This window comes from Molossus molossus, unplaced genomic scaffold, assembly GCF_014108415.1.
Source record: "Molossus molossus isolate mMolMol1 unplaced genomic scaffold, mMolMol1.p scaffold_m16_p_14, whole genome shotgun sequence".
Lineage (NCBI taxonomy): Eukaryota > Metazoa > Chordata > Mammalia > Chiroptera > Molossidae > Molossus > Molossus molossus.
This window is the reverse complement of record NW_023425349.1, coordinates 45,199,828-45,456,469: the sequence shown is the minus strand read 5'-3', so window position 1 is coordinate 45,456,469 and position 256,642 is coordinate 45,199,828. Positions and strand designations below refer to the sequence as shown.

At 40.4% G+C, this 256,642-nt stretch overlaps 1 protein-coding gene across 2 annotated transcripts; it reads right to left on the bottom strand.

The window, feature by feature from the left end:
• Positions 1–51,230: 51,230 nt before the first annotated feature.
• PRUNE2 (prune homolog 2 with BCH domain) lies at positions 51,231–250,618 on the bottom strand. Of its 2 annotated transcripts, XM_036261429.1 has the most exons (16): positions 250,542–250,618; positions 231,928–232,080; positions 229,384–229,478; positions 147,032–147,190; positions 137,346–143,916; positions 135,999–136,764; positions 97,938–98,017; positions 95,386–95,586; positions 76,425–76,598; positions 70,608–70,710; positions 69,825–69,956; positions 68,614–68,700; positions 65,030–65,128; positions 61,302–61,340; positions 56,657–56,704; positions 51,231–52,366 (listed from the first exon to the last, which is right to left on the bottom strand). In XM_036261429.1, the coding sequence occupies exons 2-16, from the start codon at positions 232,058–232,060 to the stop codon at positions 52,336–52,338; spliced, it is 8,718 nt and encodes a 2,905-aa protein (XP_036117322.1). In that variant the 5' UTR covers positions 232,061–232,080; positions 250,542–250,618; the 3' UTR covers positions 51,231–52,335. The 2 variants fall into 2 exon arrangements, with proteins under 2 accessions (XP_036117322.1, XP_036117323.1); XM_036261430.1 differs by lacking the exons at positions 61,302–61,340; positions 147,032–147,190; positions 229,384–229,478; positions 231,928–232,080; positions 250,542–250,618 and adding an exon at positions 61,866–61,901 and having other exon boundaries at positions 137,346–138,734.
• Between the last annotated feature and the right edge of the window lie 6,024 nt (positions 250,619–256,642).

The window sequence follows — 256,642 nt, the reverse complement described above, 5'->3', positions numbered from 1 at the left end:
TGTACCGTATATTTTCCAAATGGAAGATCAGGCCCCAAGTGGACAAAAATAATAAACCAGTAATCCTTCTCGTTGAAAGAGGAACTATTATTTGTGTTGTTGATCACAGGGGTGGGGGTGAAGGGAAAGGATTCTGGTGTCTACTTCTTAGCCAAGGCTTCTGTACAGAGTGGAATGTGAAAATTTCTGAGAATCAGCCCAGCTTTCTTTCCAAGGCAAAATGAAAGTGTGGCAGAGGAGAAAGTGCCAGGGCTGGCACAGGAACATAAGGGGGCTTGGGATTCTGGCTTGGGAAATGCCATCACCACTATCAAGGGGTGTGAGTTATGTAAAGGAAGCAAGAGGCTACCTGTTGGGCTGCAAAGGGAGTGAATAAGCTTTGGTGCCAGAGAGAGCTGTGTTTGAATTTCTTCTCCAAGTGTTGGTTTTGTGTTTTAAAATAAGTTCATTAGTATTCTTGTGCAGAACCTATAACTGCTGGAGAAAAACAGTATACAAGGTGCCCTTAAACTACCATTGTCATTCTTGTATGGCTCACAGGTGAATTTTATTAATAATGCTTGGTCATGGTAGCTTCCTATTTTATTTATTATTTAAAAAGATTTTTTAATTGATTTCAGAGAGAGAGGAAGGGAGAGGGAGAGAGAGATAGAAACATTGATGAAAGAGAACATTGATTGGCCACCTCCTGGATGCTCCCCACTGGGAATTTGGCCCCAAACCTGGGCATGTGCCCTGATCAGGAATTGAACTGATGACCTCTTGGTGCATGCTTTGACACTCAACCACTGAGCCACACCAGCCAGACGGTAGCTTCCTATTCTTACGAAATATATGTCCTGCTCTATTATTTTCCTGATGTTGAAGCAGTGTGTATATCAAAAGGCACATGAACAAGTTTTGTTTTAGTTTTACAATTAAAGAAATCATTTAAAACTCTTCTTGTAATTTTGGCTGCTAAAGAACAATGCTTTAGTCGCACGTCTTGTATTACTGCTTTTCCTTTGATACTCTGGTTCTTCAGGATAATGGGAGATAAATAATCATTATCTTTCTTGATATGTATTAAATTCTAAATACTCTAGCTATAATAATGATGATAATGATGATGTAAAGCTGAAGTCTTTCAAAGGAGCAGCATATTAACATACTCACAGAAAGGACAGACTGTTGCTTTCTGACTGGAGCAGGGGATAGAACCTGCAACCCAGGTATGTGCCCTTGACCAGAATCAAACCCATGACCCTTTGGTCTGAGGGCTGATACTCTAACCACTGAGCAAAACCAGCCAGGGCGATACAACAATTTTTTTTAATCAGATAACATCATGCCCAGATATTTTGCTTTGCACACATGAGCCAGGTAAGAAGAATGAATGGGTAGCATTTTCTAAGACTCTTGTCTTGCTATGCATGTACAGACAGTCCCCGACTTAAACAGTTTGACTTTATGATTTTTGACTTAATGATGATGTGATAGCAATATGAAGTATGATACTTTCTCACTGTTAGATAGGACAAGGGCCTCAAGATTTGGACAGTTTTAAATGTTATTTCTTGCTAAATGTTAACAATAGCACAGCATTTTGCAAATTCAGCAGTAATCAGGATAAGGTGACAGGAAGTCAACCAGATAAAAGTAGCCAACTACGAAGAATAAATCAACATATAACTGACCAGTATATAAGCAATGGTTAAACTTCCAGGAGGCAGGGTTTTGGATGTGAACCCTCTGTCTCCTTTACTTGCTGCAAGTAAATAAATCTACCTTGAGACAACCATGACTCATTTTTGAATGGAGCACCCCATGTGGCAAACTCTTTAAGTTCGGTAGCATCATGATTCTGGGCAGTGGCTGCTCCCAGTCAGCTACATGATCATGAGGATAAGCCACTGATATCTGCAGTGTACTGTATTGCCGGTGTTTTTGGATATTGTGTTCTGAGCATGTTTAAGGTGGGCTAGGCTAAGCTATGATGTTCAGTAGATTGGGTGTATTAAATGCATTTTCTACTTATGTTATTTTCAACTTAAGATAGGTTTATTAGGACATAACCTCATTGTTAAGTCTAGGAGCATCTGGATATTATTACCACATGTTTCAAAGCAATATTGTGTTTACTTTTCTTCAACTTTAAATGTGTTTTTCTGTGCTATAATCTTATTTTTAAATGCATTTTGAGTGTAAGATAACCATGAGCTACAGAAGTTGAAAAAAGTATGAAGAAATGATTTTAAGAAAAGAATACACACCCCAAAGTATGATTCTTACTTTCTTCTATCACTTACCACACACTCTCACAACTTTTTTTCTTCAATCAATGACTAAAGTAAGCTTCTAACAATTAACATTTTATACAGTCTCTATTTACTTTCAATTTAACCTCTATTATTTGAACTTGCTTTCAATGAATTATTTTTCTATTTGTGGAAATCACTTGGATATCTTGCTTGGGTAGACATAAAACACATCATAGTTTTTCCCATTAGAATTCATAGAAATATTTTTCATTTAGTGGTTTCTCAGAGCATCAGAGTATACAAGAATGAGTTAAAGTCATTAAGTGAAGGATAGATTGGAGAGATAAAAAGATTTATGTTCTGCATATATGTTCTATCAATTCCAAGTGCTGAAAACCTTTGTGAAGGAAGAAAAGATAAAGACCATATAGTCTGTTGAGTTTTGGACATGGCATTAAAACAACATGATAAACTTGGACATGAACACCACACCACAGCCTTCCTATCTCATTCATGTTCCAGTCGTTCTCAATCTCTTTTGCTGTTTCTTCTTGCTTTCCCTGACCTCTAAATGTGAGGGTCCCAGGCAGCATTATGTTGGTCAATGTTTAACAGCTGGCTCTATGGGGGAAAAACTCTGGTATGTGGTGTTTGCCAATTTTCATGGTGCAAATATGTCCACTGTGGCTGATTTCAAGTCATTAGCATGATGTTACTGAATAGGGAGTTGGGAAGAAATGTGCTTAGTCAGCTCTCACTAGCAGGCTAGAGCCAGTTTCAGTTTAGCAATCAGCCCTTTTCTTTATTTGTAATTATGTCCTAGGTGATTTCACCAAATTCTATGATTTAAGTATTGTCTATATGTTGATGAGTCCCAAAGTAGATCTTATGCCCAATCTATCCCATTTGCTCATATTCATATTCAACTGTCAATGTCTTCATTTGAATATCTAATTAGGAATGTGAAATTTAACAAGAACAAAACAGAACCTTGATTTCACCCTTGTCTGCCTCTAAAGTCTTCCACCATCTCAGTAGATGGCATCATCATTTACCTAGTCACTCAATTCTTAACCCTCAGAATCATCTTTGACTCTTTCTTTCTCTCATATACCCCAACTTGTTAACAGGTCCTATTAGCTATGCTTTTAAAATTCATCTGAAATCACACTGGTGTGCACCCATCACCTCGTGTTTCTGCATGTAATGTAAGCATGATTTTTTCATGTAGTGGCATCTCAGCCTCCACTCTGTCCCTCTGCAGTCAAGTCTCTACATGGCAGCCAGAGTCAACCTTTATAATAGAAATCATATCCCCATGAATCCTGTGTTTAAAACCCTCCAAACTGTAGCATTATTTACAATAACCATGATATGAAAGCAAATAAGTAAAACAAGACAGAAGCACCACAGATACAGAGAACAAGCTGATATTTCCCAAAGGGGGGGAGGGTGGATTATTGCAAAAAAAAATATAGTGAAGAAAAAAATAAAAAGTTGAAAGGACAAAAAACATACTCCATGCAGACAGATGTGGCTATATTAATATTGGACAAAATAGACTTCAACACAAAGAATATTATCAGAGATAAAGTTGGTTATTTCTGAATGATAATTTCATCAAGAGGACATAACAACCCTAAATTATATGCTCCTGATGACAGAGCTTCGAAATACATGAAGTAAAATTGGCAGAACTAAAAGGAGAAATAACAAGTCCACAATCATGGGTGGAAATTTAACAGCCCTGTATCAGTACATTGATATAACTAAATCAATCTCAATAAGAATTTAGAGGATCTTTGAAATGACATGGAGGGACTTGGAGAATATTATCCTAAGCAAAACAAGCCAATTAGAGAAAGACAGATATCACATGATCTCACTTATTTGTGGAATATAATGAACAAAACAAGCTGATGAACAAAATAGACCCAGAGGCACAGAAGTAGGGTTCAGACTGACAAACCTCAGAAAAGGGGGTCGGGGGAGAATAAACCATAGAACTTATATGATGTATGCGTAACCATGGACATAGACAACAATGCTGGGAGGGGGGTGAAATTGGGAGGAGGGTGTCAATGGGGGAAAAAGAAGAAACACCCATAACAACAACAACAAAAAATTGTAAAACAAATAAATAAATAAAATCTTCCTACAAGAAAAAAATAATTTAGAAGATCGGAAAAACTATCAAATCAACTTGGTTTTACAGTCATTTATAGAACCCTATACCTAACAATTGCAGAAAACACATCCTTTTTGAGTGCATATAGAACTTTCACCAACTAGGCCATATTCTTGACCATAAAGAAATTAAAAATTAAAATATATAAAATATATGCTTTATGCACACACTGATCACTTTAAATTAGGAAACAACGACAAAAACATAGGTAGAAAATATCCCAACTTCATTTGTAAATTAAGTAGCACACTCCTAAATAATCCATGGGTCAAAAAAGAAATCACAAATTATATTAGAAAATATTTCTAACTGAGTTATGAAAGAAAAAAAAAAAGCAGGCAGTGGCAAAGCTGCAGGCAGAGCTGTTGTTTTTCAGTATCGTGGATCACTATCTTTAAAACATCGAGGGAAGTGGCCTACTAGGAACCAAGGAGTAGAAAATAAATAAATAAATAAATAAATAAATAAATAAATAAACAAACAAACAATCCCCCCCTCCACACACACACACACACACACACACACACACAATTACCTCTCCATCACATTTAGAATAAAATTCAAACCTGGCCCTTCCCATGAGGCTCTACGAGTTCACCTGGTCCTGGCTACCTCTTCAATTTCAGCTCTTTCCACTCCTATTTGCTTACCCCGCTCTAGCTGCACTGGTCTGCTTGCTATTGTCAACACACCAGGCTTGTAACATCTCTGAATATTTTCACTTTTGTGCCCCTCTGCATGGAAATCTCTTTCTGGAGTCCTATTCCCTATTTTCACATAGTTCACTTCATTTAGGTTCTTACTCAAATGTTACCCTCTTAAGAGAAGCACTTCCTTTCACTCACCCACCACCAACTCCATCCCTCTCTATTTTCTTTCCCTGGTCTTTCTTTCTTTCTTTTTTCTTTATTGATTTTAGAGAAAGAGGGAGAGAGAGATAGAAACATTGATGAGAGAGCTCATCGATTGGCTGCCTCCTGCATGGCCCCCACTGGGGACTTGGCCCACAGCCTGAAAATGTGCCCTGACGGTAATTGAAGGGTGACCTCTTGTGCATAGGTCAATGCTCAACCATTGAGGCACACCTCTGGGCTGATCAATCTTTTTTTTTATCCTCACCCGAGGACACTTTTGCATTTATCTTCAGATAGAGCGGGAGGGAGTGAGGGAGGAAGAGAGAGAGAGAGAAAAAGATCGATGTGAGAGAGACACATTGACTGGTCGCCACCCACACAACCCCAACTGGGGCCGGGGACAAACTGTAACCGAGGTACATGCCCTTGGCGGGAACCAAACCTGGGACTCTCCAGTCCACGGGCCGATGCTTTAACTGCTGAGCCAAACTGGCCAGGGTTGATCAATCTTTCTTTAGAGCATTTATCACTATCTGATTTGTATTATGTACTAATTTTTTACCACAAAGGCAGGCATTTGTCTTGTGAGTGTTGTATTCCCACACCTATAAAGATGTCTTGCACACAATAGGTGCCTAATAAATATTTGTTAATGAATAAACACAATGAGAAATGAAACTGTTGGCAGCAAAATGGCATCAGGTGTTAGACCATTGGAGTCAGACTGGACCTTGGTTGAGCAACCTCAGTACTTGAGTTCTGGCTAAGAAAGAATTCAGAACCAATTCCCAAACTATAGGAGAAAGTTTATTTAGGAAGTCACAGAGGTAGAAGAAGTGAGCTGTAGGAAACAAGTTACAAAGGCAAAAGGCAAAAGAAGTCTGAGGAGAGAGAGGGGGGCAAAGAAAATGCGCCTGAGGGAGGGGAGTGGAGAAAGGCTCAGGTGTCTCCACAGAGAGAGCTACTGGGTTCTCCTCTTTCGGCCATTTATCTGGAGGTCTCACCAGGAGGATCTAAACAGAATATTCATCAGCTTTCCAAGTGTGTCATTTCAGGGAGGAAAGGTCAGAGGAGGGTCTGAACCCCATAACCAGCAACATGAAAAGTCAGGGGGTCTAAACTGCATAACCAGCAATATGTTAGGGGAGGAAAGGTTACCCTGGGGGTGAGGTTCTAGATTTCCCAGTTTTGCTCTTTGCTAGGTACCTGGGACTTCCTACCCTGGTGAAATGTCTGTACCTGGCCCATAGTCTTTGCTTTGCTCATGTCTGTCTAACTGCCTACCTCAAAACCATCTACTCCCACACTGTCTGTAGCAAGGGTTGCAACCTTTTTCTGTAAAGTAACTACTTTAAGACTTTGTGGCCATATAGTCTGTATCACAGTTACTTAACTCTGTACTTGTGGTATGAAAGCAACCACAGATAAGACTTAAGAGACAGAACTTGGCCATGTTCTAATAAAACATTATTTATAAAAAAGAAAAAAACAGGTCATAAAGCCGATTTGACCTTTTGAATGAAGTTTGCCGACTCTGGTCTAGATGACCATGACTGTACTATTCTGTTATCTTCATTATCATGACCTTACTATTCCACTGTCTTTATCACCATGACTTTTCTATTCCAGGAAGTTCTTGTTCAAGATAATAAAAGCTGCATATAACAGTGGAAAATTCTGACTGAATGAGCATTAGACTGTTCAACTGTTGTTTTTTAAAATTTTCTCATTGGTTTTTAAAGGGAGAGGGAGAGAGAGAGGAACATTAATGTGAGAGCAAAACATGGGTCAGCTGCCTCCTACATGTCCCCTACTAGGGATCAAGCCTGCAACCCTGGAATCAAACTGGCAACCTTTCGGTGCATGAGATGACCCCCAACTAACTGAACCACACCAGCGAGTACCAGACTTTTAAGTTATTTAACTTTTCATTAAATAACATCAAGTGATAATTTTGTCTCTAAGACTCTTTAAAACTTACTGCAAAACCCTCACTCTGCAATGTCCACCTATCCTAAATGATTATATCACAATTCTGCATTGAAAGATCTGCCTTCAACCCAGAACCCCAAATCTCATAAATACCCCCAATTTGGCTCTCAGAGATGCTGCTAGGACTCTACCAAGGTGATAATGTCTCCGAGTGCAATAAGCAATAATCTGAGTTCTTAGCTGGTGTTTCCAAGGAGTCAGTTATAATGAAAGACAACCCCAGAGGAGGTTATCATATTGTTTCTGTTGCTTCTGCTATCATAATGCCTTCGACCCAAATTAAAGGACGTATTCATTCATTCACTCCTTTAACAAATGTGTATTGAGATCTTGTTACACATCTGCCCTCATACCAGTTCGTCTTGATCTGAGGGTCTAAGTACAAATTAGACAACTTTCTCTATGTAAGTACAATAGAAAATAAGACAGTCTTGCCCCCCACTGATAAATGACTTTTGTGTCTGTTTCGGAACTTTAAAAAATTGTGTCCCCAGAGATTTTGACAGGGAAAGAAAAATATACTCATTCAAAACAAGGACTTCATGGTTTGCCCTAAGCTTTTTATATCTCTTTTTCTCCAGTCTCTGAAGTTCACTGATCCGGGAGTCTGCAAGTCATAGTGCATATGGCCAAGAGTTCTCTGGAGGAATGCCAGACACGGCTAAAACATCAACTTGCTGACTACTTGGGGGGAAAGCAGCCCTCACTGCCATCATCGTTCATAAAAAATCTGGAACTTGTTTGCACAAAGAGCTCATTGAGAGCGGACAGTCCTGCTACAGCCATTCCTTTATCCCCATAAAGAAAGCGTCAGAAAACCCAGCCGCCCTGCTTGTGCCAATTCTGCAAATGCAGTGTTTAAAGTCTGTGCCTGTGGGTAATCAGCAGGCCTGGCTTTCCACATGGGCAAAGGTAACAGTGTGGGCCAGGGGACAGAACCCAAGACTGGAGTCAGGGCCTAACTCTGCCAACTGAGGCAAGTCACTGAGCTACCCAGGGCCTCCCTGTCCTTAGCTTGGACATGCAGATGGCAGAAAAGGTAGTATCTCCCCTGCAGAAAGCTTCTGTTCATCAGCTGAGAAAAAGGAGATTAAATTGTTGTGTAAATATGAGATCTTTTCACCAATGCCCGTCATTTTTTCACGGTAGTGGTTGGAGCTGTCATTTTCTCTTCCCCATATTGCCAGGATTTCTGTTCATAGAAAAGCAATCTTTATTTGCTTCTTTCATATTTTTACTCTTCAAAATGCAGGCACCTCCCAGAAGGCACAAGGCAACAGAGGAATCCATATGAAACACATGCAGCTGCTCCGATGCTTTATTTTTCTCAGGAGGGATCAGGTGGCTAAGGATAGATAATGGCGAGATTATGAAAAAGTTGGGAAAAGTCATTTTAAAAAGGAAAAATGCCCACTGAATAATAGAATTGTAATTACAGATTATAAGAATCAGTGGTTGTTGAAGTGAATCTCAGGCAGGTTGTTTTTTTATATATAATATAGAAGAAAGAAAGAAAGAAAGAAAGAAAGAAAGAAAGAAAGAAAGAAAGAAAGAAAGAGAGAGAGAGAGAGAGAGGGAGGGAGGGAGGGAGGGAGGGAGGGAGGGAGGGAGGGAGGAGGGAGGGAGGGAGGGAGGGAGGGAGGGAGGGAGGGAGGGAGGAAACTTGCTCACCATCATGGCCGCATGCTGATGGCTCCACAACCCACAGGCTCCTGGGTGGAATTCCAGGCTCTGAGGAACAGCGTTTGTAAACCTCTGTGATGTAGCCTCTACCTCTTAAAATGAAGGCCAGTGGCCTCCCAGAAGAGAGATGGAAATACCCTTGAATCTTGAAGGACACCTGACTCTTGACCCTTAAAGGGCTTGGGTCCACTTGCACAGAATGTTTCCCCAATAACTACAGTCAGCCCGTTGTATCCATGGGTTTCACATCTGCAGATTCAACAAACCATGGGTAGAGAACAGTATTTTGGCATTCCCAACCACAGATTCCTAACTGCTATGGAAAATGCTGTTTTCTATCCATAGTTGGTTGAATCCAACGATGCCAAGGGCCAACTATAGTTAAGTTTTGAGGGAGTCAAAAGGTGTACACGATTTTTGACTGGGACAGTGTTGTTCCTCTAACCCCCAAGTCAATCAAGGGTCAACTGTAACAGCCACTCTCCTAATTTAGAGCTTGGGAATCTACATAAGAACAACATAATAATAATAAACATTTGGAATCTTACTATATGCCAGGCTCTTGGCTACATTATGTGCATTATCTGACTGAATCTCCAAAACAGCCCTGTGAAACAGATATTATTTTCCTTTCCATTTTACAGATGAGCAAACTGAGGCTTAGGGAGGATAAAAATCTTAGTAAGAGACTCAGAGTGAGTCCTGAAGCTCAGACATATCCTTATCTCCTTCTTCTCTTTCCTTCCATCGTTGTTTCCCTGAGGAAAACTTTTTGTCTCTTTCTGACTCTTAACATCACAAATGTCATCTATAATTTCTGTCCATTCTAGATTTGGATTTTAATAGAATTGTGGCTGCAACACACATTGTCTTAGGTCTGGATTTATATTTTAGAAGACAGAGAAAGAGTTTGAATTCAGATAGAAAGTTCCTTCATGGGTGTGACGAGTAAGTGAGTGTACAGTCTTAGGCACAAGATGAGGTTCTATTTTCCTCCTATGTTGCCAGCTCTGGGTTATTATTTTTTCTTTTCAAATTTAGCATAGCTTACTGAATAAGAGAAGAAGGGAAAAGTTGACATACTGCAACAAACAAAATACCCCACCTCAAAATCTGAAATTCAGATGGGAGAATTACTCTGCAAAGCAAATAGCATTGGGTCCATTAAAAAAAACCTCCCACAACTTAGCTCATCATGGAAACTTTTAAGTGACCTCCAACAGAAAGAGGGAAAAAATCCGAATGAATAAGAACATTCTTCTTTTCTTAGTTTAAACAGTGTCTGAGGAAGAAATGACAAATATTTGATTCTCTCATTGGCAGGAAAAGATAACCATGTTCGCATTAGTCACCAGCAAAGCCATCCTTCATTTGATTCTGACAGCTATGGAATTACAAAAAATAATAGTACTTTAGAGCTCTGAAAATTCTGCCCAGCAATGAACCAGCCTCCTCTAAGTTTCCTCAGAGAAAGAAAGATGGAAAAATGGAGCAAATGACAGAAAAGAAGTTCGTGCTGGTTTTAACGGGGTTTTGTTCATTCCTGTCTGCAAGAGCCGTTTGTATGTTGGAGACACTAACACTTAACCTGGCTTTGGTGTTACAAAATTTTTGAACCACATTGCTTTGTTAGTTGATTTTTACCTGGCACATTTTCCAGATATGGATTTTTCACTTATTTATGTTCAAATATGTCTTTTCTTTAAACAAATTTTTCTTTATTGATTTTAGTGAGAGAAGAAGGGAGAGGAAGAGAGAGAAACATTGATGAGAAAGAACACCAACCGGCTGCCTCCTGCATGCCCCCCACTGAGGATTTGGCCCACAACCTGGGCTTGTGCCCTGACCAGGAATTGAACTGGCAACCTCTTGGTGCGTGGGTCGATGCTCAACCGCTGAACCACACCAGCTGGGCCAAATATGTCTTTTTAAAAATAGCTTTTGGGATTCTAGTCTCAGTTAAGAAGGTATTCCTCATCTCTACATTATATATCCCCTAGGTTTTCATACATTCTTTTTGTCTGTGTTTAAATTGCATTTGAGCCTTTATTCTTTATGCACTTTATATCACTTTGTATTTTGTAAGATATATGTCTACTTTTATTTTTTTTCTGTGACCTGATAGTTATGATAACATTACTTATTAAATAACCTATTCTTATATCCTTGAGTTGAAATAGCACCTTTATAGAGTTACGTTTCCCTATATACTGATACATCTTTCTGGATTCTCTGTTCTGTTCCACGAATCTATTCTATTTCTCTACAATGGTATATTGATTTTATTATAATGTCTTTTAATGTGACCCCCTTACTATTTTTCGTCTTCATACATTCTTGGCCATTTATTTTTCCATAACAATTTCAAATATCTTATTTGATGGTAGATTGAATAATATTCCCCCCACAATAGAAATTATATCCCCTTCCTAGTCCCTAAAACCTGTGAATGTATCCTTATATGGTAAAAGGGACTTTGTAGATGTGGTTAAGATAATGATTTTGAGATGGGGAGTTTATCTTGAGTTATCCCGTGGGTACAGTGTCATCACAAGAATCCTTCCAAGAGGAACACAGGAGGAGTCAGATTAGAAGAGAAGGCACTGAGATGACAGAAGAGCTAGACTGATACGCTTTGAGGATGGAGGAAGGAGCCACAGCCAAGGAATACAGGTAGCCACCAGAAGCTGAAAGAAGCAAGAAAATGGATTCTCTCCTTAAAGCCTCCAGAAAAAAACAACAACAACAAAAAAAACACACGCCTGCTGGCACCTTTACTTTAGTCCTGTGAAATTAATTTTGGACTTTTGACCTCCAGATGTAAGACAATAATTTTGTATTATCTTAAGACACTACACTTGTGATACTTTGTTATAGCAGCAACAGGAAACTAATACAGTGTTACAATAAAAATCACATTATATTTATATATTAATTTTGTGAAAACTGACATTTCTGTGGCATTAGTTCTTCCATTCTAGAACAGTCTCTCTTTTCATTTGTTCAAATCCTATTTTATTATTCAATAAAATTATATATATATTTTAGAATTATAATATATAATAATATAATATTATGTTATTATATACTATAAAGATACATATCTATATAGTATTTTTTCATATGGGATTTGTTTCTTTCTTAATAAACTTATTCTGAAATATTTTATATTTTGCCATTGTTTGGATACAGAAAATATTTATTGTTCTGGTTGGTGTGCCCAGTGGTTAGAGTGTCAGCCCACACACCAAAGAATTGAGGGTTCAATTCCCATCTAAGTAACGGGAAAAATTAAAGTTGTGTGCTCCTGATAGGATGCTATGAGAAGAACAAAGCATCACTTCCTACTAAAGATGCATAAATTAAATCTTATATCAGATAAACTCCAGTTGAGTGCTGTCTATAAAATAATAGACCTGTAATCTTCAAAAGCATCAGAGTCAGAAAAGTCAAAGAAAGACTGAGAAGCAAACTGTTGCAGACTCGGGGAGACTGACATGATTGATAATTAAATGTAACAAAAGATTCTAAAGTGGATCCTTTTGCCTTTTGCTATAATGGACACATTGGACGAGTGGTAAAATTCAAATGGGGTCTGAGGCATAGACAGTTGAAACATAATGATGTGAATTTGCAGATTTTAATGAGTATATTGTCCTTGTTTTTAGGAAATACCCACTGACATATGGGGAGGGGGTAGGCTATTGTATCATGTAGTCAACTGACTCTCAAATTTGTACTGTTGTTGCAGTTTCTGTAAGATTAAGATTGTTCAAAACAAAATTAATTGTAAAATAAAATCAGTTGTCGGTTTTAAGAAGGACAACGGCTGTGCCCTGGGCAGTGTGGTTGAATGGTCAAAGTGTCAGCCTGTGCACCAAAGAGCCTCAGGTTTGATTCCTGGTCAATGGCACGTACCTGGGTTGCAGGTTCTATCCCTGGCCCTGGTCAGGATGTGTGCGGGAAGCAACCAATCTATGTGTTTCTGTTACATCAATGTTTCCCCCTCTCTCTCTCTGTCCCCCCCTCTTTCTCCCTCTCTTCCACTCTCTCTAAAAATCAATGGAAAAATATATCCTTGGATAAGGATTAATAAAAAAAAAAAGAAAATATGTGTTTATCTACTCACGTTAACAAATTGTCTTATTACCTGTACATGAGTCTTTGCATTTTTTGTTTTCTGCTTTTTTTTTTTCTTGGATAATAATCACATCAGCAAAAGCAAAGACTTCTAATTCTTATTTCCAAATGTTAGGTTAATTATTCACTTTTGTTTTGTTCATTAGTTGGAATTTCTTCCAAGTCAGTGTTTAGTCATAATGATGATGGTGAACAACCCTGTGACATTTTCGTTTAATGAAAAAATTTTATAGCATTTTGTATTTTAGATATTATCTGCCACTGGTTTGGTAAATCACCTTCATTTTATTAAATCATTTTTAATCCTTATTTTACTCATTAGGAATGCCTGCCTTTTTACTAAAGAAGTTATAAACACCTAAAGATATGACCTATGGTTTTTCTCTGTCAGAGGACTGATGTAACAGATTGTGTTGTTACACTTCCTGGTACTGAACCACCCTTGACTTCATGTAATACAAAATACTGCAAATAATTTTCATGGTCTGTTTATTTTGGATACACCACTGGATCCTATTTGTTAATATTTTATTTAGATTTCTTAAATCTATATTTGTGAGATTGTCTATAATTTTACATTGTGTCTTATCTTTATTGGCTTTGATTAAGTTTGTTTTGTCTTTATAAAATGAATTGGTTTTTTTTTTCATCCTTTTCTATGGCTTGTAATAGTTTATATAAAAATACAGTAGTCCCACCACTGACCCAAAATTTTTCTTTCTGCAGTTTCAGTTACCAGTGGTCAACTGTAGTCCAAAAATATTAACTGGGAAATTTCAGAAATAGACAATTTCTAAGTTTTAAACTCCACACCATTCTAAGAAGTGTGATGGAGCCTCACACTGTCCAGCTCTGTCTCACGCAGGATGTGAATCATCCCTTTGTCCAGAGTCTCCACACTCTGTACGCTCTGAGTCACTTAGTAGCACTCTGAGATATCAGATTAGCTGTCCTATGTTCAAGTAACCCTTATTTTACTTAATACTGGCCACAAATAACTTTTATTACTATATATTGTTATAGTTATCCTATTTTATCATTAGTTATTATTGATACTCTCTTACTGTGCCTAATTTATAAATCAAAATTTATTATATGTATTATGTATGTATAGAAAAAAGCATTATATATATATATATAGATAGATATAGATATAGATATATATTTCAATATTATCCACTGGGGGCCTTGGAATGTACCCCCTGTGGATAAGGGTGGGGGCCAACTGTAGTATGGTCAGTCTTTTAAAGGTAAAATAACTTTAGGAATTCATGCCTGGTAAGTTTTCCATGTTTCTATTTCCTTCCTCTTTCCCACCTTTCAATGCCTAGATTTTTTTATATCATTTATTGTTTTAATTCAAGATTGTCATTTGAATTATTCTTATAATACAGATCTTCCATCTCAAGTCCTCATTTAACTTATCATATCTGTCTCTGGTCAGAATCTTTCTGGCTATGCAATATCTATGCATGTATAAAAATTAATTCTTACCAATCACTCTTTTTTTTTTCATCTTTTCCCATATTGAGATTTATATTCTAACTTATTTGATATTTAATTAGTCTTTTCATGAGTATTTTCCTCAAAGGGAATACAGCATACATATACTCTTTGAAATCTTGCACATCCTCCCTCATAAAAATCTTCTTTTACTCTCAAAAACTAATAAATAATGCCTGAGTATGAAATTCCTCTCAGTATTACATCATGATATTTCACTGCTCTCTGGCTTCCAGTGCTGTGGTTTGATGCAATGCCTATGGTCTGATGTGATTCTTTTCCCATTGTATATAACATGTTCATTCTGTCTGAAGATCTCTTAGCAGATCTCTTTATTCTTAGAGTTTAAAACTTTTATTGGGCCCTGGCCAGTTTGGCTCAGTGGTTAGAGCGTCGGCCTGCGGTCCGGAGAGACCCGGGTTCGGTTCCCGCTAAGGGCACGTACTTCGGTTGCAGTTTGTCCCCAGCCCTGGTTGGTCGTGCGGGTGGCAGCCACTCGATGTGTCCCTTCACGTCGATGTTTCTCACTCTCTCTCCCTTCCTCTCTCTCCCTCCCATTCTATCTGTACAAAAAATGGAAAAATGTCCTCGGGTGAGGATAAAAAAATAAAAAAATAAAAAAAACTTTTATTGGGATAGGGCTAAATATGTGTGTTTTTTTCAGTAGTACTGCTTTTTCCGAATAACTTTGAGCATATCTTCACGTGTGTATTGGCTATTTGTCTACCTTATTTGGAGGAAGGTTTATGCAAATGGCATGCCTGTTTTTAAGTGGGTTGTCTGCCTTTTTATTGTGGCTGTAGATTGTCACATGCTTTTGTTGTATATTTGAATCCATGGCTTTCCAATACTTTCTGGATTTTTTCATCAATGATCTCAGCATTGATAAAGGTCTTCCACAGCAAACAATGAGGTTGCACAGAGGTCATAGTCAATGATACTCAGACAGGAATATGGTCTTTATGTCTTATCAGCAGTTGGGAAAAGGAATGAGTGTTGAGTAGAAGGGAAGGCATCTGAGGTTGAGGATGAAAAAGCAGAGGAGGCCAAGAGAAGGCAGCCTGAGAGACGGGAGGAAAACCTGCTCCAGGATGAGGAGTTTCTAGACTGCCAGAGGACAACTGTCTTTTTTTGTCATTTCTTCTCACAGAATCTAGAAGAGACATTTGAAAGCTTTTTGAGTTCTCCTATGTCTTCTTTTAGAAGCATGCCTAAACAACATGTATTAGAGTAATGCTAGCTGCTGTTACAAAGATAAACAAGATAAATAATCACTCAAACAAAATATAAACTTATATCTCATTCATTAATAACTCGGAATGGGGTTGCTGACTGTCAGGGAAAGGTTCTGTTCTATACAGCTTGTAGGATCGAATCGAGTGGTGTCTCTGCCATTTAAAAAATAGTATTTCTAAAGCCACGCTGCTGAGGTGGAGTGTTGCCATCTCAGCGAGCCCGAAAGAGAGAGAACATGGGGCATGGGGCATGGGCCATGGCACACAGGGCTGTGTCGGGGAAAGTCCTCCAGCTGTGTGCTGAGGAAGAAAAGGAAACCAATTTTGTTGAACAGCTGGCAGATTCTGCCACACCAAGCACTGAAAAAGGCACCTAGCAAAGCTTTCCTTGAGCACGTCTTTAGGAGCAGCCAATAATAATTGTAATTATGACGATGACTTCAAAACACAAAAAAAGAGCTTATAATTCAGTTACAGGTGTTTACTGAATATATATAATGTGCAATATACTGTGCTAAGAGCTTTACTTCCATTATCTTATTTAATCCTCTCATAAACCCAAAGACAAGGGAATATATTGACCCTACTTGATGCAGAAGAAAATTGAGGCTTCTAGCAGCTGAGGAAGTAACTAAAAGTCACATAGAGTTCAGAGGCCGGACGTAGAACTCTGTCAACTCTGAAGCCACTGTGTAATCTCTACTCTGTGCTCAGAAAACAATTGTATGCTAGGATGACAACTATTTTATTTTATTTTTTCATTTTTTAAAGTCCCCTCAGGAGGCCATCTAGACAGATGGTTAACAGCTATTTTAAAAGGAAGCACAAAAAAACTCAAAGGAGCACAGACAGCTCATAGTAGTCATTGTGGCGGGTGGTGGCACTTGTAATCTTCCTGTTTTCCAAAACTGTGCTTGAAGAAAAATTTTCCAAGTTCAAAGCTTTCACTGGGCTGACATTCTTCTTTAAACAAAAGGAAGAGACTTATTTTATCAATCAAAAGGTGGTATTTATACAAACTAGAAAAATACCTTCTTGATAGTAATGGGATGGGGAATGTGACCCTTTCCTTTTCCTGTAATTGCTTTGGCCAACTCTCTCTGGGGTTTGTCTGTGGTTATAAAATAAAAAAAGCCTTTTGGTTGCCTTGTTTAGAATGGGTGTGGCTCTACCTTGTTCTCCACCTGAGTGGGTAACTTCCTGCAAAGGGCATTCTGTTTGCTGGGAAAGGGATCCACGTGGGACTCATACTAGTTAAAGTTTTCCTGCCTCCATGGCATCTTCTGATGTGATGTAGTCTTTTTTTCTTTCTTTTCTTTGCTGTTGTCCTTTTTTAAAGAATCCTCATCCAAGGATATTTTTTTCATTGATTTTTAGATAGAGTGGAAGGGAGGAAAAGGGATGGAGAAAGAGAGAGAGAGAGAGACATTGATGTGAGAGAGACTCATCAGTTGGTTGCCTCCTGCACACACCCTGACCAGGGCTGGGGATCGAACCTGCAACCCAAGTACATGCCCTTGACTGGGAATTGAACCCGAAATTCTTTGGTGCATGGGCTGACACTCTAACCATTGAAGCACACTGCCCAGGGCACAACTGTTGTCCTTCTTAAAACTGACAACTAATTTTGTTTTACAATGAATTTTATTTTAAACAATCTCAATCTTGCAGAAACTGCAACAACAGTACAAATTTGATAGTAAGTTGACTACATGATACAATATCCCACCCCTCCCCATAAGTCAGTGAGTATTTCCTAAACACAATGACAATATACTCATTAACATATGCAAATCACATCATTATGTTTCAACTGTCTACACCTCAGATCCCATTTGAGTTTTACCACTCATCCAATGAGTCCGTTATAGCAAAAGCATCTACTTTAGAATCTCTTTTTACATTTAATTATCAATCACGTAAGTCTCCCTGAGTCTGTAACAGTTCGCTCCTCAGTCTTTGAGTTTTCTGACTTTGATGCTTTTGAAGATTACAGGCCTATTATTTTATTGACAGCACTCAATTGGAGATTATCTGATATAAGATTTAATTTATGCATCTTTAGTAGGAAGTGATGCTTTGTTCTTCTCATAGCATCCTATCAGGAGCACACGACTTTAGTTTTTCCCATTACTGATGATGTTTGCTTTGATCAGTTCATTATGGCGGTATCTGCCACCCTTCCACTAGGAAGTTACTCTGTTCCCTGATGTAACTAATATTTTGTGGAGTGGACCTATGTAAATATCCTATTCTTCCTTAAACTTTCAATTTTTCCATATATTTATGTAGCTAAGGACTCATGGTTTTCAGTTTTACTCAAGAAGTTATAATCCATTGTAATGATAATTTATTCTGACATTGAAGCTGGCTTCTGTGTCCTTTGTTATGTCCCTATCAATTCCTTGCTTTCTTGTTCCAAGTCCATCCTGTAATGTCCCTGCCTCGGCCTTGCAGTCAGCCATGTTTCCAAGAAATGGAGAATGGTATGAAGAGTATGAAATCTGGGCTGTGTTGATTGTTATTAGAGTTCCTCTCAGTAGACAACATTGTGAGATATATGTAAATACTTATATTGTATTTATATATTGTAGCTACATACAAATTTATGCAGGTATATACACATATAAATATATACATACATATCCACATTTTTATCTATATTTATTTTCATATCTATCTATATATGTTGAAAACCATGAGTTCACCCCGATATATCCAATTCCTATCCAATACCACAAAATGTATTCTAGTTTTCTCCTTTTCTACATTTGTAACTCCCAAAGCCAACAGTAAAGATTTGACTCCTAATATCCTTAAATCTCCTTGTTTGCTCAATCACCACATGTGTAACCCATCTCCAGACATGGCCACTGCCCCTCTGCCCCTGTGTATGACTCCTCACCCGGCCCTGACCTGGCATTACCAGCACGTGGAAGATGTTCTCACCCTGCTGAGACTCTCCTTCATGGATGCCCTCCTCATCCCACTGGGGTGTGGATTTTCTGCACAGGACCAGCTACCTGTGCAGTTGCCCTTTATGACCCCTTGGGCTTTGACCCCCTCAGGAGGCACCCCCTGTTGTGTCAATGCCATCCTTACCTAGCTGGGTATCGCAATTCCCAAAGCAGCTGCAAAGCACCCTCCTCAGCTCACTCAACCCTACACCCTACATCTATTCTAAGTTTCCATTTTAGTGTGTGCCCTGAAGGGGAGCAGAATTTATCACCCTAAAATATGCCTCTTTTACATAAGTGTTATTTTAGGCTGGTTAGGCAGCCCTAAATTATCACCCTGACACGCCCTGAGGCAACGCTAAGGTTCTGTGTTTCTGATCAAGTTTGAAGTGGAAGGTCAAGAACTTTAGCAGTTAGGGCACCAGCAAGCCTGGCATCCAGTCCTGGCCCTGCACTCTGCCAGCAGTTTGAAGCCTGTTGTTCTAGTCCTTTGTATAAATAGGGTGATAAATAAATAAAATTATTAATAAGTAAGATGTGTACTAAGAGCCCCTATATAAAACAGAGACAGTTGTTATAAAGATGAAGTTAGGCCTGATCGGTGTGGCTCAGTGGTTGAGCGTCGACCCATGCACCAAGAGGTCACCGGTTCGATTCCTGGTCAGGACACATGCCCAGGTTGTGGGCCCAGTGCTTAGTGGGGGGCATGCAGGAGGAACCCAATTCATGTTCTCTCTCATTGATGTTTCTCTCTCTCTCTCCCTCCCTCCCTCCTTTCCTCTCTCTCTAAAAATCAATAAAGGAAAAAAAAAAAGATGAAGTTAGAAAAGGCATTCCGAAATGTTTTGAAAACTCTAAAAATGCAAATATGACATTTTCATAAGAAAATATTTTTTCAGGAAATATTAATGTAATACAACATTTTTGGTAGGACAATCCTAATTTACAAAGTTGATGCAACTAAAATATAGCCCAATACACAGAGCTGAATATGTGAGCTGGGGAAATAAAATAAGGGAAGATTGGATGGGGGTTGGGGCAGCATATGCTGGATCTTGCTGAAGCCAGAACCCTGTGAGTTTATGAGAAGCACTTTGAAGAACTTTCCATTTCATTCGATTTGCAAATTTATTGATTATTTCACTATAAACTTTGCAGGAGCAAGATTCTTCCTTCAATGATACGCCCATTACCAAATTTACTTCTTTTAGTCTCCTCTGAAGAAACTTCCTCTGTGTACTGACACCACTGTAGCAGCTTCTAGGACTTCCTTTTTCATTACTGTCTACGGTACAGATATGTGTGGTATCTACTTGAACTATCTCCTACTTCAACAAAAGAAACCAACTAAATGGAATCTCTGAGTCTAAAAATTTCTTGATTCCCAAGGCTTCTATGTATGCAAAAGGAAAACATTTAAGAAGTTTTCTTATATATTATGAATAAAATCTCATCTTGGCATTTTTATAAAAGATTCTAATACATATTTAAACTGCTTTTCATTTATTTTTAGATGCTAGAATAATAAATTAATGCGCACATTCAACTCCTCCCAAAAAGGACTCTGAGGTCACCAGCCCTGTATGAATTATACATAAAGACCATATTCTAATGTTGTTCTGTGTTAGAGAGATGTAGGCTTTATTTTTAAAAGATTTCAGAAAAACCACAAAACTAAATTCAGCAACTTTCAAAAGAAAAAATGAGGTTAAATGTTGGGAAAGGCAGAGTTAAGAAATCCTCATGCTAGAGAAAGCAAAAGGTAGTGTGAACATTGCAAGGATGTGGTCAGTTCTAGCAGACAGTGGGGCAATGTAGTTGAAAGGAATTGGAAACGACTGACTCATGGCTTCCTCTCATGTTTGGGTTGCTTTCAGTACCTTTACAGAGTCTTAGTTACTTCTGTGGGCAGATTGTGATGGCGAGGGCTTTCTTAGCTCAGTGGTAGCTGGGAGGTGCAAGGCAGATAACTGAGTTGAGCTAGTGAATAGGAGGAAGAACAGATTCCTCCCAGGGTGACCCAGAGGGTGCCACTGTGTAGCATTGCTTTCAACTGGATGGGACAACCTCTGAAGATTAAGTTATTCTTATGTCTATTCTTATTTCCCATTCATTATTTTAGGAAACAATTACTGCATACATAGTGTTGGCAGATGGTTTAAACCAAAATACCAGACACATAATAAAAATGTATAGAACAAATTGTTTAAAAACCCTCAAATTCCAATAATAAGAAAACATGACTTATAAGTTAAAGATGGTGGCTTGAAGGCATATGTTTACCTCTGTTCTCTCTAAAAACCCCACTAAAATGACAGTGAAAACATTATTTTAAAGCAGAAACCCAGCAGCAAAAAGAGAGTGGAGTACGGGGAAATGGTAGAAGGAAAGCCAGTGGATGACTGAGAACTGACCTAGCTGACTCAAAGGAGCTAATTCTTAAGCTCTTAAACTGCCATGAATGGAAAGGAAGTCATCCATTCAATTGGCCCTACAGAAACCTAGAAATGCTCAGGAACTGGAGATACCGGGTAGCTTTAAAATGGGGGCAAATGGAAAAACATATTGAAACTCTTTTTTTTTTTTTTACATTTTGAAAATGAAATGTATTTTATTTGTGTATTTTCTTTTTTACTGTTGTAAGTATTACAGATGGCTCCCTTTTTTTCCATTGACTCCCTTCTTCCCACTCCCACCCCCCCTTCTGCTTTCCCCAACCTAATGTCTGTGTCCATTGGTTGTGCATATACACATAGACGTTCTTTGGTTTATCTCTTCCCAATCCCCCCCCCCCCCCAATCCTTCTGAGATTTATAAGTCTTTTCCCTACTTCCATGACTCTGGATCTATTTTGGTCAACAGCTTATTTTGTTCATTATATTCCACAAATAAGTGAGATCGTGTGGTACTAGTCTTTCTCTGACTGGCTTTCTCACTTAGCAAAATACTCTCCAGGTCCCGCCATGTCATCTCAAATGTTAAGAGATTTTCTTTCTTACAGCTGCATAGTATTCCATCGTGTACATGTACCACAGCTTTTTATCCATTCATCTACTGATGGGCTCTTGGGCTGTTTCCAGATCTTAGCTATTGTAAACAGTGCTGCTATGAACATGGGGGTACATATATTCTTTCTGATTGGTGTTTCAGGCTTCTTAGGGTATATTCCTAGAAGTGGAATCACTGGGTCAAATGGCAGTTCCATTTTTAATTTCTTTAGGAAACACCATATTGTTTTCAATAGTGGCTGCACCAGTCTGCATTCCCACCACCAGTGTGCTAGAGTACCTTTTTCTCCACTCCCTCGCCAGCACTTACTGTATGAGGATTTGTTGATGGCAGCCATTCTGGCAGGTGTGAGGTGATATCTCATAGTCATTTTCATTTGCATTTCTCTGATTCATTGTTTAATAACATGCTATTTAGCCTCCAAGTGTTTGAATGTATTTGAGCATTTTTATTGTAATTAATTTCTAGTTTTATGCCACTGTGATCTGAGAAGATGCTTAACATGATTTCAATCTTCTTTAACTTAGTTTGTCTTAACATATGGTCTATCTTTGAGAATGTCCCATGTACACTTGAGAAGAATGTGAATTATGCAGTTTTGGTGTGTAATTCTCTATAAGTATATATTTTTTAAATCCTCACCTGAGGATATTTTTTCATTTATCTTCAGATAGAGGGAGAGGGAGAGGGAGAGAGAGAGAGAAAAATATCGACTGGTCGCCTCCTGCACAACCCTGACCAGGGGAAGACAAACCAAAACTGAGGTATGTGCCCCTGATCAGAATCGAACCTGTGAGTCATTGGTCCGTGGGACAACACTAACTGATGAGCCAAACTGGCCCAGGATCTGTAAATATCTTTTAAATTCATTTGGTCTAGTGCATCATTTAGAACCTCTGTTTCCTTGTTAAATTTTGTCTAGAAGATCTATCCAGTGCTCTCAGCAGGGTGTTGAAGTCCCCTATTATGATTGTAATTTCTCCTTAGAAGTCCTCCGGAAGTTTTAAAATATATTTTGGTGCTCCTATACTGGGTGCAATATGTTTACCAAGGTTATATCCTTCTGTTGGATAAATCCTTTCAATATTATGTAGTGGCCTTCTTTGTCTCTTGTTATAGCCTTCATTTTGACTAAGTTAGAGATGTTTTCTGCCACTACTTCTTCAAATATATTCCCTAACCCTTGCTCATTTTCTTCTTCTTCTGGAACTTCTATGATGTGGATGTTGTTACACTTCATATTGTCCCACAGCTCTGTTAAACTCTCCTCCTGTTTTTTAATTTTTTTTTTTTTTTCTTTTTGGTTCTCTGATTGGGTAATTTTTTTCTACCCTGTCTTCTAATTTGCTGATCTGATCCTCAGCTTCCTCAATCTGTTAGTTATTCTTTCCAATATGTTCTTTATTTTTGCTTGGTGGTTTTTCATTTCCAATTGGTTGGTTTTCATTGTCTCTATATCTTTACTCATGCTGTTGAGCTTCCTCATAATCATTACTCTGAACTGTACCTCTAATAACTTGCTTAATTCCATTTCATTTATCCCCCTTTCTGTAGAATTCTCTTGTTCTTTCATTTGAGATTTGTTTCTTTGTTTCACCATTTTGACTGTCTCAGCAGGTTTTAGAACCTGCCAATTTTCTCTGTGAGTGTTGGTGTTCTGCTGATTGTGGCTCCCTCTACTGGGTTTGGATGAGTATGGAAGGGACCACATTAAATAACCAATGTCTAGTCTTACTTTCCTGGGTAGAGTGACAGGCCAAGCAAAGATTCAGTTATCCCAGAGCTTTTGCCTACAGTCTATTAGTCTCAGTTACTAATGAGCCTCAGGTAGTAGCCCTTAGGTGAATGAAAAATCCCACAGGTAGGCAGGGTAAGAGAATTTCCAGTGGGTGGGACAATTGCTTTTCCTGGGTTAAAGTTGCTTTGAGAAGAAAGTGGTTTCTGCAGTTTGGGTAAATAGCCCAGTGCAGGGACCCAGGCCTCAACCTTCACAGTTCAGTCCCCAGAGCCACAACCTCCAACACTGAGAGCCAGGTCCAAAGCTCAAAGCTTTCAGAACCTCTTCACTGCCTATTGGCTGTCAGGTAGTCTCTGGCTGTTAATGAGCCTCAGGTTGCACTTCTCCTGTCAGTGGTGTTAAATTTCTGATGTAGGGGCAGTTCTCCCCCCAGGCTAAAGCCGTTCTAAGAAGGGACTCTTTGAGGAAAATGGCTACTGTCCTGTGGGGTAGTGACCCAGCATAGAGCTCCCAATGGCCTCCTTCCAAGCTCTTTCTCCAGTGCCATGAAACCCTGACTCTCCTCACACAGTTCCAATCCAGTCCTTCCTCCCTCTGCTGGAGTCCAAGGTGAGTGGCCATAGCTGTAATTTAGTGCACTGGCCGTTCAGGGATGTGCCGGTGTTCCCTGTGCCTTTCCCTGCTGGACAAAACCTATGCTCTGGTAATTTTCTCAGCCAGGTGTTATGTGGGCGCCTTTCCTGTTCTGCCACTCTGTGCTGGGAAGCCAACTTGGTGATTTAACCCCTGACTTCTCAGAGGGAACTGCTGCAGCTAAGATGGCCCTCAGCTGTTGCCCGTGGGCACCTAGCCAGCCCTCTCATGCCTCTGCAGCTCCTACCAGTCTGGGGTCCTCTTTATGTCCCTGGTTATCAGGGTTCTCTCCATCTGCTCTTCAGTTGGTTTTTCCAGATGAGTTGTCTTTATTTTAGCTGTAATTCCACTTTGATCCTGGCAGATGGTCTGTGTAGCTTTCATTCACTGCCATTTTGGATCTCAAAAGTCCTCTTTAAGAAGCTGTTAGAAGCCCAGGTTTGTTTGTTTTTTGTTTTGCAAAGCCTTAGAGTGGAGGACCTGTTCTTTCCCCACCTTTTCACAGGACTAGGTGAGTTCTAGAGCAGTGCTGCCAAATATGGTATCCACCGGGCACGTGGGTTTTAGCACTTACAGTGTGGCTCCTCTGAATTATGTGCTGTATGTGTGAGACACTCACCGGATTTGAAGACTTGGTACAATAAAAAGGAATGTATAATACCTCTTGATATTTTTTAAAATATTGGTCTACATGTTGAAATAATATGTGTTTAATATATTGGGTTAAATAAACATTAAATTTTATTTCTCCTGATTACTTTTTTATGTGTCTGTGAGAAAATTTCAAATTGCTTTCATGGCTCCCACGGTATTTCTCCTGGATAAAGCTGCTCTAGAGGGTGTGAATCGATGACTCAGAACAAGGGCCTGGCTGGGGGGGTTTTATACAGAAAATGGGGTGTCAAGTGAAAGCTAACATGGAATAGTGAGACTCCAACCCCCTCTCTCACTGTGAATGCTGGCAGCTGTCTTCTAGCCTTTAGGTAAGAGAGCGGGACACTCCCCTCAGAAGAAGCTGATCAGCTTGAGAAGACATACAGATTCCAAAGCAGCCCCTGCAGGCTCTGCTCAAAACCCCACAGCAATCTCTTCTCTACACGAAGTTCACTTCCTGTAAATTCCTGCACTTCCTTGGGGAGGACACTCTCCTCAGCCTGCATGTACCAGCCAGAAAGGCCAGAGTAAATGTCCCTGCAGTTGGTGGATAAAGAGCTCAGCTTCCTCACTCTTCCACTGGGTAGACAACCCTGAGCTGTGTGGCCTATGCTGACTTGAGTTCTGCACAGCACTGAGCTATCGGTGCCCACCCTGGACTGACCCTTTCCTTCCCTGACTCACTTTTCCACCTCCCAAAAGGCTTCCCTGAGGTCACCTCTGAAATAATTTACCTGAATTGGGCTCCTTGTCTCTGGGTTTGCTTTGGGGAAATCTATACCAAGACAGATTCTGAGAGTGGAGTTTCTCCAGAAAAGCAGCCCGGTCATGTCCCCCTGCAGGGAAACCACCACAAAGAAGCCTCAGTCATACCCTTAGCACTTTTCTAGAGCCAACTTGTGAATATGAGCAGAGGGCCCAAACCACCTGGCAGACATTCAGGGAAACCCTCTAATTCAGAGAGCAAAACAAGGTTGTTGTTTTTGTAAATGACAATCTATATTTAAGCCCTGCTTTTCTGCATGAAAGTAATATTGTGCCATAACAATACTAAATACACAAAAAGGATGCACACACACGTGAGCTTCACTAAACACAAAGCTGCAAGACTGGCCTGTCTCTGTCAAAGTTAAGACCCACAGCCAATCCTTTGAGCACAGAAAGTACCCCTCACCCAGTCAGGCACTGGAATACAGAGATTAAATCCAGCCCCTGTTGTCCGAGGAGGTGCAGGCTAAGGAAGAAGTCAGATAAAAGAAAAAATACTTGTTGCGCAGTGGGGAAGAGCAAGATAGAATATGCAGGCTAAGGGGCCCAAGAGACCCTAAAACCCAGGGGCTGGGAAGAGGGACAAGAGGAAATATTTGCTGAGAGCCAGCCGGGTGCAGTGGAAGGAAGGGCACCTCAGCAGAGAGAGCAGAGAAGGAGCACCATGCAAGAAACCAAAAATATCCCGAGATGGCTGCAGTGAAGGGTGTGAAGGGGAAAGTGTTCAGGAATGAGACTGGAGGAAAGCATGGGCCTGGCTTATACCAAGGAGATGGAATGATTTTCTATTTCAGTTAGAACACCTTCATTATAAGCTACATAAGTTGCCTGCTAATTGGAGCAAACAGAATATTATTGCTGGGAGAATATGGTGCAGTTCAGAAGATTCAAGAGAAGCCAGAGAATTAGATTTATAATAAATGAGGAAGCTACAGAAAGCCACAGAAGCAGGAATTTTACATAAGTCTTGCCCTGGCTACTGGAAAACTCTGTTACTTCTATGTTGAAACATTTATTTCAACATGCACAGTATCATGGAAAATTTGGATCGGATGAGCCCTTCACTCTTTGTGAGCAGGAAGAGGAAGTATTTGAGCAAAGATCCTCCAGAGACACATTGACTCTAGGGTAAAACTAAATGATGGCCAGAGTCAGCACTTTAAAAAAAAAAAAAAAAACAACTTTTTTTTCTTTATTGATTTTAGAGAGAGAAGAAGGGAGAGGGGGAGAGAGAGAGATAGAAACATCAATGAGAGAGAACATTGATTGGCCGCTTCTTCCATGTCCCCCACTGGGGACTGGGCCCACAACCTGGGCATGTGCCCTGACCAGGAGTCGAACTGGTGACCTCTTGTTGCATGGGTTGGTGCTCAACCACTGAGCCACACCGGCTCAGGCATAGTCAGCACTTTTGAAGAGAAAGTTCTCAAACTCATGGAAAGGCATCAGGGTTATTGGGCTGAAAGGCCCCTTGTCTATCTGCTAAGGGTTTCCCAACCTCGGCACTACTGACATTTGGGGCAGGGTAATTTTTTGTTATGGAGAGCTGTCTTGTGCATTGTAGGGTGTTTAGGAGCATACTGGTCTCTACCAAGTAGATGCTAGTGGAGTACTTCCTCTCCATTCCTCATATCCCCAGAATGGGGTGGCTACTAGAATCCCAGGTTGAAAACTGTAGGGCTGGCTTATATCTGAATGCTCAGTATTTCTGTTTGGTCTATGTAACCATTCCTTCAAGAGCTTGGTTGGCCTTGAAGTAGACTCTGTTAAATAATTGGGATCCATTCTGTTTCCCAAGTAGGCCCTATGTTATTGTTACCACAAAATATTTTAACAAACATTTTAATGTGACACTTTCTAAACATCTTCAAGTTTAGGTAAGACTTGCCTCTCCAGTGGTCTAGACACTCAAAGGTGAATACATGAATAGATAACCAAATAAATATATGAATGCAAAAGAGAGAGATACATATTATTTTATTCTATCTGTCCAGTGGCTGTAGTAGTTCTTTCTTTTTGCTCCACCCCAACCAAATGTCCATTCTTCCTTTGTGGTTTCTTTTGAGGAATTACCTCCTTCTCTTTCACAGATCATGCGGTCATGGTGGAACTATGAAACCAGGTCCCTGCTTGCCTACTAAGGAAGCCCAAGGTCCCCATGTTAGAATGTTTCTCTAGCAGTTTGAGTGCTAAAGAAGCAAAGAGGGGAAAGGCGGGGGTGGGGGTAGATCATTGTGGAAGGTTGGCTTCCAAAGGGATTTAGACAGCATCTGCTCCATTGTGTCCTCACTGTCTTGAAGAGGCAGGTGGTATCAGCATCATGAGGTGACTTTCCTTATGTTGCTCTACAAGGAAAGAGTGAGGCAGGTAGGACCTTTGGAGAAGAAAAGAGAGGAGAAAAAGAGATAGAAATGGGCAGAAGTCGGGGAGGGAAACCAGGCAAGAAGGAAGAGAAGGTGTTCCTCATGAAAGGCAGTGGTGTGGCCCCACCTGTTCATAACCAGAACTGGAGCTTGCCTACCAGACCTCTGGGTTCTCTAGGAAGTGAGTCCCCTGGGGCCTTGCCAACTCACTGATGTTTCTTACATTATGTCCTTTGGAAATATGTGAGGCTGGACTTCTGGGCAATAGCTTCCCTTTTAAAACAATAACTACCACTATGATTACTGCTACTTGCTATTAAGCTCTATGTACCCTGGGCGGTTAGACTATTGCATATATTTTCTCATTGATTCTTCCTAGAAAGCCAATGAGAAAGGTGATAGCATTGTCCCTGTTTCATAGATGAAAATATTGAGGTTCAGAGATGTTATCTTGCCCAAGGGCAGAAATGGGATTTGAACCGTGGTCTGACTGCAGACAGTGGGGGCTTTCCAGCCGAGAGCCTCCTAGCTCCAGGCCCTGGAGAAATGGAGGAGAGGATGTGAGAGTTCCCCACATCTTAGGCCAGCTCATATCCACTCAGGTTTCTACACCTTCAGCTTTTTCAACAGGACTTAACTTTTTGAACCTGATTTTGATCCGGCGTTGGAAATGCAGAGCTATCTCCTGATGAAACCATCCCACTCTCCATCTGGTGAATAAACTTGCTTTTCATCTCCTCCTCCCTCCCTTGGCCTACGGGTCAGCAGGCTACTTGATAGCACCTTGGCCAGAGAATCAATGGATAAGGAAAGGAAAAGGAGGAAAACTTAGCTCAACTCTTGTTACCTGAGGCGGCAGCTGAAACCAATGCCCACAAAGGTGGTTTTGTATTTCCCATGAATTTAAAATGTCCCTGTCACTCATGCTACCAAACGTGCAGAGTTAGTGATCCATAAGAGAATGCAATCATTGTGCAAGCAGGACAATTTATAAGGAAATACTTCATAGCACACAGTTATGCAGTAAAAACACCCCCAAGGAGCGAATTACTCAGGAGTTTCTTTGTTGCCCTCGGTTTGGTTGGAGGAAAGGGAAAAGAGGAGCTGCTGAAAAACCCAAGACCTTCAGGAGGTCCCAGTCATGCCCCCAGTCTTTCTGTGGGTCCAAGTCATGCCCCCCCCCAGTATCCTTGTTGGTTTCAGTCATGCCCCCAGTCTCCTTGTTAGTCCCTGTCATGCCACCCCCCCACTCTGTGGGTTCCATTCACATCCCTCCACTTCCTCTGTGCTGCTTCCTCATTCCTCACCCTAAGCTGGTTTTTTTTTCCCTGTAAGTTATTTCTAGTCCTGGTCAGGGAACATTCAGGATTGGTTTTAAAATTGAGATGTTTGTATGTCAAAAAAGTTCTGATCAATTTTAAGGAACTACTGAGCTAATATTGGCTTCTGACGAGCTTGATCATTGGAGGATGTTTTCTGATGGATTTGACCACGAAGCTTTGGAGAAAAAATAGGCCATTACCATCAAAGGAATAACCAGTCTTTTCAAAACCTATTTCTTCTTTCTTTTTTTTCTTCCCTTTTTCATCTTCTTTTGTTCTTCCTTTTTCTATGCCTCCCATACAGAAGGTAGGGAGCCACTGTTGTGTAAGAAAATACCGTATCAGCTGGCAACATTGAGCTGTGAAGCTTTGCTCACAAGTGGAGGGGGGATTTTGTTCTGACCGAAGAGTGATTCTATTTTATTTCTGAGGTTAAGACTGAAAGAAGAAGATGATGAAGTTTCTTCATTCTGATTTAACTTCTTTTCTCAAGTTATTATTCTTAGGAACTTCTTCAATGTCAAAGAGAATTTCATTTTCCATTCTCTTCTCTCTTCCTCCTCTTTCTATTTTTATATTTATTTTTGTTACAGATATTTCTCCTTTTTTCCCCCATTGACACCCTCCTCCTGATTCCCCCCACTGTGTCCCCAGCTTTGTTGCCCATGCCCATTGGTTATGCATACATGCATATAAGTTCTGTGGATTATCTCTTCCTTCCTCCCACCGCCTTTTCTGAGGGTTGTCAGTCTGTACCCTACTTCCACATCTCTGGGTCTACCCTGTTCCTCGGATTGTTATGTTCATTATATTGTACAAATAAGTGAGATCATGTGATATTTGTCTTTCTCTCCTTGGCTTGATTCACTTAGGATAATACTCTCCAGGTCATCTGAAAGGATAAGAGATCTTTCTTTCTTACAGCTTCATAGTACTCCATTGTGTAGATGTACCACTGGTTTTTATTCATTCATCTACTGATGGACACTTGGGCTGTTTCCAGATCTTAGCAATTGTAAATAGTACTTCTATGAACATGGGGGTACATATATTCTTTCTGATTGGTGTTTCAGGCTTCTTAGGGTATATTCCTAGAAGTGGGATTACTGAGTCAAATGACAATTTAATTTTTAATTTCTTGAGATAACACCATATTGTTTTCCATAGTGGCTGCACCAGTCTGCATTCCCATCAGCAGGGTACTAGAGTCCCCTTTTCTCCACACCCTCACCAACACTTGTTGTTGATGATTTGTTGATGGCGGCCATTCTGACAGGTATGAGGTGATACCTTATTGTTATTTTAATTTGCATCTCTCTGATGATTAGTGATGTTGAGCATTTCTTCATATGTCTCTTGGCCATTTGCATGTCCTATTTGGAGAGGTGTCTATTTAGTTCCTCTGTCCATTTTTTAATTGGGTTCTTTGTCTTCCTTTTGTTGAGTTATATGAGTACACTATATCTTTTGGAAATTAACCCCTTATCTGATGTATCATTGACAATGATACTCTCCCATACAACTGGTTGCATTTCATTTGTTGTGCAGAAGCTTTTTAGTTTGATGTAGTCCCATGTGTTCATTTTTTTCCTTTGTTTCTGTTGCCTTAGGTGATGTATCAGTGAAAATTCTGCAGCATATGATGTCTGAAATTTTGTTGCCTACAGTTTCTTCTAAGATTTTTATGGATTCATGAGTCACACTTAAGTCTTTTATCCATTTTAGGTTTATTTTTGTATATGGCATAAATTAAAGGTCTAGCTTCATTTTTTTTTTTTTTTTTTTGCATGTAACTGTACAATTTTCCTAACACCATTTATTAAAGTACCTGTCTTTACTCCATTGTATGTTCTTGCCACCTTTGTCAAATATTAATTGAGCATAATGTCTTGGGTCCATTTCTGGGTTCTCTGTTCTGTTCCCTGGTCTATATGCCTGTTCTTGTGCCAGTACCAGGCTGTTTTGATTAAAGTAGCTTTGTAGTATTACCTGATATCCAGTATTGTGATCCCACCTACTTTGTCCTTTTTCAAGATTGCTGGGGCTATTCGGGGTCTTTTATGGTTCCGTATAAATTTTTGAAGTATTTGTTCTAGTTCTGTGAAGTATGTCATTGGTATTTTGATGGGGATTGCATTGAATTTATAAATTGCTTTGGGTAATAATAGACATTTTAATGATGTTAATTCTTTCTATCCATGAACAAGGTATGTGCTTCCACTTTTTTATATCTTCCTCTATTTCTTTTTTCAATGTTCTGTAGTTTTCTATGAATAGGTCCTTTACTTCTTTGGTTAAGTTGATTCCTAGGTATCTTAATTGTTTTTGCCACAATGGTAAATGGGATTTTTTTTAGTTCTCTTTCTGTGAGTTCATCATTGGCATATAAGAATGCCGTCAATTTTTTGACATTAATTTTGTATCCTGCTACTTTGCCAAATTCATTTATTAAGTCTAGTACATTTTTGATGGAGTCTTTGGAGTTTTCTATGTATAATATCATGCCACCTGCGAATAACAGTTTCATTTCCTCCATTCCAATTTGGATCCCTTTTATTCTTTCTTCCTGTCTGATTGCTATGGCTAAGACTTCCAGTATTATGTTAAGTAAGAGTGGTGAGAGTGGGCATCTCTGCCTTGTTCCTGTTCTTAAGGGAAATGCTTTTAGTTTTTGCCCATTGAATATGATGTTGGCTGTAGGTCTTTCATATACGGCCTTTATTATGTCAAGATATGATCTCTCTATTTCCACTTTGCTGAGCGTTCTTATCAGAAATGGGTGCTGGATTTTGTTGAATCCTTTTTTAGCATCTATTGATATGATCATGTGGTTTTTATTCTTCATTTTGCTTGTGTGGTGTATCACATTTATTGATTTGCAAATATTGTACCAGACTTGCATCCCTGGGATGAATCTCACTTGGTCATGGTGAATAATTTTTTTGATGTATTGCTAGATCCACTTTGCTAGTATTTTGTTAAGGATTTTGGCATCTATGCTCATCTGGGATATTGGCCTGTAGTTTTCTTTTTTTGTAGTGTCTTCCTGTTTTTTTAATTTTTTTTCCTTTTGGTTTTCTGATTTGTTGATTTTTTCTACCCTGTCTTCTAATTCACTGATCCGGTCCTCAGCTTCCTCTACTCTGCTGGTTAGTCCTTCCAATGTGTTCTTTATTTCTGCTATGTCATTCTTCATTTCTTCTTGGTGGTTTTTCATGTCCAATTTGTTGATTTTCAATGGTTCTGTATCTTTACTCATGGTGTTGGTGCCCTTACTCATGCTGTTGAGCTACCTCAAGATCATGGCTCTGAATTCTAGCTCTGTTAACTTACTTAACTGCATTTCATTTATCTCATCTTTGATAGAGGTCTCTTGTACTTTCATTTGGGATTTCTTTCTTTGTTTCACCATTTTGGCTATCTCAGTGGGTTTTGGAGCCTGCCAAATTTTCCCTGTGGGTGTTGGTGTTCTGCTGTTTGTGGCTCCCTCTACTGGGTTTGGATGAGCCTGGGAGGACCCATGTTAAACACCACTGTCAGGTCTTACTTTCCTGGGTAGAGTTGCCAGCCCAGGAATGGTTCAGTTATCCTCTAGCTTTTAGCCCGGAAGCTATTAGTAGTGGTTACTTGAAGAACTCTGGGTTCTTAGTTGAATGAAAAATTCCCTCAAGTGTTCAGCCCCCTCCTCCCCACTCCCACCCCCCTCCCACCTTTTCCCACACTATTGTCTGTGTCCATTGGTTATGCATATAAGTTCTTTGGTTTATTTCTTCCCACCCCGCCAACCCCTTTCCCTTTGAGGTTTGTCAGTCTAGCAATGAATTTGTACTTCTTAATCCCTTCACCTTTTTCACCCATTCTCCCAACCCCCTCCCATCTGGCAACCAACAAAATGTTCTCTGTATCTATGAGAATGTTTCTGATCTACCTGTTCATTTTGTGTGTAGATTCCATTGTCGATAGATACGTATTCATTGCCATTTTCTTTGTTCATATATTTTATCTTTTTCGTCAAAAAGACCCTTCATCATTTCATATAATAACGGTTTGGTGGTGATGAACTCCTTTAACTTTTTCTTGTCTGGGAAACTCTTTATATGGCCATCGATTCTAAATGACAGCTTTGCAGGATAGAGTAATCTTGGTTGTAGGTTCTTGGTTTTCATCACTCTGAATATTTCTTGCCACTCCCTCTGGCCTGCAAAGTTTCTTTTGAGAAATCAGCTGACAGCCCTATGAGTACTCCCTTGTAGGTAACTAGCTGCCTTTCTCTTGCTGCTTTTAAGATTCTCTCTTTGTCTTGAACCTTTTGCATTTTGATGATGATGTGTCTTGGTGTGGGCCTCTTGGGGTTCATCTTGTTTGGGACTCTCTGTGCTTCCTGGACTTGTATGTCTGTTTCCTTCACCAAGTTAGGGAAGTTTTCTGCCATTATTGTTTCAAACAGGTTTTCGATTTCTTGTTCTCTCTCTTCTCCTTCTGGCACCCCCAAGATGCGAATGTTGGCACGCTTGAAGTTGTCCCAGAGGCTCCTTACACTATCCTCATTTTTTTGGATTCTTTTTTCTTTTTGCTGTTCTGATTGGGCATTTTTTGTTTCCTTATATTCCAAATCGATGGTTTGCTTCTTGGATTTACATACTCTAGTATCGAAGCTGTGTAAATTATTCTTTATTTCAGTTAATGCCTCCTTCAATTCTGACTGATCCTTTTTTATGCTCTTGAGGCCCTCACTAAGTTCACTGAGGTTCTCACTGAGTTCATTGAGTATCCTTATAAGCAGTATTTTGAACTCAGGATCTGTTAGGTTGCTTATCTCCATTTCGCTTAGTTCTTTTCTTGGGGTTTTGTTCTGTTCTTTCATTTGGGACCTGTTCCTTTGTCTCCTCATTTTGGCTGCCTCCCTGTGTTTGTTTCTGTGTATTACTTAACGAGAGGTATGGGGCTAGCTGAGACCAAATGCTGCTGTTTGAAAGAATTTAGGAAAAACCTGAAGCAGGATCCAAGACAGGCCAATCCAAGACAGGCAACAGCTTGGGTGGGCCTGGAAGTTGGGTGGGGTGGGGCGGGACCTCAGGGAGTCACCAGGGTGGGGCTAACAGTGTGAGCCAGGTTGCTGGAGTCCCAGATATGGCGGCTGTCTGCCACCGCAGGGATGGGCTCAACAAAGGAACAAAGGCCTCTGACAGCATGTTTGTCCCGAAGAAAGCCCCCTCTCCAGCCCTCGCTCTAGTGCCAAACAGCTCAGTTCTTCCCTGTATGTCTCTGGTGCCCCTCGAGCTGCCTTCCCTCTAAGCTTAGAGGGAGAGAGTCTGATAAGTTCGTGTGCAGGCCCTTTAAGGAGTTGCATGGGGCTCCAAACGCATCAGCTTCCCTGAGCCTCAGTTCCTGCTGGTTTTTCCAGCTAGAAGTTATGGGGACTTCTCTTCCTGGCACTGGAACCCTGAGCGGGGCACCTGGTGTGGGATGGGTACCCCTCAGTCCTCAGGAAGGACCTCCCCAGCCGAGGTATCCTCCTGATTTTTATCTGCCACACATGGGTGTGGGACCAGCCCGTCTCGCCACCAGCCCTTGCACCTCCGCCCCTCCTACCAGTCTGCATGTGGCTGCTGCTTTAATTCCGTGGATGGAAGTTGTAGGACTTCCATTCAGCTTGATTTTAGGCGGTTTTGAATGATGGTGGTTCTGTAGTTTAGTTGTAACTTTGATGTGGTTGTGAGAGGACACAATACCACGTTTACCTATGCTGCCATCTTGACCGGAAGTTCCTCGCTGTGGTTATTTTAGTGCTCTGTCCCGGCCCTCTGTGGAGTGGGCTTGGGATTTTAATCATGAGGGCACTGCTCACATCTAAGACTGTTGCTGTCCGTGGGCTCCCAGCCCCCTTCTTGTGCCTCCACAATCCTACCAGGATCAATTCAGTGTGCTTGGTTATATGGTCCTCACAAGCTGCTTTACTGTTGCTTTTTCCTGGCGATTTGTCTTTATTTTAGTTGTAATTCCATTTTGGTCCTGGGAGATGGTCTGTGTAGATTCCATTCACTCCACTGCCATTTTGGAATCCCTCCTTTTCTTTTTCTAAAGATTTTCAGGAGGGGTGTTATTATTTTTAATCTCAAATAAAGAGAGAAGACTATAGTAAATCCTGGGCAAATTTAAGGCTAGCAAAAAGTAGAAAAATAAATTAAATTAAATAGCAAGCACGGTGGAAAACAAGACCCTCACTTTTGAATTCTTGATAATAAAGATATCTCTGTTACACTTTGACATTATCGAGACTTTCATCTTTTGGGGACTTCACTTCTGGCCCAGCCCCTACAATCTATCTTTGTAGTTTCTGGCTTGCCACAGAGATTCATGGATGGAAGTCAGATGAAGCATGAGATTTCAGCAATGCCACATAAATAGGTTTTCAGGAAATCCAGCAGACCCATGGGGTTGGTGACACCCCTGGGGGAGCTACAGTTAGGCCCACAGGAGGGAACAAAGGAACAGAAAAGACCAGGGAGAACACTTTTCACTCACCCAGCTAGGACATAATGTCAGCATCAAGCTAGGGAGACAGAATCTTCAGAGGTCTAGACTAGACCAGAGCTTCCCAAACTTGAACATGCCCACAAACCACATGGGGAGTTTATTAAGACTCAGATTCTGAGTTAGCTTGGGGAGAGAAGACTGAATATCTTCATTTCTAACAAGCTTCCAGGTAGAGCCAGCTTTCTGGGTTGCAACCTGTGCTGTCACACAAGGTCCTGTGGGCATAAGAGCTTGATGCTGGTTTAATGCTTTACTGTCATCTTCTTGAAATTTTAATGATTTTGCATTTGAACTTGTGTTTTGCAAGTAATGTCTGATGGGACAGTAGAGCATGCATGCAAATGGAGGATAGATGCAGTGCAGTATGAACATGCATGACCCTTTCTCTTGCTGTCCCTTTGCATATAGTGTTCAAGATGCCCCATGAGCAGAAAATTTTGGTGGGAGTTCATCATGCCTTAAGGCAAGTTCAGGATAATGCGTTATATCTGTGACTTAGGAAGGTTGAGGGCACTGACAACCTTGGAACCAGAACTTGCTATGAACATAGAAGGAAGGAAATAATGTTCTAAGAAATGTGAATGAACAAGGAACCTTCTCATATTCATTCTATCTCTCTATTAGCCCACTACTTATGCTGAAAATGATGCCATAGAAAGAAAAGGAAAGTTCTAGTTTATGTTAGTCCTTACTTAATCATCAGGAAACAGAAGGTAGAGATTGTGTTAGAGTGTGTTCTTATTAAGAAGTAAAATAAAAACAGTTGAGTTACTTTGTTCAGTGTTCCCACTGTTCTAGTAATAACAAAATACATATGTGTGCACAAATAGCAAAATACAAATTGTGTAATTTTGATGATTCCACATGAGTTAAAGTTACATTTCTAGTTAAAACTGGCATTCCATGCTAGTAATTTAAAATTTTATATTTTTTTTACTCAATAGGACATTAAACAGCATATGTGATATATCACAAGTTGAGAGGGTGTGAAGGGAAAAAAAAGCTTTATATTTAGTACCTTCAGTGGTACATTTTTCCTGTTTTTGAACAAGGGGACAACACTGTTATTTTGTACTGACCCACACAAATTATAGAGATGGATCTGCTCCTAACTGATGCTAACATTCCTGATCCACAGACCAGATTTGGAGAAGTAACAGTTTTAAAGCCAGACAGATCTGGGTTTATCTGCAGACTCTACCACCTGCTAGTTGTTTTTGTGATCTTAGGAATTCCTTAAAGAAATATGTAAAAGAAAGACAAACATTATCTTTATGGCTTATTAATCATCATTGTTAACTTATGTGATCTTGTGTTCCTTATCTATACAATGTGGACAATAATTCTCTCCAGGCAGGAATTCAAAAGAAAACCCCCTCCTCCAAACTCTTCTCACCTTCTGCAGACCATAGAATTCAATGAGGGGTCTATCCCTCCTCTACTGTATCTGTTGGTTGACCTTTTGGTCCTTCTGCTCCATGTAAGCTCTTTGAGAACTGAGTCCTGTCATGCCTTTTTCTTAAAGGCATGCCTGCACAGCCAATCTCTACCACAGTATCAATATTACTATATTATAGACGTTTGATGGTGAATGAATACAAATTCTCTGCTTCAACCAAGCAAAGGAAAACAGATGAAAAATAACTACACTTGCCATCATGGAGATACTGTACATTCCCTCCAGATTCCTGCCATTTGTCCCACTATGAATATCTCCCTTTTCCTTTTCCTATGCAAATCATACTTATCCTTCAAAGACTGGCTATGTGAATTCTAAGGACTTCTAGAGGATTTGATCCTGGGTTGTTCAAAATCATCCTCCTGTGGAGAGTTTCCAGTGAATCTTCTGCTTGCATCAGCCCGAGGCATTTTTAATCAGTTTTGCTTTTAGTCTACCAAAGGCAATTGAGCAGCTTGGGTGGGGTTAGGAGGACATGGTGAAGGGTCACCCTCACACTGAGCTTCAAAGGTTGCACAGGCTGAGGAAGGCATCTATACCATGAAGTTCCACTGAATTCAGACCCCAAGTAGGGTGAAGAGCACGTCTGTGTGCAGTGTGTGCCATGTCAGGGCCTGGAAGAAGTGAGAAGGCAGATGGTGTGAGGGAAGGGCAGACTGGGTACAAGCAGGAAGATTGACCAAATAAGAAATGTGCTGAAAATAACTTCAGTCCTACCTCAAGACACAAGAAATATTTCTAATAGACTATCTAACCTCACAACTTAAAGAACTAGAAAGCAAATAAAAAGAAAACCCCAGAGCAAGTAGAAGGACAGAAATAGTAAAGATCAGAGAAGAAATAAATGACATGGAAACCAAAAAAACAATTCCAAGGATCAATGAAACAAAGAGCTGGTTTTTCGAAAAGATAAACAAGATTGATGACCAAGAAACAAAGACAGAGAACCCAAATACACAAAATCAGAAATGAGATCGGAGAAGTAACAACTAACACCACAGAAATACAAAAGATAGTCAGCAACTACTATGAACAATTATACAGCAACATATTCGACAATCTAAGCGAAATGGACAAATTTCTAGAAACACATAGTCTCCCAAAACTGAACCAGTAAGAGATAGAAAACTTGAACAGACCAATAACAACAAAAGAAATTGAAGATGAAATCTAGATTCTCCCAGCAAACAAAAGCCCAGGCCCGGATGGCTTCACGAGGGAATTTTACCAAACATTCAAAGAAGAATTAATACCCATTCTCCACAAACTATTTTATAAAATTCAAGAAGAAGGAAGTCTTCCAAACTCGTTTTATGAGACCAGCATAATTCTAATTCCAAAACCAGAAAAAAACACTACAAAGAAATAAAACTACAGACCAATATCCCTGATGAACATAGATGACAAAATCCTGAACAAAATACTAGCAAATCGGATCCAGCAATACATCAAAAAAATTATTCACCATGACCAAGTGGGATTCATCCCAGGGATGCAAAGATGGTACAATATTTGCAAATCAATAAATGTGATACACCACATAAACAAAATGAAAGATAAAAATCATATGATCATATCAATAGACACTAAAAAAGCCTTTGACAAAATCCAGCATCTATTTCTGATAAAAATGCTCAGCAATGTGGGAATAAAGGGATCATGTTTAGACATAATAAAGGCCATATATGAAAGACCTACAGCCAATATCATACTCAATGGGCAAAAATTAAAAGCATTTTTCCCTTTAGAACAGAAACAAGACAAGGATGCTCACTTTTGCCACTCTTATTTAACATAGTACTGAAAGTCTTAGCCACAGCAATCAGACAGGAAGAAAAAACTAAAAGGGGTCCAAATTGGAAAGGAGGAAGTGAAACTGTCATTATTCGCAGATGATATGATACTATACAAAGAAAACCCCAAAGACTCCATCAAAAATGTACTAGACTTAATAAATGAATTTGGCAAAGTAGCAGGATATAAAATTAACATCAAGAAATCAATGGCATTCTTACATACCAATGATGAACTCACAGAAAGAGAAACTGAAAAAACAATTTCATTTACCATTGTGTCAAAAAAAAAATAAGATACCTAGGAATAAACTTAACCAAAGAAATAAAGGACCTATTTGCAGAAAACTACAGATCATTGAAAAAAGAAATAGAGGAAGATATAAAAATGTGGAAGCACATACCTTATTCATAGATTGGAAGAATTAACATCATTAAAATGTCCATACTACCAAAAGCAATCTATAGATTCAATGCAACCCCCATCAAAATACCAAAAACATACTTCACAGAACTAGAACAAATATTTCAAAAGTTCATATGGAACCAAAAAAGATCTTGAATAGCCACAGCAATCTTGAAAGAGAAGAACAAAGTTGGAGGGATCACATTACCATATTTCAGATTATACTACAAAGCCACTGTCCTCAAAACACTGGCACAAGAACAGACATAGAAACCAGTGGAACAGAACAGAGAACCCAGAAATGGATCCAAGGCAATATGCTCAATTAATATTTGACAAAGGTGGCAAGAGCATACGGTGGAGTAAGGACAGCCTCTTTAGTAAATGGTGTTGGGAAAATTGAACAGCTACATGCAAAAAAAAAAAGAAAAAGAAACTAGACCATCAACTTACACCATACACAAGAATGAACTCAAAATGGATAAAAGACTTAAATGTGACTCGTGAATCCATAAAAATCCTAGAAGAAAATGTAGGCAACAAAATTTCAGACATCATACACAGCACAATTTTCACTGATACATCACCTAAGGTAACAGAAACAAAGGAGAAAATAAACACATGGGACTACATCAAACTCAAAAGCTTCTGCACAATGAAGGATACAATCATCAAAATGGAAAGGCAACCCGCTGTATGGGAGAGCACCATTGCCAATGATACATCAGATAAGGGGTTAATTTCCAATATATATAGAGGAAACAAAAGGATGACAAGAACCCAATTAAAAAATGGGTAGAGGAACTAAATAGACACCTTTCTAAACAGGACATGCAAATGGCTAAGAGACATATGAGGAAATGCTCATCATCACTAATCATCAAAGAAATGCAAATTAAAACAACAATGATGTATTGCCTCACACCTGCCAGAGTGGCTGCCACCAACAAATCATCAAACAACAAATGCTGGCAAGGGTGTGGAGAAAAGGGGACTCTAGTACACTGCTGGTGGGAATGCAGACTGCTGCAGCCACTATGGAAAACAATATGGTGTTACCTCAAAAAATTAAAAATTAAACTTCCATTTGACCCACTGATCCCACTTCTAGGAATATACCCTAAGAAGCCCAAAACAGGAAGAGTGAAAAATGGCAGCGGAATGAATGGAAGCTACACAGACCATCTCCCAGGACCAAACTGGATTTACAACGAATATGAAGACAAATTGTCAGGAAGGGGCAACCGAAAGGCAGCTTAGAGGACCATATAACCAGGGACACTGACTCAACCCTGGTAGGCTTGCGAGGATGTGAGAGGGGGCCGGGAGCCCACGGTCTGCAGCGGCCTGGGCTGGGACCAGCGGACTTGGCTGGGACCAGGGGACTCAGCTAGAAGCTGGGCCCTCCGCTGGGTCCTGTGACCTCGGCTGGGTGCTACGCACTCGGCTGGTGCTGCAGCCTCAGCCACCCTTGGCTGGGAGCAGCGCCCTCAGGTTAAAAGTCCCAGGTGGCTCCACAACGCAGAGTCCGGACAGAGGCTAAATTGGCAGCAGCCACTCACCTTGGGCTCTGGCAGAGGGAAGGCAGACTTCACTGGAACTGTGTGGGGACACCCAGGATTTGGAGGGTGCTCAGAGCTTTTGCTGAGTGCAGCCACTCAGGACTGTGGTCATCTTACTCCTTCCTAGGGCCCTGGGGAGAGGCAGCGGCCCCTCCCTCAAAGATTTAACCCCACCTGGTGGACATTGAAATGCTAATTGAGGCCCATTAGCAAACAGCATCTGCCCCACCCTCAGGAAATCCTCTTACACTGAGCTCTTGAGGGAGTTTTTCAGGCAACTCAGAAACCAAGGTTCCTCAGGTGACCTCTACTAATAGTCTCCAGGCAAAAAAAGCTAGAGGATAACTACCATTCCCTGGGTTAGCAACTCTAACCGGGAAAGTTAAGACTTGACAGTGGTGTTTAAAGTGGGTCCTCCCTGCCTCATCCAAACCCAGGATAGGGAGCCACAAACAGCAGAACACCAACACCCACAGGGAAAATTTGGCAGACTCCAAAGCCCACTATGATAGCCAAAATGGTGAAAAACAGAAACAAAAGCCAAATGAAAGAACAAGAGACCTCTACCGAAGATTAGATAAACGAGGTACAGTTAAACAAGTTAACAGAACTAGAATTCAGAGCCATGATCTTGAGGAAACTCACAGCATGTGTAAGGACATAGAGATGCTGAAAATAAGCTAATTGGAAATTAAAAACCACCAAGAAGAGATAAAAAAATGACATATCAGAAATGAAAAACACATTGGAAGGTCTAAAAAGCAGAGTAGAGGAAGCTGAGGACTGAATCGGTGAATTAGAAGACAGGGTAGAAAAAATCAACCAATCAGAAAACCAAAAGAAAAAATGATTAAAAAACAGGAAGACAGCTTAAGAGAACTGTGGGACAACTGGAAACGTAATAACATTCGCAAGACAAGGATGCCCACTTTTGCCACTCTTATTTAACATAGTACTGGAAGTCTTAGCCACAGCAATCAGACAGGAAGAAAAAAATAAAAGGGATCCAAATCTCCATCAAAATACCAACAGCATACTTCACAGAATTAGAACAAGTACTTCAAAAGTTCATATGGAAACAAAAAAGACCTTGAATAGCCACAGCAATCTTGAAAAAGAAGAACAAAGATGGAGGGATCACATTACCAGATTTCAGGTAATACCACAAAGCCACTGTGAGCCAAACAGCCTGGTACTGGAACAAGAACAGGCATATAGACCAGTGGAACAGAACAGAGAACCCAGAAATAGACCCAAGGCAATATGCTCAATTAATATTTGACAAAGGTGGCAAGAGCATACAGTGGAGTAAGGACAGCCTCTTTAATAAATGGTGCTGGGAAAATTGGACAGCTACGTGCAGAAAAATGAAACTAGACCATCAACTTACACCCTACAGGTATCACCTCACACCTGTCAGAATGGCCGCCATCAAGAATAAATTCAAAATGGATAAAAGACTTAAATGTGACTCATGAATCTATAAAAATCCTAGAAGAAAATGTAGGCAACAAAATTTCAGACATCATACACAGCAGAATTTTCTCTGATACATCACCTAAGGTAATAGAAACAAAGGAGAAAATGAACACACAGGACTACATCAAACTCAAAAGCTTCTGCACAGTGAAAGATACAATCATCAAAACGGAAAGACTACCCACTGTATGGGAGAGCATAATTGCCAATGATACATCAGATAAGGGGTTAATTTCCAATATATATAGAGTGCTTATACAACTCCACAAAAGGAAGACAAAGAACCCAATTGAAAAATGGGCAGAGGAACTAAATAGACACCTCTCCAAACAGGACATACAAATGGCTAAGAGACATATGAAGAAATGCTCATCATCAGTAATGATCAGAGAGATGCAAATTAAAACAAGAATGAGGTATCACCTCACACCTGTCAGAATGGCCACCATCAACAAATCATTAAACAACAAGTGTTGGTGAGGGTGTGGGGAAAAGGGGACTCTAGTGCACTGCTGGTGGGAATGCAGTCTGGTGCAGCCACTATGGAAAACAATATGGTGTTACCTCAAAAAATTAAAAATTGAACTACCAATGATCCAGTGATCCCACTTCTAGGAATATACCCTAAGAAGCCTGAAACTCCAATCAGAAAGAATATATGTACCCCCATGTTTGTAGCAGCACTATTTACAATAGCTAAGATCTGGAAACAGCCCAAGTGTCCATCAGTAGACGGATGGATAAAAAAGCTGTGGTACATATACACAATGGAGTACTACACAGCTGTAAGAGAGAAAAATCTCTTATCCTTTGAGTCTACATGGAGGGACCTGGAAAGTATCATCCTAAGTGAAACAAGCCAAAGAGAGAAAGGCAAGTATCATATGATCTCACTTATTTGTGGAATATAATTAACATAACAGTCTGAGGAATGGGGTAGTCCCAGAGACGTGGAAGTGGGATACAGACTGACAATCTCCAGAAGAGGGGGCGGTGGGGGAGAGATAAACGACAGAACTTATATTCATGTATGCATGAACAATGGACATGGACAACAAACTGGGGACAGGGCAGGGAGGGAGGGGGAGGGGGAATCAGTGGAGAAAAAAGGAGAAACATCTGTAACAAAAATTAATTAATAAAAAAATAAATAAAAAATAAAATAAAATAATAAAAATTTAAAATGAAAAAAAAAAAAGAAGCCTGAAACACCAATCAGAAAGAATATATGTACCCCCATGTTTGTAGCAGCACTATTTACAATAGCTAATATCTGGAAACAGCCCAAATGCCCATCAGTAGACGAATGGATAAAAAAGCTGTGGTACATATACACAATGGAGTACTACACAGCTGTAAGAAAGAAAGATCTCTTATCCTTTGAGACGACATGGAGGAACCTGGAAAGTATCATCCTAAGCGAAACAAGCCAAAGAGAGAAAGACAAGTATATGATCTCACTTATTTGTGGAATATAATGAACATAACAGACTGAGGAATGGGGTAGTCCCAGTGACGTGGAAGTGGGGTACAGACTAACAATTCCCAGAAGAGGGGGTTGTGGGGGATAGATAAACCACAGAATTTATATGCATGTATGCATGAACAATGGACATGGACAACAAAGTTGGGAACAGGGCGGGGAGGGAGGGGAAGGGCGGAATCGGGGTGGGGGGGGAGAAACATCTGTAACAAAAATAAATCAATTAATAAAGAAAAAGTAAAGAAATGTGCTGAAAATAATGGGAGCTAGGTTTCTTACCACTGGAGAAGAAAATTATAAGTATTAAAAGAGAAACAGAATGGATCTTGTATTTTTGGATTGGAATGGAAAATATCACTGTGAACTCATGGATCTCAATATATAGAGATGAAGAAATGAATATAGATGTAGATAAATGTGTGTTGCTTTCCCTAGCTTTGTCCCTAAGAAGTGTTTGGAGTCATGGCACCCCCGTTGGAAATGAGCACTCAGATCTTTGCTTCCAAATACCATTTTCCACTAAAGAGGAACAAGGATTCCTTGGAGAAATGGGTGATTTCAAAGGCTGGGGTAGAGAAAATACAAGATGAGCCTGGAACCCTGAAATATCTTGTGTCAGAGAGGAAGAAAGTGCTCAAAGATGAAATTGGAACATGTCAAGGAACATAGAAGCCAGATTAAAGGGATTCCCACTGGCCAGACTTGGGACAACTTGAGGAGCAAAATAAATAATCATACATAACAGATTATAACACTGAATAAGGTAGGATTCCATAAGTTCATATTGATATGAATGAATGAATTAAAAGTTTCATGAGCAATAGTATATTTACATATCCTCAAAATACCTCCCAACAAAATACTTTTTAATTACAAAGAAAAAGACATACTTTTGCAGTGGAAAGACCTTGTAGACATCATTTTAGTCAAGTGTTCAAAGTGAACATCACCAAGATGCAGTGAGAGTAAGTAACACAAATCAGTTATGAGATGTTGTTGCTGAAGTTGGATAAACTAAATTCATCAAGCAAATATAACTTGAGGGACATTGTACAGAATAACTGTGAGTAATCTTTAACTCTATAACTGTCAGTTTAGGAAAGTAGAGGAAGGACTAAAGAATTGTTCTAGATTGCAGGAGACTATAGAGACATGATAATTAGTTGTGGTGCTGAACTGGATCTTTTGCTCTAAAGGACACTTACTGAGACAACAGGTGAAACTTGAAGGGCATCTTTGGATTAGATGGTAGTAATGTTTCAATGTTAATGTTCTGGTTTTGATAGCTGTACTGGATTATGAGGAGAATGTCCTTGTTTGTAGGAAGTACACTAAACATTCAAAGGTGATAAGGCACGATGTGGACAATTTACTTTCAAGTGTTTCTGGGAAGAGTCATTTCTCATACTGTTCTTGCAAATTTTAGATTATTTCCAAATAAAAAGTAAAAACCAGAGGCGAACTGAGCAAAGAAATGGAAAATTTGAAAGGAGCTAGGGGAGGAGTAGGCAGAGGATAGAGTAAAATAGCTACAGCTGAGAGAAGAGGAGGAATTAAAGAGAATTAGTCTATGTAGAAGAGGGGCAGGGCCTGGCCCATGTGGCTCAGTGGAATGAGCAGCGTCCCATGGACTGAGAGGGCCCAGTTCCATTCCGGGTCTGGGCACATGCTCAGGTTGTGGGCTTGATCCCCAGTAGGGGGCATGCAAAAGGCAGCTATTCATTTTCTCTCTCACATCAATGTTTCTGTCTCTCTCTCTCTAAAAAAAAAAATCTATAAAAAATTTTTTAAAAAAAGGAGAGGAAATGGTATGCTGATAGAGTTGACAAACTAAAGGTGGGCTTGCAATGGATTTGGAGACGTTGGCAAGTTAACAGAGGAAAGACTTGGTGAGTGGCAAGATAAAGAAAAGAGGGTGGAGAAGAGAACTGACATTTATTGAAGGTCTGTGCATGAAGTCCTAGGCTGGGCATTTTAAATCCCATTTAACTTTTACACAAATGCGTAAGATAAAAGTTTTATCCACATTTAATAAATGAATAACCTAAGGCTCAAATAAGATAACTAGCTCTAGGTAGTATAACTGGTAAGCAGAACCAGTATTTAAATCCCAGTGTCTGAGAAATGGTCTCATCAGGTCAGGGAAGGGAGAGAATTCAGTTTTTCTCCCCAGAGATTGGAGGGGGCTCAGAGACTCAGTGAGAACATGATGGTGGGGATCTGGGAGGTTGGGATTGAAACGAGGGTATGAAGAAGTGTGTTGTTGGAGTCCCAGGGAACTGGCAGAAAAAGCAAGAAAGAGAAACATTGAAAAATGCCCTCACTTGGAGGTGTGACGAAGTCAAAAAGGAATTGGCAGGGGGTAGGGGTTGTGGGAGGCCAACTTCTAAAATCACATTCAGTGATTCCCACCCCCTACTATTCACACCCCTGTATAACCCTTTCTCCTTGAGTCTGGATCTAGTGACTTATTTCTGACCCAAAGAACACAACAATATTGATAGGATGTCACTTCTGTGATTAGGTTACAAAAAGCGTAACTTCCATTTTGCCAGCAGACTCTGACATGTTGGTCTCAATGAAACAAGCTGCCATGGTGGAGGGGCCCATGAATCAAAGAAGGAGGACAGCCTCCGCCTAAAAGGCAGCAGGAAACGATGCCCTCAGTCCAGCAGCCTTTGAGGAACCGAATCTTGCCAACAACCACGTGAATGAGGTTGGAAGTAGGTTCTCTGCCAGTTGACCTTGATGGAGTCCTGTGAGAGATCCCGGGCCAGCACTGCAATTACAGCCTGTGGGAGACCTTGAAGAGGAGGACCCAGCTAAGAGGCACCCAGATTTCTAATCCACAGAAACTGGAGCACAAATGTATGTTACTTTAGAACACCATGTTTAGGAACAGTCCATATTCATTATTCAAGGACTGAATTCTTACATACTTGCCTCCTCACTAAAATGTGTTTGTAACCCCCAAATCCATGTTCAGCGCACTTCCACAGTCACTATGGATGAGTACACAGCAGTGAAGTTTTTAAAAATTTTTATTTATTGATTTTAGAGAAGAAGGGAGAGGGAGAGAGAGATAGAGACATCGATGAGAGAGAACATCGACTGGCCGCCTCTTGAATGCCCCCCACTGGGGACTGGGCCCACAACCTGGGCATGTGCTTTGACCGGGAATCAACCCGTGACCTCTTGGTGCATGGGTCAACGCTCAATCGCTGAGCCACACCGGCCGGGCCAGAGCAGTGAACATTTTGAGTTGCTTGATGCACACATTCTTAGAGGAGGCAGAACCAGGCAAGGTTCTGCTTTGTTTCACTGCTCACATTGTAAACACACATCCTTTTCACAGTCCATTCAGTGCCATGTTTGTCCGTTTTTTTCATCTCTACTGGTGATTTCACTGTTTAAAATAGTCTGCAAGCAGAGAGCTGAAGTACTGCCTAGTCTTCCTAAGCACAGGAAGGCTGTGATGTGCTTTATGGAGAAAATTCTTCTATTAGATAAGCTTTGTTCAGGCATGAGTTATATTCAGGCTGTTAGCTGTGAATTCAATGTTAACAGGTCAACCCTATATATTCAATAAGGTGTATTTAAACAGAAACACACATCACATAAAACAAGGTTATGTGATGGAAGCAGTTCATGGAAATGATGTGACCAGAGGCTGGCAGGAACCTAACCTTGCACTTCCTCTAGAAGCAACGATTCAGTCTGTACTCACTGAGAGTCCTCAGTGACTTTATAGGACATAACTACCCACCATGTTGAGAACTGGCTGTGACATGATCAAGTATCAAGGATGCAGGTCTCTCACTAGGGGTAAGGCTAGAGAGGTAGTGGATAATAGTTCCTAATTAGTGCCTGTTTTCTAAGTATTGTCAAAATGGTTATAGATTGAAAATCAATCATTTTGCATGGCTAAAGAGAGGGATTTATTTGGTGAATGTGAGTGAAACGGTCTAGGAAAATCGGCCTCACAAAGCAATCTCTTTGCTCTATAAAGCCCACAGCTGTGTCCAAGGGCACCAGCTTAATTAAAAACTCCATGAGCAAACAGGGTGGTGTAACCCAAGGCCAGCTTCTGGCAGCCGCAGCACATGGGCGCTGCCAACCCAGGGCAATGGGTCAGCTACAGAAGGTGTACGTTACTTTTAACAGCAGCCTATGAAAAGTTTTTTGATTTTGTTTTTAAATTAGTCTCCCAACTTCATCTTGGATCCCTGCTCCTTCCCTTACCCCCTGTACTCACTAGGGTGTGCTAAGTCCTTAAACATAACATGCATGGGTAGTGTGTGTGTGTGTGTGTAGAATTAGCAGTTACATAAATGGCACAGTGCTATAAATATTGAATTCTTTCTTACTTTTTCCACTCTGTCCTATGATTGAAGTGTTGCTCTGTGAATGTGTAGTTTGTTGCTCCTAAGAGCTGTGTAATATACAATAGTGTGTATCTATCACATCTTACCTATTTTTTCCTCTAGTGCTGGACACTCAGCCTGCCTCCAATTCCCACCTCCACAGTGACATAAAGGGAGCCGAATGAATGTAGCAGTCCACCTCGTAGTATCATGCCCTTCATTTGCCTGTGATTACCCCTCTTGACCATCTTCCCTTTGGTGGGTAGAGGACAATGCCCACCAGAACTCATTCTTAGATCACGAGAACATGCAACGTTTTACTTTTTGTGGAACCACTTATCATTTGGTTACTCCAATTTTCCTAGAGGCAGCAGTATGGACTGATTTATTAGTTTAATAAAAACCACAGCAGTAATTCCCAGTGCTGATTTTGCCTGAAGGTTGTAAAGGTAAAAAAAAAAAAAATGCTACTTAGTGCATTTTAACTTAAAACAAATATATGCCATCAAAAGGCAAGGGGCAGAGAACGAAGCTGACGAAACCAAATAACCATGAAACATGGAGACACTTCCAATATGTGACCTTGCTCACCTAGAGGGTAAACATGTGCTTTGAAAGCTGATATCACTGAGGCATGGAAGGCAAAAGTGAAAAGAATAAAGATTTTTTTAAAAAAATTACAAGAGTAAAATTTGGAAAACAAGAAAGCCAAAATGTACACTGTCTTCAAGTACCAATGGCCAAGCTACAGTGACAGCCAGACAAGGCTGCCACAACGTGAGGCTAGAGAAAGATTCTTGCCGACTCAAAGGAAGCAAGCCATAACTTGTGGAATCGAAGTTTATTTCTCAATTATACAGAGAAGCTAAATATATAGTGTTGCTACACATTTTTATATTATTAACCCACACTATTTAAGATAATTTATTTATTTATTTACCCAAACAAAGTCTAATAGATACTTTACTCTGAGCAATCCAATACATGGTAGAAAACCCTTTAAATATATAAAAGATTCATTTGTGCACACATCAACGTGTCTAAGGGAGCCAACTACGGAGGCGTTGTGATTTAGATGAGCGCTGCAAACATCGTACCATACATGAATACTTAAAATAAATCTTAATAACACAAAGGCTTGGAGTAGTGACTTCCTCACCCATCTTGGAGTATGTCTTAGAAGATAACCCCATAAAATACTGTATGGCTTCAACCGGAACGTCAGGGTTTTCCTTCCACACCCAGCTGTTGCCCTCACTCCTTGGCAGTATCTTATGGGCAGAATTGTTGTTCTTTCTCTTAATCAAGGAGCTAAGCAAAGAGTAGTTGCCCTTTGGGAAAACAATACTTTTGCCCCAGGGACCCCTTGGTTCTCTTAACTACAAATCTACAGAAAAAGTGCAAAACAGTTCCCAGAAGTCTGAACCAAAGCAAGAATGCTCAGAATGCAAGATCTAGATAGCTAATGATGTGGATGTTTACATCTGCTTACCTATCTGCTTAGGAATTATTTCTTCAGGCTTCTTCTAGGATTCTATTTATTTGGATTGAATTTACATGGTGGCTTTTCTCTAGCACATGCAAGTAAATTGATTTTTCTTTTAAAGATAATAAAATAGCAAATGCCTAACTATCAGAATGATTATACAGCCCATAGAACAGCCCACATAAAATCACTGATTGGAAAAGAGGCTTGTAATTTCTATGTAGGAAGGTTAAACTTCAAACAGAATACCACCTGAGGAGTCTTCCATGAGAAGGCTGGACAAGTTCAAAGAGAATGTGAATGATGAGATTGTTGCCATGTCTGCTTGAATATAACAAAAGCCCTCTATCAACAGCTCTGTGTCCTCAGGCTTCACCATTAGGCCGAACACTGGATTCTTCATGACTTCCTGTGGCTAGGGGGACCATGCAATTCATCTTCCAAAATGGGACACAACTGAGCAAAAGGAAGCGTCATAAATAATTATTCCAGGGCAACAATGGTAAATGGGTGAATAAAGTGGAATATGGGGTCACTGTACTTATGTCAACAAAAGTTCGGGGAGAGGCATAATTTGGGCTTCCAGAGGTGGAGCTGGGCTGTGAGGGAAGGTACGCTCCAGGGTATCCTGTAAGACAAGCCGATGTTATGAGGGAGAAGACCCTAAAGAACACAGTTCAAGGAGATAGTCAGCTGATAGGGACCAAGAGGGGAACATGGATAACTATGGTTTATGGAAGGAAGACAGCTGACCTGTGTGTATGAGAGCATGTCTGGAAGATGGGTGGGAGACCAACATGAAGCTAATGAGGTCAGTGAAATTCAGTCACCTGTGCAAAGGTGTCTACTTCAAAGCATTTCAGAGCTTATGATACCCAGGGCTCAGAGTACCACAGACAGCTCTCCTGGATGTAGTCGCTACCCTGAGATTATGGTGGAACGCCATTCTCCACGTCATTTTTAGTTTTGCTAGCTAATTAGTAACAGGTGATACTGAAGACTTAGTTTCCAGAGTAAGATCAACACCTGTAAACAGCCAAAAACCTTCTTAGCAGGCTTCACTGAGGGTCATGCAAACACAACCTTTTTCAGCCGAACTTGATTTTTTAAGAATAGATTAGTTTGCAGCCTTACTCATGCGTGTTAGAGAAACATATCTACGCACAAGTGGAGGGTGACGCTCTGGATGACTGCTGGATCAGGGCTCAGCAAACTTTCTGTCGAGCCAGTAAATGTGTTCGGCTTGTAGACCACATGGGCCGTTGCAGCTACTCGACTCTGCTGTTATAGTAGGCAAGTAGCCACAGAGATCTCATTCCTAAATAAATGTCTGTGGCTGTGTTTCAGTAAAACTTTATTTATGAACATTGGAAGTTGAATAATTTTCATGTGTCATAAAATATTTAAAAATTTTTTTCAATCCAAAGTGTGAAAAACAGTCTTAACTAGCAAGCCAGCTGAGAACAGGTGGTGTTACAGTGGGCTGTGCTTTGCCATCCCCTCCGCTAGAGGCCCACAGATTCGAAATCACCTGGGCATGTTAAAGGGCATATGAAAATCATAAGGGGATATTTGGCAAACGACAGTACATACTCAGATTTAATTTTAAACCTGTGACCAGATTCAAGTGTTTTAAAGCAGATTACTTTTTATAAGGTATGTGAGAGAGAAATTCAGATAACTGAATGTCACCAGCTAATGAATTTCTAAGCGGGCCAGCTTACCCTTGAGTACTTGGCACTTAGAGTACAACATCTTGAATTCAGTTATGACCTGAAGCACAGACAGCTACCAAAAATGTGGGCAATGATCTTCACATTTCTCAATGCAGAGGTCTTCAACATTCCCTGGAGAAATGATTTTTTAAAAAACAAATTCACAGGAAGTATGATGCTCGATTACTAAAACAAGATGGATGCGAACTGGAAAAACTGGCTTCCCTTTGAGATGTTAGAGACGATTCCAAGCAGACACTTAGCTGACAGTGGTTTCACTAGTGTCTGTGTGAAGCAAGCTCAGGATTTTAAAAGTGGAGTGACGTGGGGGCAACTTTTCCAGGGAGAGTTGAGCCCTGTGCATTTTAAACCCAAAACGATCAGCACGGAGAAACCCAGCTAATCTATGGAAGGAACTCCACTCATAATTCATAGTGAATTGAAGTTATCTTACTGGTCAATACCAGTCTAAGAGATGAGATACCACTGCACCAAAGGTGAACGAAATATGGAAATGGGAGGTCCTACGTTCTTGCTAAGGTTCAACTAAAATCTTTGAGGCACATAATTGGCAAAATAGGAAAATACATACAAGTTCATAAAACATGTTAAGGAGTAAACAAATCCCCTTACTGTTTTTCCCCTTAGAAATTTAGGATGGCACCAGGAAGTGCAGTGGAAAAAAGTACCATCAACCCTGCCTCTTCCAGGTAGATGTGTCTCAACAAAACCACAAAGCAGAAAAGCATCCTCTTCTTCCAGCCGTGGCCAATTAGGGCTTTTCTTTCAGCTTCAGGTCAATACTTCAAAAGAAAGGAAGAAAACAATGAGAAACTGAGTAAGAAATGTGTTTGCTTTTTTTCTCTCAAAGGACTTACTGAAAATAAATCATGCAAGTGTTTTTACACTAGAAAATTTGGGTAAAACACAATCTTCCCCTAGCTGGCAAGGTTTCCTTTAAAATATGGAATCTGTTTATTTTTACTAAATGGTTTCTGGAAGCATTTTACGCCTTTTGAAATGGTCGAAAAAGGCTAAAGACTCGTGTTAAGCCTTGTCCCTTAAATAGATTACTATGCAGAATGTTATTGCATTTTGGAAGTAAGGGATCTACCAATTTTTAGTAAATGACCTTTCCTTGTGGGGCAAATAAATGATCTGCCTGAAATCAGTGATGTCTGATAAATGCTAAATAGTAAGAAAGTATAAACAATGACACAACAATGTCAAAAAAAATTCAACATTTTCTATTGCCAAAGGATTTGCCTGAAAGGGATTAGCCTACTTTAATGAGATGCGGTCTTATAACCTAAGAAAAGCTTGTTTTTAAGAATGTCTAGTGGATCCCCAAATATCTGGGTAATAAGTCTAAAATGTCCTTGGGCCACTGGGTCTCTCATTTGCCTCTTCGTGAACGTATCATGACTTCCTGGCACATAACAGAGAAGACAACTACATTCAGTGAACACCCAGAAGAGGAATTTCAGCCATAAAAAAGGAAAAAAAATCATTCATTGAAAAGGGCAATTGGGATGTATCTGCAGGTTCCACTTAGATCTGCCCTCCAGGCCAGAAGTGCAAGGGTGACTCCGCCTGTGGGATTTGCGGCCCCTGAGCTGTGCTCATTGTGGCAGCTTTGCAAATTAAGCCATTGGTAACCCATGCTGCCCGCTCTTCCAGTGTAAGGGAGTAAATTATCCTCCTTCGAAATACCCTCAGCAATCCCACCACTTATTAGTTCTAGGGCCTCAGCCAAGTTACCAACTTTCTCTAAGTTTCCGTTTCTGTCTCTGCTAAATAGAACAATCATCTCTCTTTCATAGTTTACTAAGGATTAAGTCTAAAGTATTTTCAGTTATAATTAGTGAACACATAGTAAATGTCTATTAGTACTAGTACTGGTAGTCACAGTAGTAGTAGTAGTAGTAGTAGCTTGGTGTCTTTGAAATGGGAAGATCATCTCTTTGCTTAATTACTCTACTTATAATGATCTTATTTCCTTTGGGAGTGTCCAGACCAGGACATGTTAACTGCCAGGAGAGGTCAGGTCATCATGAATATTAATCTCTTTTTTATGTTCTCAAGGATCTGACTTGTTTTCTTATCTGCAGAGTTTTACCATGGAAATGTCCTCTTTGTATCCACTATGACCCCATAAATCTTTTTCTAGTATGCTTTTACAAAACAGGTCCTTCTTAATCTTGTTTTTTTCTTCTAAATTATAATTCCCAGAGGCAATTATTCCCAGAAGTCTGCATCAAGTTTGATTTGATGATTGGCATTTTATTTTCTTACATGGTAATGATTCAGTTTCTCTCACAGACCAAGAGAATATGTATTAAATCAAAATTTGGGGGCACAGTGTCTAAAAAGTGTGAATGTGGGTCAGAACATGTGAAGTCATCTTGGAAAGTTTAAAGTGCACGGTCACTTTGTTTCACCATCTAGATCCCTGATACAATCTGAAAACAACAATGACGGAAGCCCACTGATGTCATGATGCCCGTTTCAAACACCTCATTTTTCATGCTGGCTTTTTTGTAAACTTTCTAGGGTTTAATTTATTCCTTCAGCATTAGGTAAACAAGAAACGGAACCATTGAAACCTATTTCTGCAGTTTATAGAAGAAGCAAGAGATGGTCTAAAGGGAACGATTTTTAAGTTAGTACAGGAAACCACACTGAAGATGAATTTTTGAAACAACAGTTATCTTGTGGAGCTGATCAAGCTACCAACAATGCTATTAATTTAAGTTTCCCCAAGTAGAACCACATCCCTGGATCATATACACTTTATTTTGGTATATAAAAATATAAAAAGACATGTTGCAAGTTTTAGGACATGTCTGAGGAAATAGAATTCAAACCTAAAAGCGAGGGAGGCAAGCACCTAAGGCTTCTTTGAGAGATGGTATGCTTTTTAAAAAACGAAACAAAATCAAAACGTATTTGTAATCAGAATTGAAATACTAGAGGAATACCCTTCCCCCTTTGACAAATGGGCTTAGTTTTCTATAACCAACTTTCCAGTGAGACTAACAACCTTCTGACAATTTTACTATAGGCCATTTTGGCATCTAACGTTAAATGAGGTTCCTTACAATGTGTCTGAGGATACTGTTTAATAATGAATGAAAACTCTGTGTTTTCAGTAGGAAGAGGGGGGAGATGGGCGTGACCCTCCCTTCTCTCTCTGAGGAAAATGAGAGGCCACTACAGAATCGTGAGGGGCACGTGTCATTTCATTCACGGCCTGATTGGGCTCCTCTGAAGAGCCTTTGCCCAGTTTGCAGTTTATGCATTCAATACTAGAAGGTGTAAAATGCTTCCACGCAGGAACCAGAAGAAAGAAAACAAAGCCCCTTATTCTAATACTGAAGAAAGCCAGAAATCCAGGGCTGGATGTCAGCAGAAAACATTCTTAGCCACTCTTGCCCCTCATCCCGGATCTCAGTCTGCACCTGCCTTGTCCGGGTTTGGACAAGAGCGGGCCGAAGGACAGGGAAGCATGGGAAAGAATATGTTCTGAGAAGCAGGAAGTAACATTATCAATGTGCAGCATCTCTTCCCCTCCCATGTCTAGCCCTAGAACGAACCCAAACAACAGGCGGTGCTTTGCTTTCTCCCCAACCCAGAGGGGCCTAATACAAATGAGGAACAAAACACAAGGTGGACACAGGAGTGGGTAAGCCTGCAGATGTAGCAGCCATAGGCCAGTGAGTGACGTTCCATCCACACAGCTGACTAACTACAGAAGCTGGACCCTGCTGGAGGGGTGCTGTTTTGCTGAGGAAGGACAGATTGGCCAAGAGAATTATGGTGGACTGAGTGACAGATATTTTTGCCTTGCAGAATTTCTGTGTGGCAATTTGCTTGCAGCAATTGTCTTCATCTGAAAGAGGTGGCACAGTGCAAAACTCCAGAAAAATAGTTGCATGATTTAAAAGGTTCACGGACAGTCCTTGCTCTCTGTGTACTTTTCGGTTGGGACCTTTTTCCTGGATTTTTGTGTGCATAAACTTCTGTAAACTGTGAGGTCACCATGGCAACTGCAGAGAGTTTACCCTGTGATTTTACAACTTCCCTCTTGACCTGGAGGGAAAGGAGGCCCAAAGAGCACAAAATGAAAATAGCTGACACATTTCAATCTGATGTTTGCCCCTCCTTCCGGATTCCTGGGAAGAAGGACAATGTTAAATTCTCCCCAACTCAAACCAAGTTAGGAGCCCCTAACTGGATGGCCAGGTTCCCTCTGAGAGCACATTGGTGACCACAGTTTATTCCCTGAAACTGACTTGGCCAATAACGAACTGTTCTCTTAGGCACTGAAGTTTGTCCTCTCTAGTGTTTGGTTAGATTAGAGTCACACTCCCATTCCAACATTAAGACCTCCCTCTGATTTCCAAACCACTGTCACAGAACTGCCTGCAGATTCAGCTCCTGGCTCTGGGCCATTTTTACAACTGTAACACGTTGGGCTATTCAGATCATCTCTCCATGCTACTCTTTTCTTACATATAAAATGTACCTACCTCCTAGGCTTATTCTGAAGATACAAATTAGATAATAATATGTGAAGCTTTTTGCAGAGTCTGGTGTATGGTAAAACCTTGGTTTCCATCTCTCAAAGGATAGGACTAGACAGGCTAGATCATTCCTCCAGCCCTATCCAGACTCAACTGCCTCTTGGAATTTTCAAAACAAAAAAATGTTTTCTCCCATCCCTCTAAATATCAATTTCAAGTGAAAGTCCCAACTTTCACTACTTAAAACAGATGATGTTTATTCAGAAAGCAGACTTGCATTCCTCTTGCCCAGATGCTCTTTTACCTGGCTCTACATTCATTGCCTCCTAATATTTGGATTGGAAAACTAGAATGCCAAGTACAAACATAGGCTCTCTGTACGGAACGGAATGGTGATCAATGAGACAGCGTTAAGCTAACACAGTCCATTATCACTTTCTAATTTCAGGAACAGAAAACAGAAAAGCTGAACATCTGAGCGAGGTTTACCCAGTCCTCAGTATATCTGTGTCTTTCAGCCACACAATACTGCAAGTAACCACATAGCTGATAAGGGTGAATTCTTACTCCTTCTCCATAGAAGACAGTTCTGGATCATTGTAAAGGCAGCTAGTTCTGAGCACAAGGAAAAAACAGGAAGCAGTAAACATTTCTCCATTGTTACCACTTTGCAAGCACAACAGGTTTGGGCATTTTAAACTGTGTAATGCTGTCCCCTTGCTAATATTAAACAAATCCACCTGAGCTGATGATGAGATTAAGTTGTGATTTTTTTTAAAAAATTTTTTTACCATCATTTCTGAAATATAGTAATCGCCCGTTGATGAGAAACAAAAGGAAGACCGAAAACTCCAAACCTTTCCAATGGACTCTTCTGTCCTTGTCATTTTTTTCCTCTGATTTTTTTCAAACTAGCTTATTCTGGGGATATATTGCCAATTTTTATTTATAATCCAAATGGTATAATATTTTATATACAAAAAACAATCCCTGTCAAGCAGCCTAATTTCATTCACATATAAATACACTTTACTTTCAGTTTTCACAAGAATGAGGATTTTCCAAGGCACCAAAAGGAAAAATCCCTGGTCGTTGTTACAGAAGGATGACAGGACCCTTACTATCACACAGCTGAGCTGTGTTCCGGTGAAACAAATGAATCCTAACAATCACCAGAGCTGAATGTGTCCAGAAAGAAAACTCAAACCATACAAACTCATGACATCCAAGTTGTGTTATGGTGTATGAATGTGTTTATGCATTTCTGGTGTAATATTTGCTGCTTTTGATACTCCATATTGGTGAGATGCCTCTGTTGGCAAATTTTAGATGTGCTTTCTATTAATTTCTAATGAATACTTTTACTCTTTCTCTCCTGTTAAATCTTTTATTGTTGGCAAACACACACTAGTTTAAGGGATTCTGTGATCTTTTCTACATCTGAGAGTTCTTTTTGTAATGTGAATAGTGTCATAAACTTATATATCTATTTGCAAATAAGAGATATAGTTATCAACATCAGGGTGTTGGTTTTCTTTAAATTAATTTTTAAAAAATTTTTTCAATCATCACCCGAAGATATTTTTCCATTTATCTTCAGATACAGTGAGAAGGAGGGAGAGAAAGGGAGACAGAGAGAGAAACATCAACGTGAGAGGGACACATTGACTGGTTGCCTCCTGCACAGGGCCAGGGACAACCCTGACCAGGGCCAGGGACAAACCGCAACTGAGGCACGTGCCCTTGACCAGAATTGAACCCACAACTCATTGGTCCATGTGCCAACGCTCTAACCCCTGAGCAAAACCAGCCAGGGCTAGGTAGTGTTTTTAACGGCAGAAGGCTTTCTCTCCCTGGGAAGGGCAGAGGGCTTTCCCCACTGTATCCCCACCCTCCTCTCTGATGGTGTGGTATGTTTATGGAGTAGATTTAGCAACTCCAGTGAATAAGGACAGTCAGGCAAGTGTGGACAGTATGCTAGAAAATCCTAGCAAAGCTGGACTGGGATCAAGAAAAGGCAATCTTCCAAAGCTAGCTTTTCTGGTTTTCAACTTTGCGTACTCCTTCCAAAGAAAATAGCAATTTGCCATCCATTGAAGACTGTCACTCCAAAGACAGCAGATGGATTCTTCACCATTTTCAACCTGCGAATGGCTCCCTATATACAATTTAGACATCAAAAGTATTTTCTTTTCTCTATAGAGCTAAACTTTGAAGAAAACATAAGTCAGGCTGAGGAAATCACTCTCTGAAAGTCAACTAGAGGTGCTGCTGGTGGTATGTGTATGTGGAGAGAAGGTGAACATTTGAAAACGGTGGTAGAAATAAAGGAAACAATAAACAGGCAGGTTTGTTCCCTGGAAGGGTATGTTTTTCCTTTAGTTAGAACCAGCCTGAAGCTTTTAAATAAAGGTCATATGGAAAGTCAGCGTGCATCTTTCTCTTAATAGAAAGAACCTGGGTTATCTGGCTTCTGCAGTCTAACCACAGATCTGCAGTGATCACGTTTTCTGAACCCCAAATCATTATACACAGTCTGCCTAATGATTTGGGGGGTCACCTTAGAGGCTGAAAGGTTGTTGAGAAGATGTAGTTAGTATGCCCAAACGGTAGGATATAGAGGCATTTCTATCATCTGCGGGGTCAACAGAGTAAAATTCTTTCTCACATATTTTCAAATGTACATATATATTTTAATTCCTCATACATATCATGTCATCTTCAAAGAAGGAGGGTCAATTGGAGGAGAATTCAGATAGGTGGCTTAGCCACTATATCCAAAGTCAGACCCCCCTAAGACAAATCTAATTATTTTTATTCAGCCAATTACTTTAAGGGGGTGATTCTCAAAGCATGGTCCTGAGCATCTTTGGGAACTTGCTGGAAATTCAGGTTCTCAGGCCTGCTAAATCAGAAAGCTTGTGGGTGAGGGCAGGATACCGTGTCTCAACAAGGGCCCTAGGTTATTCTGATGCACAGTCAAGTTTGAGAACCACTGAAACAGCACTTTACTGAGCATCTACTATGTACTGGGCATGAGCTTGATGCTTCTTTTAGTAAGGAAATCAAGACATCTCAGGACTGCCTGAGACCACTTAGAAACCTCAGGAAAGGGGGTGGGAGGGGTAGAAAAGAGAAAATGAAGGGAAAGCTACACAACTGAACTGAATATGACAACTATTTCCCTGTGGTAGCTATGCAGGAAGAGTGAAAATACAGAAGGGAAAAAGTCTATTGAAAGAGGCAAAATTGTATGGTACTAATGAAAAAAACATGGCAATATGATTTTCTAATGGGTTTGGCTGAAAAATGTTTGATGTCACCTCCCCACATTTTTTTTTTTTTGTCTTGAAAGCAACTTGCTAATTTCATAAATATGTTATCCTTTAAAAAAGGAAATCTTAAAGAGAAACTCGTTGCTGCTTCTCTCTGGGGAATCTCATGACACAATGCAACATGAGTCCAGATGAGTGCTAAGAGTTATATGACATTAATATTCGGTTCCTTAATTCCTAGTATCTTCCTTCCATGACTTCTTGATTTTAGCAGTTGAGTTAGAGACTAAGATTTTGTTAGAGCAAAAATGTATACAATTTTGAGTATTGTTAGTCTGAGTGTCAATTATATGAAAAGAAAACTAGAGGATAGAAATATTATAACAGTAAACTACCCTAATGCTAAACTTTCTAAAGCAAAAAAAATGTTTCTTGAATTTTTAACCCAAAAGATCCACACTACAGGAAAATAATTCTACAGAATGCCTGCAATAAAAATGGGCCATAAGAAAAAAATCTAAATGGATTGTTTTCATGAGAAATTGGTATTTAACACCTCTGCATAAAAACTTCACTAATTAAAATCTTAATTTATACAGCATTTGTAGCTGTTTGCATATTGTCCAACACCTTCTGCTTTTGCAATATCTAGTAAAATGGGAACTGGTTATAAAAATTAACAGTATAAGCAACATTTGAAATGGAGAAAAAGCTCAATACAGCAAACATTCCAAATAGCACTTGCCTCCACTTAACAGAGTGTCAGAAAAATTATTTGTAACTTGGACATAAAAAAAGGAAATTACTAGATGTTCTTTTAAAGCAGTGCTGAGTTGACTCTCTATTGATGGGCTATTTTTATAACTCTGTAGGGTCAGAAGTTAACTTTTAGATTTTTGTTGAGCAGAGATGCAAATAATTTTGTCCAGTGCAAATAATAACCCTAAGGTTGTTTATTGCCCTGCTGAACATTCATGAGTTTTGTATTTAAACCAACAGTTTTAGCCTAACATTACTTTATAAATTGTCTATTGATATCTATGTTCACTAATACTCTTTGAACTGGTTTTAACACCTTACTCAGTGGTTCTCAACCTTCCTAGAGCTGTGACCCTTTAATACAGTTCCTCATGTTGTGGTGATCCCCAACCATAAAATTATTTTTGTTGCTACTTCATAACTGTAATTTTGCTACTGTTATGTTTTAGGCAACCCCTGTGAAAGGGTTGTTCGACCCCCAAAGGGGTCACGACCCACAGTTTGAGAACCGCTGTTACCGGTTTCCTCATTAAGTCATTAGTTGAATAAATTCAGTGGCATGAATTCATTTTATATTTATATTAAAGTTATGATTTTGCCTTTTTGAAAATTATGCTTTAACAATAATGAGCAATTAGTCTTTTTCCTATTTATCAAACAGCTCAGAAGCTGTTAGTTAAGCAATATTTCTGTCATAAATAAGGTGTTAAAAAATATTGGAAAGTCATTAAATTGGTTCTACAAAAATATTCCAAATTTCCACTTGCTATTATTTCTTTCCATTAGTGCAAATTAGTGAGGTTTTGTTGCCTCACTATAACATCCACATGACTATCCAGATGAGTGTTGTATTATATGTGGCATATACATATATTCTGGGTGTGTGTCTATGTGTATGTGTGTATACCTGTGGTGTGTTCTTTTGCTGTGGTGTGTAAAATTACATGTACATCTTTTAACAAATTAAACAACAGTAACAAATGCATTCTTCAAGATAACCAAGAGCAGGGGGGAAAATAGAGTGTAGTACAAGTCTATCCCGGGACAAAGGGAACTTTCAGAGTGCAGCATTACTATCAGGATGCAAAAATACAACACCCGGCATGCAGGCTCTCTCCACTCATTCCTGAAATGCAAGCCAACGGCATGCCAGCTGCTGAATGAAAACCAAGTCTTACTTAGCTGCTTCTGATGCTTCCCTCAATTCTTCATCCAGTCTGCATGAGCAAAAATTACCAGTGTAGAAAACAAAACAAAGGGAAAAAGCAAGCAGAGCGTGAGATAGTCACTAGCAAAGCAGAGCCAAATGTAAGTGGAGTGTATGTGTTTTTGAAAACCGTCCTCTGGAGCAGAGGGACACTTTCCGTTCAATATGACATCACTTCCTCCCATTCAGTTCTTACATATGTTTACTTTGCAAAAATCCTTCATACAGGTGGGTATAAAAGTTGCAAGGAAATCAGAAACATGCTGGCTGAAAACATCCACATCAGTCTGTTGGGTACAGTTCAAGTTAGCTTGCAGCCTGGGCCAAGTCAGGGATGGATCTGGTTTAGTAGGTTTCACTTGCAAATTAGGTTGACCTCAACAGCTTTGCACATGAGACAAAGACCGGAATGGTATACACAAGGAACTGATACAACGACCTCTTGCTCTGGTAGCATGTTGAGGTCACCCACAAGTAAGACACTGGGGCACACACACAGAGGGTCCAGTGTGAATTGCAGATCAGAAGATTTTACCTCACACTTCTCTTATAAGATCTCTCTTCATCGTACCTTATGAGATAAAAATGGATGCAGTGAAGAAAACGGACCAACAGATGAAGAAAGCGACAGGTAAATGTTTTTAAGAACATGGGAGGAAAAGCCTACCCAAATAAGAATCAAATGGTCTTTTGGGAGAAATTTTATTTTTGTTAGATAGAACCAACAATTTAGAATTTCTAATTGCACACAGCCAATCCTCATTATTTGCGGAATCTGTTTGCAAATTCACCTACTTGCTAAACTTTATTTGCAACCCCCGACTCAATACCTGCAGCACTTTCCCGGTCACCTGTGGATGTGCATAGGGTGGCAAAAACCTTGGGTCACCTGATGTGCACTCTCCCCTCTGATGTGGAACAGGGCAGGTCCTGCCTTTTCCTTTTAGCTCTCATGCTGTAAATAAGTGTCCTTTTTGCCGTCTATTAAGGGCCATGTTTTTTGTTTTTTGCTTTTTGTTGGTAATTTGCCATTAAAAATGACCCCCAAACTTAGTGATGAAATGCTGTATAGTGATCCAAGCACAAGAAGACTGGGATGTGCCTTAAGGAGAATACGTGTGTGTTAGATAAACTTTGTTTTATGGTGTTGTTGACCATGAGTTCAATAATAATGAATCAATAATACATATCAAAAAAGTTATCTCTAAACAGAAACACATAAAACAAGGTTACATATTAATTGGCGGGTGAAAATGTGGCCAGAGGCCCACATGACCTAACCCTGCATTTCCTGTGGGAACAGCAGTTTAGTATTTGCTGTTTGTTGATCTAGAACATCACCGCAGCAAACAACAAGAATTGATCATACTCAATGAATATAAATCCAGTCCCAGGTTAGGCAAGTGTTTCTTTTATTTTGCCCATCCCAGCAGATTATTAGTGTTCGGATTGGCTGAGATCAGATCTCTAAACATTATGCAGTGATAGGAAGGAGCTGTGGCTTCTATCAATTTGAAAATGGCATAACATGACAATGAGGCAATGAGGGCCAGTAACAACAATGGCAGAGAAGCCAACCAGAGGAAATGGGTTATGGAAGACAGGCGACAACATGGACACATGAGGAGGACATGCATGGTTGTACAGTTCTTCCTCCAGAAGAAAATCTTTCCAAATGGAACCCTTCCTCCTGAAGTAACTTTTAAATGGAGCGTTGAAAGTAATGTGTGCAGATGAAAGAAAAGTGCCCTGGGCACGTGTAACTTTTCAATTAAACTTCCCCATTTGATAGCCTCTAAAAGCAACATGATTATAATAACATTCTGATGGCCAACTTTGTGCCAGGAGACTCTCTGAATATCTTCTGTACTTCGCTTTCATTCCATCCTCAGGACCCTTCCATGAACTGAGCCTTACTTCTCCAGTATGCTGAGGCTGAAGGCTCAGAGAGTTTTAATAAGTTGCCTGAAATCTCAAAGAAACTGAGAGGCAGGTCAGAAGGTTCAGATCTAATGCTAAGCTCCCAAAGTCCATTCTCTTATCTTTTTCCAATAGCCACACCACAGAAGCATTACTGTATTCACCTGAGTATGGACAATTTTCATTTCCACTTGAAAAGAGAATGTCTTTGTCATCTTTTGCAAGGAGAGACAGTATTATAGGAGGTAGGTGCTCCAAAACTTTTTTTATTTAAAGGGTAAGACTCGATTTTTCAGATAGGGTACACCTTTTTGAAGCCATAGGCCAGAGCTGTGAGGTATGCTGGTTGTGGGAATCCTAAGAAGCTAAAGAAAATTAAAACCATTTATAGGATCTTATGAGCACTCTGCTTGATTCAGCTGAGCCAACTGGCCACTCTAGACAGTCAGTATCCTGGATTCATGCCTGATGTTGGAATGTAGGAAAATCAAATGCATCTACTCCTGAGATTTGGCTTTAGTTGGATACATTGAAGGAGGCAAAGGAAACTACTAGAAAGGGGCATGGGAGTTTGGGTGCCAGGCTGACTTAGCTTGAATTCTGGTTCCATCTTTCCTTGTTCCTACTTAAGCAATTTGTCTTTACTAAGTTATCTTCCTGTGTCTGTAAATGGTTTAAAGACAGCTCATCCATGCCCCACATAGCACACATATACACTAAGTAAGAGTCCTTTCCTTCCAGTTTCTGTCTACTTTTTTAAAAATATTTTTTTCTTTATTGATTTTAGAGAGAGAGGAAGGGAGAGGGAGAGACAGACAGAATCATCAATGAACGAGACATCGATTGGCTGCCTCCTGCATGCCCCCCACTGGGGATTTGGCTCAGAACCTGGGAATCGAACTGGTGACCGCTTGGTGCATTAGTCAACGCTCAACCACTGAGCCACACTGGCTGGGCTCTGTGTCTCTATTTTTTAAAGTGAGGACTCCTTTTTTCGGGGAGGAAGATGGAGTATCCTTGTCTGTTTTCTTTGAGCTGATGGTTACCTTCCTCTCAGTTCTATTCCAATACAAACAACTAGTGAATTAGAAACAATGAAAGAAAAACATGGTTCTTTGCAACCATGAAACAAACAGGACTGCTCACTCTCCTATATCCGTGTTTTTAAGTCCTAGCTCCAATTGGTTGTTTAGTTAACTTATACTCTTATTATTGCAGCATAATCCTGAGCCCTTCAGCATCAATACTGTTGCATTTACTACTGAAGAGGAAACATTCCTCATTGCGCCACTTACCACTCCGCCTGGTTTCTCACCTGAAGGGAACCATGAAGAAGAAGGATTCAGAAGAAAACAAAGAAAGGGTACATTTTTTTTTCTCTTTTCCTAAGGTCATGCAGACAAATAATTTTATATAAAGGATAAAGAATTCCAAGCTACACTCACACTCAATTGTTTCTGTGTGTGGTCGGAGACACAAGTGACATGTACTGATTAATGTTAAATTTATGCTTCCTACAAAATGATAGTAAAATGCAAAGTGAAAATGAGCACTAGTCAACAATTCCAAGACAAGATTATTTGAAAGAGGATCTAAATAAACAGAACAGTGACCTTGGGCTCTAAGGAAAACATATATATTTATTGGAGAATATTTAATATTTGTTTTAACCATAAGATAATGTCATTTTTCCACGATTTAAGAAATGAGTTATTTTCCAGTCTCTTTTTCCAAACATGCACTGTTTCTTACCAAATCTTTGGAATCATAAGGACTTACTTGATGATGCTCTCTGGAATCTGGACGCAATCCATTGGGATCAGCCCACTGAGCTCTGATAAGCTGTTGACGTATTTAATTTTACTGCTGAATTTTGAACTAAAACAAGGAAGAAAAAAATACATGATTAGTTGCTCCTTCATCCCTCTTAAGGCTACGACCTCTTCTTGAAAATCCTGATATACTTAGCACCTTGCCCAGCACTCTCACTGAGAAGAAAGGCTACATTATTTGAGCAGTGACTGTGTGCCAGAGACTAATTAAGTGGTTTATATAAATGAACTAATTTATTTCTTAGTCTAGTCTAGTGTGGTAGGCACTATTATTATTCTTTTTCTAAAGAAAAGGAAACTGAGACGCAGGGAATTAAGTACACTCACCACCAGTAAGTGGCAAAGCCTGGATTCACACCTGTGCCGTCTGACTGCAGCGTCCACACTAGTGCCCAACACATCACATGACCTCCTATGGCAGGGCCACTCTGCATTGTCCTTGGTTTATGACTTGTTTGCTTGTTTATTTGGTTTTGTTGTTGTTGTTGTTGTTGAAAGTGTTACAGATGTCCTCATTTTCCCCATGGACCCCCCTGCTCCCCACTCCCAACTCACTCCTGCCTTCCCCAAACTCATGTCTGTGTCCATTGGTTGTGCATATATGCATATAAGTTCTTGGGTTTATCTCTTCCCACCCCTCCCACCCCCCATCCCTCTGAGGTTTGTCAGTCTGTTCCCTATTTCCAAGACTCTGGATCTGTTTTGGTCGACAGCTTATTTCGTTCATGATGTTCCGTGTAATTAAGTGAGATCATGTGGTACTTGTCTTTCTCTAACTGGCTTAGTTCTGTTTATTTGTTTTTAACAAACAAAAATCTTGTCATTTTCCTCTTCTTATTCTTTTTGTTTGTTTGTTTTACTTCTATTTTAAATACTTAAAAAAAATTTTGTAAAGTTTTAGTATGAGAGTTCATTCCAGATGAACCAAAGTTCAAAATCTGTTCCAATGATTGGATTTGAATTACAAACCACTTCCATCTAAATGATTAGATGTTTTATGTAATTTATTATTTTTTTTAATCCTCACCTGAGGATATTTTTCTATTTATCTTCAGATAGAATGGGAGGGAGAGAGAGAGAGAGAGAGAGAGAGAGAGAGAGAGAAACATTGATGAGAGAGAGACACACTGACTGGCTGCCTTCCACACGACCTGAGCAGGGCTGGGGACAAACTGCAACCGAGGTACGTGCTCTTGACTAGAATCGAACCCACGACTCATTGGTACATGGCCTGTCGCTCTACACGCTGAGCCAAACCAGCCAGGGGTAGATGTTTTATAAGAACACATTTCTCACTCTGGCAGGTTTGGCTCAGCAATTAGAGCAACGGCCCATAGACTGAAGGGTCATGGATTTGAATCTGGTCCAGGGCATGTGCCTGGGCTGCAGGTTTCCCTGGCCCCAGTCAAGGTGGTGCAGGAGGCAACCAATTAATGTGTTTCTGTCACATGAATGTTTCTCTCCCCACACCCCTTCCACTTTCTCTAAAAAAAAAATAGAAAAATATCCTCGGGTAAGGATTAACCTAAATCAATCAATCAATCAATCAATCAATAAAGTGCATTTCTCTATTACTGGTGTAATTGCAAACTAATTTTAAAAATGTCTCATTCCACTTGAAAGGGAACTTGATCAAGCATTGAACTTTATCAGATGGTTTTGGATGAAAAGGTCCTCCCAGTCTACTGGGATCTTACTGAGCTATCTGCCAACTGTACTTCCTTCTGTTCAACTGCTGTGCATTCTAGCAGGAAGCTTTTCAAGGTCATGTCTCTATGCATCTAATTTTCCATTTTACTTGCAGTTTTGACCTGGGGTCACTGGCTCTACCTTATGAACAACCTTCCTCTCCACACAGTCACTTCTAGCCCTCCTAATAAGTTTTAGGTGAACACATACTACCAACAACCTATAAAATAGACCCATAATACATTTTAGTGGTCTCTTCTTTCTGGTGTAAAAGTTGGTCACACTGATGTAAATTGACTCATAAGAGGGCTATTTAAAGAGGGTCTTACATGATGAGACTGTAAATACAATGTGTAAGTATAAGTACATGGTCTTTAGAATTAGGCAGACAATTAATTGGGTTCGAAGCCTGAGTTTCATTTATTGGCTTATGTTACTTTAGACCTGGGGTTGGCATACTACAGCCCACAGCCCAAAGCCAACTTATTAACTGTTTTATTTTACAGTTCTTGAGCTAAGAATGATTTTTATGTTTTTTAAATATATCAAAAAACTTTTTTGATAAAAAGTATCAAAACAAGACTATTTTGTGATGTAAAAATATTCACAAAGTATACATTTCCAGAGGAATATTATTTTTTATCCTCACTTGAGGACATTTTTACATTTTTATCCTCAGAGCGGGAGGGAGAGAGGGAGGAAAAGAGAGAGATACATTGATGTGAGAGAGACACATTGACTGGTCGCCACCCACACAACCCCAACCGGGGCCGGGGACAAACTGCAACCAGGGTACATGCCCTTAGTGGGAACCGAACCCGGCCTCTCTGGTCCGCAGGCCAACGCTCTAACCACTGAGCAACCGGCCAGGGCCAGAGGACTATTAGATTGAATCACACTAATCAGTTGTTGGAAGTAGAAAATGGGAATACTAAATAATTACAAATGAACAGCAAGCAAAAAAGGTAGAATCTGGAAGGCACAGTAAAACCTATGCTAAAAAAAAGAAGGAGGGATTTTAAGCTCTAACTTTTTTCTGTAGAGGTAAAGTTATCAGAATTTTTCTTAGGGAGTCATTAAAAACTGTGAGGAAGAGAAATGTCATTTTACCTAATCTGTATCCTGATGTTAGGCAAGACTTTCTTTTAACATATTTTTGAAGTTCTCCAGAAAATACTGTCTGTTGCATTTAACTGTTCCAAGTCTCTCTATATTATGACATCTATCTGACTTTTCTTTGCATTCCCAAAATGTAAGGTTATATAGCATCTAGCACAACATAAATGATGAATAAATATTCACTGAATTGAACTGAATTGAAACCAAGAGTCTTCATGGGAGATAGAGCTGTCAACAGAGTTGCCCAGACTCTTTACCTAACTTTGGTGACCTACATTGTATTTATTCAGTGCAAACAGAATGATTAAAATTAAGACATGGCTTCTGCTTCTTTCCTTGGTTTGTCTTTATTTTCTATTGTTATGTTACTCTACATTTTCTATTCTTTTCAAAGTGTCATATATAACTTTAAAAGTATTGGCTATTTCTTTCTGTAACGTGACAAGGAAATCCACCACTTTATCTTCTATGTTTACAGCAATAACAACCAATACAGAGATCATGTTTTATAATAATTGGGGGGAAAATAGTCGTTATGGAATAATACTGACTCTTAATTAGAGTCTTTTGCTAGATAGTCCAATGTACCTTTCCAGGAAAGAGAGAGGCAAATGTCTTCCTAAATACCCTCTTAGTTTATGAATTCTTGTTTATAGGTCCATTAATGCATTTTTAAAAAATCTATGAGTAATGCTTTTACCTTTACAATAATAATAATCATACCTTATAAAAGGCCGTGTCACTGCAAGGATTGTCCTGATGAACCAAGATGGGTGAACAATGATGAATGATTTCAAATTCTTCCGCAACCTAGTTCGAAAAAAGGAAAAAAAAATTACTCATAACCCATTTTTAGTGGGAGTTAAAACAGAAAGCATGTCCCCAAATAAGAATAGAGAGAGAGGGTTCTAGGCAAGTTACTATTATCAGCAGGGAAAGTATAGAATAGTCATAATTAATCAAAAGAATGCTTCTTGATATATAATTTGAAATTTTATGATTATCATTTTCTCGGAATAAAGGTAAAATTCATGGAGTCCATAAATCTATAATCATTATGGCATATTTTTGTTTAACAATGTTTTTCATTTTTGTCAACATTATCTTTACTATTTTGAAAAGAAGATGCTCTTATGAGCAACTTAGACGATTTATTTGATCTCTGAACCTTGGTGACTTCTTACATATAGTGAAAATAGAAACCATGTATTATGGTTGTTTGGCCTCACATTACCCTTTTCACATTCTTGACTTTCAGGCACATTTTTCAACATTAGTAATACTACTTTATGAATGTCTGGATCATTAAACAAATTTTAGTTAGTATAACAGGGTACTTGTATGCTGTTATGTAAGAAGCTACATCTAAGTGGATGTCACACCTATCATAGACATCATAAACTTTTATGTTTATTATGACAGATTCCCTGTGCATGGCAATAATGTGTTTTGTTCTATTAAAGTCAGTATTAATAAAAGCAAAGTATCTTGAAGAAGGGCACCCAAAGGCACCATATGGGCTCGTGGTTAACATGAGTTAACAGTGAATGCTGAAATAAGAGCACAGCATTTTCCAAAATCACAGTCATCCCAGTGCACAGAGATAGCATCAAGATCACATGACACCAGTAAAGAATCACAGATACTGGTTTACCAGCTCAAATTGTACCTCCATGTCACAATGACATAGTTTCAAACAGACTTGGTCATCAGGCCTGAGATTACAATGTTTAACAAAATCTGAGGAGGATTTGCTTTATTGAGATTTGGGGCACCAAGTGACAGTTTGATTAATATTTTATCATTTATTATGTCAACTCTGCATAATTCAATGTGCCTAAAATGTAATTGAGCTTTTGGTTGATTAAGAGGAAGTAAGAAATGGAAATTATTGAGAGAGTAAAATTAGGGATTATATAATAGAGTACACCTACCGTCTGTCAATCATCTGGTAGCACTTCCTCATCCAGCCCAGCCCTGGCATCTTCCGTCTTGGGGTTGCACCATTCAAGTACACGATCATATAATCTTCAGCTACCATCAGCTCTAAAGTACTTATTACATATCTGATCACAGGAAGGAAGAGGACTGTTTCAGCTCCCACATGAAATACTTTATCTTATCTATACCATAATTATATAACATTTAAATGACAGGGTGTATGACATTTAAGAATGGTTGTGCATATTACCTCTTCACCTTGGGAAGAATACAGTTACCTAAGATCATTGCTGAAGGTGAGCATTGTTCATTTAAATGTACAGTTATCTTTAAAAAAAACAAAAACAAAACCATGCAAGTACTCTAAAAACATGTGTGGGTAAGAAACCTACCTTTCAAAATGTCAACAATGTTATCATATACTAAGGGCAATTCAGATTAAATAAGGGCATATCTAAATGAAGTCAGGTTATCATCAGGTGACTAAGAACACATCACTGGGGAACAAATATGACCTTTCACCTAGAGGAAATGTTACAGAATTTTAAAATGCAGACCGAACCATGTGTGTTTAGTTTTCAACTCATTCTACTGACAAAAGAATGACTCTAAAGGTTTCATTCTCTTGAGCAGTGTTCCTTGACAGAGACTTTATTGATTTTTTATCAAAGGCTTAGAATATTCTACATCATTTATTTCCTTTTATTAAAGATACTTATCTGCCATACATGCCCACAGACATTAACGCCAAGCACTTTGTTGTAAGTATCACTCACAGGAAGAGATTTTCCATGATATAGTGGTAATCCGCCCGACTGCTGTCTGGCAGGAAACAGGCGGCAAACACAATGATGGCATTTAGGCCGTCCCCATAGTATCCTGGGGGACAAACAAAAAGACATTCGTAACCAATTGAAAGCTTTAACAATATATTTAACCTAAAGGATAAATCTGGAAGCCTTGGCAAGTGTGTAGATGTGGACATAACAGATATATCTTTAATTGAGTATTATATAGGCTTTACTTTTATAGGCATATACCCATATAAGTATCTTTCAGTGGTTAACATATATGTTATATAGAGTCTTAAATATATAGTGTGAATATATTTGTCTATATAGGTATCCATATATTATGAATGATTATATGTGTTGTATGTAGTCATGAATGGGTGTATAAATACTCAACTTATCAAAGGATAGGAACAACACTTTCTGATTTGTAGGTTTCTAACTTACATATTTTAAAAGGTAATTTATATAATGTTTTTCCTTTAATGGCTAAGAAAGAGGTTCTGAGAAATCATTTTCAGTTCTTTCTGGTTTTAGCTAGAAGGGAAAACTTGGTCACGGAACTGCACTATGATTTTAGACTCACACACTTCAGTGCCCAGGTGCTAGTGAGCAGACAAGTGGCACCCCTTTGCTTTGATTTAGAGGATGGGTGCACTTGCCTGTAGCAACCTTGTGGTCTCAGATTCAACAGACCATGCATGGTAACGTGGGAAGTTCTGGCCAGGCGTGGAACACCCGAGCACAAAATGCAGAGCCTAGTCTCTTAGAGAAAGGGGCAAACTCCCAAAGGATTGGTCTGGTTCAAGCCTGCCCCTCTTGGAGTTTTATGATTTGGGGAAAACTTGAGAATGACTTCCTGGTAACATGGGTGGGGGAGGGGTGGAAGTGCCATTTGCAGATGGCCCTGAGAAAGTAGGAGGGGGGAGATGCAGGCAGGAGAGGTAACGAAAGAGTCAAGGAAAATGCAGATACTCTGGACATTTCCCCCACTTTGGAAAGCTCCACTCTATCCTTTAATCAAACTCTGTGTCCCCTTAGAGCTCATCTTTGAAATTCATGGCGGTGGTGGATCAGAGCCCCACAGGTTGATGTATGGAATTGCACGTGTCTTCCAGACTTCAAAATGGAAGCAATGCTCTGTATTTTTATGTTTTTGCATCCTGCTTTAAACACTTGCAATTTTTGTCATATAACATAGTTCTGGACTTCAGAATCATTAAGTAGAGATTTCCTCAAAGCTTTGAGGAGGAGGACAAGACACACCCTCAGGCCTGATCTAGCCCTCGGAGAACTCAGTGTATTTCATTCTTTCTGAATTCTAAATACCCCTCTAGTGATGACATGGCAGTAAAATACTGGCTGGATATAGGTTTGGATGGGCTTAACTCTTGAAAAACAGTTTAATAAGATGTTCTCTACAAAGAGAGAGGACGATTCTACCACAAAAAAGGTGGGGGAAGAGAGCGATACCATCTAAAAATATATCAAATTATGGGTTCGTGTGTATTACTAATTTGAGGTTGCTGTGTACAGTGTTTATAGAAGATGCTACCTATGTAAGTACACATCTGATGTTACACATGTTTGTGCAGCAGGGTTGCCGTAGATTCCTTCTGGATTTTTTGCCTTAGTTCCATCTTTTCCAAAATGTCAATGTTTACCAAATTCTTTTTAGAATGTGAGATGAAGGAAAATGACAGAAAGCAATATATTTTAATACAAGATGTATGTGTTCCTCTGAACAATTTTATTTAAGAAGTTTGTAGTTAAATAGAAATTCTCAAAGGATAAGGTGACTTAGCCACTGATCCTATACCACAAAGTGTGCCATGCAGACTCAGCACCATGAGAAAGGGGACTTCAACCAGAGACAACAGATGTAATGGATCCAACGTAAAAACATGGGCAAAAGCATCCTTTCGAAAAAATGCAGCTGCCTGTCTAACTTTAGGATCATGACTGTTCAGTTACTTTGATTTTTTTTTCTACTTCTGAAGAACTTTTTTTTCTTTCTTTCTTTTTTTATATATATATTTTTAAATGTGTTTTTATTTTTATTTTTTTCCAAGAAAGAGAAATGGAGAGAGAGATAGAAACATTGATCGGCTGCCTCCCGCATGTTCCCCTCAGGGAATCGAGCCTGAAACCCAGGCATGTGCCCTGACCGGGAATCGAACCAGCACCTCTCAGTCCATGGGAGGATGCTCAGTCCACTGAGGCAGGCATTTTTGAAGAATTTCTAAGAAATTTTTGAGGAACGAAAGCCTGAGGTTTATAAACAGTATTTTAGAAGCTGTCTTAATGGCAGTTCAGCTCTGTGTCAACGCTCTCTGTCCTTGGAACTCTGTCATGGTCACTTGAGTTGAATAACCAAACGAATGCTTAAGGACCAACTCACCACCTTCTGACCACTGTTGACATCAGAAAGGTCTCTTTAGAGAAAAATTACTGAAATTTACAAAGGTGGATTTTTGTCTTGGGGCCTCTGAACAGTTGGAAGGGAAGAAAAGAGAGAGGAAGAAAACAGGAGGAGATGTAAGAACGGAAATGGAAGGAAAGGCTTCCTTAGGGGAGTTTAAATCTAAATCAAAAGTTGGTGCCATCGTTGTTCGGTTTTGGAGATACTTCAAATGGCAACTGTTGACAAAGCTGGATAACCAGAATGAGTGGGACCATTCCCTCTGTGCCTCACAGGTATCCCCAGGGGGTCAGCTAACCCGACTTCTGTTCTCAATCTGCAGCTTGCTCAAGCGAAGTTGCCTGCTAGCAACTGCATGACGCGTTTGAAGTTTGGGTTTTAGAAACGTGTATCTTATCAGACTCTCTCCTCAATAACCACAGGGTGAATTCAGGGTGTGTGTGCGGAGGTGGGTGAGCGGTCCCACCGGGGTGCCTCCTGAGACCCCTCTGAAGCAGTGATACAAACCTTACCTGAGGCGGAACAGACAGGCATGAAAGGGACGGAACACAAGTTTGCTGGCCCACGAATGGAATGGAGAGAGAAGGAAAGATGCCACAGTCGCAACCAAAACATACACACACACACACCAGCCCGCAACTCTTCTCCTCATTCTTTCCAGGATCATTTGTCCAGCGACACTGAAGAGAAGGTTACCTGAATCTCCTATAATGAAAGAAGAGAAGTGAAAAAAGAAAGGAAACTTCTTATTACAATGCTTTGGCATGACCGTCCTTGGTCATTTAAATATGTTCTCTGCTTTGAGTTCGAAAAAGCTAAATATGGCCTCAGAGGGACCCCATGCTGATGTCTGATCCAAACCACCCAGACCTCTCTTTGCTTTTCTATTTAAGCAGATGAAGGAAATATTGCTTAATATGGTCTTATAGGAGGTCACCCTCTTATGACTGCTGAAGTTGTTGAGGCCCAGAGAAGTGAAGTGATGTACCAAGGTCACAGATGAATTCCTGGCAAAGACAGGTCTTGAACCCTGTTATTGTACATGTATAGAGGGCCTCTGACAATAGCTCATATCAAGGTCACCAAAGCAGAAGACTGAATTATTTGTTCAAATACTGCTCTCCCACATTGATATTCCCAAATGGTGCGGACACTTGGTAAGGCCTTGTTTTCCGGTTAATTTATGCAGCTCTTTTAAACAACCCCAGCCCCCACCTTGCAGTTGCATATCACAAACAGCCGGCACTTTTCTGTTGGCCTGAATGGGAAAACTTCATTATAGCAAAATGTAAGACACCAAAACAAGATCTACGTTTGCCATGGTGTGCTGTTTGTTTAAATGCTCATCAGAAGCCAGGATGACAAGCCCAGTAGAATGGTAACTAAGGAGTGTTGCTTTATCATCACTAAGACCTAAGAAAGTGGTGTGAGCTTCCAGTGCAGAAGACAAAGCTTCAGCAAATTCAGAAGTAACATCTGAACGATTTTCACCTGCAGAGCACAAAAGCTGTTCAGGGTGTAGGAAGAGGCGGCATTTCACTAACAGGCCACATGGGTGCAGCCAGAGGCTCACTCATGCAGGCCAGAGCCTGGAGAAAGATGGGGGGGGAGCTGGGGGCAGGAAAGGGGGTCTTGTTTTCCAAACAAATCGGACAGTCACACAGAAAAAAACCAAGCTTGACAACACAGAACAAAGAGGAGCTAATGCCAAGGGGAGTAGGTGGCAGGGATGGAGGGCACAGCAAACCAGGTTATCCCTGAGGGGTCAGCTCAGTTATCACAAAGAACATGACAGGCAGAAGCGAGGGCTTTTCTGACCCTAATATGCTGACGATAATCACTGTCTCCTTGTTCAAGGAGCAGACCCAACCCACATCATTCTTCTGTGCTGGAAGGACCAAGCAGGTGGGTGTGCTGGAGTAGCAAGAGGTGTTAGGAGAGCAGCGCACAAGTGGTCCTGTCTTCTTCACAACAAAGGGCTCTTAATGTAAGACCGATGGGTCAAAATGTATAGGGATTATCACTGTTCTACATGTTTTTGCACTTTTTAGAATGAGCACAGGCTACTTTCATAGTCAGCCTTTGATTTGTTCTCATTTCCTAAAAACAAACAAATCCTATCTCCTTTGCACCTGATGGCCTTCTGGGAAGATCTGGGTGATGCTCGGGTTGCGGTTGTCCCTGTAACAAAGGGCTGACTCTGTGACTGCTGTCTGTCCTCTCCAAGATTAGGCCAGCTCTCATTCTGAAGGGCTGTGGGGCAAGTTTCCCTCGGAGGAAACTGCCCAACCCCACAGCAGCTATCATGGGGACATATTACCATTTCAGGTCACACTGTGAAGCAGGAAAAAGACCAGGGACACCTATCGGCATTTTCCTTCACTGTCATGGTTGGATTCCCTGGGTGGTCGGATACATACCTGCAACGCTTGGGGTGGAAAATTTTCTGGTGGAGGGAAATTTGACTGAAACAACAAAATGTCCTTCTGCTAGTTAGAAAACACAAGCTACGAGTTTAACATCATCCAAGATGCTTGTTTCCCTGTCGTTGTTAAGGAAGCGAGAACAATGTTTGCCTTGTCAGCTTACATTTTTCTGGACCAGCGGAGTGGGTAGGGTGGAGCTCGGGGCTGCAGGAAGGGGGTGCATGCCGCAGAAAAATAAAGAAGCCGTTTATGTGTTCTGAAGTTGACTGTGTTAAATGTGTTGCTGGTGCTCCTCTGACTTTTTGTGAATCCCAAATTAGTCAAGGCTCTGGAGCTCCAAGAAGCACTAGAAATACAAAACACAGCTTTTCTCTGCCCCGTGCCCCTCACGAAGCAAGCAGAGGTTTTGTCTGTAACCAGCTACTGTCAGGCACAGGTGCAGTGGTTTATAGAAAAGCCAGTTTGGGGGCAGGGGCAAACAACAGCAAGGCTGAGTCTACTAAGATTTCATAAAGCTTCTGAAGAGGATCCAAAAGACCATTTTGTAATTAGAAGCAGCTCTACTATAGTGATCTTACTACAGGCTATGGTGGTATGAACTCAAAAACAATTCAGTTAAGCCCTACAGCTGACCCACCTGAATTCCAAGATGATGTTATTAAATTGGACAACAACTATGGCTTTCAAGAAATTTGCACAGAAGATCACAGAGCTATCAGATATGTGATATAAAAAGTATTTTTCACATTGGAAAGTTATTTTTGCATAGTGGTCTTTCCAATGTTCATGTAATTGAGTGTAAAGTGATATATTTAGCTCTATAGTCCCCTAAGTATTGACTGCCCAAAAGGGTCTTTGGGATGTCATGCTGTGGAGAACCCTAGTTTCATTTTCTAATTTAAAAAATATGGCTGCCCAGTGCCCAGTTCCCAGATTCACACAGAGCTTGACTACCTCCGTGAGAAATGACTCTCTTGTAGGGCTCGATGACCTTCATGTCAATCCGCTGCTCTTGCTCTCCAATCACCACTGTCCTCCACAACCGGTTGTCCTCCCGCTCCTCTTCGGCCGTGTATTCTGGAATAGATTCAGACTCTTGGCCAGAGTCTTTGTTGGCTGTGAGATCCCCTGGAAATGAAGCACAGAGCCAGGCTGAAGGAGCAAGCCCTTTACAGTTGAGGCAGTTCAACAACCAGCTGTCTCGTGGCAGAGTCAGCCTGATGGAACTGCCTGTTTTTTATAACACATAGAGCTTAACACCACCCTGACCCATAAAGGACACTCAGTGAAGTCTGAGGATGGACTGATTGAACAACCAGATCCATTGCTAAAACCCAGCTGAGGGTGGGGACAGAGGCAGGCTAGAGCTTCCGGTGTCAGTAAGTCCAAGAGAGTACAGGCTGGTACCAGCTCATCCTTGATCATATAGGTTGAAGACAGTAGTTCTTTCTGATGGGGTAAAAGTCTATTATCAGATAATCTTGTTTTCCTTGAGTCATATTTCCTGGTGTATCCTGACTGCTCAGAGTCTTAGTATCTTGATGATACTACTGGCCTAGACCCCTGTTCTAATAATGGAACTGAGTCTCCTTCCCTACTGGGAAGACATCTGGACATAAATTTGAAATAATTCCTATGGATTTCTCAAAATATGCTACAGCAAGATTTTACACTAGGCAAGACAATAACTTTGTAGACCAGAAATGTTCCAAGATCTAAAAGTTCCAAGACTCCTATTTGTGGGTGCATATGGCAGTAAAAAAGCCCACTGAGCTTCTTGGGGGAGAAATCTACTACCCACACCTGTGCATTCAGAAAAAGCAATCACGTTAAATTTTTTAAAAGAATAAGCAGTGGGAACAGGAAAATGGTGGCAGAGTGAATGGAAGCTACACAGACCATCTCCCAGGACCAAACTAGAATTACAACGAAAATAAAGACAAATCGTCAGGAAAAGGCAACCGAAAAGCAGCTTGGAGTACCACATAACCAGGGACATTGACTTAATCCTGGAGATACTAGAGGGGGCCGGGAGCCAGCAGCCTCGGCTGGGAGCTGCGACCTCGGCTGGGAGCGGCAGAGGACTCGGCCGGGAGTGACAGCCTTAGCTGGGAGCAGTGCCCACAGGTTAAACTCCCAAGCGGCTCCACAGTGCAGAGCCAGGACAGAGGCTAAAATAGCAGCAGCCACTCACCTTGGGCTCTGGCAGAGGGAGGGCAGACTGGACTGGAACCATGTGAGGACACTCGGGATTTGGAGGGCACTCAGAGCTTTTGCTGAGTTGCAGCCAAGCAGGACTGTGGTCACCTTACTCCTTCTCAGGGCCCTGGGAAGAGGCAGCGGCCCCTCCCTCAGAGATTCAACCCCACCTGGTGGCCACTGAAATGCTAATTGAGGGCCATTAATAACCAGCATCTGCCCCACCCTCTGGAAATCCTCTTACACTGAGCACCTGAGAGAGTTTTTCATTCAACTCAGAAACCAAAGTTCTTCAGGTGACCGCTACTAATAGCCTCCAGGCAAAAAGCTAGAGAATAACTGGACCATTCCCTGGGCTAGCAACTCTAACCAGAAAGTAAGACTTGACAGTGGAGTCTAACGTGGGTCCTCCCTGCCTCATCCAAACTCAGGAGAGGGAGCCACAAACAGCAGAACACCAACACCCACAGGAAAAATTTGGCAGACTCCAAAGCCCACTGTGATAGCCAACATGGTGAAACACAGAAACAAAAGCCAAATGAAAGAACAAGAGACCTTGATTAGATAAACAAGATACAGTTAAGCAAGTTAACAGAACTAGAATTCAGAGCCATGATCTTGAGGAAGCTCACAGCATGTGTAAGGACATGAACACCATGACTAAAGACATAGAAATGTTGAAAATCAATCAGTTGGAAATTAAAAATCACCAAGAAAAAATGAAGAATGACATATCAGAAATAAAGAACACATTGGAAGGTCTAAATAGCAGAGTAGAGGAAGCTGAGGACTGGATCAGTGAATTAGAAGATAGGGTAGAAAAAATCAACCAATCAGACAACCAAAAGGAAAAAGCAATTAAAAAACAGGAAGACAGCTTAAGAGAACTGTGGGACAACTGGAAACATAATAACATTCGCATAATAGGAGTCCCAAAAGAAGAAGAAAATGAGCAAGGGTTAGAGAATATATTTGAAGAAATAGTGACATAAAACTTTCCTAACTTGGTGAAGGCATTCAAGTTCAAGAAGCACAGAGAGCCCCAAGTAAGAAGAACTCAAACAGGCCCACACCAAGACACGTAGTAATGAAAATGCCAAGAATTAAAGACAAAGAGAGAATCCTAAAAGCAGCAAGAGATAAGAAACAGGTTACCTACAAAGGAAACCCCATAAGGCTCTTAGCTGACTTCTCAACAGAAACACTACAGTCCAGAAAGGAATGGCATGAGGTAAACAAGGTCATGAAAAACAAGAATCTGAATCCAAGACTACTCTACCTAGCAAGGCTATCATTCAAAATAGAAGGTCAAATAAAGAGCTTCCCAGACCAAAAAAAAAAAAAAGGCTAAGGGAATATATTAGCACCAAACCAGCACTGCAAGAAATATTGAAAGGACTGCTATGATTAGCAGGAGAAATAGGAAGAAAAACAGAACCACACTAAACAACAATGGCAATAAATAAATACATATCAATAATCACCTTAAATGTAAATGGATTGAATGCTCCCATAAAAAGACACAGAGTAGCTGACTGGATAAGAAAGCATGACTCATCTATATGTTGTTTACAAAAGACCCACCTCACAACAAAAGACTCACATAGGTTGAAAGTGAAGAGATGGAGAAAATCTTCCAAGCAAACAGAAAGAAAAAAAAGCTGGGGTAGCAATACTCATATCTGAAAAATTAGATTTCAAAATGAAGGCCATAACTAGAGACAAAGAAGGCTACTACATAATATTGAAAGGATCTTTGCAACAGGAAGATATAACCTTGATAAACATATATGCACCCAATATAGGAGCACCAAAATATATCAAAAATCTTCTAGAAGACTTCAAAGGAGAAATCGATAGCAATACAATCATAGCAGGGACTTCAACACCCTGCTGACATCACTGGATAGATCCTCTAGACAAAAAATTAGCAAGGAAACAAAGACTCTAAATGCAGCACTAGACCAAATGGATTTAATAGATATCTACAGAGAATTACAACCCCAAACTACAGAATTCACATTCTTCTCAAGTGCACATGGGACATTCTCAAAGATAGACCACGTGTTAGGGACACAAACTAAGTCTCTACAAGTTCAAGAACATTGAAATCATATCAAGCATCTTCTCAGATCACAATGGCATGAAACTAGAAATCAATTGCAACAAGAACATGCAAAGACATTTCAACACATGGAAGCTAAATAGCATGTTATTAAATAACGAATGGGTCAATGAGGAGATCAAGGAAGAAATTAAAAACTTCCTGGAATCCAATGAAAATGAAGACACAACAACACAAAATTTATGGGATACAGTGAAAGCAGTTCTGGGAGGGAAGTTCATAGCACTATAGGGCTACCTCAAGAAGCAAGAAAAATCTCTAATAGACTCCCTAACCTCACAACTTAAAGAACTAGAAAGCAAACAAAAAGAAAACCCTAGAGCAAGTAGAAGAAAGGAAATAGTAAAGATCAGAGCAGAAATAAATGGCATAGAGTCCAAATAAAAACAATTCAAAGTATCAATGAAACAAAGAGCTGGTTTTTTTGAAAAGATAAACAAGATTGATGGACCATTAGCTAGACACACCAAGAAACAAAGAGAGAGAACCCAAATACAGAAAATCAGAAATGAGAGAGGAGAAGTAACAACTGACACCACAGAAATACAAAAGATCGTCAACAACTACTATGAATAATTATATGGCAACAAATTCGACAATCTAAGCAAAATGGACCACTTTCTAGAAACACGTAATCCCCCAAAACTGGATTGGGAAGAGATAGAAAACTTGAACAGACCAATAACAACAAAAGAAATTGAAGATGTAATCAAGACTCTCCCAGCAAACCAAAGCCCAGGTCCGGATGGCTTCATGGGGGAGTTTTACCAAACATTCAAAAAAGAACTAACACCCATTCTCCTCAAACTATTTCAAAACATTCAAGAAGAAGGAAGACTTCCAAACTTGTTTTATGAAGCCAGCATAATTCTAATTCCCAAACCAGAAAAAGACACAACAAAGAAAGAAAACTACAGGCCAATATCCCTGATGAACATAGATGCCAAAATCCTGAACAAAATACTAGCAAATCGGATCCAGCAACACATCATAAAAATTATTCACCATGACCAAGTGGGATTCATCCCAGGGATGCAAGGCTGGTACAATATTCGCAAATCAATAAATGTGATACACCACATAAACAAAATGAAGAGTAAAAACTGCATGATCATATCAAGAAATGCCGAAAAAGCCTTTGACAAAATCCAGCATCCATTTCTGATAAAAATGTTCAGCAGAGTGGGAATAGAGGGATCATATCTAGACATAATAAAGTCCATATATGAAAGACCTACAGCCAACATCATACTCAATGGGCAGAAACTAAAAGCATTTTCCTTAAGAACAGGAACAAGACAGGGATACCCACTTTCGCCACTCTTATTTAACATAGTCCTGAAACCACAGCAATCAGACAGGAAGAAAAAATAAAAGGGATCCAAATTGGAAAGGAGGAAGTGAAACTGTCATTATTCGCAGATGACATGATACTATACGTAGAAAACCCCAAAGACTCCATCAAAAATTTACTAGACTTAATAAATGAATTTGGCAAAGTAGCAGAATACAAAATTAATGTCAAGCAATTGATGGCATTCTTATACACCAATGATGAACTCACAGAAGGAGAAACTAAGAAAACAGTCCCATTTACCATTGCAACAAAAAAATTATGATACCTAGGAATAAACTTACCCAAAGAAATAAAGGACCTATTTGCAGAAAACTACAGGTCATTGAAGAAAGAAGTAGAGGAAGATATAAAAAAGTGGAAGCACATACCTTGTTCATGGATTGGAAGAATTAACATCATCAAAATGTCCATACTACCCAAAGCAATCTATAGATTCAATGCAATCCCCATCAAAATACCAATGACATACATCACAGAACTAGAACAAATACTTCAAAAGTTCATATGGAACCAAAAAAGACCTTGAATAGCCACAGCAATCTTGAAAAATAAGAACAAAGTAGGTGGGATCACAATACCACATATCAGGTTATACTACAAAGCCACTGTAATCAAAACAGCCTGGTAGTGGCACAAGAACAAGCATATCGACCAGTGGAACAGAACAAAGTACCCAGAAATGGACCCAAGGCAATATGCTCAATTAATATTTGACAAAGGTGGCAAGAGCATACAGTGGAGTAAAAACAGTCTCTTTAATAAATGGTGTTGGGAAAATTGGACAGCTACATGCAGAAAAACGAAACTAGACCATCAGCTTACACCCTACACAAGAATAAACTCAAAATGGATAAAAGATTTAAATGTGACTCATGAATTCATAAAAATCCTAGAAGAAAATGTAGGCAACAAAATATCAGACATCCTACACAGCACAATTTTCACTGATACATCACCTAAGGCAACAGAAACAAAGGAGAAAATGAACACATGAGACTACATCAAACTCAAAAGCTTCTGTACAGCAAAAGATACAATCATGAAAATGGAAAGGCTACCCATTGTATGGGAGAGCATAATTGCCAATGATATATCAGATAAGGGGTTAATTTCCAATATATATAGAGCGCTCATACAACTCAACAAAAGGAAGACAAGGAACCCAATTAAAAAATGGGCAGAGGAACTAAATAGACACCTCTCCAAACAGGACATACAAATGGCTAAGAGACATCTGATGAAATGCTCAACATCACTAATCATCAGAGAGATGCAAATTAAAACAACAATGAGGTATCACCTCACACCTGTCAGAATGGCCGCCATCAACAAATCATCAAACAACAAGTGTTGTCGAGGCTGTGGAGAAAAGGGGACTCTAGTACCCTGCTGGTGGGAATGCAGACTGGTGCAGCCACTGTGGAAAATAATATGGTGTTACCTCAAAAAATTAAAAATTGAACTTCCATTTGACCCAGTGATCCCACTTCTAAGAATATACCTTAAGAAGCCTGAAACACCAATCCGAAAGAATATATGTACCCCCATGTTTGTAGCAGCACTTTTTACAATAGCTAATATCTGGAAACAGCCCAAATGCCCATCAGTAGACGAATGAATAAAAAAGCTGTGGTACATCTACACAATGGAGTACTATGCAGGTGTAAGAAAGAAAGATCTCTTATCCTTTGAGAAGACATGGTGAAACCTAGAAAGTGTCATCCTAAGTGAAACAAGCCAAACAGAGAAAGACAAGTATCATATGATCTCACATATTTGTGAGATATAATGAACATAACAGTCTGAAGAATGAGGTAGTCCCAGAGACGTGGAAGTGGGGTACAGACTGACTATCCCCAGAAGAGGGGGTGGGGGAGAGATAAAGCACAGAACTTATATGCATGTATGCATGAACAATGGACATGAACAACAAAACCTGGGGAGAGGGCAGAAAGGGAAGAAGAGGGCGGAATCAGTGGGGGGAAAAGGAAAAACCTCTGTAACAAAAATAAATAAATTAAGAAAAAAGAAAAAGAATAAGCAGCAATTTTTCTATTTTCACTTCAAGTATTAGCAGAGCTTAACAATGATTAATCTGTGTAGATTTAAGTAATTTGAAGGAAAAGATTATTTATATCTTTCAAAATAATTCTGTGAGATATTATCTACCTTATTTTTCCATGCAAGGAAGTGACCTTTGATTTACTTGTATTCTTTTTATAAGATGTTGATAGTAATAGCAATACTTTAAATATCTACCATGTATGAGGCACAGTATTATGCTAGAACATGATATCTAAAAGGGTTAGTAACGTTTTAACAAAATTAAACTCCATTCTGACCAGTTATTTCTGCAAGTAAACACCCAAGCAGTTTTCTAAAAAAACTGTGGGACTGACACCCAGAGGAAACATAAAAATAAGAGATTAATGATGGCTCTGACCTCTGCTGAAGCAGATTCCTCTCTTACCTCTGAGACAGCATATATCAGCCCTGCACCAAAAAGCGGCACCAAGCCCTGGTCAGTTTGGCTCAGCGGTTAGAGCGTGGGCCTGCGGTCCAGAGAGACCTGGGTTTGGTTCCCGCTAAGGGCGTGTACCTTGGTTGCAGTTTGTCCCCGACCCTGGTTGGTCATGTGGGTGGCAGAAACTTGATGTGTCCCTTTCATGTTGCTGTTTCTCTCTCTCTCTCTCTCTCTTTCCCTCCCACTCTATCTGAACAAAACATGGGAAAAAATGTCTTCGGGTGAGTATTAAAAGAAAAAAGTGGCGCCAAGAGAATGTAGTTGTTTTGTAGTTTCTGTAGTTTGTATCTATATAAGCCAGAGAACAAAAAACAAACAAACTGGTGCTGAGAGCTCTTTTTGGCTCAGCCCGCCTGCAACCAGGTGCATGCAATAAAACCATTTTGCTCTACACTGGCCTTGCCTGTGGATGTGATCTCCTGCCGGCTCAGACCTTTTATTTGATTCCGAAACCCGGGAGGCCTGTGAGGATCCCGCATAGGGGGCAACTGTGGGCTTCCTGTCGGACCGGGATCAATCACATCCTCAGGCAGATATCGAACCTCCAACCTTTCGTGCTGATCCAGCATCAATACCAGCCACTAATTCGCTGCTGAGTGTTTTTTTGTCTACCAGTCTGATTCTCCGGGCTGTCTCATTATTCCCCATCTGGGACATCAGAGCCAGGTCTCTCAGTCACGCCTGTGTGATCGTCCCTCCAAAATCCAGCGCTGGTCAGGACACGCTGCTGGGGAACCAGGTTCCCTCAGCTCACCATATGTCTAGGGATGCCTGGTATAGGTGAGTTGCACTTCTCTCTGCTCTAGGGGAGAGCGGGGACGCCTTCTCCCTCTAGTGTATCCGTCAGATCGCTGGGTCGAGACATCTCACACTGCAACATGGGACAGCACCCCTAGGTGTCTCCTAAAAAATCTACAGACCCTAGGGCTCGCCCAGGACTTATGTCCCAAGTGACTCATTTTTTACTGCAACACTGCGTGGCCTCAGTACAAATTACACAATGGGTCACAGTGACCTGAGAACAGCACCTTCGATTTCAACATTCTCACCGATCTAGACAATTTCTGTCGAAGGCAAGGAAAATGGTCTGAGGTTCTTCACATCCAGGCCCCTTTGCACTCAGATCATACCCCTCTTTACGTGACTCTTGCTCCTCTCCCAAATCTTCCTGCTGCACTGTAGTCCTCCCAAACCTCCTTCTGAAGCCAGTGCGCTAACTTCTGTTTCTTCCTTTGACCCAGCCCATCTCGCTTCAACACCTCCTCTCTCAGTCCCTCCAGCAGGGCCTCCTCCTCCAGCCTCTTCTGTGGGCCCCCACCCTACCCCGAACCTCCTACTCGGCTCCAATTCCCTCACACACACAATCGGGGACCATCTCTGGTCTCTAGCGGTCCCCTACCTCAGCCCCCGTTTCAGAATGCCCCCTGAGAGAAGCAATGGGAGCTGAAGGGACTGTCAGAGTTTATGCCTCCTTCTCTCTTTCAGATTTGTCCCAAATAAATAAGACTAGAATCCTTTACTCTGAAATAATCCAGGAAAGGAATGAAAACCCTGCAACCTTTCTATCCCCCTTCCACAGGCTATGAGAAGATACACTAACTTAGACCCACTAGCCCAGAAGGGACTGTCATTGTAAACCTGAGATTTATCTCTTAGTTGGCCCTGACATTAAGAAAAAATTACAAAAACTTAAAGATGGCCTTCAAACCCCTCAATGAAAAGTTTTAAATCTAGCCTTTAAGGTTTTTAAATCATCGCAGTGAAGAGGCTAAACAGCAAAGAATGGCAGAATTCCAAATGCTTGCCTCTGCCCTCAGAGCCCCCACTAATCAAAGGGGTCAGCAAACCCCCTTCGGGGGACAGGAGAAGGACACCCACCAGTATCAGCAGAGTGGACACCCAGGTCCCTGCTTTAAGTGTAATCAGACTGGCCATTGGGTGACACAGTGCCCCAACCCCCGACCACCACCTAAACCACGTCCTCAATGTGGAGGGCCCACTGGAAGTCGGACTGCAGACAGACGGCGCACAGTCATCCCTTCCTCCAGCTGGCGGATCAGGCAATCCAGGCCTTGATCTGATTGGCCTGGCGGCTGAAGACTGCAGGTGCCCCAGAACGGACGCCCCGACCGTCATCTCGGACTCCGAACCTCGGGTAACTCTGATCATAGCAGGTAGAACAGTTTCATTTTTAACTGATACTGGGGCAACCTACTCTGCCCTCCCGGAGTTCAGGGGACCACTTCGACACTCTGGGGTTTCAGTTGTGGAAATTGACGGCCAAATATCACAACCCAGGGCAACCCAGACACACTCACTTGTTCTTTAGGCCCTTATGTCTTTCTCCACTCTTATTTGGTGTTACCAGCCTGCCCCACTCCCTTGTTAGGGTGGGGCATTCTTTCTAAACTCCATGCTACTTTAACCTTTACTCCTTCTCTCCCCACCAACCACTCTCATTCTTTACTTTGTCTCCTCCAAGAATCTGCTTCCTCTCCTAACATAACACACACCCCCCCAATGCCCCTCTGTCCCCTCAAGGGGGGGAGGGGTCCACTTGCCTTGTGGGCCACCACTGAAATACCACTACTCTTATTGGTGTTTTCAATGACCAAGTGAGGGGGGGGGAGGGGGGCAAGCCTCGAGAGGCTCTTGCTTCTGGCTCCAAGCGCTCAGCTGCGCCAGCTGGGCTCAACCTGCTCCGGGGACGGTGCCAGGTGGGGAATTTGACTGGGGTGGTACACCTGTCAATTGATAACGCAGATGTCCTAAGGTGAGCTCAGGGAGGACAGAGACCTTCTGCGGAGCAGAAGAACAAAAGCTCCCTTAATCTTGATTCTCAGTACAAATACAGACCATGAGAGTGAGCACCATGTATAATATCTCTCACTATAACCTTACAAGGGTGTCTGTAAACTACTATTCATAATAGGCCTAGCCCCTGCAATGAAAATGTGTATGTGCCAGCTCAGAGGGACTTGACGCAATACCAAAAAATTGTACCGGAAAAATTAGTCGCTATCCAGGGTGCAGTTCTGCGATGGCACTAGCCCTCTCCTCCCCCTATCGTGGTTTCATCATTCGAGCCTTACCGTGGGTCTATCAAACACCTCCCTAGGCCCAAATCTGACTGGAAAGATTGCAAAAAAGACACAACAAATTCTAGACAATGCCCAGTGGCTAAAGGAATTTAGTCAGGATCACCTAGCCCAATCTATCTGGACAAGCACAGAAACAACCTTGCCTAAACTAACCTGGCTACTCCCCTTCATAGGGCCCCTAATATTAGTCCTCTTATTATTGCTTGTCAGACCCTGCCTCTTGCACCTGATTACTAGGTTCGTACAAAATCGACTGCAAATTTTAGTCAACCAGACGATTAGACAATTTGTTCTAGCACAAATAAAAGGACCCTATAACCCCATTCCCCAAGAAATTATCTAACAAATTCTTTTCAGGAGTCCACAACGACCCCACACCTACAGGAAGTAGACAAAGAGAAACTTCACCCCTTTTCCCTTTTTTTTATCATTATAAGGTGCGAATGAAAAGGTTAACAACATTTTAACAAAATTAAACTCCATTCTGACCAGTTATTCCTGTACGTAAACACATGAGCAGTTTTCCAAAAAATAACAAAAACAAAAACAAAACAAAAAAAACCCTGAGCCTGACACCCAGAGGAAACATAAAGATAAGAGATGAATAATGGCCCTAACCTCTGCTGAAGCAGACTCCTCCCTTACCCCTGAGACAGCTTGTATCAGCCCTGCACCAAAAAATGGTGCCCAGAGAATGTAGTTGTTTTGTAGTTTCTGTAGTTTGTGTCTACATAAGCCAGAGGGGGGAAAAAAAACTGGTGCTGAGAGCTCTTTTCGACTCAGCCCGCCTGCACCCAGGCACGTGCAATAAAGCCGTTTGGCTCTACACTGGCCTTGCGCTGGGATGTGATCTCCCGCCGGCTCAGACTTTTTAATACCCATGTAAAAACTAACTGAGGTAGTCGCTTTTGGTCATAAAGTCAGAAAACAAATATAGTCAAACCCCTATCTTTTCTATCTTCTAAGTTGTCACAGTGTAACTTGAAGGTGTGATTGTCTCATTCTTGTTGTTTTAGTATAAGGCTGTGAGTTCCTTGGACTAAGAAACTCTGCCTGAATTTCCTTAAATACTCATTTCCACACTTTGTTTGGAAACTGCACAGAGTGCTCAATAAAAATTGGGAGGGTGAGTGGCTAGCATAAAGCTTGGACAAGTTCCTGGAAATAGAGGTAATCTGTAAGGAAACCACAGCAAAGGCTTTATGTTCTAGAAGATTCCATAAGACAAACTCAAACGTGTCTAATTACCTGCAACTTAGAATAGCAACATGAAGTCCAACTGGGAAGCAGTCCTAGGTGTTTTTGCCAACACCAACAGCTACCACCACCTCCAGAGCCTTGACTCACTCTGGCTTCCTCTGTGTTCCCACCAGCGCTCAGCAGCTTACTAAGGATGGAAAGCAGCAACCTCTGGCTTCAGATCAAGCACTGTGTCACTTGTACAAATCCATCCATCTGCATATGGAATCCCTTCCTGCTTCTCCCTTTCCACTTGGGCTAGGGCCCGTGGATGCTCATCTTAGCTCCCTTCCAGGAACCCCGTTTTCCATCTGGTCTCTGCACCCTCAGAACTCTGGGCTCTGATGTGGGTTTGTCTTCCGATGCTCCTGTACACACAGGCTCTCCCCTGCAATGAACACACCATCCACCAACCCTCCTTCATCCTGTTTGGGACATTTTGGCCTGCTCTAAATTGGCCCCTGTGATCTGTGTGGGGCTGTTTTGTTTTCTGCATGTTTTAATGAGGCTGCTTCATTTAAAAGTTTTCTAATTAAAAAAAGTAAAACACACTAATAAAAGTACAAGCAATAAGAAATTGCTCATGAAAACAACAAAAATCTCCAACACAACTCTTACTCATTGTTTGATATGTATTCTTTCTTCTATGTGCCTGTGTACACACATACCTTTCCCCCTCAGCCCTGGCTGGTTTGGCTCAGCGGTTGGAGCATTGGCCTGTGGTCCAGAGAGACCTGGGTTCGGTTCCCGCTAAGGGCACGTACCTCGGTTGCAGTTTGTCCCTGGCCCTGGTCGGTCGTGCAGGTGGCAGCCACTCAATATGTTCCTTTCATGTCGATGTTTCTCTCTCTCTCTGTTCCTCTCTCTCCCTCCCACTCTACCTGAACAAAAAATGGAAAAATGTCCTCGGGTGAGGATAAAAAATAAATAAATAAATAAATAAATAAATATAAATTAAATGCATGATTTTTACAGATATTCTGCATGTTCTATATACACTGTTCTACAATGTGCTCCTCTTTAATAATATTATATCACCTTCTTTTTGTGTCAATGTATATATACTCTGCTTGTTTTAAAAGTAACCTTAAAGCCCTGGCCAGGTAGCTCAGTTGGTTAGAGCATTGTCCCCATACGCCAAGGTTGTGGGTTCAATTTCCGGTCAGGACACATACAATGAATGCATCAATAAGTAGAACAACAAATCAATGTTTCTCTCTCTCCCTTCCTCTTTCTCTCTCAAAAATCAATCAATAATAAAATAAAATAAAAGTAGCCCTAGTTCCATTCTATTGATGTCTTTTAATTTATCAATCCTGTAGTGTTAAAATTTTAATTTAATTTCATTTTGTTTTTGTTTGTTAGAAAGAATTTGCTTCAGTAAATACCTTTGTGCAGGGATCTTACCTCATTTGGGTACCAATTGCTAGAGGCTAAGTTTCTAGCATGGAATGCTGGATCAGAGGGTATAAGCACCTCAGGTTTTCATGAACATTTTTGCCTTGAAAATATGACACCAAATATATGAGAGTTCCTATTTTCTCATGTTGTCAAAAACGCTGGAGTTTATCAAAGTTTTTAACTCCTGACAATTTAGGGTGAAACCTGTCTCTTCATTGTTTTAATTTGTATTTATTTAATTATTAAAAAGGTGAGAATTTTTGCCCTGGCCAGTTTGGCTCAGTGGTAGAGCGTTGGCCCTCGAACCAATGAGTCACAGGTTTGATCCCAGTCCCCAGCCCCGGTCGGGGTCATGCAGGAGGCAACCAGTTGATGTGTCCCTCTCACATCCATGTTTCTCTCTCTCTTCTTCGCTTTCTCTCCCTCCCGCTCTAGCAGAGAAAAATGGAAAAATAGCCTCAGGTGAAGATTTAAAAAAAAAAAAAAAGGTGAGGATTTTTAAGTATTTAGTGGCTACTTATATTTCTCTCACTGACAGGGAGGCCCTTTTAAGTCCCTTACTTATTGTCTTTATTGATTTGTTGGAGTCCTTTATATAGAACTTTGTCACATATTGCAATTCTTTTCTTGCCTCTGCTTACCTTTTATATTTGTGGGGTTTTTCCAGATAGAAATATAATATTTTATGTAGTTGACTCTGTTAATTTTTATCTTTATGTTTTTTGTTATTGTATCATAATAAGAAAGGACACCTCTACCTTAAGAGTATGTATATATACACACACATTTTCCTACAGTTTATTTGTTAAAAAACAGTATTATTACTAATTTTAGTATAAAAGTTTGAGGCCGGACCTTTTTAAAAAATGTGATTGCTAATGTTTCAGAGGATGAGAGCTTGCCAGATGCTGGGGCTCCTTCTCCCGCCTCACCTCTGAGGACTGGGGTAAATGGGCCAAAGAAATTATTTAAGGGCTAGGGGTTCAGTAAATCTCTTAAGGGGCTCATTTTTAGAAGTCCACAATATAAGTTGGTAATAAGTAAAGCTAGCTTTATTTATTTCTTTGAATTAGCACTATCCTTTTGATCTTAATAATAATTCTGCTATAACTATCAATTACCATCTTCCCCCTAGCCATCATTTTCTCACTATCTTGAAAATTTTCAGGTCTCATTTAACTCTCTGTCCCCAGGTCCTCCAGATTTAATTTTCGGTATCATGCCGCTTCCATTAAGAAATGCTTCATTTTCTTTGTGTTCTTTTCTTAATAACAATTTTTTCTCTCTGGCGACTGCTGAAGTCAACTGAGTCCTGATACACAGGGGTGGCATCAACGTGAACAGTTTCTCGCGTCTTTTGTGAAATGATTTAGCACACATGCTCCTGAATGTCCTGTGCTACATAGACCACAGTGAGGCCTCCACCATTGGTGTCACTATGGACTAACTAGAGAGGACATCGGCTGTGGCCTTCCAGGGGGTACTAACATCTAAGAAGGTGATTAGCTGTCTATATTGTGATCTTGCACTGATAATGTAAGTAATCTTAAAAGACGTATGCTTAAAATTTGTTAGAGGAAAGACATCTGTATACAGTCAATACATCTTTAAAGTTTTTTTTGGTGGCAACAAGCGGGCAAGCAATACATTTGAATGTAAAAACTCAGCATATCAAAGTACAAAGAAAAATTACCCTGGCCCTGGCCAGTTTGGCTCAGCAGTTGGAGCGTCGGCCTGTGGACCAGAGGGTCCTGGGTTCGGCCCCAGGTGGGGCATGTACCAAAAAAGAAAAAGAAAAATGATCCTGTTAGACCACATCATTACAGTACAAGGTTACTTGTGGGTAAAATAAAATAGCCTTAACACGTGATTGGTTTATGTGCAGAATTAAAACATGGAATTTATTTTATAAGCTGGTTGCCTGCAGGCTGTGGAAATAGTGGAAGAGGTGAGTTCCTGATTATCTGGGGAAAAAATGTTGGGGTATCTTATTCACAGAGAAAACTGGCATTAGAGATTAGTTTTAGAAGAGGCAGCTTAAATGAGGTCACTAAATATCACTTAGGAAGAAAAAATATAAAAGCACGTGAGTATTTTTTATAACAGTCTTATCAGAAATAGTCAGGTTAAAATTCTTTATCGTTTTTTTCATTTCCCTTATGAAATGTCTTTGCTGAGATCTGAGATATGGTAAAAATAACTGCAGTTGGTTTGGAAAACAGAAATAGGCTATCACCTTTTCTGACCTTTGGGTATATTGAAGTTTCTAAGATTAGTATAATAAAGCATTAAAAAGAAAACTCAGATTTTCCTGAATAGAAAGATTGACCTCCTAAGTCCTTCACTATCTACATATTTCTGATATTTTTGGCTCTTGTAAATATCAGAGGAAATTCAACCTTAATTATATCAGTACTTTGAATGATATTTTCCAATTATTTGAACACACTTATTAAAGAAAATTCCTTGGAAGTATAGACCAATTTAACATTTTTGGATAGTGAAATACAAAATTTTTTCATAAGAAAATCACATTGTGGGAAAATAACCTGGTGGTAATGTTTGGTCATCAGCTCCTGTGTAAAACAGGCAATGGCCGGACAGTCCTTCAGGCGCTTGGTAAGGTGAGAGCCCTCACGTCGTGAAAATGGCTGAGTAAGGGGCAAGTGAACGTGAGGGGTGCTGGCAGGCTTGGATGCAGATGCGTGAGCCTGATGAGTAAAAGACTCCCCCCTATTCACTGTCAGTACATTTACGGAGGAGAAGGATGGCCCAGGTGTCAAGGACAACTCAGGGCTTGAGTGCTGGCTCTGACCTTGACTAGCTATGTGACCTCAGGTAAATTACTGAACCTCTCTGTGCCTCAGTGTTCTCATCTTAAAATAGGAACATAAATATGTATTCACAGAGCTGACATTAGGATTAACACAGTTAATATTTATAAAGTACCTATCCAGATCCTAGCACATAGTAAACACTGTGAAAGTGTTCATTGAACAGAATAAATTACTGACCAAACACTTTGGAAACACTGTTCCAATTTTGTTTAGAATTATATGCCTAGTTCAAAATGCTCACCTAAAAAATCCAAAACACATACAGCTTTCAAGCACATATTTTGTACTTTGGGACACAAATGTATTCCATTCGTTTTAATACAGTCAGCTATCCATGTCTACATGTTTATAAAATATAGCTGTTCAGATACACTTAGAGTTTTCAATGTTTGATGTTTTTGTTTGTTTAAAACAGTGTCTAAACATTCATTTTCCATTTGAAAATCAGGGTGGACTTTAAAATTCAAGTTATATTCAAATTCTTTCCTTTGAATTTAAGACCTAAAAGTAGGGCTGTGGCGGTTAAACTGGTTCCTTCAGCAGAACTATATCGACTAAAAAGAACGATGTCAGCAAGTGGCAGCTTTAATTACCAGTTTGTTCTGCCACTACCACTTTGCATGGCAGTTTTACTATTTATAAAAATAAAAGCTTCAGATGCGGTGTCATACAGCTCCCCAGGGCAACAGGAAAGTACAGGGGAAGGAGAGGGAGGGACCTGCAGGGTCACGCCATGGCTGTCTTCTGTGGGGTTGTAAATCAAGGCATGATTCTTACACGTGAGAACATCTCAGCAGGAAAAGGGCTGGGGCAGCTGGAGGAGCCTCTGAGATGCAAGAAAAGAATATAATTTCAAGACCTTCTTTTGCTTCTTATTTAGGTATTTCAACCTATAGCTGGTCAAATACCCAGACAACTATAGAAATTCAAAAGCATGACAAAAATGTAATATAAAATCCCTACTTAAAACATTACAAACTGTAGAAGAAGTAGTTCAGCCACTTCCAATTTTTTTTTTAGCTTGAGGAGATAAAGCCTTCTGCTCTGTGACAGCGGGGTCTCTGTGCTGGTTGTGCGTGTAGCCCCAGTGGCCCAATGACCGTTGGTTGAATTAATTCACTAATTTGATGAATTTCCTAATTATCAAATTCCTCCTTTGAATGACCCTGCTGGAATTAACATGGCTCTAAAAGTCAGGGCATCGTTTAATAATGGCATTTCAATTTCCTTTTTAGCGAAGTTCTTTTATTTATTTATTTTTATTGAATTTATATAAACAAACAAACAGACTCACAGACATGGAGAACAGAGAGCTGTCAGAGGGGAGGGGTGGGGGCTGGGTGAAAAAGATAAGGGATTAAGAGGAAAATGGAACCTTCATAGACAGACAACAAGCATGGAGATTGCCAGAGGGAGGGAGTGGGGGAAGGTAGGAGAGAGTAGAGGGCGGATAACTGTGATAAAAAGACACTCGACTTGGGGTGGTGAATCCACAATACAATAACAGTATTTCTTTTAAGTGATTTAATTTTTTTTTTTTTAAATTAAGAGAACTTTTATTTTTAAGAAGAATTTTTATAATATATTAATTCTCTCACTTTCCAATTCAATCTGATAAAGTCAGAGAGTGCCATCCTATAAAACAGAACCAACATGATGCCATTTTAAAAGCAAATGCTTTGCATTTGTACATATTTCTTTTTTAGAATTTCAAGATTCATTTTTAAATTAAATTTATAGGGGTGACATTGGTTAATAAAATTATACAGGCTTGAGGTGTACAGTTCTATAATACACCATCTGTTCATTGTATTGTGTGTTCGCCACCCCAGTCAAGTCTCCTTCCATCGCCATTTATTCCCCCGTACCCTCTTCTACCTCCCCCACCCCCTTTCCTTCTGGGGATCATCAAACTGTTGTCGTGTCTATGAGGATTTTTATGTTGTTTAATCACTTCACCTCTTTCACCCAGCCCCCCAACCCTCCTCCCCTCTGACAGCTATCAGTCTGTTCTCTGTACCTATGAGTCTGTTTCTACTTTGTTAATTTATTTTGTTCACTAGATTCTATGACAAACCCAATTTCACCGAGAAAGAAAAAACAAAAACAAAAACGAAATAACCGGCCAGTGTGGCTCTGTGGATTGAGTGTCATCCTAAGGGCTGAGAGGTCCCAGTTCGACTCAGGTCAGGGCACATGCCCAGGCTACAGGCCTGATCCCCAGTAGGGGGCGTGCAGGAGGCAGCCAATTGATATTTCTCTCTCACATGGATGTTTCTCTCTCTCTCTCCCTTCCTCTCTCTAAAAAAAAAAAATCAATAAAAACATATTAAAAAATAATTATAAAGTAAGACTGATATTCATATTAGGAGTGTCTGTGTTTGTTCCAGCAACTTTTTGTTTCCTCATTTTTATTCTTCCCCCACCACACCCTACTCCATCCCTCCTTCCTTCCTTCCTACCTTATCAGCAATATAACAACAAACATAATCAAGTCCCTGCCTTCATGGATCAGACATTCTTGTAGGAAGAGAAAGACAATAAATTACCAACAATTAGTTAAATGATGTGATTTCAATTAGTGATACGTGGAAAATAGAATGAATACTGGGATAGAGAGTGACCGGGTGGTGGTGGTGGGAATGGGGAGCGCCTTTGATTATAGAGGTCAAGAAAGTCTTCCCTGAGAAGGTGACATCTGATTAAGATTTGAGTAAAGAGAGGGGAACAGCCATGTAAGAATCTGGGAGAAAGAGCATTTCAGACAGGGGATCTTATACAAATAAACTGATAAGCATGGATTTCTCTGCTTTAGATTTTATCTTCCAGATTAAATTCTTTTTCTCTGCCAACCCAGCCCCAACTTTCTTACACAGCATGTACCAGCCTTCCCTCCACCCCAGTGCCTAGCACAGGGTCTGGAATAGAATAGGGTTTAACAAAGGCTCTATGTGACCATTGTCAAGCTCTAAACTGTCTATCCCTACCACCTAGGAGCTGAGATGCACATAGAAGCTTCTAGAAATCACAGAAGGGAGACACCAGCAACAAAATGGGAGGTTTGTTGTTAACGCCACTTAGATAATCTTTCACTTTTCACATAACTTTGGCTTTGCCAATTTGGCAACTTACCATGCCCAGTGTATTCAAAAAAATCAGCTTCGTCAGGGGTATCGAGTTCATCCACATTGATATCAATTTCATCTGGACTCTCCAGGTTATCATCCGAGAGAATAGACCCTTCACTTTGGTCCAGAGAAAGATTAATATTTGGGGCTGTGAGCTTGATTCTCTGAGGATGAGTACCATTAAGATCCAGAGAATTAGGAGGATCTAAACAAGAAACAGAGTAACAACATCAGGTATTAGACCATACACATGGCTGCCAAGAGTGGGTGTGGGCCGCAGTAGAAAACCATCTTTAAAGCCCTTTCAGCAAAGACAGGCCTGATTTTTAAAAATCCTTATATGGGATGTAGACTCCCTTCCTGACCAGCAGCCCTGGGGGTGTAGAAATAGGAGGTGCGAGCCATTACTAAATGAGCAGAAGACTAGTTTTTAGAACTGCTCTGTTCAGATTTGAGAACTTGAAACTGATATAAATTAAGTTGAATTTGTATGGTGCACATTACATAAGGAAAACAGTTCAGCTTACATATATCTGATAATGGTTCAAGCAGACCTGACTCCTGCGGAAGGGAGGGTAAGAACTTTATCTGCTGTGTTCACAGACACTCCCCAAATATTTTTCTTCAGTTTCTGACAGCTCTGGGTATGATGTGCAGTGACCTTTCCTCAGCATTCTTTCCTTCTTTACTTTCAATAAAATTGAGGTATCCTACCATATTACATTTTTTTCTTTTTGATTAAGCAGCCATTACCCCTTATGCCAATATTGTTTGTCATTGGTTCCCATACCGTAAGGGACAGTCTTATGCTGAGGCTTGTGAGGCAGCTGCTACACTTTCACTGTAGTGTGTATCTTGCCATGACTATGCCATTCACTTAACAGAAGAAGAGCTGGAGAAGTGCTTTTTAATCAGGTTGATTAGAACTAAACACTCCTAACAATAGAACTTTCAGGATTCTCTATCCTAAAGTATTTCGAAGGTCACCCAGTATACCTCACAATTCTGGGATTCAAATCTGGTCTTCTTATATGGAATTTAACCCTGTTTCTTTGACATTAAGAGTTCTGTAGAAAACATCACCCAACCTGTGTTCTGTGTAATGTTTTTGTGTATCACTTGGAAAAAGTTTCTAGAAGCCAATAAGTTTGAAAAACCAATGGATTTCTATGTTACAGAAATTCTCAGAGCAGTACCATACAGAAGAAATTTTTGTAATGATAGAAAGGTTAAGGAATTGAAATAAAGTTAGTGCAACTGAAGAGCTGAACTTTTCAAATTTACTTTAAACTTAAATTAATTTAAATAGCCACATGTGGCTAATTGCTACCATATAGGATAACTATAGCTTTAGTGATTTTATTATTCTTAAGGGCCTTATGAACCTTGAAGAGTAGAGTAGATGTACAGTAGCTACCATGCTTACCTGGCCATAGAACATTTAAAAATAATTATCTCGTGCTCTCAGAGGGGTGGAGGGTAGGGGGGACAGGAAAAGATATGGATAGCCCATGGACGCAGACAATAGTGGGGTGAAAGCCAGGAGTGGGGTGGGCGCTGGGTGGAGGGGGTCAAAAGAAGAAAAATTAGGGGACATCTATAATGCTGTCAACAAAAAAAAATAATAGATTAAAAAATAATTATGTCACATAACTAGTATTTTGACGAGTGCCCTTAAATACTTAGATCCAAAAAAAAAAAAAAAATGCACCCTGGCTGGTTTTGCTCAGTGGTTAGAGCATCAGCCCATGGACCAAAGAGTCTCGGTTTTAATTCCAGTCAAGGGCACATACCTCAGTTGCGGGTTGGTCCCCAGCCCTGGTCAGGGTCGTGCAGGAGGCAACCAGTCCATGTGTTCCTCTCACACTGATGTCCCTCTCTCTCTCTCTCTCTCTCTATTTCCTTCCCACTCAATCTGAAAATCAATGGAAAAATATCTTCGAGTGAGGATTAAAAAACAAAAACAAAACAAAAATAATGACTTCCTTCTTCCTACTCTATTTTAGGCTTGGCTGATAAGGACAGGATTCAGGATCTTGGTATAATCCTGAAGCTGGTACAGTGCAAAGCAGTATCCTTAGTATAAAACAGAAGTCATACAGATTGCAAAAGAAAATTTAAAATTCCATTTTGAATATGCCTTGGGTTGTAAACCCTTAGAGTACAGGGATTCTTTCTTTCTTTCTTTTTAATATTCAGGTTGCTGAGCCTTTTTGATATCACATTTCTAATTTTAAATATTCTCAGACTTAAGTATAAGTCTGGCGGACTTAGATGCTAGTTTGAATTTGGTATTATGATATACGGTAGCCAATTCTCACGGGAAGTGAAAACATCGGCAGATAAGGCCCAGAATATAAAAAGTGGCCCACACTAGTGAGCATCAGAAGTCAAGTCAACTCTGAAATGAACGAAATTGAACCTAACACCTTCTTCACACATATGTTTTCCCCTCTCTTCACAAGTTGAATGCACAGGAAATGGTTCTCTCACTGAATAATGAAAATGTTTGAATATAGAACACCGCTGGAGGAAATAAACAAAGGCTCCTCTCACCAGGTCTCATGTCTGCAGCACTGGGACTCTGCATTCCCTCCTCAAAGGCGATGTCCATTCCTACATCCTCTGACAGGAGGCTGAAAGAAAGCAAAGCAAGGAGTGGACAAAGGTGTATGGGGTTTAATGTTCTTTGGAAGGGAAACCCAGAGATTCAAGGGAAACATTTTTAATTCACTTGGAATAAACCAAGTACGTGTATGGAATCCATTGTAAGTGGCCACAAAGTAGGATAAGACTTTCTTGGTTACTGTGAATGAGAACCACGGGTACAGTGTTACTCTGCATGTGGCAGGTCACATAAGTAAAGACACTCAAGTAAAACACTCAGAAACAGGAAAGGCAGATCACTAATAAAATATACTCAAGAGGGTATCTAATATATACTTTTCAAAAGAAAACAATATGTGTGCTTTGGAGTAAAGAGATCTGACCCTGTATATATCTATTCCTCTGTGCAAATTTGAGCATATTCTTTAAACAACTGTGGGCAGAGAAAAGTATAATCTGCTGGTCTCTCTTTATTTGTAAAATAGGGATATAAGCACCTACCTCACTGAGTTGTTGAAAGATTAAGTAATGATGTAAAATGCCTAAAATTCCTAAGAAGGTACCAACTAATGTTATTTTCTTTAATTCTTTAAAATCTTAAAGTTCATTGTGAATTACATATTGGTGAAGATGGTTCTAGTCATGCGTTACCATCTCTCCTCTCTAATCAATACCAACCCCAGGACCATTTATATTAATTAGCCCACTTGGTAAAACAAGTGTAGGGGAATAGAAAAATACTGAGGAAAATTGTGACAAATTTAAATGCTCTTGTAGGAAACTGATCACACTGTTTACAGTCAATTCCCCTTGATTTATTTTCACCTCCCATCCCTCGTTCAGTAAATCCCCATTTATCATGATAATACATTTTTCTTCTTGGCGGCTTCCACATAATTTCAGTCATCTAGGATGAATCCTTGTGATGTAGACACTAATCCAAATTTAAACATGATAAACAATAGTGTTAAAGTTCTAAATTCAGTGCCCCTCTTTCTTTCTCGTTGAGACTTCTTTCCACTTCAGTCTGGGTCTACCAAACATTTGGAATTTGCTTATGTAGATGGTCAAACTCTCTAGGATCCAAGTCAAAACCCTCATTGTCAATACACCATGATGAAAACAAACTTCTACATCTCTAGTGATAACTGTACCTTTTCATTTATTCAACAATATGTACTGAGTGTCTCTTCTGTGTTGAGGCTAGAGAGGAAAAAAAGAGACTAGCCTCATTCTTGTGGTGGAGATGGGGCAATGGGGTTAGAGAAGTAAATGCCCTTGAGAGAAGTAAATGCCTGTGTCCTTACCCACAGACCCCTTCAAAAACACAACCTCAGGGAGTTTCTTTCTCAGTATATTTGCTGTGGATTCTACCCTGTGTGTTCTCTAAGATGAATCGTGCATCTTAACAGAAAAACAAGAAGCAGGAGGTTGGTGTGTGAGTCAAAGGCAATAATGTATTGGCAGGAACAAGATAATCTGTGTCAAATACAGACACCACATGGGGTGGCAGCAAACCAAAATGCCCACTGAAAGAGGAGGGTGTGGTGAGCAAAAAAAAAAAAAAAAAGGACTGCACTCGGCACTAGATCTGAAAGTCCCGGGACCCAGATGGATGTCTGGATTTTCCATGCTGCTGCAGTTGATTTCTTTACAATGAACCCTTGTCATCTGAAGTTTTCTGTGTGTTCTCCTTGACATTGACCCTGTACTGTAGTACCTGTAAAGTGGCAAAATGCTGCTGTTAAGAGCAGCTGGATTCAAATCTTAGCTCTGATACCTTTGTAATTAACCTAGATATTAATAACAGGAAAGGAGCAAGGGGAAGGCCAAATATTATAGGCAGGTCATTTGTGCAGCTTCGCCTGGAAGCTGCAGTTTAACATTTCCCAGGTAGCCACTGGTCCATTCCCCACTGATCGCTGGGGGAAGGGACTGGACAGGGGGAGAATAAACGCATGCCCAATAACGTCTGGGTGATATAAAAAGGTACTTGCCTGTCAGTCACACTCTGGCCAATGTCAGGTCATTGGCCAGAGTAGGTGTGGCCACTGCAAATGTGTGAAGAATTGAGATACTTAAATCCCTAAACAAAGAGATTCACCCTCTTGGCTCCTGGCTCTCTTGGTTCCTCTTGGTTGACTCCTGGCTTGGGAGGCTTTCACCCTTCTGTTCTCTTGCATTTGCCACTTGGCTCATGGCCATGTGAACTCCATACGCAATGAACTAATGGACTGCAATTAGCCTAATGCTAAACTGGACTCAATTCCAACATAGAACAAAAACTTTGGACACTGGCTTTGTTTTTATTCATTCATTCATTCATTCATTCATTCGCTCATTTATTATTTATTTATTTATTTATTTATTTATTTATTTATTTATGTGCCCCTAGAGGGAAACAAACCTGGGACTCTCTGGTCCACAGGCTGATGCTCCAACCGCTGAGCCAAACCGGCCAGGGCCTGGCTTTGTTTTTAACTCTACTGTATCCCCAGATGCACTTCTTCCAGGACTGGTTTAAGGGAAATGGGATTTTGGAAACCTAGGGATATAATTTCATGCAAATAAAAATCAGTCAGCCTCCACTGCAAGTCTCAGAAAATTCTTTTTTCTTGAGATAGCTTAAGGAACCCACCCCCAGCACTCAGTGGAGAAAGGGATACCCCACTTCCACCGATAACAGTTCAATCACTTGTTTTATGGCAAGTTATTCAGTTTCCCCAGCAATAAAAGAGGAAGGATTTGCAATGCCTGGAAATAACACTGAAAGAAAAAAAAAAGTTATCTATTACTATTGTAGTTCTTTTTGCCATCGATTATAGCTGCCTTCTCCATTAGCTTTGAAACTTCATGAGGACAGGAACTATGTCTGCCTTCTTTACTATTATGTCTCCGGCACTTGATAGAAGCGAATCCCTGATAAATATGTATTGAACTGAATTATCAAGGTTGAAACACCCAAAATGTACTTATACATTATTTTCTGCCTATGAGTCAACCTAAAAACAACAACAAAAAACACACAAAAAGAGATATTATATCACTACCTGCCTGACAGAGCGCATAGGGTACTAGGCTTAATTCCAAAATAAATATAAGGATTTTTGGTGTTTTTTTAAAAATAGATAGATAGTATCAGTCTTACATTTTTGTAGGTTTTGTTAATGTTTGTAAGTTATGGGCAACATCATGGGACAATTGAAAGAGTCTTAGATATGAGGTTATAGTAGTTCCACAGTTAGTGCTGACAAGCTGATTAGCTCTGAGAAAATTAGCTGTCCATCTTTGTGATTTTAAATGGAGGTAATAAATACCTAACATCACAGTGACTGTGGAGAATATGAAAGTACTCTATAAATGATAAAGCATTGAGTAAGTTTAAGGAATTACCTTCCCTCATTTTTAACATAATAGCAGGATCAGCGATTTAACTGAAGTATGTGTCATGGTTAGACAAAACATAATTAAGGTAAGGGAAATTTTCAGTACCGTACAAAGCCCCAAGAGTGTGCAAGTGTCACTGAACCTCAGTTAATAGAGCCTTTGCTTCTCAATATTCCTTTGCAACACAGAGCAGAGACCCTATGAAGAAGGTGCCAGAAAGCCAGAGGTGGCACACATGTGGGAAGGTCAAAGCTGAAGGCTATGGCCAGGGGGTAATCAAAGAGGCACTGTCACAAACATGTGGCTGTTGCAGAAGGCCAGGGGGACATTTTAGAAAACCCCAGGGACAGAGAGGGAAAGCTGAACCCGAGTTGCACTAATTGTAAATACTTCAAGCACATGCTTATATCAGATACATAAATATTTGCAGAAATGAAGTGGTCAACAGAGTACTTGGTGATTGAACAGGATGGAGTTTTACAATTGGTAACGGAAGCCTCTTGGGATCTGTTAGGTAGCAAATCAGTCCAGTGCGAAGGGATGTATTTCCTTATCAATCCATAGCAACTACTTAATTTGGGGTTTTCTGTGTACAGAATGGAGGTGGTTACCAAAAAGGGTGAGGGCGTTGTAAACACATTAGTCTGATTCTAGTATGGCTGACCCTCCAAACACATGCTCAGCTCTGCGTCTCCACCTAGAGGACGGATTCAGAACTGTTGTTTACGGAATGGTTTATAACCACTAGAAACCAAATATTTCATCAACTATTTCTGGATCTTGGCCTTTAGGGGACATGGTAAAATTGTATTTTCCTGCTCTCTGTGAAATTAGGGCAGCCACATGACGTGCCTTGACAAATGAAATGAGAGTGGAAGTGGCAGGTATCACTTCTGGTCAGAAGAACTGGAAGCTATTGTCTTGGTGACCACGAAGGGGCTCTGGCAGGCTGCGGCCTAGTTACTGTGAGGAGCTGAGGCCCCGACTAAAGCTCACTGGATATGTGAACAAGGAAGGAATTCTTGTTGCATTTTTCCCTGAGATGTTGGGTTTCTTTGTTACCACATCTTAATCTAGCCTATTGTGATTATACAGCTGGTCTTCAGTGCTTGTTTTGAAGGGAATGTCAGACTCATACTGTTATCCTTATCTGGATAACCCATTTCCCACATTCTCAACCCAGTTCCTGTTGATGGTACACATTCTTGTCTGCATTGCTAAAGCATGAAAGAACATTTTAAAAATGGGGACAAAAGCTAGGAAGGGCATCAAATGCTTTTAGTTATTCCATAAACATGAGTGTTAATATATCACCTTTATGGTTTTCATAGCTACCTAACACTTGTAAATTTGCTTGCTATTTTTTCATTGATTTATTTTAGTTAAATAGATTTATTTTGAAATGAATGTTTGTATCACTAGTATTTATGGAAATTAGAATCACTTGCCTAAAAAAATAGTATTATAAATTAAATATAATAAAAATAGAATAATACTATTAAATTCAAGGTAGAATCCCCTGGGTTCTTACTCTGAGACTTTCTCTCTTTGGTAAAAGGTATCTGGCAGGATATAATATCATGTACCATCATAAATACAAAGAAATTCTGTATAAGATAGAATCTAGGATTCACTGCAAATCTACGTAGGAGAAAGGAAAAAACCCTCAGAAAGATAAGCACATACCAACCCCCACCCCCCGCCCAAAAGCTATAAACTACACTAGAAAAGAAACACTATGAGTGAGTGCTAGCAGGTATAGCAAACAGAAGAATTAGCATTAAAAGTCCTAAAAAAAAAAAAATGAAAGCGATTATAATGATTAAAGAATAATTTTGAAATCTTCATTTTGATAAAGCAGTGAGATTTGGTGTGTTTGTCCTACCAGGTAGTGTTACTTACCTTGAGTGGCCATGCTGCTTTAAAAAAGGAACATCTAAAAATAATGCAGAAGTGTTGACAATAAAGTAATATGAAAAGAAACATCAGAAATACTAACTACAGGAAAGCAAGTGTCAACAACATTAATGTCACATAAAAAGGATTTTTAGTCCAGCTGGTGTGGCTCAGCGGTTGAGTGTCGACTCATGTATCAGGAGGTCGCTGGCTCAATTCCAAGGACACATGCCCAGGTTGTGGGCCCAATCGCCAGTGGGGGGCATGCAGGAGGCAGCCAATCGATGTTCTCTCTAATCAATGTTTCTATCTCTCTCTCCCTCTCACTTCTTCTCTCTCTAAAATCCATAAAGAAAAAAAATTTTTTTTTAAGATTTTTAGTTAGAAAAGCATTTTAATAATAAAGAAGTTATAATTTTATGAGAAAAAGACTAACTGAGAAGATGCAATAATCCAGAGCCAATATGCTTTTAACAACGTAGCCTATAAATAAATAAAACAAAAACTGAATATAAATTATAAGGAGAAATGAATCCTGTGGGAGAAAATGTGAATATATTTCTCAAGAACTTATAAATCAATCTGAAAAACAATGCATAAGAATATAGAAGATCTGAACAATGTAATGCTGTAGCTTAATCTAATGGACAGATCTGAAAGTCACAAAAACTGACTACATGGAATATCTCATAAAATACCCAAAGTCAATATTACATGCAGCATATTCTTGGACTTCAGGGCCATATGTTTATAAATCTATCACAAAAAGACAGTTTGAAAATGGAAAAATACACCTAACAGTAACTGAACAATAAAACCCTACATATCAAAACTGCTGAAAGCATATCATCTGGAGAAATTTCTAGAAGAACGTAAATAGCCTTCAATTCGGATATTGTAAATAATGAACTGAATTAGCTAAGGGTTCAGCTCAACACAGGAAGCTGGAAAAACCATGCTTTTATGTGAACCAATGCCATTCACACGAAATAACATGAATCATGAATACCACCAAGCAAGGGAACGGTGACGTAACTGGAATTCTCCAACTTGAGAATGGATCCCACGTGTATTAGTAGATTTTGTGTTTCTGGCACTTACACTTCTTAAGAAAGACGCTCGCGCGCAGTAGCACAGCAGTCCTGACACCGCAGAGTGAAGGACCGCAAAGGCAAAACTTTGGGCATAGTTAAATGCCCCTTTTTGCCTTCAGACCAGGTGCAGAGGTAAGCATATTCTATGTCTTACATCCTTCCAGCATTTCTGAATCTGGAAGGATGTAATTGTTGTTGAAGGATTAGCCTTGCCTGAGATCAGGTTCTCTTTCATAGGAAATGGGTAGTGAACCGGAACTTGGCACGCACACACACACAGACAGCACTTCTAGATGGTAATGTCTCCTGACAGGCATGGACACCCGGCCGCCCTTTGGGGCAACACATGATTCTTAGAAGATTGACAGCTAAAAAATAAAGCTCCATAGAAGCAGGTTAAAACGTTAACTGTTCTTTAGAAAAATACTGGGTGGTTATGCTGCTATATTTTGGGGAAATGATTACATAAAGAGAAAGTTTCTCTATGTCGGAGTTCCTAAAATTCTCTTGGCTTCCTTCTGGTCAGGTAAGATACACTGAACTGATAAAGTTACTTTCTCTAGAAATGGAGAAAACAAGAAAAAAGAAAAAACAAACACAACCTTTCAGGAGCTGCTTGCCTTCCTTTGTTAAGGACATAAATTAGCCCTCTAGAGCCCAGCGGTTGGATGATTGCCACTGCAGGATTCTTGTCTGATAAAGTAGGCTGCACAGTCTGAGGCGAGAGGACATGGCACTCTGCAAGCCCGAGGGCACTTATCAGGGTACTCAACCAGCGGGCCAGGCTGGGTTTCTCGCTCAGCTTCATCAAGCTGATAGCAAGGGAAGGATGGGAGCTTAGGTCCCACAACACACAGGAAGCTGGGTTGGAAATAAGGCCTTTGGCAACAATTAGCTACCCAGCTGGGCCTCACTCGCCCTAGAACAAAAGTGCTGTGGCCCCTAGAAGTGAGCTGCTGAGGAAGATAAACAAGGTGAAAGGAAGGAAGGGGGAGATAGTAAACAAAAGGGAGATGGGCACCGGGCACCGGGCACCGGGCACTCACCCACTTAGCACATTCTCTGGAGATTTTGCAAAAACCCACAAACTATAGCCATTGGTTCTCTGAGGAGAAGGACACAATGCTGTCTACTTACCCAGGGCTGGATTCTAAAAATCTGCAGGCAGCAAAAATCACTTGTAGTACAAATGACCATTGGGTCCGTTCTTGAATTACTCCCTGAACTGTAGCATATGCAGTTTTGTGTATAAAATCCTTTACAGGAAATCTTATGAATACTAAAGTTTGAATAACAGTGAGCAGGAATAGAAGGAAAGCCTGAATACCAAAGTCCCATTTAAACTATTTACTTTTCAGATAACAGTTAAATCCTTGGCTGTAAATGTGGGGTGCTTGGAGGGCAGGCACTGCCAGTGCCTAGCACAGGGACTAGAATGTGGTAGAAACAACTAAATTCTTTTGGAACAAACACCCTTATTTAGAGACATTGAGGTGCCCTGCTCTTCTGGTAAATGCTCCTCAGTCTCGCCACATATTGGAACTTAATCATCAAAATTCTCTAGCAACAAATTGATTTTGATAATTAAGTTTTTGTGAAAACATAATTTGAAGTGTTAGGTGACTCTTACAGACGTGAATTACACACAAGTAACTGCTGTAGACTTAATAGGTAATGTTCACCCAGTGTGGATTCACTGTGTCCTCCCAGTGATACAAGCTCCTCTCTGACAATACATGAGCAGGTAGGACAGGACGAGGCTAAGCACGGATGGGGTTCTTAGGAAGGGTGGGGGAAGACGAGTCCACCATTGTTTGTCTTCAAGACTGAAGATAAATCTTCAGTGGCAGATGGAATTTTCGCAAAGACTCCTGCAACCCCGCCCACCTCCCACTTCAGCAGCCCAGCACCAGCCTATAAATGCCTCCACGCCCTAATCTCCTGCCCAAGGAAGTATGCTCATAAAGGTTCCTCTGCCCCCACAGAGCAATGCAGTGGCTGCGCTGTCTTAGATTTATTTTCTTCCCTCCAGTTGCTCAAGAGCATGGACAATATGGCACCAGAAATATGAACAGGCGCCCACACAGATACTCTTCCAGCTGCTGCTCAAGCAGTCGTATCTGCTGACCCACAGGGGGGGACTGCAGCCTTTAACTTCTCAGGCGCTGGGGTCAGCAACGTTTTTCTGTAAAGGGCCAGATGCTAAACATGTTGGGCTCTGCAGTTTCTGTCACAACTACTCGACTCTGTTGCAGCACCAAAGTATCCATAAACAATATGTAAATGGACAAGTGTCGTTGCGTCCCAGTAAAAGTTTAGGCACAAAGGAGACATAGGCTGCATTTGACCTGGGGCCCTAGTTTGCTGACCCCTGCTCTAGATGAAAACAACTGGAATAAAATGTCATTCTGCAAAGCTGGATGCGTTTTGAAAATGGTAACGCTTGAATACGCTGTGCAGGTGGCCCCTCCCAATAGGGCTGCATGAGTATAAAGTGTCTAAGTTAATGCTAGTTTGGGGCTGTATTTATCAAAATGTTAAATGCAGTTAGCACAGAATACTCACAGATGTAGACCAAGATATACAATAAAGATGCTGACTGTAAAAAAAATAAACCTTTTTTTTGAGCAGTATGAATTTGATGACGATACAAAAATGAAATGGTTTACTTTTCTCCAGGCACTGCTGTCCCAACTGTGCCGTGTTGCCTCTCCCACTCCACGTTATCTTGTGATTTTAGTTATTGAAATCCAATTCCGTTAAAATCCGCTAATTTCCCTGGCAGTTAAAAAGTGGTCCCAGGCCCTGGTCAATTTGGCTCAGTGGTTGGAGTGTCGGCCCACGGACCAGAGAGTCCCAGGTTCGGTTCCCGCTAAGGACAGGTACCTCGGTTGCAGTTTGTCCGCGGCCCAGGTTGGGTCGTGCGGGTGGTGACTACTCGATGTGTCTTTCTCACATCTATGTCTCTCTCTCTCTCTCTTCCTCCCTCCCTCCCTCCCACTCTATCTGATGATAACTGCAAAAAAAAGAAAAAAGAAAAAAAAAAGCTGTCTCAGGATGTAAAGTACAGCACAGGGAATAGAGTCAATGATACTGTAAATAACTCTGTGTGCTGTCAGGTGGGTACTCGACTTATCGGGGTGATCACTTTGCTAAGTTACATAAATATCTAATTACTATGTTGTACACTGGAAACAAATGCAATATTGTATCTATAATTTAAAAATAAAAATTGAATGAGAAAAATAAAAAAGGTAAAAATACATAAAACTACTCATTTCTCATCTTAAAGTCTTATCTCTTTCATTCTTTTATCTCTTTCACTCTCCTATCTGGTGCTGGCCAAAGGTGTGCCTGGAAAACGGGGTAGGACGGGCTCTTCCATCCCTCCTCTTACTCCAGCACCTTCGATCTGAGAGAAGGGGCCTGCTGGGTGGGTGGGTGGGGGCTGGGGGAGGCTGGACTGTCTTTTCATTCGCTTCCCAGTCTGGACTTGGGAGGGACTTGGTTCTTCCTAACTCTCTCTCTGTGCATCCTTGTGTGAGTCCCTCGAGGGCCATGGGCCACTCATTGCCCACTGCCCACTCCTCTGAGCCAGCAGATCTGACTCGACTCTGCATCTTCATGCTGTCCTCGGCTGCTGGCACTGCCTCAGGGCCAGGCCTGCTCACCTTGGTGGTGTCTTAGTTTGCCAGGGCTGCCAGAACCAAGTACCACAGACCGGTGGCTTAAACAGCAGAGACTTATTTCTCACAGTTCTGGAGGCTGCAAGTCCGAGATCAGGGAGTCAGCAAGACGTGTTTCTTCTGAGGCCTCCCTCCTGGGCTTGTAGATTTGGCTTGTAGATGGCTGTGTTCTCCCTCAGCGTCTGTGTCCTACTCTCTTCTTACAAGGATGCAGTCGTATCAGATTTGGACCTTACCTTTAATGACTTCATTTTAACTTAATGGCCTCATTAAAGGCCCTGTCTCCAAATACAGGGAATTAGGACTTCACCATCTGAACTGGGGGGTGGACAGACAGAATTCAGCCCTTAAGAGGTGGAGTACTATAAAATGGCTCAAGTCACTACTGTCCATGGGGTCACTGCACACATAGGACACCTGTGCCACCCTGCCCCACCACACAGTGATAATGCAGGTCATCCCACTGCCTCTCTCTCTGCTGTGCTTTTCAGTGGCTCAGGCAGGATCAGGACAGACCCACAGGTCAGCTGCCTAACCAGACATTCCTTCCTTCCTTCCCTCCTTTTTTCCTGCTTTCCTTCCTTCTTTCCCTCCTTCCCTCCCTCTCTCCCTCTGTCCTTTCTTTCATTATTTCGCTCTTTCAGGGGAAGCATAGCTCCAAAATAAGAAACTAGCAAATACATCCTGAAATCTGTACAGAATTAAAAGAATTTTTTCCTGTATTGATTTTGGAGAGAGAGGAAAGGAGATGGAGAGTGACAGAAACATCCATGAGAGAGAACATCGACTGGCCGCCTCCTGCATGATCCCCACTGGGGATTTGGCCCACAACCTGGGCATGTGCCTTGACCGGCAACCTCTTAGTAATGGGTCAATGCTCAACCACTGAGCCACACTGACTGGGCTGTATAGTATATTTTATTTTTCCAGAAAGGGTCCAGAATAGCAGCTGAAGTCTTAGAATCTGGAATCAGATTGACAGGAAGTGAATCCTGGCTCCAAACTTTTAAAATGTGTGACCTTAAGAAAATCACAGTTTTTTATGTGCCTCAGTTTCTTCATTTGTAAATGAGGAAAGTAACACTACCTACTTAGGGAGTTGTAAGAATTAATGAGATGAGAGGGGGGAATCAGTGGGGGGAAAAGGAGAAACATCTGTAACAAAAATTAATTAATTAATAAAAAAAAGAATTAAATGAGTTGATTTGGGTAAGGATAGAGAACACTGCCTGGCACATCATATTTGATGCTACAGAAGGATTAGATATTGCGCTAGCTATTATTTCAATGATTTTTGCTAAAAAGTGGAATAGAAAAGTGGTTTTCAAAAGCAGGTACTTGGGATTCCATGTGCATTTTTTTTTTTCTTGCAGAAATAGAAATATCCATCTTAAAATTCATATGGAATTTCAAGTGAACTCAAATAGCCAAAACAATCTTGAAAAACAAAAACAAAGTTGGAGGTCTCATATGTCCTGACTTCAAGACTTATTACAAATCTACAGTAATCAGGGGGACTCAGTACCAGATGACAAGGTAGATGGATGCTGCATTCATTTCCTTCCATGACCACATTAAATTTACAACTAAATCATAGAAAAATCAACTTGGATAACCATCTGACGACCAGCTGAACTACTAAGGATTTACAGAAGAACCCAGGGACTGGTAGGAAGGGTGGAGACACAAGACGGGCTTCACACCCATGTATGGTAGTTAGGGATCTGGAGGGATATCTCAGCTGCAGAGGTCCTCCCTGAGGAGTGTGGGGTCTCAACCTCATGCTGGGCTCCCCAGCCTGGAGCCCCAGTGCAGGAAGATGAGCCCACATAACATTTAGCTGTGAAAATCAGCAGGATTCTATCCACCCAGGTGAAACAGAGGCTGTGGGAAAACCAGGCATCCTCTTAAATGGCCCAAACACAAACTCTTGTTCACAGGCACTCACGGTGGCTCCAGAAGAGGGATAGCAGCTTGGAGGGTGCCAGAGTCATATGGGGAGAAACTGAGTTGTGTGGTTTCGGAAAGAGGACTAGAGGGACAGCTGCCAATGTCCCTGTGTTGAGTCCCTCTCCCAACTCACCCAAAGATATCACCTTTCCTGAACTGAGCACCCCACCACCACCAGGGACATTAGCCTGGAGAACTACACTGACCCCACCCTGAGGACTTCCAGGGACCCTGCCCTACCCAACTCACTCATGGTTATAAGCTCTTTCAGTGGCAACCAGCCTGGGCCTGCATTGCAGTCTTTCTTTAAAAATTCTCCAAGAATTCTGTGCAGACTTGGGGGGTGCCAGAGAAACAGAGTTGTGTTGCTTTAGTGCCAGGGCCATTTCCTCATATGCCCAACAGATGCCACCTTTCCTATATTAAGCTCTCCTTCCACATGACCAAATCTTAATCTGCTTTAGCCTGATAAACTCTACTAGCTCCATCCTGATGACCCCATGAGACTCCCCATTGCACTGTAAAGGTCCACAGGCCCAGGTGGGTGGTGGCTGGTCTTGGTGTACCCTGAGATTTTTGCTGAGTGGCCTCAGACCCAGCACTAGCACTGAGTTTGATTCTGTATTAACCTGATGAATACCACGTGCCCTTACCTGGTGATTCCCTGAGTACCGGCCTCACGCAACTCACATACCTCCTAAGGCTCTTTCTATGGTTGAACCTAATGGGAAGCCAGTAGGTCACAGCAGGCCTCAGGGTGCCTTGGGCCTTTTGCTGACCTGCCCCAGGCCCAGTACTGGTGGCAGTTGGCAGCAGTACACAGCTTGGCACTTCCACAGGCACCCAGACCTCCACATGCACCCAGACCCAGCACAGAAGGCTACTAACAGTTAATTGCTTTGTAGCTCTTAATAGGGAGCCGAGAGCCGGACACAGGCTGTCTGACGTTGACTTGCACCAAAGTCCCTCCCAAGAGGCCCCACACCCAATGGCTGGCTTCAGACCACAGTGGAGCATGACCTGATTAGCTGCACAAAAACAAAGGGAGGTCTTGGTAGGCACCAGAACCTGCTTGAGCAAATTCCACTTAATGGGGTTAGCTCCCATATAACAACTGGTACACTGTGGTCATAGCCAATCCTCACAGCCAGTCAGTCTGAAGGTCCACCCCACCCACAAACACACCAAAAGCAATCAAGGCTCAACTACAACAGGGGTACACATAATCCACACAAGGGAAACTCATGGAGCATCCAGCTCAGGGGATCAGGGAGACTGTGTCATTGGGCACCCCCCAGACACCAACTACAGAAGGCCATTCTCCAAAGACTGGGACACATAGCAGATTTACCTAATACATAGAAACAAATACAGAAAGGTAGCCAGAACAGGAGACAAAGAAACATGTCCCAAATGAAAGAACAGGAGAAATCTCCAGAAAAAGAACTAAATAAAATGGAGGAAAGCAAACTGCGAGATACAGTTGAAAACAATAGTTATAAGAATGCTTTAAAAACTTAAGGGAAGAATAGATGAATTCACCAGGAACTTCAAATAAGCATCAAAAAAAACATACAAACCATAAAAAAAAAAAAAAATCAGTCAGAAATGAATACACTAGAAGAAATCAACAACAGATCAGATGAAACAGAGGATCAAATCAGTGATTTGAAAGACAAAGTAGCAGAAAGCACCCAATCAGAGCAATAAAAAGAAAAAAAATTTTTTTAAACAGAAGATAGTTTAAAGGACCTCTGGGACAACATCAAGAGTAACAGCATCTGCATCATAAGGGTACCAGAAGGAGAAAAGAGAGAGTAAGAGACTGAGATCCTATTTGAAAAAATAATGACAGAAAATTTCCTTAACCTAGTGAAGAAAAAATACACAGAAGTCCAGGAAGTGCAGAGAATCCCAAACAAGATGAACACAGAGAGGCCCACACCAAGATACATCATAATTAAAATGCCAAAGGATAAAGACAAAGAGAGAATCTTAAAAACAGTAAGAGAAAGACAGTTAATTACCTACAAGGAAGCCCCAATAAGATTGTCAACAGAAATCTGCTGATTTCTCAACAGAAACTTTTCAGGTCAGAAGGGATTGACATGAAATGTTCAGAGTGATGAAAAGCAAGAACCTATAACCGAGGCTAATCTACCCAGTAAGGCTATCATTTAGAATTGAAGGAGAAATAAGAGCTTCCCAGTCAAGAAAAAGCTAAAGGACTTCATCACCACCAAAAAAGTATTACAAGAAATGTTACAGGGACTTCCTTAAAAAAATGAAACATAAATATCAACAGTAAAATGGCAATAACTACATGCCTATCAATAATCACTTTTCATGTAAATGGAGAGTAGCTGAATGGATAAGACAAGAAGACCCATATATATGCTGTCTACAACAGATCCATTTCAAATCAATAGATGCACACAGACTAAAAGTAAAAGAATGAAAAAAATATTTCATGCAAATTAAAATTTTTTAAAAGGTGGAATAGTAATACTTACATCAGAGAAAACAGACTAAAAACAAAGGCTATAATAAGAGACAAATAAAGATATTACATAATGATAAAGGCATTAACCCAACAAGAAGGTATAACTCTTATAAACATTCATACACCCAACCTACAAGCATCTAAATATGTAAAGCAAATATTGATGAATACATAGGAAGTGATCGACAGTAATATACTCATAGTAGGAAAATTTAGCACCTCATTGAAATCAATGGAAAGGTCTTTCAGACAAAATTTCCACAATGAAACAGCAGCTTTATATGACAAATTAAACCAGATGGATTTAATTGACATTTTTAGAGCATTTCACCCCAAAGCAGCATAAAACATTCTTTTCAAGTGCACATGGAACATTTTCCAGGATAGACCACATATTAGGCCCCAGACCAAATCTCAATAAATTTAAGAAATTGAAATCATATCAAGCATCTTTAACTACAATGGTAAGAAACTAAAAATCAAGTACAAGAATAAAACTGAAAAACACACAAACATATGGAGGCTATATAACATGTTACTAAACACTGAATGAATTAATAATAACATAGGGAAGAAATAAAAAAAACATACCTTGAGATAAATGCAAGTAAAAACACAACTCAAAATCTATGGGACACAGCAATGTAGTCCTAAAAAGAAAATTCATATCATTAAAGGCTTACCTTAAGAAACAAGAAAAATATCAAATAAGCAATCTAACCTCACACCTAAAGAAACTAGAAAGAAAACAACAAAGTCCAAAGTGAGCAGAAGGGAGAAATAATAAATTGAGTCTAAAAAAGCAATATCAGAAAAACCAGTGAAACTAAGAGCTGGTTCTTTGAAAAGATAAACAAGATTGTAAACCTTTAAACAGACTCATCAAGAAAAAGAAGAGAGGACCCAAATAATAAAGTGAAAGGAAAGTGACAACTAACAACACAAAAGTATAAAGGATTATAAGAAAATATTACAAACATTTATATGCCAACAAAGTGGACAATCTGGAAGAAACAGATAAATTCCTAAAACATACAATCTTCTAATGCTGAATCAAGAAGAAGCAGAAAAGCTGACTAGACCTATTACAACCACTGAAATTGATTCAGTAATCAAAAACTGCCAACAAAGGAAATTCCTGGACCAAAAGGCTTCAAAGGTAAATTTTACCAAACACTTAAAGATGAATTAACACTTATCCTTCTCAAACTATTCCAAAAAAATTTAAGAGGAGGGAAGGCTCCCAAGTTTATTTTATGAGGCCAGCATTATCCCGATTCCAAAATCTGACACAGACATTACAAAAAAAGAAAATTATAGGCCAATATTCCTGATGAACATAGATGTTAAAATCCCCAACAAAATATTAGCAAACCAAGTTCATCAATACATTAAAAAGGTCATACACCATGGTCAAGTGAGTTTATCTCTGGGATGCAACTTTGGTTCAATATCTGCAAATCAATTAATGTGATGCATTTAAACCAAATGAAGGATAAAGATCATATGATCATATCAATAGAAGCAGGGAAAGCATTTGCAAAATCCAGCACCATGATAAAAACTCTCAGCAAAGTGGGAATAGACAGAGTATTATACCTGTACATAATAAAGGCCGTATTGACAAATTCACAGCTAACATCATACTCAACTGGAAAGAACTAAGTGTTTTTCTTAAGATCAGAAACAAGACAGGGATGTCCACTTTCACCACTCTTATTCAACATAGTATTGAAAGTCCTAGCCACAGCAATCAGATAAGAAGAAGAAATAAAAGGCATCCAAATTGTAAAGGAAGAAGTAAAACTGTCATTATTTGTAGATGACATGATATTATATATAGAAAACCCCAAAGATTCCACCAAAAAACTACTAGAAGTGATGATGAATTTAGTAATGTAGCAGAATACAAAATAAATATTCAGAAATCAGTTGCATTTTTATACACCAATAAGAAACTACCAGAAAGAGAAACTAAGAAAACAATCCCATTTACAATTGCATAAAAAAACTAGGGAGTAGATTTACCCACAAAGGTAAAAGACCTATACTTGAAAAATTATAAGACATTGAAGAAAAAAATTGAAGAAGATACAAATAAATGTAAGCATATACCATGCTCATAGATAGAAAGAATTAACATGGTTAAAATAGCCATACTACCCAAAGCAACCTACATATTCAACAGAATCCCTATGAAAATGCCAATGGTGCCCTGGTCAGTTTGGCTTAGTGGTTAGAGTGTCAGCCCATGGACCAAAGAGTCACAGGACCGATTCCAGTTGAGAGCACGTACCTTGATTGTAGTTTGTCCCTGGCCCTGTTTGGGTCATGTGGGAGGCAACCAGTCAATGTGTCTCTTTCAGATTGATGTTTCTCTCTTTCCCTCTCTCTCTCCCTCTCTTTCTCTCTCCCTCCCTCCTGCTCTGATGATAAATTAAAAAATATCCTCAGGTGAGGATTAAAAACAAAAAATGCCAATGGCATTTTTCATAGAACTGAAACAAGTAATCCAAACTTTGTATGAAAACAGAAAAGACCCACCCTGGCCTGTTTGGCTCAGCGATTGGAGCATCAGCCTGCAGACCAGAGAGTCCTGGGGTTCAGTTCCCAATAGGGGCACACACCAAAAAAAAGAAAGAAAAGAAAACAGAAAAGACCCAAAATAGCCACATTTTGAGAAAGAAGAACAAAGTTGGAGGAATCATGCTACCTCATATCAAACTATACTATAAGGCCTTAGTAATCAAAACAGCATGGTATTGAAATAAAAACAGACATATTGATCAATGGAACAAAATAGAGAGCCCAGAAATAAATCCATGCCTTTATGGTCAATTAATATTTGACAAAGGAGGTAAGAACATATAATGGGGTAAAGATAGTCTATTCAATAAATGATGTTGGGAATAGTAGACAGATATATACAAAAAAAAAAAATGAAACTAGACCATTTTCTTACACCCGATACAAGAATAAACTCAAAGTAAATTAATGACTTAAATGTAAGACTCAAAGCCATAAAATTCCTTAGCAATATTTTTTTCTGATACATCACCTTAGGCAAATGAAACAAACAAAAAATAAACAAATGAGACTACATCAAACAGACGGGTTTTTGCACAGTAAAGGAAACCATTAACAAAATGAAAGACAACCTACTGAATGGAAAATGTATTTGTCAATAATATTTCTGATAAGAGGTTAATACCCAAGATTTATAAATAACTCATATAGCTCAACATCAGTGAAAACGAACAATAAATTTTAAAAATGGCAGAAGACCTGAATAGACACTTCTCCAAAGAGAACATACAGATGGACAATAGACATATGAAAATGTGCTCTAATCATCAGATAAATGCAAATTAAAATTACAAATCTGTCAGAATGGCTATCATCAATAAATCCACAAACAACAAGTGTTGACAAGAATGTGGAGAAAAGGGAATCTTTCTTCATGTTAGTGGGAATGCAGATTGGTGCAGCAACTATGAAAAACAGTCTGAAAAATCCTCAAAAAATTAAAAATGAAACTACCTTATGATCCAGTGATTCCACTTCTGGGTATATACCTGATGAAACCCAAAATGTTAATTCAAAAAGAAATATACACCCCTATGTTTATTGAATATATCCCTCAAGAGAGCATTATTTACAATAGTCAAGATATGGAAGCAATCCAAGTGCCCATCAATAGACAAGTGTATAAATAAAAAGTAGTGGTAATATGTACAATAAAATACTGCTCGGTCATAACAAAGAATGAAAACTTGCCATTTGCAACAACATGGATGGGCCTAGAGGGTACTATGCTAAGTGAAAGAAGTCAGACATAGAAAGACAAATACCATATGATTTCACTTATATGTGGAATCAAAAAACAAACAAATAAAACAGAAAGAGTCATAGAGGTAGAGAAAAAACTGTTGGTTGCCAGAGAGGGCTGGGGTTCATTGAAAAGGCAAAGGGATTAAGAAGTACAAACTGACAGTTGCAAAATAGTCATGGGGATGTAAAGTTCAGCATAGGGAATATAGTCAATAATATTGTAATAATGATGTACAGTGCCAGGTCGGTACTTGAATTATCAGGGGAATCACTCGGTAATAAAATTTATATAATTGTCTACCCATTATGCTGTACACTTGAAACTAATATAAAATAATTTAAAATTTTTAAAAAAACTATTCTTATTATATTCTAATATTTAATATTACTCATATTATTTAATATTATTCCTACTATTAGAAGACTTGGGGCTAAACCAAGACTCCCATATTCACGGTGAGTGTCCAACATGGTTATGGAACCCCTGAATTGACCTTTACACTCAACACTGAAGTGTGACAACTGAAGTATGGGGCCAGTCACCAATCATGGAGCCAACAGGAATTCTCAGCACATCCACTGTCACGTTCCTCGGGTAACTGTTATCAGCTAGATTTTGAACCCCCCAAATTCATGTGTTTCAATCCTAACCTTCGGGACCTCAAAATGTGAGTGTATTTAGAGATAAGGTCTTTAAAGAGTTAATTAAGTTAAAATCAGTTCATTATGAGGACACAGGGAAAAGCTGGCCATCCACAAGCCAAGGAAAGAGGCCTCAGAAGAAATCAGCCCCTATGACACCTTGATCTTAGACTTCTAGCCTCCAGAATTGTGAGAAAATAAATTACTGTTGTATAAGCTTCCCAGTTTGTGGTACTTTGTTATAGCAACTCTAGCAAGTGAATACAGTATCTGATCATTTTAACCCACATGCCCAGTTTCAGGAAGAATCCTAGCTCTGCAAAGGGCATTACCAGTTCTTCCCTTCATCCTGTTCACTAGAAGCCCTGCTGCCCAACAGATTGAGAGGGAGAGAAAGAAGCCTAAGTCAGGCCCCTTGAGATGGAGGGAAAGAAGCCATGCCCTTTACTTACACATGCCCCTGCATAGCATAATCACATTCTCGAAAACTAATTTATGAGACTTGATTCATTTCATACTCTCTTGAGGGATATATTCGGTAACCATACAGCTATGCCAACTTCACAGGGAGATTTCATTCAGTTAGCTATTTTACATTGGTATGTTTTCATTGTGTAAATGTTATTTAAAGGGAAAAATGTGCTTAAATTTTTAAATAATTGTTCACAGAATTATAGCATTACATAGAATTCTAAGACTGTCTGGTATATCACTCACATTTTCTAATTATCAGGTCCTGGTGATGAATAAAATTTCATAGTACTTGAAAATAAAATGAACAGCTTAAGGTTAGCCACTTAACCATTAAGTTAGTTAGAAACAAATCTTGAGCTTATAAACTGGTAAATGCATGAAAAATTTGGTGAGAAGCTTCTCATGGGAAATCTAGTCTCAGGTCTTGTATCAAGAATGTAACCTTTGATCACCCCTGAACTTAGTCTAATGCACAAAGAAAACTTCCCATGGTCAGCCCAGAGATGGGGTTTTACTCCATCCCAAGCTTTCATTCTTTGTCATCAATACTGACCTTTCCATGAATTAATAATCCCTAGCTCTCCTTTCACCTCCATTTCCCTGCCCTCCCAACATAGATCTAAGATCACACTATTTTGGTTTCACTCCAGTTTTATTTTAAGAAGAGCTATTTCTAGGACTTCTAATATCATCAACCTTTCCTGGGTATTTCTGGGAGTTTGACATCAAAAAATGTAATTGCTAAGAGTAATTTTTATTTTTATTCCTCTTGTATATCTCTTGCTGTTCTCTTGCTTTATGGGCAATGGTGGCTTTATCAATGGGGCTTCCTCGTTGGGTTTGGGCAACACTAAATCATACTTTTTAGGGTCCTATAGAAAGCTTGGCTTCCTTTCTGAATTTCTGAATTGGGGGAAGACTTTGAAAGATCTCTGTCTGCAAGCAAAACTACAGCTAAACAATTTTGATTATCCATGTAGGGTTTCCAAGCCAGTTTCCCACATGCTTTGACAGATGTCGTTTCTCTGGTGCTCACTGTGTGCTTCCCAGGCTGTTCTTCCCGACAGGCGTTCAACAAACATTTCAATCCCAGAACCACGTGGAATCGTGTTCAGCTAGTCTGGGGAAGGGTGTATTACAAACAAAATGGTTCAGACACACATTCTGCCCTCAAAGAATTTAAAATTGAGGAAAGCAAAGAGGAAAGAACACATATATAATTCACACAAAACAGCACAGGGAGGGTAAGATGCTATGAGAGAACCATGGTCTTTCAGAGACAGGAGTAGTTCCTCCAACTGTGGGCATAGAGTGGATGAGCCTGGAAGTCACCAAAGAAAAGGTAGTATTTGGGCTGGACCTATGGACAGGCTGGGGAGGGAGTAAGCATAACTAACCTCTGAGCTCTCCTCTTCCCTTTCTCCTTGCTTTGTCCTAGCCCCTATGGCATCAATCAAGACTCATTCTGTTCTTCAGCTTGTCAGGGGCACCATCTGGCCTGATGCCAGTTCTCAAATTGGGTGTTCTCCTTATGAGATTAGTCAGACACACACTGCTCAGAAGGGAAGAGGGTGACTGGAAGAAGTGTCACCATCCTCTTCATATCCATCCCTATAGGTCCACCTCCCTAGATATAGAGGTTTGCAGACCAGTGCTCTTGATAACAGTGAAAGTATAGTCACAGAAACCAGGGTCCACCATTGGGACGATGGTCTAATGCTGACTAATCAAATGTGGGTTTAGCTTTTCGCAAGTGCTTCTGCCAAAGTTGGCTCTATCTTGTTCAGAGGAGAGAGGTTCATGCTTTCTTCCCCTTGCCTTTATTAGCTTATATCAAGTGCAGCAAGGCTGCAGATTCTCAGTCATGAGGAATGAAATGCTAAACTATCGTCAGGTACCTCCCCAGTAGATTCTCATCTCCCTCAGTTTCAAGCACTATACTTTTCTTCCACATCTGCAGTTCTAGAATTGCCTCTCTTCTTTCCATCCTAGACAGTTCCATTCCCTATTAGGTTTCAGGTGGACTACCACTTGCCATCTTGCCTCCCATCTTTCAAGCACCATTGCTCGTCTATTGCCAATCACAACACCCAACTCATAAAACAGTGGCTTCCCAAAGCCAACACATTTAATACAAACTTCTTTGTTTGACCCTAAGGTGCCCCCAAATGCTCTACCTTGCAGACAAAATGAGCTTCTTGTTTCTCAAGTCTTGCTGATAGTTCTCCTGCCTCTATAGTCTGATTTATATTCCCATCTGTTGAAATGCTCCTTCCCCCAACTATTGAATCTACCTCATGCACGAATCCTGTCCTCGCTCCTCTATAACAAAGGAGGAGCAAGGCTCTCCCACCTTGGAGGGCCCAGAGCCCCTCGATTACACCTCTTATGGAACTGACTTCACTTCGTGCTCTGTAAGTCATTTGTTTTACTCCTCCCCCTCGCTAGAGTGAGGTAAGAGATTGTATCTTAATTACCTTTGTATCACACGCAGTTCTAAGAGATAGCATCTTGTTCTAAATGTTGCACAGTCTCTGAGAGTGGCATTCAGTTTCATTCCCCACAAATTTCTAAGGGCTGTAAAGAATTAGGAAAATGCCACTTTATCCTTAAGATAGAAGACTAGTTTTTGTTGTTTGGTTTTGTTTGAAACCCACAGAATTTAAATGCATGAATCAGATTTTGCTAAGAGCTTCACAAAGGCCCTGGGGTGGAAGGAAATAGCCCAAGATCGAGCACTGGGCCACCCTGGTTCTGAACCAAGCCCAGCCACTGACTGTAATCTTGATCCAATTACTCACTATGACGAGGGCTAATTTTCTCACCTGTACACTGAAGAAGTACGTCAAAGTGAATTCTAAGACCTATTTTAGCTTCTATTACCTTAGCAGTTGAAGCTCAGCATGTAAGAAAAACATAGAAAATCAGGTAACTATCAAAATTGCAGGCAAATGGCTTGACAGAGCCCTCATATGATATGGCGCCCCTCGAAAAGGGCTCGTCCATGCCTGTTTCTTCTAAACGTCTTGCACACCCATCACCAGTACCCCCACGGTCCCTGCCATTAATCCCGAGGGAGCTGTATTCAAAGGCTGTCAACTCTGATGCAGACAGGATACCAGGGACAGAATCTGTCCTCCATGACATTTCCTTCTGTCCCTTCTCACCCCAACTATCCTATTAACTGGAATTGGTAAGGAATAGAGAACCCATCCCAAATTCAAATACCACATTAGCTGGAGCTTGGTTTATGTAAAGCTTCTGCAAAATCTTGGCATGTCAAACAAAGCACAAGCAATTCCAGGCTAGCTAAGAAGAAAAGGGCTTTTTTCCCCTTTCTGTAGGTGAACGTTAGCTTTCCAGTAGTAACCTATATTAAGTACCCCAACCTATCTGCAAACCCCAAACCTTGCCTTTAAGCTAGCTAGAAAGTATGACATCCAGAGGTCAGAGAGGTATTATGATTCTTTAATAAAAGCTAAATCCTCCCCTAAGTACAAAGCCATTAAAGAATGAAAAAACAAATGGAATGGAAAAGAAAATTCACTGAGGTACACCAAAGAGAGCCTTAACTACTGCGGAAGAAGTTCCTTTTACTTTTTGTTAATAGAAAAAACAATTGGGCTCATTGTCCTTAAGCACCTGTGAGGCTTCAGATCTTATTTAGGACAAAACCGGTAATTTTGCATTACAAAGCTAACTCTCCGGGGATGTTTAGGTGTTGCTAACTTTGAATGACAACAGCCCAATCTTGTTCTTTAATTGTCTTTGTGTTGCAAGCAAAGGTCCCAGTCATTTCTTTTCTAAGTACAGAGCTTTTACTATCTTAAATATGTGTAATTTACTAATAGAGACATTTTCATAAAGGCAGTTTTTTTCTCCCAGGTTAGAAGTCTCTGATATCAATTAAGAGAAATCTCATGGGCCATTTTTTAAAAAATCACCAGGAATTTTAATCTAATGATTCTAGGTTTTTACACTCTGTGAATGTTATCAATTATGATTTTAAGAAAACTTTCATCAAATGAACATTTTGAAATGGACTCATTACTGGCCGCTCCCATTTTTCTCTGTAGGGGTAGGGGTTGGGGGTGGGGAGGGGCTTAGGGCCACCATCTGGTCAGAAGTGAGCCTGGAGGCTGTGCAATAGCAGTTTACATAAGATCGGCACCCCGTCAAGAGTTCAGAGGAAAGAAGAGGGGCAGTTTATAGAGATTATGTCCCCCTCCCTTCAAACACCATGACCAATACTCTGACCTCAAGCAGAATGATACTTTAAATCATTCCTTCTAAGTGGGATCTAGTTTGGTTTTCTCGGTTTCCACAGAATTCAATAACCTACGTATTTCTGACTTGAAATTGACATGGCAGTAATATTTTTTAGTTCCTCACATAACTTAGTTCACCACGAAAATACAGATATTGTATAGGTAGTGTATCCTGTCTGTTGATTTGAAAAGACAATAGAGAATATAAACCCATTTTTGAGGATCACCTATTCTGTGGTTTAGAACTTAGGTACGATTTAAAGGCTACAAGATTCTTTAGGAAAAAAAAGAAGTGGATGTTACTACCTTCGATAACTATTAGCAATAATATTATAAAAGATAAAAATGTCACTGTATCAGGGTCACTCGCTTCTCAAATGACTCGAAAAGACATTGTAATACCCATTAGGCAAGAGTCTTAAACTGTTCCCAAACTGTCGCTTCCTTTGATTTTCTATCTCCATTTTCATCATGGATCTAAAGGAGTAAAAAGTGTGTGTAGCTGTGCAGAGTCCGTGTTCCCTAATTACCTGATTGCTGAGGGAGGGGCAGGGAAGAGCATAAAGGACCACAGACCTTGCCGTGTGAACTGGGACAGAAGGAAAAGCAGCTGCCAGCTGTCACTTGTGAGGGGCTGGGCAGAGCTCCGCATCCTCACCCCCCTCTTTGCTCCCAATCCAACTTCCCAGCAGCAACAGACCAGTCGCAGGAACGACACTCTCCATTGCAATCTGTCCTCCCCACACCCCATCCTTCTAAAGCCACCAGGACCCACCTACCTCCTGAGGACGCGAGGAGGCTGCCTACCGGGAGGGTGAGAAGGATGCTCCGTTCTAGCTCCTCAGCATCTCCCTTCTGGAGCAGTTAACTGGAAATACAGACTCGCCTCCATGTTCTGGTCACATGATCACTGGCACATCTAAATAAGGATGATCACCTGCCCCCCAGATCTCCCAGGGTACTCGCCGCCACCGCTCCTCGGGCTGGGGGACAGAGCTGCGGCTGTGCAGACTTGCATCTGGGAATAAAAATCCTCTTCCACCCAACTCCTGGGGTCAGAAACGCACCTTGGTTTAGCGCTGCCACTCCTGTTACTGAGTGAGATTGGATGTGAATTAGCCCCAAACACAGGCTGGAAGAAAGTTAGTTCCCCTGAATCCTATTTCTTTTTAACCCTGTCACTTCACAGCACACCCACTGAGAAGGTGGCACAATTATTTTCTTTTCCTGGACTGTGAATAATAATGGACTGTATAGAAGAACAGTGGGATACATAAAGAAACACAACTGGAGGTTCTAGAGAAAGTCAGGATGTTTGCTGAAGATCCACACCGTTTGGGCTATTGGGAGACAAGGCGTGTGCCCTTAAGCATGTGGACCCTGGAGTCAGGAAGCCCAAACTTGAATCTGACTTACACTATTTATAAGCATTACAAAGCTAACTCTGGGGATGTTTAGGTGTTGCTAACTTTGGACCAGTTACTAAACTGCCTAGTACCTTGGACTCTTGATTACAACTAGATAATAATATTAATGTTATTTTAAAGTAAGATAATCAAGGTAGAGATCTTAGAGAGTCTGGATTAAAATAAACTCTCAATAAATATTAATTGCTAATACTATATTAATTCTAAAAACGCCAGCAGAAGTATTTGATGTAAGTAAAGCAAATGAAATACGAATGAAAAGTTTACGTGATGGGAAGGGATGGATTGCTTTGTCTGACCTTCAGAGAAAAAAATATGTATTGTCAGACAAACCAAACAGAGCCTTTGGTCACAATTAGGGAAACTGTCAATGTGAAAAGTAACTATGGGCACCATGGTCAGAACTGGGTTGTTAGAAATCTCATGTCCTGTGATCTTTGTCCTTTTTTGGTAGGGTGAGTGGTGGGCTGCTTGGGAGCTTGTGTGATAGAATAGGGAAATAGGCCGTTTTAGGTGATCTCCAAATGGTCTAACTCGAAAACGGAAAAGTTAATTACTCAGCAGAAGTATTTAAAAAATGTTAGTTCCACCCTGGTCGGTTTGCCTCAGCAGTTGGAGCATCAGCCTGTGGACCAGAGAGAGTCCGGGGTTAGGTTCCCACCAGGGGCACATACCAAAAAAAAAAAAAAAAGTTAGTTCCTAGGCTTAAAAGGAAGGACATTTCATGCCTTTCCCGTGGCTCTTGGGGGTGGTGGAAGGGAGTGGAGAAGGGAGAGAGAAAGAAGCAAATTTTTAAATCTTCATTTAAAAGTTTACACAGTTCTTCAGAATTGTAAGCCGTGATGAAAGCATTTCTCATGTGCCATTTGTCTTTCAGCTTAGCTCTGGGAAGATCAGGGGTGGCAGTCGGAGGGTGTGACTGCGCAGGGTCACTGCCAGAGGTTCAGCAAAAGCCGAGGCATGTTTCCCAAAGATGAGCCAAAAATCGTCCGGGGAGAATGGATGGCTTCTGGCTGTACTCTGGGTGCCCAGGACGAAGGCTGAAAAATGGGGGTCATGTCTCTGTGAAGTTCTGCTTCCTTTGAAGGAGTTTCCCTTCTCAGATGAAAAAAAAAAAAGGCAGCCCCTGAAGGCTGCAGGTGAAAGAAGTGTGGGAAGAGCAAACACTGACTGAATCTGTTTTAAATAATAATGTCTATTTTAAAAGTCAACAATTAATATGGAAAGGGATTACGTTTGTCATCAGGCCAGTCACAGATTCCTCTAAAACACTGAAGTAATACTTCATTACATAGGGAAACAGGAGACATCTGTTATCATACATGATATTTCCTTTTGTTATGCAGGATGTTTTCTCATCCTAGCCCTAATTCAGAGTCAGCTCACCACTTAAGGAACTATATTGTGTTATTCATGACACGCAGAAGCAGTTATGATTATTTTGAAGAGATGAATGACTACTTCAATACAATGAGCAGCATCCTGATCATTATAAGGGCAAAAGGCACATGGCGGAAGTCAGATTCTCCAGCAGAATTTTAGTTATTCTTTGAGAACCTAATGCTTACAAAGGATTATTAACAAATTGAGGTTAAAAAAATAAAAGCAAAAAAGGTCTTTGAAGACTTATATATTGTCAACTGCTACTTGAGTTCATAATAGAACAGATGACTAAGTATGTAGAACACGTGTTCCTCTCTGGACAATCAAACTGGTAAGGGCAACAGAGGATCAAGAAAAGACTATTGAACAGGCACCTCTGTTTTTCTCCAGAAGGCAGGAGTGGATGACAGCACTCTGGGAAAACTGAAGGGCTATAAGGATCTTGGAGGAACTGTAAAGCACCAGAACACAAAATATAGGCAACTATGGTCTCACATTTCAAAGGGAGGGAAGAGATGAACTGTGCAACATTGGAAAAGAAAGATGCTATTTCTGTTAGGAATCAAAGGCTTGTGTGTCCTCATATTCCTATGTTGAAACCCTCCCTCCCACTCCCTTCTGGATTCGGGTTAGATGAGATCATGAGGGTGGAGCTCGATGAATGGAATTAGCGCCCTTATCAAAGGGACCCCAGGGAGTTCACTCACTCTTTCTGCCTGTGAGGATACAGTAAGAAGGCAGGAGTCTGCAACCTGGAAGAGGGCCCTCACTCGAACCCAGTCGTGCTGGCACCCTGATCTTAGACTTCCACCTTCCAGAACTGTGAGAAACAAATGTCTGTTGTTTATAAGTCACACAGTCTGTGGTAATTTTTTATAGCAGTCTGAATTGACTGAAACACTCCCAAACTAAATCTTGCACATCTGCCTTGGAAAAGGAAGTAGTAAGCACCAGAAATTATCACAGTTTCATTAAAAGCAAATTATGTTGGGCAAACTTCACTTTCTTTTCCATTCATTCAATCAGGCGTGTTGATGGGGTGCCTATTATGTGGCAGATGCTGTTCTAAGCACTAGAGATACAGTGATAAACAAGACAAACCAAACTCCTGCTTTCTTGGAGAGTATATTCTCATAGGTAGAGACAGATACAGCAAAATCAATCAAGCCAATAAATAGGTATTTTCACATAGAAAAAAAAAAGTAGTAGAAAGAAAATAAAGCAGGGCAGTGATTGAGCTTTGTTCTTAATCTCAGCACTACTGATATTTAGGACTGAATCATGCCTTTTTTTGGGGGGGGGGGGGCTCTATTGTGCATTGTTGGATATGAAGCAATATTTATGGTCTCTACCCATTAGATGACAGTAGCATCTACCCCAGTTGTGACAACCAAAAATGTCTCCAGACATTGCCAAATGTTCCCTGGGTGGGGAGGCAAAATTACCCCTCGTTGAGAATCACTGAGCTAAGATAACTTGTCACTGCAGTTACTGCTATTCTAGATGAAGCAGTTATAGAAGCTGGGGAGCCACAAATAAGGAGAATAAGCCAGCCACATCAAGAGTGTTCTAGATGGAGAATACAGCTGGTACTACATCACTAGATTGAAAATGAGTCTGGTGTGTAAGACTGAAGGCTGATAGAGAGCGTGGTCTTAGTGATCAGAAATATAAACAGTAAATGGGACATATAGGGCCATATAGGCTATAGTATAGAATTAAGACTTTTATTCCCAAACTGGAAGCTTTTAAGAAGGTGGGTAGTGATAGGACAATATTCACATTCAAAAGGGTCACTCAAACCCATGAGTGGAGAATGGATTGTAGAGCCAGGTTGGTAGGATGGAGACAGTGGAATCCAGGGCAGGTCTGCAATACAGGTTGGATGAATGGTGCATGTGCTGAACTGACAGCTGACAGACAAGAACCTGGGGCTCAGGTAGGTAACTATACTCAGCTGGATTGTTATAATAGAGTTGAGAAGGTGGCCAGCTCCAGTATGGTTAGATGAAAGATCCCATTCTGATTCACAATTTCAGTCTCCAGTTTAGCTCTTGAACTGGAATTGAAAGTTGGCAGTTGGGGCAGGTGAGTGTCATGGTACTCCATGAACTCACAATTACATTATGGAGATACTGGCAGAAATAAATAGTGATTGATGCTCAGTGGCAAAATCCGAGACCTCTGAGATAAATAGAAAGGACGTGACACATACTACCAAGAAGGAAGTCAGTGTAGCAACATTAATATCAAAAATAAATAGATGAAAGCAGAATTTAATAAAGTAGAAAACAAGGAAACGATAGGGAGAAAAGTCAACAAAACCAATCTAGTTATTAGAAAAGACTAATAAAATGAATACCTCTCTGGAGATGATATGAATAAATAATATTAGAAATAAAAATATGTAATTATAGCCCTGGCCAGTTTGGCTCAGCGGTTGAGCATCGTCCTGAGGACCAGAGAGTCCCAGGTTCGGTTTCCGCTAGGGGCACATACCACACACACACACACACACACACAAAAGTAATTATAGATAAAGCAGAGATTAAAAAAGGACAATTTCCTAGAAAAATGTAAAATACCAAAGTTGATATAGAAAGAATCAGAAAACCTGAATGGACAATCCATTAGGAAATAAAATTACTAGTAAAACAATTCTATCCCCCCAAATAAGCAACAAGCACAGTTTTATAAATGTTATCCATCCAACCTTCACGTGTTATATGGCCATCCCTGGATTCTACAAGTTATTCCAAAGAATAGTAAAAAAAAAAGGGGAGGGGCTCCCAAGTTAGTTTTATGATGCCAATATGACTGATTCCCAAACCAGACTAGAGTGTATGATGAAGGAAAATCATAGGCCAGTGTCATTTATGAAAATCGAAGTGATTTTACAGAGAGGAAAAAAAGTAGAAATCCACTACAGTTTCTAAGATTCCCTCATCTAAAAGACCTTTTTATTCCCCTTCAATTAATATTTGACTTTAATGAGTATAAATGCTGTTTAAGGTGGTATGGGATATAAAGATGTACAAGCCAAATTACAGCCTTGAGGGGCTTACGTCAGGTAGGTTAATACGAGAGTTATAAATACCACCTGAGGCAGAATGTGAGGAAGACCATGAGAGTGGCGCGAAGTGCCTGGAGATTCAGGAGAGGGAGGGAGGACTTCTGTTTGAAAAGAGTTGAGAATGTTTTAGGAAGGAAGAGACATTTGGTCTGGGTTTTCAGTGAAAAGCAGATTTTCAATAGGCAGAAAAAAGCAAGGCATTAAAAGAGGTGTTCAAAAAAAAAAGACGAGGTGCTGAGATAAGAGCAAAGAAGCAAGAAATAAAATGAAATGTCTTCAGGGCAACCATGTACAGTTCTATGAAGAGGATACATGCATTTATGTATACTCCCACTTTAAGGCCATGTTGGTAGGTATGTGAAAATCCACCACCATCACATTACTTAAAAATAGCTGAAAAAGAAATACACTGATAGACTATCACATGGCATTAGAACTTAAACTAATAAAACAAAATAGGTATTCTAGAATTCTATACACTTGATACTGGTGAGTGATAAATTTGGCTGTGAAATTAATCTTCCAAGGCGCTGACTCAAAAGAATAAACCTGATTAATTACATGAATGTTATTAATTAAAGGAAGTTGGATTCCTTAACCAATAGTCAAGATGGAAATTGGATTGGATTTTCCCACGAGAGCACAGGTTCTCTAATTAGAAAAGCATGGTCTCAATAACTTCCTTGGCATAGAGATGAGTTTCATTGGGCTGACCTCAAGTTTTCCATTAAAGTAAGCCAATGGTACACAACAAAAAGATACAGAATAAAGAAAACTCTATGGTGTCCTCATGCACATAGCTCTCAGCTGCTTTAGGTTTAATCCAGGCAGATTTTGCAACATGTAAGAAAACATATGCATTACATTTTTTGTTGTTGTGGTGGTGGTTAATCCTCACCCGAGAATATTTTTTCCATTGCTTTTTGATACTGTGGAAGGGAGGTGGTGAGGGAGAGGGCGGAGAGAGAAACATCGATGTGAAAAAGAGACATCGATTGGTTGCCTCCCGCATGACCCTAACTAGGGCTGGGGATTGAGCCGGCAACCCAGGTACACACCCTTGACTGGGAATCAAACCCGAGATCCTTTGGTCCACAGGCTAACACTCTAACCACTGAGTCAAACCAGCCAGGGCTGCATTACATATTTTTTATTCAATCTTCCATAAATTCTGATTCTGAGTTGATCAACATTTTGAGAGAGTGTATGGGAGTGAATTAAAGATTTTACTTCCTGGCCATTACTTAAAAGAGAACTCTTATACTGACAATCAAAAGCTACATCCCTTAAACAACAGGAGGGAAGGTAGCATTCTAACTTCCTCCATGGTACACTTTGGATTTCTACAGAAGGTGACCCAATCCCAGAGTGACTTTTGACAGCTTTGTTCTCAAAGAACTCTCAGGTGGACCTTGGATGCAGATCCTCCAATGCACTGGAGGAATAGTTAACTAATCCTATATGTTAATACATCTCAGTACACTTTTCAGAAGCTGAGGTTTCACCACTGTCCAATTAAGCCAGCCGTGCTGAATAACTTCTGTTTGCTTCTTTAGGTTCACTCTCCTACTTACTCCACCTGCTCTCTGACCCAGGAGGCTCCCTCAGCTGCTGAATTCCACTTGGTTTTGACTAGTGAGGTCTCCAGGTGGGAGATCTGAGGAAGACAAAGGATGTGCACTCACTGAGCTTCCTCCAGTGGGATGCCTGAGGCTGGCTGTCCCTCCGCAGGTCACTGCTCCTCTCCGTATGGCCCTTTCAACCCCAAATTCCTGTTCTGGTAACCACCCCATCCCCTCACCCCTGAGGACAAAGAATTATAAGAGCTGTACTGTTACTATTCCTGGGTTACTGCACTGTTCTTTTTAAAAAAAATTTTTTTTCTTTGTTGATTTGAGAGAGAGAGGAAGTGAGAGATAGAAACATCAAAGAGAGAGAACATCGACTGGCCGCCTCCTGCATGCCCCCCACTGGGGATCAGGCCCACAACCTGGGCATGTGCCCTGACCGGGAATCGAACCGGCGATCTCTTGGTGCTTGGGTCAACGCTCAACCACTGAGCCACACTGGCCGGGCCACTGCACTATTCTTGGTGGGTTCCACACTTTGCCTCCATCTTTATAAATCTTCCCTTTATTAAATATGTCTCAAATTATCCTCATTTGAATGTGTCATCTCTTTCCTGCCAGGTCCTTGATACACGAATACATCTTGCTCTTAAAAGCCACAATTTCTTGTTTTCCTAAAATGCTATCAATTGCCATGCAGGTCTTTTTTTCTGATGTTAGTTTTGACATCCCATCATTGCAACCAAAGAAGTGCTTTGGATTTTTCCTTCAAACTAGAAGCCAACACAACACAAAAGGGCCCCTCTGTGGGTGTTCCTCCCACAGGATAGCCGAGTTGTACCACCTCGTCTTGGCTCTCATGGCTTTCTCTTGCTATAAAATTCCTCCCTACAAAATACCACATCTATAAATATTTGGAGAACTCAAATGCACATTGAGGGGCCTTGATTTTCTGGCCATTTGGGTTGGCCCCACACACCACAGACAGGAGCAGCCCACAGACACATCAGGAGCTCTCACGGATGTGCTGTGGTGGGAAAGGTTCAGGAGCGAAAAGAGCTCAGGAGGTCACCTGACAGTGCAGAGTCAGAGTTCTGATTCAGTTATTCTCAAAATAGCTCGCTGGGAACTTGGGCTATTAAACTTGGTATGCCTTCTAATGGGACCCTAGGACAGGAATACATGCATCAACCTATAAAAGAAGTTCAAGAAAATGAATGCCATGGCCCGTGTGTGTGGGCTGAAGGGAGAAGACTTACATTCAAGTCCCAACTTCACCACTTTCTCATTCCTGTAGGACATTACACAGCTCACTTGAGCCGGTTATGAACTAGGAATAATAAGACTTGCCCTATCTCAAATGAGGATTTGAGTGGACCAAAGTTGTCTGTCCACAAGCACTTATTGGGAATCTGGGCAGGGCTGGCCAGGCAAGCAGAGGGTGGGAGAAGGATGGGGGAGAGACACTGGAAAAATTATTTTTTTTAAAGAGGAGACTAAGGCCTGAATTAAAATGCACATTTTAAGACTTTTAATGATAATTACCACCACCAAATGATCAAATGCAATTACAAAAATAAATGAAGACAGAGTCAGTGCCAAGTTTGGTTTTCCAGGTTTAGTTCAGGGCAAAGCCAATAAACAGTGAATAAACAAGGGGACGCTGTAGTTTATGGAGTATCAACTTACATGGGAGAAAGGGCGAATGTGTGGAACTGGGATTCAGCCCATCCAAACAGCAGGACCCAGACAGGGGGCAGAATGTGCTCAAAGGGCCTGATTCTTCTCTGAGTGCCCAAACATATCATCACTCAACTCGGAGACAAGGAGAGAACGGATGATTTCTTTACCTGTGTTCACTTTCAAGATGCACATGGGTGTGAGACCCAATGTACTAACTCCTCCACCATAAGTCATGGACAGAAAAGGCCTGACTTCACAAGGACTCATGAAAAACATCAAAAGATCTAATGGGGTCACAGGCAAGAATATGAATTATTTTCCATAGTCTCGTTACAAAGAAGTAAAATTCAAAATTGACTAATTTATAAAGAAATAATGTGCAGAGATCACCGTAAGAAGTAGGTCATGTGGAATATGAAATATGTTATGTTTGAAGGTCATTTTTATTTTAGAGAGTACCAAATAACTCACCTTTCAGAGCTAGGAGACAAGACATAGCTCCACAAATATAAGGATCGGGTGACTTCCAAATACTGTTTTAAAAGTGCGCACTACAACAGATACTCCTCCCCAACTCTCCCTTCCCCTCCTCTCTCCCCCTCCCCCCACACTCACACACTGCTGCATGTATCTACAAAAGATTGGACAAGTATTGTCCGCTTTCTTAGTCCTCTTGGAAATTATTTCCTTTCATCACGCGGCATAGCTATTTCCTTGCTCCATACCTATAGAAAGCCAATATATTTGTATATCAATTATCCCATTTTTATATAACTCAGATGGTTAGTTTACAAATGGTAATGTTTTCATGCCTGTTTAGCATGTAGTTCAGGCTTTTGAATATAACCTGTGATGATTAATATTACATGTCTACTTGGCTAGCCTACGGTGCCCAGTTCTTTGGTCAACCATCAATCTAAATGTTACTATAAAGGTATTTTTCAGATGTGATTAACACTGAAACCAGCAGACTTTGAGTAAGGCAGATTACCCTCCAGACTGTGGGTGAACCTCATCTAATCAGCTGAAGGCCTTTAAAGCAAAGTCTAAAGGTTCCCGAAAAAGATGAAAATCTCCTCACGTCTGCAACACAGCCTCCACCACCCTGCAGAATTCAGACTCAAGGCTGCAGCAACTCTTGCCTGAGTTTCTAGCCCATGGCCTGTCCTACAGATTTCAGACTGCCAGTCCCTAAAATTGTGTGAGCCAATTCCAATTCCTTAAAACAATTTTCTTCCATTATCTATCTATCTATCTATCTATCTATCTATCTATCTATCTATATCTATCTATCTACATCTCCTGTTTCTCCTATTGGCTCTGTTTCTCTGGAGAACCCTGAAAAACATATAATCAAATTACCCTATCTTCACATGACATCCTTGTAACTGTGCCTTCTTTAAAATGAACATCTCCATGGTTCTTCATTTTCAGAAAAGTGTGTGTGCTGCTGATTACTTTGCAGATGTTCTGTGTGACCGCATAGGGAAGTCCAGGCCCACCCATCACTGTCTCCGGAATCAGTGTGCAATCCCGAGCTGGTGGGTCTGCAGCGGGGAAGACCGAGGCGCTGGCAAAGCCCCTGGGAAGACTGATCCTAGAACACCGGGCTGAAAATCGTAAGGGAGTTTGTCTCTCAGCACTCACAACAATTTTTATGAAAGAGTAGGTGGAGGATGAGAAGAAAAAGCATCTAAAACTCCCTTAGGTTTTGAAAATAGAGCTTACTGCTCTCAAAACAGTGTGAGAGGGGCTGAGTGTGCTGAGGGGAGGGCAAGAAGCCAGTTTGTGGTGGGGGTGTCATGTCACTTATACGCTCCGCCTACTTCTATTTTTTGATGACCAGGTTTTACTTTTGTTTTCAGGACAGTCTTGATTTTGGGTATTCTGTCCTATGATGAAATGACCTGTTAGAATATGTTTCCGGGTTTTTGGCTGGGAAAATATGGCTATCTTCTATTGCTTCTGTAATTACTTTCCTGTCTCCATGATTTCCTTCATCACACTCTTCCGAGTTAACTTGGCTGGCCTCTCACCCCCTTCTGAGCCTTTCCGGATCATGACCTTCATTTAATGTCCATTTTGAATTGCACCCTGTGGGGCACTGTACAACTTTCATGGGCCTTGGGCACTTTTGCCTTCATGGGCTCCTTCCTTCATAAAAAAAAAAAAAAATCTAAAAATTTATTTTATATTCTTGCTGGCAGAAAGAAATATAATCCACAAAGGAGTATCCAGTAATCATTTTTTCCCTATGATTTTAAAAGAAATTCAAAGCTTCTCATGGGCCCCTTCAAGTATAATCAGCCCTGGGCACTCTGCCTCTGGATCCTATTGGATAATAAGGCATCAGCGAGTCCTCCATAAAAACGCCTTACACAGATGCCCCCCCTTACACATTAGCATTAACACACTCTCTGGACACAGAGAGACTCAAATTCAAATCCCAGGTTCTTCACTTTCCAACTATAAACCAGAGTGAGTGATTCAAGCTTTCTGAACATCAGTTTCCTCGTTGGTATAATTCGTACCTCATACAGTTGCCATGGTAATGTGAGATCATGCATACACAGTGCTTAGGACCTGGCCTATGGCAAATGCTTGAAATCGGTAGCTGTTTCTATTTAAAGTGACATCGGTCATTAACTATCTTCATTTTAAGTATTACATTACTATTTACCTTTTCACTTACATTTAACTCCCTTATTAAACTGTGAACTCTCAGAGGGCTGGGAATACATTTTAGACCAGAGGTTCTCAAACGTTGGTGTGCATCAGGGTCACCTGGAGGAGGGACTGAAACATGGATGGAGCCCATCCCGAGTTCTTGACTCAGGAGGTCTGCTGGGGGGCTGGTAATTTGCATTTATAACTAACACCCAGGTGATGCTGAGGCCGCTGGTTTTGGACCCCACTTAGAGAATCACTGCTTTAGACATCTCTGCCTCCTCCAAAATCTAGCACAGAGGGAAGTTTTCAAGTACTAATATTTTGATACTAGTATTAATATTGGTAATAATACTAGTATTTATTTATTTATTTTTAATTCTCACCCGAGGATATTTTTCAATTTATCTTCAGACAGAGTGGGAGGGAGAGGAAGGGAGAGGAAGAGAAAGAGAAAGAAACATCAAGGTGAGAGGGACACATCAAGTGGTTGTCTCCCCCACAACCCCGACCAGGGCTGGGGAAGAACTGCAACCGAGGTACATGCCCTTGGACAGAATCAAACTCATGACTCATTGGTCCGGGGGCCAACACTCTACCGCTGAGCCAAACCGGCCAGGGCAATATACTAGTATTTTCATAATACAGATATTTCCAAGTAAATTATTTATGCAACAGGTAATACAAAGGCAGCAGGAAAATCTGCCTCCTCTCCCAACTGTGAGAAAACTTTAGGAGCTGAGCAAAAATGATCTGAGCAAAGAAATCTTATTGAAAGAAAAGGGGCAAGTGGCACAGCGGAGTTCTATCATCTGTCTGATTTCGGGGGCATGTGCAAAATGCAGACAAGAAGCCAAACAATAGCTCAGCCAACTCCAGGCTGCCTGGGTTCTTAGCTCAATCTATAACCATGCCAGCAGGGCTGCTGGGATCCATCTGCTACTCCCTTTCTGATAACGGATCGGGGGTCTCTGGAAGGAAATAGCTTGACAGGAAGAAAAAAAGATTAGACTAACTGAAAATGTCTGGATTTATGAAGCTGCACTTGACTAAGGCACAGCTTTTAACTCTTTATGGCACTTTTAAGTCTCAACATACCCTTGTTATTCTGTGGGTTCTCTATTCCCTTCCTAGAGAAATGCAATTTGTTAAAATACCAAAGCTCTCCTGGATACAAGTTAAGTTTGCAGGATTTAATACTGAGGGAAGGCTTGAGAGTCTCTAGCCCAGCCACTGGTTTTATAGATAAGGAAACGTATACCTAGGTTTATCCTAAAATGTGTAACCAACATGATGGAGTGAGGCGGGAGTCCAGATTCCTTGACCCACAGTGGTTACGTGGTGTGTATAGTCCTTTATACTCTCTAAATGAGTAGAGGAAAAGATATCTTTTCTCCACTGCATTTTAAGGGGGAAACACGATTTACCTCTTTTCCTAAGTTTTCACAATTTGCCCTTTTGTCTCTAGAAGCAGGAGGGCAAATAAAGAGAAACACAAGCCTAAACAATGTCAGCAGGGCCCTGGCCTGTTTGGTTCAGTGGTTAGAGCGTCGGCCTGCGGTCCTGAGAGACCCGGGTTCGGTTCCCGCTAAGGGCGCGTACCTCGGTTGCAGTTTGTCCCCGGCCCTGGTCGGTTGTGCGGGTGGCAGCCACTCGATGTGTTCCTTTCACATCGATGTTTCTCTCTCTCTCTCTCTCCCTCCCACTCTACCTGAACAACAACAACAAAAAAAAAAAAAAAACAATGTCAGCAGGGCCTGGGAGCTGGAGGGCACAGAGCAGATTCTCGAAAACCTGTGGTGAGTGAGGGAATGAATGAAGAATGAACGAACCACTGGTCTTGATGGTTTTTCAGCCAATTAGGGAATGATGTTTCACACTAAGATTTTCAGCCTGCTGTGGAAGTCTCCTTGTTCTCACTAGTAAGTGAGGTACTTGTATAAAACCAGAATCACCTTTTCTATGTGTCTGCTGGAAAGTATGGGCTTTGAGAGTAGAAAACTTTGAATCCCTGACTGTTCACTCTGGTTACTTCATTCCAGGCAAGCCATAGAATCTTTCTGACCCTTATGTCTCCTCCCGCTTCAGGATGTATGAAGTAAAGAGAACAATACCTCCTACCTCCGGGTTACTGTAAGGATTAAGTGAGACAGTGTTGCACACTGCCCTTGCCAGGAATAAGTGTTAGCGCCCTCCCCACTCTGTAAGGGTGACACTGGTGCTCAGCAGGCGGAGTCAGGACAAATTTTGGGAGGGTAAGTATAAGATTCTTGGTGGAAGCTAGAGGGCTTTTTTGGCTGAACATATATAAAAATTCTTATTATCAGTATGGTTATCCAGCAGCTGCTTTTATTGATGTTATGCTCTGCAATAGATATAAGCAATCTTGAGTATTCTTCATACTCCATAATCCCTTACCATTTCCCTGGTTTCTCATAAAATAGTTTTCAGGGGAAAAAATATTAGCTTTTGGCTTACCTGTTCGGTCTTGGCTTCCTCGTTCTGGGCTCGAGAAACTCTGTCTCCTCCTCCATTTCCGTTTCAGGGAGTATGTTTTTCTGAGAAGGCTGTGGTGAAAGCATTTCCCACTCATTGTCATGGGTGACCGTCTGCAACATAACAGTGTCCGGGCCAGTACTGCTGCGGCTCTTGCTCTTCTGAGATTGGCTGCCCAGGCCAGAGGCTTCTTCTGCTGCTACAGATTCTAGAGGCTTTGTTTCTCCCAGAAACTGCATTTGGGGACCCATGTCCAAGTCGTGATCAGAGGCTGGCTCCACGACCCTGTCAGACCATTCGGGCCCTTTGTCCCCAGCTTCTGAGGATGGATTGCCACCTTCACTATGACCCAAGACCATCCAACTCTGTTCTTGTCCAGGGCTTTCAAGAGATGATCTCTGATCATCCTTGGAAGACATTCTCTCTGCAGAATGATCTTGTTGTTCATTTAAGGAGTGAGGCTGACAAGTGTCTGGGAAGCTGGCTAACTGAGTTCCTGGCAGCCCCATTGGTTTGGGACCTGTATGAAACTCTTCTGCCTCGGGTGTGCTTTCTCTGGCTTCACAGGCCTCCGGCTCGGGGGGTGAATGTCCTTCATGGTTTACAAGTATGTAGTCCATGTGTTGTGCTTGGTGGTCTTCATTCTTCTCTCTGTTCCTTTCTTCTTCGCATTCCGGTTTTCTCTGCTCAGGCTCTTCGGTAGGAATTACTGCTTCTTCTTCAGACCCTACTACTTCCTCGCTGGCACCTAAAAGTGGAAGATGAAGGTGAGAAGGGGAGAAACACAGCTTAATTAACACGTTCTATTCTTTGTGATCTTAGCAAATGATCCATCCATAGAGAGATAATTTAAGAAATATCTGTTTAACAGATGGCACCCAGAGGGGAGGGGAGTGAGGGACTGGGTGAAAAAGGTGAAGGGATTAAGAAGTACAGATTGGTGGTCACAGAATCATCATCAGGATGTAAAGGACAGCATGGGGAATATGGTCAACGATATTGTAATAACTTTGTATGGTGCCAGGAGGGTACTTGAAATTTCGGGGGAACATTTTGTAAAGTATATGATTGTCTAACCACTATGCTGTACACCCGACATTAATACAAAGAAATATTGAATGTAAACTGTAATAAAATATTTTATACCAAAAAGATCTGTTTAATCTTCTCATGTACTCTCAAGGATAGGTATTATACAAGCAGTAGATCCTACTGTTGTAATATAGGACATGGTTAGACTTGGTAGGATGAGTGTGTTTTGCAAATGGGTTCATTGAGTGAAACAGCTGTTTCTGGGGGTAGTGGAACGAAATGTGAAATGTTTCTTACCATTTGATGGTCCTATGTCTCCACCTGCTGGTGAGTCTGAATGATCTGTTTCTACTTCCCAGTCAATGTTTGACGGAGACAACTCCATGTTGGAGTGGCCTCCTACAGGCGAAGAAACTGACTCAGGGTCTTCATGAATATGCAGTTCAACCAGCTGGTGTTCAGGCTGTCTGATTTTGGTCTCAGTGTGGTTTTCCTTGCTTCTTCGATCAGGAAGAGCAGAAAGCAATATCTCTCCTGCTTTGCTCCCCAGAGACTTGTCCTCCAGAGACCCAACTTCCTCTGTCATTTCAACACCAACAGTAGATCCCGTGAGGTAGGACAAATCAAAGGGAGGTGTGTACGGTGCCAGTGACTGCTTCACAGCATCTTCTTCCAAGGGATGGTCACCACCGTAGAGAAAGTGTTCAGGCTCTTTAATGAAATCTTCATCAATATTTTGGCCCATGACATCATATTCAAAATCACCCCACGAGGCTTCTGATGAACAGATATCTTGCTTCCCAGTATCACCATCCACTGGCGTATCGGGATTGCCTTCTGATAATGTCAGTTTACTCATGTCATCGATTGTTCCCGTGGATGTGTTGAGACCTGAAGCATCACTGAAACTATGTTCAAAGGCAGCTTCGCTTACATCCAGACAAGTGTCCGAGGCTAGCAGAGCATTAGGCACGGAGGCAGGGTTCTCAGTAATGAAAGGTTGTTCAAGGTCCAACAAGGCTGCTGAATCTGTCTGGCTTTCAAAAGAAAAGTCCTTTGAGATCCAAGAGTTATCACCATCCATAGTTGGCTCTTGGTGAGTTACAGGAATACTGGTTCCCACCTTTTTAATCACTGGGATTGTTCTGTCCATGGGTTCCAAAATCGATGCCATATCTGGGTCGGCTTCGTTTTCTGATGCTTTTAAAACTGTGTTGTTTACATCATTTATTTCCGAAGGCTCGGGAGAACCACTGTGAGAGGCAGCAGGCTGAGATGAGTCCTTTGTGTTTGCTTGATTGTTGACTGGAGGCAGTGGAATTTTGTTTACAGAATATAGTGCTGAATTGTACAGAACAAGCTCCTGTCCAGGCTCGTGACGAGGTTCCTCCTCCAGCTTTGGCTCGGTGAGATATAACTCACTGGCTTCCCCTTCAGGTCCTATCCTAGCACTGATGTGCTGCCCAGTCTCTTGCTTGGCTTCATGGTCATGGCATATATCCGGGCTGCTGGCAGCCTGAGCATTGCTGTCCTGGTCACAATAGTGAGTCAGTATATCAGGATTCTCACCATCTGCTTTCAAACTGAAGGGCTGCTTAGCAGCCACCCACAAGTCAGGTGAAGCTGAGGCCAACGGCCCACCCTCTTGGAAGTTGCCATGTAAGATATCTGGAACAAACATGCTTTGGGGGCCCTCGCTAGGGGTAGAGCCGTCCCATTCAGCACCAGCCTTCTGTATCAACTGGGCAGGACTGACAGCAGGGAAATCTTCTGGAGCAATGCCTGAATTTGTCATTTCACTGGAGTATGACTTTTCTCCCTCCCACCAATTTGTTTCTTGACGCTCAATAGTCGAGGCATTAGCCATAACACATCCATTTTCATCTACATGAGTAAATGCTGGGTCTGGCTGGTCCCAGACGGACAGCACTGTATTGTGACACTGTTCTTCAGTAGGTGTCTCAGAAGTCAGTTTGTCATCAGCAGAAGACATGAAGGTTTGCTCTCGGGGATCCTTTTCTTTTCTTTGGTCCAATATTACAAGCTGGCTAAGCTGATCAGCTTCTGGGTCAGGCTGCCTTGGTTGAATGTTCCAGAGTTGCTCATGGGAGTTCTCCCCATTACTATTCAGAAAGGGGGACTGATGTTTATCACCAAAAGGATTAGTACCATGTGTTTCCATGCATTCCATATCACCCTGAATGGGTACTCCCCAAGGACCCACACCTTGATACTCTGAAGAATTCCTCTCTAACATACCGCCTGAGCTAGACAATTCCCCTTCAAATGTGTTCCCAGCTGTTTGCCCTTCCTGTTGGGGTGTGTTCCACCACTCTGGGCCCTCAGCAGAGACGTCAAGCATTTCCAGTTTAGAATAACTTTCATTCTTTGGTTCCGTTTTGGGAGATATTTGCCACATGATATTTTCTGTCCTCCCTGTTTCTGGAGATCTTGCCTCCTTATCAGCAGCTGCCATCTGTATTTCGGTCTCCTTCAATGGTGAGAAACTGTAGTGATCAGGGTTGCTTGAATGATTGTCACTGAATGGGTCTGATGTATTCTCATTCTCTGCTCGTCCTGAACTGCCTACGTAGGCAGATAATTCCTCAGACTTGGGATCTGCCATGGCCAAGGATGTATTAGATTCATTTAATGAGTCCCAAGCTCTGGGTTCATCCAGAACAAGGTGGCAAGTGGCCAAATGGCTGTCTTTCCCCACTGACTCCTCATCACCTGCACTATCATCATCAGAACCTGAGCTTGTTGACATGAACTTGGCCTCCTCCGGCTGCACAGTGTCAGGAACATCACATTCCTTTTTCTCCTGATGGCTAGCCACTAGATTTTCTTCCTGATATGCGCCTGGATACTCAGAATATTTACCTGTTTCAGGGCTGGATACAGAGGAAAATGAATCACCATCTACGGAATCATTCCATATCTCTAAATATTTAGGGACCTTGTGGTCTAAGCTCCTTTCAGATTCATCCACTCTGTTTTTCTCTGGGTCCTTTATTTCAGCAATTACTTCTAGTTGGCCATCAGTAGTAATGAGTCCAGATTCTTGGTGATTCTGTTTACTCCAATCGTCTTGATTCTCCTGACGCTCAGTGCTGGGGCCCTGATCCCAAGAAGGCAGAGCAGCCGAAGAATCATTCAGGTCAGGGGTTGATGCACTGGAATGTGTATACTCACTAGAAATACTACCTCTGTCATACTTTCCTGATGATCTGGCTCCCGGGGGGCTGTTTCCAGCACTCTCACCTTCCAGATTCTCAGTTATCTCAGAACCTGTGTGACTGACCTGCACATCACTGTCGTTAGGGCCACCCCAAACGTCAAGGCTTTGGGGACATTCCGGAGGTGGTTCTTGGTTCACTCTCTCTGGCTCCAGAGTGTCACATTCTTCCGTTCTCTCAAGATCCATTTCAGGAAAAGATACACTTTTTGTGATACCAGGCCTATCTGAAATGTCAGTAGTTTCCCTTGAATTCCTGTGATTCACAAGGTGCTTTTCACAGGTCTCTCTGGCCGGCAGGTGCTTTGTGGACACCTCTGTCTGCACATCACAGGCTTCTAAATTGTAAGATCCCTTCTCATGCTCTGAAGGCTCCTGGAGTTCCTCAGTCTGAGGACTAGAAGTGACTGCAAGAGAGCTGATTTTGCCTGACTCATCGCAGACTTCGTCATGTTCAGATGCAACTAGGGGAGAGCATTCCTGGTCACCGTGCCCTTTTCCAGATGTCCCCGAGGCTCCATCCATCACTTCCGCCTCGCTAAGGTGCTCCCTATCAACGGCTCTGTGAGTTTCCTTCTCATTTCCACGTTGCCCATAACCAGGACCTTCCCATGGATCTATGTACACAAAAGGCCCTGGGTTCTCCAGTCTGGTTGCCAGGGACGCTGTCTCACCCAGCAGGCTTCCCCTGCACGTGTCTTCCTGTTCTGGGTCCTGTGCTCCCAACTCACTGGCTCCAGGGGCTTCTAGCACATCTGGGATGGGGCTGTCCTTAATTTTTTCTGGTGAGCTGGGAGTTTCCGGAGGCACTCTGCTTTGCTCTGAATCTGAAACATACGATGGGCCTGGTAACATTAATGATGACATGTCGTTATCTCTCATGACGGAATCCCAAATAGTATTCGCAATGAGCTGTCCGCTTTTTTCATTCAGTAGGTGACATTCATTGGGAGCGGTGTCCTTGCTGTGTGCATAAGAAGCAGGGAGTCCCCAGTCCGCCTGATTTGCTTCCTGATACTCCATGCCCCACGGCTCCAGCTGTCTCACTGAAAATCGGGTTTCCGGCTCGGTACCTTCAGCCACGTATCCTTGTGCTTGACCTTCACCAGGGATGGCCACCCCCGCGCTGCAGTCATCCCAGTCCAAATCATTGTCCGAGATGGTCGCCGTGGACTGGGTGTCCTCCAGAATCACTCTGTTCCATAAGTCGAGACTGTCGGGGGCCGCCGACCGGGAGTTGGTGCTGCTGTGCAGAAGCGTGAGCTGCCGGTTTGTTTCGTTGTACAGCTGCATCATGCTGGGGTTGTCGTAGCTGGACTGGCTGCTTTCCCCAGCGTCGTCCTCCATGGAGACGTCCTTGTCGTCCGGGGGTTCTGCCTTGAGTAAATCTTTATCTGGGCTGTGGGTGGCATTTATTTCGGAACTGGTGTCCGCATGAGGTGAAGTCCACATTTCCAGGTTCCCAGGACCTGAACTGATTCGATTTCTAGGTGTCTGCAGCGGTGCCTCAGGAGGGCTTTCAGTCTCCTCTGTGGCCGAGTTAGCCTTTTTTGACTCAAAACCTCCCTCTGTAGTAAATGGCTTGTTTTCGGTTTCTTTTTCGTCTCCAGCAAATGTGGGTGATGTATAAGAATCAGAGGTGGAGTAGTTGGTATCCAAGGGGGAAGGCACCGAATCATCCCCTACGTTGGATGCGCTGTAATCGGAACATTTATAGGATAAGAAGGAATCTTCCCACGGAGCCAGAACGTCTGACCCTCCTTTCTTGATACTCTCCTCAAAAAGGTTCCAGGAATCTACCTTTTCATAGACTTTCCCCCGAATTTTCAGATCTACACCACCGTCCTGATCGTCCTTTGCTGGCTTAGAACTGTTCCATGTGTGATTCAGGTCAGACCTGGGATTTCCAGGTACAGGGACGTTAGCCCTGGAATCATGGTTCTCCTTGCCCCAGATTTCTGGTGCTGCTTTGTTACTCGCCTCGCTGGGCGAACTGTCCACCAGGTCTTCTGCAGGGAAAGAAAATCCACTTTTTGCCATGGCCCACTCCTTTGGGTCCCTCACAGAAGGTGTCTCGCCACTCGTTGGGTGCAGATTCCAGGTATTTTTCAAAGCCTCGGTGTCATCTTCTTTACCAAATGCACCCCAGGCCGGGAATGGTGCTGCAGCCGCTGGCTCACTGTCATCCACAGGGTTTCCCCACGGCTCAGGCATGGCTGCCGGAGAGCGATCAGAATGCCACAGGGCCGCAAAGTCTTCTATCAGATGGTTTGTCCCCTGCGGAGAAGCATTCGGCAAATGCGACTTCTCAGCGGGTGGGTGCTGAAACTGCAAGCTGTCCTCATTTTGGTCTTGAATAGTATTGTTGCCCAGCCCAGGCTGACCAAATTCTGACTCCCAGGGACCCAACCTGGAGAATTCAAGACTCTTTGGTTGAAATATAGAATCTGAGGCTCTCCTATCCACTGGGCTTGGCTTACGATCTCTCCAGGATTCGGGGCTCTGGAAGACAGACTCCTGTTCACTGGAACTCCACGCGTCTGCAGCAGTTTTAGAGTCAATTTCCAAACCACCCCACCAGCTGCTGCACCGCGCACGAGTCGGAGGGGGCCCGGTGTGATCTGTGTCGACTGTTTTTTGGGTCATGTCTTCTGAATAGCATAGACCTGGTTCTTCAGTGGATGGTGAGCTTTCTACAAAGCTATTCATAGGTGTTGGTGGGACCCTCTTTCTAATAGTTTCCAGCCTTTCTGGAGAAAGAGATTCATCTCCCATGAAACCTGTCAGGCTCAAATTTCTTGTAGAGTTATCTACAGGACTTTCTTGTCTGTGGACAAACTCCTCATCAAATTCCACAAGGTTATCTTTGCCAGCCTCTGACAAAAGTGAACTGGATGAATAATTAGACATGTTCATCCCAATCTCATTGAGTCCTTTAGGCCCCATGGGGAGCTGTCCTTCTGAGGAATCGCTGTTGGGGAAGAAGTCATCTGCTGGGGAGTAGTCAGCAGAATGGGAAGATGGTTGGGACTGTCCGGAAACCATGGGTGCTGGGTCAAAGTTAAAGAGGTCAAAGTGTTCCCCATGTTCTCTGGACAGTGCATGCTCCTCCACTACGGCCCCTTCAGGGATGGGACTATAGGAGTCAAATCCTGGGAGGAGACTGTGGTGAGACCCAGCACCCTCTCCCACTGGACTGTCATCACTGAGGAAAACCGAGCTCTCCTTGGATGAACGGCTGCTCCGAATGGTGGCCAACCCACTATCTGGGCTAACAAGGTCTGTGTTGCCATCCACCTGGGCCTGGTTAGAATCGTTGAGGTCTGGAGGATTTTCTATGAAATTCACGGAGTTGGGCTGCGGCTCTATGTCAGAGCCGTACAACTCCATAATCCCGGACGACCCCTGGGAGAGTGGGGCACTGCCGGCCACGGCCTCTGTGGAGGACGTCCGGCTGTTGGAGATCATCTCTGGGCACCTCCTATTGATGACTTCCTTGACAAGGAGAACCACTTGGTCACAGGTCACTGACGGGTTCTCCTGCTGGTATACCAGGATCTCATCGCAGCCACATTCAAAGGGCTCCAGCTCCAGGCAAGGACTCCGGCACTCTTCCAGTTCACAGCAAATCTGTTGGGGAGACAGGAGTTTGTATGAGCACTCAGGGCCTCTCTGCTCTCTGTAATTTGTCTTTCTTAATTTTTCTTAGTATAACATTAATCTGTGTTCATCTGTTTTAAACGAGGAACTCAAATAACTGAAAACTGTATGATGTAAAACATGGAGAGTCCCACTTGATCCACCACTAACTCTTTCTCTAATCCTATCAAAATAGCTTTTTATTGAACTCCAAAGCCAGGGGCTCAATTTTGCTGGCTTCTGAAAGTTATAGGTAAAGAGAACGAAAACCATCTAAATCCTTTCCTCAGTGTGATATCACACCATCTTCCAACAGAAGTGAAAGTGTGAAAGAAAGTGCAAACTTTCTTCAAGTTTGCAAAAACGGAAATAATGCTGGGTGCTGACAAGGACTCGTGGAAAGCGTTGGGATAAAGGGAAAGGCTTTGTTTAGTAGCAGGCAGCCGGGATCTGCTTCAATTTCTGAGAACCTCACTGAGGCAAAGGAGAAAGTAGGACAGAGAAAGCAGCTGTGGGAGGCAGAGCTTTCCAAAAACACCCGGCCCCCGCTGTCCCCTCCTGCCCCAGGGACATTCAGCACGGAGCCCAGAGCAGACAGAGGTGACTTGGGAGGCCAAGAGGATTTGTGACAGTCAGTGCGAGGCCAGAACTGGGCTGCAGTTCTATGATTTTTAGGAAGTGTTGGGGATATTCTGCACACTGGGCTTTTGAAATGGTCTCACAGAATTAGTGAAGGTAGCAAGAACATCAACAACAGCAACAGCAACAACAATAATAATAGCTACAGAGCTTGCATAGGTAATAATAATGATACTACTAATAATTAACATTTATTTATTGAGTGTTTTCATATGCCAGGCTCAGTTCTAAAGGTTTTCTGTGCATTATCTCCTTTAATTGTCACAATAATTCTACAAGATAGAAACTCCTTATCCCAATTTTGCCAGCGAGTAAATAGAGACCCCGGAAGATTAAATACCTTGACCAATTACATGCAGCTAACAAGTGAAGAAACCACATTTTGAACTTGAGCAGTTGAGCTGCAGATGCTGACCCTTGACTAACAGTGACCACACGAACAAAGAGGGATTCCTTTGGAGTAGCCCCGACCTTGTTTTGCTCAAAGTTCTGAAGAGCTGTCTCTCTGGTGATGGTTGGGAGGGTGAATGAGGGAAGGAGAGGTGGGTGGAGTAGGCCAAGGGCTTCTAATCCCTTCATCTGCTCTCCTACCTTGGTCTATTTTAAATTAACCATTTAAAAAATTGATTTGCTGCCCTGGCCGGTGTGGCTCAGTTGGTTGAGCATCATCCTGTGCACCAAAAGGTTGCCAGTTCAATTCCCAGTCAAGGCACCCACCCAGGTAGTGGGTTTAATCCCTGGTCAGGGTGTGTGCTGGAGGCAGTCAATCGATGTTTCTCTCTCACATCAATGTCTCTCTGTCTCTCTCTCTAAAATCAATAAAAATTTTTTTTTTAAATTTTGATTTGCTACTAAAAATGATTTGAAAACCCACTGTACTGAAGGCTGAGGAGATTCCTATCCAGAGGAAACCAGTAGCCAAAGATGAAATTCAGCGTTGAAACCCAAGGCAGAGCAAAGCACTGGAAAAGCCTTAGGCTGAGGACACAATGCACAGATGTATAGGGGTCAGAAAGAGGGTAAAAAACGTGCCCTGGCCAGTTTGGCTCAGCGGTTAGAGCGTCGGCCTGTGGTCCGGAGAGACCCGGGTTCGGTTCCCGCTAAGGGCACGTACTTCGGTTGCAGTTTGTCCCCGGCCCTGGTTGGTCGTGCGGGTGGCAGCCACTCGATGTGTCCCTTCACGTCGATGTTTCTCTCTCTCTCCCTTCCTCTCTCTCCCTCCCACTCTATCTGTACAAAAAAAAAAAAAAAGAGGGTAAAAATGCATCTGTAGAAGGGACAGGGGCCTCCTTTTGTTTGTCTATTTCTGTAGATGTGAAAAATATACAGGAAAATTTAAAGACCAGTGTTGTTGGACTGTAAGTCACAGGTCATGGTTAATGAGAGATGAAGCTCTAATTCTGATGTTTTTCCTGAACTACATTTTCCAATATACCCAGTTGCCTGTGTGACATGTGTCCTCTGACTATGCAAAGGCATCTCACATTCCATCCGTACTCAACCAACTCCAGGATGTTCTACTCTACTTCCTGGCACTTGCCCTGGGGCCCCTTCCAGCCTGGTCCTCCATTCTGTCACAAATGAAAGAAAAGTCAGAAAGGAACCTTGACTTCTTCTCTCCCTGACTTCATGAAATGAACCTATCACCAAATCTTATCTGCGAGAAGTTCAAAATTTCTTCTTGAATGTGTTCATTTCTCCCCATGTCCACTCTGGCCCTCCAAGGGGCCTCTTTCATATGTGGACATGAGAAAGCACACAGGTATTTTATAGTCATATGTCAAGAAAGTCGAGCTGGATCTCTTGGGGAACAGAAAGTGAGGTTGTAGAGAAGAAGGGAGCACTGTGCCCCTGGCCACGTGTGGATGCAGGAGGTGTCTGAACCGTTAATGAGGAAAGCCCGATTAATGAAACCATTCTAGGCCATGCTGTCTATATTATAGTGAATCGTGTATGCTCTCATGTTACTTACTAAATACATCTGGTTTGGTATTTTGATTAATTTTTTCTACACTTTATATAATTTTCGTAGCCTTGGGTTAAAAGATTCAGCTCTCTACCAAGAGGGTCCAACTGATTACCAAGTTAGAATCTTAGTACCTGGAGACTAACTTTGATTAAAGCCTCAGATCACCAGTTACTCAACACTAGTCACCAAAGAGGAATTCATATAGGGACTAAGAAAACAGTACCCAAAGGAGAACTGGCCCTTGTGTGGGTAAGAAATCTATGATCTCTTTCTCTTTCTCTCTAGGGATTCATTCTAGAAGAGAAACGGTTATAGGGCTCTTTTAAAAGGCCCAATGAACAAAATACCCCCAACATTTCTAAAAACTTGAACTCTAGGACTTTATCTCCTGGGACATTTTCTTTATGCCACCATCCACTCCCATCTTCCACCACGTGTTCTGAGAGCAAGCCGGTCAGGATGCGGTGAACACGGGCCAGGGTTGGAGGAGCTCCTTACCTGACTGCACAGCTCCAGGTTCTCGGAGTACACAGCAATCTGTCGCCTTGGCTGCTGCTCCTCCGACAGGTAGCTGGCCAAGAGGATGAGGACGTCAAAACCAAACTTGTCTGTAAATGCTTTCAAATCACTGGTGATACTGCTGTGAAACATGAGGTTCTGAAACAACAACAGGCAATCCGATATCAGTGTCAGACTGCGCAGCTTTTGGAAGTTTGCCACAAACTTTTCCAGTCTCACAATGTATTATGACACAGATATATTATTAGATGCAAGTGGTATAGACACTTGGAGGAAGTCTGGAAATGTTCATGAGATGGCTTAAGATGTACCTTGCTTGTTTGTTTTCCTAAAGCAAGAAAGGAAGGCGTCTTTGCCATTGTTATCAAGAACAGTTTGTCTAAGAACCACTTGTTGGCATGGCTGTTTCTTTTTCTTAAAGAAACACAATGAAGACCAATGCCTGGCATATATTAGTTGCTCAATAAATGTCTGTTGAATGACCAGACACATGTACAAAATCAACCTTTGCCACACAATCCTCTATCACAGTATATATATGGCATATATATGATCACCATATATAATCAACCAACTGACAGTGTATTGTGCTATGTAATAAAAACCACTAAATTTAAAATAGATACTTAAAACATTAATTCACCCATAACAGCTGTAGATATTTGGAATAAACTTAAAAAAAAAATCAGACGTCATGTTATACACATGCATTTCAAATAATCATTGGCTTTATCCATCAAGAACCTCAATACTGAGCTTTTTGCCATTATGAATAGTAAAATAACTTATGGTTCCAAAGGAAAACAAGAATGGACAGGAACTACCTAAATTTTATCTCCAGTGACTGAAGGCTTCGCACAAGGAGCCCTACGATCTTTTTTTCCAAAATATTTTAAAATTTTGTACCTAAAACCCCCAAATACATTTATAAACTCCTGAGAGAAGACGCTCTCTTCTAAGAGAGTTTTACATGTAATAAAATTATCATGACACTACCACTGGGTCACTCAAACGAGAGCGAGCAGATTTTACTGGTATCTGAGCACAAGATTCGGATTCGGCAGAATCAGCGTTGCTCAGAGCCAAGCTAGGGGAACACCGGCTTCTCCAAAATGTTGGCCGAGCTCCAATCTCTTGGGATTCTTCTGTGTTAAAATGACAGTTCTAGGATCTTGCTGGCTTTGAGTCCAGTGGCAGAGTCTCAGGCCATGTCCCAGACCTACTGAAGTGGAATCTGCTTTTTCTACAAATCCCAGGTGATTTGAATGCACATGGAAATCCGAGCAGCACTGCTCCAGGGCGGCGTCTGCTGTGTGCTGTGTTTTCCTATGAAGCAGTCCTTCGCGTTACTCAGTGCTGTCACGGGCCTCCTGACTCACACCCTCAGATCCTCGTTCCTCACACCATGCTCATCATAAAGATCACCCTGGAGTGTGAATTTCTGGGCTGCTTTGCAGCTTCTCATTTCGCAGGTTGAGGATTAGGTCAAGAATCTGTATTTCATTATGTACCTCAAGTGATTATTAGGCTCAAACACCCTTGAATAACATCCTGCTAGTTTTCCTCTGGGTGGCCCTGAATACCACAGGATCAGATGAAGTATTGATAAAACACAGATTTATGTGAGTCACTTGAGCATGTTATAGAAACAAAATACTTAAGTTTCACGGGAACCCCCAAACAGCAATCGTCAACAACTAGGTCCTACCTACCCTAATAAAATTGTCCAAATCAGATTCCATTTTACTGGCTTTAGGATACTGTCACGAGTTTCCCATTTAAAACCAAATCCGACAAGGGAATGAGACTCTTCAGGAATCCGGGAGGCAGAGGCTGTCTGTTCTGCTTTTATGCTGGTGCTGTTTGCATAGGAGATAATTTATTATTGTCTTCTAGCTACACAGGGAGCCATGTGCTACCATGGCTCTCAGGTTGCTGCCAAGCTGAGCTGGCCCTGAATAAACAGCACTTCATCATCAACACAACCCAACTGTAGACACAGGGTGGCGTTTCATTCCCCTCATTTGCCATCTACCTGATAAATTACTGTTTTAGTTACATGTATACAAATACTATTTGTTAATCTGCTCGAATGTCTCCAAAATGCTTCCCCTACCTTAAGTTAAAATTATATACATATACATACATAGCTCCAACTCAGTTTTGCCGAAGATTTAGAAACTAAAGGGATTCTACTTTAATTTACCATCCCTGCACCCACCATACAACCTTCCACATTTGAAGTGCGACCCCAGCCTGAGATGGCTGCACGGAATTTAGGAAGTTCCTTGACTAGCACATTACAGCTGGGAATTGACCAGCAGCAACCCAGACTATTCCCATCAGTTAAGAAGGATGGGAATTGCTTCCTGTCACAGTCCTCTGTCACTCATGGGTCCAAAGATTTGATCATTAACCATTTTAGAGGTTATGAATCCTTTTGCATTAGTAAGTCATGGTTTTGGAATGAGTAGGAAGGCCTGGAAATGTGGGGAGGGAAAGGCCTTGTTATTTCCTGACAAAAAGTTAAGGTGTAGATCTCGAGTCCCTAAAAAGAGGTTGATGATCACAATGACAAAGAGCAGGGAACAGAAATGACGGGGCTCTACTTTTACCAGTACAGTAACTGAGAACGCAGTAGTGATAGTGTCCAACAGATTTACTGTATTTGTGGTTGAAAGTGTGTGGACAAATGCAGTGAACATTTCCATTCTCTCCTATTTAGCTCTCACTCCATAACTCTGAAAAATTTAGTTTGGATGCTATATGCTGATAGTATTAGTGCATCACATGAAATAAAAGTGATCTGAATACTGCCTTGTGAACATTTGCATACTTAAATGTGAATATTCCTTAAGAGAGAAAAACCCACTTTTTAAAAAAAATTTGTTTTTATTACAGATGTTTCTAATTTTTCCCCCATTGACATCCTCCTTCCCCCCCTACCCCATCCCCAGCTTTGTTGTCTATGTTAATTGGTCATGCATACATGCATGTAAGTTCTGTGGTTTATCTCTTCCCTCCCAACCCCCTTCCTCTGAGGCTTGTCAGTCTGTACCCCACCTCTATGTCTCTGGGTTAATTTTGTTCAACAGTTTGTTTAGTTTATTATATTCCACAAATAAGTGAGATCATGTGATATTTGTCTTTCTCTACTTGGATTGTTTTGCTTAACATAATACTCTCCAGGTCCTTCCATGCTATCTCAAAGGATAAGAGATCTTTCTTTCTTACAGCTGCATAGTACTCCATTGTGTACATGTAGCACAGCTTTTTAATCCACTCATCTACTGATGGATACTTGGATTGTTTCCAGATTTTAGCTATTGTAAACAGTGCTGCTATAAACATAGGGGTACATATATTCTTTCTGATTGGTGTTTCAGGTTTCTTAGGGCATATTCCTAGAAGTGGGATCACTGGGTCAAATGGCAGTTCAATTTTTAACATTTTGAAGTAACACCATACTGTTTTCCACAGTGGCTGCACCAGTTTGCATTCCCACCAGCAGTGTACTAGAGTCCCCTTTTCTCCACACCCTCGCCAACACTTGTTGTTTGGTGATTTGTTGGTGGCAGTCATTCTGACAGGTGTGAGGTGATACCTCATAGTTGTTTTAATTTGCATCTCTCTGATAATTAGTGACATTGATCATTAGTGATATGTCTCTTGGCCATTTGTATGTCCTTTTTGGAGAGGTGTCTATTTAGGTTCTCATAGTTGTTTTAATTTGCATCTCTCTGATAATTAGTGACATTGATAATTAGTGATATGTCTCCTGGCCATTTGTATGTCCTTTTTGGAGAGGTGTCTATTTAGGTCCTCTGCCCATTTTTTAATTGGGTTCTTTTGTTGAGCTGTATGAGCACTCTATATATTTTGGAAATTAACCCCTTTCCGTTTTGTTGGTTGTTTCTTTTGCTGTGCAGAAGCTTTTTAGTTTGATGTCATCCCATGTGTTCATTTTTTCCTTTGTTTCTCTTGCCTTAGGTGTTGTATCAGTAAAAATTCTACTGCATATGTTGTCTGAGATTTTGTTGCCTGCATTTTCTTCTAGAATTTTTATGGATTCATGAGTTACATTTAAGTCTTTTATTTATTTTGAGTTTATTCCTGTGTATGGTGTATACAGGGTGGGCAAAAGAAGAGTTACAATGATTTATTACTGTATTATTATTTATTATTATTATTAACAACCTACTTTTGTTCACCCTGTATATTCTAATCTCCCATTGTTTCCTGAATCCCTCCTGTTAGGTTTCTGCCCCCATCATTTTACTTAAACTGCTGTTCTCCAAAGTACCAGTCACTTCTAGGCTGCAAATCAAAGATGACTTTCCTGTTTTTACTCTATTTGACTTCTCCAAAGAATTCCACAAGGTCTAGCCTCTCTCCTTCTTGAAACTCTTACTTTCTTCACACCTGACATCACATTCTCCTTGCTTTTTCCCCATCTCACTGGCTGCTCCTCAGACACCTGTGCTGGTTTCTTTTCCTTAGTCAACCTCTAAATGTTACTGCCCTAGGCTTTGGTTCCAATTTTTCTTTCTCTTCATCTACACCCTCTCCCTGGTGCTCTCACCCAGTCATACGGCATTCAAACGACCTGACGACCAAAGCTACATCCACCTGAACTCTAGCTTTGTCTATCCACTTGAAATTTCCACGTAAATGTCTAACAAGCACTTCAAATAAAATACAACCTACCTCTGCCCCAGTTTGCTCTATATCATTAAATGTCACCACCGTCTGTAAAAGTTACTCAAGTCAAATATTCTTGATTCTTTGCTCATTCTTCATCTGTCTGCAAATCCTGACAACTTTACTTCTGAAACATGGCTCAAGTCCAAACACTTCTCAGACTTTTCTCCATCACTGTTCTGCCATAGCTGCAGTCACCATCATCTCTCGCCCGGACCTCAGTCTCAGATCCGTAGCTGGTTTCCCTGCAGCTGCTCTGGTCTCCCTCAGACCAGTTCTCCACATAGCACCAAGGGAGAGCTTTTCAAAATGTACATAGAATCATGACACTCTGCTGCTTAAAACCCATTCAAAAATTTCTCAATGCAATCATTTTTTTAAAAATCACAGTTGACATTCAATATTATACTAGTTCCAGGTGTACAGCATAGTGGTTAGACACTTATATATCTTATGAAGTGATCCCCCCAATAACTGTAGTACCCATCTGGCACCGTACATAGTACAATATTACTGACTGCATTCCTATGTTGTACTTTACATTCCTGTGATTATTTTGTAACTACCAATTTGTACTTCTTAATACCTCCACTTTTTTCACCCAGACCCCAACTCCCCTCCCATCTGGCAACCATCGGTCTGTTCTCTGTATCTACAAGTCCTTCTGCTTTGTTTGTTCATTGATTTTGTTTTTTAGATTCCACAGAAAAGTGAAATCATATGGTATTTGTCTTTTTCTGTTTGCTGTTTCTTTTTAAAAAAAACTAGGATGAGAAAGACTTAATGTATTTGAGATTATATAATCTTAGATATCAGGATATAATTTTATATATGAAAGAATAAAGTAGACATAGCAATAGAAAAATAGTTGTAGAACATAAAAGACAATTCAGGGTTGAAATATAAATGGTCAATAAATATATGAAGTCACTGATGAAGAAATCTTTGGTAATAAAATATTTCATCTTCTTTTTTTCTATTATTGGTAAATATTTCTAAATGAGCACTCTCATACACTTGGAAATATATTCCAAATAAATAATCAGATATACACAAAAATGGGTCGTGGAAAATGCTATTCACTGAATTATTACTTTAGTAACTGAAACTTAGAAACAACCTGAATGTTCAAAAATAGATAAATGATTAAATTATGGAAAAGTCACACAAAAGAATGTTATGCGGCTATGAAAAATCATGCTATCAAAGAATACTTAATGACAGAAGAAAACACTCTTGACAGTATTAAGACAAAAATACTTTCTACAATCATATACACTAGAATGTCATCTGTTTGTCTTCAAATAATATATAGTGAAACATAATGTACAATGGACATTAAGATACTGTGATATAAAGTTGTCATAATGTGGTCATTTGGTCATCTGAAATCTGACTGTGTCTTCACTACTTTAGGAAGCTCTCCAAGGTTTCCAGCGAAGGGCTTGGAGTCAGCTGAACTCTGAAGTTAACCCCTGGCTCTGCACTACCGAAGTGAGTCGCTTCACCTCTCTGAGCCTTAATTTTCCTCATCATAGGACATAAAACCTCCCATCATAGGACTTGGATAAGAATTAAGAACATACATCAAAAAGCCTGCCTAGTACTTGGCATAGAGTAGAACATAAACAGTAGATCTCTTTCCTTTCCTAATTCTTAAGCTATCAAATGATCATTCTGAGGATTCATGGGATTAATCTGATTCATAGAAAGTATTTTACAATTTATTGGTATGGGAACTGGTTTTTCATATTAGAATTTTTTGCCTTATATCATTTATAATATATGTGAACTTTCAAATAATAATCACACACATTTTAAAGTCATTTATATGGAAAATTGCTAGATGTGAGAGGGCAGAGGATGTTACACAAAGGTAAACGGTGTAGGATACAGAAAGGCGATGTTTATCTCATTAATAGATTCTTTATCCCTAATCCCAAGTTAGACTCATTGAATGAGCTTCTGTTTTTCACTGCACATGTAACAGCTTTTTTTTTTAATCCTCACCCGAGGATATTTTTCCATTTTTTGTACAGATAGAGTGGGAGGGAGAGAGAGGAAGAGAAAGAGAGAGAGAAACATCGACGTGAAGGGACACATCGAGTGGCTGCCACCCGCACAACCAACCAGGGCCAGGGACAAATTGCAACTGAAGTACGTGCCCTTAGCGGGAACCGAACCCGGGTCTCTCCGGACCGCAGGCCGACGCTCTAACCGCTGAGCCAAACTGGCCAGGGCATAACAGCTTTTAAAGCATCAAAAAACATGTAGTGATTTTTCCTACAGCTAAATCACATGGATGGAGCCTTTTTCATCACTTCCACAGCTTCATCTCTCAGTGTCGTATGAGCTTCTATGGGTTTTACTCCATTTAGGTCCAGCATTCTGGGCCACATGCATAATCCCAAACAGTTGTCTCTCTTACAAATTACACATGAAATATATTGAGTGAGGCTTCTATTAAATGAAGCAAATTATTTTCTAATGTCATGGACAAGCTATTCCCAGATTTATTATGCCTGAAATATTTTTCTTCTTGCAGGAAATAGAAAAATCCAGTGAGCAGGTACCATCTGCAGGGACGAAGCCTGTAGATAAAGCCATGACCACGAGCGAAACACACGCTGGCACAGCTCCATGTTTGAGATGAGGGAGTCTCAGAAACACAGGTTGACAATCCACAACCACCTTGTGAGCCCCATGGCCAGCATGGACTGCTGAGTTACTGAAATTTAAGAGGACAGTTTGACATTTATACTCTGCATGAATTTATTTCTAGACTGAAGACTATTTTTTAATCAAGATATAAGAAAAATGCTGAGGTATGTACACAAGTGTTCTAACTGAAAGCTTTATGATTTATGCTACCAAAATTCCATTATGATGTTTAAAATATTCAGCAATAATAAAGTCAGATAATTCTGACAAGAAAATGATTTATGAGAACACAAAATGCATAAATTAAGAGATTTTATTTATTCTGGGGTGTTTTTTTTGTACACCCTTTAATTGGTAAGCAAAGATATTTCCCATGTTTTTACCAGATGTCATTTTTTAAAAAACTCTATTGTTCTTATTTTTATAAGCTAGTTGAGGCATTTAAGTAGTACAAACTCCACTGGGTTTATTAAAACTGTATCATACATCATATTTTGAAAATAGAATGAGACAGTGTGTGTTCTCATTCTTTAGAGCTGAAGAAAAAGCCCTTTTGTGAAAAGACTGTGATAGAATTAAAATATGACAATATATAAATTAATGTTACATATATGTACATATCAGTATAATTCTTATTTAAACCAATAGTACATTGCCTAACTTAATTTAATAAAGCCCTGCTTCTGCATTAAGCACTCCGTTAAGTGCTTTGCATCATCTCATTTAAACTTTAAGATGACTTGATGGGATCATCTTTGTTCTGCATTAAGAAAACGGAGGCTTTGGGAGGGTGAGGAACTGATTTCACACAGTTCATACATGTGAAACACAGACTCAAACCCAGGTTAGTCTGACTGCAGAGCCGATGTTCCAACCTCTGTGTTATTCTTGAATGGGAACATTTTTAACCCCAAAGATATTACTAATTTTATTTTTAATGTAATAAAACAGTTGTTAGCTACTTCATTTACTGCTGTTTAGCACTGACCCTCCCTTGTCACTATACACAAGCCAGCCACATCCTTGATTTTCACAAATGATAATACTGTGTTGCTTAAGTTTTTTTGATGATCCAACATTATCGTGCTTTATGATCAACGTCTACTTTCTCATCTACTCTGTAAAATACAAATGCAGACGGACCATTAACTTGTATATGTATAAACCTAAAATTGAAAAATAATGATAGGATCTTCTTGCAGCAATATGTACTTTTAAAAGGTTGGACACATATGTACATACAGGGGGGGGAAAGGCAGGAAACTGGCATAATTCCCTGTACCACAGTTCTTCTTGTATGTAAAAGTCTCATCATCTAAGGATGCCTCCAACATTACTTTTCTTCTGCTCAAATGCCCAATGAAAACCAGGAATTAGGATTGCAGGAAGGAGGCAGGGAGACAAAGGAAGTGATTGTGTTCCCTGAGAGAGGGCATTTTAATGGAAAAAGCCTACCGTATTACCATCATTTCAAGCAAAGTCTTCCTGTAAAGGCACAACTATCAAAGACAAAATTAAGTATCAATCTGCAGATACTTCAATTTAGGTCAAGCATGTCCTAAGTATTAGAGGAGAAACCAAGAGTCTTTTAGGCAATCAACTTTGTAAGGTCATGATTTGGGTTCTGAAATTCAAGAATAGAAGGGGAAAGCACATGTTTATTGAAAACTGAATGTCATAGTTTTCATGTCTTGGACAAATATCGATTACCTCCTATAACCATATTATTAACGAAGAGAGAGACAAGAAGAGTGGATTGGGAGAGAATTCACCTGACAGCACAGGCTTGAGTTAAGGACTTCTTGAAATGAAGTGGGCTGGTTTCCAATCAACCTGAAATGAAGTGTTCTGAAGTCCTGCCTCAGCCTCACCATCTCCATCTTAGAGAACCATTGTTACATCAGTAGAGTTGGCCAGGAAAAGATGCTTATCTGTGCTGTACTTCATACAAGAGTGGTCCTAAGCAGACTCTCACCCTAGTTAATAGTAGATTGAACACTTGCACATGGGGAAGTACACAACCAATTAAAGACAAATAAGTCATCATCTCATTAACTAGCTCTGCCTAATTTAAGGACAGACCCATCACCATCAAAGCTTTTCCATACAGTATGGATTTAAGGACTCAGTGAGAAAAAGACTAGACTCATTTGCCTAAGGGCCCCCTTTTGTTTATGTATGTTTATAAGGATTCCTTTATGAGAATGAATAACTTAGGACCCACAAATAATGGAAAACCATCTCCTTAGGCATGTTTTACTTTTGAAGTGGTAGAACCTGAACAACACTCTAGCTATCGAATAATAATAATAATAATAATAATAATGATAAATTACTTCCATAATTGTGTATAGATGTTTAAAAACATCCCTACTGGCTCATTTTGAACCATGAGCCTGAACACGGACGGCTTTATTTATATTCTTTTGTAAAAATAAATCATCTTGTTTGGACTATATTTCAAGAAAGCAGGAGACCTCCCTTCCTCTCTGGGTACTCCTGTCTGATTTATGGAAACCAGCAGCCGAGTCTCCAGAGTGCTTGCTGTACATGTACGCACACACTTGCAATTTTTCTAAGCTGTGTCAATATTAACCTGACCAAATGAAGATCACACTGTCTCTTTTGTTCCTCCCGCTTCTCGCATGGGGAGCACAATATGGCTCTTGTCAGAGGTGCTTCATCATTTTGGCTCAAGGAAACTGCCAGTACAGTTTGGGATTCGTTCTTCATGGGCAGATATCCTGATGGGTCTAATGAAGCCTTTCTGCTGACAACTCATTTGCTAAAAATACCCAACGATCACGAAGTTGAAGTGGGGAGTACGGTTGTGTCCCCTTTGCGATCAACCCCATGAAAGTAATTTTTTTTTTGAAGTCTAAAAAAATCTATATATCAAGGCACACACCTCTCACCACTCATCTATGTGTTCTTGCTAGTTTCCATGTGCTCACTGATAAACTTTATAACATTCTTAAATTGGAATATAATAGGGTAAACACCAATCTTAGCGCTCACACGCAGAGCCAACAGTCTGCGTGTGCCATTTGTTGCAATCTAAGCTAATTACCAGAAACCCCCTCCTGAAAACAGATACACTCTGGGGTTTGTGGTTTTATCCTCATTTGGAGAAATCTGTGTGTGGGGAGCTTAAGGAATTCATTTTCAGGTAAGGACACTGTGTTGTCGTGACTCTCTTGGTTGCAAGTCACAGGAAGAGTTACTCAAACTGGCCTAAGAGAAAGAAAGTCAGAAGCATCTGGGGAGCATTGTTGAAGAAGCAAAGGAAGAGCTGGGGGCCACGCGGGGAGGAGGGCAGGGGCTGGTGGGTAGTACTGGCCACCCGGCTTCCCCACCCTCCTTTCCTGGCTTCATTCACCTCTCCTGCAGCCAACCAGTGCTCTCCAGGTGGTGGGAAACATGGGTGGCTGCAGTTCCAATGTGGACCTTTCCATCTTAGTCACACCCACTCCCTCCTGGTCTTGAGTTTAAAAACCCTGGAGAATGAATTCCTCAGCAAGCAGTTGAGGTGGATTAGAAACACCACAAAATACAGACATGGGAGACGTCATAACAAGAGTGATGGGTAAGAGTCATTTCCTAGAAGAGGGGTGCTGAGCAGATAAACCTATAGGTGTGCACCCTAGATATCAAGCACCGAGGACTAACACGTGCACACACACACACACACACAAGCACACATGCATATGCACACACACTAACACCCCCTACACACACATCATATAATTTCCCAAAGCCCAGTCATAGGAAGAGACATGATGCTTGGAAAGATAACCTCAGGGAAGTAATTTGGTAAACTTTCATTTGAATGGCAGTTTGCACCCAGGTAAGAGGGGTATTATGAAGATGAATGAAAAAACAAATCTATAAAAGTATTTTAGCTTGTACAATGAAAATTATGCTTAATCAATAAAACAATATATAGTGCCATCTAATGAGTCCAGGAAGAAGAGGCCAAACCTTCTTAATCTTTCTTCTTTCAATGTGGGGGATTCGCTTTTTGGCCCCTTCAGAGGCTCAGATCTCCACCACAACTGTCAAATTTTCATTGCTCTTTGTACCATACATATGAGGCATTCACACGTGCTGAATACAAACTAGAAGTGATCTACAGGCCTTTCTTACATGGGAGAGTATTTGAGCTAACTCTGCCAGAACAGGAGTCGTATATGTAAATATAAATATATACATATATAAAACAATTTTATACAAGAGCTATTTATAAAAAGGCTTTAAGCAGGCTAAATACAGAAAAAAAAATAGTTGGAATTCATAACAGGTTAAAAAGAAATGACTGAAGAGCAGAGTTTCTCAACCTCGGCACTACTGACGTTGTGGGCTGGGTACTCCTTCATTGTGGGCATGTCCGGTGCGCGGTAGGATGTTTTGCTGCATTGCTGGCCTCGACCCACTAGATCCCGATGGCACACTCCTCCCTAGTTGTAAATGTCAAATATGCCTCCAGATATTGTCAAATGTCTTCTGAGAAGCAAAGAAGCTCTAACTAAGAACCATTTTAGAGAATAATAGTAGGAGAGTCTTGCAAACTTAAAAATTAATTCATATCATATTCAACATTTTTAGAAATATTATAGCATAAAGCAAGACACATCATTAATTCTGTGTGGTTTAAGACGTAGAAGAACTAAAAAATAAAATAATGAGTGGGGAGCACGTACACGAATACTTGATACCAACGTCAAATATTTCCATTTTCTAAGCTGGTAAAACATTTAACATTTCCATCAATTGTCTTTTAGTTTACAGTGGAATGCTTACAAAATAAACAGCATTTTTAATTCTCTTACACAAAGAAAAAAAGCAGAATTCTTTAAAAGAAAGAGGCGGGATTTTACTAAAACATCTACATCCTGTGTCAGGAAAATGAGGTTTTTCTAGGTATTTTCCAGAGCTTTGTTAGTCTAGATAAATTATATCATTTCGGGTCAGTTATAAGTAAAGAGGGCATTTTGAAACACCAAACTTTATATTTGGGATTCCTGACAATGACATGCATACTTACTTTAACTTCATTATGGTAACCCTAAACTATGGCAGATATCTGAAGGCAATGCAGCATGCCTGGGCAGTTGTAAGTGCTCAGTGAATGGCTAACATCCTTGCCTAAAAACGAGCTACATGGAAAAATTCATCAAAGTCCATGTCTGAGCCTGAATTATCTGAACCTGTAAGCCTACATTACCAGTTCTCAACCCTGGTTATACCTTAGAATAACACAAGGAGTGAAAACTATAGATATTCACAAATACTTCAACCCCACCCCATGAGATTTTAATTTAACTGTCTTAAAAATGCGGCCTGGGCATTGAATATTTTTCAGAGAGTTCCAGCTATTATTCTAATGTGCGACTAAGGTGGAGAACGGTGTCATATTGATATTAAAAGAACATTTTCAATTCATGCTGTGTAGACACAGTTTCTACATCAGTGATTCTCATTTCCATTCTCTAATCAGTGAGTGAACTTTTATAGTCACTGGGGAAAACCAAATTCTAAAAATATATGTTCACATCTTTTTTTTTTTTAAGTGGCCATAACTTCCTCCAAATGAGACATAATAAAATGTAGTACTTAAAAGCATGGGTTTAAAATCTGATAGCCCAGGATTCAAATCCTAGCTCACACCCTGTTATCTCTGCACCTTTACGCAAGTTACTTGATTATGCTAAGCTTCAGTTCCTTTATCTGGAAAATGAAGATAATTTTCTACTTTATAAAATGAGATAATCTATGCAATGCATAGTCCAGAGTCAGCCCTCCATCCGCGGTAGCCCCTGTGATGGCAGCAGCAGAACCAACAGCTACAACTTTGTTAACAGTACCTTTCTCTGTCAAGTCGATCATTAGAAAGTATCCATCCTTAGGTGCAATTTAGAGATTATCCTTTTACCTTATGGATGTTAGATAGTCTATTTCTATCTAAGATTCTTTTGTTGCAGCCCAGTGTTTCGATTATGTAAGCTCTAAAATTCCTGATTGAAGGAACTGTCAGATTTAGCAAGAGTGCCTAATAAATTAGCCCCATAGTGTAATGGTCCAGATGAATTGAAGAAACGGGTTCTTCTTCAGGTTGCGCTTTTACTGTGGTCATGTAAATCAATGGGCTTCAAACCTTAGCTGTCCTAGATTCTGGAAACATACCTGGGCCCCACCACCAGGGTTTTTGAGTCAGCAGGTCTGGGGCCAGTCGAGAATTGTCATTTCTAGCAAGCTCCCAGGTGACATTGATATGGCTGGTCTGGGAACTACACTTTGAGAATGACACTTTCATCCAAAGCAAGATATTCTTCCTTTCTGGGTTTCAAATTCCTAATCTGAAAAAGAACTCCAATGAGGCAATAAAAACTCCTTGCTTATACTTCCCTTGATTCTATAAAAATAAAGCTAGAGCCCAGCTGATGTGGCTCAGTGGCTGAGCATCGACCCACGCACCAAAAAGTTGCTGGTTTGATTCCCGGTCAGGTCACTTGCCCCGGATATGGTCTCGATCCCCAGTGGGGGGCATGCAGGAGGCGGCCAATCAGTGTTCTCTCTCATCAATGTTACTATCTCTCTCTCCCTCTCCTTTCCTCTCTCTCTAAAATCAATAAAGAAAAAATAAGTAAATAAATAAATAAACCCAGAGAGCAGAAGCCTTCTGTTGTATGTTTTTCTTTATACTAGCCAAGAGGATAGGACAAGAAGTTGGTTAATTAAAAACTGGGTATATCAGTTGCAGTTTGTCCCTGGCCCCAGTTGGTGTCATGTGGGTGGCAACCAGTTGATGTGTCTCTCTCACATCGATGTTTTTCTCTCTCTCTTTCTCTCTTTCTCCCTCCTGCTCTAAGATAAATGCAAAAATTTCCTCAGGTGAGTATTAAAAAAAGAAAAATTGTTAAAAATAAAATTTGTATTATAAAATGAGATAGCAACTTTATTTTAATTTGAACATAAAATTACACATCAATTTATAATCTCCTCATATAGGGCCAAGGCCTTTAAAAGTATTTCTTAAGCCTGAGTCTATAGGAGCTTCCCACAGTGCATAAATCATACATAACAGTATTCTTTTGAATTTCTAATTTCAGTTTCATTAACATGGAATAAAAACTTGGACATGTGAAACAGTCTGAATGCGGACTCCCACATTTTTTACAATTCACTCTCATTTCTTACAGCTGTATTGATTGCCCTAATTCGAGAGCATATTTCATTGAGAGTATGTTTCATTTCATTTCATTGCATCTTTCTAAAGCATTCATTTTAGAAATAACTGTCCTACGCCCATTTTATTCTATTAAATGTGTAAGTGTGCTAACTAGTATGCCTGGTATAAACAGGTTGGGGAGCAAACACAGCTCATTCTCAGTAAAAATTTTGATTCAGTTAAAGGGCACACAGGCCCCCTGTGAATTCTAGAACGTTTTCAGAGAGCTGGGAGTATTCACCTGAGGTTATCAGTCAGTATGTGTTACTGTTGTAAAGCAGAATGAAAAATGTGTTTAGTCCAGCTAACCATTACTTAAGGGAAGACCAAGAGAGCTTCTACTATCAGAGGCAAAGTATATGGCACTATCTCTGCACCCTGAAAAAATAAGAATATTAACCCAGAGCCTCTTAAACTTCAATACAAATCACCTGGGAATCTTGTTACATGCAGATTTTGATTTAGTAGGTCTGGGATCAGGCCTGAGATTTTGCATTTCCTTTTTAAAAATGTATTGATTGATTTGAGAAAGAAAGGAGATGGGAGTGGGGTGGGGAGAGAGAAAGAAATTTGTTGTTCCACTTATTTATGCATTCATTGGTTGCTTCTTATTTGTGCCCTGACTGGGGATCAAACCTGAAACCTTGTCATATCAGGATGATGCTCTAATCAGTGGAGCTACCTGGCCAGGGCCAGATTCTGCATATTTTACAAGCTCCCAGGTGAGGTTTGTGCTGATGGCCTATGGCCCACATTTTTTTGTAGCAAGATATTAACCAATGCTGTTGGAAGCCATGAAAAAGAGGGTCCATTCTGAAATGAAAAACAAGAAGGATGACACTGACAATGAATCTGGAAGAAAATGTTGAATATTCTTAACATCTTTCTCTCTTTTGAAAAATGAAAAATCCAGAGACTATAGGACTGATGTAAGGGCAATGGAGGATCCTAGCATGATAGAGGAAATGATTTCAAACAGAGACTCGGCAACAAAACAGTGGTTTGTAACTACATTGTTCAGTCACCAAAGCAAGCCTCCTTTACTTGTGGAAAGGAAGTCAAACCTGTATACAGGCATACCTCGCTTTATTGTGCTTTAGAGACGTTGCGTTTGTTTACAAATTGAAAGCAAGACCTCCACCAGCAAAAAGATTACGACTTGCTTTATTGTGATATTTGCTTAACTGCGATGATCTGGAATTGAACCCACAATATCTCCAAGGTATGACTGTACCCAGATACCCCCACCACTCTACTACCAGCAAACATCCAGTCTTCTAAATGACCCTGATACACACATTTCTGTACTTACTGACTCATTCTCTGAAGAAAAGGGTGACCTGAAGCCAAAAGCTTCTCTTTGTCTACCCTGTTCTTGACCTTCTAAGAATCCCCTGCATACATATTTGGCTTGATTTATGACACAAGTTTTCAATTATTCTATTTTTGTTGCCTTTCATTTACCCTAACTTTAGAATCGGGCCACTGCAAAATCTTCCTTATTTCTTAGACAGCTGCAAAGACAAGCAACTCGGGTCTCCATGGTCTCTTACTAGCAAGCCCCACTAACTTAATGTGCAGTACTTAAGAATGTGTAGTGTGTCTGTGTCTGTTTTTTCCTAGGGCTTGAGATGTCCACTAGTCAGGCTTAAGAAGCATCCATTTGTCCTACTCCTGGTGTCTGGCATGTTCCTCAAAGACAGCTCCTCCTGACACGAACTGCATGAGGGAAAAGTGGACCTTCAGTGACCACTGGTCCCTGGGCCAAGGCTCATGGTTCAGAAGGCCTCTACCTGTGTCTGTCGTTATCGCTGTCCCTGATTTTCCCCATAATTCTCAATTCTGTTTTTGCTCTCAGACTAAAATCCACCAATAATGCCAATTTGCCCATCAAGTGGCTAGAAGTTTGGACAGAAAGCAATTTTCTCCTATTCAAAGAAACAAAATGTGACCTGACAGGTCAAAAAAGCCTTCACAGGAGTTTTGTGACGCTCTCACTTCCTCTGAGATCCTGAGATCTAAGGATCACGTAAGTTTGGAGATACCCATGGCCATCTTGGGGGAAGTGGAGAGAGCTACCTGGGAATGAAGCCAAGTCTGAGAAACACAGAGGCCAGGGGTGGAGAAAAAGAGACCAGCTCTGATGACATACTTTAATTTGGAGTCCAAGAGTATCAGAAGCTTGTTCTGCCCAGGACTGTCCCTTATCAGAGCAACTAGTCCCCTGTTTTCCTTAAGCAAATTTGAGTGGAGTTTCTGTCACTTACAACCAAAGAAATATGAATAGAGAGGCAAATCTACAACTTCTGAAAACCTACTAGATGATTACAATAATATCAGTGGACATGTGCAGAAGCAGAGGCTGCTTCAAGAACAAAATCTTTTCTTCTAAAGCATTAATTTTTACATTTTAGAAATAGAACTCCCCCCTTTTTATTAAAAATTTAGTTGGTTTTTTTTTTCCTCATTACTCATAGCTGGTGGATAGCTTCATGATGGTTGAAAATTAAGTCACTGAGACACCAAAAGAATGGGGAGGGTGGCTACCAGCTGGATTCCTAGAAGCCAAGGGCAGGAAATAACAGAAGTAACTGGAAGGCTGACCATGGGAGGCATCAGCATCACTCATTAGTCTGTACTAGCCTAGGAAGTCATCACTGAACAAAGGCTAAGATGCCAAGAATAACGTAAAAATGTTCTGATATTTAAGGAGAAAGTAAAACTTCATGTCTATAGTGCAATGTTGGCTTTTCTATATATGATCCATCAAAGTAATCTTAATTGATATTTGCCAATTCTCTAGCTGGTAGTAAGATTTAAACATTAGTGGTATCCAATTAACAGATGAGAACATTGAGGCTCAGGAAGCTTCAGAAATATCCCCAATGTCACACACAGTTATTTGATGGAGTAAAAACTGGCACCCAAGTTTCCTGAGCTTTGTTCTAGTGCAGCTGTGCAGGCCATCTGTTCTCATTTGAGGTTAGGTGCAAAATCTGATCCAAACATTAAAGGAAACTTATTTAACTTAACACTGTCTTCCTTTGAACCACTTCTCATTCTCATATTATAATCGAAAGAGAAAATATCAGAAATCAAATTTGGAGAGTTGATAAAATTACTTTGCAGCATCATGGCTCTGTACAGTGTTTGTGGGTGTTCAAAAACACTTAAAAGAGAATTTCTCTGTATAATATTTTTCAGAAATAATATAAGTACCATGGTCATAGGCATTCAGGAGATTTGGCGTTGGTCTGTGAATAATTACATATACATACTGCAAACGAAATTAGGTAAAATGTTATATGCTGTGTCTTATGCTATAAATAATTTCCGGTCTGGCACCTAAAAGAAAGGGAAGTTCTCATGTTAACCCCTCCAAGGACAACAAAATGAGCTGGAAGTTGCTGTGACTCATGGGTGGCGTCACCCTTGTGCTGTGCAGTATTCCAGCATCTGAATAAGGCCGCAGAGGAGGTCTGAATACAGAGGTGGGCAAGAGTGGGTTCACAGTTGTGAGTATTCAAAACACAAAGTTTACTCTTGTATTATTTTTTATTAATTATTGTATTATTTTCCATATGGACAACTGTAAGCCTGCTTTTTTACACCCCTTATAAGCAATTATAGCATCACCTAGTGCCCCCATAGAGGTTCTGAGCAACATAAGCCTTCATACACTCCATACTGACCCAGGAAAGTCACACGTGTGACACCGCATTGTCTTTAGGGAAAGGTATGAAGTAGTAAGTAGAGTCCCTATTTCTAGTCTCACAAAGTTTAGCTGTTGTCAACAGCAGCATAGGTCTTTTCATGTGTAGCTGTATCCTTTCCTGAGATTAAACTAAGAAACATGCTCATTTGTAGGCTTACTGTAAATAGAAGCACAAGGGTATACCTTGTGCCTTCTCTTCCTTAGTTAAAGGTAAGAGACTGTAAGTAAACTGCCAGGTTGATGAGTCTAGGAATGATCCAGCTTTGTCAGTTGGCTGCCTCCAGCCCCATCCTTTCTTCAAAGGGGCACAGATGATCACTTAAACCAAGCTCAATATTGAATCATGGGCAGTGTTTGACTTTACTACTAACATCAGGGAGAGCAGACAGCTATATAAACTGCTGTAGGGCAACCCATAAGGGTGTAGAGTGCAAGACCATACAAAAATATTACAGGTCCCATAGTCAGAAAACTCTCCAGGAGCTATCTACTTTAGCAACATAGCCTCAGGTACAAATTTACATGCAATAATTCATATTCTACCAAATAAATCCCAGGCAAATAAAGTAATGCAAAAACACATTTCCTGCTGTCAAGAAAATTTCTAGCAAAATTAATCAACCATTCATCCATTCAGGCTCTTTGCATACCCTTTGTCAAAGAGGGAATACTAAGAGATTTCTTTTCTCTTCCATGCACTCATTTCAATGAATTGAAGAATCCATCAAGCTTGAGTTGATTTATTGAACTGTCTCTTAGCTCAGCAGTACAACTACAGCAAATGAACTGGTAACTTCTCCTAAAACCAGCAGTGATTTGTTTCAACAATATCTGATTTATTTAACTCTTTATAATTCCAGATTTAACTTATTCTTGCATTTTAGCACAAAGTATATTGATTTTTCTGTCTATTTCTAAACAGCACAATTTTTTGGATAAAACACTGCACATTTGCATGTATTATTTAGCATTCTGATAATACTAATCAAAGCCTGTAGGTACTTACACTTCTTCCTTTGCCAGACTTTAAAAGCACATTAATATTAGGTAATTTATTTTTTAAAAGGAATCTTTAAAGATCTACAGCTTTCTCTAATGCAAACTCTTTGCTATGGTGGTTAATGTTCAAAATGCAATTGGATGACCAGTCACTTTGGTTCAAAGCCTAAACACACATAGATTTCTCATTTTTGTTTTTATTTTAATTGTTCTACCAGGTGAGGAGAATCACTACAAGGAGATATTTAAGGCATAAAGATTAGAAAGAAACCAAGCCAATTGTTTCAACATGGGTTTTCTCACCAAACCTCATCCACTGAGCCCCGCAGAGGCCATTTATCACATACCAGCTTTGCATTTTTCTTTGTAAAGATATACGACCTTTGCCTATTAGATTTCATTAACAGGGCACCATACAAGGCTCCTTTGCACATGGCAAGACAGAAAGCTCAACATCCTCGCCTGAAGGATTTGCGGGAAAACGCTCATCCTCAATCTTTGTCCCTGGGAGGCACTTTTAACACCTGCCAACCACAGCACTATCATCAGAAAAACATTTGGAGATTTATCTTCGGGCTGGTAATTATAAGAGATAATTTGTTTGGAGTATGGATAAAGTTGGTCTAGCATAAACAAACTAGAGGCTCAAATTACACGACGAACATCATTAACTATTGATTTAACCACTGCGAGTCTGCAAGCTCACCAACACTCCCTGAAGGTGGCAGGGTCCTAAGAACAACTTTGGCCAAAAAATTCATGGGAGTTGAGGATGCCTTTTAGAGCATGCTCAGAGTCATCCTGGTTTTTATCATTTCTTTCTTTTGGGGATCCAAATCTACGTTGCCTTTGTCTAGAACTCAGAACATTAAGAATTGTAGATGATCATATTTTAGAATTCAAGATACTTTGCTTTGTGAAGATACTTTCAGAAGGATGAAGTCAAAGTCATCATGTGCCATAGACCACTTCTTACTTTTCACAGCCCTTTAGATGTATTAGCTCATCAAACCCTCACAATCACCCTGTGAAATGGGAAAAGCTGGCTTTTGAGTCCATTTTTTGAGAAAACAGATAAAGAGGAGTGAAGGGTCTAAGAACCTCGATCAAACTACATAATGAGTGGATAATAAAAGGATATTTCAATCAAAGTGCCTCGAGAAACCAAGAGCAAAGTCATCCACCTCTGCCTTGAGAGTTAAAATGTAACTTTGTACACACCCTATTTTCCACACAGAACACCATCGTGCAGAAATGAAACAGGGACCCCGGGCCGGGGGAGGGGGGGAGGATCTTGTGGACAAATATACATAAAATATGAGAATACATATATATATATATATTTGCAACAAAATATATATAGTGGGATAAAAGCTATAAATATCAGGTCAGAGTGGCTGTCAAAGATTTTCAAAAATCCTGGAGCTTTTCAGAGCTTTTTGGATTTCCGAGTTGTAGCTGAGGGATAGTAGATCTGGACTAATTCTCAATAAACTATTAAATATTGAATAGCCATTGGGCAGTGAAAAAAGCAGAGATCATTCCCAATTGTATGATGAGAAACATTTAGAATTAGGCACTGAAAGGTCATCTGGTTGACCACCCATGTTCAGTTGATTGAAAGCACAGAGCCAAAGGACATTAAAGAAAAATCTCATTAATATAAACTTTACTAATTAATTCAAATGGTAGACTGTCCAAAACTTCCATTTGCTTTCTCAGTGAAAACACTTAGTGGTTCCCAAATGCTGTAAGAGAAATGTTTTACTTGCTTAAGAATAATATTTTTAAATGTTTATATTTAATTAAATATTTTATAATTAAAATGATAATTTTTATATTTCATTAGAAATCTCTTAACTGTTGATTAAAGTAGATATCCACATTTCTTCTAATCATCAGGTATCTGTTGGTTGATTCAAGTTTTTATGTTTGAAAACTTATTTTTATTTAAAAAATAATCCTTAATCCACATGCCACTTATTTATATTGGCTTTTCCTGAATTTTTCTAAAGTAGTGAGGTTTGAACTTCATGCAAAATAGATTCCTTCCTAGTGCTGGGACCACATTAAGATTTCAAAGCCAATTTCTAAACAAGACTTAATGGTTCAGGTTTCCACACATAAAAATTTCAAAAGTAACTTAGTTATGTAAATGAACCAGAAAATTCTACTTAACATATAATACATTTGCCAATCATATACCAATATGATCTATAGATACATTGTAGCTGTAGGCAGCATTTATTTCTCTATCAGTTGAGTTTTTAGATCAGATATGCTAATACTAACAGTATTAGTTTTCAAATATCACACGACTATTTTTCTCTATTTGATTTCTTTCTAAACTACAATATTATATTGTAATCTCTCCTGATGTCATCAAAATATATTTGGTATGCCACAAAACAAGTATTATGGACAACTTGCCAGCTAACAGCACCAGTAATAGGTTCATGAACCAGAATAGAGTCCAGAGAGCATACACAGGAATTTAATGTTTGATAAGGGTGATGTTTAAACTCAGTGGGAAATGAATATTTTGACTAACAAATGCTGTTAATGTGATTGGTACACACCTGAATAAAAAATGCTAAAATTAAAATCCAGATGGATTAAATATCTAAATGTAAAGGAGTGAAATAATAAACTGTTTGAAGAAAATCAAGGAGACTGTTGCTATCATCCTGTAATTGGAGAGCTTATTAAGAACACCACAAGGCTCAAAGGCCTTGAAAACAGCCTATTTGACTTATCAAATTTAAATCTTGTGTGTAAACATACAATTAAAGAGGTTGAAAGATAAATGATGGACTGTAAAAAATGGTCTGTAGAATTTATGACATGCAAATATGAATTCCTAACATACACAACCTTCCCAAAAACTCAGTAAGAAAAAAAGCAAACAACTCAATTGAAAGAGGGGCAAAAAAATAAACTTGCAATTGAGAGAAGAAAAAAAGTAAATGGTCAATGAACATATGAAAAGAGGTTTTATCTCTCAAGTATTAAGAAAAAAGCAAATTAAACACAAATAAGCCTGGCCATTGTGGCTCATGGTTCAGCATCGACCCCTGCACCAAGAGGTCGCTGGTTCAATTCCTGGTCAGGGTATATGACCAGGTTGTGGGCCCAATCCCCAGTGGGGGGCATGCAGGAGGCGGCCAATCAATGTTCTCTCTCATCGATGTTTCTATCTCTCTCTCCCTCTCCCTTTTTGTCTCTCTAAAATCAATAAAAAAAAATTAAAAAACAAAACAAAACACAAATGAGACACCATTTTTACTATCAGATAGCTAAAATTTTTTTTTTATCCTCACCCGAGGACATTTTTCCATTTTTTGTTCAGATAGAGTGGGAGGGAGGGAGGGAGGGAGGGAGGGAGAGAGAGAAACATCGATGTGAAAGGGACACATCGAGTGGCTGCCACCCACACGACCAAGCAGGGTCAGGGACAAACTGCAACCGAGGTACATGCCCTTACTGGGAACCAAACCCAGGTCTCTCTGGACTGCAGGCCGACACTCTAACCGCTGAGCCAAACTGGCCAGGGCCAAATAGCTAAAATTTTTAAGGGAGAAAAAATCTAATGAACATAGGAATATATAACTGGTAAGAGTGTGGATTACACACAATTTTAAAAAATAATCTGACATTATTTATATTAAAAATAAACATAATTTATGAGTCAAACAATTTAATAGTTTTGAGAAACTATTCTATAAAATAAGATAAATACTATGTAAAACTATATGCATGAGGATACTTAATGCATCATCGCTTCATGGTGGCAAAAAGTTGGAAGCAATATGACTGTCCTTCTAGGGACAGTCTCTTCCCATAAAAAGGTAGCTGTGTCCCATCCAACTACAGAGAGGAATTTATCATTTGATATTAAAAGACAGAGTTAGATACAGATCTCTACCTTACATACTGTTAAGAGAAAAAAAGTTGCAGAATAATGCATATACAGTATGATCTTATTGTTAACATCAATATAATTACATATTCCATATATATATACACAATATATATGTTTCCATGTATATGTACATAGGTCTGTATGTGATTGTGTAAACATAGCATTTTTTCAACTTTAGTTACCTTTGGGGAAGGTAACTGAGGGTGTAGGAGTGCAGGATAATTTACCTAGAGCTTCTTTATAAATTTACTACCATTTTTCTTAATAAAACAAGTATGTATATTTTTGTAATTTAAAAAATACAATGAAGAGAAAATGAGAGAATAATAAAAAGAACTATGAGTTTGTTTTGGGTTTATAATGCAGAGTCTGGATCATATGCTCAAGTTTGTCTGAGTGCACTAATAAGCACTTGTGGTTCTGAGAGTTAACTGAGGCGCCTTCAGCAACTCATTTGTTTAACAGTCAGTTCCTTCCGAACGAAATGCAAGTCATTATCTACCCAAACAAGAAAAACTCCGCAGATGCGCCTCCTATGCCAAGTTCAGAGGCTGTGTTATTATAATCATTTATTCAGTTGGCACATATCTTTGTAAGACTTCAACTAGGCAAACCAAACATTCCAAGGTCAAAGCAATAAAGGGGGTGGAAGTTAAAGCATTAGATGAGTGATTAGAAAAAATTCCTTCCAGAATAAAGGATGGACCAGAGAAGACTTACATTATGGGGAGATGCCTCACTGGTGAGGAGCTAGACGGCAAGGGTCCAAGGACTTGGGGTATTACCAAGATGGGGGCTTTGTCTACCACAAGAGTGGGGCTGTTCTCACCTCATGTCCATGACTCTCCATAGCTGCCTTTTACAACCCCTCTGGTATACTCAACCTCAGACCTAAGCGGCTCCCCTACCCATCCCACTCTGACTGAACCTTGGGTTGTGGGGTTGGGTATGAACTCGCTAGATGGGGAATGTGGTTTACAAAGGCATAGCCAGCATTGCCCTCTGAGTTCCAACAATGTTCCTCACATGATGGATAATCTCTCCCTTCCCTTCCCTACCCCACTCCCACCCCTACTATGAACCATGTTTGTTTAATCCTCCTGAGCTTTAATCCTCCAATGGAGCTTGGAGCTCTCTCCAGCATTCACCAAGGCCTCACTCCGTTGCCAGGGCTCCATAGCCCTCTAGCTCGGACCTTGTTTTCAGAGAGCAGATCAAAGGATGCTGCCTACCTTCTATGCTTTGATGAGCCTCTTTAGTTGGCTCTTCACAGCTGAGTCAGCTTCACCTGCAAGTGGCTGTTCTCTAAGAGAAGGTCTCAGGTCAAGCCCCGGACTCCCCACACAAGCTGCCTCACTAAGACGATATAGCTGCTGCTTGAATGAGTCCTGATTTTGGCTAATAGTTCTACCTTCCAGCAAAGAGGAAAGAAAACAGTAGTGTGTACCTATTGCTTCTGTCTGCCTAGCACCTTTTAACAGAACCCTCTCTCTGGCCACAGGGATGGGTAGGTGATCCAATCTGGACTAACTACAGTAAACCTTACTCTCACTACCCCTGGTGACAGGTAAATGGAAGGGACATGCGTCCCTACAAGCATCAATTAGCATGCTTCTGACTTTAGAGAGAATCTCCTCTTTAACAGAAAAATTTCCCCAAGTCCATCTACAGCAGGTGACAACTGCTAGCCCAGAAGGGGAGAATGAGGAAGAGCTAGACATAAGCAGAGCTTAGAAGTGGAAGAGAGTCCATGGCTTAGTAATATGAGCCAGTGAAACCCTTCCTTTTTTTTTTTTTTTAAATTAAATATAGTCAAGTTAGTTTTCAGTCTTTAAAACTAGAGTCCTGCCTGGCTGGTGTGGCTCAGTAGATTGAGTGTCATCCCATAGACTGAGAGGTCCTGGGTTGATTCCCAGTCAGGGCACATGCCCGGGTTGCGGGCTCGATCCCCAGTAGGGGGCGTGCACAGGACAGCCAACCGATGCATGTCCCTCACATCAGTGTTTCTGTCTCCCTCTCTCCCTTCATCTTTCTCTAAAAAGGTCAATTAAAAATATTTTAAAAGGAAAACTAGTCCTAATCAATGCAAAAGTTAAATATCTATTAAGTCTCCAATGTGCCAGAAATTGTACCAGATTCTTTAAACACATTATCCCATTTTAATTTAGCTCCTGTAACAATCCTATTATCTTCCCCATTTTATACATGAGGACATTGAGGGTCAGAAGGGACTAGCAACTTTGCTACTGTCACACAGGTATCAGAGCAGGAGCCTCGATTCAAACTCAGGTCTGTTAACTCCACAGTTCTTCCCTCTCCTTCACTGTGTGGACTTCTGTACCAGAACTGGTTCTTGGACGTGGGAAGTCAACTTCTCTAAGAGGAAGGAAATCGACTGGCCCCCTTAAGAAATGAAATCCTTGAAGGAATTCCTTAAGCAGCATTGGTTAAGGATGACAACAAATCTCTTTCAGGCAATTCTTCTCTTTGAGACAATTCTGTTGTCTTCCTTATTCCCCCTTCTTTTGGATATGTCTCTTTGTGTCATGGGCAGCAAAAGCAAAAATAAACAAATGGGACTACATCAAACGAAAAAGTTTCTGCACCGTGAAGGAGAGAATCAACAAAACAAAATGACTACCCTGAATAGGAGAAGATATTCAGAAATGATAGATCTGATAAGGGCTAATATCCAAAATACATAAGGAACCCATGTGACTCATTAAAAAACAAAACAAACAAACAAATTAAAAAAAAACCAATCTGATTTAAAAATGGGCAGATGATCAGATATTTCTCCCTCCATACTCTTCACTTCTCTTGTTGTAGGAATTCTGGTCAAAGTTTAGACATTTCCTATCACCAGAAAGGCTTCCTTTCTCTAAGATAATGAAAAAAAAAAATCTATTTTGAGGCAACACAAGTTGATGCAAGAATTAGAAGCGAAATGCCACACAGGGACGTTTCACTTTAACTGAAAAAATATGGAGAATCCCTGAAGGATTGTAGCAAGGAAGTGAGGTGTGGTTAGAGTTGCCTTTTAATGTGAAGGGAAGATTGAAGATGATTTGTATTCAAGATCAGAGAGCTTGTTACATACAGATGGTCCATTCTAGTCTCTCTATCAGGGCCATAGCTTGTAGGTTGTGCCCGAGAAGGTGTATCCAACACCAGGGTACTGAGGGGATGAAATTCATTCCAGCATCCAGGTCATGATCCACTCTATGATTTACTCACAAAGCCATTGGCAGGGGACACTATCAGCTGAAGGAGGGGGTCTTGCCCTAATTTGCACAAAGGCACCATGAACTAGTCACAGTTTTGATTGCTATGTTCTGGGTAAACTAAGATGGAAGTAAGGTGTGGCTAGGGTTGCCTTTTAATGTGAACTAAGTCTGTAGCAGTGGGGTTAGAGAGTAGGGGACAACTTCACATTTGCCTTGTGAGTTTCAGGTGCTTGTATAAAAACCAAAAGAGTTGTATGACATCCCTCAAAAGATAACCTTATTTGTTTAGAAATTAATTAAACGCCAGGTCTAAAAATATAACTAAGAAGTTGCTAATGTATACCCAAAGGATATTTTGGGGGATGTGCACTGAGATTGAGTCTCTGCTGCAAAATGCAAAAAACCATAGGAATTTATTGTTATTTTCTGAGCTTTAGTGAGAGACAAGTATAAAATTTAAGGGAAGAAATAATTAATGTTCAACAGAAGGTCCTTGGTCTATCAATTTGCTAAGCTTTTCTGGCTCCACACATTAGCTCACCTAAATCTAAACCTGTATCATACACATAATACAGAAGTTACACTTTCCCTTTGCCTCACCAGTAGCCTCTTCTCATGTATTCTGCTAAGCAGTCTGGATGGATACAAACAGCTGTTCCTTGGGAGAATGGTAGGTATTCTTCACCGACAGATGGCAGCAATTTTATAGGGCATACGCATGCGTGCAAATACACACACACACACCTTAGTAAGGGAAATAGCACTGATATTCAACAATGAAGTTACTAAAATTTAGAGTCAAGAGAAAGGCCTGGAATTAAAAACAGACTTAAGTTAGTGTGGGTTTCTTCTGCACAGATTCTATGTTGAGTAGCTACTGTGAACAAAAGCACTTCTCACTGTACATTTCACTTTACAGAGTATGAGACATTTGTCACGGTCCAATCACTGAATTCTGGTTCTATAGACCTCAGAGTCCTTTCTGCCTTTGTCACAAGAAGTAGGCGAACTCTAAATTGGTGTCTTCTTGGGAAGCATACCTGACACATCCACAATGGAACGTGGCAGAATGTGTGTTGGGATCATTCAAATGGCACATTTGAAGAAATCTCTCCTAGAAAATATTACTAGAAATTCTTACTGATCCCTCCAACCTCCAGCCAAAATAAATAAATAAATAAATAAATAAGGTTAGTTGTTGTGATAGAAAGAAAGTACAGATATCCAGATTGTATTCTCTACATAACTATAAATCAGAAAACTAGTGGTGGTTTTCAAAGCAGCAGACTTTTCTTTTACTCAATTTAAATGTAGAAAACTATCAAATCTGGATCTCAAGAAAACTCATGACATCATTCAGGAGCATGCAATAAAATTCCTGCCCTCCAAGAGAGAGAGATCAGTTGTGTTCTTCATAAAATAATATGATTTTAGAATGAAACTGAGAGCAAACTTAAACATTAGGGTTGAGATGGGCCCTAATGGCCATTTTATTCAGTCACCCACTCAGTTATTAAATTTCTTATACCTCATTCTGCCAAGTGGTATGAAACCTGCAACTGAACACTTCTATGGATGGGAAAGTAGTAAACACCTGAGATGGCTTATTCCACAGCTGGATAGGTCTATCAGAAAATTTTGTCCTTATATGGAGGCAAAATTGTCTCCTTAAAATTTTCTTATTGGTTTTGAGTCTCCTGAATAGAGTGTCACATACACAATAAAAGAGATAAACCCAGTAAAAATGGTAGCACTGTTTTATACATGCTAGGTGGATAAGAAACACTATAATAAAGACTACAATTTACCTTTCAAAAGACCTAAAGTTTCCTTCTGGAAATGGGTGTTGGAAGGATTGCAGCTTGTGAGTTACTGTGAGGTTGTGGAAGGAGGGTTATCTGAAATCAAACAACACTGGACATGAATGGAAGTGGCTCATAACACACACTGTGAACTGAGGTAGCTAGTAGGTATTTCAGGTGGGTGTATGTATTCTGTATGTTCCTACAAGCTCAGTTCAGTTAGGTGCTGTTTTCCGTATTTCCCTGGTGTGTCTTAAGGACAAAATTTTGCACAAATCAACCATAAAATTTGTATTGTGCTGAAATTGTTCCCTAATATATCTATTGCATTGCAATAAATTCACATTTTCAAAACCATCATTATAGCCAAACTGACAATAAATACTTATTGTTACTCATGTAACAATAAAGAATAGATGTTACATAATATTACTTAAGTACCAACCAGCTGAGAGCAACCTGGGAAGACCCTCTACCCCCATCCTAACTACAGCCTTTCAACGCAATCCAGGAAGTTACCGAACTAGCTGAGGCTTTGAGTTGTGTCCTTTTCTTATTACTCAATGTCTCTTAACCCAAAATAATTGAGAAAATACCTTTGAATAATAGGCTGCATACAAAATGCAATTTAATTTGAAAGCAATAAAATCCTCCCCTCCCCTGCCCCATTTCTCCCACAACTGCCAGCTATTTCACTTATAACTGGGGCAGGTATTAGGGGACTGTAGGGTAAAAGGGGTTTTTAAGAAAAGTACTTAATTTTTAAGACCAGAAAGAAAGAAAGGATTCTAATATTGCCATTTTGTTTATTGCATACATTAAAAACTAAACCTCTCAATCAATAAAAATGTTTTATTCTAAGATTCAAAGTCCCAGACACCAAAATTTAGGAGGGAACTGGCTTGAGGTACATGTAAGATCAAGTTAAAAGTACTTTAAGGCCCTGGCCAGTTGCTCAGTGGTTATAGCATCGGCCTGTGGACCAAAGAGTCCTGGGTTTGATTCTGGTCAAGGGCATGTACCTCAGTTGCAGTTCAGACCCCAGCCCAGGTTGGGGTCATGAGGGAGGCAACCAATCGATGTGTCTCTCTCACATCGATGTTCCTCTCTCTCTCTCTCCCCCCCTTCCACTCTGTCTGAAGACAAATAGAAAAAAATATATCTTCAAGTGAGGATTAAAGAAAAAAAATTGAAGTACTTTAAAAACATTGATCATGTAAAATTTTAAGTAAATTTAAAACAAATGTTTTCTTATATTTATATAGAATATTGATAAATATAACCTTAGTGAGAGTTATGTGAGCATTTAAAGAAAAAAAAATGATAAGGCTTGAAATCTTTGTTTGGCACTTTCACTAAGGGGAGGTCCCAGGTCACTGTTCCATCCTCACCTCGTCAACTTGAACACGCATTCAAACACCCAGAGTCTTGTTTATTTTGTTCTTTTTTTCCTTTTTATATTTTATTTTATTTTAAAATTACAGTTTACTAAAGTCTTGTTAAAATGCATCTCTTTACAAAGCCATTTTGGCGGAAATCTGAAAACCCCCCAGCTAATACGTGGTCTTGTAAGTGCATGTGCCAAAAGGAACTGCTTTTTTGAGGCACACATGACATTTTAATTTAACTCACCCAGCATATATACATATTTGCTCTGATGTCTCGTCTAATCTGCGTGAATGTATCCTTGATGACACATAAATCCAGCCTTGACAGCTCTGTTCTTTGAATTAATAAAACCCCTGGAAGCTTTTTGCTTTGCTTGCCTGCCAGATGGCGCTATTTCCCCATTCTTCCTGCCGGCTTCTTTGGATGCTGCTTCCCCTCTCCAAACAGCTGCATTCTCTTTGCCAACACATGCGTTTTTCAAACTCTCATTAGCTGTCTAATGTTTTCGGCCAAGCTTGTGTCCCGGGGGCACTGTGTCCTCCCTGGAGTCCTCCCTAGAATCTGGAAAAGGTACTAGGATGAGGAAAATCCCGGTTGTTAAAAAGTGGGAAACAGAGGACCAGCTATACGGTACAAATATTTGTCATAGAAACAAAATAGATGTTTCATTCTAAGTGTGTAAAGGCCCTGGGTCGGGGGAGGGTCTTGCTCTATATCCCCTAACCACCCCAGTGACACTTAAACTATAGTATTTGCAGCACTTCTCAGGGCTGAATTAGCCAGTGTAGGCAAAGTGTGAAATCGGTATTAATCTCCCAGAATGCCACTGCTACTGTCAATAAATCTGCATAAATTCTGCCACAAAATTTTAGGAAGAAATGCTATTCAGAGCAAATGATGCATCAAATTCAAACAGGCCATCAGGATTGCTAATGGATTTTAATAGCAGCTATTACAACATAATAGTATTTTCCCAACAGCTGTTTGTTGATACAATTCTCCGTTTACAGGACCTTTATGTCCAATCCCAGGAGATGGCCCACCATCCATTTATAATCATTTGGTTCCACCTACAAACAAATGCTGCTTTATTTGCATTTAGAGACTGTGAATGGTCTGCAGACTTGGTTCACTCCCACCTCACGCAACAAAACCAGCAGTGAATATTACAAGCTAGATGAATTAGTTAATATTTAGATGTACTAACTACTGCCAGAATAAATACCATCAACTGGCAAATGCAAAGAGACGCTTTAATTGATTGCTTGGCTACATTTTGAGTCATGTGAGTTGCTGAAAACTGCTTTTTACTCTCATGTAAATGAGTAATGGGCCTGAACTAGGATTAAGACAGAATTTTTTTAAACAAAAAGACCCATAAACCATTGAGTTTTTCTGCTGGAGATGACTAATATTAGAGAATGCCAATAAATCATTGCCAGAGTGAGGGGCTCACTTGGTAATAACTGTGATAATAATCGAGGTGAGGGAGAACTTATTAAGGAGACCCAAAGCTTTGTTTTTTGTGGCTTAGTCAAGAGATTACAGTATTGAAAATAAACATTAGTTCACAGGTTCACAAAGAATTACCTAAGGGATGCATTTAACATGTGGACTCCTGGTCCCTGTCCCAGAGATTTAAGGCAGGGCCCAGAAATTCACAATTTAACAGGCACCCCAGGGGATTCTGGTGCTGTCAGCCATGGACCACATGCCTAGAAAATCTAAGAATAATGGCATTAGTTTGTAAATATAACATAGCCCCAAAGTCTCAGTGCAGTTTTCAAACTTAAAAAATATACATTTTAAACATATATAAAAACTTAAATACACATACACACACACACACACACACACACACACAATAAAAACACCATTTGAAAGTTATTTTTATTCCCTATACACATATTTAGTTTTGTAAATTTGGGAAAAAATAATTTAATTATAATTTCTCTCCCAGTTAATGTTTGCTCTCTTCAATCAGATTAAAAGAAAATAAGCTTATTCAAAAATTAATAAGAGTAAAGAAAGGAAAAGAATTGCACTGTAAAATGCAATTGTTTGTAACTTCATAGTATTTACACTTCTGACACTATTACAGTAAAGTCGCATTAAGACTTTTGGGGCAAACTATATATAGAACTTAGTTAAGTGCAGGCCTGATGAAACTAAGCAGTAGGACTGAACTCTCCATCCTGTCTGGCCACTGTTAGTTTGGTTTTAGAGGGATCTGCACACATACATCTCAGTATTTGCAGGTGCTGGGGGTGGTGGGCGGGGTCTCCTGAATTAGTGCTACAGAGTTGGGAAAAATCAGGAGGACTAACGGAGAAATGATAGCTCTGTTCAGTCAGGTGTTTTGAATGAGGCAGGTATCTTTCACTTCACAGAATTTTACAATCCACAACACTGTTTTCATCTGCAGTATCTCATTTAACCCCCACCATCCTGATGAACAGCTCTCCCACTTTACAGGTGAGAAGGCTGAGGCCCAAGAAGTTTCTGTGATTTGTCCAGGAAAAAAAAAAAGACAGATAGCACATGGCTGAGAACTCTGTCCATGGTACCCTTGATGAGGGGTCTGGTCCAGGCAACAAAGCCTGGAAGGGCTCAGAGGGTTCAGGAAGGAGCAGGTCAGAGGTGGCAAAACGTGACAAGAGCTGTAAGGCCTGCTATTGCTCAAGGGCCAGACGAGGATGGAGATGCAGACTCTGGATGGGAGAAAGAAGCCCTTTAGCTAGAGGTCACTGAGCTGAGAATGTACAGGGTATAGGTAGAGATCTCAGCCAAAGAGACCCTGCCTGCTTCCCCTCTGGTCTTTCTCCCTGGAGACGACTGTAGGAGGTGGCATGGAAACAGTGCATTTGAAGCCTGCCTCTGTCACAGAGTTCTGGTGTGACTGTGAACTCAGCATTCCATCTCTTTGACTTGCAGTTGCCTCCTTGCTACAATGCACATAATAATAATTAATTAAAATAAGATGATGTACTTAGCAAAGAGCTTGTCACCTGAATCTATCCTGGCTCCATGGTGTAGCAATGGAGCTGACTACAGCTTTCCTGGTTGGAGCCTACTGATGTCACTGCAGCCTCAGCACCCACACCTAGAGGGCACTCCACACAGATTTTTGAATGAATGAATGAATAGCCAGGACCAAACTTATACTCTCCCCATGACAACTAGCTACCTCCCTGGAGTCTTGGTTTCTATTACTGGTATCATTTTTCTTTCCTCATCATCTAGGGTAGAAATTTTGGAGTCATCCTTTATAGCACCCCCCCCCCCAAATCAGTACCAAAGAGTCTTCCTCTTTTATCTGACCCTTGTTTCCCTTCTGACTTTAATAATTCTAGGTTCCATGCTTATGACTTTTATCCAAAACCATAGAAATGACCTAAGTGCTCTTCCTTCCAACTCTCCCCTGAATGCTGCATCCATATTAATCTTCCTAAATCTTACCTTGACTTTGGTCAAAAGTCCCCCAAAAGAAATACATAGTGTCACCACGTTCCATGTCATGGCTATGTCCTACCTCTCCACTCTTATCTCTTACGATGTCCTTCCAGACTTGCTCTACTTCCATAATGATGAACACCCTGGCTCACTAAACACACCTTAGATTTATCATATTCATACCTACCAAGAAATTGTACATATCAAGACTCAATTTAATCAAACCAAAGTGGGTAGAATTGCCTGAATCCTTATGCTGCAAAATGCATAGGAATCAGAAGCCTCAGTTAGGCAACTTAGCACCGTCAGCCCTATCTTCTGTGAGAATCCCACCCCCCTTCTTTTTTCTCAAGAAATAAAATACATAAACTGTTCCAGAGGAGACCACATTAAAAAAAAAAAAAAAAAAAGAGGATATCAGTCTGAGGAAGAGTAGCTTACATTTGTGTAGGTCACAAGTATTTCACTTGATAAAGCAGTATTTGTATTAAAACACTGCAAAAATGACTCATACATGCCACCTCAAGAATACATTTGGAGTCTTTAATCCCCAAATGAACCAAAGATTTATTCTGTTAAATTTGTGAAAACTGTCCATTTGTATACCTGAGTTGGATAGAATTTTATACTTGGGCATCAAAGACCAGGGTCAAATGATTTTCTCTTTTGCTGGGAGGCGTTTTGTTTTGTTTTATATTTTAGACATTTTATTTTTGGTCACTAGGTGGCTCTGAATTTCCACTGGAAAACAGGAGTCTCCAGAAAACATTGAAACAATATACAATGTTCACCAAATAATTTCAAAAGTACCTTTTTCACCAGTTTTTGACTTAAGAACATTCATCTAAACAAACATACCTCATAAACTCCAAATAGCAATATATCTGCCCCATCTACCCTATCTTAATGCATTATTTATAGCTTTCTATGAAATTATGGCTATTACAATTGGATACAGGTAAAATTTTAAAATGACTTATAAACTAGGATCCAAATAATGTTACTTTGGAGCTGTAATATATTATGTATCATGGGTGGTCAAACAATTGGGTCTACCACATTGAAAAGAAGACTTTAAAGTGTTGTCATTTAACTTTAATTGCTTCAAAATCTTTCCAAACCATACATTAATAGCCCCCAGAAGATCTGGAACAAATTCCAAAGTCATTTTTAAATTTGATAACTTTAAACAAAAAGAATTATTGAAACAAGGATCTTTTAGCCAATTTGGAAGTCAGCACGCTGGTGTTGTTGGAAAAAGTGATCTATTGTCCCACGTTCTCCTTCGCTCATAGAAAGTGCTGCATTTGAGTCCTGTGAGGATTTCATGTGTATCCAAATCTTTAGTGACAGCACTCTGTGTTTTCTCATTGAAAAATGTGTTAATGTAGGAAGAAGTCTTTCAAAGCCATCTCCAGATAAAGGAGGTAGGCGTGGCACGTAGAGAAGTGAGTGTCCGAGAGTGACTCTGAGCAGGAATAATCTGGATGTTGTCTGCTTGGCATGAGCCTTCTGAAGGAGGCCCACCTTTAAAGTCCACTTTTTAATACCAGTCTGCTCAGTTCTGAATGAAAACATTGATTCCGCAAATGTTCACTCATCTCTTAACAAACTCAAAGAGAGGTTGTGAGATGCTTGTCATAATTTTACTCCCATTCCCTTGCCCATCTCTTTTCAAACTGTCCAAGTTGTCCCCATTTCTTGACATGTTCGCAATGTAGGCCATGCAGAATGACTGACTGTACATCCTTTAGTCCTGCTTCTTGTACGTCGTTGTAGGTACAAACCAACTGGAGACATATACCAACAGAATGGGTTGCAGAGCAAGCCCCTGCGTCTGTGAGCTCCACATGCAAGAAGCTTAAATGGATACACTTGTTTTCTAGCAACTTGGCAATGTTGTTTCAGATAAACTACATCTGGGATACTCAAGATAAATCCTAGGTAATCTTCAAGTGAGACCAGCAAACATTGGGCATTCACTTTCTGATTTGCAACTTTTAAAAAAATATGGTTAAAATAGCTTCCATCATTCCCCACTGCATTTCTCTGCTCCAGCCCCAGTGAAAGCTTGCCTCCCCCGAAATTCCCCCTTCTGTCCCATACCTGTGTTCCCTGCACCTAGTGTGCCATTACCCCCTCCTTCTCCACCTAACAAACCACTCTTCTACACTTGACAACATCTCAAGCAATGTGAAGACTGGTCTCTGTCAGAGGCGGTGTTACAGAGCAATGACGAGGCACCCAGGCCCCGGAGGTAAGGCTACCTGGATTGGAAGCCCAGGGGAGTCACTTGCTGGTTATGAGATACTGAGCAAGTTACTTAATTTCAGGTTCCTCATCTATCAAATGGGATAATAATACGAGTACTGGCCTCTTAGAGTTACATGGTATTTAAACAAGTTATCTGAAAAGGACATTGTACTGCAGCCTTTGTAGATGTTGGTAAGTTATGTAGGCAGCATAGAAATCTAAGTGAGCTATCATTTAAGTGTTAGCTGTCTTTTTGGGAGTGCTTACCCCAAATCTGAATTAGATGTGGCTCCTCTTTACTCTCTCCCAGAGAAAATGCGACCATAACACCTAGCACATTTGGAAGTTGACAGTTTACTTGCCCAGTTCCTACAATGGACTGTGATGGGACAAGAATAATGAACAGGTGAAGTTGGTTGTATATTTCCCATCTCCAGTAGAGCACTTGGATGTCATCTACTTCGCTTCCCTGCCTCCTCTGCTCTCTCTGAAGAGTGAGAGATGGACAGCCGCGTTGGTGGACACTGGAGAAGAGCAACTGGACAAGAGTGTGTGTTGCATGTTATGGGAGGACAGGATGTACTGGGAGGCCCAGGATGGAAAAAGAGAGTGATTACTGGGAATGCAGGGCCAAGCCCAGGGATGGGAAGAGGAAGATTTCCTCTGTTGTTAGGTAGTGAGAGGTGTCCATGAATCAAGGAATAAGAGAACAAATGAAATGTTAATAAGTGACCATGGACTGTGAACTTGGAGCATGTTCCACAGTTTCAGAGAAATATTAGAATATGAGAATCACTTTCTGGACTAGGCTTCACTAGAGGGACACCTCTAGAATTGGTCTGTGGATCTCAACTTCTTAAGGTTTTTAAGATTACATGTCAGAAAAGTGTAGGGACAAAGTCCTTATTCATTAATTTCATTTATTCGTTGGTTCACAGGGAAAATGGTGAACAGTTCTGTGTGTCAAGCAGTGTTCTAGGCACTGGAGATATGGTACCTAACAAGACCGACAGTGCCCCAGCTCACGCGGAGCTGCATGGAAACAGGCAGCAGATAAATAAATCAAAAAGGTAATTTTTCAGTAGTGATATGTGCCGAGCAGAACATAAAACAGAGTGATGGGAAAGAGCATAATGCGGTGGACAGGAAGTTTAAATGGAGAAATCTATGAAGTGGTAAAACATTTGAGCTGACATTCTTGAATGATGAGAAATGGCCAGTCCCTTCAAATTCTGAGGTCAGAGTATTCCAGATAGAAGATAGAGCAAGTACAGAGGGCTTGGGGCAACTCAACAGACTAGAAAAACAGGGAACTTTGGTGTGGCTACAGCCAAGAGAGCAAAGCAGGGATCTGAGTAGCAGGAAGGTCTAGAGCTTTGTGGGTCATGGAAATGAGTTTAGATTTTATTCAGAGAGTAATGGGAAGCTAATAGAGCTTTAAAGTTGGGGGTGGTATCCAACTTAAAATTTGCATTTACATTTTAGTTTTATACAAGTTACTCTGGCCATTCTGTAGAGACTGGACAGCAGAAGGATGTCAGGCTATTGCAATGGCCAAGGTGAGAGGAAGGGATGGAACAAGCCATTTGCTGCCATGAGCTCCTTCTTCCCCCAATGAAATATAAGCTACTGATGGCAGGGATTTGTGTTTCATTTACAGCTCTAACCCCAGTATCTAGAACAGAATTTGGCATATAAAACATACTTGTTAAATGTTGAATGAATTTTCCAAGAGGGAGAAGAAGGGTGCAGGGCAGACTTAGGGAAAAAGTCAAAAGTTCTGTTTAAAACATGTTAAATTTGAGATACTTATTAGACATTTAAATGGAGATGTCAGTTAGAGATCATAAGTTTGAGTTCAGTAACAGATAGACACTCAGGGATCACCGACATATGATCACCTAGAGTGGGCGTGAAGTTGGAGAAAAGTCAATGAGCTAGAAGCAAGCAGAGAACTTTAATATTCAGAAGTTAAGCTGAAGAAGGGGAGCCAGCAAAAGAGACAGAAAAGGAGCTTCCAGGAGGCAGGAGGAATCTGGGGGAAAAAATGCTATAATACAAGCCAAGATAAAATAGTTGTTACAAAGCAGGAAGTAGGCAATTATTCTGAATGCTGCTGAGAAGCCAAGAAAGATAAGTACAGATAACTAGTCCTTAGATTTGACAAAAGAGAATGTTGGTAACCTTGACATAAGAAGTCTCAACAGAATGGTGGTTTTATATACGTGCCTGGAGTAGATGAAGGAAAGAAGGGACATGAGAAAATGGAGACAGAAACTACAAAGTGCTCTTATTTTTGTATTAATATACTGTCTAACTGGGTGGTTGTTCAATCTTTCTTGAATAAATAAATGAATGAATTATCATCTATTCATCCATGCATTCATGTGTCCGTCTGTCCGTCCATCCATCCATCCATCCATCCATCCCTGGGGTTCAAGTTTTCAAATGTAGAAGGCACAGCCTTATCTAGTAAGAAGACTTTTGAATCAGGAGTTAAAGGACAGAATAAGGCCTCCCCAGTCACTGTTTTGCATTCTGAACTTGCTCAAACCAATATTTTTCTGGGCCTCAATTCCTTACCTATACAATGAAGAGGTTAGATGGGCTCCAAGATCCAGCTTTGAAATCCTTGTCTCAAGGCCTATTCTTTAGAAGTTTTAAATGTCCTAATAAATACGCCACTGTACATGTAGCATTATTCTTGATTTTTACAAACTGGCTCTAAGCGGAGTTGCAAGTTTCAGGGGACACCATATGTTCACAACCCAGTCCAAGCCTATATGTGTTAGAGTAACGACAGCACTGAGTGAGCGGCTATGTGCTTTCTGGGGAGAATATGTTACTAATTAATGGACACTGAATGAAAAGGAGTTGAGTCTCTCTTTCCTTATGGGTTCTTCCCTTTTTGTCTTTAAGGATGCTCGATTCTCCTTTATTTAACATAAAACACGAATTATTAGATTCTGCATCTGAACCTATTAACATTCTATTCCTCTCTGCCCAATTAAGCTTCTTGGACAACTGGATGATGTTCAGAGACAATGCGTTCTCCTATCCCTTTCCTTTGGGAATCTTGTTTTCATTCACATAATTTGGTCCCTACATATCTCTCTCATTTCATATTGTACTACTTCCCCCACTCTGAGGTCCAATAACAATAGCCTTCTTATTCTTTTTTTTTTTATCCTCACCCGAGGATATTTTTCCATTTTTTGTACAGATAGAGTGGGAGGGAGAGAGAGGAAGGGAGAGAGAGAGAGAAACATCGATGTGAAGGGACACATCGAGTGGCTGCCACCCGCACGACCAACCAGGGCCAGGGACAAACTGCAACCGAAGTACATGCCCTTAGCGGGAACCGAACCCGGGTCTCTCCGGACCGCAGGCCGACGCTCTAACCGCTGAGCCAAACTGGCCAGGGCAGCCTTCTTATTCTTGAAGAGGTCAATCCTGTTCCTGCTTATGGGACCTTTGGATTTTCCATTTTTCAGCCTAAAATGTTCTACTCCCAGCTTTTCTCATGTTTAGCTTCTTCTTATACAGGGGTTTCAAACATCACTTCCTCCGTGAGGCCTTCCTCTCTGAAGGACTATCTAACCCACAGCATTGTCCTCCACACCCACCCGACTACTGTCACTCTCAGCACACACACAATGACTATTCAAAATTATCCTACTTTCCTTATTTATTGTTTATTGTCTACCTCCATAACCACCACCACACTTGTCCCCACCATGGAGGCATAGACCTCACCTGTCTTGTTCACTGCTGTATTCCCCAGTATGTAGGATAGTGTCTCACACATTAGTGATGAATAAATATTTGTTGAACAAATGTACAAGCTCTCACCTCTACTGGAACTATTGACTATAGTCACCAATGGCCGACACAAATAGAATGGTTTATCTTCTTGTTTTCCACTTATTCATCGCTCTTAAGCCCACTGATGACCTCTTTCACACAGGTATGGGTCTCTTCCTCAGAAAGTTGTTTACACTCTGGACTTGAACTAGCATCTTGGTGCTAATGATTCTCAAGTCTCTATGATTCTCAAGTCTCTTTCTCCAGCCAGGACCTCTCATTTTCTCTCAGGTTACTTATATTTGGCTTGTATAGAAAACTGAAGTTAAAATCATCTCATAAGAAACTCACTTTGGGGAAAAAATATCTGTAACTCACCTATGCTGACCTCTTCCTTTGCATTTGTTATCACTGAAGTAATTGATCATAAATCACCTGACATTTGTGTAGTGTGAGACTCTGGATGGATTTTATGCTACATTTTTGAAAACCTTGTAAATCCTTACTTTGTATAATTCCTACTAACAAAAATATTTTACTTTATCAAAAATTTTTAATTATTTGTAATTCTGTACAGCCGTTAAATATGAATTCTTTATTCAAACATTATGAAAATGGAAGGGCTCACCATGTTCTGGGCACTCTTTTAGGAGTGTTTCTGTTTGCTACAGAAGTAAACAAAACCCCTGCTCAAGGGAACTTGAATGCAGCCAGGAGACAGACAAGCCATGACCAGGTCACACAGGGGTAAGCCCAATAAAGAAAACCAAGGTGGGGTCAGTGTGGGGAAGGTTACTTTAGGATGAGAGATCAAGGATGGTGTTCAGGTAACACTGAACAGAGTCCTGAGAGGCTGTGAAATGCAGACATCAAACATTTGAGGTAAATTACATTACTGTTAAAATTTGTTAAATGTTCATTCAGCAACTCAGCTTTCAGAACATTCAGCGAGAACCAGACAACAGGAAAACCAAAGCTAAATATCATTTTGGCTGAAGAGTCGACCTGAGAATCTGCTAGGCATTCTGCCTTTATTTCTATTCATTTCCCGAGGGAAGAAGCCACCATTCCCGCGGTGCTGCCCACAAAGCCCGCAGACCACTCAGGGGTGTTTTGCAGACCGACGGTGAGTGCGGAAGGAGAAGCCGCTCCAGCTTCCTAGACAGAAAGGCAGTAGGAGAGCTCACGTTGTGTTAAGGGCAATACCAGCAGCAGGGGCTCAGTGAATGCATTAAGATGCTTCCACTATTTTGATGCCAAATACAAAGCAACATGGCAGCAAATATGCCACGAAAAGTCAGAGAACAGAGTGCTTGGCTCAACACAAGCTGCCCTTTAACCCATGAGTCCTTGACCTAGACCAGGGCTGCTAAGGGAAAACAGGCTTTTGTTTGTTTGTTGTTTGTACCCTATTCTAGGTACAAAAGGCAGGGCTCCCCCACGTGTGGACACCAGGGCCCACTACAGACAGAAGTTCTTAATTACTGGTATGCAGATGCTCTCTAAGAGATGGACTCTTTAGTTCAATATCCAAATTACTTTGTCAAAAATATTTAGTTTGACTGTTTTAAGAAATTACCATAGTTATCATTTGGGGCCTCTGCAACCACAGCAAGACATGGGTTGAGCTTACCCAAACACTTGTTATAGTTCATACACAACCCTGAAAATCTGGGAACTGTTTGTCCCCAACTTCTGGCAAACTCTTTTTTTTTTTTTATCCGAACCCGAGAACATTTTTGCATTTATCTTCAGATAGAGTGGGAGGCAGAGAGGAAGAGAGAGAGAAAAACATCGATGTGAGAGAGACACATCAACTGGTTGCCACCCACACGACCCCAACCGGGGCCGAGGACAAACTGCAACTGAGGTATGTGCCCTTAGTGGGAACCAAACCCGGGACTCTCTGGTCTGCAGGTCGATGCCCTAACCGCTGAGCCAAACTGGTCAGGGCTCTGGCAAACCCTTAAAAGAAAACCAAACACAGCCTCTGTGCCTTTGCATCTCCCCGGGGACGGCTGACTGCAACTTCAATGATGTAAATTAGTGACGGGGTGTGCGCTTGGATTTCAAGCTAAGTGACTTTACTAAAAGGCAGAAGCACAACCAGGTCACTTTTTGCTGTTTTCCATTAACTGGAAAATTTCACACTTTCAGCAAAACCTTCCCATCTGTAAAAAGGAACAATTTTTATTAAGGAACAAAAATCAAATCATATTAAATAACACAATTTCTTCATTTGGAATTTATTACCTGAGATCCACCACCTTCCCCCTACTTGCTGTCACTTTAGGCACATACTTATGTCTCAAGCTAATTTTACTTTAGCAAAGTGATCTTTTGTTGCTGGAATTCATTCAGTTCAAGAAAAAACTCTGAAATCATATATGCACTGATTGAGAAAGAATTAAATAGACAGCTCACATACCCCCAAACCTTCCCATGGAAGAAACAGAAATCTCTGTAAACCCTGGGAGGATACCAGAAGCAAAGACTGGAAGAAAGGTTGATCTATGTTAGACAAACTATGTTTTTGTTCATGTTACTTGGCTTTCTAATTGTCACACATTCACCTGCAGTCATGTCACATGCAAAATAATACAAAAATAGGTGCAATAATAATGCCAGAATCTTTTCTTGCCTGTTCCTATGCTACAGTTGATAAAGGGGATCGATCTAACAAGGACCCTGACTTAGGACCCCATGTGCTAATTAATTTTGGTAAAAATGACCCCACAGAAGGAAGGTGGGAAGTAACTGATGGAAGAAAGTAAGTAGAGAAATGGGAATTATAAAGAGAAGGGGCAAGTCAAAACTAGAGGAAATAACTATTTAGAAGAGAGCAAATCTATTTTAAGTCTGCAGAGCTAAGAGAGTAGGTATTTTTAGACTTCATTGGATTGTTTCAAATAACAACAAGATTATCTATTTGAAAACTTGGGCAGAGCAGAGGAAAAGGAATAGTTTCACTTCTCTAACCCAGAGAGAATTTAAACTTTTAAAAGAGTTAAAATGGAGGGGCCAGGTGGGATGTAGCACCTTTGGGTAGTAAAGACACTACAGATTTTAGGGACAGGAGGATATTTGTCCCTGAGCCTCAATTTCGTCATCTGTAAAATGGGAGCTGATGTCTACTGTGCAGAGAGGTTATAAGAAACAGAAATAGTTTACACAAAGTTCTTGGCACACTGGGATCACTCCATGAATTAAAAAACAATACTTCAGTCCAAGGGAGGAAGAAAAAGTCTCCTGTCACTTGCCAAATAGGGGACTAGGATTAGACAGAAAATCAAGTTTACATGGAGACAAAAAAAGTGCCTTGTTCACTAACCCCCTACGTGAAAGACTGGAGGACAAAAAAGTCTTATGATGTTGGAGCTGTTGATGAAAACATCCGGGGAGAGCCCATCCTTTAGCAATGACAAAGAAGAACATTGCAATCAGAGGACCACTTTATACTTTGTCAATTTTAAAATCATCTTCTACCCACATTTCAGGCATGCCAGGACTATTATCTCCTTACATTTGTCCCAGAGCCCCTAAGGTTTTCTTGGGTATAAACCTGGTTTTATATCACCCACTTCAGCCAAACCCTCCCAGGTGTCATGACTTCTGGGAGATGCAGAAGTGACCTCCAGGGAGCGCTCCCTGGTCTTCAGGCCAGGGGTACAAGTACGTTTCCGACACCCTCTCTCGCTCTTGGCCCAGCCCAACACCAGGTCCTGCCACACGTACTGTCACTATTCTTACTCCCCAATCCTATCGTTTCCATTCCTAGGGATCATCTCTAATAATGCATTGTCTTATTTCCTTTCAAATAATTCAAGTCAGGTTTCCAGGCACCAGGTTTGGGAAGAGATAGGAATAAGAACAGACTTTACTTTTGAACATCCCTTCTTCATAATAATTTCCAGTTTCATGAGGGAAAAAATGAATAATTCAGTAAACACAAGTGGAATCTTGATTCAGGGAAATAGGTAGTGCTGTTTTACAAGGAGCACAATGGTGTAAATAATTGTGGTGAACTCCTTTCCAAACTCTGCAGGTTAGTCCCGGCTACTCACCAACACTACTAGGATGTTTGTTTTTCTCATCACTGTTTCCTCTGATTTTTTTAAAGCGATGGACTGAGGACCTTTGGATAATAAAAAACTATAATAATTGAATATAATCCCCTGTTGTAATCAAATTCAACTTACAGTTAACAGCATATAAAATTATAATTTATCACATGGGGGTTAGCAAGAAATGTTGAAGAGACAAAAAATATGGTACTAATTTTAACCAGCAAATCAAATTTTTATTTTTCTCTGCTCTTCATAAATATCTATCATTTCCATAAAGTTCATGGATAGTTTTCTCTTATCTTGTTAATCAATGATTAATAGCATTTTAAAGATGGAAAGACTAGTGACTTACTGGATTGTTTCTCTGCTAACACTGGAATATATTATATTACACAGTATATCTATATAGGATTTATCTACCACTTCTCTGAATGTCCCTAATAACAGAGAACCCACTTTCCTCAAAGGGAACCAGCGTAATCCGTGATATATAATTTGTTAGGTAGGTCTAGTGGTGTAAAGGCCTTCAGAAACCTGAATGAAAACCTGTGATTCTGGGACTTCGTACACTGCTGGGTCTAGTTTTGTCTCTTGGAGTAACTCTTCCCATCCTACAAAGCAGTTTTGGGTATGTTAAAATAATTATTAAGCCTTCCTTGAATTCCCTCTCTCATTGTCATCCTGCACACGGAAAAGGGGCCTGGGCCTTCCTTCACCCACCTGAGATCCCTGGCACCTCTAGACTCTCCTTCTTGGGCCGGGTTCGCACTCTGCCACTCCCCAGCCATCCAGCTGGCTTCCTGCGGGGTGTCTCTCTCTTCCTTCCCGGCCCCAGGGTTTGTAGCCTGCTAAGAGGGTGGGGAGCAGAGAGGTGGGAGGTGGGCAGAGAACAGGGTGAAGCATTGGCCCCAGGCATCTGAACTGCCAGGGACAAAGGGTTAGGGGAAGTATTGAGGGATTTCCCGAGAAGCAGGAAGGGGGAGAGGGTGCCAAACCTCAGTTTTAGCAGAGAGGTTTTTTCACACCATCCTGCTCCTGAAAGTGGGGAAAGGGAGAGTGTGCTGAGGGAGAATGATGAGCACAGGGCTGATGGGAAGGCAGAAAAGCATGGAGGGCCTTTGGAGCAGGAGAGCGTTCACCAGCACCCCCACCCGAGCCGAGCGCACCAGGCCCCGGAAGGGGTGTCTGCAGTGCAGAGCTCTGGGCCCAGCACACAGAGGCCACTCAGTGCACATTGCTGACTGACTGAAGAAATGAATTGCAGGTGTAGGGCCTCCTTTGCTCCTTCCCAATTTATTCCTTTATTCAATTCAATAAATATTGTTGAGCCCCTTCTCTGTGCAATGCATTCTTCTAGACATGGATACACACAGTGGTGAACATAACAGGATAACCCCTGCCCTTGTGAAACTTACATTTCAACTTTGGGGAGATATGTAAGAAAAGCAAGCAAGCGAATACATCATACGTCAGCTGTGATAGAGATAATACAAAGAATAATCAAAGTAGTTGATAGATTATTCATTATAATCTATAGATAATCCAAATCTATAAGATAGATAGAGAATATCAGGAGGAAGAAGGGTATTGTTTTATAAATGGTGGTCAGGGAAGCATTCACTGTTTAGATGACATTTGAGCAGAGAACTGAAGTAAGTTCAGGGAGCTAACTATGCAGATATCTGGGGGAACCATGTTTCGGTCAAGGGGAATAGCAGGTGCAAAGTCTTTGAGGCAAATACATGCTTGTCATGTACCAGGAATAGCAAAGGAGTCAGTGTTTCTATAACAGAGTAGGCAGCAAGAGTGGGGGTGGGGGGTGTATGTGTTGGAGGAGGTAAGAAGCCATAGTAGAAGTTAGAGGGTACCAGACATATACACTTGTATCCAGGGGTTCCCCATACCAGTCACATTCAGAATCATCCTAAGGAGCTTTTTAAAAACACCAGTGATTGGAACCAAACCTAAACCAATTAAATCAGAATCTTTATAGGTAGGCATGGGAATATATTTTCAAGTTTCTTAGGAGAGTCATGGCTGAGGACCAGAGCCATTGGTGTTTTTCAACAGAGGACTGGCCTAATCTGACCTCTTCTAGAGACAGTCAGCATTCTCTTAAGGCAGAAATGCAGCATTTCACCCCCATTGAAAGATAAGCGACAACAAATTCAACAACTTAACTCATTGGCATGGATGATTTCTCTTTAAGTCCTAAAGGCTGTTTCTGGTTCGGTAGGGGAAGACGATTAAAAACTAAAAGGCACTGGAATCCCAATGATGAAGAAAAGAGTGACCCCAAACTGACACAAAATTGGAACAATCAGATGGCCAGAGGTGGGGAAGATCAGTGTGGGGCAAGGTCAATAGCAAAGTGGCTTGATAAGGACTTTGGGACTGCATAGGGCTGGATCTGAGGGTCAGCCCAGATGTCTACTAGCTATGTGAACTTGGACGACTGGATGGTCCTTTCTCACCTCTAAGCCTCAGGATCCTCAGCCATAAAGTGGGATAATAATATGACCTACTTCATTAAGAGAATGGATCGAGTTATTTATTTTATATGCTTAGAACAATGTCTGGCTTAGCCTGTATAGGTGGAGAATTAAGAAATGGCATAAACTAAAATTTAAGAAATGTCAGATGTTACTAGTATCATATTAACTTCCCAAAGATGTTAGCTTTCACAGTTTTGACATAGCCTGATTTGTTCTTTGTTGAGCCTCAGAAAACTGAGCTGTTAACAAAGGTGTTTCTGGTTCTGAGCAAAGGCTGAGCATCATGGCTGTACATTTCCTTTCCAGTTGACTTCCTGAGCTTTCTAATGACATCAAGAGTTTTCTTAAATCAATGAATTTGTAATATTTTTCCAATGATTCTTGTTCACTTTTGAAGACACTATTTTAAATTATTGAAAATTTTTAAACACTCGAGGTTTCAATAAAATATAAAATCAATGCACATTCACATTTTCTGGATGGGCAATACTCATGTTCATAGGAGATACTTTAAAATATGCACAAGATAATTAAATGGGCAATAGGCAAAGTAAAAAGCTTAGGCATTGATTTTTGAAGTATCTTACTATTTCATTCAGTCATCTGGTAGATAATTTAAAAATAGTTGTTACTTCTACATAGTCCAACCGTCAGGATTAAGATTCTTTGGGGAAAGACTGAGACTTCTAAATATATCATTTTTTCCCAAAAATCAAGGTTCCATTTTGAAATACATCAAAGCTCTTCTTTAAGACAAATAATCTACCACACATTTTTTTTTTTTTTATGAAATAAACGTTATAGGAAAAAACATCAATTGTCAACATCTAGTCACTTTGGTTCCCAAAATGCTACATTTTGAGAGAAAGTTTTAGAATCTCAAATGTATACATATTCTCATGGAAGAAATGTGTTGTGGTTTGGATTTTGCAAGGTCTTTATCCAACATAAACTAATAGGTAAAGAAACCTCCATGACAAGAATCTGAAACATTGTCCCTGGTGCTCATAAATACTCCACTGTATTGTCTAAAATGACTTATCTCAGTCCTGACTGTGGGCTCAGATTTACTGTACAGTTCATCAACTTCTCAGCATGATGGATAATGAATGTTTCATTTACATCGCTAATTGCCAAGCCATGGTTCCTGCAACCTTTAACCCGTATGCTTTATCCCATTATCACCATATGTCAATATAATTGCATTTAACATTCCAAATGATAAACTTTCTTCTATACAGAGAAATATATTTTTTTCACAAAGAAATCATGGAAGGGCTGCTGATAAAATACAAATCTATTACAGAAAATGACAAGGACTAAACCAGAATAATGGGTAGATTCTCATAACTTGTCAAATCCCTCTTCAGACAAGGATGTTTGATTTCATAGTTAGGAAAAATAATGGTATTTTCTAAGGAGTTATCTTTGTTTGTCTCTAATTCAACTAATGTATAAAAAGAGTTTTCCAAAGTGGTGCGGTTAAACATTCAGGCCTACGTAATATCCCCTCAAAAAAAAGTGTTTTAGTCTAGTTAGTGATGATTACATGATCCTATTGTATTTTCTCTCTTTATCTGATTATCAGTCAGTAAACCAATAATAAAATAGTCCCTCAGCACCACCACTTTGGAAATGAACAAATTTGCAGAAGGGAGTGAAAAATATAAAAAAAAAATCATACACTGGAAGAAAAAATCATAAACTGGAGAGAACATTTTGCCTGGCCACCTGTATCCAATATTCATTTAAAACCAAGGCACAAGCTGTACTGCAAAGTGGTTAGAAGTCATGTACTTTACAGAGTGGTCCCCCTGCTGCTTCAATCTGAAACTAATACAGAGGGATACTGAATATAAATGATAATGGAAAAGAGAAGAGGAAAATAAATAAAACCCAAGGCACAAGATGAGGCTAAAATGACAATGTTTTGTGTGTGTGTCAGCAGTTGTTCACACAAAGACAGCCACGGGGCTTGACGCGGCACCAGGGGGCGTCTGTGTGTGACTGTCACCCAGGGCCCCACGGACAGTCCTGCCGAGCTGGGGAGTGCTGGCTACCTTGACCTCCAGGATTTCCCATCTCCATCAATGGTCTAGTACATCCGTCACGTTTTTATACTACATACCTGAGATTTATTCATGACATAGTTTTCTCCCTAAACCCCATCGACAAATACTGTTAGTTGTAACTCAAAAATATATCTCAGATTTGTCTACTACAGCCCCACGGCTCCTCATCCTACCTTAGTCATTGTGATCTCTCCCTGGTCTATGATGGAAGCCTCGAGTCCATCCTTTTATTCGTGTTCTTACCTTCTTCCCGTCGATTCTTTGCCATGTCCCTATGCTTCTTATAGTATTCCAATGGCTTATACTGTAGTTAGAATAAGGTCCAATACAATTCAATGAATCCAGTAAAATTCAGTGTTTACTGTGGCCTGCACAGCATGGCATGACCTGAGCCGACCACGTCTCCAGCCATGACCCTCTCCTCCCGTGCTCACTACAGCCCATTCAGGTCCTGAAGGATGCCAGCTTCAGAGCCCCTGCACTGCTCTTCCCTGTGCCTGCAATGTTCGTGCCCCGAGTTCTCTCCTGGCTCACTAGGGCGTACCCTTGATTTATAAGCTTAAAAATCACTCTCTCAAGGAGGCTTTATAGAACCACCCTCCCTAATGTAACCTGGGTTATAGTATTATATTTTTCTCAGAGTAGCACCCTATATTTTTCTTCATTGTACTTACATTAGTTTGAAATGTCTATTTATTTGTGTAACTGTTTAAAGTCTAACTTTCCCACCAGACGGAAGCCTCCACGAGGGTACGCCTCATTGCATTTTATCTCCCTCAGTCTCCATAGTACCTAGTATAACACATAGAGTATGGATAAAGGAGTTAGTTAAAATGCCCTGGTGTTTCATCTTTTACCCTACTGGATTCTTATTACCTAAGACCAAAGTACAGCAGGCAAGATGGGGACCTCAGAGTCAGGATACAGGTGGGCTAGACAGTCAGAGATGCAGAAAATGTCAGGAAGCCCAAGTGGACTTCAGGCCCCTTGCAGAAGCTACACAGAAGAACTTGCAGAAAGGGAGAGAATGAGGGAAGCAATGCCCTTCATTGGGAAGAACTGCCCTTCATTTTTCATCATTTCAGAGGCAGAACAGCCCTGGCCGGTTTGGCTCAGCGGTTGGAGCATCGGCCTGCGGTCCTGAGAGACCCGGGTTCGGTTCCCGCTAAGGGCCCGTACCTCGGTTGCAGTTTGTCCCCGGCCCTGGTCGGCTGTGCGGGTGGCAGCCACTCGATGTGTTCCTTTCACATCGATGTTTCTCTCTCTCTCTGTTCCTCTCTCTCCCTCCCACTCTACCTGAACAAAGGATGGAAAAATGTCCTCGGGTGAGGATTAAAAAAAAAAAAAGAGGCAGAACAGGGGAATGGTTGAGGGCATGAACCCTGGGTCCAGATATTGATTCTTCATATTTATATGACCTTAGGAAAGTTCTTCTCTCTGTGTTCACTTTCTTTATCTGAAAGATGGAGATAACTTCTTTGGAGTTGTTATGGGGATTAAATGAGTTCATTTTTTTTTTTTTTTATCCTCACCCGAGGACATTTTTCCTTTTTTGTTATGGTAGAGTGGGAGGGAGAGACAGGAACAGAGAGAGAGAGAGAGAGAAACATCGATGTGAAAGGGACACATCGAGTGGCTGCCACCCGCACGACCAACCAGGGTCGGGGACAAACTGCAACCGAGATACGCGCCCTTAGCGGGAACCGAACCCGGGCCTCTCGGGACAGCAGGTCGACACTCTAACTGCTGAGCCAAACTGGCCAGGGCTAAATGAGTTCATTTTTGTAAAATCCTTCAAAGAGTACTGGCCATGTATAAAGTTATATATGAATATGTTAAATAAAAATAAAATTTTGGAGTTCCAAGCAGTACAGCCTGGTTTGGAGAGATCTCCTTGAGTACTACTGCTTTACATCCTAATGGATTTTAACACATATGTTTAGTGTCTTAATAAACACCAAGGTCAATAGGCAAAGAGCTGGTCCATTTTGAGTCTCAGCAGTGACATAGTTCTATATTACCATCGATAATTGTATTTCTCTGAGCAGTCAAAGCTCCAGACTATTGGAAATCTTGATGGCTGGATGACTTACATGGTGGACTGAGAACCGGACTAGAAGCCAGAAGTCTTGGCTTTTAACCATGGCCCTGCTATTACCTATCCATTTCAGTGAACTCAGCAAATGTTCTAGGTCTTAGATTCCTGTCTATGAAACAACAGCCTTGAATTTGGCAATCTGAATATCTCTCTGAGCCCTCCAAATTATGTCTTATACTTCTTTGGTTTGTTTTAAAATGCTTTAGGTAGTGTACATGGGTAGTAGTGCGGTGCTGAAACAGAAGGCAAGAACCAGAAACAAAGCAGACACTAAATAAACATCAGCTGTATGTGTTTCTGCATTCCTTAACCAGAAGTCCTGTGAACTGTGGGATTTGTGGGGAGGATCAAGAGAACGACATGTGTGGAGGGCCTGGTATGTGCTGGGCTCTGCAAGAACAGCTTCACAAAGGTTACTTTGTGTTCCTGCCACAGCCCAGGGAGATAAGTGTTAACATTCTATGTGCTGGGTGAAGAAACGCACGGTGCTTGTGAGGCTCAGAAGCCTAATACCAGCTACAGGTCCCAAGTCAAATTCAGGGTAGGTTGACATCTGTCACTTGTCACCTCATATGGTGGCACATGTGTCCAGGAGGGAAATAAGAGGGACTGGTAACTTTACCAACTGAGACCACACAGCTGGTATAGCTGAGATGATCAATGTCACTGGAAACAGCAAAATGAAAATACAATGTCTGAACAGTGATAGGATTTTGCACATTTTCAGGCCCTTTAAATACGCTACACACAAACACAAAAGGAAACACAGAAATGACTACTTTCTGCAGCAACACAGCACCTATTTCTGGAAATTCTTAGTGGTCTCGGCCTCTTCTGCTCATCTCTGGGCTTCCTACTGATTGGCATCCCAGAATTCACTGCCCATTCCCTGTGCCTGGGCTCCTGGGCTCTATTTGGCCCCCTTGGATTTATCCTCACAGAGTTCAGATTCTTTACCCTGGCTCAGTCCCTGTCCTTCTGTATTTATCCTTCACTTTCTCACCTCAGAGAGAGGTACTCTGAACCCACCTAGGGACATCAGCAAGCCTATACTTAATTCCTGATTATGGGGAAAGGACATGAGAACGTAAATTGATGCATTCCTTAAAGGGTAAACAGGAAAATCAATCCTGTTGTCAATGTTTATTTGACAGTAATTCTGGATGTAAGATGCAGTCACTAAATGAGCATTACCAAAGAGACAGCGAAATAGGCAAGAAAATCTTGATGGTTTTACAAGACATATAACACACCCTGTGTTGACTATGATGTGGCAATCAGGGGAGGAGCTAACCACAGGTCAGAAGGTCTAAGTTCTGGCCCTGCTGTCTAACCTATATGTCCATGACCAAGTCATTTCATATTTCCTAGCTTCCGTTTTCTAACCTGCAAAGCAAAGACATTGTAACATCTGATTTCTAAGGCTCCGGTTGCCACTTTTGTTTTTAATGTTTCGTTCCCAGATCTGTACTGTGATCTTTCTACTTTGGTACAATAACATTTTCTATTTGGTTTAGAAACCAAATATGTTTATGTTGCTGCCCAGTATTTGGCTGACTGTTTTCCATAAAGCAGAGTATTGACCCAAGGTATCAATAAAGTCTGTATTGAGTCTGAGGACCTTCCCAGGACTATATTTGATAGCACATAGCATGATGATTATGAAGTGAATTATCTAATCCCTTCATCCTAAATGCTTTTGTCCACATTGAAATTCACCTTCTACTTTTGTGCCCATTTTCAAGTCCTCAAAATGTCATTCCATTTAATATCCACTAGATAACCCTTTTTTTTTTAACCTGGAAGAATTCAATGTTACATACAACTGTGGGAATTTAATGACATATTCTACCTCCATATTCTTATGAGAACGTTCTTAGTTTTAAATAATCACTGCTGAAACTGGAAAACTCCTGAGGGACATCAATGGCGTCTTACAAAACAAAGATGACAGAGTCCTTTATCCCTCCCCTTTGTTTCCTTTGAGCATAAAGTTCAAATGCGTAGCCTTACACGAAGGCTCTCCATGACCTTGCCTCCCTCCACCCATTTAGCCTCGTTTGTCATCACCATCACCCCCTCCCATGTGCTTCAACAAAATCTCTCTAATTTATAATTCCCTAGACATATGTTATTCCTTCTGCCTATGAGACTCTTCCTCATCTCCTAAATCTTGAATGATGTACAGTTTTTAATAAGTAGAATATCTCACCTCATGTAAAATAGGGACGCTTATGGAATTCATTATCCTATTAAATAGCACACGTTGAAAGTATAACTTGATACAAAGAGTTTAGATAAATTTATGGAATGCAAAAGCCACAGAGGGAATGTTTTCGGGGCATGCTCCTAAGCTTGGGGTGTGGACAAAGATTTAGAAGCTTCTATTATCCTCTATAACATACTTTATTTCCTTCCCCATCCATATTCTCCAAGGGTAAAACAGAGATGAAGAGAGACAAAGGTTATAGAGAATACTTTGGCCATCCAAAATGGCAACTACAACATTCTCTGGTGATTCCGTGGCCTCTGGGTGAACTGAACGTTTGTTTCCGCAACATCAAATAAGCTTTTTACGAAATCGATGCAGAACTAATCCCCAAAGGTAACCCTTATCCACTTTAATCTACACACAGTGCTCTTCAGAATTTTAGCAGATCCCACTGGTCACCTATCTCAACTTTGAGATGTCTTTAGCCCTTCGTTAATTGGGAGAAATAGAGCTCTTTTGTGAGCCCCTGTTGAGGTTCATTCCTGGCAATAAAGCATTTACAAAGAGCTACTCAGGACTAGCTGTTAAGAGCTGTGTTTGTGGCTGTATGCATGTCAGAGTGTGCCTCTCTCTCTCTCTCTTTGACCCATTATTGTAGACTTAAAAAAACAAGCATGTTTTCAAATAGCACTATGAGCTGCCAATGATGTATCACCATCATATCTCATTATTCTCCACTAAATGTGATAATAATGTGATCTGTTAACATAAAAAAGTTTGACTTCACAAAAGCAGCTGGAAATGGACAGCCACAATATGCATAAATCTAACTCCTACCATCGGCTACACACTGCTCGACACATATTGTTAGAAGCACCTCGCATTTGTGAGTTCTGTTACAAAATACTTGTGTTAGGGCTCAGCTGGGGCTGTGCATCAGTCAATTTAGGGGAATATTCAATTCTCAGCGGAAGCCAGAATTTGAATTTTTTCATCTTTTAGGAATCATTTAGCAGATCTGGAGCAGATTCAGGCAGCTCAGGTGCTTCCGCAGAAATCTCTGAATGTCTGTCCCTTTGTTCATTGATGGTCTAATGAATGAGGTTATCTTCTTGAAAAGTTTCAAAGAAATAATCAATTTAGGCTCACAATGGTCAAAAGAAACAAGGGTACAAAGAACTTTGAGAAATCACTGTCCCTGCCTCTGTGAACCACAGCCAATAGCAGGACCCAATGCAGGGACCGCAGTCCATCTGAGTTAAACTAATGAGCCTGATGTTATGAGTTTAACTCTCCTAACACTGATACTAGCTTCTGGCCATCTCTGGCTCCTTTTCTTGACATGAATTAGCTTCCAGCCTTTGCTTCCGTGTCTTTATCTTTACCCCCAACACATTACTTACCAATCCTGTCTTCACTCTGTCGCACTGTCCTTCTCCTTAAAAATAACAATGACTCTCAAGTCTTCATTTCCATCCTGCTACTAATTGAGTGCTCAGATCCTTATTTATCATTTCCAATAGATGCTGCCTATTGGCTATATTGCCTTAGATAAACTTTAGGTATTTAACTCAAAAGATCCCAAATCAAACCCATATCTTCTCTTCCCTTTGCCTCCTAGACTTGTTCCTGTCCCTTTATTACCGATTGCACTTAACAGCAGGGTCCTCAATGGAATCATGCAACTTAGAATCCCAAAGGCTCCTTGTGGCACATGCATGCAAAGTTTGAGGAGAGAGAGTTTCAGAAGCCAGAAGGATAACTGATTATATCATTTGGATGGAGGGGATCACTCCTAGGCCTTCAGTCATGGGGCAAGAACTGAAATGCTTCCTCCCCCTACCCAGGACCCTCCATACCTTCCCTCCCTACCAAGGAGTCAAAGTTTGCTACCTCTGAGAATTCCACTTAGGAACTCACATTTTTTAAAATCTGTTTTATCCATTTTTGAAACTTTCTTTTACTAAGATCCTAACTCTAAATTACATTTTCTTAGAGCGTTTTGGCACACTGTATCACTTTAATTCTTTGCTACAGCTTTTCTTATTCTCTATCACCAAAGTGTTCTTATTTTCTGTTTTATTATTAGATTACATTGTTATATTACTCATTTATCACAATTTCATTCTAAGTATCAATTTCTTCAGTTTAGTGTAAATTTATCTTTATTACTGACTTTTAAAAAATATGATAATTTGCCCTGTTTCTTATGTTTGTTGTATATATTTCACTTTTCCCTCTTGCAAATTTCTGTTCATTTCTCTCTTGAGGTGGCAGATCCCACACATCTCACACTCTCATCCCTTTTTCTCCACAGCCAGATGTTTGGTTTGGATCCTCAGCAGCTCCAGCCTGGCCCGTTTGTGGCAACAGCCTCCACAGTGCTCTGAAGCTCAGTCTCCCACTGCTCATAAGAGAAAGCCAAACCCGATAACATGGTCCCAAGGCCCTTCACCTACCAGCCTCTTCTTATCTGTTCACCTCTGACTGCAAATTTCTACTCTTTCTGTTCTACAGCAACACCCAGATTCCTTCCAGTCGCCATGCTTACTTTTTCTCATGTGGCCTCAGAATATTCTGTCTAGGATGCCGTCTGCCCTTTCTTCTACCTGGCTTTTCCTCATCCTTCAAGATTCTTCTCAAGAGTCCCTGGCTTCAGGAGCCATCACCAATAACTATAGTACTTGTGCCTTCACCTGATTTTTTTTTTAAACCTCATCCAAGGATATTCTTCCATTTATCTTCAGATAGAGGTGGGTGAGGAGAAAGAGATCAAATGGTTGCCTCCCGCATGACCCAGACCAGGACCAGGGACTAAATGGCAACTGAGGTACATGCCCTTGACTGGAGTTGAACCCACAACTCTTTGGTACATGGGCCGATGCACAAACCACTGAGACAAACCAGCCAGGGCCACCTGATTTTATCCTATTTGTGCAATAGACAATGAGAACCTCAGAACTCACAGTAGTTCTTTCTTTGAAAGATGTTTGTCTCCTAAAGACATGGCGTTTCCTAAGTAATCATTTCCTCAGTTTTATTGCAGACACAAGAGTCAAAACAGCAAGAAGGAGCCAATGTTAACTCACTGACTAGGTCTCCTCTAGTCAAAAGAGAAACATATCTTACCATGGATGGAGTGAGCACAGGTAAGCACATTATTTTTAAAAAACATTTCAAACATCTTATTAATCTTGTTGATAATTATTATACTGGACCTTAAACAGACAAACCACTTACTTCTCCTTTATAAAAATTCCTGAGGCAAAGTGGTTAAATGCTTAATTTTGGAGCTAGACTTCCAGGGTTGCAAAACTTCTCTACTTACTGGTCATGTGCCCCTGCGGGGAATACTGTCCTTCTCCTTTGTAAAATGGGGATGCTGATGACAATGAGTATAAGGGACTGTGGGTATCGAACAAGTGCACAGAAAGCACTCAGAGCGGTGTTTGCCATGACGGAAGCACTTGCAAGGTGTTATTACCTCTATTTCAACTGGAAGAAGATGACGGCCTGAGGGAGGCTGCCTCTGGTGCCTGGACATTGCAGGGATCACAGATCTCATAAAACGAAAAGAGCAAAACTCAGACTTGCAAGCACAGAGGAACTAGTCGGTTCTTGGCACACAGCTGGCACTCAGCTAGGTCTGCTTTATCTTGTTCAGTGAATCAGGTCCCAAATCTGAGTCTCTGTTTCGTTGTTTTGAATCTCAGGAAAAGATGTGTATGGGAGTGTCAAGACGGGTTAAGAAAACTGCCCTGACTGTGCCTTGATGGGAAGAGCAAGCACAAACTCCTGAGAGTCGCTGTCTCCTGGGGAACATAAACTTAAGGCTCTCTCATAATTTCCTTCTGCTTCCATCCTCATATTTCCAGATAGACAATCAACATTTTTACGTTTCTGTGAAAATTGCTTCGAATGCACGGCCTCAAGACAAGCCTCTTCAGAGTAAATTACCATCTTGAGTCAACATAAAAATCAAGAAACTTCACCTTCCAAATAATCTTTTCCACTTTGGTGGTTTCTATAGACTACATTTGTATGACCACCCCCCCAACCCCCGCTTCCCAGCCCCAATCTTATATTGAAACCTAATCTGAAATGTGGTAGTATTAGGAGGTAGGGCTTTGGGAGGGGATTCAGTCATGAAGCTGGAGCCCTCATGAGTGGGATTGGTGTCCTTATGAAAGGAATCCCAGACAGCCCTCTTGCCCCCTTCCACCATATGAGGACATGGCAAGAAGACAGCTGTCTGTGGACTAAGAAGCAGACACCAAATGCTCCGATTCCTGGATCTTGGATTCCCCAGCCTTCAGAACTATGAGAAATAAGTTACTGCTATTTATAAGCCATCCAGTCTATGGTATTTTCTTATAGCCGACGGAACTGACACTGCTGTTCTACCTCAGGTAAGGGCCTTCACACCCACTGTCCCATCAGACCTCACAACTCTCTGACGTAGCCACAGCAACCACTATTATTCCCATTTTCCAGGAGAAGAAATGTGGTTCAGAGAAGTTCTGACTTGCTGGAGTTCACAGCACTAATCAGTGGTGGAACCAGGACTCGAGCCCCAGACTTCAAACTTCTCATCCAGTGGTCTTCCCACAGTATCAGGGAATCATGCTCGTTCCAAATGGAAGTTGTTACTAGGGGGTTCCAATGTGGAGGCTTCCTTCTGCAAACAGAACTTGGTGAATCGGAAACAGTGTTGGAAACAGAAAAGATTACTGGAATATGCCGCATCTCTAGGAGATGCTCCATTTGGAGTCTACCCGGGAGCGAGGTAGAGAGATCTGCAGTGGGGTCACCAAGCATCCCCACAAGGTTTTCCCACATGCTCAGGGCTGGGAGACCATCGTGCCCTGTCAGCAAGGAGATTTGTTTACTTCACCATTGAGTAACATCCTGCTGTCTGTCACCTCCTGGAAGCCCCAAAGGACTAGCAGCTAAGGAGGATTGTCTACAAATCTTCCATTAGCATCTCTGTGGTACTTAAGGCGATATCAGGAGTGGAATGGCTGGGCAGGGGTCCCACTGGGAGGAGCTCTACTACCCGGTTTTTAGAATAACAAGCCCCACAGATAAATGTGCAACCTCATCTTAACAAGAAATAGTATCTACATGGCCACCATGAGGAGGGGCCAAAAACCAAAGGCATCAAAGATGGGGTCACTTCTTAGTTAAGAAGAATTTCCTTGGGACGTTGCAACATGGCTCTTCCAGATGGGCCAGAAAAAGGTAAGATGTTGGGAGGAACTGACAAGAAGCCCTGTTCCAATAGTTTGGAGCTTCTTTTCCTCCATAGCCTGCCCTGAGTCCTCTGGGATGACTTTGTTCATAGTCCAAGTAAGTACCACCTTTATGGTGATTTTCTAAAATCTTGTCTGTCTTCTGGAAGCAACTTGAAAGAGGCCCTGTCTTTGTGTCTCAGCAATTCCCATGCCTCGCTCAGGGCCTGGTTTACTGAAACAATGAACTACTTGAGAGGTTCATTAGTGATAAGTCAACTATAGAACACTGCAGAGCTTCATGATGCAATGACCACCTAGTTGCAATGGGAAATATTCATGCCAGCAAGACATCAGACCATTTCATCAGTTACCACTGACGTCTGGATTCTCAGAACTAGGAAGCAGGACATGATAAAACTCCTTGACTCTCTCCATCTCTCCTGATACAATTTGATGTCATTGATAGTCTTCTTGTACCCACTAGTGGCCACCCACTTTCCACCCCTATTGCCAGGAAATCTACATTTAATTAAGTTAGAATTTGTGTAAGCAAAGCAAAGAAAAAAGTGCACAGTAGATCTTATAAAAATAAGCAAGAGAAAGGCTGTGTTTTCCCAGATTCACTGAGTGTGGATGTGTGTTTGCCATGATCAGGCTTGCTGTGAGAACAACGCTGGGCTTCCCATCTGGCAAATTTCAAATGGAGACACACGAAGAGAAAGAGTTTTACTCTCGAATCAGTCCTGCTCAGTTTATTTGGAGTGTCATCACATCCAGCAAGCGTTCAAGAGACGACATGGTTAGAAATCCAACGAGGCTTCCGACCACAGTGAAAGATAGTTAATGACCAAACTTTCTGAAGACAAGAACAATAGGTTTTATTCTCATTTGGAGTTCAAGTTTAAAAACGATTAATTTTTCCTTTTCTATTGTTTATTGTTAAGTATAATAGAGGGCACGGGTATGAAGAAGATCATCAGAATCTATTAGAACATATATTTAGAGAATCACAAATTCAGGTTTTATATCTAGAAACTCTTATTTCTGACACAAAATGCCTTTTCTTCCCTTTAGTTGTCATTCTACATGAACTCAGGAAGGGAAGCAAAAGGTGCTGTGCTTCTGCCTCCAGGGGAGCCCACCTCGGCGAACGTAGAACATGTGGCCCTTCACGGGCAGGACCACACAATGTCAATGCGCGACATGCTTCCTTTCCAGATCAGTTTTCTACTTTCCAAAAGTTTTGTTTGGCTCCTGGCTCAGACACTCACTTCATTGTCAGAAATCGCTCAACCTTTGCAAGCCTCTATTTCTTTATCTGTAAAATGGGATTGAAAAAAGGATCTACAGGAATCTACCCTTGTAAGGATTCAACAGAACACACGCAAAAGCCAAATTACCGTGCTGGCCAGGGCCAGGTCCTCCATTAATGCTTCTTTCTTTCCACTCCCACCCCTTTCTTTAATCTTAACCTTCAATTAATAGATATTTATAACTGACCTCCAGAGTCAAATTGTCCTTGGAAGACATTGTTTCTTCCCTTCATTGTGTGGCTTCTAAAATTCATTACTGTAAGTTGGCCCATTTGCCCGACCAGAGGACACCCAGCTCTCTTTGGTAGCCTCTGAGCACACATTAGTCTGCAGCAGTGACGGCAAAGGCCTGCCCCATTAGTCTTTATCCTTCAGTACATACACGAGAAGTAGGAGTTACAGTACGTGATAGAATTTGAATATGGTGAACATTATGTCTCCGTTCCCAATGTTGCATTTAACTTCCTGGTTTTGGTCTCATAGGAGCGAGGTCATGGGACACCCGCTGCTCGTGACTGAGGTCCTGCCACTGAGTAACAGAGAAAAGACTCAAGGACAGATCTGGAAGACTAGACGGAGAGCCAGCCCACTGTCTCCAGACTAGACTCAGAAGCCGTTACCTGAGGGAGAGGAAAATGACCAGAAAAGGGAGGAAGAAAGCTTAGATTCTTGGAGACTTTGAGAAAGATATGACAGGACCCCGAGGAAGGGCTGGGGCTCAGGGGAAGGAGGGGGAAGGAAGCACAGGAGAACACTTCCGATGGGCCTGAGCACCCCTGACCTGTGCCCACTTCCCAAAGAGGGTATGAAGAAGTAGCCAGCATCAGCATTTCCGTTCCCTGTGGGAAGCAAGGTCAGAGCAGTGTACACGTGGGTGCTGAGGCAGATCAGGACTAACATCTCACAGAGGGCTGGACGACAGGAATGAGGGGCTGCAGAACCCTTCTCCTCATGCCCCAGGTGGCATGGCTCGGGCACAGAGAAATAGGCTTGACCCTCTGGGACACAATACCTTCACTGGCATTATTTAAAAAAACACATAATCTTATCAGAGAGACAAGCATACTACGGTCCAAGTGCACATTTTATTCTTCACTTGTAAGGCTAAATACTTTTTCATAGATTTATTAACTATTCGTTTAGGTCCTTTTAAATTTAGGGATTTAGCTAGTTTCTTATTAACTCATAAAGATTCTTCATGCATTAAAGATATTATTTGCCAATAAGTGGCAAGTATTTTCTCAACTTTGTTTTTTTTGTTGTTGTTGTGTTTTTTTTTTAACCTCACCCAAGGACATTTTTTCCATTTTTTGTTCAGATAGAGCGGGAGGGAGAGAGAGGAAGAGAGAGAGAGAGAAACATCGATGTGAAGAAACACATCGAGTGGCTGCCACCCTCACGACCAACCAGGGCCGGGGACAAACTGCAACCGAGGTACATGCCCTTAGCAGGAACCGAACCCGGGTCTCTCTGTACTGCAGGCCGACGCTCCAACCGCTGAGCCAAACCGGCCAGGGCTCAACTTTGTTTTTATTTTTATTTTTTAATGAAAAAGTGTCTTTCCCCCTTACTAGTCTTGGGCATTATTAAACAAGCTATCTAGTGAATGCTAGCACTCAGTACGTCTTCACTCTATAACTCATTTTAATGACATTTTCCCTAATCCATACAATGTTCCTGAAAGATGGGTCTTGCTAACCCATTTTACAGACAACAAAACTGACACTGAAGGTTAAGTAACTGGTCCACAGTTAAAGTGGTTTTCTAAGAAATTGTTCAAATCCAAATCTGTTACATCATGTGGGGTTTAAACATCTGCATTTATAAAGCAGAGACAGGGAGGAGTTCAGAGGGCACTTTCAAACCACTGCTTCTCAGACTAGAAGGGGTTGCAGATTAGTAGAATCAAAGGACACTTTTGAAACACCAGGTGATACATATACAATGAGTAAACAAGGTAAGTAACACTGCATACAGTAAGCAATGAACATGACAGCTATTAATCCAAGAGGAGGAATACAAGCAAAAATCAGAAATGTGTTCTGAAGGGGGGCAAAGACAGAGTCATCAATGATGAATAAGAAGAAAAAATTATGCACACTGTCATAAGGTCTGTCGTGTCTACCTAGGGACCATCTTGTCAGAGCCACGAATGGCAACACACATTGTCCTGGAAGATTCTGGAACTGGCTCAGGATGATGAATCCCTTAGCTCTGACCTTGTTCTATTCAGATAAGAGAAAAACTGTGAAGGGAGCGTAACTCAGGGCATCATTTACTCAACTACCATAACACCAGTTTGAATTGCTTTAGACTTAGAATCATATAATTTTTTTATGCAAAAGATCAACAGCAGACATGTAATTTACTAGTCCTCATTGTCATACCCAGTCCTTATTGTTCTGGAAACAAAAAAAGGAAAAACAAGGCTCAGAGGGGTTTATATTAGCTCAAGTTCACCTAGCTAGTTCATCACCAATCTAGGTCTAGAATTTATTAATTCCTACGTCATGGCTCCATACAACACATGTAGAATTTCAGGGAACCTGAAATTCCTTCCCATCTGATTTCAAAAAGGAATGGCCCTGTAAAAATATTATAAACTTACCAGGTAAGAGCATAGGCAACCACTGACATCCTTTGGCTTCTTGACAACGGATTGCTTTTTCTAGAGCCAAGTAAGTCTTTTAAAAAATTTAATAAGAGCCCTGGCTGGTTTGGCTCAGCAGTTGGAGCATTGGCCTGTGGTCCAGAGAGACCCGGGTTCGGTTCCCACTAAAGGCACGTACCTCGGTTGCAGTTTGTCCCCGGCCCTGGTTGGGTCGTGCGGGTGGCAACCACTCGATGTATCCCTTTCACATCGATGTTTCTCTCTCTTTCTCTCCCTCCCACTCTATCTGTACAAAAAATGGGAAAATGTCCTCAGGTGAGGATAAAATATATATATATATATGTATATATATAAAAAATTTAATAAGACCTATTTTAATAAGACTAATTACTATTTATTGAGCATGCAATATGTATCAGGAACTACTAAGCATTGTACATACACAAAATTCTCAAAATAATTTCTATGAAGTAGGTTTTAAGATTTCTTTTCCACAGATGAGATATTGTAGCTCTGAGAAAATAAATAAATATACTCATAAAGTGAAAGGCAGAGCCAGAAATTCAGACTTGGCCATATGCCTTATAACTCAGAAGGTACCCAGAGGAGATTTGGTGGTGGCAAAGGGCTCAGCCTCTGGCCATGAAAATGCCTGGGCATAAATCTTAGTTCCTCCACCACAAATGACTTTGTACTATTAAATGACCTTGGTAAGCCTCACGCATCTGCTCTATAAAATGGGATAACTAATAGTAACTACCTTATAGAGTAGCCAAAATAATTAAATGGAACACTTCACATTGTTTTAAGACACAGTAAATTTACTCAGCATTTCATGTGTATTACCAATTATTATTATTATTCTCTAAATTATGAGTCTTTTGATCTAGACCTACTACAGGGAAAAAAACACCCTCCAATGCTCTTCTGCCTGCCATGAAAAAAGGCAGAAGAAGATTGTGGACTCCTGCTGAGCCAACCTATAGTCAGTGCTGAGACAATAGACTGGCCTTACCTGGGAATGGGAGCTTAATTGCACAACACTGGCCCAGTTGGCTGGGCTCTGTTGTCAGATGCCAAGAGGCAGCTCTGGCCAACCTTCAAAATGAATTTGCATAAACTATTATTCCATCTAGGACTCAGCTATGGGCATCTTGGGCACACAGATATTCAAAAAGCAAGTCTACCTTCTTCTGGATAATGCCACCATCGATGGCAATGGTCTTCAAAGGCATCTGCATACTGCCAAAGAAAGACCCAGACCAGCACTTAGAGGAATCAAACACTAGATGCAGACTCTGCCTTTGAAAGAGATTCTGCCTTATTTCTGGTCCCTCCAGTGTCATTCTGTTAACTGCTTCTTAGTAGACACCACTGGATCTTGAAAGAGCTTGGAAGATAAGCCTCAGCCCAGAGAGAGTTCATGACTCAACCTGTCTTAGTTTGTGATTCAACCTAGTGTTTTCAGTTGCTGAAGTGATGTGACCATGTTACCTTATGGCTTCTTGTAAAGAAGTCTGAGAAAAAGAGGGAGGAGAGGGAGAGAAAGAGAAAGGAGAGAGAGGGGGGAAAGAACAGAAAGTGGCAGTTGAAGAGGGAGAGAGAATGTAAATATTTTGTTCACTGTAAAAATAGACTTTCATTGACAGCATCCAAATGTGGTCCTTTTAATGAATCATGATTCCATTTTCTATAACTGATGGTGAGTATATCCCATTAATTCACAAACTCAGGTATACATAAAAATCCTGTACAACTTTGTAATCAAATGGCCAGAAATCATTTGGTATTAGGCTACTCAGTTCTGCCTGGACTCTGACTTTTCATACTGAGAAAAGTCTAAGAGAACAAGGCTCAAACAGATAGATGCTGGAGACTGTACAGCGACTGCAGAATCTTATACATCAGAGAGAACTTGTTGACATTTCCAACTCCCGACTTCACAGATGCTTCATTCTGAAGTTTAACCCAGACTCTAATGTTTAAGTTGTGTCTATCTTTGGAAAACAAAATCATTTTCTTTACAAAAGATATGTGGTCATTAATACAGCTGTGCCATGTAAACTGGTGAAGAAAGTATAATACTCTTCTAACAGCAGCCAAAGCTACAAATCCTGCAAAAGTTTGGTCATTTTCAATAGCCAAGAAGAGGGCATCCTGCAACTGATTAGCTCAGTGATCAAAAAATAAGAAACAATACTATTGAATGACAAGAGCTATCAAAATAAAACCATGCAGGAGAATCAAGAAAAGGATGATGACAGTGACAGAAAAGAAACAGGGGGAAAAGGATACAAATGATGGAAACTGGAAGACACAGAATTGGGAGCTCGCACAGGATTCATTTGCTCAGCCTGCATTCACAAGGGGCCTACGCAGGGCAGACACTATGCTAAGGGCTGGAAAGTCACAGTGAGAGCAAAATTATTTCTATACTCAAAGAGTCACAATCTAGAGGAAGAAGGCAGTTAAGCAAAACAGAAGTTTCATAAGAAAGCGATAAACACTCTGATAGAGTAACATAACTGTAACTCAAAGAGCAAAAGGGCAGAGCTGCTAATTCTTCCCTAAGCAGAGGTTTGGAGAGGGATGCATGAACTGAGCCTCAAGGGCTTAGGGGTCGACAGGCAGGCAGAGGAGGAAAAGCCATGGAGGTGAGAGGTGTGTCCCTGTACAAGCACAGGCAGGACAGAGCACAGCATCTTCAACCTCCCCTGCAGGTCACTGTGCATGAGAGGATGAAGCATGGGGTTCTGATGAAGAAGCATAGAAGGTGCAGTTGAAGTAAACTAGAAGTGTGGATTTGATTCAGTATGTGATGGAGAGGCATGGAAGAGTCTTCAGCAGAGGAGTGATGTATATCCCAACTTGTAAAATAGGAAGTGAAGGAGATGGATTGGAGAGGGGCTCATCTAAAGAGGAGGATGTCAGAAAGGAAGAGTTGCAATATAATCCAAAGGATGAAGAACAAGAATGTGAACTAAGATGGAATCCTTGGGGTTAGAAGGAGGTGAGGACTTCGCGAGTTGTTAAGCAAAGTTTTTTTAACTGTGTTTTTTTAATGTTTGCATGTTTTACAACAAAATTATAGTTCTGTGCTTATTTATTGTTATTCAAGAGAAATAAAGCAGATAATCATTATTTTAAAAATTGTTTCCCAGAAGTCTAGAAATTTGGAAGTTACAGTCAGCAATCTGCTTTTTTCCCATTTGTTTAGAACACCACATTATCATTTATACAGGCAAAATGTTCTCTACACAAATATCAAGGTTTTATTTGCATATGTCTCTTTCATAGAAGACCTTGAACCTTCGAAGAACATAGGATCATGAGGGACCTAGCTGTTTCAGGCAGAAATTACTGAGTACATAGAACTCCTTGAGCTTTCCCTAGGGTAGGATGATCTGATACTATGTATAAGGAAAAGGGGAGAGGAGATGGTATATCATGTAGTGTTTCAAATAGAAGTCCTGAGATAGTCATGAATATACAGGCAAAGTATGAAGGGAGTGGGGGCTGCCTAGCAACCAGCCTTCTCCTTCCTAAAGCAGACTCCCTTAGCTACCCTTTTTACCACATCTCACTTGTTTGCTTTGAATCTTGCCTTCTCTTTTGGTTTTACAAATTTCACTCATATGATAAATGTGTAGGGTGACAGGCACCCTCAGAATGAGATTCTGCTCCTCCCCATCTCATATAAATTCATGGAACTGAATTTCTTGAGTTTCATATAACTATTGTATTTATATTTTTGTCTTTTGTTAATTTATTTTTGTTACAGATGTTTCTCCCTTTTTTCCCCATTGACACCCTCCTCCCCATCCCACCCACCCCGTCCCCAGCTTTGTTGTCTGTGTCCATCAGTTATGCGCACATGCATATAAGTTCTGTGGTTTATCTCTTTCCTCCCTCCCACCCCCTCTTCTGAGGGTTGTCAGTCTGTACCCTACTTCCAGATCTCTGGGTCTACCCTTGCATTTACATTTTTTAAAAGTTTTAACTGTGGTTTAAAAACACATAACATAAATCTAGCATATTAATCATTTTTAAGTGTACAATTCAGTAGTGTTAAGTATACTCACATTGTGCAACCAATCTCTAGAACTTTTCTGTCTTGCAAAATGAAACTCTATACCTGGTAAGCAACAACTCTCCATTCCTACCTCCCCCCAGACCCTGGTAACCACCATTCTACTTTCTGTTTCTATGACTATGACCACTCTAGATACGTCATATAAATGGAATCACACAATATGTGACCTTTTGTGATCGGTTTATTTCATTTAGTATAATGTCTTCAAGGTTCATCCATGTTATAGTAATTGTCAGAATTGCACCAAAGCTACCTTTTTAAGGCTGACAAATATTCTATGGTATGTATATGTCAACTTTGTTTATGCTAATTAGTAAAGGGTTGCTTCTACCTCTTGCCTATTGTAAATAGTGCTCTTATGAACATGAGTGAACAACTTATTTTAAAACATTTTGTTCACTGGGAAAAAAAGGCTAAAGATTAAGCATCAGAATGCTCTCAAGGATCTACACCGGGGTATCTCAAACAGCCCCAAAAAGCTTTAGGCTCCCCGTTCTCTCTACTGTCATTAGACCATCCTTAAACATGTAATTAGGTCATTGATCTAGGAGCAGGAGGATTTTGCAATAAATGGTCTGAGTTGGTGTAAAATCTCTTGTTCCTTGGATTTGAATATCCCTGACCCTTTTCCATACTGGAAATGGTCAGACACCAAAGGCTAGTATCAGGAAGGGCTCAGAGGAAACAGGATCTAACCCATGGTTTTTCTTGCTGCTAACTTTGGCAAGGAAAAAAAAAACCCTCCTTAGAGAGTCACATGTGATCCAATCCAGGTCACCAGGGTAGAAGACTTCAGATATAGGGCAGTGATATCAATACTTAAGATCAGTAATTTTCAATGAATGGTAGATTTGTTGCCAAATCTTGACCGATGTGTTAAATTTACTTTTGCCACAATCGAGCACAGAGCTTATTACTATAGAGCCTTAATCAAATATTGAACAGGGAAGGAATGAGATTCAGAGTAGGAAGTGGGTATAATTTGTTCTAATTTAAACATAGGAGGTGTCATGTTACACCATGCTGGGCCTGGAGAAAGAATATGTGTGTATCAGAAAGTCAAAGAACTTTGACCCATAAGTGTATTAAGCCAGGTGGTCAGGGCAGTAAATGTCCTGCTCCAACTATGAGGGCAAACAGAACTGTGTGATCACTGTGGATATCATTATAGATACCATAATCTCTGTTTTGTTTAGTGGCAACAATATTAAACTCAATACTTGCTTAGTAACTTATTAATACTCAAATGTGACAAAAATTTGTACTAAAGAGTTCACTGATCACAAAAGAGATGAGAACCACTTCCAGAGTGTCTATTTCCTTGAACTGTTCCATACATAGCAATTATTTACTTGGAATGTGTAATAGCAGTGGCGGAGACAGCAAAGATTCAGGGATTATATTTCCAGTCTCTTTCTTTCATTCTGTCAGAGATATGATGGATCATTTATTTGGAAATAGCAACGCAAAATGCAAATGAGATCATATTTTACTGTCATTTATGGGCATTATTTTAAATATAAAATGTCCAAATTAATTTTCCAATTCTTATTTTTTACCCTTAATTGTTACCCCAAAGTGCTGTTGTGTTTCGGCACTGGATTGCTAACAGCTGTAAGGTTAAATAAGTTTTGTATCAGTTAGAACATTGGAAACGGAGGACACTGGACATGGACTTCACCTCTCCAGTGAGCCTCATCTCCTCTGTGTGCTTGCTTGGACGGATAAAGAATCAAAGGTGATTTTCATCTATTTAAGATGAAATATATTAAATGTTAGATTGTGTGCATACATTGTCAGAGTGGAAACAAACACTGAATAACATATGAATAAGTTGCAAGATATATTTTACACTTAACATTTTTCAAAAAGCAGCTCCTGCTGTTCAAGCCCATGCCCCATGAACATCTTCAATAAAGCAGTGATACCAGTAAGAATAATAACCCTTCAATGATAAATGAGTCAAATTTAGAAAAGTCAAAATAAGTAGTATTGTCCTTACCAGTCAAAGGCAAAGGTTACACACACATGCTCACCAACTGTCCTTTTCCTTGCATTAGATTACAAAATAGTGATTTTATTTGTGTTCAGAAACAAATATAAGTGACAACTATTAACTAAATTCTAGTAGTTATCTAATAAATATTTTTAACTGAATTATATCTCTACATATGATAGTGCTGTATTAAGACTGCTTAAAAAGGAACTATTAGATGCATGCAATTTAGAAAGTTTTTGCTCTCTTTAAAAATGGTAGCCACAAATAAATTTGATTGGCCGAAAAGAATATTGGAATATATTTATGCCAGAGTCTGTGTTTGAAATATAAAACAGATATTAAAAATTTATCATGTATATAATAATTCACCATCACTTAGCAGGTTATTAATGGAAAGTAATAGAAATTAATTGAATCGACATCACTAAGTAATTTCTTAAAATGTCTTGAATAAGAGCCATTTCTATGGGCAAACATCAAAGCAATTCTTACAAGATGATTAACTATATTTTAAAATGTTATCAAAACCCCATTTGGAATCCTTGCAGAATCTAATCTGACGAAGACCACATCTATCTTTAAATTTTTACCAGATTATAATTCATTCATTTCTATCAGTGTAAAAACTACAATTTATTTACACTTAGGGTAAAAAAAAAAAAAGAGACAGGCAGAAAGAGAGAAAGTCTAAAGTTAAATTCTTCTTACAGCAACTACCTTGTGAATGCAATAATAAATACTATCAAATCATTTAATATGATACAGAACGTCTCCTGTTACTTCCTTTCTGTACTGTAAACATGCTAAGAGTAACTTGAGAAGAGAGTAAAATTCCTTGGTTAACAGGAGCCGTCAGTACTGAGTAGACGATGTTCAGAATCTGACCTACGGCATCAATAAGACAACCAAGACATGGACTTTCAGTGGTGCATAGGCGTTATGTCATTAATCGAGCTTGGATTTTAACAGTCTATTCTTATAAGGTGACAAATTAACCATATGGCTACCTCGGAGATGACAAAACTAAAATATATTAAACTCTGTGGGGTAAACACACCCACAGGCAAATCTAATCTACTGACATCTTTTAATACTAATTGAAGCTGATTGATTTACGTATTCTACGTTTTCAGCTCTCCAAAATGATGTATTTAATGTTTTATTTTTAAACACAATTAAAAAATAATATATAAATATATACATACTGCAAATGTAATACAGATAACAAATTCATTTAAGCCCATTTATGCACATTAGTAACACACCATGTGGCAGAAAGACTAGGACTACAAGAAGACCCCTTGGCGATTTATTTTATATTAAATCCCTAATGGCCTCTCCTTATCTTTGCAAAAATATGCACGAAAGTCCAGACTATGCAGCCATTGAAATGAATGGTTATTTATTTGCTAAACGAGAACCCTATGTTTAATGTTCCTTAGACACAAGGTAGTCTGGAAAAGTCGCATTCCTACAGCTCCATACATCATTTATTTTACATACCCTAACTTCTCACAACAGGCAGCGGAAAAATATCTCTGAACAGCATTGTAAGTTGCTGAGATTTTTTTTTTTCTGATTCCATTACTGGAAGATTAAATGTTAACATGTTTACTTGTTTCTTTAGCAACAAAAACAAATTCATGTACCATCTTGGTGCCCGATACATGCAGGAATAGAAAATGGAAGCAAGTTTGCAAATATCAAATACAATGGGTGAATATCAAAAGTTCAAACTTGTAAATAAACCTTAATTAATACAAATAAGAAAGTGTCATGTACTTGAAATTCGATGCAAAAATACATATACTAATTGGAAAATTCTAATACAGTATTCTTGCTCTTTCAAAGAAAAGAGCTTTTTTCCTTGTTTATATAATGTGCTTAAAATATGCCACAAAATGTGGTCCAGGACATATTAGCTTTTCATATTCGTGCTGACATTGACACCTTCCTGTCAGGTATGGTTCAATTTCAAATCACTTCAATCACACAACCAAAATGTAGGCACAGGGACACCCTTAGGACCGTAGGAACATAAGCAAAACACACTGCCCCCTCCCTTAATGGTTTCTCCATCTAACATCCAACAGATTCTCACAGAATTAAAATCAAGAAGGTTTTTAAGAAGACAGAATTCCCAAAGAAACAAACACCTGGCAGGGAGGGATGTATGGAATGGGGGAAGAGACAAGAGCACCTTCCTTACTTTAGAGGAAAGAGTAACTCATGTTTCTCTGTAGATATATACAGATATACATAAATGCAGGACAGGTGGGACTCATAAGGTGCAACTGTGGGATCATGCCGTAGGCTAATTCTTGCCTTGAGTCTATGTAAAAAATCAGGTAAACCCCATGATTTTTCTGGACACCCTTAGGTATCAAAGCTTCTCAGGCATTTCAATTCACAAGATGTAGTCTCACCTAAGTAGTTAAAATTGCAATCTATTGTAGACTTAAGCTCCTACTCTTCCCCAGCAGGGTTCATTGGTGGTGAAATGTGATCTCTTCCTCATTCCTTCCCCAGCTGTCCCTTCTACTCCCCATTCATCTCTCTAACTCTAGTTCCTGACTCCTGTAGAGTAAGATGAGGTCGGGAGAAGTAGGAAAGTTATTCCTTGACTGTTACTTTCTGAGGTTCCTAATTTCCAATGGAGTCTCTCCTCTTCAAAGGTGGGTTACTTTCATGGGCTCTGTGTGCATCTGTCGGACCCCCCATCTCAGATCTTCCCTGGGCTTCTGGACAATTAAAATCCGTTTCTATTTCTCACTTCCCAGCCCCCAGGAAGCTGGCTCAGCCTCCAGCTTCTCTCAGCTGAGATCTACTTTGTTTTCACTTTAAGTCAGCCCTGTTGGGCAGGATACAATGCACGCTGGCCCTCCCTTGCACATGGCCAGATCTGGTTCATCCTAAATATTCCCTCCTGCATCCACTACTCTGACAATTTTCTTGGGGTGAAGGCTACCACATGCAGCCACCTGTTCTGTGATCCCACTGTCAGCACAGCTAGTCAGCAAGTTTCTTTAGAGTTTCTAGGCAAGAGTGAGACACCAGCGCACTGTGTCCCCTAAACTGAAAGGGGCACATGTGAGTCCCTCTGAGAGGGCCTTCCAGCCCCCATCGCCAGCTCAGTGTGAGGGACTGATGCCCCCTTGCTCCTAATCATATAGGATGCACATATCTCAAAACGTCTCTTTTCTATTTCCAAATTTTGTTTCTTTTACTCCCTCTAAATGGTGAGATGCTTAAAAGCAGTATAACTACAGTTCATCTACTTCTTTGGAAAATTTAGCACTGGGCTCTAATGATGGTTACTTATTGCCTTGGGGATTCAGCGGAACCTTCCACATGAACATCCCTCTGCAGACTGTCTTCCTTGGGTCCCTGCAGAGCCAGTCTCCACCCTCCCCCACTCTGCTCTCTGCCACAGCACAGTGACTTTATGGGCAACATTGAGAACCTCTCGGAGCCTCTGGTTTCCTGTGGGTTTCAGCCAATGGAAAGCCCCAACAGGTGCTGGGAAGGAAGAAGGAAAGTGAGGGCAGATGGTTCATTTCTCATTTCTTTTTGTTTAGGGTTACCTTGAATGCGGCCACTCCTTGACCAAGCTATTGCGTCAGAAACTCTGGTATCTTGTACTGGTCTATTAAAGCCAATTAGAAGTACTGTCACTCCTGAGCTTAGGGAGGACTAAAATCATTGTATTGTAGCATCGAATCCATATTTTGGCACACAGGAGCTACTCAGTAAATGTTTGATGACAAATGACTATGTGAATGGGTAGATTAGCTAGATGGATCAAATGAGTACATACATTTAAGCTCCCTCTTCAACCCTGCTGTACCAAGAACACATCAGCCAATCTGACGGGCTGTAAGCTAAGCGGTGATGTTAGTGACTGCAGTGTAGGTTGGGAGCCTCATTGTTTGGACAGGTACAAGATGACTGTTTGGTCTATGATCAAAGAAAGCACCCTTAAAGGCCATAGCAATGGAGAGTCACCCACAAGTATTTACAGAGTGGAAGAGCTTGGCATGGGCATATGTGAAGAAACTGAAAATTAGGTTTCATAATGGTATCATTAAAAAAAAAAAATACTAGTTTAAAATATTGGAAGGCAAAACATAGCCACAAATAACTACTGTCACGATCTTCCTTTTCTGGAAGAGTTTTTTGCAATTCATTTATAAGATAAATAGAATAATAGACCTATTTCAAACAGTAGTCATGGAGGTTTGCTGAGAAAATAAAAATAAACTGAATGATACATAGTAAACACTCAATGAATGTCGGCTACTATCATATTTATTTTTTAATTTGAGTTATTCAAGGTATTGACTCTAGTGCCATGGTGTAAGTACAATGAGCATTAAATTATTCTTTTGAGGGAATTAAAAAAAAAGACAATTACCAAATCCTACTCTAGCATCTTCACTCTTTTCCTTTTTCCACCACTAGGCGACACCACCGACCTATAATAACCCATCTCTTCTCCAACAGGCTCAGGACAGCCAACCACAGCAATCACTGTTGATTAAAAAACAAGAAAGATGTCTACTTTAGAAAGTAACTATCCTAAATTATTCCTTTGTTTGAGTCTTCTTATTTCTCCGAACTGCCACTGGCTATTTGCTATAAATTTATGATTTTATTTCAGTGTGTACTAAAAAAAAAAAAAAGAGTCCTTGTTACTTAGGGAACCAATTCAGCATTTACCTACAAGGACGGGGCAGGAGACTAACACAGTCTCTCGCTACTGTTTCTCTTGTAGAGGTTCCTTCTGTCACAAATAAAGGGAAAATTTTCCTTTCCTTCCACAGTCTGCTCTTCTATGACAAGTTGATACAATGTAGTAATTAACTATTAAAATATTGCATTTAATTTACAGGAACATTACAGACAAACTAATTTAAACCAAGGTCGGGTCTCCAAATTAGCACAACAACTCTGAAAGCAGGAGAGAGAGAGAAAATAAGCGAGAGAAAAGGTAAGCAACAGCTGCTATTAAAAGTAACACCAGGCAGCTAAAACTGGTCTGAGCACATTCCAAAAAATGTAATTAGCCAAATCTTTCCAGAAATTAAGCCATCAAAATGACATTACAGTACACTTAAAAAATGTATTTACAGAGTGAAAGAGCAGTCATCCTAGCATATCACTATGTCCTGAGGGTTTCCCTTCTCATGAAGAGAGATGCAGAAGAGAATTAGATAGTGTACTAGGAAGAAAGTTCAAATTGTCACAGATACATTTTGTGAAATGTTATTTCTTAATTCCCTCAGCAGTGCTGAAGTTGAGAATGAATTCACTTTAATGGGCTGTTTTCTGGTTTCTTTGTCATCTTATGGGATGATAAAAATGACTAGAACCAAAGCCTACCTATTAGCTTTCCAAATGCCAACATTTATTAAAGGGCAATCACAAGAGAGGTAGTGAGTTCTACCAATAGCACGGAGCTCATTTCTCAGAAAGTTGGGCACTGAAACTGATTTCCGTCACCAGGAAAGGGTCAACTCACCTCCTCCCACTAAATGATGCCAATAAGACAAGATTGCCTTCTTATTACTTTTGAAGGTCTACAAATGTGCAATTTTTATTTCTATTAGATGCAGCAATACATGAGTTTATTCAAAATTCCTTCTGGTAATATGCCCATTTCCCCAAAGGTGACTGTGAACTTAAAGGAGACGTCCCCAAATAAGGCAACATAGGTACCAGAAATATGGCATCTAAGTGGAGCATTTTTATGACACATAAAAGACTTTTTACTGTTTTTTTAATAACAAATGAACAGTAAAATTTACCCAAAGGAAGTGTGTTATGGCCCGTAAGGAGAAATGGAGCAGGGCTTCTGAAAAGGAGCAGGTGGACAAATGGAAAAGGGAGAGGCTGCAAACCTACCAGGGAAGGGAAAGACAGAAGCTGTTCACAGTGATGTGGAAACTGCATGGCCCAACAGTGTTATCAGAACACACTGGTACCGCCCATGATGGGTGAAGCGCAGGAGGAAAGTGATAATCCAGGACGCATTTCCGGAGAGAGCAAGCTCTGTGAGTCCAGCTGAATAGAAGAGACAGAGAGCAAGGGAGACAAAGCTTCCGGGACAGGAGCCTGAGTCTCTAGCATATGTGGGGGCTGATGACTGGAGGCAGCGGTGGCTGTGATGTTTTGTGTCCAGATAAGAAAGGCTATAAAGACTATTTGATGCTGTTCAGTTCTGTACACAGGACTTGTTATCTCTAGCAGCAGGGTGGCCCTACCTCCTTTTAATTTAAGCCAAGATTATTAACTGTCAGAAATATGATACCATTGTCCTGCCGGTGTGGCTCAGTGGTTGAGCGTCGCCCCATGTACCAAGAGGTTGCTGGTTTGATTCCTGGTCACAACACATGCCCAGGTTGTGGGCCTGATCCCCAATGGGGGGAGCATGTAGGAGGCGGCCAATCAATGTTCTCTCTCATTGATGTTTCTCTCTCTCTCTCCCTCTCATTTCCTCTCTCTCTAAATTCAATAAAGGAAATACATATATATATATGAATGATACCATTGACCAAAGTGTAGGAAATCACATAAGTAAGTTATAAATCATAAATTAAGGTTCTACTTTTCCTTGATTTATAGAAGAAAGTCTAGGACTTAATGACACAGCCTTGGATAGCAGAGGCAATACCTTTCTTCGGTCAACAGTCTCCAAAGACAGCCGCCCTCGATTGCTTCCCTCCCCATGTACACACGCCCCTCCTCACATCAAGAATTGGGGTCTAATTTCCACAGTGTGCCCGAGCTGACTTGCACAGGTTGGTGAGAGACAACTGTAAAATTTCAGGGAATTTTCAAACCCTTTCTTTGCAAATTAAACACTGCTATTATAAAAATTAAATCAGATATTTCACATTAAATTATATTAGAATCAAAAGCCATAAATTCTCAAAACACATCAGTTTTATCTATGCTCTTGAGCTTATTTACATCCATTGCATGTGTCTGGTGGAAATGAGATGTAATGGAATGCTTCTGCACATCTCTTGCCAATCTGTTTTAGGACACATAAAATTATGGTGTATTTAAAGTATACAGCATGATGATGATGACCTTTTTTTCCCTTTGTGTGAGTGTGTGAGAGAATGCTTACGATCTATTCTCCTGGAAATTTTCAATTATAAAATACAATTTATCAACAATTCCCAGCCCCATTTTGAGATATCACATCGGTACCTTGAAACTGGCCATGCTAAAAGTATTTACACTATGAAAATTGGCAAACACTGCTCATTAAAGCTTGCTTTGTTGTTTAATTGATTGTCCAGAGCAGGTGTTGGCAAACAACCGCCCACAGGCCAACTTCAGCCCTCTGCCTGTTTCATTTCGGCCCATGAGCTAAACAAAGAATTGTAATTTAAGTTCCTACATAAAATCCTCAATTTTGCCTCTTGGACTACAAAGTCTAAAATACTTACTGTCTAGCTCTTTACCAAGAAAAATTACCTTGTCTAGACTTAGGAAAATAATGGAGAAAAAGTTAATCATGCAGGCTAAACTTAAAGTGGATTGTGTTTCTAGCCATCACACTGTGAATAGCAATGAAAAACACCCCCCAAACTCCTGAGGATGTGTTCTTCCAGTATTTGAAAACTATTCAGCAAAGAAGGCATTCACTTTGTTGACAAATAGGTGAAGTTCAGATAAAAGTCTTCATTTCACCTTCCTGTTACAGGAAACAAAAATATCAACTACCTTATTGTTGAAATTACACTCACTCATCAAGGCAATGCAGGAGTTACACAAAAATTAACTAATTCATTCTGTAAAATTCAATTGATTATATGTAATTTACAATAAAGAGCATATTATTTGTAAATTGTGTGCTATACATCCTTTGTATTAGAAACATGTGTGTGTGTGTATACTCTTTTCCCTGAGAGCCCGTTGTTAAACATTCCCCAGGACATTACTGCTGGTTCCCCTTATCACCAAGCTGGGCTGACTTGCATGGACAATAGAATATGATGGAAGGGATATTCTGAGACATTTTAAGTTAGGTCACAAGAAGTGCAGCTTCCACCTGAGTCTCTTAGAAAGTTCTCTCTCTCTCCCTCTCTCTCTCTCTCTCTCTCTCCCTAAGTGAGAAACCCAAGCCAGGTGAACTCACAGTTGATCACCATCTGACTGGAACTATGTGAGAAACTGAGCAGGAACTGCCCCGCTGAACCTGATAAACATAAAGAACTGCAAGAGGGGAAGAGATAAACCACAGAACTTACATGCATGTATGCATGAACAGTGGACATGGACAACAAACTGGGGAAAGGGCAGGGAAGGAGGGGGAGGGAGAATCAGTGGGGGGGGAAAAGGAGAAACATCTGTAACAAAGATTAATTAATAAAAATAAATAAATAAATAAATAAATAAATAAATAAATAATATTTATTTGAATATTTGGAAATCCAATTAGAATTTCTTTTACAGTTTGAGCATTTATTGACTGTTCATGATTTATGTGATATCAGAAAAATATCATTTACTATGCTATTAAATAAAATCCAATTGCATAAAAAAAAAGAGAGAGAGATAATATCTTGTTTTCAGCCTCTAGGTTCTGAATATGGCTTGCCACACTGCAGTACATGAGGAACATCATTTTATTTTGAGGAAGAAGAGGCAGTGAGAAGGAAGTAAATTGGACCCAACACATCAGGACCTCAAAAATCCCCGAGCAGGGTGTTGTAGCTGTTCTGTTCCATGCCCTTGATGCAAAAGCAGATGCACAAACATGTGGGGTGGGGATCTAGTAAAAAGGGGGAGTGGTAATGAGCAATACACATCCATGTTTGAATCATTCTCCACTAGAGATGCAGCAAGTAAAATATCGTGAAAGGGAACACAAACTCTACCCTGTTCAGCCACATTTGAGCTTCCTGGAATGGCATACAGCCCCTCCCACCGCTTTCTTCCTTTCTGCAGAGAGCTAAACAGCTATTTTTGAGGTTAGCGTCACTTAAATTCCCTATAGTCTCCAGATGAGGCTGTATCGTCACCACATCTGATCTCATTATCTCATTCCCACTGCACAGTTGCCCAGGGAAGTCAGTGGGGAGAATTTATGCCTGGGGCAGGCTCTGCATTTTCTGTACTTCCCCTTTCCCTCTCCTCCACATAAATGCATTTTTATCAGTGTTTTGGGGAGAAGGAAAGAGGACCAGGACACTACCCTATGCCAACGAATGCACAATGCGTAATGATCTCTAAACTCTGGATCAACATTCATCCCATTCCTGCTGAAAAATGCGAGCTAGAAAAGCTGTATTGAGGTGTTTGTACTGTTTAGGGAAGGAATGGCTATGTATAGAGACGTATGGTTAGGAGAACAGTTAGATATGACCATGTACCTGAGCCAATGAAATGTGAGCAGAAGATGGACACTATGTTGTCTGGATTCATAAGCACTTCCCACCTGAGGCCCTTCCGGCTTTTTTTCATCCTGGCGGATAGCACAGAAATGTCCCCAATCAATCTTGAGAGTCACAGGTTCAAGCTGGTTTCTGAATCACCCCTGGCCACCCAACTAGGAATACCAAATTGTATTGCTACATGAGCAAAATTTGAACAACTTCCGATTTGAGTCTCTGAGATTTGAGATGTACTTGTTACTGCAGCTAGAGCTGCCTTAACCAAGGCAAGGGTAATCAGAGTACCTCTTCCTCATGGGGATGCTAGAGGAGTAAATGAAAGAATGCTTACAAGTCCTTACTATACTATCTGGTACACAGTAAGCACTCATCATCAAATGTTAACTCCTTTTGAGCCCGGAGCAGCCGGCAGACCTGGACCCAAAAAGTACATGGAGGCACTTATGATTAAGGACCTGGAGGAGAGGTTACATATAATTCCATTGGTTGGCCAGTTGGCTTTAAAAATCACCTTCAGTATAAGGATTTGGTGTTTTGGAGAATATGCTAATCATAAATAATATATGCTCCCCAAAAATATGACTGTGCATTCTATGACAAAATAATGTAGGTAAAGACTGTAGAGGTACTCTCATCCTGAACTCTAAAAATCCAAGCTCAAACAATGAGAAATTACTGTGCTTAAAATTAGTACACCAGAGTTCAGGCTGGTTTGCTCACTCTTAAATCACCTGTTACAATGATCCAATACTGCTTCACTGCGGCCTAAGTAAACGTTCCCTTTTGTCAGGGAGGAGTTTCACAGTGATCTCACCACTCGTACGGGCCTGCGCTCTGAAGGCTAAGGGGAAATGCTGGTATTTTTCCCTCCGCAGTGCTCCGAGGTGAGGCTTGGCTGGTCACCTCCACAGGGCAGAATGAGTTAGCAGTCTGAGTCAGTTCACCAGAATGCATCTCATGTGCTCTGTTCCAGGTTTCGAATAACAGTGTCTGGTCATGAGGAGGCGCCTGGCTGAGAGCACAGCAGAGCCGCAGGGAGGAAACAGGCCTGAATAGTTCGCTCCAGCTCCAAATCAAGGAGACAGAGTTTCAAGAGTTGAAAATCCCCATCGCTCCACGTTTAAAGGAATTGTTTTTGAAATAAAAATGTGGAAGCAATGGATAAAATGTGCTTAGCAGGCAACAGGTTCACGCAGATCATTTTATGTAAGTTTTATTCTTTTTAAGTTGTCTGGAAAATGACTACTTTTATTACCAGTGTAGGTTCTGGGTTGAATTGTGTCCCATCCCAAATTTATATAGTAAAGATGTTGAACCCTTAACTCCCAGCACCTCAAAATGCGACCTTATTTGGAAATAGGATCAATGCAGATGTAATAGTTAAGATGAGGTCATCCAGTATGACTGGTGTCCACATGAAAGGGGACATGTGGACACGGAAACGCATAGGGGTGAGGTGAAGATGAAGGCGGATGTGCACGATGATGCTCTGCAAGCTGAGGAACATCAGAGATTGCCAGCAAACCACCAGAGGCTGGGCAAGAGACACGGAGCAAACTCTCTGAGCCCTCAGAAGGAACCTACCCTGAGCCAACACCAGACCTTAGACCTCTAGCCTCCAGAACTGTGAGACAGGATGTTTCTGTGTAAGTCGGCGGTGCTCTGGTATGGCAGCCTGAGCAAACTGATACATATGTATGCAGGAATGAATTATAGTGTGATCGAGCAAAATAAAAAGCAGTCAGTCATTACCTGGTTATTGTTTTTCCTTAGGAAAGATGATAATGACTAAAAGCCCTTCAGGAGATGCTTAAAGGTGGTCTAATAATAGTGCATGTTCGCAAGAAAATCATTAGTGTAGCACGGCCATGCACAACCTCAGTTACTTCAGTGGTACCTCGTTAGAATGGAAAGATTTTTCTCTTCCCCTTAAATCTTAACATACTGCTCTACTAGGGAGTCAACTAGGAGGCACAATCACCACTTCAATCTGCTGGCAAAAGAATAAAGGCAAAGTTTGTTTCAGTTAAGCACATGCTTTAATATCCACAAATTCTCTTCTTTCTTTCTTTTTTTCTGATTAAGGCCTTATTATTCTTAATTTTTATACCTTTTAGTTTTAAAAATCAATTTTGTTTTTGGCAACTTTTATTTTTCCCTAACGGTTCCTCCACTAAAATGGAGGATTAAAACAGAATCGAAACCACCTGCGTTCCTCTCCTGATAAATAAACTGGCAAGCAACGCCGAGGACCAGGTACAAGGATGATTTAAATGGATTCCAGTCTGCAGTGTGTATGCCCCACAGGATATGTGCTACAGTCAGACTCAGAATAATCTGGAGGCCGTGCAATGGGACTATGGTGTCTTCTCCATGGTCCTAGCTTCCAAGTCCTCTCTGTAAGAAGGCCTACCCCTCTGGCCATGCTTCTAATAGGGCCATTTGTTTATTATTGCTCCTCAAAGTCACATTCACTCTGACCTCATACACTGAGCCAAGCACTGAAACTCGGTATTATAATTATTTGCTTTCTATGGTCGATCTTTCAATAACTTCTATAACCGTGATTAGATTACAACTATCTTTTGTGATGTGTGCTGCAATAAAAATGAGAGACACAGGCTTTAGTAGCTTTCTCCTGATAATGTAGATGGCCAGAGTTAACCCATCTGTCAACGGCGCTGATTTCTATCTCCCAAACCAGTGCTTCGATCGGAAGAACATGCTGTGTATGTTGCCAGGACACAAATTCCTCTGATTTTCTCAATATTTCCACCCAAGAAAATGAATTGGGTCAGCAGGCAAATAAAGGCCACGCCACGTACAGCCGTGGAATTGCAGTGCTGCACAGGCCTGTTGCCAACGTAAGGAATCAACTTTCTCATTTCCCTGATGTGCCACAGGACCTCCCGCTGATTGCTTCCGGTGACAGCAGCTAACTGTTTGCAAAGCCGCCCGATCCATTTCTGGACAGCTGGACGAGCAGTACTGTCTACAAATATGTGGACCATATTTTATTTATTGTGGGTCAGCCTTCAGCCATAGTTGTCTGGAAGAGACTAATTGGGAAGGAACAAATAGGTTGACTTGGATGCACAGTTAGGTGGCTTTGCTTTTATAGCTATTTATTTACATTCAAAAGGAAATAAAAATCACATATCAAAGGGACAAATTTTAGACACCAATAGGTACTAAGTATTTGTATTTACCAAGTACCTACCATGTGCCCAGCGCTGGGCCGGGAAATTAAAGGAAGTTAAAAGTCAAAGATCATTACCCTCAATTAACTTAAAATACTGTCAAACTATAATTACATATATAAGACAAGTTCAAAATTAATGGAAGCTATAGTACAGTATAAGTCCTAAGTTAATCATTTAGACTAAATTTTGCAAGGGGTCACAGGATGGTTATAAAAAATGGAGAATGTATAAGGGTCATCATGAAGGAGCTAGGCGTTGACTGTGCTTTGGAAGACACATGAGATTTATAAAGTCATAGGGACTAAGACTATTTCTTGAGAATATATCTGGAGTTAAAGGGCAATCAGACAGCTGTTCCAAAACATACAAAATCAGATAGCGTGGATTCTGTCATTATGTTGCAGAGTGAGGCCCCCAGGAATGGGAAAGGAATGCTGAAATGTAACCAAGTACCGGAGGTGCGGGGAAATGCCACTGTATCACAGGAAAACCTACCGGGAAAACCAAACCCTGCCCTTAACTTGGGGATTTTCCCAACTGACAGATTGAATAAATAATGTGCATTTTCCCTTTCAAAGAAGACATAGAATGTCACTGAGCTCCATTGCCACTTTTCTGTCATTTTTAATATCCCCATTATGAACAGGTGAAAAGTTCCCATTCAGCTGATAAGAGTTTAACCTGTATACCCTCTTTATATGCACAAATGTCCTCCTCCAACTTCCCAGAAGATCATGTAGCACTTCCAAAGATGTATTTAACTGCCTAATTACTGAGCCTCTATGTAAATTACTGTCAAGATTAAGATGATCATTTTATCATTTTTTCAGCTTGATAAACATTTACAGTTTAACCTATCTGACAAAGCCCTTTGTATACCCCTATAATATAAATGAAGTTACATTAAAGTTACCATAAGTCTCTAATAGTAATAATAGCTTTCAAGTACTTTGCTAACTACAGACAGTCCCCTAAGCAATTACAAGATGTTCTGTGTTAATTTAGAATGAAATTCCAAACAAGGCATTTAAAACCTAATAAGATGCCATTAAATGAAGGGAGGCAGGGGAGGGAGGAAAGAGAAAGAAAACCCTAAGGCTTGAACTAGGAGAAATGATTCTCAGAGCTACTGACCCTTGCAAGATCCACAATTTCCTTGGACTTTTAGACACAAAACAGATTTCTAATTGAAGGTGATTATCTGGTTACTACACCCCAAATTGCATGTCTTTCTTGTATTGAGTTACATCAACATCTAATTACTTGAAACAGTTATCTATTTGAAAGTCCATAGAAACTGTTGAGCTTCTACATACAATGAGAATGTGTTCCACCAACTATGAGAAACCATATAACCACCAGGCCTGATTATCTTTAGTGACAACAGTCTGCCTCCTGGTACACATATGGATCCAAGAGCTGAATTACAATGTCAATCAACTGGGAATAAATTATACAGAGAAATCACAGAAGAAACACCTGGCTTGCTCTTGAGTTTTCTGAGGTGTGGACACCCAGATGCATGGCCTGCTATTCCCCAGAAATATACATATTGTTGTAGTCACCATCACCATGAGAAAAAAAATAAAAGTGTAGGAACATACAATTCTAAAAATTGAAAGACAAATTTCTATACTGCAATTGTATCTCCAGAAATGTGACTTGAGAGTTCAGTGCCTCAAGCAGAGGTGGACAGCTTGACCAAGGCAATATAACAGCAAAGAGATACGCACAGTTCTGCACAGCACAGATATGCCTCTGTAAAATATAATTCCCATTAGTGGGGTTAATTAAGATTAACATGCAAGTCGTTGAAAACCCCAAAGTAGACAAAGGATAATTTACCAAGGAAACACACAAAGACTAGAGTAGCATTCACTCTGAGTCATTCACTGAAACAATTGAAAGGAGGGTTGTATTAAAACTTGAGTTGTCACCACTGATTACCAAAATAATATGCATCCAATCAGCTTATGAAGGCCAAAGGACCTTATTTTCTTAGAAAGATTCTTGAACAATTCAGGGCGGTGCACAGAAAAAAAACAGACGTGAACCCAATCACATATAAAATAATTGCTATCGAACAGGTTATACTCACACACATGCATACATGAGTGTGTTTTAGGTATTATTTTACTGGGATGAATCAAATAGCACTCTTCTTGGGAATCTAGGTTTGGCATTTTTCATCGACTTAGCATAGTGTTTTTACCCAAAACAATAACCTGCATTTCTAATCAAACATACCACAAAGGAGCATTCACAGCAAAGGACTAACACTGACTTGTGTGGCAGAGGGTGCAATATCCCAGGAGCTCAGGCTGCAACGGTGTAAATCGGTCATTGCAGAAAAAGCATTCCCACCCTTACCTCCAGGGTCATGTTCACGGTACTAATGGCCACTTTTATTTCTCCATCTGACAGTTCCTTTAGATCCTGCAACATTGTCTGTTCAATATTTAAACCTGTGGATGAGAGGGAAAACAGTATGCTATATTTGGGGAACTTTTTTTTTTTTAGTAATATCAAGGAATGATTATTTAAAGAATTTACCCTGCCAATTTCAATATATTCCCCACCAATATTGCTTTTATCCATAATAAACACACATACATTAAGGCAAAAATCACACTGGTGACAAAATTTGCATTATTATCCCAGCAGGTAAAAGAATTCACCTTTTATAATCCAAAAGAAGAGTCTTTAGTGTCAGGGTACTTAAAAAGATGTGGGTGGGACTAAGAGAGAGAATGAAGATGCTGAGCATCGGGCAGCTGGGAAAGGGACAAGGGAAGGAAGTAGAGAGCTGGACCTGCAGGACAGGGGCTGCCACAGACTCCACCAATCAGGAAGGAGCAGGGAAAGAACACTACCCTCAACCCCCACACCCCGCCTGTTGCTACTGACCCCATTGATCAACCCCAACCAGAAGACAATAATCATCAGGAAGCCCAGAAGGTTAAATACTCAGGCTCAGCCTCTGGAGGCCCAGAGCAGACACGGGCAGAGGTGGGGGGAGGTAGGCAAATGAAAACTGTCATTTCCATGCAGTCTGGCCCAATAATACTTAACAAGGCCAACATTTGCTTTCCGCCTGCATTTAGATGAGTCCTCCCATCTTTTCTAGTATAATTGTATTAAAATGAACTTTATAAAAGTGACCCATAAAACTGTCCTAATTAAGCTGGTCACCCTTGTAATAGGCTCTGGTATAGGAGCTACTGAATTACTTAAATGATGGGAGGAATAATCCAGAGTGGTGAGATTATCCAGAACTGCAACGCTTTAGTCAGCTAATGTGTTTCAATAAAGTCTATGTCCAAAAAACTGGAAAGGGTCTAGCCTGGCATTTAGTAACTTCGCCCTAGGTTACCGTACCTGATTAGCCTATCCTCTTGGGAAGGAGACCCATGAGAAAGCCCAGCAAAGCACATACATCCTCCCCAGATGCATGAAGACACCAGAGTCAATCACTTGCCTCCTCCCAATTTAGAACATGCTCAATCACAGCAGTCTGGGGAAACACACAGGTACTAAATATTTTTCTTCGACTCTAAGATTGAAAGGCTGTAATTTATCATACTATGGTATGAAATGATTTATAGACTATATTATGACATTAAAAGTTTGGCCTAGTTTTAAAGATGAATGACAAAATGCATACCATCGTGCAGGTACACATGCGCAGATCCACACAAGCGCACCTGTAACAGAAGGCGTGGCCGCGCAGTGCCCCGCCCACACTAGCCCTTGAGGTGAGTCCGAGCCAGACACTCACCACCAGCACCTCCATCTCCTCTCGGGAAGGGCTTTCCTGGCCACCGGAGGCTACTCTGGGGGACCTGACAGCCTCTAGGACTGAGTATACTGACAAATGTTACACAAGCAACAAAACCTAATTTGTCAATTTCTCTGGTGTCAATATGTCTACAGTGAATGATCTCATGCTGCCAACCTAAGATCAACCAACTCACAAAATTCCTGAAACTTCAACAATCAGCTCCTGGAGTTCGGATGAATAAGTTCCCACACATCACTGCAGTCCTCAGGTGGGATAACCCTGGGGTGTAATTTAATACTTTCCCAGAGTCCCCTGGTTGGATGAGGGCCTGATTGCCCATGGAGCTAACTTGAGTGATAAAGCACTCCATCACCTACCAGTGTTTCCTGGGGTCACCTCTCAAATGAACTACTTTGCCTCAGGCCTTGCCCCTGGGGGATTCCACACCAAGGGAGAAAGCTATACCCTTTAAAGAGAGATTGTCTAGGTATAAATCCTGGCCTGGCCAGCTGTGTGTGTGACGATGGAAAAGCAAGGACGCCTCTCTGTGCTTCAGTGTTCTCCCCTGGAAATTGAGGATAATCATACTGACAGGGATGTCGAGAGGACTCAGTGAGATCCATGCAAATGTATACCATCAGAACCTTGTGTACGCTAGGCACTCAACCGATTGTAGCTATTTATTATTATTGTTAGAAAACAACAGATCCAGGAAATCCACTGTCTTGATACAGCCTAGACTTGGAGAACAATTTTATCTACTCAGCTGTCTTCTCTTTTATTTTTTTCCTAAAATTAATTGATTTACAATACCCCATTGTGCTTGACCTTGCCCCTGCCATATTCTCAAACAGAACCGTCTCAGTACAGAGTGTCCATGTCATGATGCATCTGGATGCGCACTAGATGTGTGACAGAACCACACACCCAGACACGACGGCCCCAGAGAGGCTGCAGCACAGGCTGCCTGCTTCCAGGTGAGCCAACGTCATGTGCCTGGAATCTTCCACAGGTGTGAACAGTAGGGAACACAGTGAAGGCGCAACCAAATCCACCTCGTTGGGTCTGACGGCACTCCATACCACAGGCCAGCCGTACTGGGGAGCTGAGGCAGAGCTGGGGCGGTCACTCACCCTGGGCACCAAACTGGCTCTCCTGGAGCACGTTGATAATGTCCTCTCTTGGAGGTAAGCTAGGAAATTTTTCTTCCAGGATAGAAAGAATTTCCTCCTGCTTCTCTGAGATCTTCTCGGATTCCATGGTCATGTACTTGAAAAGGATGCTACCTAAAAGGCATGAATAAAAACAGCCTGAAACATTCCACCCAAGCCAGGAAGGCAGCCAGAAAAAGCAGTGTTTTCTGGCCCATAGTCTATGCTTCCACTTCCCGTCTCTTGCCTGGAGCAGGGGGCTCCACAGTGTAGCATTCAAGAGGTAATTTACAGAAAATCCTGAGACCATCTGCCCTGCCCCTTTATTCTCCGGGTATTAATCTCTACAATTTAACTGACCATAGCACACTCTATGGCACAGAGTTTATGGATAAAGGAAGAAAATATATAGCTTCTCCCCACCCCACACAAACACATAAAAATAATAAACGTTGGTTTTAACTGATTTCAGAATGTAACTTGATGATAAACTGCAATATTTTCAATATTCCCTGTAAGAGACCACAGACATTGTTCCCATTCATCCCATTACTGATGTCACATATGAACTTCCTCCTTTGAACAACTAAATGCATACTCCCACTGTCAGTAGCAAAGGAATCTGACAAGAAGGTGACACCTGGAGTCCACCCCCAATCTTCCACGTACCACACACAGTTTTACAGTTAGTTACTATTATCTCATCATAAGGATTTGCAAGCTGGTTCTAAATCACAGGTTTCAATGACAAAGTAATCTGCCAATATGAATGACCAACCTCTCTCCAAGTCCTGGAATTTCTATGCATAATCTCACTATGAAAGAGAAGAGTTACCACCTGTCACATTGCTACAGATAAATTGGCACATAAAATTTCAATGTAAAGAGAATAAGAAAATCACTGGGGAAATACACAATACTCTGAGTCTAGGCCAGAATTTAGGTGTCAGCAAAGGTTTCCCAGAGTTAATTCAAGCCGAGACTTGAAAGATAATTAGGGTGTTAAGGTGAAGGCAAGGTGAGGGAGATCACATGCAAAGGCACTGAGGTGGGAGAGGGTTTGGCCAGTCCAAGGAATAGAAAGCAATTAATTAGAGCTAGATAGTATGATTGTAGGGGGAAAATGTTGAAAAAGTAGGTTGGAGAGGTTGACAGGGGCCTGGTCATACAGGGCCTTAACGCCATCCTAAAGTTTGTCTTTATATTCAAAGGGAAATGGGGTGATTCATGAGCTTTAAGCAGGGAGAGGTAACATTCTCAAACTTACATTCTGTAAGAATCACTCTGGCTACCAAATAGAGAATGCATCAGATAGGGCATAGCAGGAGAACGGAAAGCTGTTTTAGATGAGAACTAAGGAAGGAGCAGTCGGCATACAGAAAGATGAACACATTCAAGACAAATTATCGTTTAGTGGAGAGTAGCCAACTGGATTCTGAGTGTACCTTTTGCTCTAACAATTTCTGACATAAAATCCAAAATATTTTTTCTCTTGTTCTGCATTATTTCTTAAGTTAGAGTATTACACCATGTCCAGCCAGGATATAGTGGGCACACAGCTGTGCCATTGTTACGTCACACTGAGAAAATAGCTTTTCCTATTGCATTTCAACTGCAGCAACACCATTCTGGAAGGAAAACGTCCCCTCCAGCAGTGTTATCTCTCTACATGAAGGACTTTCGAGGCAGTTCCCCAAAAGATTCTTTATTTTCTTAAAAGCATTCCCTTGATGCAAAGTGTTCCTTGGCCCCAGGAAGAGGAGAGGGATTTTTCCACCCTTTGTTAAGGCAGTGGTGAATCTGAAATTCAAAAAAGACCCTCACCTGCTTTTGGCTCTGATAGGCTACTTGTACCAAGAACAAAGAGAAAAGCTAGATCAAGTACAAAAAATTTTTGTGAAGTTGTCAGTTACCAGGTGACTATGTTAGAATCTAAGATCCTGGAGAGAAGGTAAGTGCATGAGGTGAACCCAACATTTGGTGTTGCTTTTCCCCTCACAGTATTTTCTAATTCAAAAGTTGTAGCCAATAAGCTGAGAAGGTTGGCAGACCTAACAGTTTCACATGGGGTAAAGAGACAAACATCGGAGTTTTGGGCTCTCCAAAGAGAGTCTTGGTTAAATATCTCACATTTTGAGATGGGACTCTTGGAGAGTTAAATCCTTGAATAAATATTGGAAAATTATAATTTACAGGGCAAATTTGACCCACTGTCCATTTTTACAAATAAAGTTTTATTGGACTATAACCACACCCATTAATTTACATATTGTTTATAGATACTTTTGTGCTTCAGTGACAGGATTAAGTAGTTTAAAGAGAAAACATAGGCCTGCAAAGCCTAAAATATCTACTATCTCACCCTATGCAGAAACATTGTGCTGATCTCTGCCATAGGAGAGGGGTAAGGCAAAAATAGAGTAGTCTTGCCCTGGGCATGTGGCTCAGTTAGTTGGAGTGTTGTACCGTACACCAAAAAATGGTGGGTTCAATTCCTGGTCAGGGCACATACCCAGTTTTGAGTTTGATGTCTCTCTCTCTCTCTCTCTCTCTCTCTCTTTCTCTTTCTCTCTCTTTCCCTCCTCTCTCTAAAATCAGTTTTTTAAATCTTTTTTTGATGTATAAATATATATAAATAATTTTAAAAATTTCTTATTTATTAATTTATTTTTATTACAGATGTTTCTCATTTTTCCCCCATTGACAACCTCCCCTTCCCCCCCCACCCCCTCCCCAGGTTTGCAATTTTTTTAATCTTAAAAAAATAAAAATAGGGCAGTCTTTATGAAGATTGAAATCCTGATTCAAATCAGCTCAAACTCAGAACAGACGAAGTTTATTTGACTCTCCTAATTGCCTTTAGGGTGGGAAAGTAAATTCTGTCTAGAGCAAAAGAATTTCATCATATATAGCCTCATCATCTCTATAATTTCTATATATGATATTCAGAAATCAGTAGAAAATTACCAGGCATAAAAAAATATGACTAAATAACTGGAAACTCCAGAGGAAAAAAATTCATTAGGAAAAGAGTGTAAAGAGAACTATAGGATTTTTTTAAAAAATTGCTGGAGAATTACAATAGAGAATTAGATTCTATAAATAAAATATTCAAAAGAAAATTTAAAAGTGTTAATTTAATAACAATTTATTAACTCAAAAAATGTATTTAAGAACAGATGAAACACACTGAGGAAAAGGTTAGTGACTGAAAAATACCTGAGAAGAAAATAGCCATACTGAAGAGTGGGGAGAAAATGAGATTAAAAACATCAAGAAGAGCCCTGGCCGGTTTGGCTCAGCAGTTAGAGCGTCGGCCTGCTGTCCTGAGAGACCCGGGTTCGGTTCCCGCTAAGGGCACGTACCTCGGTTGCAGTTTGTCCCCGGCCCTGGTCGGTTGTGCGGGTGGCAGCCACTCGATGTGTCCCTTTCACATTGATGCTTCTCTCTCTCTCTCTCTGTTCCTCTCTCTCCCTCGCACTCTACCTGAACAAAAAATGGAAAAATGTCCTCGGTGAGGTAAAAAAAAAACAACAACAACAACAAAAAAAAACATCGAGAAGAGCATGAGACACAGGGAACATAAAGAAAAGGTCAAACATATCTGTAATAGTTGTTCCCCCTGGAGAGGAACGAGAAACTGAGACTTAAATAACATTTGAAAAGGCAAAACATGGCCAATCATTTTTCTTTCTTCTTTTTTTTTTTAATCCTTACCCAAGGACACTTTTCCATTAATTTTCAGATAGAGTGGGAAGGAGAGAGAGAGAGAGAGAGAGAAAGAGAGAGAGAGAGAGAGGGAGAGAGAGAGAGAGAAACATTAATGTGAAAGAACACACCAACTGGTTGCCTCCTGCACAACCCCAACCAGGACCAGGGATCAAACCACAAACGAGATAGGTGCCCTTGACCGGAATCGAACCCATGAGCCTTTGGTCTGAGGGTGGATGCTCTAACCAATGAGCAAAATCGGCCAGGGCTGGCCAATCATTTTTCAAAATTAATGAAAATATTACTCTAATATTTAAGATGAAATATGAACCCAAATCAGTATAAATGCAAAGAAAAACACCTCTAGGCACATGACAATAAAACTGAAAAAATTACAAAGAAAAAACAATTTACATCAATCAGAGGAAAAAAGACATTCTTGTCAAGGTAACTACAATAAAACTAAGAGCTGACCTCATCTAAAGTTATAAAAGTCAGAAGACAATGGAATTATATAATCAGTGTGCTGATATAAAGTAATTACTGATCTAGAATTCTATACTAAGTGAAAACATTTTTAAAAAGCAAAGTAAAGACATTTTCAGAAAAATGAACTGGAAGTATTTGTCACAAGAAGATCCACCCTAAGAAAAAAAAAAAACAGTAAAGGCAGAGGAAAATTATTACAGATGGCAACAAAGAAGTACAGAAGGGAAAGAAAGACATTGGAGAGTGTAAATACGTGGGAAAAAATAAATCCATATATTCAGTGTATAAAACAATGATATATCTATGGAGTTTGAAATATATGTACAGCCCTGGCCGGTTGGCTCAGCGTTTGGAGCGTCGGCCTGCGCACCAGAGAGTCTCAGATTCGCTTCCAATTAGGGGCACGTACCAAAAAAAATAAAATATATGTACAAATAAAAAACATTTTAATGGTAAAAACTGCAGAGATGACAAAGTAGAGATAAATTGTTCTAAAGTTCTTTGATTGTCAGGGAAGTGGTTAAAATATAAATTTAAATGAGATTTTAATTGTATAAGTTTTATTATAACTACTAAAAAAATTCATAACTAACAAACTGATGGAGGGAAATGTGATAACAAAATACTTATTTCATATAAAGAAATGAAAGGAAAAGGGGATAATGTGAGACAAGTAGCAAAATAATAAATTTAAACCCAAATATTAGAACAGTTACATTAAATACAAAGAGACAATTAGTATTTGGTGGGTATAGAGTTTCAGTGTTGCAAACTGAAAAAGGTTTAGAGATCTGTTGCCCATCATTGTGACTATACTTTACACTATTGAACTGTATAATTAAAATGGTTAAGATTTTTTTTTTGTTTTTTGGTATGTGCCCCTAGTGGGAACTGAACCCAGGACTCTCTGGTCTGCAGGCCAACGCTCCACCTGCTGAGCCGAACCGGCCAGGGCTAAAATGGTTAAGATTTTTAAAAAATGATTAAGATGGTAATTTTAATGTTATTATTTTTCACCAAAATAAAAAGGACAACGTATTTCAATTTAAAGACAAAAATTATCAAACTTAATTTTAGAGACTACAATATACTGTTTACAAAACACACCTTAAGTATAATATTTAAAAATGGAAAGTAAAAGGGTATAAGAGATATAACAATATAATACATTAATATCAGACAAGTAGACTATAAGACAAGAAGAATTACTTGAGATCAAGACAAATATTACTTTATTATTAAAAGGTCAACCATCAGAGAAATATATTAATCCTAAATTTACATTCACTAGTAACATGGCTTCTAAATATGTAAAGCAAAAACTGACAAAACTGGAGGAAGAAACATAAATACATAGTCATAGTGGGGAATTTTAACACATCTCTCTCACCAACTCTAAGAACCAGTAAAGAAGTCTGTAAAGATGTAGACTATTTGAGCAACATGAGCACCAAACTTGACTTACTTCACAATATTGAACATTGCTGTCAACAATGGCAGACTAGACTTTGTTTCCAGTGCAGGTGAAACATTTACCATCAGACCAACCATCTGTTGAGGCATACATCAAATCTTAACAAATTTCAAAATATTGCAATCAGTTATATTCTGTGACCACCACACAAGTAGTTTGAAAATCATAATCAAACAAAAACTGGAAAATTCCCAAATGTTTGAAAATTAAACAATGCACTTCCAAATAACTCATGGAAAAAGAAGAAATCACAATGTAAATTAGAATATATTTTAATTGAGTGATAAAGAAAATATGACGTTTAAACTTGTGGAATGCAACTATAGCTGTGCTCTGAGGAAATTTTATATCCTTAAAAGCATACAATGTTAAAAAAAAAACCTAGAAAAAGTCAACTAAAATATGTAGAAGGAAGGATATAATAAAGATAAGAGTAAAACTTAAAGGCATAGGAAACAAACACACATGAACAAAGTTAATAAAACCAAAAGTTGACTGCATGAAATGACTAACATAAAGAGTTTTGGAAACTGTCAAGAAAAAAAGAGAAGATGAAAAGAAAACATAATTTATCAATATTAGTAATAAAGCAGTGACATACTACAGGTTCTGCTGATATCAAAAGATATGTACAACTTTATTTTAATAGATTTTAAAATTTAGAGGAAGTAAACACTTCTGGAAAAACCTAACTTGCCAAAACTGAAAGAAAGAAGTTAAAAATCTGCACTGTTCAATTTTTATTTAAAGCTGAATCCATAGGTTAATATTCATAGTCCTAAACATTTAAGAAAAAAATACTAATTTTATACAAGTTCCTCCAAAAAATAAAAAGAACACTTCCCAACTTATTTCCTGAATCCACCATAATCTTGACACCAATACCCAACAGGAACATTATAAGAAAGAAGAATTAGAAGTCAACCTCTCATAAACACTAATTCAAAGCAAATTTTTTAACAAGTCCCAAATCAAATTAGCAATATGTAATTGGATATTATATAGCCACCAGGTAGGAATTTCCTAGAAATTCAAAGACAAATTAACATTAAAAAATGAATGTATATAATTCATTCTATTAATAGAATAAAAGAGAGAGAAAAATCATGATCACCTCAATAGATGTCAATAATTAAACTACTTGATAAAAACCCAGGTTTAATCAGTATATAAAATCTCAGCCAAATAGAAATAGAAGACAGCGTCTTCATTTTGATGATGGGCATTATAAAAACTAAATACAGAAAGCAAACCTGATATTTAATAGTGACGTATGAAAAGCCTTCCACCTCAAATACGGGAGAGAGACAAGAGACCTGCTATGACCATTTCCGTTCAGCACTGCGCTGTGAGTCCAGCCAGAGCAGTAAGGCAAGCGAAGAAGTAAAAGGTATATAAGTAAAGGGAAAATAAGAAATAAAAACATCTTTGCTCATAGATGATATGTTTGTGTCCATAAAATACTCCAAGAATCTACAAATGAGCTTAAAATAGTAATTCAGTTTAGTAAGATAGTAGGATATAAGTTTACAAATACAAATTCTATATTTCTATAAACTAACTAGAAAATCAAATTTAAAAATTGAAAGAAACCGTAATAGTGTCAAAATATAAGATACCTAAGAATAAAAAATTTTAAAAATGCCTGGCTTACAGTCAAACCAAGAATCCAATTTCTTTCATTTGAGGATCCTAATTTTAAAATACGTAGTATAGAAAGGAGTACTCAGAAGTTAATCTAACAGATACCGCACTAAACAGAGTCACACAGAATAATTCAATGAAAAGAGACTGACTGGCTTACGACAAAGTGCGACCTGACAATTAGAAAGTAGGTGATGTATTGACACAAAAGGGGAAAAATGTTGAGCATCCAAAAGGTGATCACCACACTCTGAGTTATTTCTACTGCCTACAAAAGGCCATGGCCCAAACTTATTCAAGGGACTCATTTATAGAAATTTTTTCTCTTCACATCAGAGACTCATTCAGCTACATATTTTGCTGCACATCAGTATCAGAATATACGGTAGCCAAAGGCACCTCTTTGCAAAACCAAACCTGTTTTTGAAGTAAGTTGATTTAACCTCCAGCAAATTCTGCAGAACTCAGAAACTACTTAAATCCACACCTACACTACCCATAAGTGTCCCAGGCCAGAAGGAATTAACAACAAGCAACGAAGAAAGCAATTATTATAAAATAGTAACAAACATTTCATTCCATTAGAAAAAAAAAAAAGGCAACCACAATATTCTTTGTTGAAAAGAAGAAGGGAAGGACCACTTGCCAAAAGCAATTGCAATACATTAATATTAAACATGAACTAATGAAGTCAGACGTTGTTTGGGGACACATTCACCACAGTAAAGGCATATTTTGTAGGATAAATTCTTAGCAGAAAATAAAAAATTTAAACCTTTCTCCTTGTTTCACCGGGGACTGATTTTTTCATAATGAAACAAAAACATTCAGGAATGAATAATGGAGGGAAAGAAGAAGAAAGGAGGAAAAAAGATAGAAAATACAACTTAGCTCACATTTTTGCCTGAAAGGGATGAAAAAGAAGCATATCATTCAAGTACCTAACATTTTTATACAGTTAAAATGTCTGAATTCATTTGTATTTGTATGGCAGAAGAATTAACTAACCCTCTGAGGTTGAGGGATTGTTTTGGTTTTATATCTTGCAGGAAAAAAAAAATGTCTTTCCCCTACCCCCAATGCAGGTCTTTCCTCATCCTAAGCCAAACAAGCGATGTAATTCCCTTTGGACTTTGTAACCATTTCAGGAGAGGGATGATTCACTCTTTGGGCAAGAGAGAGGGAGAAAAAAAAAAGCTGGCCCTGTTCCTTTCCTATTTGACCTCCTTAAAAGGATCTTTTTGAAGCTGTTAGTCCAGGCTACTAAAATAGCAAGAAACTATTCTTTATTAAAGTTCAAATGGAGCTGCCAATAAAACGGAAAGAAATTGTTTCCTAAAAACCTAGGGCATAGTTTTTCCACTTCCTGAGCTAAGGACAATTGCTGTTATTTGTTTCACCGTTCGTATTGTGGCTCTGTCAAGGCCTTATACACAGACATGTGAAAGGCCTTTTGAGCAAAATGTTGTTTTGATGGAAACATGCCTGGTAATCAGTGGCTGAAATCCCACCATTGCCAGTGGGTTCCTAGAAACACACACACACACACACACACACACACGCTCATACACAAATCCCCAATCCGATGATTCAGCAATTTAATGTTCCTTAAATATGGCAACAGTCCTCTAGTACACATCGCTGGGGAAATAAAAGAATATAGGTTGAGGAGTCTGGCAGGTCTACAGTAATTGTTTGCTGTTGGCACAAACCCCAGACATAACCAAATACCAATGTTAGGTCACCATGACGGTATAATTTGACTTTTAGATAGTTCAGGCTGCAGCTTGTCTGAACATGATAACAGATCTTAGAAGCAGACAGTAGGAGGGAGAAGAGTAAGAAGAGAAAGGGATGACAAAGAAAGGAAGGAGAAAGAAAAAAAAAAGAAAGAAAGAAAACCATAACAGCAAAAACAGAGATGGGGAGGAGATGAAAAAGTGAATAGACATTTCCAAAAATCAGGGTCATTTATGATCTCATTTGAATGAGCAATTCTCATAGACAAATAATTTCTTGCACAGATAGTTAAAAAACAACCTACATAAATAAATCTGTGCCTTTCTGGATGACAGTTATGCTAATGATCTGTATCCTGAAATTTCTAAATTTGTGGTTATGTCTATTAAAAGACAACAGCAAGACCTAGCTAATGTAAGAAATATTAATTTATGAAAATGCAAATTACATCAACTTCATTTAATACCCTATAAAGTCTGAACACACCTGGCCATTACTGAGACACCTGTTGACATTTATCCATATGTGTCCTGCCAGGGCCCAGAGGATATAATGACGGGAGATTATCAGAGAAACATAGCACTTATTTCTACACTGCCAACATGATACCTACTTCCACTTGGTATATAAATGATCTTTTTTTAATCCTCACCTGAGGACATTTTTTTCCATTTTTTTGTTGTTGTTGTTCAGATAGAGTGGGAGGGAGAGAGAGGAAAAGAGAGAGAGAGAGAGAGAAACATCGACGTGAAAGGGACACATCCAGTGGCTGCCACCTGCACAACCAACCAGGACCAGAGACAAACTGCAACCGAGGTACATGCCTTTACGGGGAACCGAACCCGGGTCTCTCCAGACCACAGGCCAATGCTCTAACCACTGAGCCAAACCAGCCAGGCTATAAATGATCTTTTAAACACATCACTATTAATCAGATCCTGTCTCAATATCTGAATGCAATACAATTTGTTATATAGCTACAGCAGTAAGCATAAGACTAAAAAAATTCCAATATGACTGAATTTAAATATTTACTTCCTATATTTAGAGATAAACATCAGCATGTCTACAAAAGAAATTTGGAACAGAAACTAAGGTTACTAAAGGTGAAAAAGTTAGTCATTTGTGACCTTATAAAGGTGAAGTTGATTGAAACAATTCCCTCACAGACTGACTGAAAAGTGGAAATTATCAGACACCAGTTCCTATATAAACCCTATTATTATGTTGAAGGATATCTATGACATTTAAGAAGACTGATGCAATGAAAAAGTGCTTGAGACTTAGATTTTTTATTAATGAGGTTCTGGTCTGTGTGTTTTAATAATAATGTAAATATTGCAATTAATTAAATTTCTATTTTTTCATCGATTCCAAGAAATTCATATCCAATTTTCCAACTGAACACTATTTTTATTCCTTCAATATTTAAATTACATCTTGATCTTATTCCTTTCTCCACATGGTTTTATTTCCTGACTGTGACATTTCATTTGTTTTATTATTATATTTGCATAAGCCACTTCAAATATTTAATGGAAGAAGGATATAAATAATAAAATAAATAAATATAGAGATGATAGATAAGTGACCTATGCAAATAGATACTACAGTTCATATAAATGTAGAGATCTAATAACAATGAGAGTGTATTCAATGATTCTTGTTACATAATATAAAAATAGGCAAAACCACTCTGTAGTATTATGGGGTACATACAAGGGTGGTAAATGCAGTACTTGCCTCCGCCCACAACCACATCAAAATTACAACTAAACTACGGAAAAACCATCATTCAGAACTGCCTGATCAAGCTGAATGGGAGTCCTACAACTATGAAATTAAAGAAGCCACACCGAGACTGGTAGGAGGGGCGGAGACACGGACAGGCTGGTCACACACACACACACACACACGTGTATAAAACCAGGTAAAAACCAGGACACCTCAGCTGTGAAGGTGCTCCCTGAGGAGTGAGGGGTCCCCATCTCACCCCAGCTCAGGGTTCCAGTGCTAGGAAGAGAAGACCCCATAACTTCTGGCTGTAAAAACCAGCAGTAATTGAGGCTGAGGGAGGCGGAGGCTGCTGGCAGTTCCTCTTAAAGGGCCCATGCACAGACTTCCTCAGACCGCTCCCTCCAGGCTCCAGCACAGGGGAGGCTGCTAGAAAGGTGCCAGAGACATACAGGGAAGAACTGAGTTGTTTGGCACTGGGTGGAGAGCTGAAGAGGTGGCTTTCTCCTGGACAGAAGTGCTGGCACAGGCCATTGTTCCTTTGGGGAGCCCTGGCAAACGACCACCATATCTGGGACTCCAGCAACCTCGCTCACACTGTTGACCCCACCCTGGTGATTCCCTGAGGCCCTGCCCCACCCAAATTTTGAGCCCAACCAAGCTGTTTCCAGTGGCTTTACCATAGGATTGGCATGTCTTGGATCCTGCTTCAGATTTTCCAAAATCCTTTCAAATAAGCAGTGTCTGGTCTCAGCAAGCCCCATACCTCTCACTAAGTGGCCCCAGGCCTGGTACTAGAAGCAGCCAGCCTTGGTTCACAACTTGGCTTTGCCTGGGAACCTCCAACCCCAGCACAAGAAGCAGCCATTGGCAGATCGCTTTGTAGCTTATGCCTGGTGACCCGGGTAGAACGCAGGCAGTGGTTGACCTTGCCCCAGAGCCAGCACACCCAGTGGACAGCTTCAGACCACAGTGAAGCACCACCACCCAACCACCTTCTCAAGTGACACACTCAAGGAGTGGATTCAATGGGTACCAGAGCCCTGCTGAAGTCTTGCTCTGTGTGGTGGGCCCCTGCACAGCTGATCCTCCAAGGTAGTCAGAGGTCAGTGGTCAGTGGGTCCAGCCAGTCCTTGCAGCTGATCCGCCTGACTTAATCCCTCCCACTGACATGCCAACAGCAATCAAGACTCAATTACAACAGAAGGATGTACAGTTTCCACGAGGGGTGCACCTTGGGGCACAGCTGGGTGATCAGGGAGGCTGTGTCACTGGACTCTACAGGACACCTACTACAATAGGCCACCCTATGAAGTCTAGGAGACATAGAAATTCTACCTGATACACAGAAACAAACACAGGGAGGCAGACAAAAAGAGGAGACAAAGAAACATGTCCCAAATGAAGGACAGAATAAACTCTAGGAAAAGAAGGAGATGAAATGGAGATAAGCGATCTAACAGTGCAGAGTTCAAAACACTGGTTATAAGGATGCTCAATGAACTTAGTGAGGACCTCAAGAGCATAAAAAAGAACCAGTAAGAAATGAAAGATGCACAGTCAAAAATGGAGGGTGCACTAACAAATAAAAAATAATTTACAGAAAATCAATAGTAGAGTGGGTGAAGCTGAGAAGCAAACCATTGATATGGAATATCAGGAAGCAAAACACACCCAATCAGAACAGCAAAAATAAAAAATAAAATGAGAATAGTGTTAGGAGCCTCTGGGAAAACTTTAAGCATACCAACATTTGCAGCATGGGGGTGCCAGAAGGAGAAGAGAGAAAGCAAGAAATTGAAAACCTATTTGACAAAATAATGACAGAACATTTCCCTAACTTGGTGAAGGAAACAGACATGCAAGTACAGGGAGCACAGAGAGTCCCAAACAAGATGAACCAAAAGAGGCCCACACCAAGATACATTATAATCAAAATGCAAAAGGTTAAAGACAGGAGAGAATCTTAAAAGTAGCAAGAGAAAAGCAGTTAGTTACCTACAAGGGAGTTCCCATAAGACTGTCAGCTGATTTCTCAAAAGAAACTTTGCAGGCCAGAAGGGAGTGGCAAGAAATATTCAAAGTGATGAGAAGCAAGAACCTACAACCAAGATTACTCTATCCTATAAAGCTATCATTTAGAATCAATGGACATATAGAGTTTCTCAGACAAGACAAAGCTAAAGAAGTTCCTCATCACCACCAAACCAATATTATATGAAATGTTGAAGGATCTTCTTGAAGAAAAAGAAGATAAAATGGCCCTGGCCGTTTTGGCTCAGCGGTTAGAGCATCAGTCTGCATCCAGAGAGACCCAGGTTCGGTTCCCGCTAAGGGCATGTACCTCCGTTGCAGTTTGTCCCCAGCCCTGTTTGGGTTGTGCTGGTGGCAACCACTCGATGTGCCCCTTTCACGTCGATGTTTCTCTCTCTTTCTCCCTCTCACTCTATCTGAACAAAATATGGAAAAATGTCCTCAGGTGAGGATTAAAACAAAAAAGAAGATAAAAAGTATAAACGATACAATGGCAATAAATACATATCTATCAACAATTCAATCTACAAACAAAATGAACAAGCAGAATAGAAACAGATTCATAGATACAGAGAACTTTTTTTGGTTGCCAGATGGGAAGAGGGTTGAGGGAATGGGCAAAAAAGGTAAAGGGATTAAGAAGTGCAAATTGATTGTTAGACTAGGAACTGGGAGGGAAGGGGCAGCGGGCAGGAAGAGATAAACCAAAGAACTTATATGCATATATGCATAACCAACGGACACAGACAATGTGGGGAAGGCAGTACAGGGGCAGGAGCAAGGAGGGAGGAAGTCAATAGGGGAAGGGGGGGACATCTGTAATACATTCCACAATAAAGATAAGTTTTAAAAGTTTTTTTTGTAAAATAACAAGACAATTTCTAGTAGGATTTCTAAACACTAAAAAAAAAAAGATTATTAGAATGAACAATGTTCAAAGTCTGGACACTAAGAATGTTGGAGAGAGAGACTGAAATGCAATGGAAATTAAAATATCATAGCACTAACTAAATCAATTTAGCCATAAAAAACAAAGTATATAAACAATCTTCCAAAATTCATTTAATGGCAGTATTTACCGAGGGTCCGCTATGTGGCAGGCACTGTTCCAAGTACCAGAGATACGACAGTGGAGCAGTGAACAGAACACGTAAGGTCGCTTTTCTCATGAAGCTTACATTCTAGAGTGCGGGGTCAAGAGGGACGAGGAGACTAGTGACAGACAGAAAGAAAGATAAGTAGATAGAAACATGCATTCCAGAGGAGAGGACAACTGATGTAACTCCTCAAAAGTGGAAAGAGTTGGGCATGTTTGAAAGACTGAAATTCTCCTATCCTTGGAACACACAGTGGAAAAATGGGAAATAGCATGAGATGATGTTAGAGTAGGAGGGGGAAGATTGTGTTGCAGCTTGGAAGGGTAGAGCACTTGGATTTTAAGTGTGATGCATTTTAAGTAGGGTGTTAGCAGGACCTGGTTGATATTTTTCAAAGGTCATTTTGGCTGCTTCATAGGCAATAGATTTCATGGAAGAAATAAGGCAACTGCCAGGAGGCTATTGCATGAGCCAAGTAGACAGAGCATGGTGACTTGGATTGGATCACTGGTAGTGATCATGGTTATGTTCTAGATGTATAATCAGCAAGACTAGATTGTAACCTGAGTAATGGAGTGGTTGGCAATGCCTTTTACTGGAATGGGAAAACTGAGATAAAGGCAGGTTTGCAGGTACAGGGAACTAAAGAGTTCCATTAAAGCCATGATAAAGGTGGTGTTGCTACTTAGACACCCATGTGACAATGTCACCTGGGCACTGGATATAAACCTGGAATTCTAACAGAGGTTACAGTTGGAGATACTGGGAGTCATAGTCTAGCTACTGTATTTAAAGTCTCAGAACTAAATGAGTCGGTGTATAGAGCAAAAATGCCCAAGACAAAGTTCCAGGGTAACTGCAATTCTTAAAAGTTGGGCAGAGAAGAGCTAACAAGCACAACTAAGGTAGTGTAGCCCCAACTTTCTGGAAATTAAGAAATGCATTGAACACAGCCAGTGTGGTTCAGTAGTTGAGCATCAACCTGTGCATCAAGAGGTCACATGTTCAATTCCTGGTCAGGACACATGCCCACAACCATAGGCCTGATCTCCATGGGGGGCATGCAGGAGGCAGCCGATGGATACTTTCTCTCATCAATGTTTTGTTTTGTTTTTTTTTTATCGTCCCCTGAAGACTTTTTTTTTCCCCACTATTTTTTGTTCAGATAGAGTGGGAGGGAGGAAGAGAGAGAGAGAGAAACATCGACGTGAAAGGGACACATCAAGTGGTTGCCACCCACATGACCCAACCAGGGCCGGGGACAAACTGCAACCAAGGTACATGCCCTTAGCAGGAACCAAACCCGGGTCTCTCTGGACAACAAGCTGACGCTCTTCCACTGAGCCAAACTGACCAGGGCTCTCATTGATGTTTCTATGTCTCTCCCTCTCCCTCTAAAATCAATAAAGAAAAGAAAAAAATTTTAAAGAAATGCATTGAAAATTACATATTTTTCAGCTTAAGAGGCATACTTAGGGTGCTCTCCAAGAGGGGATCAATATCTTGGCCCACTTTTAATCCATTTATAGCACACCAGTGTGTCTCAGCATGATGCGCTCTTAGATATGACCATGAGAATGAAAGGCAAAGAACAACCAAATTGACTAAGTATTTAGTGTGTAGTACTTTTTTTGGTACAAAGTTTATAATAATATAATCTCTATAGAGTTCTAATTATGAAGCTTTTAAAGACTCTTCCAAGTCAGCCATTAATACCTAGTCTCACAACATCTGGAAGTAGACATTTTTCAAAATTCTTTATGGCAAGGGTGTGCATAGAAATTTTGCATTCCCTCAAGACCTAGAAGAATGAATAAAGACATGTTCTAGAAATGTGTGTCAAATTAATGATTATTTTGAGCACCCCAAAATGCAAAATAACATCATAGCTATTTATCAAGAAATCTTTTAGAAAGAGAACATTTTATGTTATGAAAATAAAAATTGCTAAAATTTTTTTATAGGCACAAAATGAAACACTTTCCTTTAGGTTTGGTATTAGCACACGATTGGAAAAGTATAAAATCTAAGTGTGAGTTTAGTGAATAATGCAAAATTTGACTTGACTCTTTTATTTACTTAAAATTCAGGAGCTTTTAAAAATTGCCCATTGCCCTTATGAAGAATTCAGTTACCTCTTTAAAGACAAACTCTTTGGATCACCATCCTTTAGTTCAGTGACGTTTCATCTCCCCTTCACATATGTAGCACACGTATGCACACATGCCCACCTAGGCATGCCTCCACAGCCTGCTTTCCACTTACATGAGCCCCCAATGTCTTCCCCCTCCCAGGCTCCAGAGACTCTGGCTCTCGTGTTGTATCAGTAGTGGCAGTCTTCACAGGTAGCAGCACTTCATCCTCTCACATTCCAATTTTCAAGTGACAAGGAAGTGATGTCGCTATTCTGGCTACTTCCTAATCCCACTTCAAGCCCAACCCCATGAAAATAATCTCTGATGATAAGAAAACCAAAGTCCTTTACCATAGTTTTGGTTCTTGGTAGCTTTGTTAACACCAAGGTACCTAACAAAAGGGTCTACCTTCCTTCTAATTCCCTACATCTCAATGTCACCATCAGCATCAACAACAAAATCATTTTTGTACTGATGTATTCAGTTTGACAATTTTACTATTTATAGAGAAAATCATGAAGATGAACTGTTCATTGACTACAATTCTTTCCTACTAAATCACACATGTATTTTTTGAACAATAAGCCAAACCTTCCTAGTTTGCAAACAAAATATTCTCTAGTGTTCGCCTGCATCCCACATTTGCACTGTCAATCAACCTTCCTCTTGGCTGAGATCCCCAATTACCTTTATTTTCCTTCTGCTCTGTCACAGAGATAAATGATTGTGCTTACTTAGTTTAGTTGAGGGCACAGTTTCCCATAGAGTATTTTACAGATGTCATTAGCCAGAAAAATATTTTAAATGGGTTTACTGGGGCCATTAGTTCTAAAACATTTACAGGAACAATATGACTCTTAAACTCCTTCCCTCCAAATTGTGGCAAAGACAGAGAAAGTGAAGGAAAGGCTTTAAAAGCAGAGTCGACTTAACATGACTCTTGAAAATATAACCTCACTTGCTTAATCCTGCAGAAAAAATTAAATTAATATCCTGAATGTGCTGAGATTGCTTTAAAATACCTCTTCCATTCCCACTAATAAGCCTCTGTGAGCAGGTTTCTCTACTATGCATGTTATTAAAACAAAAAATTATTTTTTGTAAGTAGCATTGTCATTAACTGAATCTATAGTAGATGTTTTAACAAGCAAGAAACAAGTTTATTTATCACATAAAAAACTTAATATTTTTACATAGTATAAATATTGGTACATAGTTGCACAAATATTTGGTACAAAACTTAAATATTGGTACATACGGTATTTGTGCAAAACTGTGTTTAAGCTTTTAATATGGGGAACTAGCTGTTACACTCTAACTTTTTATTTAGGTTTGTTTATACTTGCAATGAAAGATGTGTACAGTTTTTGTTTCCTTTTTCCCTGTGTTGTTTGTTCTGATTATATTTATTAAAATGTTACTCTTTGTCTCTTGAATCTAATAATAAAAATTGAGTCTTGTAAAATAATAAAAATATGCCCAGCCAGTGTGGGACAGTGGATTGAGCATTGTTCCATGGGCTGAGAAGTCCTGGTTGGACTCCCAGTCAGGGCATGTACCCAGGTTGCAGGCTCCATCCCCAGCAGGGGGCGTGCAGGAGGCAGCCGATCAATGTATCTCTCTCATTGATGTTTCTATCTCTTTCTCTTACCCTCTCTCTAAAAAAAATCAATAAAAATATATACATACATATAAAGAGTTGAGTCAACATTCTCTTGGTCTTCTTCCTTTTTTAATCCTTTCAGCCTATTCATCACTGGTTGTCACTTTCTTGTGTTAAGTACTTCTGAGAAAAATCTATCATGCTCACAATGGAGTGTAGAAAGACAAAAAGCTTAACACAAAACCCCAAACTGCCCTAAGTGAGGCAATACAGAACTTTTGTGGTAATTTTGTGGCAACAAAATCAACTCACAATTTCCAACTTGGAAATCACTTTTTGGAAGTAGTGGGTTCCATTGATGGAGGTGAAATGGAGACTCGGGAATAACTGACGATTCCAGCCCAGAGTGCCTAATGCAGGCTGAGTGAGGATGGAATACATTACACACGGAGGAGAAGGAGGTGACCATTCGACTATAAAAGTCCATCAGGCACAACATCGCCAAAACGAAAGGTGCAGTTTTGCCATCCAAACAGTATTATAGAAACCAAGCATGCATCAGTATCAGGAGACAGTTCAATGTGGGAATGTGGAATTCTGGCCCATATTCACACTGTGGGGCAAGAATCACCTCTGGAAGCTGTTAAAGGGCCAGAGGAGCTATTCCAGCTCCCCAACAGAGGTGCGGGAGTTCCAGTTAATATTCTTGTCTTGAAACAGCAAAGATCCTTCATGCCTATTTTTAAATGCACATTTTTAATATTCAATATAATGCTACTCTTTAACAAACTCTTTACTCCCTGCCTCTCTGATGAAGCTTCCCGTGGTCTTTAAAGGGATTGTTAACCCAAGAATGGATCGCACTCTTTCTGCATGAGCAAGTTGAGAGACACTCCATTAAGCCTTCCAGTATTTAATAGAAACAGTCATCTCACCTCTGAGGAGATGAGCCAGCTGCTCGGTGATGAGCTCGGGAGCCTCCTGGAGAATCTCTTTCACCACGAGGGAGGAGGAAGACTCAAGCCCAGCATCACTCCGCTCAACCGGACTAATGACCTTGACGACAGCTGATTCTAAAGCTTTGTCTTCACTGTCAAGCAAATGGAGGAGAGGAAGAGAAAGAGATATGGCATGTTTTCTTACTTTCTGAAATTATTTAATCTCTTCTCCCACACAAATGACTTCCTCTCAATAGCCAAAAATATAAGTGAGTGCGTATGATTCAGAAGAACCTTATTCTATGTATTTTCACACTCCATGTTAACTATGTCCCCCAGGCTTCTCAGAGTGCCTTCACAACTGACCACTTCTATCTTGTTTTGCTCCAGGAAAGCAATGATAATAATAGTAATTGAGCTTCCACTCTGGGTCAGAAACTATTATAAATACTTTTGAAGTATTGTCGCATTTGACACTATAAAATGACCCTATGAAATGGTTCTTTTAAAATTCCCATTTTACAAATGGGGAGACAGAGGCAGGAAGAGGTTAAGAAATTTGTCAAAGGTCAGAAAGCTTGCAAGTAGACCAGCTTGTATTTAGACTCTGACACTCTGCTTCGGAAGCTTGCACAGTCATGGTGCTGGGGAAACAATACTATTGGCTTATTTACTTCCACAAGCATCTTTTTTTTTTCTGTGAGATAATGTTGACTTTTATCAAAGGCAGGAAGAAAAATGTGAATAAAACTAACTTTATTCTTTCTGAACGCCCAAAAGAAAAGAGTAGCAATGAAGGACATAAAGTTCTCAGTATGTTTTTGAAAAGTGTTCTAGTTCATAAACAGTCTCAAAACCAACGTTCACAACTTCAGCCTCAAAATAAGCAACAATTTTCCATTTTAATTGGTAACAAAACTCTTCCTGAGATTTCAACTGATACATGTTTCATAGTGCACTCCTTTGGTTTCTCCAACTGTCTTTCTTTTTTATTATTTTGTTGTTGTTGTTTGTTTGATTTTTTATCTTCACCCGAGGACATTGTTTCCATCTTTTGTTCAGATAGAGTGGGAGGGAGAGAGAGAAACACCGACGTGAAAGAGACAATCGAGTGGCTGCTAACCGCACGACCCAGCCAGGGCCGGGGACAAACTGCAACCGAGGTACATGCCGTTAGTGGGAACCGAACCCGGGTCTCTCTGGACGGCAGGCCGACGCTCTAACCACTGTGCAAAAACGGCCAGGGCCAACCGTCTTTTTTTAAATACTTATTTGTATTTGTTGGTCTTAAAGGGTAACACAAAAATTTAATAAAGCCTGTGATATCATCAACGATTAGCACGTTGGCAAAAACACTAACATCTAAAACTACACTGAGATATTCAACTGTGACTCTTCATTCAGTAGCACTAGAGAGCTCCTCAAAGGGCAATCTCTGTGTTGAGTGGTAAGGTCCTTGAAGGCAGAGAATGTGTCTTATTACTCTTTATGTACCTTTAGATTCTTGTGCTTGTTGACAATTCTTAAGTACTTATTGAAGGAGGCAGAAGACCCAAGTTCTAATCCAAACTCCTCTACTAACTGCATGTGGCACCTTGGGTAAGTTCCTTGCAATACTAGATGGCAGGGTTTTTGTCCATAAAATGTGGAGTTCAAACCACATGAACTTCAAAAAAAAAACATCCACCCTGCTCTTATAGTATAAAATGCTATGAGTGATGAACCAGTGATCAAAGGACTTTCATGGCTCAGTGACATAAATTTCCATTCCACTGCTGAGATTTCTTCCTTAAGAACCTTTCAGTTTTATTCAGTGTTTAATTTCTATTTTTATGACCCATTTTCAGCATCAATACACAGGACAGATGCATTGCTATAACAAAGTGTTTGAAGTGGTTTAAAATGATAATTTTGGTCAATTTTACAAGAACTTTCCAAAGATGTCATATTTAAAATGCAAAAGTAAAAACAGAGAATTGGCATAGCCCAGGTTTTGTTATGAGAGAAGAAAAAAGCATTTCCTTTTCTCTGAATGTCCTCTGCCTTTAATACATTTCCCTAAACCACAAGCATGGTGAACAAGGTTCTTGCCCAGAAGAGCCTTCCTGAAAAGACCAGACCTCCGGAGGCTCACCTCGCCAGTGCACTGCTGCCAACAAGTGTTATGGATAGCTTTCCTTCATCATTTAGCTGATGCAGATTGATTTCATCTCGGAATATGTGGAATGAATCAGAGATATTGAGCTCTTCCAAAATAAACCTTGTCTCGGTGAAGTCGTTGAATTCAGTCCTTGGTATGTTCAGCACTGGCAAACAGAGAACCCCAGGTGGACTGACCTACCAAGAAAAGAGTTAACAGTCTGACAACAGCTGGAGGAAAGAATACAACTGTATGTTCTCAAGCTGACTTTCACCAATAAAGGGAACAGAAGTCCTTTGGCTTCATCAAACCATTTGATATTCATAACCAACTTTACCTGAACCCCATTAGCAGAGCTTTATCCATGGGTAAGAAGCCCCTGATATTTCTTAACCTCTTGTTACTCTACATGAAAGTTTTCATGCCTTATTTGAAATATTTGGTTTCATTTCAACCCCTCCACAAATTTTTTAAAATATGTATGCATTCTTCTCTTCAGGGGAAATAAATTCACATCTCCTTGTGGAATGAGCAGAAAATCAGAATGACTGAAGTAGGGCAGGCAGGACTGTGGCCACACAGGAAGGCACGCATGTCTCAGCTCCTGGGATGCCTGTCACTCAGCGGCAGCAGATTGTCTACGTGCACAAAATTCAGGCTCAGGATAGTTAACTCTTTCAATTACTCAAAAAAAGTTGAAGATCTGGATTTTGAGGTGTTATCTGCGATGTTTATTACTATTAATTTTTTTAAATAAAAATAAATAATGGGTTAATGAAAACTCACTTATGATCCAGATGTTGGCCCATGGACTAATTATTGTGCTTTCTGTTTGTTTCTTATATTATTTTTAATATCTTATATTTAAAAACCTGTTTTTAAAATTGTGGTAATGGGGGGAACAGGAGATAGGTAGGAGTTAGAGAATTTCAGGTTCACAATAACAAACAGATTTTTCTATAGGAGTTTTAAAAATATTATGAGCTTATTGCAATAAACCTGAAATATCACTGAGAGAACGTGGGGTTTGATGACATTGAATTTTTGCCTAAAGATCATATGATCACCAGCTCTGTCACAAGCATAGTGTTTATTACGCAGTTTTAACAAGCTTATCATCCATCTCTCTTTCCTAGCACTGAGATGGCAGAGCATTTTGTCTGTTTTGTTCAGTTATGTTTGCCAGTGCATGAAGCAGTCTGGCACAGAGCAGACATTTAATGCGTATTTGTTGAGTGGATAAATGAATCGCCCTCTGCTACCGTATGTGGAGCACAAAGCCACTCCAACAACAGTTTTTCTCCAACCTGTCAGGCTAATACTGAGTCACAATTTGTATCATTATCATCAGTAATTATCTATGGCAAGTTATTTTTCCTATTAATTGGTAGAGTTATATCTAATTCCTAATACTGAAACTCGGGTCAAGAACATGCAGCCTTAGCCCATTCTGGCAGGACCTATTCTGAGGTTAGAGTCAGAAAAACTAGGTGCGCCCAGCCAGTGTGGCTCACTGGTTGAGTAATGACCCCTGCACCAAGAGGTCACTGGTTCAATTCTCGGTCAAGGCACATGCCCAGGTTGTGGGCCCGATCCCCAGTGAGGGGCACACAGGAGGCGGCCAATCGATGTTCTCTCTCATTGATGTTTCTGCCTCTCTCCCTCTCCCTTCCTCTCTCTCTAAAATCAATAAAGAAAAAAATATTAAAAGAATAAGGAGGAGGAGGGAGAGAAGCAGGAGGACTAGGTTTTAAGGCCAGCCTCTGCTGTGTGGCTTTGAAAAAGCTATTTTCTTTTCTGAGTCTCAGTTTTCCCCATCTGTAGAATGGAGCTTACCTACCAAAGTGAAAAGTAGTTAAGTCTTACATGTGAAGCTGCAAATCTCTGTGCTTATCCTATGTGTGACTCTGAGAGGGGATAGCCAAATTCTCAGGGAAAATTAAAATGAAGATGCAGACCTCTGGTAGGGGCCTAACTGAGAGCAAGGCACAGAAACACAGTGTGTGCCCTTCAGTAATTCACATGCATCTCCATCCTCACAGGCAAACCTTAGAAGGAGAAAAGAGGCCACACATCTCTATTTTTATATATGTTTGATCGATCGCAACTACTTTTCCCATTCTTTTTGTTGGATGTCATTATATCATTCAATATTGTAGTTATTGTTGATGGTGTAACTATTATATAATTTCCTTAAGAATCCACACCACTCTCAGTCTAAAACTCAGTCTGGTTCAGTCAATTCTATGTTCTCAAGACAAGCAACATTACCTTAGGAGTCAGAAATCCAGTTGATAAGATCAGTATTTAATATGCTTGTCTTGACATAGGCTCACTTATCTCCTCATGCCAACAAATCTCCCTTGTAAAACGCTGAACAAATTTTAAGATAAAAAAAATGTTTTAAGGTAAAGTTGCTATAAAGCCTGTATGTAGAGATCAGAATGTGTGACCCAGCATTTTGGTCAGCTGCTGCCCTAAAGCCATTCTTGCCACCATGGCTCATTCTGGAAGACTGAGTTTCAGGTGAACTAAATCACTCGCAATCAGCTCTGCATGATCTAAGAGTCAAGAATCCAAATAAAATTGGCATAAAAAAACTAAGGCAATCCAGAAAATTTTAAATTGTGTGCAACCGGAAATAGCACCAAAATACTCATAATGTACCTTTTTCTGCTTTAAGATAATACATTATCAAAGGCTGATGAATGTTATAGATGAAAAATTTAAAACAACTTATTGACATGTCTTTTCACCTTTATAGGCATATTATAGACTTTACAGAGTACAAAGATTCTCACTCAAGGGAGATTGTCACTAACTGAGAACGACCTTGCTGTACAAAGTCAGGGCTAAAAGGCAAAAACAGAATGTAGATGTGACATGTAGTATATCTGTTACTGAAAGTTTCAGCCATTGAGCTCTGCACTTCATGTAGTTTTCATGCAGTTTATTCTGCATATATTTTTCAACTCCCAAGGGCAACACTATCTAACAAGGATGATAAAGAAAAATGAGAAATTCTGACCCTTACTTTTGTTAGTTCTCTGAATTCTCATAATCAACTATTATAAGGAGTTTTTTATTTTTAATCATCTGAAAACACTGATCTTATTGAAATAATGTATGAAGAGAATCAGTAGGAAATAACGAGAACAATGCCTAAAATACAGTAGGTGATCAACAAATTATTCATTGATTAATGAATTATAATGCATTATTCTCTGCAATAGTAAACCAGAACATGAAAACTTAAGTTAATAGGTTCCTTATATTCCCAGAAAATGTTTGCTTTTAAAATTTACATCGCAATTCAAATTCAAAAGCATAATCTTCTTTTCCCTCACCTTGTCTAGAAAGTAAGCATATGTGAAGGCAGAAATGAGAGAATCCAAGTCACACGATTTATGTCCAATAACCACATGGACCTTCTCCAAGCGTTTGCTTCGATTCTGAAACAAATTCAAAAAGAACATCACAATTCAACACGCAATAGTTCAATATAAACAGGACATGTTCCAATCTTTTTTTAAAAGTATGACCTTAGCTACATTCATACATGATTGCAGAAAATCATAAATTTATCATGAAAGTTTTACATGAAGACATAAAATTGCACATAAAATTTAACATTCAAACATGCTCATTCACATTTCAGTAAATTGTCTGGAACAGAAAATTGTTGGTTCACAACCCCGGGAGCTTTCCCTGGTGAAATCTGAAACGGGTTCCATACACAGAGGGCGACAAGAGACCAAAGAAAGAGGGAGACCACTCCAGTTTGGTAGGTGGCAGTTTCAATGAGCGAAGGAACTTACAAAGCTTGCCCTGAGTGGTTATGAGTCCAGAAGACAAGTATATCTCTGCACCCACCTGCCAGAATCTTGAAAGTTTATAAAGAGGCCTTAACTGGGATCAGCCATGTATGGTCTCAACAGGAACATTATCTCAAGATTGC

What these genes read in the sequence shown, in the direction of transcription:
- PRUNE2 (XM_036261429.1), bottom strand. Translation starts at nt 232,060, where the DNA reads ATGACCATGGAATCCGAGAAGATCTCAGAGAAGCAGGAGGAAATTCTT. An exon ending in AGACATAGGACCATCAAATG is followed by an intron (nt 136,765 to 137,345) that starts GTAAGAAACATT and finishes TTCCACTTTTAG; the next exon opens with GTGCCAGCGAGGAAGTAGTA. An exon ending in TTTTGAATACACTGGGCATG is followed by an intron (nt 76,599 to 95,385) that starts GTAAGTTGCCAA and finishes CTTCATTTCCAG; the next exon opens with GGGATCTCACAGCCAACAAA.